Here is a 243,793-nt window from a genome sequence, read left to right as displayed (position 1 = left end):
CCCCTCTTGCCCTTCCAGTGCACTTTGACCTTGTCCAGTCTCCGAGAACAGGGACTGAGAGGTTGGACTTCCCCCTCCCCATTTCCACTAGACACACTCTCTGTCCTCTGCCTCTCTGCTGGTTGCCTAGCAACACTCTGACTGCCTCCAAACTCCCCCCCCCCCGCTTGAGAGCTATCTGTGTTTGTGACTTCTTCATGAAGGGGGATCAAGCTCCCCCTTCCTGGCTCTGTCAGCCAGCTTTCGTCTGCAGAGCCGGCCTCTCTCTCACTTGGCTCAATTTCTGAGTCTGACTCTCCCCCTGCACTTGGTTGAGCCACATCCCTGACAACACACATGGCACACAGGTTGGAATCTTGCCAGTTCTCTTCATTGGTCTGGATCTGTGGAACTCCTTGCCAGGGGAGATCAATTTGCCCTCTCCCCAGACTTTTTGTTATTTAAGGCATTTCCTTCCCAGCAAGCTTTTCACCTGCCAGTGTGAATAGTTTTTACTCAACTGCTCTCTTGTTAGCAGCACTTGTATCTCTTCAATGTTTTAGTAGTTTATTGATTCATTTTTGTGTGCAGGTTGTCTCTATGTGTGTGTGTGTATGTGAAGTAGTTTTAAGGCCTAATCCTATACTGAAGATACCATAGGATTTGGCACACTCCTGCTACACTGTTGAAACACTATATGTGCCCCCATCTTAAAAGATACTCCAGAAGATCTATATTCTGCCATCTCCTGAAGCCTCTTGCAGATCTCAGGAACTACCTTTCAAGGGGCTATGGTTTGCAATAGATTTTTTTTTGTATTCATTTTCTTCAATATGCACAGATTCTCTTTTCTTGAGACATCCAATATTACTCATGGTGTACAGATTACACTGCCTAAACATATAGCCTTTCACCACCATTAGACATCGAGTCTGACAATAAGTCATCCCACCCACCCACCCCAAAAATTCACTTACAATAAATATGTGGAAGAGCCGCCAGTCAAAGCGGGCAATACTGGGCTGGAGAGACAAATAGTTTGATTCTGTATAAGGCAGCTTATCATGTTCGCTTAAGCATGCAAGAGCACAGATGTTTCTTAAGACTTCAAGGAGAAATTAATTTATGAGCATTACCCACAAAGTACAAGTCACCCATTCTACTGTGAAAATTATTTTCACAGAATGTTCCTATTTTTTGCAACATTGAACAGAAAAGTACAAAAGTACAGCACATCGTGGGATCAATATGGGAGGCGGGGCATTCAGATTTATTTCACAGCTCTGATTCACAGCTGTTTGATGAACAAATACAGCAAAATAGCCAAACAAGTTCCTATACCTGGAACTTGGAGCATGAAATATGACAGGTTCTAAACTGAGGACTGACATTTCCTAGCCTAGCTAGGGAACTCACTATCCCCCCCCCCATACCACCAATTTCATGATGACTTTCCCCAGGAGACTTACTACTTGATTCTACTGACTATGGGTGCTTCCAGGCAACCTGCTTACTGAGCATTCATCCTGATATGTTTCTAGGGAGAATACACATGCCAACTATTTATTGAACATTCACATGTATTTCTCTGCAGGGAGGTTAGACAACATAGCAGGGGTGCCATCTTCTAGGGGCTGAGCCCCTTTGGGCCCCCCAATATTTTGGGGGAGGAGGGCAAAGTCCAAAGGTGGTGGGAAGTAGCCCTAGGCCAGTGGCTTCAATGGCCATGCCACTGGGCTCAGCTCCACCTGTGGCTCCTCCGATGTCCCAACATCAAACGCACGACGTCACGTCCTGTGCACACTGCTGCCCCTCCATTCTTCTTCTGAAGGTGACACCTATGCAACGTTGTGTCAGAGCAGCAGGTATTCCTTACACCAGTGTTTCTCAACCTTTTTTGGGCCAAGGCACACTTGTTCCATGAAAAAAATCACGAGGCACACCACCATTTAAAAAGTTAAAAAATTTAACTCTGTGCCGCCCTATATTGACTATATAATTATGACTGTAAGAAACACTTGCAAATTGCTGTGTTGGTTGCAATCTCCTGTAATGAGGCTTCACAAGCTGCTGATTTCTCTGCCAGCACAATCCTTTGCTCAGCAAGTTTCAGGTTGAGCTCATCCAGCCAGCTTCTTTAAGTTTGTCTAAAACCACCCTCCCGTGGTGGTGGCTGTTGAGAGCTGCGCTCGCCCCGCGTCGTGACCCAGCCGGCTTCCTTTCCGGCGGGTCAGTGTTGGATATTGGCGGCCGCCAGGCACGTGACAATGCAAATCGCCCTTCTCGTCGCCGCACGTCGCAGCACACCAGCCAGCGTCTCGCGGCACACTAGTGTGCCGCGGAACAGCGGTTGAGAAACGCTGCCTTACACTTCCCAGTACATGCTTCCTTTCCTTCCCTTATTTCAAAAAAAGAAGTGGATTTGTTTTTCAAGACTGTAACTATAATTGCAGGTCCTGAATTTGCTGGTATGTGATTGAATCCCACCTCAAAATAGCAGCAGTCTGTATAAACTAGAACTGGGTCTAGGCATATTATGGGTTTCAAAGGTGAGTGTGATTGTCATCTCAGAATAAGGCTGAAAACCTACGTATGCACATAACCACTGGAATAATACCAGTGTATTTAACGGGAATTACTTTTCGGTGTTGAGCTCTTGGTCTACCGGTATGCAACAAACAGAATTAACATGATCTTTCTCTAACCACTTGAGCTAAAGAAAAAATATATACAGGTAGCTTTTAAACTGATCATGCACAGAGACGACCCTGTACTTCTTATTTTCTACAGACATGGCAGCATACACACTAGGCAGTTCATTACTAGTTATTGTCCCATATTGCATTTCCTTCTAGCTGAGTCACACTGGATATTTTAAGCAAAGCTCTGTGCTGCAGGCCAACTTGAAAATATACGATCAAACATTTGAAAAAAATGGGCAGCCAGGTCACTCCTGAGGCAGGAGAGCAGCCGGCCCCTTGATGGGAATGGATGTGCAAGAAAGGGTTTGTTATGGAAACATCACTTGCACGTTCTGTAACAGCACCAAAGTGATAAAGAGAGAACACGTTTTAATTAACTGCCTTCAGCATATTCCCGATAACCACTGCTTGTACACACAGTGCAGAACAACATAGAAAGGCTGATGAAACTGAGAAACAAAATGTCATAAGATTGGACAAGGAATTAAGTTGTGAGAGGCATCTTTTTCACAGTGGGCAATTTAGCATCGCACAGGGCACACAACCCGCTATGACAGAGCCACGTAGCTGCTCTGGGCATGTGCAGACGATTCGATTCTGCTCTCAGCTGTGCTGGTGTAGAGTTCCCCATTGTAAATGGATGGGTGTGTGGAGGAATGCATAATGGTAAGGGGAAAATGACTTCTCATTATTTGTTCACACACACACACACACACACACACACACACACACACACTTTATTGCAACATGATGGTGAAGCATAGGCTCAAGTTTAAGGGAAGCAATACAGTGAGAAGCTGAAGAAAATGCTGGAAGTGGACAAAATAATTACGGTACTTTGTATCAATCCTTTTCAGGTAATTTTAGCTGATGGTTTTTTCTGCCCTAGGCTGTGGGGAGGTGTGAAAATAAATGGAACCCAAAGAACTGGGGGCAGGGACAGGGAAGAGAATTTGGGGAAAATGTTTAGGGGGTTAGAATTTTCCTCAATAATTTATTGTATGAGGTGGTTAACGTTAGCAAAGTCACTTTACTGAGCAAACCTGAACAAAAGGTGTCTAATTTGTGGAGAAATGTACACAGGTTTGGTTTTGCTTAAGTCGGGTCTTGTACATAGCAGGGAGCTGTTAAACTAACCATACAGGGGGAAAGTTCCCTTAGAACTACACAGCCTATTTAATAAATAAAGGAATAATAAATTTTAGGCAATAGAAAACAAGTATGAGGCTGATTTCCACAGATATTATATTGTGCCTGATACAACAAAAGAATACCTTTAGGGTAAATAAATTAATAATAATAATAATAATAATAATAATAATAATAATTTATTATTTCTACCCTGCCCAACTTCTCTCCCAGGACAAATTATGATAACTAGTAATGACAGGTGTTGGCATGGTAATGCCTTGCATGTCATATGATTTGGTCCTGTTCCAAAGGTGCAGTCTTTCAATCATAGGTTAGGCAACCGCCTAAACATGGTCCTAGACACCTCCTTGAGATTAACAGATGTACTATCAAATGATGTCCTGGTCCTTTGGAACTTGACACAGGGAAAATATAACTGGCGACTAAAGGCACTCATGGTGACTATACATCTAACACTTCAGTACTAGGTCTACTACCCCCAGCCCCAAATCATACAGTGGGCAGAAGAAATGACTCAACTAGCAGCCTAGGAGAAGGTGACCTTCTACCGGTACAAGCACAAGAAAATTGGGAAGCTTTCCCATACAGATCTCCATAGATATACAGATCTATTTGCATAAATAAATGAACAGTCGGTTGGTGTGGACCACTAGCTGCATCGGCCGTTCCAAATAAATGCACGCACTGAAAATATTGCTTTGTTTTCTTATGTTTTACTTACCTGTATTCCCTTTTTCATTATTTCTCTTCAAAAATCCATAAAGAGCTATAAACAAACAAGTTGCAGGACATTTGTGGGATGGGAAGTCAGCTCCTTTATGCTCCTTCTTAGCTCCCTCCCCACCCCTGCTATTCTGGGGTCTTGGAGCCAATTTGGTCAAATGCAATGTATGTGTCTTTGCTCAGGTTAAGCTCTCTCTGAATGGAGGAACAGAGTTAAACGTGGCAGTGCAAGTTCTTGGCTCAATGGGTCCCAAATGGGTCCAGATCTTTGCAACGGTTGCCTTTGGCACCTGCCAAAAACACCATCTTGAATTTTAGGTTCTCCCATTCCCTGCTGTGATTGCTGCAGAGTGTGTCTGTAGACTATCAGGGTATGGTTGCTTCTTTCAAGCTGCAGACACACTACGCCTTTAAAGTGCATACAAAACACAATTCCACCCCCTCAAAGAATTCTGGGCACTGTAGTTCACCCCTCACAGAGTTAACAATTCCCAGCAACCCTTGACAAACTACAGTGCTCATAATTCTTTGATGAAGGAATTGTGCTTCAAACATGCTTCACATGTATGGTGTATATACTTAGATTCCAAATGAGCTTGCTGTCTTTCCTTTCCTCTTTCTCTCTCAGTACCTCAGTAGATTTTAAAAATCACTTTTCAGAGGCCTTGCTAACCATAGGAGAAGGATGGTCTGACCACAGCTGTCCTATCAGGAGTTTGCCTTTCTACGCATGGATATCTTGGCCTTTTTACATTACACCCGACTGGGACATGATGACAATGATGGAAAGGATGACTCAGATACTGTGAAGTGTAGCGTACAATGTACATAACATGTTATGAAAGAACACAGTGTATGTTGTTTCCTTTTATTTCCCTCCCACCTTCAATTTTCTCCTCCTCCCAACCTGTTTGCTTTTGTCTCTGGGAGAGAAGCTGAGTCATTTCCCAGCTGAGGCTCTGCTCACTGATGTGCCTTCTATGATACCAATACTTTGGTTGATGAAGGGCTGAAGGGAAGTATCCAGAGTGTTCCCTCATCATGTCTCCCATCACAGCTGAAATCAAGCAATTATGTAGTCCACCCTTTCCCTGCACAGAAGAAAAAGAAAAACCTGAAGATATCACAGTTTCTGCCTGCAAACGATGTGGGCGTCGAGAAGGAACAAGCAAACAAATCCACATATTGTGGGGCAGCCTTATTACAACCGGATCTTTATGCAAGCAAATGATTTCATTGGAAAAACAGATCCTGAACTCTTTTAAGTTTTGGTCTTTCAAACCCATCCTTAATTGACAAGCAGAAGCAGCAATGGGGATGGCGACATACGGGTATGTTTTTATATGCCTCGCTGCAGTTCTACCTTAGGCCAAGAAGCAATGGAAAATTGTTCCCGTACTTTAATGAGCTTGATCAGAAGTAACTTCAGCAAACCAGTTATTGACAGCGGGGGGAAGTGCTCAACCACAATGAATTGTTGTCTTAAATTTTAGTGCTTAATTAGCAACCTCAGTAATGAAGTCAGGAACTGGAAGCACCTGGGAGGTAAGAGTAATAAGGGCCAAATGACATGCTACATGTGGGATCTGTAAATGGATCTCCCATTGTTGTCTCTGAGCGCAAGGAGATAGTTGTCACCCCTGGATGAGCCATAAGCCTGCGATTCCCAGTTTTTTCTCTTTTTAAAAAAGCCTCTAGCTCTCGCAGAGCCTGAGATTTGAGGCAAAGAGTTGCATCCAAAGGAGCACTGAGTAACCATCCTGTCACCACAAGTATTTCCACTTGTGCAATGAGACTTTCCCCCTTCTTCCTCCCTGTGCCCCCTAAAACCAGTGGCAGAGGAAGGGGGATGCGGGGCTGCCCCGGGTGTCATCACTGAGGGGGGTGACAAAATGACAAAAATATGAGTTTTTTAAAAATTGGGGCTCACAGAACTTTTTAGTTCAGTCAACAAATGTGACGAAATGTGGCTGGCACTGGGCGCCACACCGTGGGGGCTGGCACATACCACGAGGACTGCAGCATGCCGGAGCCACGCATCTCTCCTGGGAACGACGTGGTGGCTTGGGCGCCTGCAGGCTCCGCGCTGCCTGAAACGGCAGCATGGGGCTTGCGTCTGCCCACTGCCTCTCCCTCAGCCGCTCTACAGCTGAGGGGGAGGCGGCAGCTCACCCCGCCCCCGGCTGCAGGACGCACAAACACCACATCAGGCACCCGAGCGGCTAGCTACGCCGCTGCCTAAAACTGTTCCAGCAATATGTGCAGGGGAAGGATAGGGGGAAACTCTTGTTGCAACAGTGCAAATCCCTGCACTTGATGGGGCACATTAGTTGGGTACCACCCTAAACATGCAGATTTTCAGGGGTTGGATAACTCCATACCCTCCAACATTTCTCCAGTGAAAACAGGGACATCCTAAGGAAAAGTTGGACATTCCGGGATCAAATCAGGCCCAGGTGTTTGGGGATTTTAAACCTTAGTCAGCTGGTAGCTCAAAGTTAAGCATTAAAAGCATTTTAACAACAACAACAACAACAACAACAACAACAACAACAACAACAACATATTTCAGAAACATGGAATAAAGGACTTTTGGTAAAGCCTTGAAGTACATTTCTGCATAAACTGTGTGTAGAGCTTAGGTATTGTCTTTTCCTTTTTTCAGAGAACCAAACCAAATATTTAGAGCTATGATGCCTTGAAGAAGAAGAAAACTATCCAGACAGGGGGTGGGGTGGGGGAAGCAAACTAAATAGACTGAATTAAACTTGTTGAAGAAACATGGCTTCAGCCTTTACCTCCCCAGTTCAAATATCTGAGTCTATAGCAGAGGCAAGAAGCTGAGATCAGCATGACTTTATAAACAAGTGTTGTACAATGTATATTACCGGTAATCATTCATATAAGTCAGAAGGAGCCTGTTAAAGTTGTAGTGTGATTCAAGTTTTCAGTATTAATTGCCTATATGACACTATTAATGCACAAAGCACTGACATTTTGCTCATGTTCATATTGGAAAAAAGTAGGAGCTGATGCTTCTCCTGTGGGGGGAACAGTGTCAATGTGAACACACATTTCAAAGCACATTTTTAATAAAGCAGCATTTGAAGGTACACTTGTTTCCCCTGACTTTTTTTAGTAAATTCTCCTTCATTCCTTTCCTGTTACATAGTTTCTTCTTTCCTGTCCTTGTCTGCTGGATTGTAAATCTGACAACACAACTGCATTGCATTTTAATGATTGTCGGACGTTTTGTTTGGGAAATGCTTTGGAAATAACCATTACGGGGAGAGTAATGATTAGAATGCCCTGTTGTGCCTTTCTCTGTATCCCAAAACATTTCAAGTATTACAGGCACGAAGAGAGCATGTCCACTTTCCTCTTCCTGAGCACCTGACTGCCAAGGCATCACTGTTCCATAAAAATGCATCAAAACCCGGCTTGCCAGGTGAGCTCTAAGTGACATGAAAAGCGGGATGTGTTAATAGAAAGTGGATTAAATCCTAAGAAAAAATAAGACTGTACTACACTCCCTGCTGCCCCAAAAGAGGAATCCTTTGAGGCACAGGAGCGGCTTTTGTTCCTTTCACCAACTCAGCAAAGGCCCCCTGTGTGTCAACCAACTCAAACCAACTCAATTGGCCAATTTATTTCCTCTGAGACTCTGTGGTTTTCATTTGCCATTAAAGAAAATATAAAGAGAGGGAGGGGATGAGAGAGAGGCGGCGAGCACATGGGGCTGCATGCATGCACTTAAGCGCATACAGGTATCACATTCTTCACAATCTGCCCCAGAATCTGACGGAGGCATTAAGCTGGTCAGCTGTAAGCAGCTCAAGAATGGAGTTTGGATAGAAGAACAGGCAAGGTGGAAACAAGTGGATGAAAGAGGGTTCCTATGTCTGCATTAGGTGTGTGGCACAGGGTGGGAGAATGCTCCTGTGCTCCTCTGGGTTCCCATAGGCATCTCTGGTCCCTGTGAGGGCAAGATGCAGGACTAGATGCTCATCCCTCTCTATAAGTTGGGGGTTGAACTTCTGAAGTCGGGAGGCTGCAGATGCCAGACTAGGACCTGGGAGACCAGAGGCCAAATCTCCACTTAGTTCCTGGAGGGACCTGAGTCTGGTCGCAGTCTCTCAGCCTCACCTACCTCACAGGGTTGCTGTGAGGACAAATTGGGGAGAAGGAGTATGCTACCTTGTATGCTACCTTGAGCTCCTTGCAGGAAAGGTGGGGTCTAAAGAAGTAAAAAGATGTAAAGATACAGCTGCAAAGGATCCATATTAATATCCTGGCAGAGAGCCACTGGTTTCTACAAGATGAGTCAAAGTACTTATCTTGTAGGTGTTTCTTTCCGCTAGAAGCAGAATGTGGTGGTTTGTTTTGTTTTTTACAGTTAATTCCCCTTCCGGGAGACCCATATTATGTAAACTTGTGTGTACAAATAATGATTAACTGACGTGTTTACATGTTAACTGTTGATGAAACTTTTAGCTGAACATTTCGTTGCTGGAAGCAAACACTCAAGAGTTGTTTCTCTCTGAAAGCTGCTTTTGCATAACTGTGCCAAGTGTGAAGGGTGCACACGGGAGCCAAAAAAAAAACCCCAAACACCCCGTCTGCTCTGACGGGGTCAGAAAAGGGCAACCAAAGTGATCCACAGATGGAGCCATTTCCATATGAAAATGGTAACAATGTTTTTTTACTTAGGCTAAAGGTGGTCAATGTGTAAGGAGGGGTGTGTGGATCTGAATTTATGATATATTTTACCTCTGTAGATCATGGCATGAGTATAAGAATGACATAACTGTAACATGAGACCCTCCATGATTAGCTTTGGTGACTATGGAACCATCCAGATCCCAGCCCCCTGTTAGGGTATATCCTGAGTTCACTCACATCTGACCTAAAAGATTAACACATGCAAATTTAGTTGTCAAGTACAGGATACTCTCAATGGGATAATGGGATCCACCCACACAATGGTAAGGTCATGTAAAGACAAACACAGACGGAGATGGCAGGTTCAAGTAATTGCTCAATATCACAAGTAATGTGATAAGAAAAGCAATGACAAACCTAGACAGCATCTTAAAAAGCAGAGACATCACTTTGCCGACAAAGGTCCGTATAGTTAAAGCTATGGTTTTCCCAGTAGTGATGTATGGAAGTGAGAGCTGGACCATAAAGAAGGCTGATCGTCGAAGAATTGATGCTTTTGAATTATGGTGCTGGAGGAGACTCTTGAGAGTCCCATGGACTGCTAGAAGATCAAACCTATCCATTCTTAAGGAAATCAGCCCTGAGTGCTCCCTGGAAGGACAGATCGTGAAGCTGAGGCTCCAATACTTTGGCCACCTCATGAGAAGAGAAGAATCCTTGGAAAAGACCCTGATGTTGGGAAAGATTGAGGGCACTAGGAGAAGGGGACGACAGAGGACAAGATGGTTGGACAGTGTTCTCGAAGCTACGAACATGAGTTTGACCAAACTGCGGGAGGCAGTGCAAGACAGGAGTGCCTGGCGTGCTATGGTCCATGGGGTCACGAAGAGTCGGACACGACTAAACGACTAAACAACAACAACAACAACAACAATCACAAGTCTTTCACCTTTTGTTAAACAAACAGGAACAGGATGACCAAAGATTGGCAAGGTGAGAATTAAACTGGAAATTCCAGAAGTATCGATAGAAATTGTAAGAACCACTCATTTCACAGCCCCCTCCCCTCTACTGATACCATATGCCTTGGCAAAATGTATAAAAAGCCATTAGATGCCAAAGTTACGGTAGTTAGCTCTCACAGCTCCAACAGGACAGAACTGACCCAGCACTCCCTAGGATGTCTCCCTGCATGTCCCTGCATGTCTGTTTCACTTCAATCCTAAAAAAAAGCTCTTAAACCAGTGATGGCGAACCTATGACACGCGTGTGTCAGACGTGACACGCAGAGCCCTCACTGCTGGCACGCGCCCCATCGGCCCATTCACACTGTTGTTGTTGTCTCCCCCCCATTTGTTCTCACGCTCCTCCTCACGCTACAGCTTGTCTCCGCTGTTAAAACCCGAATCCGTTGTTGTTGTTGTTGCTGGTAGCCAGAGATTGGTTCTTTAACCCTTTCTGTGCTGTTTTTTTCTGGCGCTTTGGCAGACAATGATTGGGTGTAACAGCGTTCGTTTTTTAACCCGTTCTGTGCTGGGGTTTTTTGGCGCTTCGGCAGACTATGTCGGTGCTGCGTGTTAGTTCCAGCGAAGGTATTATTCTTCATTTATTTCTGTTCTCTTCCCCCCCCAAAAGTGCAGCAGCTTTGGGGCATCCCCCTCCAAAAGCAAAGCAACTTTTGCACCCCCCAAAAAAACCTCCAAAACTTTGGTCAGCAGCTGCCCCCAAAAAGCTCAACAACTCTGAGCACTTTGTGATAAATAAGGGGTTTTGGGTTTGGTTTGGTTAAATAATTAGTTTTTGGTTTATTAAATACAGTTATATATTACAATTATACATCTTTGTTATTTAAACTATAAATATCACGAAATTATGCTTCTTTTCTCGAAGTGACACACCACCCGAGTTATGCTCGGTTTTTTGGCAAATTTTGACACACCAAGCTCAAAAGGTTGCCCATCACTGTCTTAAACCCTTAAAAAACTCAACAACTTTGGGCTAAAATTCCCAACAGCCCTCACGGCCCTTCACTTCATTAAAACTGGCCTTCTTTGAAAAAAGTTTGGACACCACTGCAGTTTAAGGACAGGTATACTTCCCCCCAGCCCCCTTTCTAGCTTTCTGGCAAAAGTGTCATGCCCTGCTTCTGTAGGCCTTTTCGAATAGTTTGGGAATCTGTATGTAAGGTAAAGGTAAAGGGACCCCTGACCATTAGGTCCAGTCGTGACCGACTCTGGGGTTGCGCGCTCATCTCGCATTATTGGCCGTGGGAGCCGGCGTATAGCTTCCAGGTCATGTGGCCAGCATGACAAAGCCGCTTCTGGCAAACCAGAGCAGCACATGGAAACGCCGTTTACCTTCCCGCTGTAGCAGTTCCTATTTATCTACTTGCATTTTGACGTGCTTTCGAACTGCTAGGTTGGCAGGAGCTGGGACCAAGCAACGGGAGCTCACCCCGTCACAGGGATTTGAACCGCCGACCTTCTGATCAGCAAGCCCTAGGCTCAGTGGTTTAACCACAGCACCACCTGGGTCCCTGTAGGCCTTTTCGAATAGTTTGGGAATCTGTATGTACTGTAATATAATAAACCAAGCTTTCTCTGTTTCTTTGTGTGAGAGCTTCTTGTGGGCATGAAATTAAGGGTTAACACACATCCATAACAAGCACACGGCATAACTCCAGCAAAAGATCCTAAACCTCTCAGAAGTGTATATGGAGTGCTGGCGGTACACACATCGGGACATGAAAGAGGTATATCAAAATATGCACAGAAAGATGATAGGCAGGTTCCTCTTATACAGTGGTACCTCGGGTTAAGAACTTAATTCGTTCTGGAGGTCCGTTCTTAATCTGAAACTGTTCTTAACCTGAGGTACCACTTTAGCTAATGGGGTCTCCTGCTACCGCCGCCGGGGCACGATTTCTGTTCTCATCCTGAAGCAAAGTTCTTAACCCGAGGTACTATTTCTGGGTTAGCGGAGTCTGTAACCTGAAGCGTCTGTAACTCGAGGTACCACTGTAATAGGAAAAAACTGGGATTGTCCAATGAAGCTTCAGGGCAGACAAAAGGAAGTACTTATTCACACAAAGTTAAGCTACGGAATTTGATACACCCGAGATGTGGTGATGGCTACAAATTAGGACAGGTTTCAAGGAGGATCAAACAAACTGAGCCACCTTGAAGTTTCCCCCCTACAATCAAGCATCATATACATTGTATGAAATAAATAAATAGGTGAAGAATAAGACTCTCAATGTCTATTAGTCACAATGGACATATATTACCTCTGGGACCAGAGCCAGTATGCCTCTGAATACCTGTTACACAGGTTAGAGTGGGATATGCTTGTGGGCTTCCTATAGGCATCTGGTCTGCCTCTTGTAGGAACAGAATATTGGACTAAATAGGTCTTTGGTCTGATCCAAGAGGGCTCTCATGTTCCTATTCACCGAGTCCCAGCTTTCTTGCCTTTATCTGTCAGGTTTGCCAGCCTTAGTATATGGCAAAATGTATTAACCCTCACCCACTACAAGTCCCCAGGGGATAACAGTAAGACTCAGAAGGTCTGAAAAGGTTAAAAACTTCTGGATTAGACCCACTCACATGTACAAACATGTTGCAAGTCTATGCCTTCCTTTCCCCCAGGCTACTCCCCAAGGGTATATTTATTTGTATGGCTTGTGCAAGGCCTAAAATAACATCTGTACTAAATACCAAAATATGGGAGGGGGGAATACAGTGGTCATGGACGGGTCATCACTTGAGGTAAATCTAGTATGCAAAACCACTGGGAATTATAAGTGCTACTGTTGCAGTTATTCCCTTTGATTCCAGAGCTTCCAACTGGGAGTGGAAAAAAGAGTCAAGAGTTTTCTGGGGAAATTGCTTTGGAATTTCCCATATCTGCTCACAAGACTCGCAACAGATATGAATTTACAAGAAGCCTGGGTTTCCCCCCCATTACAGTAGAGCCAAACAATTAGGGGAAAACCTAAAACAGTTCCCAAACGTCCCAAATTTTCAAAGTGTGTTACAATAAAACAAGGAAGGCATTAGTGGAGTGAGTCAATAGTTCTTCTAGCCAGATACAGATGAACCTCTGTTTTCAAATGTAATCTGTTCTGGAAAACCGTTCAACTTCCAAAATGTTCGGAAACCGAGGCCCGAAGGGCTGCCAGCAAGTTCAATGGAGAAAATTGAAAAACACACAGCGAAAGTCATTCGACTTCCAAGGAGCGTTCGAAAATGGAAGCAATTCTGGGTTTTCGGCCTTCGAAAAACAAAATATTCAGCTTCCAAGACGCTCGAAAACCAAGGTTCCACTGTTTTGCATCTCTAGCCACGAATGCTTATATTTCAGGATATTTTAACAGAAGAGAGAACTGGGCACAAAGAGAATAGCTTCTTCTGTACCATTCCCTTAAACACCATACATTTCAAAAACATGGATCCTGGGAATTATAACTTACCTCTCACACTGTTTGAGAAACACTCATTTAACTCCTTAGGTTATTCTCCCTTAATACCTTAGGTTTCATTTCCACCCTTAAGGTTCTGTTTTTCTGGGCTGAACTTTTGAACCTCCTGTAACCCTTGGAGCTTCTAGGGAAGAACCAGGGCTGGCTCTAGGTAGAGCCCCGGTGGCGCGGTGCGCCAGGGTGCCGGGCCGGTAGGCTGGGCGCCGTGCGGCAAAGCCGCGTGGAAACCATGCTGCGCCCTGCGAGGGTGGGGGCGCCGGAGCGATCTCCGCCCCTCAGCGCCAGGGCGCCCGACCTGTTCGAGACTGCCCTGGGAAGAACAGCCTCAGATAGCAACCATTTTACAGCACAGAAACAAAACACAAAATGGCTGGATCGTTTTCATTCCTTGGCAATGATGCATGCTGATAAAAGACCAATGATGAATTATGGGAAGAGACATTTTTATCTTTTTGGAGCATAGTGTGGACTTGATAAAGAACTAACTTCCAGCTGATTAGCATGAATGAAAGAACTGGTTGTTCAGAAAATGGAAGCCTGTAACATTTATACGTTAATTGGGAATGGAATAATAAATTATAATTCCTAACCGCAGGATGTTGTGAACAATCTATCCAAAGTCGTTTGTTTGCACTCATTGATAGGCTGACTTAAGAACACACTGAACTAGCAGGGATGTGCTAATGTACTTCTGTCACTCTCACTCAAATATATATATAAGTAATAACCAGGGCTTTTTTTCAGCTGGAACTCATTTCCGGCACCTCTAAGGTGGGTGTGATAGAAAAAGCCAAAGTGCGGGCAGGGATGGCTTTTTTATTCCCCTCACAACCCCTGTTCATGAAGCTGCCATCTGTGCACGTTTGATGACTGCCCTGAATGTACATGCCATTCTTAAGACTGAAGCAAATGTGGCTTGTTTGTGAAAAAGACTCATCAAATAGCAGTATTTGTTAAGAAACTACAGGATCATATGGATTGTGGCTAATAGCTATGCAAATATGGCTTTAAAAATAGGTAGTGGGAGCGCAATGGCTGTGGAGGAAGTAGTAATGTGAACTTACACTTAGTCATGCCCAAACTCCACAGTCTTCTTTGTTCCATTTCACAGATACACAGAGACCCTTCAGAACCTCACTGAGAGGTCCTGTATCAAGGAGCAATCTTCTAACAGCTCCAATGGAGACACATCCCAAGATATTAGCACATCCTTGGATGCCTCCATACAGGTGTTTGGGGGTGTTTTGAAGACCCTTGGGGAAGGGCTGTAGCTCAGTGGTAGAGCTTCTAATGTCTGGGCACGCAGAAGGTCCCTGGTTCTACCCTTGGCATCTCCAGGCAGGGCTGGGACAGAACCTGGTCTGAAATCCTGGAAAGTCATTGCTGGTCAGTGACAAATAGGGATGCCAATTGCGACGTACGATGTCCTCACCTTACGCCTTTTGTTTCCAAACCTCTCAAATTATAAAAAGCACTAATAGGAATTTCTGAGGTAACACTAAACCTCTCCACTCTCCCCTATAGCCTTATTGTAATCCCCCTATCCCTTGTGGGTTTTACAAATAAAATGAGAGTACTTTTCCAGCCCGAACATGGCCCGGTATCTTCTTACGCTCTGGGGTGAATATGAGACTATTCTTAGTGTACACACCAGTAAGGGGTTCTCCTCACTTGAGCTTTCCCCACTGTGTAGCTTTCCTCCCTCCCGAGGAAACTTTGTGTCACCCTTGAACCAGTCACCCTCTTCCTCCCCCTCTCAGTGCACTCAAGGGACAACAAACTATCCTTTCTGCCTGGGATAGGGGTTTTGTCCCTTTTAATGAGTATCCCCACCAGATGAGCAATAGATACCTCTGCTGGAAAGATCACACCGACGGTAGTTTAAATGGCACTTTAAACTTAACATTTAATGTCTTAAAATCTTAACGGTTGCATTCAAGTTTCATGTGTACAAGCATGTGGTTTCAATAGAACTGTTCTTGTTAAGCATATTATTACAAACCTAACCAATTCTTCATCTACACCTACTCTAGTAACCTACTCCACGACCTCCCACACGCTCACGCTCCCAAAACCCTCTCTCCTGATTTAACGGCTACCCATCCTCTTTAAACCCGTGGTTGTCCCGCCCCTCATGGAATGGAATGCCATCAATCAACAAAGAGGCTGGGTTTAACACTTAACACCCTGGAGTTCTACTCAAGCCAGCCCAATCTGTCATCCGGGTTTGCCCGGACACATCCGGGAATCGGAAACCTAAAATGGCATTTCACAACCTAGGCAAATGTCCGGGGAAAACACGGACATATGGCAAACCCCTTCGGGAAGTAAGTTTTCCCTTCAGAATTGAAGAAAAACATCTTTTTTTGTAGATTTTGCTGAAGTCGCCACCCCACCAATCGCCCGCTCGCCCCCTTCACCGCCTCCCACCCACCACACACCGAAACTGCAGCCCACAGCTGCCAATCCCCCACTCACCCGCCACCGCTCACCCATTGCCGATTGCTGGATCACCAGCCCCCCTGCCGATCGCCCCACCAGACAATGACACCTCCTCCTCCACCACCACCCCAGGTCTGGATTTTTTCATTTTTAAAATATAGCAACCCTGGTGACTGTTCAACCTGGTTTATTTTGCAACATGCAACTGACACAATGACAGTGCATTAGTGGTAGATTTATGTTGGACCACCCACACATCATTCCCCTTGTTCTATGATGCTTCCACAGTAACCATGAATGCACATAGGGGTAGTAGCTCAGGGGTAGAGCACCTGCTTTTCATGCAGAAGATCCCAGGTTCATTCTCCAGGAAGGGCTGGGAAATACTTCTGTCAGTCCGTGTGGGACAGTATGGAGCTGGATAGGCCAACTGATCTAATTCAGTATAAGGCAGTTTCCTATGTTCGGAGGTTCCTATATATGTACAAACAAATATATATATTTGTTTAGAGAGCCAATATGGTGCAGTAGCTGCAATTTTGGACTAGCAGCTGGCAAACCAGGGTTCAAAACCCTTCTCAGCCAGGAAACTCAATGGATGACCTTGGGGCAGTCCCTCATTCTCAGGATAACCTACCTCACAGGGTTGTTGTGAGGAGAAAATGGAGAGGAGGAGAACTACACACACCACCTTGGAGGAAAGGTGGGATATAAATGCAAAAAATAAATGAATAATAATAATAATAAAGGATGGCTGGATTGGAACTTGTCAGGTTACAAGCTCTGTCCAGTTATTGCCTCAAGGAAAGTCACAATCATAGTTCTATTCACACACACACACAAAAAAAACACAACAGCAAAACATGCACTTTGATTCTTTGTCAAGCTAATGATGACAGGAATGACTGGAAACAAATACATGACGAGAAAAACACGTGGCTCCAAGCAAACCCCTGTTCCTGGATTTTGATCCCTGGGCTCAGGGTTTCCCACTATTGCGTCTCCTTCATCTGCCTCCCGTGTCCCTGAGGGAACATGGAGCACAACACAGCTGAAGCCTGTTGTTTCTGAGAGGCATCTACTCTCTGGGCTCTCGATTCTAAAAAGAACTGGAAAGCAATCCAGGCCTGTTCTGGAAAATGACCTTGGACACTAAACTTGATTAAAATAGCTCCTAGAAGTTTGCCTGAAATGGAATAAATAGTTTTTTTCTTTTCTTCAGAAGTTCCATTAATGGGGTAAGGGTGGGCAGCAAAGAAAACCATGTGGAACATTTTAAAAGGACTTCAGGAGGAGAGAATAAAATAGTGAAATGCATTGTTTTATTTAGCGGAAACTGAACTAGCTGAATAAGTGAGACGAAAGTGTGTTTGTGTTTAGCGCCGGGGTAGGGGGCACACTTCTGGGATGACAGCTATGTCATGTTTTCAGACCAAGGGAAGTTCAAGGCTGCAGTAACATTTGAATCAGGAACTTTCCATTCTTATCTGCTATGCTTCAGCAGCTTTCAAGGTGAGATGAAATAGTTGACTGCAGTGAGCACTTATGTAGCAGCAGACAAACCAAACATGCACACGCACACAAAAAGCATTGGCCACATTTCTTTTTCTGCAGAATTCAAAGTATACCGTTAGGACAACCGAAAATCAATTCCTTGAGCAAGAATGCACAAGTTATGTCTGCTGTCTTGTGCTTTCTACTAACTGAAAACATTAAAATGCCCCATCCTTTGCCTTATTTGGAGTTATTTTCATCTTTTAGCCATGAAGTGGGATTATTTCCCATCACATTGGCATATTACATAATCTCTAACTATCCTTCCTCCCCCAGAAACCTTAGCACCTGTGGAGAAGGAAAGCCTATTGGAGCCCTGGAAGTAAGCAGAGACAAATTGAAAGGTAATTTGCTGCACTTATATACACCGCACTACTTATAGTATTATCATATCATCAAGATGTTCCAGCTTGGTAAAAACCAAGTTAGTTGAAGCCGAACAATCTAATTGCAGAATCACCACCACCACCACCAGCCGTCACCATGCAGGTTGGGGTCCCTGCTCTGAAGAGCTAGGAACATATAATTTGACCTAAGAGAAACAACAGGGGAAAGGAACATGTGATTCGGTTTGATTGCAGGCTGAGAGCATGTGCCAAATACTTTCCTTTGACACAATAGTATTGCATTAGTGGTAGATTTATCCCGGACCACCCACACATCATTCTGCTTTAACAGTTGATCTGGGATGCTTCCCCAATGTTATTGCATTATTGCCAACTGGAGGGGGACTCTTGCATCATAGCCCATCAAAACTGGGAGGAGGAGGAGGAGGAGGAGGAGGAGGAGGAGGAGGAGGAGGAGAAGAAGAAGAAGAAGAAGAAGAAGAAGAAGAAGAAGAAGAAGAAGAAGAAGAAGAAGAAGAAGAAGAAGAAGAAGAAGAAGAAGAAGAAGAAGAAGAAGAAGTGTTGCAGGTATTCTGTGTTAACATAATAGTTGGATATGTGATTTATGGGCACCTTCCTTTTATGCCTGAGAACCAGAAGGACAGATGAAAAAGTTCAAGGAGAGGGTGGGGGCTCATCCTCAGAGATAGAACTGTTTTTCTGCTTTGCCTTTTCAATTAAGAACTTTTTAATTTAAGTCTTATTGAGTGTTTTCCTGGAGTGGCCATTAAACCACATAGTCCTCAGGTGTGCCTATCAATTAGGCTCGGTTTACATATTACTTCTTCCACATGTAGGCAATAGGGGAGTCCTTCCTGATAGCAATGCTGCACACATATAGAGAAATATAGTCACAGCCTCCAGGACAGGCATCCCCAAACTGTGGCCCTCCAGATGTTTTGGCCTACAACTCCCATGATCCCTAGCTAACAGGACCAGTGGTCAGGGAAGATGGGAATTGTAGTCCAAAACATCTGGAGGACCGAAGTTTGGGGATGCCTGCTCCAGGATGTAATGAAAGCTAAGAGTCTTGGGTGGGGGCTGCTGTCATGGGGCCTGGCACATGTGTACCCCTTGAACCCTTCTGTTGTCAGCCTGGCATGCTGGAATTGAGCATGTAATAAGGCTGGCATGCCTTAAGTATTACTCTCCCTGTGGGTACCCTTGCCATGACTAAGGACTTTCCTGTGACCAGTTCTTGGGGTGACTAAACCAGCTCTTTGTGTCTTTGCACTGAGGCAAGTGCAGTGCAACACCATAGTTCCTCAGCAATGGTTTTCTGAGTTCATTGGGTTATCTCTCTGTTTGATAAGGGTGCTTAGGAACAATTTGTTCCCTGGCCAGGAAGTAATTTACTCAGTTATTTAATCAGATAAAAGGTTGCATCCAGAGCTGTTGGAATGGCAACTGTGGCATCATTACCTAGTCACCCCAGAGCAAGATGTTTCTCATAGTAAATTTTTTCAGAAGAAAGGTGTTACCCCAAAAGAAAAACAGCTGTCAAAGGACTGCCAGCCCTGCTTTAGACTTTTTAAAGGCCTTGCAGCCTGTCCCCTTCACCCCAAATAGGCCTCTGTTGATGACAAAGATGAAATCATTTTGTTCCTCAATAGTGTACTTCTTCCTGTCAGACTCATTTACTTTGGTTTCCCTTTGTAGCTTCCTTTTCCCCCCAGCTCTGCTTCTTGTCCCTATTCCTTTGTCCCTATAAATATTCTCTCTTGTCTCCTTTTCTTTGGGGAAGCCACCTGCCTGCCCCCTTTATTACGGGGCTTAAGTAACAGCTGGTGACGCACAGACTCTGCTGCAAAATGGTTCAAACATGCCTTGACTTTTGGAATATACACAGTAAACAGGGAAATCAACTCCACAGCCCTCCCCGATGTTCTCGTGTTCCTGTTTGTCCAGAACTAGAGCACGAGGCTTTATTACAGTCGTGACTGAGAAACAAATTGCTTGGAGCAGAGGAGGAAAAACTTATTATGCACTCAGCAAGCAAGACTCTGGCAAAGGGATGTTTCTCCTGCTCCAGCTGCTGTATCTTTAGCAATGGTAAACTAGCAGGAATCAACAGGGAAAAATAAAGTTAGGTCCCATTTTTTATGGTGGCGGAAGAAGTCCTGGCCCACTAACATGGCACAGGCATGGCCAAAGGTTTGTGAGGCCGTTATCACTAGTCGAGATGCTAGACATCATGGAGAGCAAGAGAGAATTTCAGGTGGTTCAGTTTTTCTCATCCATGCATGAAAACCTGTCCCAACCACAAATTTATTCTTTATAGCTTTTAAAGGTTCTAGAGGCCAGTCCTCATTTCCATCTGGTCAGAGGTGCCAGCTTGTGAGGGCAATGTGACGTTGACATCCCGACATTGCACATGTGACATCAGGATGCTGTGAGGAGTCGGGGGAGAGCCAAATGCAGCCCCCCTCCCCCAGATTCAATGGTCAGCAGTGCCTCCTCCACTGTATATGTGGGGGCTGCCTATTGCACTTCTATCTCCAGCCCTTGCCTAAGTCAACAGATCAGTTGACCTCAGTCGCTGAGATTATGAAGAATACACACCACAGATCTGGATACCATCCGTGGCCACACATGATAGCCCCCACACCTCCCTGGCCCATATGCTGCCACTCTTCTCTGCCTCTGTGTTGGAAATACCTTTGCTCCACCAACTGGCTCCTCAAGATGGTTGCCAAAGGTAGATAGATATCTGCCAGGAAATGCATATGGCATTTATTAAATGCCCCCCTTTTTCCCAGAGGCGTTTTTAACCTGTTGAACTGGCCCTCCAGATGCATATGTTGGTTCATCCAACTTTTTGAAGATTTTTCAGCATATGGCAAAGTGCATTGTGGTCTAGAATTGCATTGATGTATGTGCCTCACACACAGACATAAGATGTCAACATAAATGAAATAACTTGAAAAGATAAGCACTTTGTACTGACTTAATGTCACAAAACTTGACTGTGTGAATCAGGCCTCAGCCACAACATGACTCATGAATATAAACACAAGTGAATAACCTAATGGTGAGTTCACACACACACTGCTCACATCAGTCACCGTGTGGTGAGTCACCAGTGATTGTATATGCGTTCCTTCTGCTAATGTTGCCTTGGCTCCCATTTTGGGTTACTTGCTTCAGGTGGTCAATTGTAAGTGACTCGTCACAAAATTGAGTGATGGTACAATATTATTTTACAGGGAAACCACCATATTACCATGCAGCTCTTCCATACTTACGCATTATAAATGTGCACCCAAGCAGTGAAAATAGCCTACAACCATTGGAAAGGTGAGCTTTCAATCTGTTGTATGTCAACTTAACGTTGCTTATCATTTTCTTTAAACTGACTTAGAGGGAGATGAGAATTGATGATGACACTTGTTATGCATTCAGTGGTCTGTGCTTGCCTGAGCTTGAGTCTGGACTAAGGATTCTGAGCCCCTGTGTTCTGATTTGATACATGATATCCAATCACAGAACATTTCAGGATTTGGCACTTAAACTCCATTGCCCCTTAAACTCTGAGTCATTATTCACAGCTTGGAAGCTTAGACATCCAATCAAGTTGGGAGTGGGAGTCATAGCTGCCAAGTCTCCCGTTTTTCGCGGGAAACCCCCGTATTTTAAACCGTTTCCCACTGGCAGCCCGGATTGGAAAAAATCCCGTAAATCCCCCGGATTTCAGTACCTGCCAGGGAGGCTTCTTCTGTGCATGTCTGGACATACGCAGAACCAATTTCGGGTGCTCTGCCCATGTCTGGGCACTGGAAATCGGGCAGAGCAGCACCGGAAGTTGCTTCTGAGCTCCTTCTAACCAGGAGTTGGAAGGTATGGTGGGAGTGGCCCAGAAATGTATATAAGCAGTTGCTTTGCCCCTGTTGTCCAGTTATGTTAGTTAAATAAAGGTTCTTGCTGTTATCACTGCGTCTTGCCTCGTGGGAACCCACCTACACTTCAACATTTACCTGTAAAAATTGTTCATAGCAACGTGGGAAGCTGTCTTCAACCAAGTCTGACAATTTATTTATGTGATGTAACTCAAAATGGCCTGCACTATCTGCCTGCAGTTGATCAGGCACAGTCTTTTCTAGCCAACCCTACCTCATAGGGTTGTTGCAAGACGCAAATGGAGGAGGAGGAAGTATATACACCACCTTGAGTTCCTAGGAGGAAAGGTTAGATATAGGAAGCAGTCCATTGGTCCATCTAGCTTTCTGCTGCCCACACTGACTGGTAGGGGCTCTTCAGGGAACATTTCCAGCTTTACCTGAAGTTGCCAGGGACTGAACCTACCTTCTGCATACATGAAGAATGCCACTTCTTTTCCTTCCTTTCTTTTTGTTCTCCACCATATTTATAACCATACATACAGCAGAAGGTTCATGCCTATTATCCTTGTTCGGTTGTCTTTTAGCAGGAAACTGATGCTGAACTGATGGTTTATGAGCAGGTCTCTTAAGAGAAACTGTACAGTGAGCTGGCAATAAGCTCTCATTCTAAGACACAAGGAGTTGGCTTGCACATACCACTTGCCTCCTGAATTTCACACCCCAGCTAGTAGCTGCAGCAGAAAACAACCCCAGCTGTTGATCACTGGTATAATTAATAATAATAATAATAATAATAATAATAATAATATGCCAAAGATAACCTTGAAAAACTTGTCACAAACAAGATGGTCCTGCAGAGAAGTTGCTACACAAACCGTTGTCTACTATGACTGTATTTTGGAAACCTTAATAAATATCACCAATGAATACAAAGGAAGTTAGAAGCAAACTTTCTTTGTCCTTCGACCGACTGCAATGTGAGTGTTAGGCGCAGCCGGCATTTAAACTTGCCCAATAGACTGGAGTGACTGCTGGCCAGGTTCCACCCCCACTGACCCATAATTGGGCCATTCAAATTTAGATTATTGGCAAGCTGGGAAATCTACCAACTCCTCGTGGCCCTCGAATTGAGAGCAGCTCGTGAGGTGCCGAAACTGCACCCAGAGCAGGGTAAGTGGCCTTTAGAAGCAAACTTTAGAAGCCCTGAAAACATTTGAAGTATATTTTATGGCAATATTCTGGCATACAGCCCTTCACAAATTTTACTTTGTCAAGAAAGTCCTACAAAAAACAGACCTTGGTGTTATGTCAAGGAAAAAGTCACTTTCTTACCTCATTGCCTTTGTCCTTGACATGTGGAACAACTCCGAAGAAATGGAAGAACAGAAAAAAAAAACCAATAAATAAGAATGAGTCATCAAGTGGAAGCCACATATTCCGATGAAAGATAAAGAGCATAGGGACACAAATCTGTTTTCCCAAGTGGAAAAAGTGACAGCAAGCCAACAGGGAAAGACAAATTCAGACTGGAAAAATACTACAGACAGTATTTTGGATAAACTTCAAATGGAACTAGATAGAATGTCAATGATGCCGCCGTCAAGACTGTCATCTTTATCTGTTCTCTTTCTAAAATGAAATCTTGTGACAGAAATGCCATTGGATAATCTCACAAGTGAATTCATTGCCAATAAAAATAAAAAGATATAGCTTTTACAATAATATAACTTCTACAATTATCTGAATGTTGTTTGTCATTATGTTTATGTGGTTTTTTATTTAAAAAAATCAATATGTGCTACCCACTGCAAGTGAATTCTTTTTCTTCTTCTTGGAATCTTAGAGATATAGTATCTTAGCATGCTGCTTCTAATGTCAAATACAGGTGTTTTGTTTGGTTTTTTGCCGGGGGTGGCTAAGGACTAGCTTAGTTTGCGTCCTCCTGCTTTGTATCAAATGCAAATATCTCTTTTGTAAACTTCTTGTGCACCAGATTCTTCATGGCCTTCCTCAACCACTCTTTCAGAAAGTATTTCATGCTGCGTGTCCATCCTGTATCCTTTGCCCCAACAGGTTATAACCCTATCTTTTGACCAAGGAGCTCCTGCTCTTGTAGCTCATATTGCAATGCCACCATCTCACTCCCCTATCATTTTTCATCCTTCTTCAAAACAGGCTTCTTCTGCAAATCCAGGCTGCTACTACTGCCCCAATCTTTTTATTTCAGCAAAAGGAATTGTATGTCTCCTATAGTGCTTTGTAATTGCCTGTAACCAATGTCCCTTTGTTCCCTTTTTTTGCATCTGTTTTAATGTTTGCCCCTTTTATAAAACAGGAGCTTACAATTTGATTTACCGGTACTTCCTTGGACTCCATCCAGTGGATGATATATAATTAAGTAATTTTAAGAATTCTCCACCACCTTATGGTGGGGGCTGGTATTGCATTTTGGTGTATTTCTTAGCATTTTCATTTAACTATGAATCACTTCTAAGAAGACATATACTGTATAGAACTTTTAAACATTGGTGAAGTGCTTTAAAATTTTTACTCTTATAACAATCTTGCAAGCCAGGTCATGCTCACTATTTATTTATTTTTACATACTTGAAAGTTAGGGCAAGATATAGACTGTGGCAATAGAGTGACCTGAACCCACTTATTGACACTTCTTTCTATTCTTTGGCTCACACTGGCTGTATAATGGCTGTATGGATTGTTGGGGAAATGCAGGGGAGTGAATCCATTATAATATAGGACCATGTTTTAGGTTGGACGTTGAGAATATTTACTTACAGATATGTAATCATTAAGAAAAGGGAATTGATTCTCACACACCCCTATAATACACTTTCCGAAATTAGTTCTAGGGCTTATTATACACCCCAGAAATGGAAGCAAGCAACTTCCCCTTTTCTCTCAGTTCAAGGTTCTTAATTTATGGAATGTACTAGGTGAAATGTACTAGGAAGCGGGTGGCGCTGTGGTCTAAACTACAGAGCCCAGGGCTTGCCGATCAGAAGGTTGGCGGTTCAAATCCCCGCGATGGGGTGAGCTCCCGTTGCTCAGTCCCACCTAACAGTTCAAAAGCATGTCAAAGTGCAAGTAGATAAATAGGTACTGCTCTGGTGGGAAAGTAAATGGTTTTCCGCGTGCTGCTCTGGTTCGCCAGAAGCGGCTTAGTCATGCTGGCCACATGACCCAGAAGCTGTATGCAGGCTCCCTCGGCCAGTAAAGTAAGATGAGCGCCGCAACCCCAGAGTCGTCCACGACTGGACCTAATGGTCAGAGGTCCCTTTACCTTTACTAGGTGAAAATGGCCTATGCCAGCAGAGGGGAAACTTTGGCTTCAGAAGTTACTGAACCACAACTCCTATAATCCCTGGGCATTAGCTATGTTTGCTGAGGCTGATGGGAACTGTAGTGTAGCAATGTCCGGATGGCCAAAGGTTTCCCACACCTGCTGTTATGGAATATAGTGAATGTAATGATATAGCTTGTAATTGGTTGACTTTGCAATTTGAGGACTTGCCCTGGAGTCACATGCCCTAGTCAGTTCCTAAGGCCTTGAGTTTCAGTTCTAGCAAAGGGTCTTAGAAGCGCCTTTTAATAAAGCTCCTTTTATAAAAACTACTCCTCATTCTTGTTGCCTGCTGTTGGACCCAGAAGCATTACAATGGAAATTGGGCAGAGTGGGGGATCCAGATAGGGAGCTTAAAGTGTGTTTCCCAGATTATTTTTGATTTAGTTACAGGTAGGTAGCCGAGTTGGTCTGGTGTAGTAAAAAAATAAAAAAAATAGGCAGACTGGTTCCTGTGGTTACAACATTTAGCACAACCATCTGCTGAATTCAGTAATGGTACCCAAGAGCTCCAGTGCCCACCTTAGAGAGCTTATTTCTAATCTTTTTCACCAGGGCAGGAGGGGTGAAATAGCAATGTCTGCTTTCAAATGTGAAATACTTGAACCCAACAAATCCAGCATCCTGCTCTTGAGTGCATCAAGTAAAAAGTGTAGCAGCCAAATGGAAAATGTGAGTCTTCTGGGATTGTGAAAGCAAGGATTATTTTGTTTCTAAACTATAAATCAGGCAATGCGCAGAGTGGAGGGGAAAGCAGGCCACTGGAACCATCATCAGGCAAAGTTACAGCTTTCAGTGGTGCTCACTTGAGAGCTTAATGCTGGGTTACGGCTGGATAATGTTCAGTGATGGACAATAAATAAATAAAAAATGCAATGGGGAGAAAACTGAATGCTTCGTGTGGAATGTGGTTTTCCTCTTATTTCCACCACTGCTCCCCCAGCTGAGTAAGCTATCAGCTCAAAAACAACGCTGCAGAAAATAAAGATGCACTTTTCTGCATAGTAAAATATATGGAATACTTTCATTAGCAGATCACTGACTGTGAAAACTTGGGAGAAACCTCAACTGAATGTTGTTTAAACAGAATACAAAAAATGTTATAATGCTGTTTTGAATGGGTATTTCCGAAACTTATCCAAACTTACCTGAGATATTGGTGCTTAATTTCAGGTTTGTCACTGGAATATGCACTTTCCCACTTTTCCTCCATTGATTTTCCAGATTGACAGTAGGCCCAACATTGTTTTTCTCCTGTCATCTGGAATTCAGGACCAGACATTCAGGGCTTGGATATTCTGTAATTTTGCAAATTCATATATACCAAATTGGCCCGAATATAAGCCGCTCCCTTAAAATTCCGCAGGCACTCACACCCTGTCCATTTTACCGTATGTCTGTTTCAGCAGTGATATCGTAACAGCCCATTTTTGTAAGGTCGCGAATTTCAGCCTCACTTGAACTTTTCTCAGTCGGAATTTGGGGGGAAAGCGAGGCTTATATTCAGGCCAATACAGTATATTTTACAGCTGAAATTCTAACTCTCGTTTGAGGGTACAGCTAAGCAGTGCTCACATTATAGAGGGGCATGGGAAAGCGGCCCCCATATCTTATCTATGGTGCTCTGCTACTGTCCTCAGAAGGCTTTGCGGGGTGGGGGTGATTCGGCTAAAATGGGAGGGAGGCATTGGGAGATGGGGATTTTGGCTGTAACTGTGGGCCATCATGGTTCAAACATTGAGTCAGATCATGGTGTTCAGCCTTCAGCATGAGTGAATTCACAGACCTATGAGTCTATTTAGTATCTGGGAAAGTGGGTCAGGATGAAGTGGTTATGGCTATATGAATATCAAACTCCCACACCAAGTAATCTCATCCATGACCCTCACCTTGACTCATCCTTGATGATGTACTTCAGTCCTGACCTGCAGGTGTATACTTCCAACTAATGCTGCCTACCATTTATGTCATTCATACCTGGAAATGACTAAACTGAGACCAACTTAGCAATTGCCACCAAAAGCAGGATTTGAAGCAACTGTCCAAGCCGCATCCTTTGAACGAAACAGATCAGAGCTCAAATCTCAGTAGATCCGTGGTACAGTTACCTTTTCCCAACTCCATCAACAATGCTCACCCCATTATACTTCGATATAGATCGACTAAGGGCTTATCCACACACTTAACATTTCCTCCGCTCTTTCCAAGCACAGTCTGCAATTTAAAGCTCTGTGTCCAAGTGCCTTTCTTTTCCTCGTTTTGCTTTGGAGCTGTCCCCATGAAAACCTGCTCTTTAAAGCTCAGTCAGAACAAACTTCAATCCGTGGAAAACTCCAATTGATGTTTGCTCCAATTCAGCTTTAAAGAGGGGTTTTCATGGGCAAAGCTTGGGACAAAATAAAGTAAAAGGCTCGGACATGGAGCATTAAAGTGCGGAACTCTGCCTGGAAAGCGCAGAGCAAAAGGTAAGTGTGGATAAGCCCTAAGCCAGATTTTAATGGGTTACTATAAACCACGGAAAGTGTCTTTGCATGTAGCCGGGCAAAGCAGTCAGCTGTCTAGGTTTTTGGAGCCAGCTGGCGTCGAGGTGACTTGGGGTTGGTGGAGGGGCACCAAGAGTGTGTTGTTGCTTTATGAGGCTTGATACTGCTTTAAAGACTAGCACTGCCTGTGACGGTGCCTGCTTAATCCCTTCTGTTCACTTTATGGATTTGGAAATAAACAGATGTTATGAAAACACCGTAAGGCGCCAGAACTGTCTCCTTGCAAGGAAACAGAACCCATCAAAGGCAGTCCACAAAACTCCCAATTACTCCATGAAATGGGGAGTGCAAATTCAGCCTTTACTGATCTGGTACAGGGGCTGAATGGAATTTTAGTACAAAACACCTGGAGGGCATCAGGTTGGCAAAGGCTGGCAAAAGAATACAATACTATGCAAAACAAGTGCTTAGGCAGTATGTTTTAGATTGCACTGTGACTTGCTTCTCAATAAACACTTTAGTAAACGCACACACATCGTGTTAAGTAACTGAACACTAAATAGCAGCATTAATAAGAATTTCACCTTTTCCTGTGGGAGGTTCTTTTCAGTCCTGTTTCTCATTTAGCTGAACAACAATTCTATGAATGTAGCATTCTCCCCAGGAGAGCTCAGTAATGGCAAGCCTGTTAGGTATATCAGGATTAGTATTAATTATGATTATGCCCACCAGGTGGATAGATGCTATGCAAACTACAGGATCAAACATCACCTCACACCTTAACCCTTAATTACGTATTTGTAAAGCCTACTTGTTATTGGAAAGTCATTGGCATTGCGGAACAACTTCTTTGTGTAGAACAAAAAAGGTTGCATTTGCTAAAGAACAGTAAAATGGAGCTAGGCTGAGGCAACGAAAAACAGTGCGGCCCACCAGGCATGTCTGTGGCCAGGGGCATAGCCAGGATTTTTGTGGGGGGGCAGAACTGATGTGATTGGCCAGTTAAGTATTTCTATTGTTTTACTTGATCTATGGGGGGCAGTTGTCCCGCCTCCCCCCCTTGGCTACGCCCTTGTCAGTGGCTTTATGAAAGGATGGTATGCACTGCTGCTAATGCACGTCTCTTGATTCTGCCTCAACTACCTTGTGGTTGCCTTTAAAATCACGCCCCAAAACCAAAAATTGGTTAAGAAACCAGCATCTGTCGTCTCTGAAATCTCAGCTTAAATTCATACAACGCAGTAGCGTATTCTTTCTGTCACAAATGTGATCTTTTTATATACAAAAAATTGCTTCTGACAGCACTTCTGATCGTACGTTACGATCAAGCTCTTTCTTCGTCATCTTCTGACAAACAGGCAGGCACATGTGGTGCAGACTTCTGGCAAGTCAGAGAGTATAGCAAAGAGGCAGGGGACGAGTAATATGTGCTCAGAGCATATTGGGCATTGCTCAATACGCATCAAAATTTATATGCCTGTTTTTTTAACAATTGGCAGTTAAAAGCCTCCTCCTAAAAGCCGTGAAGGAACGTCTCTCATGGGCACTGTGTTTTGCTTTGTTATTAGCTTTCCCACTGTGCCCTAGGTTGTGGGGGGGGGGGTGTTCCCTGCTGCAAATGAGAAAGTGGACAAGTGGAACCCACAGCAAAATGTTGCCGTGTACAATACTTCAGAATGTCAGCCAGCCATGCTCTTTCCTAAGATACTCCATGGACTGCAAGAAGATCAAACCTATCCATTCTTAAGGAAATCAGCCCTGAGTGCTCACTGGAAGGACAGATCGTGAAGCTGAGGCTCCAATACTTTGGCCACCTCATGAGAAGTGAAGAATCCTTGGAAAAGACCCTGATGTTGGGAAAGATTGAGGGCACTAGGAGAAGGGGACGACAGAGAACGAGATGGTTGGACAGTGTTTTCGAAGCTACGAACATGAGTTTGACCAAACTGCGGGAGGCAGTGCAAGACAGGAGTGCCTGGTGTGCTATGGTCCATGGGGTCACCAAGAGTTGGAAACGACTAAACAACAAAACAACAACAAAGATACTCCATCACATTCCCCTCAGTTTTCTGCTCCCCTCCCAACAGTCTGCATTCTGTACCAACTGAGCATAGTCAATCTTTCTCATTGAGCGAGTGGGGAGTTGAACTCTGTTTCAGTGCTCTGTTTCTCAATGAATCATGAGCTTTCCTCTCGGTCTGGGCCAGCTCACCACTGCCAAGTGCTTCAAAGGCTGGCTGTTAGATGCTTTGGGATCTACACAAAGAGGCTTTGTTCAAGCCCTAGCCCTTACCTGTATGGCAGCAGGTATAGTGTGGCCTGCCTAAAACAGCCTCATGGGCCAATAGGCAAGCTTGATGGGCCAAGATTGGGCTGGAGGTTCCCCACCCCTAATCTAGAGACACAAAAATTCGCCTCAGGAGCTGAAGGCCTCGAGGGAAAGGTACCGCAGGGAAAGGTACAACCCTGTAAAATGTTGAAGACCGTCTTCAACTCAAAATGTAAATAAAAGTTAAACACAATCACCACAAAGACAGGGAATAATGTCCCTATGGGAAATATGCTTGTCCTGAAAGAAAGTGCAGAACCACTTACGTATTGGTGTAAGTTGGCAACTTTGTTATTGCTGAGTTTGAGACTGGGAAATTGAACATTTGTTGACCAGGTAATGCAATATGATAGTCATTGGTATGAAATCCTCTTCATAAAAATAGGGACATCTGTAACATTTGTCTTCCCAGCAAACGATGATGAATGTTATTGAGTTGAAAAGGAATAAATCATTAGCGTGCTGCCACAGCTCTACGCCCGGTGAGATTGAAGTGGTCACGCTCCCCTAAATCCACCTCTGATACTAAAGTCTCATATGCACAGGGTCTTTGGATGAATTTTTGTGTATGGATTATCATGTGTTTCATTAGTCATGTTACGTTGGTCACAGCTCACATGACAGAAAAGCTTTTTTCAACTGTTTCCGATAACATTACCACAAAGTTTGAGGCATGTCTATGAAACATTAGCTCTTTATGTATATTGCCACAGATGGAGATTTTTAAATTCATACATTTGGAGAAAACAACTACCCAAGTTAGAAATAAATTCTTAAGGTTGCAAAAATGTTAAAACATTATTTTAAAAAAATCATTTAAACTCCTGGTAACATATTTTGTGATAATTTTTGTAGAGAAGATCAAGCCAGTTAAGAAAAAAGTGTTTAGTATGTGTGGTTTAGTGTCAAATAATGTTAGTTAAAACACAAAATAGTAGGTAAAGAAGTTTACAAATGTTAATCTAGCCACTACGGAATTGCCTTATATCTTGGGTCTGATGCTGCTGGAACATCTCACTCTTGGCCTTGCCCCCACATTCCATACTGATGAAACCTAAGCATGATTTTTAAAAAAAGTTTCTGTCCACAGATTCCCCATGTAGTGCACTATTCAGGGCAGCAGGTGTTTTTTTGGAATGCACCTGTTAAATAAACTTGATTTGATTGCAGAGCACCTTATTCAAAGCCTCTATCTTGAACAACACACCTTTCAATTAACTGAGGAAGGGCAATTCATTCAGTGCACATACCATCACAAGCTCTCTTACCTTTTCCTTTTGTGCTTGTGTAATTTCAGGATCCTGTGTTTTACAGGGTTGCACAATAGCTTCTTATTAGCATTGCCAAGAATGCTATGTTTCAGGAATTAAAGACAAGCTGTATCCTCAGAGCCAACATTACCCTGGATTAAAAATATATATATACCCGTGTTTCAATGGCAAAATACACAAGCCGCACATAAATTGCAAATAGCTGTCTAGCTACATAGATTTCTGTGCATTTTACATGTAAACAGGGTGACTGGACCTTATAGGACTATTGAAAGCTTCCTTCTACAAGATAAGCCTAGTTGTTCCATCTACTCCAGTATGCTCTGTAAATCATAATGCCCTGTGGACTGTCCTTCTGAAAATTGGCTGCCCAGATAAATTTGTAAACATCATTCGGCTCCTCCATGAAAATAATAATGATAATAATAATAATAATAATATATTATTTATACCCCGCCCATCTGGCCGGGTTCCCCCAGCCACTCTGGGCGGCTTCCAACAAATACCGAAATACATTAAAATATCACAGATTAAAAACTTCCCTATACAGGGCTGCCTTTAGGTGTTTTCTAAATTTCAGGTAGTTGTTTGTCCTCTGATGGGAGGGCGTTCCACAGGGCGGGCGCCACTACCGAAAAGGCCCTCTGCCTGGTTCCCTGTAGCTTTGCTTCTCGCAGTGAGGGAACTGCCAGAAGGCCCTTGGCGCTGGATCTCAGAACAATGGGGGTGGAGACACTCCTTCAGGTATACAGGACCAAGGCCGTTTAGGGCTTTAAAGGTCAGCACCAACACTTTGAATTGTGGTCGGAAACATACTGGGAGCCAATGTAGGTCTCTTAGGACCGGTGTTATGTGGTCTCGGGGGCCACTCCCAGTCACCAGTCTAGCTGCCGCATTCTGGATTAATTGCAGTTTCCGGGTCACCTTCAAAGGTAGCCCCACGTAGAGTGCATTGCAGTAGTGCAAGTGGGAGATAACTAAAGCGTGCACCACTCTGGTGAGACAGTCTGCAGGCAGGTAGGGTCTCAGCCTGCGTACCAGATGGAGCTGATAGACAGCCGCCCTGGACACAGAATTAACCTGTGGCTCCATGGACAGCTGTGAGTCCAAAATGACTCCCAGGCTGCGCACCTGGTCCTTCAGGGGCACAGTGACCCCATTCAGGACTAGGGAGTCCCCCACACCCACCCGCCCCCTGTCCCCCCAAAACATGGAGCAACAATCGCAGATAACAATGGCTCTCAAAATGAACCATTCACAGTGGGATCAGGTGTTAAACAGGGTTGTGTTATTGCCCCAACTCTATTCATTATTTTCATTGCCATGATCCTACACTTTGTCGACGGGAAACTCCCCACCGGAGTAGAAATCATATATTGAACAGATGGAAAGCTCTTCAATCTAAACAAGCTGAAAGCAAAAAGTAAGGTTACTGTAACTTCCGTCATAGAGCTTCAGTATGCTGATGACAACGTAGTGTGTGCATGCTCAGAGGATGACCTCTAAACCATCCTAAATATCTTTGCAGAAGCTTACAAAAAGCTTGGCTTGTCACTCAACATCCAAAAAACCAAAGTGCTGCACCAACAAGTACAAAATAACCCCTCTGCAGTGATACAAATCCAACTCAGTGGTGTAACGTTGGAAAATGTTGATCACTTCTCCTACCTAGGCAGTTACCTTTCCACAAGGGCCAACACTGATGCCGAAATCCAGCATCGCCTGAGCTCTGCGAGTGCGGCTTTCTCCCGATTGAAGTGCAGAGTGTTTGAGGACTGGGACATTCGCAGGGAAACCAAAGTGCTTGTTTACAAAGCTATTGTACTGCCAACCTTACTATATGCTTGTGAAACATGGACCACTTATAAACGCCATCTCCAACTCCTCGAAAAATTCTATCAACGGTGTCTCTGAAAATTTTTACACATCACTTGGGAAGACAGGCGAATTAATATCAGTGTACTAGAAGAAGCAAAGATCACCAGTGTTGAAGCAATGATTCTTCAAATTCAGCTTTGTTGGACTGGTCATGTTGTGCAAATGCCTGATGATCGTCTTCCAAAGCAACTACTCTACAGTATTCTGAACTTAAAAATGGAAAGCGTAATGCTGGTGGTCAACAAAAGAGGTTTAAGGCTGTCTCAAGGCAAATCTTTAAGAATGTAGTATAAACACTGCCAACTGGGAAACACTGGCCTGCGAGTGCTCCAGTTGGAGAACAGCCTTTACCAGTGGTGTCATGGGCTTTGGACGTAAGGGAGAAATGTGCCAAGAGGAAGGCACGCTTGGCAAATCCACACCATGATCAACTCCCGCCCAGAAACCAATGTCCCCACTGTGGAAGGACGCGTGGATCCTAAATTGGCCTCCACAATCACTTATGGACTCATTGTTAAAACCGTGTTTATGGGAGACAATCTTACTCGGCTATGAGTGAGCGCCAAAGAAGAAGACTCTGCCACTCGTTTTCCAGAGCCTTTCCCATCACCTGCTCCCTGGCCCTTTAAAACTTGAGATGCCAAGAATTGAGGGAGCTTCTACCTGCAGAGTGTATGCAATGAACTGAGTGTATGTCTGAAACTGTGCCTACTACTACGCACACAAGGCCTTCACATTTGGAAATGGAACCGATTCCCTTTCCCCCCATCAACTCTCTGTATTTTGATCGGCATGGCAGGTACATTGTGGTTGTATTCTCCAGGCCAGGTAAAGAGATAAGACAATACCTGGGACATGGGTACGAGTGAAAATAGGTCACAACCTTTTACTGGCTACAGTGAGGAAAGCAGGGTTGCCATGGCATTGAGCCAGGGTCCATTAACCTCCAATCCTTCCTGTCTGAAGCCTGAAATGCCATACCAACTGGGGAAGGCCATGGGAGTTGACCAGAGCACAAAGACCCAACGTGGTGGAAACCATGTGACTGGAATCCTGTTGCTAACCTGAGATGAGTTGCACCAGGCCCAGTCCACCCCAGGTTCAGGGCAGGAGCCTGGGTGCCTCTTCAAGGCCCTTCAAGAGGGTCCCCCTTACGTGTGGCTCCTGCCCAATGCCATTTCTGCCAAAGCTGCGACAGTTCCTATGTAGAAGACACCTAACAATCACCTGCTATCAACCGAGAGAGAGAGGGAAAAAAAACTCTCAACGAAAGGCTAATGGTGTCCTTTCAGGCCCTGTCAAATCAGCGGCCACTCAGTTTGGGAAAATTCATCTATGAGGTAAGAGAGAAAGAGTGGGTATTCTTTTCCTCTCTGAATGAAAGGTTTGTGAAGATGAGAGCTGCAGAAGGGCAGCAACTCAATCATGGCTATTTAAGCAGTATTCTGTGCCATAATCATACATCCTTATTTGTACCCTTGTAAATAGGCCACCAATAAGAGTACATTGGTTTAAAGTTCTCTATAAGGTTTAGGTCACATTTTTAAAAAGACACAACACTGTATAGTTTGCAGTTGTATTAACAGAATGGCTCTTTTATTATTCAAATGCCTATTTTTTCTTCTCAACCTTAATTTTTCACCATTTACTTTTTAAAAATTCGGACTCGGCAATACTGTTCTGGCAGGACTCTTGATTCACAAGACCTTTACTAAACACAGGTCTGTTTATCTTTGGTTCCCAGTTTGGTTCCTTTAACTTACGTGGTTTTAAAGGATAGCCTGCCAGTGCTGATTTTTATTTACCAAAAGATAAAAGTCTTATTGATTTCCTGTTAACTATAACAAGGTAAAGGTAAAGGGACCCCTGACCATTAGGTCCAGTCGTGACCGACTCTGGGGTTGCGCGCTCATCTCGCATTATTGGCCGAGGGAGCCGGCGTATAGCTTCCAGGTCATGTGGCCAGCATGACAAAGCCGCTTCTGGCAAACCAGAGCAGAACATGGAAACGCCGTTTACCTTCCCGCTGTAGCGGTTCCTATTTATCTACTTGCATTTTGACGTGCTTTCGAACTGCTAGGTTGGCAGGAGCTGGGACCAAGCAACGGGAGCTCACCCCGTCACAGGGATTCGAACCACCGACCTTCTGATCAGCAAGTCTTAGTCTCAAATGCTATAGCCTAGGTTTGCAAACATTTCATCCAGCCTCTATGGTTCCCTCTTTGATGGCAAATGTATATGCTGGTGTAACAATGTTATACGGCTATCTCTGCCCTCAGCTCTATGTGTGTATAGTTAATATAATGCCAAACAGGAACAGTTAAAAAGGACAGGATGAGGTAGAGGCTGCCAATGACTTGGCATACTTCAGAGTGCAGCAGCTATTAAAAACTGAGCAGCAAAATCACTCAGCAGTGGCTGCTTCATTTCTTTCTTTTTCTTTAAGTATGAAGAAATTGTGTTCTCTTATTATTGAATGTCTCTAGAATTGTGCCAAGGAACATAATCATGCTGCTTGTTCCTGTGCAGCCCTCCTAGAGGATTATGAGCAGTTGAGTTAGGACCTCGTAAAGTTTTCAGCAGCACAATTGCCAGGACACAGTATCAACAGTAATAGGCAAATAAATAACATCCTCTGAGCCCTTTTCAGTAACCCAAGAATCCTTTTGCAAGCATGTCGTGCCATTGCCTCCCTTTCCTCCTCCACTTTCTCCTTTTTCACTTCCCTCTCAAGAAAGGAACCTTTCTACACAGGTTTTAAGTATGAACAAATAACCCAACCCTCCAAAATACAAATATTGTGGGAGAGAGAGAGAAAAAATGATAACCACCCAACTGAAAATAATGCATTACCTAGGAAGACCTTAATTTTCTTTGAATTCAGTGTGAAGCCTGCATTTGGGTGAGGGGTGAGAGACTCTGCAGTTGCCCTCAGAGGATGGTTGTTTCACCTGAGTTGCCGCACCCTCCAGCATAGCTGCCAAGTTTTCCCTTTTCTCGCGAGGAAGCCTATTTAGCATAAGGGAAAATCCCTTTTAAAAAGGGATAACTTGGCAGCTATGCCCTCCAGCCCTAGAAACCTTCATAAGGGAGCTGCTGTAATGTGAAAAAAGCCTTCCTCTAGTGGTCAGTACAGAGCTACTGATGCAGGGTCTGAACCCACATGGAAATGGATCCTGATTATCAGTTTCCCCCAGGAATGTCTGCAGCTGCATCCCCACAGCCTAAACTCATCAGCCATGGATTTTACTATTTACTGCTGAACTGTAATGCCTCAGAACTGTGAGTGGAAAACAACTTCAAACCACAGACTAGGCCAAGAAGTATGGATCATCTCAGTGTCTACAACGAAGCCAAAGATTGCTGTATTACCTCTGGAGCTGCATATTAATTCCTATAGCACTATCTGTATTCAGGGTATATTAAGAGTTGACATAAAACAGATCCCTTCAAAAAGCTTTCAACTGAAACTGCTACTTGGAAGATGAACTATGAGAAGGGAGAGCATGTGGGTATAAATCTGTAATATGATTATACTAAGTGAATTTATATCAATATTCCCATACACAGCACCCACAATTAAGTTCAACTTCTCATCCACATTGAGCATTTAACAACAAACAATAACCTTAAAATTGTGAAAAGCATACTCTTGTGGGTATGCTTTGAGAGGGGAGGGTGAATGCCCGTTTTGACATTTGAGATCAATATTGAATTGTATATGAAAATCCTCATTGCTCTGCTGATGCCTAACGGCACCAGTTGTGAACTGGTGGCTCTCCAGATACAGTATAAGATTCCCAACTCCTATCAGTCTCAGCCAGCAAGTCCAATTGTCAGGGGTATATACAGGTATCAGCATGCCTTCCCAGTACAAATGTGCTAATATTCCTGATCAGATTAGCATATCAAAGTGTTTCTCCTAGGGATCATAGCTCAGTGGTACAGCATCTGCTTTGCATGCAGAAAATCTCTGGTTCAATTCCTGCCATGAAGGCAATTTCCCCCCCTGCTCTTCAACTAAACAGGCTCTCGCAACAACTTACAGAACAATACCAGTCAAAATGACCTCTCTAGTCAGTTTATAATCTAAAAGATGAAACAAAAAAGCGGGAGGGAGAGGTGAGGGGGGAGGAAAAAGCAGCAAAGGTAAGTCTGCTCTCTGAGGAAGCAGGACATTTCAGCTCTGCTATCCAGCTTCCACCTACTTTTGATTTCATTACAAGTTTGCATACTGTTGTATACTATTAAATATTTCTATCTGTTTGTACCCCCCACGCTCAATGGTAGCATTTAGAAAATGGGCACAAATATCAGCAGTAAATGAATTAGGGGAAGAAATAGACAAACAAGTTTGATGAGTGCAATTATTTATTTTAAACAATCATGAAGAATCTGGACAATTGTAGCCAGTTAACTGCCTGGCTTAAGGGAAGACTAAGAAAGCATGGCACTAGACGGGAACTAGCTCAGTGGCACAGCTCCCACTATGCTTGCAGAAGGCCCCACGTTCAACCCCCAGGGTCTCCAAATAGGGCTGGAGAAATCTCATGTCCAAAACCTTGGAGAGCCGCTGCCAGTCAGTATAGAACCATGGAATTTTAGAGTTGGAAAGGACCACTAGGATTATCTAGTCCAACCCCCTGCAATGCAGGAATCTTTTGTCCAGCATGGTGCTCGAACCCATGACCCTGATATTAAGAGTCTTGTGCTCTACCATATGTGCTGCCTCAGCTAGAAAGACCAAGGCAGCTTCCTATGTATGCTACAACCCAGTCTGTATGGTGTACTGCTGAGGAGGGAGGATTTTTCCTCTATACTTCATCAGTAAATGCCATAACTGTGTGATGAACTGCCTGCTTTGGTGTTCATTAATGCCACCCAGAGCAACAATCAGAAGTGATACTAAAAGACTATGCAGAACAATTGATCTAACTCATAATACACAATGCATTTATTCATCGGTTTCTTTCCTTTCTTTGGAAAATAACAGGAATGATCCTACTTCCCCACATACCTGCTAGAATCCTTTGTATATTAAGGCATAATGCTGCACGATAGAAATTTTGGGATTAAGATGGGCAATTGCATTCCTATCCAGGAATGTCAAACTGCCTGCCAAGCGATGAACGGTGTTCAATAAACTGTCTAGACAGGCCATATCCAGAAAGTTTGTTGAACTGAATGCCCAGCTCTTCCTTGTTTGTTTGCACAGATTTTAAATGGCTCCTCCCCAAAATGCTCTTCTGTTTGTGAGTTTTTAGAAATATATGACGACTGGTAAAATGCAATTCCCACTAGGAAGTCCATCTGGGTAATTTTTATGTCATCTCTGATGAAAGCTACATAACCCCTCCATGCTCACACCATGGTGACTGTTTTGGTGATAGTCTGTGGGTTTAACTTTTGGCTTTTACCTGTGCTTTATCTAGAATTTTGGAATGTGCACTGCTCACAGCTTTGTGATTAAGCAGTCTACAAATCTTTCTAAATAAAGGATTTTTTTTAAAAAAAGGGGGGGGGCTTCCATAAAAAGTTGCCCTGCTTTCCCACTTCAAGGGATCACGGACTTCTTAGCCTAGCAGGCTCTCCACATCTTTAATAGCTTCATTCCAAGGGAAAGTTAAGTTGCTGAAATCTCTTTCATCGCAAGGCTGTGCTAATGGGAGATGTTGTGCCTACCCAAACTCCCTCCCACCCCATGCAGATACTCATAAACACAGCATCTTTCAGAAGGGGACATCTGACAAACTTGTTAGACCATCATTTTGAGGGAATATGAGAGACAACCCCCTTCCCATCTTAAACCAGCTGGCTGTGTTGCTCTTAATACCAGGACACCTCTTCTAAATAAATAAATAAAATCTGCATGCATTAAAATAAGTTAGCATTTGCCACTAAACAACCGCCTTGTTTTTATTCTGAAATATTCTATTGGGAATAATGAAGCCTTTATAATATTCTCTCCCTCCCTCCTTCTCTCCCCCGCTGATCTGTTCCTAACTAGATTTCCAAACGGAGTTCTTGGAAGTATAAAGCCAATGCAAATCCTTTTCCTGCAGATGCTGTTGCTGCCTACTGCTGTGTTGCTGTCTGCAGTCTGGCAGTACAGTACAGCATTGCCTGCCCATTTCTGATGGCACCCCAGCTACATACAAACACAGCCATGGGAAGCATACAGGTAAACAGCCTCCTTAATGCCAGCTTGTGTAGAATAGAGAGCTCCAAGAGGGGAAGTTTTATCGGCAGCCTGAGATTCTTCCTGACTGACTACCTTTTAACAGATTTTTTTTTACCTAAACCCTTAACACAAACCTGCAGAGCCACATCGCTTGAGTCATCCAAGAATGCAGTAGCTTGAATCCTACTAGACTAACTAGAGTCACAAAATGCTTTAAGTGAGCATTGGCCCAGCTGTAGGGTTACTTAAAAGCTATGGACAAAGGGGCAGTTTTGAGTCTCCAAGCAACCTCACTTACAGTGGGATTTCCAGATCACAAGTAATGCTGGAAATATCCGAGAAGAAAAACAGGTGACTTTTAAACAATTATTTCTTTTGAAAGTAACTTGGAAGTGGAGCATGCTTGCATTTAGGATGGAGGGTTAGCTTCCAAGTTACCGTGATATTTTTGCATTCTGGATATATAGATTATGAGTGTGTACATATGTGCATATAAAGAATATAGTTTAGTTTGTCTTCTATGGCTGGCTCACACATTTCCTGTTCTGGCTTTTTTTATAGGCTTTTGCTGCACAATAAGCACAGTATCTAGGGTGATAAACCTAACGTATCCATAAAACAGCATAAAATACCTAGTCAACCTCTGGACAGTGATACATAATAACCCATGCTTAAGCTATACATATCAGCAAGGCCTTGTAAACAGAACTCTTAAACCAGCATTTGAAACAGAATACTGATGGTGCTCTACAGAGGGTTTTTATTACAGAAACTGATGAGGAATATATCTCACTTCCTTGCTTGTCTGATTATTAATGGATTTTTCTCATGATGAACTCTAAAAGGTTTCTTGCATTTTGTTTTGTTTCTTTTTGATAAATTGAAAAATGCTGCTCTGCTGACACGCTTTAATCCAGACTAGAAACATTTCCCCTATAAACCAGAAACTCTTGGCTTCCTATATGGCTTGCTTTTGTCCTATTCTGCAGTATTTAGTGCTATTCACATCAAGGTTCTAAGTGCATTCTGTTCTGCAGCATCACCACTTAGCTGACACTTCAATCATCTTCATCTCTGCTAGTGCCTCTTATTCCAGGGGGATTTCTGGCACCAGCTCCCACTTTCATCTTTTCTCAGAAACTTGTGTTTTGAGGATCCACCCTGGTCTCTTGGTCCTCTCCCCAAATCCAAACAAGCAGAGTTAAGGACCAGTCTCATTCACAACAACTGATTTCTTGAGAAAGAGAGGCCTTTCCCTTGGGCTATTAGAAAAATTCCAAAATACAGTGTCAGGGCTCCAGGAGCATGTATGATAAATTAAAAGGCTGACATAGTGCAGTGCTTTGCTGACAGATAGTTAGAAGCATGCATTGAAGGAAGAACAGACATTAGTATTCTGATGCTTAAGAAACTGGGAGCAGCAGTTCTTACGGTCTCAGCACTTTTAGAAGTGCACTTCCCTGCACAGATGCAGCAGTTTAAAATGAAAGGTAGAAAAACTGCACATGAACGAGCAGAGGAAGGGAGCAGAGGAAAAGAGAAATATGGGCAGTTTTTTAGTTTTTACTGGGATGGGAAGCAAATAAATAAATGCCTCTTCCTAGAGTGCAGGAGTCTCTCCCCAAGCCTCCTGTCTTGCATAACAAGAACTGCAGTACTGTATCCAGTTTCAAAACTTCACAACCCTTTTGGGTTCCCAGAAGAGAAAACTGCTATCAGGCATCGGTCAATAAGCTAACCTCAACATCAAGACCTCACTACTTGAAGTTGTTATCAGAGTCACTCTGCAACATTACATTGCAGGATTTATTTATTTTTTTTAAAAAAAACTGCATTCCAACTCTCAACTTATTATATCTATATTAACCATTCCTTCATTTTAAAGCACTGTAGTAAATACACAGCATTCTGTGTGTTGCTTCTTCAGAAGATAAAAAAACAGTATGTACTTACATATTGTGGTGTACGTATACAACCATGATAATTTATGAGGGGCATGTCTATAAATATTATTATGATGTATTAAGTTCAAATGCAATTATCAATCAGTCCCAGGTGCATTGTGCAAATATATCAATTTTATTTCTCTTCTGTGGAAATAATTACAGACATTCAGGTATAAACATTTTAAGTTAATGCAGTCCAGAGTTTAAATGCAAAAATAAATATAAAGTCCAGCAGCGGATTGCATCCATAAAGCATCTCATATATATTTTTTTAACAGTTAGAAAAAGATGTGCAATTTTTCATTTATTTCCCCTTCGTTTTCTAAAAAAAAGGGAGGGGGGAGTAGAGAGAAAAACTCAGTCAATGTAAAAGCATACATACAAGCACTTTCTTTAAAAAGATTTTGACCTCACTTGCGAACTGCCCTGGGCATCTACTACATTCACACCGGATCTTTATCAGAGTTTTAAAGAAAAGAAAAGAAGGGAAAGGAAACGAGGAGGTGGCGACGCGCACGCTCTTCCCAAAGTCTCTTGTCTTGTTACAGGATTTGGATGTAGGAGGCAAAACAAGGAGGGGGCATCCGTTCCAGGCGAGGGAAAAGCCAAGCGAACAGAAACCGTCCCTTTCGGCTTGAGAAAATAGACTCTGCGGAGTTCCTCTCGGTTTCCCTTCCTTATGGAGCGCGGCGCCTTGGGGAGCGCAGGGCCAGAGAGGGGCAGCGGGTGTCCCGTCCTGTCCTGCCCGCTTCTCCTTCCTGCCCCCCTCGCGGGTCTCTCAGAGCGGGGAGTCGGAGTCGCTGGAGTCCAGGCTGTTCCTCAGGCGGCCGCAGCTGCTGAGCTTCTTCTCCCTCTGGTGCAGGCTGAGGTTCTGGGTGCTCCTCCGGAGGCACTCGAGGGACTGCAGGAAGGACTTCTTGGCTTTCTCCTCCTCCATGGGGGAGACCCCTTCCTCCTCCACCTCCTGGATCTCGTCGAAGGTCACCGGCTGCGTCTTGAAGCGCGACTGGCGGGGTCTGCGCAGCTTGCCCCGAGGCAGCTTGGCCGGCCGGCTGGGTTGAGGGAACTCCTCGGCGATGCAGACGAAGGGCGGCATCACCGCCTGGTAGCTCGAGCAGATGCCCATCAGCTCCGCGGGCTTGGCGGCGGCGGCGGCTGCAGCCATCGAGCGCGGGAAAGAAAACAAAGCAGCAGAAAAGGGAACGCCGAGAAGGAGAGCGCGCGCGCCAGAAAACAAGCGCCCCGGAGAGCGCCTCGCGCTTGGGTCTCGCTTTGTGCTTCTTCTTCGCTGCCTCGAGGCGTTTCTCTCTGTGTGTGTAATGCGAGGGAGACGTCCCGGGCGAAAAAGGCGGGAAAGCCGCTGGAGGTGGAGCGAGAGGGTGGCTTCTGCTGTTTCGCAGCCGAAAAAGCGCGCTGGTGAGGAGGGTAAATCCTGCTGGCGGCGGCGGCGGCGGTGACTCGCAGAAAGAAGCGCGCGCTCTGGTGGTGTCCCCGCGCCACGCTGCTTCAGCGCCTGGCTGGATCTCCCCGCGCTCGCAGCCGATGTATATATACCCCTCGCCTGCCCACACAGGAGCATGCTCAGATGACAAGCAATGCCATTTAAAGGCGGTGAGGCCGCTTCCCTTCCGCCTGACGACGACGTCTACGCGCGCTCCCTCCCTCCCGCCGGCGCTCTCCCTCGCCGCCGTGGGGTTATTGCTCTTCCAAGGAGCAGCGGAAAGCCCCGCCAGCATCCACCGCAGAAACGGCCGGGGGAGGGAGCGAGGGAACCCGGAAGGCGAGGCGGGGGGGGGGGAGAGAAGGACGAGGGACGCGCCAAAACACGTCGCCCCCGCCTGCTGGGGGAGGGGGGTGTTCCTGGAGAAAGCAGACGCGGAATAGGCGCGCGATGGGATCTGCCGACTTTTTCTTTCTTTTTAACTTTGAAGCAGCCGCAGGGGAAGCACAGAATCATAGAAGTCCGACTTCGATCATAGAATTGTAGAGTGGGGAGGGGTCCCAAGGGTCATCAGTCCAACCCACTGCAACGCTAGGGGATTTTATTAGCAGCGTTGGGGGGGGGGGTAAGCGTGAGAGTGTGGATTTAAATTCCGCTCCCCACATGGTCCGTTTTCTTCCTCTTTGCAGCCCCAAACTCTGGCTGCTGTTACCCCACTTGCACTGGGGAGGATTTTCACACACAAACACGACTTAAGACGGCAAAAAGATCAGTGCAGACATACATCGCTGTGTCACGTGTCGCTTGCAAAGCAGCGCTTGGTTTTTTGTCAACCCGATTTGGAAGGAAGATGTTGTGAGGATGGTCGGTCTGGGGCTCCGTCGCTTCAGCCCGCCTAACCCTTGCCTTGTGCTACAAAACGGATCCTCCAAATGGCGAAGGGTTGCATTTCGACGGACTACCGTGTGTATGGACAACACGCGTTACTTCCAAGACACAGGTTGGGATCAATAGGGCAATTCCAAAGAAGTCAAATTTCTATGGAGTGGGGGGGGGCAGTTCGGGGACCACTGCTCTCCCAAGACATTTGGCTTCTGACCGTATTGACATTTCTTTATTGGTTTTTAGTAAGAATATTTCTAATGACAAACTTAGTTGGTCTCTAAGGAATTTTTTTCTGGAAGGAATTTAATTTAATTTCTAATCTGTCCTTCATCCAGGGCATAAGACAACACACATCTATACAATACTGTATACAGGTCTCATACAATTGCATAAAACAGTAATGGAATTTCAGTTGTCTGCAGTGGTAAATTTCAGTTGTCTGCATGGAATTGGGAAAGACTTCTGTTTGAGATTTTGGACAGCCTTTGCCAGGGGTCTGACTCCTTATAAGACAGTTTGACATGTTCATATAACATACATCACCTGTAAAAGAATTGCTGCTTTCCAGCCCATATTTGCAAATGATGTGAGAGCGGCACATAACATGGTCCTGCAAACATGTTTTCAGACTTCAGGCTATGCTTGCCTCTCAAAATCACACTGACACCTCATTTGCTATGTATTCATTTCCCCTCCGTATGTAATAAGAAAGCTACTTGAGAAGAACAGTAGCCGAAGAAATATTTTTGGGCTAAACATGTAACATCAAGACGACATTTTTAAAAATCACGTCAAAAAGATTGGATTTTTAAAAACACTATATATATTTGACAATGAAAAGTTTATCTTCTAAAACTTAAACTGTTATTTTAATCAGCTGCAAAAGAAACATAGGAAAGGATCACATATCTTGTCCACAACGTTCAAAAACTTGCTCCAGGCACCTCTCCCCTGGAAAGCTTTCCTACAACCCAAAGACTGCATTAAACTGTGGCTGAAGCTATTGCATCATCCGGCTTAATTCCCGGCTCCTTTGTGAGCAGAGTATATGGCATCAAATTGCGGGTGACTTGGCAGGGCTAACCTTTGGATGTCTGTGTTACATCTACACTGACTAACATCAGTTAGACTTGCCTGGCTTTTAAAGAGCGAGGCTGGTATGGCATATACTAAGATAGGGACAGGGAAGCCTTGAATACTAGAACAGCACTAAAATAGCATTGATTTTTCTAGATTTTGTATATATACACAGGTATCTGTGTAGCTGAAAATATATTGAAATTAGCAATTAGCCTGCAGCCTGTGAGGTAGGACATACCCTTTAACAGTGTGGGGCAACTCGACTCTGCTGATAGGGGAGCTTGAAGTGAATTTGCTGTTATGTACAACACAGGTGGCACTGTGGGTTAAACCACAGAGCCTAGGGCTTGCTGATCAGAAGGTCGGCAGTTCGAATCCCTGCGACGGGGTGAGCTCCCATTGCTCAGTCCCAGCTCCTGCCAACCTAGCAGTTCCAGTTCGAAAGGACGTCAAAGTGCAAGTAGATAAATAGGTACCTACAGCGGGAAGGTAAACGGCATTTCCATGCGCTGCTCTGGTTCGCCAGAAGCGGCTTTGTCATGCTGGGCACATGACCTGGAAACTGTACGCCGGCTCCCTTGACCAATTAACGCGAGATGAGTGCCGCAACCCCAGAGTCGGTCACGACTGGACCTAATGGTCAGGGGTCCCTTTACCTTTTTACATTTTCTGGTATGGTTTGACTGGCCATGACAATGTCCCCTGTAGGGGTGGAGGACCTATTAAGATGATCTCCCCCCTTTCCAAGAGCAATAGAATCAGAATTATTCCTGAATGGTTGGGGGGGATTTTCTTGTGGACAGGACACTCCTGTCAAGGTACTAGTCTCAGTGTAGAATGGTGAGATGTGCAGGGCTACCAACATCATCACTCTAGCAGGGTTTTCCAAACTTGGATCACCAACTGTTTTTGGATCACAATTCCCATCATCTCTGACCACTGGTCCTTCTGGCCAGGGATGATGGGATTTGTAGCCCAACAACAGCTGGAGATAAAACCACTTCAGTCCAGCCATGAAGCTCGTTCAGAAGGATACTGTGGTCAACAGTCTCAAAAGCTGCAGAGAAGTTGATACAGTATAAAAGAAAAGTAGAAGCTGTGGGCTGTAAGCTTTGTTGGCAGCTCCAGCCCCATCACCTTGGAACCCCGAGGGAATGTTCAGTGGCATGTATTTATTTATTAAATTGATTAATCTTTAAACTCAAGTGAATCAGGCATCAGAGAACTTGAGCAAGTATGCTTGAGCTCATTTGTACAGCTTAAGTTCTGAACCTGCAAGTTCAGAGCAAAGGGCTATATCCAATCTTGTGCCAGCGGGTTTCCACTGGCACAATGGGATTTTCATCTCTCCTACTCCTACCCTCATTGTACCAAAAATCTGCTCCTACCCTAACTCTCTGGAGCTGATTTTGAGGGTGCAGGGGGATGGGCTGGCAGGGACAAGAGCGGAAGAGACATCAGTATAACTGCAGCACTGGATACAGCCAAAAACATATGCAACTCAACATACATGAAATGGAAGACTTGAATCCAAAGTTAATTTCAAGGATTCCACAGATTGTTCCGTTAAAGCAGGAACAATAGTCACCATTTTGTCCCTTCTTATCCACATAGTGACTGCAAAATCACAGAGTTTTGGAAGACAAAGTGAATGTTTGCTTAGAAAATACCTGGACTGAGCAGACAAGAAATAAGCAGGATAAGAAAAGACTTTCATATTCAAGAAGGGGTGTCATCTCCTGGAATCATTATGTCCTTGCAAAAGTGGCAACACAGCTTTTCGGCAGCCTTTCGAGCTACAACTGTGGTGACTTCTGTGGTGGTGGTGGTAAGATATATTAGCTGCCAACAGGAGAAGAAATTAATGATTAAAGTTCCTTGCTACAGCTTCTCAGGTTGACCTTAGGTTCAGGATCAATGGCAAGCTATTTTTGTTGGAAATACAGTTAAGTTAACAAAGTAATGATAACCCCCCCACACTCCAAAATGAAATAATTATTTATGCCTTGAATGCATTTCCTCATGAATAAATTCTATTGATTTCCATGGGATTTAGGAATGTAGATGCAGAAACTTAGGCTGCAATCCTATACATACTTAATTGGGAGTATGTTCCATTGAGCTCAATGGGATTACTTCTGAATAGACATATATATGATTGCACTATTAATCTCTCAAGTCAAAGTCCATGAGAAAAACATTGTCAGCTTTGATCTGAAATACAGCATACACTTTTGTTGACATGTAAGAAAATTTGCAGCTCATAGACGTGAAAGTAAGTATTCCACAATGGTCCTTACTCTAGATTTTAATGGAAAGCCTTAATTCATTTTGGAATTCAAGATATAGGAACTGATCCAAGTAACTATTATAGGAATGCCCAATGGGATTTTTTTTTTTACCTTTCCCTTTTAACTGCAGGCTTTCGGAAGGAACAACTACTTTGAAATTCCTTTCAGTTTCAGAAGACAAATGCTATGCAAAGAAGGGGAACTGCTGTTCAGGAGATAAACAGCCAAAACCCACTTTGGGCACATGGCACTAGTCAGGTGACTAGCCAGGTTTCTCAAGCAAATTCACCAGCAGAAGATGCTCATGAACATTATCCATTTCCTGTTGTTTACTTCCAGCATTTAGCAGTTTAAAGCATCTTTGAACAGTTTATGGGGTTTTTAAAATCAAGGCTAGCTTTCTGAAGCTCATGAAAGTTACGTCCTTTCTTTTGAAGACAAGAATGAAGCATTGCTAAGCAAATGCACAGATTTACCAATGTCTGCTTTCATAGAGCAAGCCCTATTATTTAACACCGCTGAGCATTTCTGTCATGTTGGACTGGAGCTGCTACAGAGAAAGGGCTCAACAAGAGCAATTTTCCTCTTATATAAGCAGATGTTTGACCTGTCTTAGCAACAGACCTATCAGGGAAAAAATTAAATACTCTGCACAAAGCACATTTGATTTCTAACCCATAATTAAATACTAATCATGTTCATTCTTCCCCTTCTACCCTCCCCTGTTTTTCCTCCATCTGGGTTGAGCCTTACCATTGTGATATTAAATGACTCTGGATAATTTTCTGTTGAGTCAGGGTACCATCACCTGCATGAAAATAAAAGAGATGCAATTCACCAAGCAATGGGACTCTATTTGTGTCAGTTTGGCCCATGGGGAAATCCCCTCTGAGCCCCTTTGCAACAGAAGCACATAGCAGTTGGGGCCAGTGGGTTTTGCCCAAGGAAGCCTAAATGTTTGATGAGACAATTCAGTGAAAATATGCAATGATGCAATCTTCCAACTTGAGCTTGCAAAGTGCACTAGTGTCTAAATTTGTTCCCGTGGCTTAAGTCATTGCTTTAATCTAGATCCCTTCTGGTATCTGGAAATGTGACACCTGACATATAGATGACTGATATTTCATGCCATGTGGTTGCTCCAAAGCAAGTATATTCCTTGCATAGAACAAATTCAATATAGCATATACATACAGACTATGGCTGCCCAGGATTGGAGGAGACAAGCATTCACCCCTTGTCTATATCTGGTAATGTCTGAAGTGCTGCATGTTAAATAAAATTGATAACTGGTGTTAGGGCTTCTGGCTGCTTTGCAGTTCAGAGCTATGCAAGTGTCTAGTTTGTTAGCTTTGCTATGCAGATTTTGAAGAAGTTTTTAAAAGAACAGAAAGACAGGTTCAAACAGCAAACAATCTCTGAATTCTGCACTATCCTGAGAGTCTGGCATGGTGCTATTGGGCTGAAGAGCTATAATATCAATCTAATTGTAAGGCTTGTTGCCTTGTATGTTTAAGATTCTTAACAGTAAACTCCGTAATTTTGTATGCAGAAGAGTTGTCAACATTTTAATGAAATGGCTCTAGAGAACACATCTGCAAAGCAATTTTATTTAAACAGAGAACTTTATTTGAGGCTATTGAGAAGCAGTTTTTAATGGTAGGTAACTAGGGATGCGTCAAATGTTCTCAATTCTTTTTGTTCGTCAGTTTGAGCGTACTGTAATGCTTTAGCGCAACAGATTTTTTTTAAAAAAGTATTTATTTGCTGTATTTCTACATCACCCTTCCTCCAAAAGGAGCCTAGGCTGATGTACAACAAAAGATAACACAAACAATGCACATCAATAGATAAACACATACAAAGTACCAAAAGTATCTCTAAAATAATAAAGTCTTTATAAATGACTTGGATGAAGGAATTGAGGGGATGCTCATCAAATTTGCAGACGACACCAAACTGGGAGGGGTAGCTAATGCCGCAGAAGACAGAATCAGAATTCAAAATCACCTTAACAGGTTGGAGAACTGGGTGGAAGCTAACAAAATTAATTTCAATAGGGAAAATGTAAGGTTCTGCACTTAGGCAGGAAGAACCAGATGCAAAGATATAGGATGGGGTACACCTGGCTTACTAGCAGTACATGTGAAAAAGATCTAGTCTTGGTCTTGGTGGACCATGAGACTGCATCAACAGAAGCATAATGTCCAGGTCTAGAGAAGTAATAGTACCACTCTATTCTGCCTTAGTCAGACCACACTTGGAATACTGTGTCCAGTTCTGAGCACCACAATTTAAGGAGGATGCTGACAAGCTGGAACATGTGCAGAGGAGTGCAACCAAGATGACCCAGGGTCTGGAAACCAAGCCTTATGAGGAACGCTTGAAGGAGCTGTGTATGTTTAGCCTGGAAAAGAGGAGACTGAGAGGAGATATGATAGCCATCTTCAAATATCTTAAGGACTGTCACATGGAAGAGGGAGAATGCTTGTTTTCTCCTGCTCTGGAGGGTAGGACTTGAACCAATGGCTTCAAGATGCAAGAAAGGAGATTCAGACTAAACATTCGGAAAAAACTTTCTGACAGTAAAAGCCGTTAAGCAGTGGAACAGACTCCCACAAGAGGTGGTGGACTCTCCTTCCTTGGAGGTTTTTAAACAGAGGTTGGATGGCTATGTGTCATGGATGCTTTAGCTGAGATTCCTGCATTGCAGGGGGTTGGACTAAATGACCCTTGGGGTGCCTTCCAACTCTATGTTTCTATGTTGCAAACAGCAGGGAGGACAAATTTCAGTGGAAGGGCATCAAATAGTCAGGATGCCACCACAGATAAGACCCTGCTTTGCATGCCCAAACCATGAATCCTAGTGGGGAAGATACGGAAAACCCCACTCCCACTGATCATAGGGTTTGAGTAAGCTGATATTGGAGGAGGCACTACTGCAGATACTTGGATCCTAAGCTGTTTATGGTTTTATAAGCCACTACCAAAAACTTGGATCAGGCCAGTAGCACATTGCAGCTACTGGCTACTTTTAGGATTGGTGTTACATGCTCCCATCCCACTGCCCCTGTTAATAACTGGGCAGCAGCATTCTGCACGAGCTGAAACTTCCAGGCTGTTTTCAAGGATGGTTCCACATCAATAGCCCAAACTTCAGTGGTCCAAACATGAGGTCAATACACCATGGTTTGATATCCCATTCCAGAAATGCCCATAGCTGTTGTAGCTGGAAATAGGCATGCCTTGCCATCAAGGACACCTGAAAGTTCCTTCAGGTGGAATGCTATCCCATCCAGAACAGCCTCCCAGATTTCTGCTCATAAGAACTGCCTATCCAAAGCACCTCCAATTTCAGCTGGATTCAGTTGCAGTTTATTGACCCTAATTCAGTTTGCCATTGCCTCCAAACACCAGATTCATGATTCAGAAAGAATGGAGAGCTAGAACATGCTGATAACATTGTATTCCAAATCACTATGTGACTCCAATGATCTGTTTCATATACTGTATAATAGTATGGGAACAAAGATGGAACTTGGAAATTGCCATGGGCGCAAAATGAGCCCATAGTAGGTAGGAGCATAACCACTGTGACACAGTAACCCCAACCCATAGAGTGATTCCAGGAGGATACTGTGGTCCACAGCATAAAAAGTCAGAGATAGGTGTACTCTCTCAATCCGTCGATGGGTGAATTAGTTGTAGTACAGATCTATTTCAATTTGGTTCCAGCAGCACAAACAGCCTCCTCTAATTAATTTTATTTTTCATAACTGAATATATCATTTTTTTCTGAAACGGAGCATAATTAGCAGTGATTCCATTTTAATATCTCAGCATGCCAGTCCAATCCTTTTGTGTACTTCAGCACCAATTAATGGATTTATTTCAGGGGAGAATGTGTCCTGTTTACTTCAGTTGCTATCTGCTTGCAATAAAAAATTTCAAGGTTAATCTGCCCCAGAGGTAACAGGATTTTGTACACTCTCCTTTCCATCATTTTTAGTTATTCCAGCCTTCTTTCATTTTTACATAAAAACTGATCATTGACCAACAACCCAACTCTGACAGGTTGGCATTAAAATGCACTCAGTTCAGAAAGCTTTCCATACAATACTGTTAACATTGCAGCAAAGCCGTTCCAAAATGTTCCATCAGACAGAAATAATGTGGTGTTTCTAGGCTATAAAACACTTCACTCTAGGAAAATGTTGTCTCCTTCAAACCTCCAGATCAATCATGTTTCAATAACAAACAGGCACACTTTTATGGAAGAAATATTTTGTGGCAGTTGGGAGATAGTTGTGTCAAACTGTCTACTGCATCTATTTTACCAATCTAATCTAGGGAAAATTAATTGAATCTAGTGGCAAAGAGAGAAGCTAAACCCCCACCCCCACCTCAATATGATGGAACGTACTCATAGTCCTCCTTTCGGAAAACATCTTAGGTTATAGGGTAAACTTATATAGTTACATTTTGAGTTACATTTCTCCCCACAAAAATTGATATAGAATGAAAACGAAATCCCTGTAAATGTTCCTTTGAGTGTTTTGAAAAACTGGTGAGAAACAAATGCACCATATAAATAATAATCTATGTCAGGGGTCAGCAAACTTTTTCAGCAGGGGGCCGGTCCACTGTCCCTCACACCTTGTGGGGGGCCGCACTACGGTATATTTTGGAGGGGGGGAATGAACAAATCCCTATGCCCCACAAATAACCCAGAGATGCATTTAAATAAAAGCATACCTTCTACTCATGTAAAAATACCAGACAGGCCCCACAAATAACCCAACGATGCATTTTAAATAAAAGCACACATTCTACTCATGTAAAAACACGCTGATTCCCTGACCGTCCGCCGGATTCAGAAGGGGATTGGGCCAGATCCGCCCCCCCGGGCCTTAGTTTGCCTACCCATGATCTATGTCTTCCTTGTGGACACTTCTGGAATGCTGACCCTTGCTCATGGTAGCCCGCCGCTTCTAGCACCATTTATATTTTGGATGAATTTCAAAATTGGAATAATCTGTACAGAAATCAGCATGAGGGGCAGTTGTGAGGTGTGGTACAATAAAGAGGGCTTTAGTTTCCTTCCAACTATGATTCTAATCTATATTAAACCCCTTCCACTGAAAAGGGGGGGGGAGGCAGAAGATGGGCACTAAATGGCATTTGTGTGCTGAATATGGCAGTGAAGTCTCTATTCTTTTTTTAAAACATCAATTAAAACCAGTAAAAGCAGTACATGATTATGCAAGTGGCAGTATCATAGGATGAGTGTTTCCTGTGCAGAGACAAAGCTGAGACGTTTGTTTCTGAACAATGAAAATGAAATGTTTCAGTACAGACCCTGCCACAGCAAATTACTGATATATTTCAGTTCATTTTGCTGACAGATGTCAGAGTGAATAGCAGCTCTTCTGCTAAACCATCAATCGCATGCTGCATTCTCAATAATTCAGGGCACATGGTACAAGTCTACCTCCAGCAAACAGAAGCAATTGGAACGGGTTTTTTAAAATCACGTTGTATTTGAACATGATTTTAAAATAAAAATTAAAAGGTAACAGCTACATGAAATAGCGCCTTCTGAATCTGGATTCCCTTGCAGCCATGGACCAAAGCAGTCATTTTCATTCTGATCAGCACTACTCATTCATTTACAACACTTACCATCTCCACCCACTTCCAAAGGCTTGAAAGAGCTTAACATATAGTTTTCAAGTAAGCTCTCAACTAGGAAACTCCCAGAACCAAACACGCTTAATTCCAGCAGAACTGCATCAGTTGTCATCAAATCATCCTCCACTTGGTCCATAGTTTCATACTTTGCAACTAGCTTCAAGACTGTTCTGTAACAGTCAAGCATGGCAAGACATTTATTTTACCCCACTGAATTGCATGGAGGAGGAAAATGGTGAAAATGAACTCCAGAAAGCGACCAAGGATGTCTTCTTCCTCAAAATTCTGGTCTTGACTGTTGCAGAAGCCCCTAGTCAACAGTATGAAATAGGCAGAAACTGACATGTAAGCCCATTAGAGTTATAGGGAAATGTTTCATCCTTGTTCATAACTGAAGTTAGAATCCAAGTTTAACTTTACAGTATGCCAATTTTAGAATTAGTCAAAAAATAACTTTTGCATAGGACTGTGCTGTGCACCTAACCTTCTGCACAGCATTTCCCTCTCTCTCTCTCTCTCTCTCTCTTTGATGGTATTAGCAGTAGCAGTCATTCTGATACTGGATTTCAGTAACTTTCCAGGCAACGATACTGCCCCATGAATGGAGCTATATGCCTGCTCTTTCTTAGTGTTGTTCTTCAGGCAGGACAGAGTAAAGATGAGCCTTACACTGTCTGGTAGTTTAGGGCAACATCTTTCAAGGACTAAAGTTGAACTGTTGTTGTTTAGTCATTTAGTCGTGTCTGACTCTTCGTGACCCCATGGACCATAGCACGCCAGGCACTCCTGTCTTCCACTGCCTCCCGCAGTTTGGTCAAACTCATGTTCGTAGCTTCGGGAACACTGTCCAACCATCTCGTCCTCTGTCGTCCCCTTCTCCTAGTGCCCTCCATCTTTCCCAGCATCAGGGTCTTTTCCAGGGAGTCTTCTCTTCTCATGAGGTGGCCAAAGTATTGGAGTCTCAGCTTCACGATCTGTCCTTCCAGTGAGCACTCAGGGTTGATTTCCTGAAGAATGGATAGGTTTGATCTTCTTGCAAAAGTTGAACTACATCCTTTGAAATAGTCCCTTTAAAAGGGGAAAATAGCTCAGCCCAGTCAAGTACTTCCTCAAAGAAAGCTTTATTGCAAAGCTAATGCTGGCCAGCAGGAAAGAAGAGACAAACACAAATGCCAAGCTCAGCTTCAATGTAATCCTTTTAACAAGAGCAAGAGATTCTTACTCCGATCAAACAAACACTCTTATCTCTGTGCTAGCAGAGAGCCAGGAGCTGGCTGGAGATGTGACAGTAGGGGAAGAGCAACGTGTGTTCAGGTGAACCAGAGCAAATGGCACATTGATCAAGATAGAATCAACCCTCAGCCCTTCTTGCTGGAGCCTGCACAACATGAACTATCCTGACGGGAGGAAACAGCTATCGCTGAATGCAATGGACAAAATATTTCCCTCGCTCCAGGTTGTGTGGAACCATTTTCTTCCCGTTGCCTTGTCAGCCTGCCTGAGAAAAGCAACTAGCTCCAGAACAGGCAGCTCTCACAGCAGAACATTAAACTGAAGTGGAGTTTGACTTGAAAAAGCTACCCAACCTGGGTCTCCCAGGACCAGCTCTACCTATAGGCTTCCAGTTCTGAATATGACATTGACCATCCTCCACAAGCTCAAGACACATAGAGCCAGTTCTCTGATGTCGATCACAGGCTATAGGGTTGTCTCTTTTATATTTAGGGAGCCTTCAGCATATGCTTTAACCACTGGTTTATCTCTGCTGTGCATTTCGTGGCTAGGCAATACAGTGGTTTGCTACACTATTAACAACTAGCAAAGTGCCCATTGTTATGATGAGCAGAGGATGAAGGGAAGGTTTATATACTGTGAAGACCTGCAGAGTGGAGAGGGCTGGGAATCCTCCGCAGAGAGATATTGCACTCTTACACAATCTCTGCCAGTGTAAGCCTGGCCATCTAGCACCAAGAACAGAAAATAGGTTTTACTCACACAGCGTCTCAAAAAAAACTCCCAAACAGCACATGGGGGGCACTTCTCCATATGGGAGTAACCATTCAGTTTTATGGGAGAAAAATAATGGGTTATATTTGGTGTCACTTCTGAAGCAGGGTGTGTGTAATACTGTACAAGCAGCTGGTGGGAAAGAATGTACCCTCTCTCAAAGTATTACTGCTCAAAAGCAATTTGGGGTCTCCTCTGAAGTGAAAAGGTAACAGGAGATCCAGTCCACAGGTCTCTTGCATAAAGTGCAGTTTGACCTCAATACCGTTAGATCTCTGCTTGCCCCCTTTTGTTTTTCTCAGTGGAAAGGTCAAGCCTGAGTAACGAAGTGTTTATTTAGCAACAAACAAATGCAGCAAAAATCAGCCCCAGCTCATATGAAAAATCTTGGGACACAGAAATTCACAGAAGTGGTTTCGGCTTGAGAGGGTGTGGCAGTGGTCCACAATTGAAGCAAACAAAATGTGTTGCTATAGAAACAGGGCGTTTAAAAGTAGCACACACACACACACACACAAAATCACACCCGGTAAAAGAGCTTCTATTTCCAAGCTGAAAATGTTTATGACCAGAAAAGGCAAAGTGAGTGATCAATGTGTTTAGTTAAGCAAATGCTGATAGTACTTGATTATTTTCGGCTGCACGGGCACTCATCATCATCATCTGTCATTCTACCATTCATAGGGGATGAAATATGCTGCCTTGGGCTAGGCAGTGCTGTGTTTTAGTTAGTTCTAGCGCTCCTTAGCCTCTTTTCTGCCATGGTACTTGCAGTAGCACATCAGGTGACTTGGCCAAATTGATCACTCAGGCTGTACTCTGAACAAGGTTAACAGGAATGGATGGAATGGTGCCAGCCTGGCAGTTTGATAAAAACACATGAGTGATTTCAAAGGAATTAATCTGATAACACAAATGCTTGAAAAGCAAGAGGAGCAGTGGTAGTGGTAGAGAAGCTGGAGAACTAGAAAGTCTGGATTTACTACTTAGAACAAAAAAATACCATGAAGCACCTCAAAGTGGCTTCCTTTGCTACAGAATCCATGCCTTAGTATGAAGCCTTAGCAAAGAGCCATTGCTTCTTCTGTGCTTACAATGCCGTTTTCCAATTCCTGACCAGCGGGACATATCCTTGTGTGTCGTCTTGTTGGCCTTACAACACGGCTTCAACAAGAACAATCCCTGAAAACTGATCAACCACACAAGGAGAACTGTGGGACCGTTCTGCTAAGTGGGCCACACAAACACATTCAATTCTACAGTTTGAAGCTATAAACTCTGAATAGATACATCTTGTATCAAAATGTCATGTTTCAATTTGGGGCAATGAAGAATCATGATAGCATTCAGAGACAGATGGGCTTTAGAATTTAAAAGAACTAAAAAAAAATCATTGTGTACAACTTAATTCTTATTCTAAAGCTGAAACAGTCAAGAGCCCTTGACAGATGGCAACTTCTTACAAAGTTCCTTCTAGGAACACATCTTCAGTGGAGTGTTTCTTGCAAGTATGACATTTTTATCTTGCACAATATGAACAGCATACACAACTCATCCATCAGTTTAATCTTTAATTAATGGAAGGATTTTGTATACCTCCAATTCCAATAAATTCTTGTTTAAGCAAATTGCCATAGAAACAGCTGCAAACTATATTTGAAATAAACAACTGGAACTTTTCCCATTTCATATATAGGTTACAGTTCTCATTAAAATAATAAAGCCTATGTTGATTGCATATCTTCATGCACAGTGCCTCAGTCCCAAAGGCAGCATTTGAAGGAAGACTTTTAAAACCCAATGTGTGGTGCCAATATAGAAAGCAATGATGTGGGCTATGCTTCTTGGTGGCAGCTCAGTTTACAGTGCTCAGGGGATGCTCACTCTAATGGGTAACCTATGACCACTTAGATGCTGTTGAGACTAAAACTCCTATCAGCCAAAGCCAGCATGGCCAATAGTAGAAGAGTTTGGATTTGATATTCCGCTTTATCACTACCTGAAGGAGTCTCAAAGCGGCTAACAATCTCCTTTCCCCTCCTCTCCCACAACAGACACTCTGTGAGGTGAGTGAGGCTGAGAGACTTCAGAGAAGTGTGACTAGCCCAAGGTCACCCAGCAGCTGCATGTGGAGGAGCGGAGATGCGAACCCGGTTCCCCAGATTACGAGTCTACCGCTCTTAACCACTACACCACACTGGCTCTCAGTGTAGTCTAATAACATTTGGAGGGTTATAGGTTCTCAATCCATGCTATAAGTATGGAAGAGTTGGGACTTAGACATATTCAAGAGTTTTCCCCCTATTGCAAAGGGTAGGCTCAGGGGGCAGAGGACGAGGCTGATTTTGATAAAGCATCTCCTCCTGTCATGTTTTTTATCCCCTCCCCAGGCTGCATTGCTTATTTTAAATTAGCCAGGCCAAACTATGTAACATACATACTATCTAATTTAGCCCCTAGTATGGACACTAAAGCAATCCTTACACCAGGGTAGTGAGCAAGGTGCTCTCCAAATTTTGTTGGACTGAAACTCCCATTATCTCTGACCCTTGGCCATGCTCGCAGCAGCTCATGGGCATTGTAGTCAAAACAACCTCTGAAGGGCTTCAGATGGGTGAACCCAGCCCCATAAGAATGTGGGGTGAGGCATAGGGACCATTAGGGGAAAGAACTGACACAAACGAGCCTTGGATCCTAAAGCTAAGAGTTCATAGAAGGAATGTTTCCTGTCCCAAACATCCCCAGAATCCCATTCACTGTTCAGGTGGGCCCTTGAACCTCCTTTTCAGGATTTCCTTCCATAGAATCTTCCTTAAGGTAAACTAATAATAGTCATAGATCTAGCCTACAAGTACTGCTGATTCAATAATTACTGTGGACAGTATTTAGGCAGGGGTAATGCACAGCCGATGAACAACTAACACCTATAACCACAAGGCAGTAAGAAGAAAAAAACCTGGATAACTTCATTGCTACCATTGAATTGGTAGTGAAACATACCCCTAAGCAGCAGGAATAGATCAAGGCAAGCATAAAGTAGGTTGGAATCTGCAGGCAGATTTCCAGGTAATCCAAAGATCAGGAAGGGTTTCTGACTCGTCATGGTAAAAAGCCTTATTTTCACCCTAAGTGAAGTTACTGAAATCAAGAAAGCTTTGGGAAACGGGAGACAATTTACCTGTGAAAGGGTATGTATGTAAGCGCAGGCACTGAAAACCAATTCCTAGACTGAGTATGTACTCAGATCACTTTGTTCTGCAATTCTATGTCTGGCACCATTTTGCAACTGATTCTCATTGGTGGCACTCAGGGTTCTATTGGCAAGCAAAGCAAGATTCTGCAAGAATAAAAGCTACCTGCCCTGACTGGTCTTGGTGGATCATTCCCAAATCTTACAACCTGCCAATTATGTGTTGCCTTTGAAAAGTATACTGAATGGACCCCGAGAACAGGGTGGGAAGCAATGCTTTAAAGATAAGCAGCATAAACCCTTGCTTCCCCCAAACCACTATGGAGCTGTGTATTCATTCCACTGCTGTGTGAGATGCATTTCAGTGCAATTAGGCAATTCTTGCCACTTAGCAGCATCTTCAATGCCAGGGTACTCCGAGTAGACATACTGTACAGAGGTTTTTTGAAGAATGTGCTGCAGGATGCTCCTAGTAGAGGCCAGGACACTCTCCAAATGCATTAGAATACATTTGAGAATAAAGTTGGGATAGTAGGAATTTTTCAACAATGTATCAATTAACAATATGGAGAGAACCAGTATACAGTACATAGCACAGGGCTCTGAAGACAGGGATACAGTTTCCAAATTCTATTACTGGGGCATTTAATGGTTTCAGGAGAGTCAGTTCTTCATACAATGGTACCTCGCAAGATGAATGCCCTGCAAGACGAATTTTTCGCAAGACAAATGCGTCTTGCGATCTGATGGTGACTCGCAAGACGAATTGGTTTGCAAAAAATTCATCTTGTGAATCGCGGTTTCCCATAGGAATGCATTGAAATTTAATTAATGCGTTCCTATGGGGAAAAAAAGAAATTTCAATGCATTCCTATGGGAAACTGCGATTCGCAAGACGAATTTTTCGCAAAACGAATTGACTCGCGGAATGTATTAAATTCATCTTGCGAGGCACCACTGTACTGTGCTCCCATACACTTCAGGTTTTTGGGAGACAGGCCTTAGGTGTGCTACTGCAGTACCTCAAGTTGTGCTTTGATTATTCCCTCTGGGGTTAACTGAGAAGATTCTTATTCATATAACCAATTTTTATGTAGCACAGTACAAACAAAAAGCCCAAATGTAGTCATTCTCCTCTGTCAGGAAAATCCTCTCTCAGCTTGCCTGAGGGAAAACTTGTTAGAAGTGGTGCTTGCAGATTAGCAAGAACTCAAGATATTTGATTCAAACCAGTCATACTAAAATTAATGCTCTACAGGGAAATTTGTTTTTCAATAAAACAAAAATTGTTTACCACCAAGCATACACATTAGCAAACAGTACAGTACTAGAAAAAGGCATCACTCATCACTGGGAACTTGCAACTGTTACAGGCTCTCATTATAGCAGCCTCTTTCTTCTCTCCCTTCAAATGCTGGCATCATAATACTGAACTGAAATCAGGCTTGTCTCACCCAAACCAGCATTAATCTCTGGCCTCATAGCAAGAGCACAGTACCACAGAACATTTCATTCATGTGCGCATTGCCTCAGAGTCTGAATACATTGTCCTAAATGTCAGATTTACACGGGCTTCCCTGGAGTGATATTCCTTGGGTACGCGATGCTGAAACAAAGAACCAAAACAAAGTTAATATGCTATCCATACACAAAACTTTACTGTTAAGTATATACAAAAATATCCATATTCTTGCCTATCTCACAACTTCAGTCTGGACTTAATTTTAAGGCTAAATATTTTTTCAAAGCTTTTTTTGTTTAAAAAAAATACAAACAAAAACTCAATTTCATTTTGCTTTGCTTTTTGAAAGTTATTTCTCCAATATTCATATTCGTTATTGCCACGTGAGATTGCCATGCAGTGCTATTTAAGTGAAGTGTTACGAGGTTTCTATCCCACTCTTACTGGTTTATCAGAAAGGATATTATAAAATTATAAAGTAAAATCTTGGAGCTTTGTGAATTGTTGACTGTTGCACAAGAAGCAGTCCAATTCCATAGGAAACAACTCTCCATAATTCCCACTCCTGAAGGCGTTTTATTTGTTTGTTAACTTTCAATCTTAGGTTCCCCAATGATTATGCCATGTAGAAATCCAGGGGGAAGAAATGGCATCAAACTCTGGGGAGTTCAGGGGGAAGGTGAACTATTTCCACTTAAGTTTAAACAGTCTCACCTGCCAGTCTTCTTGAGCTGCTCCTTCCATCATAAGCAGCGTCCCATGATCCAATGGTATATGCACCCTCTGCACATAAGTATAGTCATTGTTTTCTTCCTGAAAAGAGAAACATTATGTACAGCCAGTGTATAATTAACAGTTGAGTGAGGTTAGCCTGAGAGATAGAAACTTCCCAAGGTGTCCCAGCAAGCTCCATTACTTAGTGGGAATTTGAACCTAATCCATGGTTCCTAATACAACATGGTTCCTAATCCAACACAGAAATCTCTATGTGGGACAAGAAGCTACAGTTAGAACTGGACATGGAATAACTGACTGGTTCAAAATTGGGAAAGGAGTACGACAAGGCTGTATATTGTCTCCCTGCTTATTTAACTTATATGCAGAATTCATCATGCGAAAGGCTGGACTGGATGAATCCCAAGCCAGAATGAAGATTGCCGGAAGAAATATCAACAATCTCAGATATGCTGATGACATAACCTTGATGGCAGAAAGTGAGGAGGAATTAAAGAACCTTTTAATGAGGGTGAAAGAGGAGAGCACTAAATATGGTCTGAAGCGCAACATCAAAAAAACCAAGATCATGGCCACTGGTCCCATCACCTCCTGGCAAATAGAAGGGGAAGAAATGGAGGCGGTGAGAGATTTTACTTTCTTGGGCTCCTTGATCACTGCAGATGGTGACAGCAGCCACGAAATTAAAATACACCTGCTTCTTGGGAGAAAAGCAATGACAAACCTAGACAGCATCTTAAAAAGCAGAGACGTCACCTTGCCGACAAAGGTCCATATAGTTAAAGCTATGGTTTTCCCAGTAGTGATGTATGGAAGTGAGAGCTGGACCATAAAGAAGGCTGATCGCCGAAGAATGGATGCTTTTGATGTATGGTGCTGGAGGAGACTCTTGAGAGTCCCATGGACTGCAAGAAGATCAAACTTATCCATTCTTAAGGAAATCATCCCTGAGTGCTCACTGGAAGGACAGATCGTGAAGCTGAGACTCCAATACTTTGGCCACCTCATGAGAAGAGAAGACTCCCTGGAAAAGACCCTGATGTTGGGAAAGATTGAGGGCACAAGGAGAAGGAGATGGCAGAGGATGAGATGGTTGGACGGTGTTCTCAAAGCCACCAACATGAGTCTGACCAAACTGTGGGAGGCAGTGGAAGACAGGGGTGCCTGACGTGCTCTGGTCCATGGGATCACAAAGTGTCGGACACAACTAAACGACTAAACAACAACAATCCAACATGCTAACTGCTATGCCACACCGGTATACAGGCAACTCCCAATTTACGCGGGGGTTATGTTCTAAGGCACCGCACACATAGATTTGAAACACCATTGGGAAAGCTTGCAAACACCTTCTAATGCCATGGAAACTCTTGAAGAACCCTTGGAAAAAAACCAGCAGTACTTACCAGACCACTAAACTCCACCATAATTGCTCCCTCCAAACCTCTTTTCTCAAACTCTTAACTCTCCACAAAGCCTCAAAGGATGGTGGAAAGCATCTTGGGATTGCACTTGCAAAGGCTTTCCTAACTCTTTTAGGGCAATTTCTGCCATTTTTAATGTCACTTCTGGGTTTGGCACAACACACACGTCAATTGGATGCACCTACATTGGGAGCTGCCTGTATATCAACTCTTGCTGTGTGTGGAGGGGATAACTCCATCTCGTCGGGTGGAATGTGTTAGGCAGAGATGGAGAAGCTGTGGCCCCCAGGTTTGTTGGTCCACAACCCCCATTAGTTCCACCCAGCCTGGCCAACAGTCAGATCAATTGTTTAAGGCACTAATACTCCACACTTCAGTGGTTCTTGGGGCAGTTTACCAAAACCATGATTGATGTTGTAGCTCAATGACATCTGAGGGAATGCAGGCTTCCCTCCCTCATCTAATTCTCAGCACAGCTATCCACTTTTTTTTACAGCTAACCTGCTGTACCTATATGTATCTGGCCCTGCTTTTGACTTACTATAGTAATCTTTTTCAAACAAGGTTCTGCTTCAAGGAATCCTGAACATTATCTGGAGTTCTTGAATGAGAAGCTCAGCAATGGGGGTTGGAATCTAACAGCACCTGGATGTCTGCAGGTTCCCCATTCCTGATCTGTACCAGAAACAGCAGGCACAAAAACATGTGTTTTGGAGAAGTATATTTGGGTAAAGTATATTTGGGTAAAATCCAGCAACTGGCCTGGACAGGGGGCAGAAATCAAGGAAACTGAAGGCACTCCTTGAAATTCATGTATTTGTACCATCCACTTGATGCTTAAAATGCTTCAGAAACAGTCAAGATTGGGTTGCTTACAATGGTTACCAACATCTCCAAGAACCTCAGGAGTATATACTTCTACTGTTGAAAGCTGGGAGACCAGGGTTTAATCCCCACGTGGCCGTGAAGCTCATTGGTGACCTTGGGCTGGTCACTGTCTCTCTACTTAATCTACCCTGCAGGGTTGTTGTGAGGATCAAACTGATGTGTGGGAGAACCACGTATGCCACCTTGAACTCCTTGGAGAAAAAGGTGGCATATAAATGTAATGAACAAATAATTAAAACCAACCTGTACAGTGGGGAAAGCATTGGGGAAAGATATATGGCTCTGTATATGTGTGATATAAGCAGGGGTATAGGAGCAGGCTAGTACTGCCAATTCTATTGTGCTCCTCCCAACATATATATCTCAGGCTATTTTTTAAGTTTAGGGTCAGCAGAGCTCTCAATTGGGGCTAGTGCTGATTAATGCAAGTCAACAATGAAAGAGTCATCAACGATGCATGATCTGGCCCAGAAGAAGGTTGCCAACGTGCTGTGCAGCACAGACTTGGCTAGATGATGTGTCTGAGCAAAACAATTGCCCAGATGGCTTTGGCAGGATATTCTGTCAGGCATCAATCAGGGGGTGGGAGGGAGGCGGAAGAGCAGTCATCTAAGAAAGCAATTTAGCTGACATAGGAAGCACCTAATGCAGATTTTATCCAAAATGACTGCATCCCTGTGAGCATACCAGCCAGGCTCTCCAATTTTGCACTGTTATCATGCATGCATTCTATTACTATTAACCACAAGAAAACCACCACCACCAACACCACCAGCACTTATATCCTGCTTTTCTCCAAAAGTGCTCAGAATGGCAGACATTTTCTCAAGTGGCTTACAGGTATACTTCATCTAAAGCATGAAGATAATTTTTACTTAGTGGCTGCTGTGACTAAGAGGGAAGGGAGAGTACGATACTATTGTTAATAAACAATATACAGTAAGTGGAGACCATATGGAATCAAACCCATTTTTCTTTGTTATTCCTCTTATGACCCTCCAATTCTGAGTTAAGTGTTATATTCCACACATATCGGGTCCAAGTTTCTGTGCGGAGTAGGGGGTGGTTTCCCCCCCATTGGAAGCAGCTGCTTGACTTGCTGTTGTCATAGGAAACACCACCAACTCTTTATGCTTGACATTTTGATTGAGATCATTTTCCACTGATGGCAGGGCTAACATGGGATCGGGCACAAGATGTTGCTCCATAATAGCAGGTGACAATGAAAAAAATGCAAGTCCAGAAATCCTCCATCACTATATAAACTCACCCTAGAAGTTTAGATCTCTCTCTTCCCTTCAAACTGCCCCATTTCTTCCTTTACAGGGAACCCACAACAACTCTCCCTTTTTAGGCATCAACCCCAGAGTAAGTTCTAGGGAACACAGTGGACCTTACTTCTGAGGAAACATGTGCAGGAGTGCACTATTAATGCTTCATCAGCAAAGCAAGAGCCTTTCTCTACAGTTCCTGCTCTCTGAAATCTCTTTTTTTCTTTTGTAGACAAAGTTAAACAGAGGATGAGTTTCCAACCATGTTTGCTCTTTGTATCTCTAGAGTATCATGGACGTTGTTATCTAACACATATATAACCCAACTCCTCCTTCCACCACCACCCCTCGCAGCTGTTTCCTTGGTTACCAGCAAAGCAGCAGAGCTGCTGCCTGCCATCTAGCTATTATAGTTCAGTTTCATAGCTTACACTGCAGTGTAGATTTAAAGCTAGTAGGTTAACTGCATTGGACTAATTCTTTAAGCAAATGCAGGGCTCTGCAGCAAAACTTCCCAACGGAACAGGGAATTTCTGTAGAACATAGGACCTACTGCTTAAACCAAAATCTTGGATATACCAGGATCTTTCTAAAATTAAAGGCCTCTTTACAAAATTAGCCACAGTGAACAGTACATGCAATGAATCCACATTAGTTTTTAGAACCCTATACTCTGTGTATGCATAATAGCGCATGTATATAGAGACTTTGCAAGGAGCCACAAATGACTCAGTTACATATCTGTGTTAAATAATACTCTGGGTCATAAATCCAGCATTTTACAGAAGCATCAATGCCTCGGGCTATTCACCATGCCAACTTGCTTAAGGGGCTTGTGTGTCTGTCACTTCAGTACAGAACAAACATTGATTTCTGGCTTATTGCTCATGGTTCATTTCAAACGAACAGACCATGATCTTGATTTGGGCTACCCAACAAGCCATACTATGACGTGCTTGAAATATGCAGGTGTTACATGGAAAGACCCATGCCACTGGAGGAAGCATATTCACTATTAAACCATGGTTGGTTTGTTTCATTAAATTTATACACCACTTGACTGCAATGATAGAACAACTTTAAAAAGGTTAACTATGGCTTATTGGGCCATGTGAATGAGGCATTTATAAAAACCAATCAATAAACATTACAAACCAAACAAGACTGAGAGGAAGACAGCACCCTGGGAAGTTAGGATCTAACTGGAGAATCACTCTGTCACTATAGAAGACCCTATAGAAGTCACCCCAGCCGATGCCACCTCTGTAAGGGCTAAATATTAAAGCCTGGGGGGCTGTAGAGCTCGGTGTACACCACAGCTGCTATGGAGGACGACCCAATGCTTCCTAGAGTGGAGGTGGAAGCATCCACTACTTCCCCCCAACAAGAAAAAAAATGTAGATGGGCGGCAAGCCCTTTGTGCTCGCCTCTCAGAAGCCAGTCCATGGAGAGGAGGGAAAGGAAGGAGGAATCTAATCCTTATTTGTTGTATTTATACAAAGAAAGAACAGTAGAGTGAAGTATTAACCAAATGAAAAACAACAAAGCCAGTAGACCTGATGGGATACCTGCCGAAATCTTCAAAGTGGGTGGAATTGAACTTACACAACAACTTCACAAGCTCATCGAAAAAATCTGGGAAAGAGAAGAAATCCCAGCAGACTTTAGAGATGCCAAAATTATCAATCTCTTTAAAAAAAGGTGACAGAACAGATAGTGGAAACTATTGAGGCATCTCTTTATTAGCTGCGGCCGGCAAAATTCTTGCAAGGATCCGAGGTGACCCTTCCTGAATCCGAGGTGACCCTTCCTGAATCCCAACAGTTTTCGGCCTTCTAGGGGGACAGTGGACATGATTTTCACCGCTCGACAGCTTCAAGAAAAATGCAGAGAGCAAAACCAACCCCTGCATATGGCATTTATTGACCTGACTAAGGCTTTCGATACTGTAAATCATAATGCTCTGTGGACTGTCCTTCTGAAAGTTGGTTGCCCGGATAAATTTGTAAACATCATTCGGCTCCTCCATGATAATATGACAGCAACAATCGCAGATAACAATGGCTCTCAAAGTGAACCATTCACAGTAGGATCAGGTGTTAAACAGGGTTGTGTTATTGCCCCAACTCTATTCATTATTTTCATTGCCATGATCCTACACTTTGTTGACAGGAAACTCCCCACAGGAGTAGAAATCATATATTGAACAGATGGAAAGCTCTTCAATCTAAACAGGCTGAAAGCAAAAAGTAAGGTTACTGTAACTTCCGTCATAGAGCTTCAGTATGCTGATGACAACTTAGTGTGTGCATGCTCAGAGAATGACCTCTAAACCATCCTAAATATCTTTGCAGAAGCTTACGAAAAGCTTGGCCTGTCACTCAACATCCAAAAAACCAAAGTGCTGCACCAACAAGTACAAAATAACCCCTCTGCAGTGCCACAAATCCAACTCAGTGGCGTAACATTGGAAAATGTTGATCACTTCTCCTACCTAGGCAGTTACCTTTACACAAGGGCCAACACCGATGCCGAAATCCAGCATCGCCTGAGCTCTGCGAGTGCGGCTTTCTCCCGATTGAAGTGCAGAGTGTTTGAGGACTGGGACATTCGCAGGGAAACCAAAGTGCTTGTTTACAAAGCTATTGTACTGCCAACCTTACTACATGCTTGTGAAACATGGGCCACTTATAAATGCCATCTCCAACTACTCGAAAGATTCTATCAGCGGTGTCTCCGAAAATTTTTACACATCACTTGGGAAGACAGGCGAACTAATATCGGTGTACTGGAAGAGGCAAAGATCACCAGTGTTGAAGCAATGATTCTTCAACATCAACTTTGTTGGACTGGTCATGTTGTGTGGATGCCTGATGATTGTCTTCCAAATAACTACTCTATTCCGAACTTAAAAATGGAAAGCGTAATGCTGGTGGTCAACAAAAGAGGTTTAAAGACTGTCTCAAGGCAAATCTTTTATAAACACTGCCAACTGGGAAACACTGGCCTGCGAGCGCTCCAGTTGGAGAACAGGCTTTACCAAAGGTGTCATGGGCTTTGAAGAAACTCAATCTCAGGACGCAAGGGAGAAATCTGCTAAGAGGAAGGCACACTTGGCAAATCCACACCGTGATCAACTCCTGCCTGGAAACCAATGTCCCCACTTTGGAAGGACGTGTGGATCCAGAATTGGCCTCCACAGTCACTTATGGACCCATTGTTAAAATCGTGTTTATGGAAGACAGTCTTACTCGGATATGAGTGATCGCCAAAGAAGAGAAGAAGAAGAAGAGAGTGAAGTAAGAGAAGAAAATTGCCAAGCCAAGATGAAGGAGCCAAGCCAAAGTGGAATGTAACTGCTTGGTGGAGGCAGGAACAAAAAACTGAAGAGGGGCCAGAGTATTTCCTATAAAAGCTACTCATGCCTTTGTCCACTAAAGGCGCAAGCTAAATTTTATTTATTTATTTAGTTTTTAGTAGTTTCTTATGCTGTTATTTTTATAAGTTGCATTTTATGGCTTAAATTATGTATTTTTGGTAAAGTTTGTGAGTTGCCTTGAACACCTTTATTGGCTGAAAGGAAGCATAGAAATAAACTCTAAAGAACCAAACTACAGAGCAGAGTAGGGCAATTCCAACTAAACATATAATCAGAAATGCCAGTAGTGATTGATAGGCCCCCCCAAGATGACCACTTCAGTATTCCATAGCCAGTGAAAAAATTATACTTCTTCCAGATTAAGTTTGTTCCCACAGCGCCTTTTTACACACAAAACATAGCTCCCCCTTTTTTCCTCCTTGTCCTGTCTGAAAGAAACCTAAAACAGTTTTTGCTAGCTGAAAGAGTGACGGTTTCAAGGTAAAATGCAGCTAAACAAGTTTTCCATTAGATTTTATTTCATGGAGAGACCAAGTAATGCAATGTTTTGAACCAAGTTAGGCCCGAGTAAATTAGAAAACATAGCAGAGACCTCTTTTGCATCCATAATTGCAGTATTTACTAATGCAACCCCACTTAAGCAGGGGTTATGTTCCCGGTTACTGTGTGTATACATGAAATGGCATATAGTGGGGAACACCATATAAAAAACCTCTAACATCTTCCGAACTTCTGAAAACCATTAAAAAAACCAGCAGCACTTACTAGCTATTTCCCCCGCTGTTTTGTGCCATTTTTTTTGCTGTTTTGCACTCTTTTTGGGCCATTTTTGCCCTTCTCGTGTCCCTTTGCAGTTTAAATCAAATTATTTATTTCCCGGCTCCATGCGTATATGCGGTTGCACGTGAGTCAAGCACGTGTAAGTGGGGAATTGCCTGTATACATGGACAACCGTGTTCCTATTACAGCACTACAGAAACAATCACTACCGTCAGACAACATCATCACTCCTATGCAGGAGTAATAGATGCGAAAAAGCAGCTGAGACTAGCTTTAAACAGTTAATGTTCTTTGCGCCCACCTTAGAAGTGTGGTGTAGTAGTTATGGGTGTTGAACAAAGACCTGGAGACCAGGGTTCAAATCCTCAGCCAGCTATGAAGCTCACTGGGTGACTGTCTCTCCGTCACTGTCTCTCAGCCTAACTTACTTCACAGGGCTGTTGTGAGGATGAAATGGGGAGGAAGAGAATCTTGTATGCCACCAGCAGCAATGGCCCAGGGACTACTTGCTATCTGCATAGAAACCATATTACACAATGCAATTTAGAATGAACAAAATAAAGGTCAACTCTGTAAAGGCCTTTCAACTGGTTTACACAGTTCTCTACAACGTAGAAAAGCCAACACACTCACAGGCAAAGGTTTTTTCCTCATCTCAAAGACCCGGGTGGCACCAAGGCTGAGGGAGGCAATGACAGGGTTTCTTCCCAGCTCAGGCTCGTCGTCACTGTGCCAGTCAACACTGTCCTTCTCATTTCGATACAGGTTGCACAGCAGAGAGTTGAAGGAGTGCTTCGTGAAATCTTCAATGCGATCTTTCAGCATGGACAATAGTGGGTGCCACTGAAAGTTTGTTCCCACAGAAAAAAATGGACAAGAAAAAATGGATTAACATAGGAAGAAGTACAACTCATATGCAGAGGGAGAGATGGGGGCATGAAAGAAAAATGCAAAGCATCCAAGGGAGATTTTCAGGGCATTGAAAGGCTTGGAACAGCTGGCAAAAGGACCAACTGATCTCAATCCATTGTTAGAGAACAATGAATAATGGATCAACTGCTCCAGAACTTTCCACGCCAGCTCGTGCCATGTTCTCAGCAGTTTGTTCATATGCATTAAATTGACATTAAAAAACATGCCTGGGGGCTATGCCATCAGTCAAGGCTTCATAATGCTACTCCAACACTTCTACCAATGTGGTCAGGTTGGCAGTGAAACAGAAAGCCAAATGCAGCAGCATAGCAAAGGGCATGTGTAACGTGGCACTCTTGTGCACTTCAGTTTTAAAGCTGTGCTGGTATCTGTGCACTTCTCACACAAATACATACTCCTCGCCAAATAACCTGTATTTTCATAGTGCCAAACACACCTCCAATAATTTTGTTGTATTGTGCTGAAAAAGGGAAAAGTAGTAAGGAAAGGGTAGAAGAAGATAAGTGGGACTATGAAGGGGACCAATTTAGCATCTAGTTAAAAGAAAAGGTAGGAAAAGTTAATGAACTGTCTCTTACAAACCTAATTAGTATGATTTTGGAAAATGAAGAGTAAGAAATTGGTTTTGCTATGTTTGAGCATGCACATATATTACACATTAGTTTATCAAAGTGAAATAAGAGTTGCTCAGCCTCTAAGAGTTGTCAAGAACCGAATCCATTACATATTCTTCTTTGAAGCTTACTAATAACACACCCACATCCATATATTACCATGCTTATTACGCTATTTTATTCTAATTGCTTCTCAAACATGATATACCATGTTTCTTTATTCCTTTCTTGCTGTATAGTGAACTTTGCTATTGTCTGTATTTTTAACTTTATTTCAAAATAAAATTCCATGAGCAAGTCACATGTGCAAAGAAAAAAAAGCTATTCGCATTTTGATTCTAAACACATATTCATAACCTCTTCCAGTTGAGTTGCTGGAATTTTTTTGTTTTTCACAATCTGACGTGGTGCTAATCTTAACATATAAATTCCTTCATGAAAATCAGAGAGCCTGGCATTACTACACCTATTGTATTTTCCAACCATAGTATTTTTTTAAAATAATAATCATGTACCACCTACCTGGAGTCTGCAAAATTGCTCATAGCACTCACTGAATGTGTGTGCCTGCACTAAAATATTTAAACTAGTTTCAAGCCTATTAAATTTCATGACCCATAACTAATGAACAACTGGAGAAGTTAAGAGATCCCCTAATGAAGAACTTACAGTGCTGTATCAATACCACAATATCAAGGGTGTACCCTAGGCAAAATGACGTATTTTAAGCTGTCTGAAATTCAAGTGTAAAAGCAATCCTACCTGGGATGGGAGAACTAACACTGATCTCCCCTTCTAACATGTCACCTGACAGCAGTAATACCAAGTGTTTTGATTGATGTATGATTCTCTCTCCACTTCCCCCCTTCACTGCAGCATTCCCCTGTTAGTGAGCTCAGTGAACAAAGAACCTCAGAAGGCAACAGGCATTCTCCTGTAGCCAAGGAGTAACTGCTGTCCAGCAGTTATGGAAAAAGTCAGCAGGCTATCATATTATTAAACTTCTATCCTACTCATCCTTCCAAAAGAGCCCAGTGTGGCATCACAACAGCTGTACTGCTCACTTTTAATAGTGAGATTCAGAGAAAAATACTGTATTGTATGTAGGCAAAGTTATTTTAAGTTCTGCAAGTACATATGTTCAGGCATATATACATACATCAGCATTTGCCTTCATTGTTAGCCTGGAGTAAGTATATGGAAGTTCACCATACCAAGCTGTGAGTCTGGGTTCATCATAAGACAGATCTAGAGAGAAAGAAAGAAAAAACAAAATATAAGTAAACCATACATTGACCAAAGTAGTCTGGTTAAGATTCTTGGTGGGTGGCTTGATAAATGAAGTTTCCTCCTCCCCAGTTCCATCTGCAATTACTCTCTCTGCATTTACTCAAAGATCAGTAAAAAACACTCCTTACACAGAGAAAGAAAGCCTATCGATCTACTTAGCCGAATATGGTCTGCATCAAGGGCAGCCATCATAGTTCACTCCAGATGTTTGTTGAACTACAATCCCCATCATTCCCAGCCAGCATGACCAATGGTAAGGGATGACGGGAATTGAAGTCCAGCAACAACTGGAGGACATCACATTGGCTGGCCTACAATAACTGGCAGCAGTTCTCTAGGGTTTCAAACAAGAGGCATTTCAAGCCCTACCTGAAGATGCCAGTGATTGAACCAAGCAGACACTTCAGGACTTGTTTGATGTGGCCAAGGGAGAGATTTTGTAGGCTGTTCATATTATCTGCTGTGTCATCTTGCTTGCAATACAAGACTATAAAAAGATACAACACAACTGCCCCCATGTGGACAAAACTAACAGAGCATACTTCTGCCTGCAATAATAATAATATATATTGGTACACCACAGCTGCAACTAGGACATGTATTTGAAGGTTTTCCTTTAGGGAAAGCCTATCAAACTCTATGAAGCAGAATTGCCACTGTTGACCCTTGGTGATAAGCACAAATTATGACCTTGGTGTCAAACCCAAAATCTTGTCAGGCTCTGTTCAAGGGGCAGGTAACTGTAGGACACACTTTTGCTACGGATTGTGGTTAACCGTGATCCTAAGCTATTAGAAAACCCTTGGCTCAGCAATCACACTGTGCTGAAAGCACCAGGGAGGAACAAAGCAGGTTCAAGCTGCTCTCTGGGAGAGAGCATGTCTGAGCAGCCCCAGTAAGCCATGAGGAATAGAAGGAACTTTCTATTATTTTTCAAAATATGCAGGAAAGCATCCTTAGAACGCCCACATAAGGATTGGGAAAGGACAGCAATAATGGTCTTGGTGCTCCCCGACCTTGGTGCTCCCCAACTTTCAGTGCCTCCCCCTGCTTGGGACCCTTCACAGTTGCATGGCCTCAGCCACCAGCTTTTTCCTCCAGAAGCAGGCAGTTATAATGGGCCGGGAACTACTGTATTTTCTCTCCCACATCATCTGCCACCAGGTAAGCTCGTCCAGGGGTGCATGAGCTTCCAATGACTCCAAAACTGCTACAGCCAGCAGTGACAATGGAAAAAGGGGCTGGGGCTAAAGCAATGTTTCAGCCTAGTGAGTCCTGGCAGATGCCAAGGTAACAGCAGGCCTGGCCACAGTAAAAGTGGGCAGTTAAACGAGAACGACTGTACCATTACCCTGCCTGATGTGTGTTCTCTGCCTCCAGGGGATCTCTTGGAGGAGTTGTTCAAACATCCAGTCTGCTTCGTTTAAGTCAATGAAGCCAGGAATCAAATGAATCCTAGCACAGGAAAAACTGGATTATACAGGAGCATTGTGAGATCTGTCTCCCAAGCATTTTAATGTACAAATGCATTTCAGTTTAAGTGCAAGTGCTACCTTTGACACACGGCTGTCATTCAAAGCTAGTTAGCAGTTTATGACTTCTTAAAATCTCTTTACCAAAAAATTGTATTAAGACACCTTCAACAGACAAGCTTGCTATCAGTGTTTTTTTCCTTAGGAACCTGGAAAAGTAACTCTAACATTAGATACTGAAAATGAAACTTTTATGGCATACCCAAAGAATATTATTTTTGAAAATGTTTCTATGCTGCCAAGCGTATGCAGGCAATTAAAAAAGAAAGCTCCTTTAATTAACAGTTAGCTGATGATCTCTGATTTTAGCTTTCACATTGTTTTTATTGTATATAGACATTGTTATAAACCACTTTGATATTTTTTATGACATAGCGGTAGATAAATAGTTTTGTAAATGAATATATAGTTAAAAAGTGACCATATTTTGAAGAGAAAATAGGGAAAATACAGTGATTCACAGGAAGATCAGCGGAGTAGCTAGCTCAGAGATTTTCCAGCCATTTCTGCTTCCAGTCATTCAGGTAATATGCAAGTAAAACTTGGGAAGCAAGAGCCTTTCCCTGCATTACTGTCTAGCGTAGTCCAAATTCAGTACACTGAAGTACACGCTTTCTATAGCACCAATGCGTCAGCCGATTCAGTACTAGCCAGAATCCGACTGCATTATTCTGCAATAATAACAGGAGAATTTTTATCTGCTTACCGAGATATTCCTGATGGAGATGTGCTGATCTCATACACACCCTGATTCCTAAGAACCAGGAAGAAGAGAAAATCAATCAGATATGGTTGAGCAGGCATACACAATTCAGAATACCAACAAGGGCCGGGGAAAGAAAGTCTACTAAATGACCACTGAGGCCATTCTTTTGCCATGGAAAAGCTAATAGGAAAGAGAAGGTGTTGTCCATATCACTATATGTCAGAAGAGCACATTCTACAATGAATTCAAGTTGTACTTACTCTATTCTTTTGGGCTCTGGGGGTCTACGCACGACCTAAAGGGAAAAAACAACAACATTCTGTACAGCAGGCACATTCAGGTAAGTCAGCTAAAAAGGGGTAATTTGGTAACCCAGTAATAATCCTGCATGTGTCTTAAGTTTTCATTGATTGGTTACTATAAGTAGCATTGGCAGCCTTTGAGCTGGACAGTATATGTTATTTATTTAAAATATTTCTAGCCTTGTCCTTCATCCAAGGTTCTCAGGCAGGAAACGGTAAAACTGCAGTTAGAAATAACAATCCATAGCAAACATGAACAGAATAAAATTCACACTACAATTCATCATTAAATAGTAGACTACAAAATCCAACTGAGTATTAACAACCTCCCAAGGCCTAAGTGAACAACCATGTTTTAAGTTGGAGTCTAAATGGAAAAAAGAGTAAGACCATGCTGAAATTCAGAGGGGAGTTCCACAATCAAGGTGCCACCACAGAGAAGGCCCTTTCCTACACCAATGCATAACATACGGTTCCGGTAGTGGGTTGCTAAGGAGAAGCCTCCTGGTAGATCTTAACACCAAGGCAGAACTATATAGGGAGAGGCTATACTTTAAGTATGCCAGCCCCAAGTCACCCAAGGCACTATAAGTCATTAGCAGTATCTTAAACTCAGACCAGAAAAGTATAGGCAGTCAATGTAGATCTTAACACCAAGGCAGAACTATATAGGGAGAGGCTATACTTTAAGTATGCCAGCCCCAAGTCACCCAAGGCACTATAAGTCATTAGCAGTATCTTAAACTCAGACCAGAAAAGAATAGGCAGTCAATGTAATTGTTTAAGAACAAAATTAAATATGGATCCAACTGGTTACTCCACTCAGCAACTGAGCAGCTGTATCTTGTGCTAGCTGCGGTTTCCGAATAGTCTTCAAGGGCACATTACAGTAATCCAATTGGGAGGTTATCAGACAATGGATTATTGTGGTCAGAAGCTTTTCCCATCCAGAAGCAGCTGCAGCTGGGAAAAAGCATTCTGTACCACTAAGGACACCTGAGCCTCTGGTGACAATGCCAAATCTAAGAGTAGACCCAGAAAACAAACCTGCTCCTTCAAGAGGGGTACAACCCCTTCAAGAACAAACCTTATACCCAGACCCTAGAACAGCATTTCTGTCTTGTCAGAATTCAGCTATTTAATCTCTACCTCTTCTGGGGCTTTAAAAACAAACTGCCTTTCAGATGGAAGCTGCTCCTCTCTTCTCACCCGGGACTGTGTTGTGCTTGCAAAGGCTTGGTTCCTGCGACTGGAAGTTCCAGAAGCTAAGACAGAAAGAGAAAGAACCAGCCAAATTAGTTAATACACATGGCTTGGTATTCCCGGCACACTTGTAAACAGAACCTCAGAAATGTAGCTTTGAGAGTGACTCCCAAAGCCGAAGATCCCAAATCCCTTCACAAAGAAGATACCAGTTTTTGAGAACTGTTACTATGTGAAATAAATAATCCACTGCACAAGTGCCATGTATCTAAATCTTCAAAGACTGCCCATGTAAATAACTACAAGACGAAGCTTTCCTTCTATAACCTTTAGGTATAATACAAGCAGAGACATGAAAGTCTAGCAAACATTTGGGTGGAGGAACTATCACCCCCCCTTTAGCCTCCCCACCCCCCACAAAATGGAGATAGAATTGGATTATGAAATATTTTCTTTTACAATGTTGAACAAAATGTTTGAGACAAGGTGTTTATATATCTCTGCCAAAATTATTTCTAAAACTATAACAGAAAAGACTTTTATATAAGAGTATGTTCAATATTTGATCATTACAATTCCATTATTTGAACAAAGTACAACTCTCAAATGCAACAGTAAGACACATTTCTGCTATATATGGGGAACCTTCATTGTCACAAGCCTCCTTTGTTTGTGGCCCTCTTCTTGCTAGCATAGTTGGTGTATCTCTTTTTGTCCTCCTGAATACGTTTTAAAGAACTAGGGGTAGACAACGTACAGGGCAACCTAATTTTATTACCATCCCAATTCATGCTGTCACAAATCTGTTGACTCCAAGATGCAAAGGCGGAAATGTAAGTGATGATAGCACTACATTACTTCTGAATTTGACAAAACAAGCAGCACAGTTAGGACTTGATGTTGGAAAGGTGCTTTCAAATGTTGCAGAGTACAGAACACCTTCAGGTATCTAGCCAAGGAAGGAAGTCTGCAATTCTACCAAGCATATATCCCCTGCAACGCGGTGGCAAAGCCTTTCCACAACATAGCCTCAGACTCCTCTTGCTTCTTACCTACTTCAGATTTCTCCATCTTCTGCAACATGTGAAAGAAACTGGGAAATGTTTGGAAATACATTTATCAAATCAAATCAAAAAATAAGCTGGCGTGAAAGAGCAGAAGCTGGTTTCAGTCTGGGCAAACCTTGTTTTTAGAAGTGCATGATAAATTTGATAAATATGAAGAAAATGAAACTAATAGTGATGGCTTATAAAGAAAGCCTGATTAAATTTTATGCAGTATTCATGTACCTGAATAAACTGTACTTTTAATATAACAGACAAATAGTAATTCTATAGTAAACCAAGTTATACATAATGCAAAAGAATGAAAGGTTACAATGGGTACCTTGAATGCATATACTATTCAAACCTGAAGTCAGTCTTATAATTGTCTTTTTACCCCAGATGATTATCCCTAGGAAGCACAAAGGTTTATGTACATAGTTCTTCAGGCAGACTAAAATTAGTATGCTTACTAACTTTAGGCAGTTAGTATGTTTACTTATGTTATTTACCTAAGGAAAATTTCATAGGAAAAATTGGAGCAGCATCTATTAAGCAGAACCCCAGATATTGAAATAGCAGAGGGAAATGTTGGATCCACTGACTTTTTGAACAGCAAGTTCTCTCTCACACAAGCAGAACACACCCTATGCCAACCACCCAGTCAAACTCTACTCATTTTTGGCCAGAAATTCAGCAGAATGATCACCACATATTGTGCTGTAGGTGGAACTTGTAGTCCTGTTTGAAAAGCAGGAAGAGATGCCACCAAACCAAGCATACAGACCTGTTGGGGCCCAAGGTCTGAAGAACAAAGAAGATTATTCAATTCTCTCTCTCTGATCTGGTTTGGAATGGTACATGCTTTCTTATACAAGGAGGAGGATAGAGGATACAACATGCCTTTTGGTAATAGTCTACAAAGTTGTATTAATAAGGATTATCCCCTAAGGTTAAGGGGTTTAAGAACATTATACAGATCCAAGCTTAGGACTGGAAAAGAAAACCGACACTTTTAATTTTGTTCAATTATATACATCTATATAAAAACAAAAACATGATCTTGCCTGCACGAGAAGCTGCTCTGTTATTAACTGGTCCAGCCCAGCCCCCCTGCACTCTGGCTCTTTGCCTTTTATCTTCCATTATCCTTTAGAGTATCTTCCAGACCCTGTTGCAAAGGATTTAGCTATCTTTCCTGTTTTAAAATATAAAGAAATAATTAAGCACATTAAGACATCCACAGCTTCTAGAGAGGTGATAGAACATAGCAGATAATAGGCTGCCTATAAGCCACAGGACCCCAGTTCAAATGTTAACTTGGGCCATATTCAAATCATACATATAAAGCTCTATGATACGATTTTAAACAATCATGGCTCCTCTCCTTAAAAAATTAATTCTGGGAGCTGTAGTTTGCTAAGAGTTTTGTTAAGAGACCCCTATTTCACCCACAGAACTACAATTCCTATAGTTCCCTGTGAAGAGGGACTGATTACTAAACCACTCTGGGAATTGTAGCTCTGAGAAAAATACGGCTCCACTAACAACTCACAGCACACATAACAAAAAACAGCTCTGAGAATTCTTTGGGGGAAGCCGTGACTGTTTAAAGTGGTATCATAGTGCTTAAGATGTATGATGTGAATGTGGCAGCCTTAAGACTTTACTTACCTGAAAGTAAGCCCTATTTTCTGTATGTAGGTTCACTCATGAACATGCTGCACGGCCTCAGGCAACCTACTCTCAGTTCCCAACGTGTGATGGTTACTGTGTCAAACTCAGACCTGGGAGACCAGGATTCATATCCAGCCCATGGAGCTCAATGGGTGACCTTGGGCCAGTGAACATAAATGGGAGAGGGAAAGAAGTGTGCAGGCCACACCTTGAGCTCCTGGAGGGAGTGAAGGCAAGATATAAATCTAGCTACCAAAAAAAATAATACTCGGGGAGAACTATTGCTTTGGAAGATGATGCAGCAGCACAGCTACCGAGCCGACAACCTGGAAGTGAACTCCCACTGAATCCAGCGGAACTTCCTGCAATGTCAGCGGTCTGGTCTCACAGACGCAGACCCCCACCCCGTTCTTAAATCTCTTGAGAAGAGGCGAAACATACACGGGAGCGAAATCCGTGCACGCTCGGAACTACGCTGCAGCCTGAGGAAGGGAAGACAGAGAACGTGGTTGGGGTCTCTCTCATATGCCGCATAGGCATATGTATGGAGTCTCCCCATCCTGAAGCAAAACTCGGGGCTTAAGCAGCATAATAATAAGCAGCAGCAGCAGCAAGGCCGCCTTTCTTTTATTTCCTCACAACTCGGCCTATCTAAAAAGCCCACCCGCCGAACCTCCCCGACTCCGCACTCTTCCGACCTCTCCTTTATTCCCGCCCTCCTTTTAACTACTATCCCTCCCGCCCCCCGCCGCCGCCGGAGCTCACACTCACCGGCGGCACAAAACACAGCGGCTCCCTCCTCCTCGGCCAGACACCTGCGGTAAGAGACAGCCCCGCCCCCGCCTGCGCGCGCACGCTCAAGAAAGGCCCCGCCCCCTTCTGGCCCGCTGCGCGAATGGGAACCGACAGGCGGCCCCCGCGCGCCAGATCATTCCTGACGCAGGCCCCGCCCCCTGTGCTGACACCGGGACCTCTGAGTAAGGTCCGGCTGTGCGAAGGAGCCTTGCCGCAGAAAGCCCGCCGGCCTACCTAGGCTAGCATAGGGGAAGCCGCAACAAGCAACAACCTTCTCCCATCCCTGAACCCCAAGCAGCTGGCATCAGGGCCGTAGCTGGGGGTGGTGGTGAGGTGGGCCCCCGCCAGGGGCGCAGGCGAGCCCCCCCCGCAAAATCGGCTAAATATGTCTATAAATAAAAATATCGATTACATAGCTGCCAAGTTTTCCCTTTTCTCGCGAGGAAGCCTATTCAGCATAAGGGAAAATCCCTTAAAAAAAGGGATAACTTGGCAGCTATGCGATTATTGCCTAAGAAAAGGTTTTTAATAAAGGATGAATTGAATGGGGGTGGGGGTGATGGAGAGGCGGAAAGAAGAGCTAATTTGTCCGTGGCTAGGGGGCGGAATCTGGACGGTTCTGCCTGCCAGGGGCACAAGATCACCTAGCTACGGCTCTGGCTGGCTTTGGTCCCATACTGCCTCTGATCCTGGAGGTGGTGGAATAGGACATATCGTGACATTTGGTTGTGTATTTCTCCCCACCCCCTGCATAGAATCAGAATTGAGACTCTGGAAGTTACTTAGTCCAATCCACCACCACCCCGCCCCCACTTAAAGCAGGATATGACTACAGCATTCCTGACAGGTGGCCTTCCAGTCTGTTTAATTACCTTCAGCGAGCGAGGGCCCGCCTATTCCTGAGATTGTCTGCTCCACTGATTTACGCTGGGAAGAAGAAAGAGGAGTTCCGAATGTGTTTTGCACTGTAATAGGCAAGATTGGCTAAATAAATGAATCCCCATTAAACGTCATGAGAAATACTGTATTGTTTTAAATCGAAAGTTTTACAGAACAGGTTAGGAAAAAAAGCAGTCAAGCTACATAGGCAAGCCAGCAATCTCAAATATGCTCTTCATTTTCCAATGGCTGCAGCACACAAGGTGGGGCACCACCACTCCATCCTCTTGGCTCCGATGGTATTGCTGCTTGCTGGACCAGGCTGAGCAAGGAGTGGGTGGGTAGTACGTGCACAAAAGTATAAAATGCTCAAAAATGAGCTACAAACAAATGGAAATTTAATATTCCATAAAATATCTATTTGTATGTTTGCATGTTTGAGCAATTTATCTTTAACCCTGTTTTCTCTATGGTTGTTTATTTTTGTTCAGAAAAGCACAACTTTCCCTTGTGTTAGTGGGTGCATGTGTGCCTGCTGCTGCCACCAACCCATTGCTTCCCCTGCCCTTTCCCCACCCCATCTCTTTGAGCAGTCTTGCGGCTGGGATAGCACAGCAGCAGTGCTTCACCTTATGCATTGCAACTGCCTTACAAATGGTTGTAAGAGAAGCTTTATATAGCCAAAATCCATCTTCTTTCAAATAACTATTTAGAAAATTCAGGCACATTCTGGGACAAAACTTGTTTCTCAATCCTTATCAGCACCATTGCATCGGTTTTCATTTATTTTCTATATACAGTATCATTTAACACACATTTACTTTCAAACCAGAGCCTTAAATTACTTCTCCAATGGTAGTCGATGAAACAGAATGCAGTTTCTACCATCAATAAATGTGCTCAAACACACACAAGTGATTCTTCAGAACATAGGCAACTGATCATGATCCATCATTTAAGGGCAATGGTAGTGGGTAATTTTTGCTTTTCTGATTCACCTTGTAGGTAGGGTTCTTCAGCTACCACAAGCCACCATTAGTTCAGCACCCTTAGGATTCTTTGCTCTCTATACAGAGTTGCCTGTAAAGGCAGCCAATTTTTTAAAATGTAGTTTCCACGATGCACATTCTCAGTTCATTGGGTCTGTAGTGTAGGGCCAATATATACATATCAAATAATATTTCTATCAGTATCTAATTTCAAACCTATGTTAAGCAACAACATAGCCTTGGATCCAAGAGTTCTGGTGCAAGAGGAGGGCATGTCAGTTTGTACAAGATTCCCCTTTCCCCCAATTTTCCCTTCCTATTGTAGCCTTCTGTGACACTCTATACTATTCTAAAGAGTTTCCTCAATCCTCAGAGGTAGCTTTGGAAGGGGTGGCGCAGGAAAGCCCTGTTGTACAAGCACATCTTTCAATCCAGGGTACAAGTAATTTAAGGATTTTTTTTTCATAGAATTGGAAGAGACCACGAGGATCATCTAGTTCAACTCCCTGCAGTGCTGGAATCTTTCATCCAACGTGTGGCTTGAACCCAAAACCCTGGGATTAAGAGTCTCATTGCTCTACCAACCGATCTAAATCACTATCAGAGTAACTGGCAAGATTTGTTACTGCAATCTGTAGCATTTGTCTTCCAACAGAGGTGGGTATATTAAGCCCACCTCTCTTAATATACCATTTTAGTAAAATGACTAGCATTAGTAAACAAAAGTATTGCCAATGGATAAAATCTATACAGCTATCCCTTTCACTTCAATCTGATCAAGACTGCAACAAATTCACATTAACAGTGTCTTAGGTGGGGAGATCATGTAGAAGGGAGTGGAATGCCTAAAGAAGTCTATGCTGACAAGGCAAGGATTTTGTGGCCCATGTGTGATAGAGGGAAAACTTGTCCAATTTCATTCACAATAAAGACCATTGTGTGACTTCTTGCAAAGTAAAAATAAATGACAACAAATATTTAATGAAAGAAATACTGCTTTGACCAGTTCAATACCAATATTAGTCTTGCTCTGTATCAACACCAACAATGTTCCACATCAAGTTCTGTCAAATTTATCACATTGACATCATTTCCCAAACCAAACATCTGTTGGTGTTAAGCGCATTTTAGGAAAGCTAGTAACTACAAGTACCCGTTACTGTTCCAAGTCACAATGAAAAAGCACATTCTAAAACAATGATGCAGAACAACAACAAACAAAAACAAGAAGTTGCTGGTTGCCTTTTCCATGCTCCTCAGTTTTCTCTTTGTCCACGCTGGACTGTGGTCCCAAAAGAAAATCCCATTCGAAAGAACTTTAAGATATGACCAGTATTTCACTCCTCAATGTATCCACAGAACTACCAACAAATTGGTCAAGATGATGCAACTCAGTTCTTCTTTAATTTCTTCAAATTATGAGCTCTTATTTTTAGGTTCGTGTCCAACGCCATCTTTGTGTAATACCACTTGGGCACAAACCTGCAAAACCAGGTCTAAGAAATGGAGGAAGAAAAAGGTTTATTATCAAATCTCTGAAGACCATAATTTAATGTGACCATAAGGGAAACAAAATTATAACAGTGACACTCAGATATTAACAAGATACAAGAGCCCTGCTGGATCAGGTCAAAGGACTCTCAGAGGTGGGAAATCTTTGGTCCTTCAGATGTTGAGGAATGACAACTGCCATCAGCCCCAGCAAATATGGACAAAGGCCAGGGATGATGGAAGCATCAACAATATTTGGAGAGCCAAATATTCCCCACCCGTGGCCTATCTAGTCCAACAACCTGTTCTTACAGTGGCGACCAGATGCCTATAGGAAGCCCACAAACAGCACCGGATATTCTAAGACAGGAGGGAAGCCTCCAGTCCATGGACCAAACTTGGCCTGCGGGGGGTTCAAATTTATTGTCATATATATTGTCAGGTGTGGGGCAGATAAAGACATGGCACAACTGGAAGCCGTAAAAGTGCAATCCTTGTAGTGCATCGGCAAGGGAAAGCATTTGGTTCAAGGAGCCAAAGCACCAAAGCATGCAAAAAAATATTTCAGCTAAAGCCTTCTGGATCAGCTGTGCAGGGCTTTGCATAGAGCAGTGTTTCTCAACCTTGGGTCTCCAGCTGTTGTTGGACCTACAACTCCCATCACCTTTGACTACTGGTCTTGCTAGCTAGGGATGATGGGAATTGTAGTCCAGCAACAGCTGGAGACCCAAGGTTGAGCAACATTGACATAGAGCAGGCACCCCCAAACTTCAGCCATCCAGATGTTTTGGACTACAATTCCCATCATCCCTGACCACTGGTCCTGTTAGCTAGGGATCATGGGAGTTGTAGGCCAAAACATCTGGAGGGCCGCAGTTTGGGGATGCCTGGCATAGAGGTTCCCAAGTGCCAAGCAGCCAGCTGGTTGTGAGCTATCTGGTGTCATCATGACATCGTGTGAATGACAGGTAGGTTGTCCCACCCATCTGTCAAAGTTGACCTGCAATGGGAGTCAAAAAGGTTCTCCACCCCTATTTTCTTTCCACAAATAGCAAAAGTACTAAGAGTAATAAACTGACTAATACATACCACCAATGCATGTGTTGGGTATCCAGGAGTTTGTGTCTCAAGACCAACGGTGTTGAGGGCATATTTTACATAGTCTCGAGGAGAAGGTTTAAATGCTGATGGTTTACGGATTTTGGTCATGTTTGTAGCTACAAAATATGGCTGAACACTCTGAAAAGGAAAGGAATAGCAGAATGTTTTTCTTGTTCTTAAATATGCCTTCATGGATAATTATTATGCCAAGAAACAAGTATCGTGATGAATACAAAGTGATTCAACATGCAAACAGCTTTTACTATATCGTATGCAACTATGTTTTCTTCACATTCAACAATTTATTATTACACATTTTTGCTTCTCAGGTAGACCTCACAAAGCAATTTATAGAAAATAATTAAAACATAAGTAATTCACGATGTGCAAATTCTTCTCCAAACACAACTACTAGTTCACTTTTGATGTTCTATTCCACCCCAATAGCCATCATCTCTATTAAAATGGCCATCAGAAGACCTTGCATCAGGTAACTGCTGACAGGGATATGGTGCTTCTCTTCCACATATGCCCACCCACCTGCTCTCTCCTCTCCCTGCCCTGCTGTTGTCACCAATCCAGTGATTCCAAATCAGCAGAAAGGGCTGGGGAAGGGGTGGCACAAGGCAGTAACAAACTTTGCCTAACTCAGTATGCTGGTTCTTAAGGATGTGGCAGGCCGGATGTAAATATCCCCTTGTGGAAATAAGACTATTTGGGTAGTTAAAAACTATAGTCACTGTTCCATAGTATTTATTTAAATAGTAGTAATACCGGTATGCACCATTTTGATACTGCTTATAGGTGCCAATAAGACTACTGTCTGCAATGGAAATAGAAGATGGGTAGCTCATCTCAAGCCACATCTCACTGTGTAGCTCTCATTGTACCATACCCTCTGGGTAGCATCCTGCATTCACAAACCAAGCTATTCTAGATTTTAAGTGAACCTTTAACACAGTTTATAAGACCAAAATGCAAGATATAAGTTAACTAACTGTAAGTCTTGAAAAGTCCCACTTTCACCCAACACCAAACCATGGCTTAATACTATGAGCTTGAGTTGGAACAATCCCAAGTGAAGCATTAGGCTTGCGTGTTAAGCCCCCTCCCCAATCCACCAGCTGCAGAGTCAGGACAATGGCATTGGCTTGTTGTGCTGTCCAGACTGGGGGTCGTAGTTCATGCTCTGATCAGCCTTTAACAACAGGTTGTGAAACGGGTTTGTTTAACTAACCAGTTTGTGATAAACCAGGGGTGTGTAACCTTTTTTCAGTCCAAGGGCTGTGTTCCTTTCTGGCCAACTCTTCAGGAACCACCTGCCACTGGTGGGCAGGAGGCAAAAGTGGATAGAGCAATGAATACAATTTTTTACCTTTGTAGTTTCTACACCCACCTAATACATGCCTTTCTATCCTGCATCCAGGCAATACAGGTGAATTATTAGAGTTCAGGGAGAGATTCCAGCCAGGTAAGGGGAGGAAACAGTGGAGGGTGTGGCCTTGGGAGATGGTGTGGCCTTGAGAGAGTCCTGAGGGCTAGGCAGAGAAGCCAGGGATGGGGGACCATATTCCTTTGTGTCCTACCTATGTGCTAAACCACAATTGGATGGGATGACTGAAAGGAAACACGGCCAAAGTCCTTTTCCCAGCTGCATGGCAAAAGCTGAGAAAAAGAGCTCAACATGCGAGCATGAGTCTTTGCTTAGGATTGTTTTCGCTCATGCATGTGATGCTAAACCATGGTTTAATATTACGTGCAAACTTGCCTAGTATCTAAAGTTGTGTTGCTCAGCTACAGCACTGGGTGGCGCCAGAAGATGGACTACTGGCAACCAAACTAAATGTAGTATAGCAGTCATAGCATTATACAGTTTTTGGTCTAAGAGCTGGTCTATTCATCTCCATCATTCTTCAAATGCACATTTAGTACTGTAGTACCTTTCAACATTGCCTTTCCTCAATTCAATATTTTATTCATTCACCTTCTAAGATAGCTTACATAGGTGTTTCATTTCCCCAAAGTAAAGTTACAGAAAAGCAGAAAAGGATCTTCCAACCACAATCAATGAAGTTAAATCCATTTATTTCAACGAGTCTACTCCCAAGCAAGGAATATCACCCCCTGAATGTTATTGTTTTAAATAGATATATTTTAAACTGCCCTAGGTTCTTAACTGATGAAGAGCAGTTTAAAAATGGACTAAATAAATAAAATATAAAGTTACACATTAAACCTTGTAAGTACCAATTAGCATACAAAAATTGGTCATGAAGAGCAGCAGCAGTAAAAGCAAATATAAGAAACTGTCCCACCTTAAATAAATTTTGGAACAGTCATGTTCAGGCAGACACTAAAAACACATAATTAAATAGAGCCACCTCTCAAGGGAGTTCAGTCCACAAAGTGGGCACAACTGATGAAAAGGCACTGCTTCTAGTGCAGGGATGTCCAACTAGTAGATCACGATCTACCGGTAGATCCCCGGCTGATCGTGGTAGATCGTGGGATCCTTATCGTGTACAAAAAGTTACGGAGGGAAAGTTAAAAAAGACTCTCTGCAACCCCCCCCCCAAAAGCTCAACAACTCTGGGCAATCCACCCACTCCATGCACGCTCCTCCTCCCTCTAATGACAATGGGTAGATCACTACCAGCTTTTTTATACAGTGGTGCCTCACAAGACGAATTTAATTCGTTTCGCGAGTCCATTCGTTTTGCGAAAAATTTGTCTTGCGAATCACGGTTTCCCATAGGAATGCATTGAATTTTCTTTTTTTGCCCATAGGAATGCATTAATTAAATTTCAATGCATTCCTATGGGAAACCGCGATTCGCAAGACGAATTTTTCACAAAACGAATTCGTCTTGCGAGTCACCATCAGATCGCAAGACGCATTCGTCTTGCGAAGAATTCGTCTTGCAGGGCATTCGTCTTGTGAGGTACCACTGTACTGGGAGTAGATCACAATCTCTTGGGGGTTGGACATGCCTGGGATACCACTAAGCCTAGGTCAGCATATTAACTGGTAACCAGTTAAACAACAGTAGAGGTATAACAACAGAACAGTTTACCTCACCTGCACAATGATACCTTTATTTTTGTATTCTGCACTGAGACCTTGAGAGAAGTAATCAACAAAAGCCTAAATAAATGCAATGGGAAAGTATGTTAGGAATGTACTACATGCAGATGAACTTATAGCATAATTTATATATTTTCCTCATGAAAGACAAACCCTGCCTAATTCTACAAATATAGCCTTCGTTGGGAGGTGGTATTTCAAGCCAAAAGCTGTGTGTATGTGACGGAAGTTATACAAGGGGACTGCAACCAAACCATGGTTGATTGGGATGAGGATGCTAATCTAGATGCTCTCCTTTCTCCAGTTTCTAGAATCACATGCGTAACTAAGTTTTTAAAAAGTACTTCATCTTCACCAACTAAAACATGTTCATAGCCATCACTTTGTGTTCAAACTATATTCTCATCTACAGATGAATTAGAAATGCCAAAGGTGAGTCCCATACATACATACCGGTACCACACTTCCCTAGAAATGCAACATTCAATTTTCTAAGAATCCCAGCCTTTAGAGATTATGGTGTGGCTTGTAACGTAATGCCAAACGATTGTTTTAACGTAATGAGGATGAGTCACAGCCTCACATTCTCCCCTCAACTCTGTCCTCCTTTAGAGAAGCCACAAGGCAATCAGAAGCTTCCCACTTCCATTTCAGATTAACTACAGGTTAGCATATTGTCAAGATTCCTCAACTGTCATTAATCTTAACTAAGAGTAGCTGAAAAAACTCACTTTCTTAAACTGTTTTAAAATTAATTTGTTTCAACCAAACTTAGTCAAGAATAGCCACAACTTGTGTTGCATAACACAGCAAGCTGTGGTTAATCTAAACTGGAAACAAAAGCTTCTCAACTCCTCACAGCTGTGCTGGAGGAGGGAGAGAGCTACGTGATCCTAAGCCTCACAGTGGTTTATATTCATAATGCTAAATGGTGGTTTAGTATTATATCCAGCCAACCTCAATAGTGAACAAGGCTGGCTTAAATCTCATGAGAAGGGGCTAATTAAGGCCTTGTATCTGAAGAAGTGTGCATGCACATGAAAGCTCATACCAATGACAAACTTAGTTGGTCTCTAAGGTGCTACTGGAAGGAATTTTTATTTTATTTTGTAAGGTCTGATATGGGAGTTTTGCATCTGGAAATCTCAGAAGGACAAATAATCTCATAATTACTTGTAACCTCATAGATTACCGTAATGAGCTTTATGTGGGGCTACCCTTGGGCTTAGCTTGGAAGCTGCAACTAGATCAGAATGCAGCAGTTAGGGTGCTGAATAAGGTACCTAGCTATACACATAATACACCTTTAGTAAAGTGCTTTGGGATGCCTCACATGAAGGCATCCCATACATGCGCTAAAAGAGTAAAGAGAATATCTACCTATTTGCTATCAAACCATGGTCAGTGCTATGTTTTTAACATATAAAGCCCTGAACAACTTGGGACCGGGATACCTGGCAGACCTGCTTCCCCTAGAACAGGCATGGCCAAACTTGGCTCTCCAGCTGTTTTGGGGCTACAATTCCCATCATCCCTGACCACTGGTCCTGTTAGCGAAGGATGATGGGAATTGTAGTCCCAAAACAGCTGGAGGGCCAACTTTGGCCATGCCTGCCCTAGACCAGGCATCCCCAAACTTCGGCCCTCCAGATGTTTTGGACTACAGTTCCCATCTTCCCCGACCACTGGTCCTGTTCGCTAGGGATCATGGGAGTTGTAGGGCAAAACATATGGAGGGTCGCAGTTTGGGGATGCCTGCCCTATATAAACCTCATCAATCTTTACCATCATTGGAGGCAGTCTAGCTGGTTGTGCCATCATGGCTGGTGGATTGCCAGCCAGTGACAACTTTTCCATCGTGACATTGGTTCTCTGGAATACCCTCACCCTGTGCAATTCGAGAGGCATCAACTTTGATGTGTGCTATCCCCTGCTCTAAACGTTGCTTGAAATATTACAAGTTGATTTGCTAAATATGCTTACAAATTACAGTGACTGCCCACCAGAAAGCACTTGGTTAATTTTTTTTATTCCTCATAGGAGGTGCAGTTCATAACATCTGGGGAGGGGGGAGCATGAACAGAGACAACATCATGTCATCTCTTAATCAGAATGCCACACAAGATTTTAGGACATGGAAAAAAAATATTTAAAAACACCTATGCTCACTTTTTGCTGGGCTTTCTTCTTTGTGACTTATTTTACAATTTTAATTTTAAAGGATTTTAGTGTGAATTATATTCAGTGTTACTGTCTATTGTATACCATCAAGATAACTTGGTAGGATGATCAGTACATAAATGCAATAAAGGGATAAATTTACCTTGGTTGCGGAATAAACAGTCAGCAATGGAGTTGGCTTAACCGCAGAAAAAGAGGATATGTTTACTATAACTCCCTTGGACCTGAACAAGTAAACATAACATATCAAATCAACCATTAGAAACAGAAGAACTGGGACAGGTTATTACAGAAACCAAAGTCTGTTTTACAAATATTTTTTCCATGGCCGGTTCCCTAAGTGACAGTTTAGGTCTCAGCATCTGCTCTATGGGTACATATACCTGTGTAGGCATGGATACGTGATAACAACATGTTTTGCTGAAATGATAATTTAATGCCTCTTAGAGCTTAGCTTCTCTCTGGCTCCTGCTTTGGTGCCTTCTTTTCTTCCAAGAGAAACACCCAACCTCACAATCCTCTGGTGCCAACCCACAATCCCAGGTCATGCTTCTGCTATAAAATGAAAGTCAACACAACCATGTGTGCATTCAGAGAGACCTCTTCAGATGCCAATTAAAAGAAAAGCAGCATGAGTTAATAGGGACAAATAATTCTGATTCCCCACACTGTACGGGCATTCTTCATTCTCTAACACAAAAAAGTGAATGCTTATTTTAACATGGCGGTTCCCGTCTGCAGTTTTTACCAGTACTAGAATAAAAAGTACAACAAATTTAAAAGTCTCTTACCCAATTTGCACTTGATTAAAAATGTTTTTAAAATGGAATAATCCAATTATTTTAATGCTACAGTCCTAGTAACTACAAGATTTTCCCGAAGGTCCAGGGCACTAAGGTTATCTCTTTGTAGGTGCAACACATGATAAAGCGGGGCACTAGCAGGAACAGATTCAATGACAAAACAAAACGTTTTCCACGCAACAATGGTCCCATCCAAGCATTTTTCCTTTGTGAAAGTCAAGGCAACATAATAACCCAAAGGTAGGTTAGAGGATAAGAATTATGAAGATTTTGCTGATACCAAGATCGGGGGGGGGGAGGGAGAGAGAGAGAGAGAGAAGGTGTGAGAGAGACTGGACAATAGCTTGGCAAGCTGGAAATGAGCCAATGGATATCCTTATATATAAAATTTTACTACACATTCTCTAGCCCTTTCTAATCAGATTTGTTTAACATGAATGCACAAAGTGACTGACTGAAGAAACCCTAATACCTCATCAGCATTCTACCTTAAGCAATATTGTAGAAAAACATGCTATATTTAGCTCTCCCATTGTTGTTATGGCAACCCTCGTCTGCCCCAGCTCTATGTAAAGTGGTAAAAAGCAAGCTGCCTCTGTAATACAATTAACTTCTAGAGGCGGCCGGGGGGGGGGGGGAGCCAACAATTTAATTTTTGCCGTGATTTGAATTGTGCACCACTGCTCTAGGCAAAGATTGTGCTGTTGTGCTGAACAGTGTACCACTTATCTTTGTGCAGTATGGTTATGGAAAGAATATACATAACAGGTGATGAATTTGGCTTTATGCAGAATGTAAGTAACCTTACCACAGAATGTGGATCTTTTTCTTAAGAGGGTTGGAACAATTTCTAGCACCTCGAGAAAGACTGCATAGTATTTGCTTCTCAGGGAGTGTCAGTCTGTTCAAACAACCATCTACTCGCACAAGATGTTGCTCACGAGTGGTCAGAGTGGTCTGCATTGACCTTTAAGCAGACTATGAAGACATTTTTATTTCAGTGCACTTTCTGGTGAAGTGTGGTGTGCTGCTATTTTTAGATAGGAAAAGGAGTAGCTATGTATTTAATTGCTTTATGTTGCTTTAGTTCTGTGAACTGCCTTGCAACTATTAATTATTTTTAATAATCAATTTCTGACTATTTTATAGAAGGCATCAATTTCATACCACTGTGGTTTTATTATACCACACAGAGTGGGCTGAGGCAGGGGATTATTTTCTATTTGTATATGTGAAATCATGATCGTTGCAATACTAAACCACCAATTTATGGTTGCAATGCATTTGATGTTTAATGCTTTTTGTTCTCAATTCTTGTGGCTATAAAATATGTTTTATAAAGTCAAAGCGCACATTTTTTATTATCATTACTGTCAGCAGCGTCATCCTAAGATAGTATACAAATATTATACGCCAAACGTGGTGGTGGATCATTGCATGAATTACTTATGCCAAGCCCATCTTCTCCAGGTTTGGTCACAGGTGGATTATCAGTTGAAGATGACAAAACGCAAGTTAGAAACCACCAATTGAGCATCCATGGAAAGTGATGGATCAAGGAATACCCCTAAGGTACATACCTACTACTCCAAGAACAATGTAACTGCGACCAGGACAGATTGAACCATCTTATCCAGGTCTCCAGTACTCATAACCAAAAATAGCTCTGCTTTGTGGAATTAAGTTTCAGCTTGTTAACCTGTATTCACCCTGCATTGACTCTAGACACTGGTTCATCACCTCCACTGCCTCCCTGAGATCAGACAATGGAATCAAGAGGAAAAGCAGTGAGTCATCTGTATCCTGGTGACATCTCAGCTCAAAAACGCCAGATGATTTCATCCAAAGATTTGATGTAAATATTCAAAAGCACGAGAAAAAAATGGAACTTTATGGTACACCATAGGCCAAAGGCCACAGGGTAAGACAGCAGTCTCCAATCACCACTTTCTGAGTACACGCATATGTATGGTAATGGAACTGCTGGAAGAATGGTATCACATATACTCATCCCAGCAAGATGGCCCAGAAGCATATAACAGTTGATAGTTCTGAAAACTACTGACTGATCCAAAAGAAACAGTAGGCTAGCACTCTCCCTTGTCCATTTCCCAGATATATTATCCACCATAGCTGTTTGTGCCAAAACAAAGCCTAAAACCAGCCTAAAACAGATCCAAAGAATCGGTTTTATTCAGAAAACTCTGGAGTGGAGATGCAACTGCATACAGTGGCTCCTCAACTTACGAATTACTCAACATCTGAAGTTTTCGACTTACGAACAGGGAAAATGGCCGCACGCTTACAAATTTTTCTACATCCAAACTGAAACCTTTGGCAGTTTTAAATGCGGTTTCCTCGACTTATGAATTTTAAATGCGGTTTCCTCGACTTACGAATTTTTCCGAATATTTTTTTCCTATGGGAAACCGCTTTTCGACTTACTAACTTTTCGACCTACGAATGTGCATTCGGAACGGATTAAGTTTGTAAGTCGAGGGACCACTGTATTTGAATGTGTAGCTAGAAAGTATGAAAGACTGGATACAAAACTATAGTTAATATCATGGCCTTTCACCATCCAAATGAGTTCCTCTGGACAACAATGAGCAAATGCAATGGTGGCAGAGGTAAGAGTCTTTACAATCATCACAACCCAGAGTTGACCCTAGTATGGGACTAATGTGTTTGGTCTGATTTGTCTTCTGCCATTTGCACACTTAACAGCCTTCCCTTTCATTTAATTATTCCTACCTCCTCAGAAAACCAAGGGATAGCCAAACTCTATAGAAAGGGAAAGGACATTTAGAAGCAAATTGTGTCATTAGCTTGTGACTCCTTATTTCAGAGATCAACTAGGGCTATAACAGAACAACCAGCAGGAAAATTCCAAGAAACAACAGAAATCCATAGAAATCCATAAGCCTTTGGGAGGTGTACCAACGTAATGGGTTCCTCATCTCTGCAGATGTCACCAACAGCTCCTAACCCGAACAAAACACCAAAACTTGTACATGCTCAGCTAAATGTTGCTGGATATCAGGCCAAATATAATCTCGGATAGGTCAATAGAGTCCTGAATTATTAACTGCAAAAAGAACTGGATGAGAATAGCAATGGGCTGGTAATGGAAGACACTGTCTGAGTGGTATTTAAGATTGACGGATACTTGTGTGAGAACATGGTAAGTAGAAGCTATTCTTTGAGTAACACAGAGAAAATGACTGAAATCTGTCACACACAACTCTCAGAATCTGTGGAGAGATACATGCAACAAGACCATCACACAAGGACAAGCAGGGATGCCAGAAAGGTTAGGAAAGTATTTGCAACTCTTGAGAACAAAATATGTATCTGTTTTTCTTTCCATGTCCGCATGTGTAAGATTCCAAATATTGAGTAATTTTTTTAAAAAATGTTGGCTACTTCCAACTCTCCCTGATCATCCTAAACTCCAGAGAAGGATAGTGTGCCATCATCTGCAGGGAGTGAACAGATTATCTTCACTGTATTATGCTCAGGAACTAGAGCAAGTGATATGGCAGTATTAAATTGGATGCTAAAGACTACTACGGTCTCAGAGAAGTTCTGAGCAAGTCTGAGATATGTGAGGAACACATATAAGAGGAAATCTATAAAAGGGAATTGAACTGTCTGCATCAACATTGTTACGGTTGAAGTCAAGAAATTCAGAAGCTTGTGAAATATACATTAGCAATTATTTGATCTCTAGACTGAGTCACCACAAATCAGTAAAAGTGGGTGGGCAGAATTCTTATGGAGGCAAGCGGGAACCCTACCAAGAATGAAGAGACTGGAATAGATCACCTGCAGCGAGACTAGTTTTCCAGCTACCTTAGTATGTGTCTCAACTGAGCAAGAGGGAATCGATCTCTGCAGAAGAGGGGTGGGAAACCTATGGCTCTTGAGATGCTGTTGGCCTCCCATCTCCCATCAGCCTCAGCCAGCATGACCAGTCATCAGAGATGATGTGATCAATAGCTCAGCAACATCTGGAATACCACACATTCCCCTCTGTGATAGAAGACCATTTCTAACACACAGTGCTGAAAATGACACTTACACCAGTCTGAAGCAGGATGAGGAAGATACCAATGGCACGGTGTCTTCTTGCATCCATTCTTTCTTTCTAATTCACTTGGGAGGAATGGAGGAAGTGGGGAGTTTTACACTTTCAGAAGGAATACTTGCCTCGTGCAGCAGTCAAATGCCTTGGAAACCCCAACACAAGCTCTATAGGACTTGGTGTGCTAGCCTTATAGACAGGATGCATTATAGGAGACAAGCACCAAAAAGTTGTACAGTGGTACCTCAAGAACTGAATTCGTTCAGGAGGTCTGTTCTTAACCTGAGGTACTATTTTAGCTAATGGGGCCTCCCGCTGCTGCCACGGCGCAATTTCTGTTCTCATCCTGAAGCAAAGTTCTTAGCCCGAGGTACTATTTCTGGATTAACGGAGTCTGTAACCTGAAGCGTCTAACCTGAGGTATCACTGTATATATTACAGCACCATGTTACTCCAGGAGTTTCCTACTTTTGTTTGCACACTTCCCCCAATCTGCCACCTGCAATACAACTAGAGCTTTTTCTCTATACCCATTTTGCTTCCTGTGCCTCTCAGAAATGGCATTAAGAAGGTTATTCCCGGGAACATCCCAGTAACCACAGCCACCCCCACAGAACTGCAGGTTGTTGAGTTCACGCCGATGAGTCAGAAGGGTTTTTTAAAATTCCATTTTAAAAGAAATCACCACAACAGTGAAGGGGAAAGGGAAAATAAAAAAGGGAATCAAGTGGAGATAGGCTTCCACGTCTGATGATTCATGCACCCAGAACCATGACTCACACGGCATTACTTTGCCACTAAAACATGGAGGCCAGGCTGATTAGTCATAGTAATGAATTTTTCAAAGAAAGGATTCTCCCCTATAAATAATGATGACTGTCTGGATAGTATTTGTGTGACTCACCTTTCCAGCATGCTGGGCAGCACCAATCGTGTCATCTGAAAAAAATAAATAAGAAACAAAAACCTGGTGATTGAGTGGGATGCAGACACCAGATTGAGGGAAGCCTCTCTGCCTCCTCATAAAGAAACCAACCCCTCTTCACCTCAAAATAGTCTAGGAGAATTGAAGGCCTTCATTTGTGGAAGCAGCATATTTTTATTCTATCGGTGTCACTTGGTTCTTGCACAAAGCATGTGCAGTGAATCAGATGAACTCATCTGCACTTGTTATAGCACACACCAGTAGCCTGATCTTCTTTCTTGTTTGCACTGCTACAGCACCACTTATTAGGGGCTTCTAAATACCATCTTGGTGGAATTACAGCCAAATACCTGCAGTCCTGGATCTCATAATACTGATTCTAGGCACTGATTTCTGGTAGAGGTACAAGAATTCTGGTTACACCACCATACCACAAAGTTCAAATGATGGCATAAGGACAGCGGAAGCTTTGTGAGGATTATCATGAAGTTTGCATGGTACTGTAATTTAAGGTAGAAAGAGAAATAGATGCTCTTTTGGCTCCTTTCTACCTTAGATTCTATGATTCTTCTTAACCAATTCTAAAATCCAGCATCACAGAATGCTAAAGTGTGAGAACAGGACAAGCCATACAATCCACAATGCGGCCTCTATCATCTTTAATGGCTGTGAGCCATGGGCAAATCTTGCTGACATGAACTGAAGTGGTCTGGATACAATGCTTCTTTTTTAATGGATTGCGCCAGGTCTAAACAAATCACTGGTGTCATAATTGAAGCAGAATGGGGACAGCCATTTTGTACACATTTTGCATAATGTCCTATCCCACACAATTCCTTTGCCAAGAGATGGCCTTGGAGAATGTAGATGTCCTGGGTCCATCATGGAAGTAAATTGGTGACTTTTGCTGAGTCACACTAATCATAATGTGTAAAGTGGGAATGAAAAACAAGCTATGCCAGGCAGAAGTTTCAACAATGTACAAACTTGTACAGCAATTTACATTTTGGGAACGCTATTCCTAATGTCACCTTTTATAATTGCTATGAAAAACTTTTTTTAAAACTGTCATCTCTATACCATTGTATTTGGAGATGAAGGAAAGGATAACCATGCAAACATAACAGAAACAGGGGACCTTTGAGAATTAAATCCAAGCTAAATATGACAAATAAAAAGTTATTTCCTGCTTTTATTAACCATCACTTACAGTCTTTCAGTTAAGCATTTTCATGTGGTAGTAATGGGATGAACCATGTAATCATAGTGATTGTCTGCAAGGGCAATCAAGAGCTCATGACTACTTCATATGCAGTGTCCACCTGAAAAATCTCAGAAAGGCCACAAGCTTGAAGCTCTTTGAATACAAAAACAGTCAGTAGATGTGAGTATTTGCACTGGTGTGATGTGCTTATGTGAATCAGTGGGGCTCCTTCCCCAACATCATATTCTATGGAGGGGGGGGGAGATGCCAGGAAGAGTGCTTTAGAAATTATACTAATTTTCAGAACTCCAATATTATTTAAAAAATGAGCATTGTGGGTAACAAAAGAATAGTTTTGAACCAGAGCAGGCTCCAGAGAGCAAAATGCTCTCTGGTGGAGTCCCTCTGATGAGCCCTGATGGGCAGGCCGCAATAACACTCTGAGTGTACCATTGCTTACAGCCACCACTGATGTTTCCCTATAGAGTCCCAGAACATTCTGAGAGAGAAAGTTGAGTCACTTCCAGAGGCTACTAAAGAAAACAGACCTATGTGGAAGCTATTGCTCCAGGCAAGCAATTGTAACAACTTGACAAAACAGTAGTGTTAAACTGCACCTACAAGAGGCAGACTGCATGGATGAATATGATATTTACAACAAACAACTGAATTACTTGATAATGACAAATTAAAAAAAGTGCCATATCCTCTCCCCCCAAATCTACACAAGGTGGCACTTACCTTGCACACAGATAAGATATTAATATTCACCAGCCTGTCAATTGTCTATAAGAAAAAAACCCAATGAAATACAGCACTATAGCAGGATACCATAAATTCCTGATTTAAACAAAAACTGCAGCAATTGAGATGTATGACATGCTTATATGTGTATTTACTTAAGTCAGGTAAGGAAGCAGTTGTTAAATTTTTAAAATAACACAGAAATTCACATCAGCTATACTCAACACAGAACACTTCGCAGGTATGCAGAATAAGTACCTTTGCTCTGGTAATAAATGCTATTGAATAACTTACACTGTTTCATATGATAAAGAAGAGAATTGGACAAGAGATTGGGACAGAGATGCTTCTTAGCTTCATAATTTCTTGGCTGATAATACAAATCTCAGCAAACTCTGATTTACCTCTGAGTGGCTAGAAATAAGCCTGTATTTTCTCAAGTTTTGAGAAAACATTTTGGCTTATTGCTAGTCAAACCAAGCCAAGGAAAACCCAAGTGGGTGGAAATAGGTTTTATCAACTTGATAGCATGGTGGAGTATAACCCATTCAGCACTATGGTTAATCTGGAATTGCTCACTTATGTGAAATGCATGACACTAATATTCCAAATTTTATGAGCAGTTAAAACAATCAAGATAATTTAAACATGAAGTAGTTGCAAAACACAAAATGGGTCAATTCTTGGTCTTAGTGACTAGCATGGTAGCCTCAACTGTTGATTCTGCTGTATCAAAATAAATACCTTAATAAAAATTGAGAGGAAACCTGCCTAACCACCTTAAGAAACAGATATGAAAAAGTAAGCTTAACTTAAAGTCATCTTATCAGTATTTAGGAGATGGGACTGGGTTGTGACAACAACCATCCTAAATCCTTGAATTTGGATTACATGATCACTGTGAACCTCAATTTTAGTATTCAATTATTTATGAGACTGCATAGAAAACTTTTTGATCTTTTCACTACCATATTCTACCTTATTTTTTCCATGTTTATAGAAATACCAAGTTGTGCTTATTTTTTTACAAGTCTATATTAAAAATTTAAAGGAGGGGCAAGAGTAGAAGACAATACTTACTTTATCTAGGTCTGGAATCTCAAGGAAGAATTCAGGATAAGCATATGAAGTACCCACATTATTTACTGAGGGAGGGAATAGAAGGGTTAAGTTCACACAAGGTATTACATTCTGAAATTAAATGTGTACATCACTATATTAAGCTTTTAAATAATCTGAATTCACTTGATACCTAGACTCAGCTCCTGGTGGGAAAACTATTGATAATTCAATTATAAATTCATCTGAGTTTCTTACAATATCAACAATGTGGACACAGAAGATAATTGACCAACGGCAAAAATTCTGTTAAAGGCAACTCCTGTATGCTGATGATATACTTCTCCATAACATCTGAATCAGGAGCGGCTGTGAAAGCTTTGAATTGGTGTCTAGATGCAGTGATGGACTGGATAAGGGCCAATAAAATGTGTTTGAATCTTGGAAAGACAGACGCTAAAGAGGACTCAGAAACTTCAGCTGGTCCAAAATGCAACAGCTAGATTACTGGCTGGGGTCCAATTTAGAACTCATATAATCCCTATTTTTGATCAGCTGCACTGACTAACAGTCATTTTTTAGCCGATTTCAAGGTGCTCATTTTAGTGTTCAAAACCCCTAAACAACTTAAGTTCCAAATATCTCAAAGACCACCTCCTTCCCTACAGGCCCTCTTGGATGTTGAACAGGAAAGGGGCCCTTCTTGGTAATTCCAGTGCCCTCAGAGGTTCAGGATGGCGGTGGCTCGGGAGAGGGAATTCTGTGTGACTACTAAGTTGTGGAATTCCCCACAGAGATGCATCTATTTTATAGTTATTATATATTTCCCATTGAATGCTGAAGATGCACCTTTGGCACTCAAGATAAATATTTTCATCACTGACCCTATGCCTGTGAGTGCAATTTTTTAAAATGTTTTTATGATGGAGGGTAAGAGATTTAAATATTAATAAAAAATAGGCTGTCAGAAGAGTTGATCTCTACTTTTTTTACTCCATTTCACAAAATTTTCTTCATTTCTTTATTTTGCCTTTTTGTGTGCATTATGTCCAATGCCAATAAACTTTCCACTCGACACTTGCAAGGATACTGAGTGATAGTTTATTTCATTATCAGCAATTAATATTCCAAGTTTCGGATCATAAACTGTAGCACAGCATCCACTGTGATTCTGTTTATTAGAAATGACTGTGGAAGAGTAGGTATTTATGACACAGTGAGTCATTTTGGGAAGAAAGTAACCTGCAAAGGGACAGTATTCTTACATCAGTCCCAAGTCAGTTCATCCTCAGTACATTAGATGGCAGTATAAACCAACACACTGCACTAGCTCTTTGAAAACCGTTCATAAAGAATTTTGGGAGGTAGATGAAGAGGTAGAGTGAAAGAATAATGCAGGAGAAACCTCATTAATGGCGTTCTTATTACATTAAGCATTCTATGTTTTCAGCAACAATTACTGGCTTTTTGTTTGCTTGCTCCTGTGCTATTTCAAAGTACATTATACACAGATTCAACAAATGAAAGCATTCCATAAAGCTGTTTTCATACCCTTCATATCTGTGAAATTGGACCCCTCCTTTCACCCCCAAGCAATTGGCAGCATATGAAATTTACTGAGCATTGTTTAAATCTTATTTTTCAATGGAACAATGTAGCATCCCCAAGTTTTATTATCAGACTAACTGCTTACACTAATGTAGACACTCCAATATATCAGGGGAAACCTCCCATCGTCTCCCAAAATGCAGAGAGAATTGGGAATATCTAAATTAATTTTAACTGCTAGTATGAGCTTCTCTTGCTTCGTTTACTGGTGCTTTATTCCTAATTCACACGTTCAGTATGCATATACTGTCAGACAGTATGGTATAGGACCACTCCATGTTGCATTGCACTTAACTTTGTGTGCAGCAACTGAAATCTGTTTGCCACGCAGTCAAGTGGGGGACCAGTTTGGGCATTGCAGGAGAAAGTTGCATGGTATGAATACAGAGTCGCTCCAAGGAGAGTCTTATGAATACACATCCTCAAAGAGGAGATCCTGTACTTGGTGAGTCCTGGTTTAAGCTGATAATCCTACTGAATTGAAAGTATCCCCCCAAACAGTTGCCATTTGCTCCTGGCATGTTCTCACACTGTAGGTGGGCAAGTTAATCTTTAATGATATCAGAGCAACATGCATGGCATTATCCCATTTTTATGTCACTATGACATAGGCTGGGCTGAGAAGAACTGACTTGGAAGTAGTCGAAGTCTAGAACTCCAGTCACTATGGCGTAGCAACTTTCCAACATATTACGATGAACTATATAAGCAGCCAAATGTCAGCAAAACAGATGAATGGAAGATATGGAAATTGATTTCAGCTAATGTAAGCAGGGGCACTTCTCACTTCAGGGACCTTGTGTTGGCAGGACAGAAACAGATCAATCAATGCCCAAGGGAAGAGGAGTACCAACTTATTTTTTCCAGTCTTTCCTCCAGTTGGTGAACAATATAAACTAGTTTGCTGTCCCTCAGTAATATCATTTCTGCAGTTGCAGTCTCCAATGCAACAAATTAATAACTTATGAATCTGGGATCACCTATATTTGATCATACCCTGCAAAATGCTTCATTTCCAGAAACAGAAATCTAGCCCATAACACTGACTGAATACGTGGATGCAGATTTACATATATTCAACCACTCATACAACCACTGGATATCCCAGTTGGTTTTAGAGCGTGGTGCTGATAATACCAAGGTCACAGGTTCGATCCCCATATGGGATTCCTGCACTGCAGGAGGTTAGACTAGATGATCCTCAGCATCCCTTTCCAGTTCTACAATTCTATGATTCTATGATATACTCTAGTCAGAAAGGAGATGCAACACATTGCTGGATTTCAAATGTATCTGAAGAGAATAAAGAGTGCAAGACAAGCAGGAGCCTGAACACTAAGAAAGACTTCTATTAAAGTCCTCCAATACTAAAGGAACCATTCTAACCCACTAAACAAGAACACTAATCTCTGACTGAGTAGGTGAAAAAATGTGTGGGGCCTAGACTCTATATTATTAGCCATATTTAAGCAATCATACATCCACTTATAAACGCCATCTCCAACTCCTCGAAAGATTCCATCAACGTTGTCTCTGAAAAATTTTACACATCACTTGGGAAGACAGGCAGCTAATATCAGTGTACTGGAAGAAGCAAAGATCACCAGTGTTGAAGCAATGATTCTTCAACATCAACTTTGTTGGACTGGTCATGTTGTGCGGATGCCTGATGATTGTCTTCCAAAGCAACTACTCTACAGTATTCTGAACTTAAAAATGGAAAGAGTAATGCTGGTGGTCAACAAAAGAGGTTTAAAGAATGTCTCAAGGCAAATCTTAAAAAATGTAGTATAAACACTGACAACTGGGAAACACTGGCCTGCGAGCGCTCCAGTTGGAGAACAGGCTTTACCAAAGGTGTCATGGGCTTTGAAGAAACTCGATCTCAGGACGCAAGGGAGAAATGTGCTAAGAGGAAGGCACACTTGGCAAATCCACACCGTGATCAACTCTTGCCTGGAAACCAATGTCCCCACTGTGGAAGGATGTATGGATCCAAAATTGGCCTCCACAGTCACTTATGGACCCATTGTTAAAATCGTGTTTATGGAAGACAATCTTACTCGGCTACGAGTGATCGCCAAAGAAGAAAGAAGAAGAAGAGAATGCAGGGGCAAAATGGAAGAGGTTAAGCTTTGAAGCTGCTTTAGCCTCAATACTTTAACTTCTCATTGCTGGAAAATACAAGAAAACTACTACAAAGGTACCTAGACAGATGTCTGAAGCATGAAGGACATAAGAGGGGAGGTGACCTTTTTCGTAGAATAAGCTACTCTTGATAACAGTGCAAATTCTTCCACTTCTGAACAACAGTTTTATGAAGCACAGAGGCTTCAAAGTTTATTCCAAAAGGACTTGTTGCTATGAACTGAGTAATTTTATATACTTTCCTTGGGAGCAAAGATTCCAAGAACATAGCAAATAACATGGAAATAAGAATAAGATACAAACCTAGGACACCAATCTCAAGACCTTCCAGGCCTGCTTTTATGTTTTTGTAAATAGATTCACGATCTTCAAAGTCAGCAGGAATGGTTTTCGTTTCCACCTTGAACCGCTCTCCTGAAATAAAGCACACACACAAATATAAGCATGTATTATTTTACAGCAAGCATGTAAAACTTTAAAATTCCAATGCAAACCTCTTCTGTTAAGCCGTAATGGGTCAAATAAACTAATCATAAACACATGGCATGCATTTAAAGTTATTCTTACCAGAATGAAATTACCAGTCTTTTGCCATTAAGACTAATTTTAAATGATCCATCTGACATACTGAACCAAACGAAGTTCCAACATAAGCATCCTTGTGAAGGAATAATATACTGCATAGATATGTCCTTTGTGTTAAAAACACTGTCCAACGGGAGCAAAATATTCAGCTGCTTGAGACACTGAAAGTAGTTTCCTAGTGTTTGTTAGTGACAGGGATCAGAGTATGTCACTCTTAAGTATGTTCACATAATCTAAAGCTCCTCCAAACAACATGGCTTAAGCATTCTGAGGGACTTAAGTGTATGTAAGGAGAGAAAGCTGTACCTTATTGCAGTATTTTCAGCTTGTGATGGATCAAAAATGTTAAGTGTTGATTACAGAAACTGTTTGCAATAAGGTGTAACCTTATTTGGGGGACATACTGCATTGTATGCCAAATCTTCCATACAACTGCGGTCTTATGCGGAACTAAGACGTATCACATAGAAAAGATTTATGCATGGGGTGGATTTTTTTTTCATGTTAAGGGCCACAATCCCTTGGAAGTAATCTGTCAGGAGCTGCATGCTGGTGATAGGCTGAGTCAAAGTCACAAATGGGAAATATCATCCTTTTTTTTCTCCCAGCCCCCACCCCTCAGCAAAGTCTGAAACTAAGGGCTTCCTTCTTTTCCTATCACTCATTTCAACTCTTTCCTCCACCTGCTCAGTTTCTCTGGCTCCTCACACCCACGTGAAATTAGGTTGAGCACCTAGGGTTCTCTACTCCTGCTTTTGTTGTTGTTGTTGTTTAGTCGTTTAGTCGTGTCCGACTCTTCGTGACCCCATGGACCACAGCACGCCAGGCACTCCTGTCTTGCACTGCCTCCCGCAGTTTGGTCAAACTCATGTTCGTAGCCTCAAGAACACTGTCCAACCATCTTGTCCTCTGACGTCCCCTTCCCCTAGTGCCCTCAATCTTTCCCAACATCAGGGTCTTTTCCAAGGATTCTTCTCTTCTCATGAGGTGGCCAAAGTATTGGAGCCTCAGCTTCACGATCTGTCCTTCCAGGGAGCACTCAGGGCTGATTTCCTTAAGAATGGATAGGTTTGATCTTCTTGCAAACTCCTGCTTTTACAACTTATTAATTAATTAAATTTGTTAGTCACTTTATCTTGTCCAAGGCAACCCAAAGAGACTTAAAACCAAGCGGACTTGTCAGCCTATAGTCAAATTATGCTTAACCACCCTATGAGATAAATGAATCTCTCCATTTTGTAGACTGAACAAAAGGTACAAAACTGAGACAGCTGTCCACAATCTTATACGTAGAATGTAATTCTTGCCTTGTTTTTTGGGTCTCAACTGAACAGTCTGAATCAATTCTGAAATTGAAGGGACGAAAATCTAAACTTCTCCTTTATGGTTTAGGCCACTGAGAAACTGTGCTTAGTAGGTTCTCTTCCTCCCTGTGTCACTATTCATTCATTTATCCATCATCTACCCAAGAAAAATGCTTTATCTGCTTTCCCCCCTGCCTCATTTGCGGCCACAAAAGACAACGCTTCTGTGATTTCTGTGGCATTCTATCTTTAAAGATTCTATCACTGAAAGACTTTAGGTAATTCCTTGACTTTCAGTACCACTTATACATAGGACATCAAGTTCTGCTTCTATCCCATACTCTGGTATCACCATTGTTTTATTGGTGACACACACACACACACACACACACACACCGTTTCAGGCAAGTTGCGTTATTTCTCACTGAAACATTTTCAGGCATTGAAGAAACTATGGCATTACCTTCATACAACAGTAGGGAATGTACTTTAGTTTTTCAGGTGTTACACACCTCATGTTTTTGTTGCAAACATACTAGTTTCCTGCAGTATAAATATTTGTGGCCCAGAGCACACTAGAACATGTTTCATTTGAAGAGAAAAATTTGTGAGTGCTAGTTCTTTTTTAACAAAGGATTGTAGTTTATTGCTCCCACAGATGCTAGGGGGAAAGTGCAGCTGCAGCAATTCAGCAGTGTGCACTACTAACAAGTTGCTATTTTATGGTAAGCACTGGTTTATGGCTTACTAAGTTGTCAGCATGTGGCCTTTGTCGAATGATGCATGCTCTAGAAAACATCCAATTTGACCGCAAGCTTTTTCTCTATCATTTTCACTTCCGTCTTTTCACCTTGATCCAGACCTCTGCTGATAAAATAACCCACCTCTCTCGTTGTACATACCAGGCAACACCCCTTTAATCACTATGCACTCTTCTTGTCCACTCTCTCACCCAACCAACTCACTGTTCTTGCCTTTATTGCCTCCATGGTCTTTCCCCCTCCAATTTCCCCCACCACTCAACTCCAAAGAGGGTTTTTAGAGGCACATGGGGGCAGTGGCAGATCAGTTATGCAAACTGTTGAATGGAATTCATAGTATTATAAAATCATAAAAGATGCAATAACCCTACACATTACTTCATTCTAAGGGATTGTTTTAACAGACACTGTTAAGATAAAATACTTCAAGTAATTCATAAAAATTGTTGTGAGTTTAAAGGACAAAGTCATTCCTAGGTTGAGAAAAACAATTGCTTATGCATTCATGCAGACTTGTGAACCTAATTGTATTCAGTTGCTTGCTCCCCCCTCCCCCTCCTAATATCCCTAATGGCAGATGCAACTGTTTGCTTCCTACTTCATCTTTCAGAACAGCTGCATTGTTTATAAATCCCCAGGGATATGCTGCTATGCAAAATAACGACGTAAATAGCATTAAGTCCCTACTGCAGCAGTGGTCTTGTGATCACGTCAGAAGAAAATCAAGTTCAACATCTCTGTGACGGGAGGTGGAGGCTTGCTATTTTTAGCAACATCTGCTCTATCACTACACATTCGTGTTTGAAATCTTGTGGTCAGCGTATTTGCAGATAAATGTATCAATGGGCACTACCCATTCTCCTTTCTTTGTTATGAATTACTTGAGGTTTTTGCTGCTAGCAAAAGTAACAATCCAAGCTTTAGAAATAATCCAGGATTTAGAAAAAGAGTAACATTAATATGCACTGCTACATAGCTTTTTCTGCCATGAATGCACAATTTATCAATGGCTTGGTTAAAAAAAACCCCCACATGTACTGCAATGAGGAAAGTTGCCAAGATGAGTGAGAGAAACAAATATTTCATATCATTTACAGGGATGATCAGCCCAAAGGAGCTACACAATGGACATGGTGCCTGCTCAGGATTTAACACATTCCTATTTATCTACTTGCACTAGTGTGCTTTTGAACTGCCAGGTTGGCAGAAGCTGGGACAGAGCAACGGGAGCTCACTCCATCACGGGGATTTGAACCACTGACCTTCCTATCAGCAAGCCCAAGAGGCTCAGTGGTTTAGACCACAGCACCACCCACTCAGTAGCTGGAGCAGGGAGTGCCACACCAGTCGTGTGACACAGGTGTCACTCTGTGGGCAAGAGCCAGTGAAAAGTTGAGAGGCCTAAGCGTAGGTACTCCTCTGTCCAATCCAGGTGTCGGCAAGGTTATCTGGCACGGGCCACGTTGTCCGTGGGCTGGACGGGCACAGCACGATGCCGGAAATGGTGTCTGCACATGTCCGCAGCGCCGGAAATCTCTTTTGCGGCTGCACAGACACTGGAAATCACGCCTGCGCAGAAGCGATTTCCGGTGTCTGGGCATGCACAGATGTGATTTCCGGCGTTTGCACAGGCGCCATTTCCCGCGCCGCTCGGCGGGTCCCCGCACCACTCTGCGCCGGTTTAGTGCGGGGTACTCGCCAAGCGGGCGGCTCGGTTCATGGGCGGCCCACGGGCTGGATAAATGGCCTCCGTGCCGACCTCTGGTCCAATCCAACATCCACAACAGCCCTCCTTAAAGGGAGTCTTCATTTTTCTCATACTAAACAGGCAGAAACAACAGAATCCTACAACCTAGATAGAAAATTCAAATTACCCATGAGAAGGAATCAGGAATATAACCCCCATGGAAATTGGTTGCAGCTGTATACCATAGAAAAGCACACCTTCCATGATATCAGTCTGCAAGTTGAAAAATGGGGAGCTATGTTCCATCTGTTATATTAAAATGGAATGCCAACTTTGTTTTAACTTGCTGGATACTGCAGCATTGTTAATCCCATCTGTAGATGTTACAAAATCCTTTTACCCTCTACAATCACGCTTGTAAGCAAGGGAGTAGGAAGTTGTGTTCTGCCAATCATGTGGTGCCAAGTATCTTCAGTAACACCAAGTATAACAATCAGCTGTAGAAAGCAAATATACTCCTAGACTAGCAACTCTTTAAAAACTCAATAGCACCACATATGTATTATGCTGTGTTTTATCATACCTGACAGGATACAACTGCTTCACTTCTACAGACATGGAATGAGGTAAGCAGAGAGAAGGAATCACCCTCCCTTCAATCCACTGAAAACATGATAAAAACCTTGATTTTGACAGGTGAGGAAATTAATTTCATTCAAGTAGTTTACACCAATTTGAATGATTTGGCACTGGGAAGAAAAATACTGTGTTCATTTCCAAGTTCTCCCACAAGGTTATCGTGATGCTGCTCATGTCTGTGTGTGTTCCTCATGCTTATGGTAATGAATGCTATTTTTAGCCTTGTTGAAAGGCAAACACCTGCCCAGAGGTTCCTGCGCAGATTGCACCATATATACAATCTAGTGGATTGCTAAACTCAGTTTTAAACCCAGATACTTTATTCGAACATTGCATTTTAAAATCACCATTACTTACAGCAACAGTTGTTGAAAATGTCAATTAGTAGCTAGACAAGCTTATGTTATAATAAAAATTCAAACTATGATATGAATAAACGTGCACCCATTTACTAGCACTTAATAAGATTGTCAAAATAGAGCTTAGGGGATATATTTACTGCAACAATGACAGACCCAATGCAAACTAAGCTCCCTTTAGTAAACAGGGTGAACTCTTTTAAGTAATACCACATTAAACAGATTTGTTACCACCATTATAATTACAGTCGTACCTCGGGTTACAGCTGCTTTAGGTTGCGTCTTTTCGGGTTATGCTCGACGCTGAACCTGGAAGTACCGGAACAGGTTACTTCCGGGTTTCGGCATGCGTGCACAGAAGCGCTAAATCACGCTTTGCACCTGCACAGAAGCACTGAATCGCAACCCGCACGTGCAGAGACGCAGGTTGCGAACGCTGCGGGTTGCGAACATGCCTCCCGCACAGATCACGTTTGCAACCCGAGCGTCCACTGTATACTAATGTTGTTTTGTAATATTCAACACTGTCTTTGAGATTGTTTTACTTTCTCTGGTTCTGGTAGTTTTGTCTGATTCTGTTCTGATCATCATCTCCAATATGTTTTGTTGCTTGATTTCATTGTTTTATTGCTTTCTACTGTTGTTAAGACTCAAACAAGATGTGGGGTATGTATCAATAGTGTGAGGTCTCACCATATTTTTCAAGAAATTGCATACTCTTGATGGTTCACACAATTTAGGAAAAGCACAAACTACAAGACATCTCCTACTTCTATTCTATCACTTGAAAACTTGACAGAAAATTTATTCCTGAACCCAAATTTATACAATTTTGACATGAAATAAAATACTAATCTACTCAAGAGTAGAATTTTTTTGTTTACAAAATCTGCCAACAGGGGCCTCTCTCTATTTCAGCCACCACCTCTTACCATGGAAATATTACACAGCAGAGGAAAAAGGGTGGCTACAAAGCTTTCCGGCATCAATAGGCCACAATGATGGTTCCAGATCTTTCATAAATGTAGACACAGCTGCCTGTAAAACACAGAGTTCTCCATTCCCAAACCTGTTTATAGTATTCCAGAATTGTAAAACTCTAACTTAATTCTGGGGGGTTTTAAAGGTCGGCCAGCTCATAGATATTAATGCTTATATATTTGAAACACAAACACACACACAGAGAGAGAGAGAGAGAGCGCTTGAGTGCGGTCCATAGACCCAAAATACACAGTACAACAATAGTTAAGCTCTTCAACAACTTCCCCAGCTGTATTTCAAAAAGCTTTCGTGATATGAATATTATGTGAATGCATCCCTTTTCACCTTCTGCCTAGAATTATCAAGCGTGGCTCCCCCATTTCCTATTATAAATATATATTATACACATAATACATTATCACAGAGAATTCAAGCCTGTCTTCCCTGAATTGTTGTAGGATAAGATGTAAGAATTTATGGACATCCAAAGAAAACAAATACTGAAAGATTCAAAACAGACAAAAGAAAGCTGTTCTTCACACAACACATAGTTAAATTCTGGAATTCACACTCACAAGAAATAATGATGATCACCAACTTGAATGGTTAAAAAGAAAGGAGAAAAATTCATGGAGGATAAGGCTATCAAAAGCTAGTAGCCAGATTGGCTATGTTCTCCTCCTACTATCAGAGGTAGTATGCCTCTGAATGCCAGGTGCTGGGAACGGTATCTTCCAATATGGTTTTTGTTTTTTTGTTTTTACAAAGTAAAAGTACAACTGCTTCCAAACTCAACAACATGCTAATTAGTTTATTCTATTTTAGAAGCTTTAAATTCTTGTCAATTTATGTTTTAAACTTTGTTTTATGGTTTGTTTTATGTTTTCTATTGTATTTTGTACACTGCTTGGGTATTTTTAAATTTTTTAGAATGGTTACAAATTGGGGAGGGGGGGATTCCAAGCACCCAGGTTCTTAGTAGTTCTAGAATGTGTTGATCATAGTATATATAACAGTATGTGTGATATGAGTATTTGATCGTTTTAACATAGCTATTTAACCTTTATTTAACTGCTGTTTCATTAGAGCTGGCAAAATTATTATTCCTGCAGAGTAAAAGTGTTTCCTGGTGGTGTGTCAAGTATGTTTTGAATATAATTGTGGAAATAAACTTAACCTGCCATAAACTAGCTAATATTTTCTACCACCATATTTCTGGCACTGGTCTCCTGCCAACTACATTCTAGGAGAGACTGTAACTTATATTCATTCTCAGCTACTTACAATGATGATTACATGGTATTTTTACTGTGCTTTTAGGTTTTAGCTTATTTATGGACAAGGAACAAAAGCAGAGCACTTGTGACATGTACATGTAAAAACTGATGAAAACTATACACAGGTTCAATACTGTTCAATTCTTAAATTTTCCAATAGGACCTTCTGCTGGTTCTAAGTCCCATCCACATGTTCTATCATGTGCTCCCTTTCTTTCAATTCAAACGTTGAAGCCTTTCTTCATAAGGGAATTGCTCCAGCCCCCTTTTGTTGCCCCTTTCTACATTTTTTCCAGCTCCGCAATATAATTTTTGAGGTGTGGTGACCAGAACTGCCAACCCTGCATTATATAACTCTACTGGGATAGCTGTCAATTTATATCTACTCTCTGCTTCCTCTGCTCTTTAACCAGTTTTTACTTCATAAGAGAACCTGACCTGTGAAAAGGCATTTTGGAAGCATGATGTCTATTGGATCCACCCTATGTAAATGCTGATTAACCTCCTAGCTTTCAGATGCTGCTTAACCTTCAACTCCCATAATCCCATTGGCCATAATAGTTGAGTTCAGCAACATCTGGAGGGGCAGATGAAAGGCAGGGAAGCCGTGCATAGTGCTTCTGCTGATGAGGCTCATTGGTTGAATCCCATCATCCCTTGTTTTAGCTCTCAATAATCTAGCTGAGAAAAGGCCAGAAAACTACTTACTTATTTCCTTGGCAACCTGATCCAATTTTTCCTGAGATCTGCTGATAAGAACCACCTTCATTCCACGCCTTGCTAACTGAAAAAATAAGGGCAAAAGTCTAAGAGTGCCAGTTACAAGTCTATGGTAGCATTTTATTGATCAACACCACTATTTATACAAGAAATTCAATTACAGAATTAGATCTAAAGATATCTCCTCTCCATCAGGAGGAAATATTTGGCTCAAATTGGATTAACAAATAACAGAAAAAAGGAATTACAAATATAGATTTGACATAAAAGAGTAGGAAATTAGCGATCTATAGTAACTGAGCAAAGATTCATAATTAAGATAGACAATGAGTTAGATCTCTTCAAAGACACTAATCCACTGATCACTTGTGAATGTGTGAGCCAGGATCATAGCTGCCAAGTTCTCCCTTTTTTTAAGGGAAATTCCCTTATGCTGAATAGGCTTCCTCGCGAGAAAAAGGAAAACTTGGCAGCCATGGCCAGGATAGGGAATCTGAACTGGCCAATGGAGCAAATCTTTATCTCACTTCTCTCTCAAGGACCAAACTGGTTAGGTTGGAAGGGTCACCCATCTACCACCCCACTGACGTCACAGTGACATCAGGTGATTATTGTTAGAACTTTTTACAAAGAACCCTCCTTAGAGCTTTGAATTGCTGCTGATCGGCAGGTTTGAAACTACTACCTATCAGCTGGTGGATAGTGACTTCAAGCCTACTTTCTGCTGGGATTAGGGAACTCCAACATGAGTTCCACAGGGAACTTGGTGGTGCAGCAGATCCTTCTGCATCTTTACCTGTCCCACATCTGACATCACATATATCATATTAGGCTTGGGGGCCAAACTGGGACCAGTGCTTGGTCAAATGTGGCCATTGGGCCAGGAGTTCTCCACTCCTAGTGTAAACACAGGCATTAATCCTCAGATGGTTTTAGGTATCCAGAGGTACAAATATTACCTGACTTGGCTGCCAAACCTTAACAATGAATCCAAAGTACTAGACATTGGAAAGGATGTCAAACTGTTAATGGGTCATGTTTTAAGGATCAAAGTTCTTTTTTTCTTTTTCTTTACGCAATATGTTCTTGTCTTGCGAATATGGGTGGAATCATATATTCATATGATAGCCAGACAACAAGGCATAACTTAAGGGCAGGAGTCTTCGTAGAGCAAACTATAATGTACTTTATATATAATCAGGGCTTTTTTCAGACGGAATTCACCAGAACTCAGTTCTGGTACCTCTCATGTGTGCACCCTTGCCATTATAAGAGAACAAGGGAGGAGTTCATAGTGAGTTGTGGCACCTCTTTTGTTTTTATAGAATAGCACTGTATATAATGAACTATAATACAAATCTGACCTGAATAACGGATACGGTAACATGCACCAAACCTATCCCAGAATTCATTTAGATTGTTAGACTGCCATGCTAAGTTAGCTCTGTTACACAAACAATGTTTCCATGCAGGTTATACTTTGCCACATTGTCCCTGTTAAAGAACAATTTGCCTTATCATTCAGGCAAAACAAGAACATGACATACATACAGCACAGGATACAGACTCCAATTTGTTGTATGCATGTCAAAATGCGCAAAGGTACAATATGTTACATGAATCACAACTTACCTCTTCAGCATACGCCTTTCCAATTCCATCAGTAGCTCCCGTGATAACTATAAAACATGAAAGGTGGAAGAACAAAGATGTTAGTGTGTTTCCAAAGCTTATGTCATAATGCCATGAATTCTTCGTCTTCTAGAAGTGATACAAGTTTTCTGGAAAAGTTGACTTAGGATTTTTTTTAATGCTGTCTATCAATTCAAATCCAATTTAGCATGTATGTCTTATGAACAATTAATGAAAACTTTACAACACACATTAATTTTACTTGTTATGTTGTAATGGCACCTCTAATTCGCTCCTTCAATCCAAGCATTATACCGGTACTGATTCAGCATTTCTTCATCTGAAAAATAATGTGTGCCTCCTTCGGATTAGGATTCAAGATCACCCTGAATAAATTAGTATTTTTATAGTATTGAACTGGAAGAAAACAGCACAAAGGAGAATGATGTAAGAATAAATAAGACAGAATTTGATAGAAGCAATTCAGCTATGTCACCACTCCAACATGAAGACTGATGAGTAGACTTGGGCAAGCTGCTTTCATGAAAACTATCAGCACTGCTTTATTCAGGGAGAGGCTGTTCCAGCTATATATTTGAATCCACACCCTGCCCTCTACTCCCCAGATGGAGAAGTAGACAAAAAACCAGTGATGTTTCATTTTGGGATTAAGAGGGTGAACTCTTATAATGTGTGAAGAAAAATGCAGCACAGGTTTTCTGGAAAAGTTGATAGCTCTAGTGTTGGAAGAATAGCAGTAGTCTTGCAGAAGTCACGTGGTTTTATATGTACTGTACGGTAATCAAAATTTCAACAATACTTCCATTCACTTCCTTGTGAAATCTGTTAATAAATATATAACTAACAGGTTTAGATGACTGCATGCTGGTACTTTTCCTACCTCCATGATCAAACACTGATTAGTCCTTCCTGCCAGTCATGCATCTGTGCACTTGCTTGCTTAGATTCTCAAATGGTATATATACACAGATGCCACTGGTAGTGCCTGTGACTTATCCAACGTATATAGTGACATCACTGCAACTCCAGTTAAAAGACAACTATGATTTTTACTCCTCATAGACCTAACACACAGGACAAAATATCTGAAGTCATGGTTTTAACTAACTGAAGTTATGCACATAGTCCAAAATTTATGTTGCAAATGTGGGAAATCAGCATTTCTCTCCTCAGTTATAAGTAGCTGCAAGTAATATTCCAATATATTACTTAATGAGAATCTATATTAAATAATGCCTCATTTAATAGAGATTATATAAACAATGGCGTCTGACCAACACTTTCTTCCAATATTATCTGCAGCCCACTAAAGCATTTTAGTTTGTGTTAGTTAAAAACATTTTACTATGTGTGTGTGTGTGCATGTGTTGCTAGCCTGGAAGAAACTTATTTTTAGTAAGAGCCCAATCAACCTTATCAAAATCAAGTATCAAAAATAGACTGGAGGAACACTTGAAGCAAATACTATTTTTAGCTGCTCTGCCTATTTCCTGCCGTTACCCACCAAACAGAATGCTTAGTTATTCCAGACAGGTTCTCCTCATGACCCGTTTTCCCCTCAGAACACCTGAATGCAGAAAACACTCAATTGATTAAAGATTAATACTGCTGCAAACTGTGACAGCTGCCTTTTGTCTGAGGGTTTTTGAGGAGGGGCGAGTATATGCAATGACAGAGAGCTTGCATCAGTATTCCTCTTGGGATCTATTGCATGGAAAGAAAATTGCTATTTCAATTCCCCTTTGTTGCTAAAAATAGCTACCCCAATTGATTCAAGCAAACAGGGCACCAGCTTAGCAATGCCAAATTTAGAAGGCACTGAAGTCCCTAGAAGTGAACGCTAATGCAGTCTAACACATGCCAGCTCATATTTTAACAAGAACAAAGAAGATAAGCATGCAGACTCTGCAAGTTAATAAGACAGCAGAAACACAATACATTTACTGAACGGAAAATCTGGTGCAGAAAATGAGACATATGTGTGCTTCTAAACCTCCGATTTCTCACTCAAATTGCAACCACAAATGTTCAGATTTTGCATACTCTCACTTCTCTTTGGCACCCACAGTGCATTTCATATGATAGATTATAGGCATGATAATATGTGGAAGTCAGATCTCGTGGCAAGCCACTGAAGGTTCACGAACTGTCTAGAAAAGTGTGGGTTGCACTGGGAACTATAATGAAAGGGGATACCTGGCTTGAGACACTTTGCAAGAGAACCCTTATGCTCACTTTTCTTCCTCCTCTGGATCAAACTCATTGTCTTTAGCACTCAACCACTGGACAAAGATGCCATTTCAAAATGCAGCACACTGGGTTTTTTTTTTTAAAAAAAAGATCAGTGATAGAATATGTACAATCATGTTAGAGTGCTGTGGGTTAGAATTGTAGAGTTGGAAGAGATCCTGAGGGTCATCTAATCCAATCCCCTGCAATGAAAGAATCTCAACCAGAGCATCCATGGCAGATGGCCATCTAACCTCTGCCTAAAACCCTCTAATGAAGGAGAGTTCACAGCCTCCCAAGGGAGTCAATTATGGAAAGAGTAAGAAAGCAGTGTTAAGGAGTGGAATTTGCCACCACAAGATGAGGTGATGACCACCAACTTAAAATGGGTGTAAACATATTCATGGAGGATAAGACTAGTATCCATGGCTATTGGTCATCTACAGGTACTACCTCAATTATTTGAGGCAGTATACTTCTGAAGACCAGTTGTTGGAGAAAAAGTGAGGGCTAATGCTGTAATCCTCATGTCCTGCTTACAGGCTTTCCACAGGCACCTGACTGGCCAGAGGGTGAAAAGGATGCTGAAAGAGATTGGTCTTTGATTTGAACCAGCTGAGCTTCTCTGAGGTTCTGATGTACATTTGCCCCTTGGTGAAAGATCACAGAATTGTAGAATTGGAGGGAATCTTCCATGTGATAGCCCTTTATATATTTGGCTATCATATCTCCTCTCAGTCTTCTCTTCTCTTCCTGGCTAAACATACTCAACTCCCTCAACCATTCCTCATATGGCTTAATTTCCAGACCCTTGATCATCTTGGTTACCCTCCTCTGCACACGTTACAGCTTGTCAATATCTTTCTTAATTGTGGTTCCTAGGAACTAAAAACAGTACTTTAGGTGGGGTATGACAGAATAGAGCAGTATTATTATATCCCTTGATCGCGACACTATACTTCTGCACAATCAACTTGTGTATTAGGTCAATAAGTTTGTAACAACTTTAAAAATGAGGGCATGAATTGCTCAAGGCTACTGATAATTTTCATTCCCAAACAGGAACTGGAACTTGGGACTCATTGCTGAACCACAACCAATCTAATACAACCCACCAGCCCATATTGATTTCAGGAGAATCTTCCCATACTACCGTACCTGTATTTGCTGAGAAAAAGAGAATACCTTACCCACAGTACCAATGTGGTTTTAAATTTAGTGCTTTGTGGCTGCAGCTGAAGAATGTCAGGAGAGACTAGACTGGAAATTATAGAAAGGCATCTAAATCCATTAATTCCCCCCTTACTTTTGTGCACTAGAACAGTTCAGCCATAATAGACAATAAGCAGAGATGCGTAAGCAGCTGCGTATAGAAAAAGATGAATGAATTGCATGACGTTAAAGATCTGTGAACTGAGGAGTTTAATGCATGAATTGAAATCCAAAGTAACCACCTCCCCCTACTCCAAACTACACACTGCAAAGCATAAAACAGAGAAGATAGGTAGAAGGGGAAATGTGGTCTGCCACATTTAGAAAAACTGATGGCCTGTCACCCAGACACTGATGAATATTTTTACAGGATAAAAATGGCAACCTACAGTCTAAAAATAGACCAGTGTGCTGCAGACCTGTCTGGTTTGGCTATGCTTCTAGAATACCAATGCAATTCCTTGCTGATATGCTGCCACCATTTCACAATGCAGGAAGAGAGGAAATGGTTATTGAAAACATTCTATTTGCAAGAAAGAGAAACATACAGAAATCTGGATTTATGGTGTGCATTTACTTTCAAATTTGTAGACTGCAGAAGCTAGTAGCAATCAGAAATGCCCATTTCTGTAAAGGAATATTTCTCCTTACACTCTAGGCAAAGATCAATGTCCTTCTTAATTTTTAATATCTGCAACTCATGACAGAATGCTCTCATCATTTAAAAATTAAGATGTAAATGTATCCTATTGCAACCTTCATGAAAACCTTCATGAAAACCATTTTTGTCTATTATGTCTATTTGGGATGCAAGTAAGCCATTTTACACATCACAACACCTGTTCTTAGCTAAAATGATGTAACATCCATAAAGCTGCCTTATAGCACTTTATAAGAAAGTACATAAGCCCGTTATGACACTATGGTGTCAGAAAGGAGATACACTAAAGCTGATTGTACAATGGGAAAACTAAGAATTCCGTTTTATTTCCTCTTCCATCTTGAACAGATACACACACACACACACACACACACACACACACACACACATTTTGCTCAACACATACCGGTATATATTTGCTTTGCATATTCATCAAATATACATTTCAATATGGTGGAATGTTAACATTATACTTGCATTCAACATGTCTTCATTTTGGTTCACATTTTTACCTTCTCACAATTTTTTTAATCAGGGGTGGGGAAATTCTGGCAATGGGGTCAAATTTGGCCAGGTCCAAGTCCCAGTTTTGCCCACATGTCAATTTCCCCAGATCTGTCCAACACCTGATGTCACTTGTGAAGAACAGCAATGTGAAAGGTAGGGATTATACCATTAACATCTAGTGAGTTACATGGCTGAATGAGATCTGAGGTCACCCTCCAACACCCTCTTGGCATTATGAAAAAATAGCCTGGAATGAGCACTGGCCTCTCATATTTTCTCCTACCCTCACATGATACGATTCTCTCCACTCTTGGTTCACAGCAAACCACCATTTGCCATCATTAACCTAATAGCAAACCAGGAAGGGGAAACTGCAGAACACCAGATAGAGAACATAAAAGTCTATTTATTCTAGGCTTCTACACCATGGTTTGCCATTATGTTGGAACTTAACCATTAGGATAAATAAATACTTATTTGATTTACCTGAGACTTTATTGAACAAAGTTCTGCAATTGTCCGTTTGTGGCTGAGTAAGTGTAAGTTACTTTTGTTTATAAATGCCATGAAGGAAGCCAAAATGCTTTCTTAAAATACTATTCAGAAGTGAGCACTAATAGGAAGGCTGTTTGCCCTGTAGAGAAGCTCAACAATATAAAGACAGAAGTGCAACTATCAAGCTTCTTTAAGCATTTCTGTTACAGTTTGTTTGACGTATCTTATTTTCCCTGAAAGAACAAAGAGGACACTATATAGGCATCATAATGCTATGCTCAGCACCATAGCAATCCCTCACCCTGGATAAGAACACATGGATTTTGAGCATGTCCTTGTCACATGGCACTTCTCCCCTTTGGGGTTCAGTCACATCTATTCACCAAACAAGCAGCTGAGTCCCACTGCTCACTGGGAACACAGCACATTCATACGACAGCATAAGCAGATGAATGGTGCAACGGAATTCAAAGGACTGGCCAATTCACAGTGCTAGGTTTACTGAAGAAGTTAAACACAATATATGTTGTGTCCCAACACCAATAATTCAGGCTCCTTCACAAGTTAAAAGAGAGATATATTTCCGGGTTTCCACAATTCAGTGCCCTTTCTGTACAGACATTACGCATGACTGCGAACACACATACGCTATTAGGAGCCCTACTCAATCATGAGTTCCAGAAGTTCACACTGCATGTTTGAAAGCATGCAAGAAAGGTGTGCCAAAAGATAAAAAAAGATCCAAAGCAGAAATATGGGGAAAGCAACCCTTAAATTGGCTTAAACATAGCTTCCAGAGCATAAAGGGTGCGTACATCAAATTTCTGTATAGGAAAGGAAGCCAAGTATAACCCTATGTGTTGTTTACCACATACAGTTATCTACAAGCATGAGGAGTGCTAGACCAAATGCTTTGCATCAAGAAGGTCTTAGGTTCAAATCCCAAATCTTCAGTGAAAGGATAAGGTAATAAATAGGTGATGGAAGAGACCTCTGTCCAAGATCCCAAAAAGCTGCTGACATTCAAAATAGACAATCCTGGACTAAATGGACCAGAGGTGTGATAATAGAACAGCTTCATATGTAGTAGTAATAATAATAACAATAATTTTTTATTTGTATCCCGCTCTCCCCAGCCAAAGCCAGACTCGGAGCGGCTAACAACAGGTAAAAATAGCACAGTGTACATAAAATCGCACAGTCAATTAATTAAAATACATTCTAGAATCAATTCAGAATCAAATTAATGGCAACCATCGGGTTAGAGTTCTATGAAGATTACAGAAGGAGAGATGGGGTCAGACTGTGCCTTGGCCAAAGGCCTGGTGGAACAGGTCCATCTTGCAGGCCCTGCGGTAATAATAAAGAAGAAATAAACTGCATTTTATTGCCTACATGAAAGTATTTCTCATGTATACAAGGTATGAAGTAGCCCAAGTTATGGTGGAAAATGAACTTAACATAAGACACTGAATTTTCCTTTCTATACAAGCAACTGTTCAAACTGACTACTGTACATCTGATTTCATGAACTAATAAACAGAAGAGGCCAAAATTCAGAAAATTAGACAGCAAAATCATGCAACATATTCCCCACACATAAGAGCACCAATACCTGCATCTGTGTGGAGGGCTTGTCATTCTGGTGGCAACTGGCTGAGGTGCTCTGCTGACTCTGCCACCCACTGCTAAAATGGCTAGCCCCTATCTCTCTGCCCCAAACTAGTTGGGGAGTGCAAAAAATAATTAGGTTAGCAAGAACATGCAACAGGACATTTTCAGAATTAAATCCAAGTGGTATCACACAAGCCCCATCCCTCACTAATTTCAAACAGGGCTTAAGACTTCTTTTACCATGGCCTTTGGGATCTGTAAGTTGTATGCTGTGTTTTTACATCGTTATATTATTTCTTTTCTTTTGTGGTATGCTGCTTTATATTTGGATGGACCGTGGAAGTTTTAAATGCTAATGGTTTTGATGATATTTTTAATGGGAAATTCAATATGGTTGTAAACCACTTTGGGAGGCATTTCACAGATATTAAGGGATGAACAGGAATAGTTGGGAATGCTTTTCAAGTTCAGATCAAAAACCAAGCTCTAAGAGGACTCAGGGATTTGAAAGCTTGCTTCTTGCTTGAGGTGGTCTTTTATGAGCCTGCCTCAGGAAAACTTTGTTGACATCTTTACCTGCATGTGCAATAACTCTTAACAAAGATAGCCACCCCACACAAAGTATTTCCTTCTATAGGTGGAGTGGCTGACTCTCCATCAAGGAAGTCCATTCAAGATCTGAGTAATTCTGAAATTATATATGAGCCAAATAGGGTTTAGTTGGGACACCAGTGGAAACACAATCAAGGAGCAGCATATGTTTATTACAATACATTTTAAAATAATGCACCAACATTGTTCAGTGCAGATTCCTACATTAGAGATATATATTATACATATACCAGTCTTCACTGTTGTGTTGAACTGTCTGGCAGTACAGTAATTACATAATTGAAAAGAATGCTGTATTTTTAAAGGAATGCTACAGTTGTAAGGCATAAAAATAGGGAGGTCAATTCACAAGTTAGCCAACAGAGGATGCTGTGTAGCAATATATAAAAAGCTTCATTCTACAGCTAAAACACTCTCAAAGGCACAATCAATTTCAAACCAAAATGTTTTCCCAACAAACATGACCATGAAGCAACTTCTTCATTACACTACTCACTCTTTAAGTTTCTTTAGAAAAACTGCCAGAGGGGTTTATTTGAACAGTAAGAAGTAACTGCATATAACTCAACATTTTATGTGCTCTAAAAATTACACAGGATCTCTATTAATTGTATGGCTTACGGTATATGCATCAGATCAGCACTTACTGGACAGCTTAAAAAGTCATTGTTCATTCTGGTTAAGTAAAGGGCAACAACAATTATGAGAACATGCAATGTAAAAGTAAACACTTCTAAGTTCACCAAGAAACTTCCTTCTAACTAAAGGAGCTGAGCAACAATAATTTGCTCACTTTTGCATGTGTCAAATATCAAGTCAGGTTTGTTCCAGCAAAACCAGAATGCGTGGTTTATGTTTTTATTTTTAAAAAGCTGTCCAAGATTCTTAATAAAAGAAAAAAAGCAGTAAGTACAAGTTCACAATACCCCCAGAAGGTTTGGTACACGATGAACTACCAATCCTTACAGAACACTTATGCAATAAATAGGACAACTATTTTTCCTACTTGCTCTCCTCTAAGGGTCAGGCTAGAGCTTGAGGGTGCTGTTAGAGCTGGCCCCATCTGTGGAAGCCCAAGTGGATTCTGTCACTTAAATTATGTTCCACCAACTACAGCTGTTGCACTAGTTCCAACCCCATAGAGAAAGTCTTGCCAGAGTTATTCATGTACTAGTGGCAATCCATTTAGACTACTTTAATGAGCCATAGTGCGCATTTGAAGACTACAAAGAAACTGCAGCTGGAACAACAACAGCAGCTAGATTTCTAACCGGGATTGGTCAAATGGAATCCCTCTCAAAACTCAGAAACTTCACTGGTTACTAGTCCATTTCCAGGCAAAAGTCAATGAGCTGGTTTTCATATTTAAAGCCTCAAATGGCTTAAGACCCAGATACTTGGAGGACTGTCTCCCCCCACATGAACCTGCCAATCTAAACACCATCTTTGTAGGCCCTTTGAGGCTTCTCCCTGCCTTTTGAGGTGAGTGATGATTACAAAGGGGACCTTCTGTTGTGCATACCTATTGAGGAATATTCTTCCTCAAGGAGATCTGACTGTCCTCAATTAGGATGTGTTTTCACGGCAAGGCAAATATCTTAAAATAACCCAGAATTTTTGTTTTGTGTTTTTCTGATTTTTTTGTTTTTGTTTACTGAGATTGTGCTGAAGCAGCCCTTAATTATATTATTTTATGCTTTTATCCTCTTAAATGCTAAGCCACTCTTAAAGACTCCAATGGAAGAGCAGAATATTGTATTGATTATGAATAACTATCAAACAAAAAGTGTGTGTATGGATGAGGGGAAAAGGCATCTGGGAAAATTCACAGGCATTGTGAGACATGGAAGTGTCAGGCCTACCAGTGTCCATCCTACGTCTCTATCTCAGTTGTGTCTGTGTGGCTTCTTCCAGCATTTTCACAAAGACCCACATCCAGGATTTGCAGTATATGGGGTCTTGTACACTAAACTGACACAATTCCATTAGGTTATAAGGGACAGTTTGCATGGATTGTGCCTATGTTCATTATATTGCAACCGGTCCCCTTGCTCACCGAGGGTATTTTTTTTTTGGGGGGGGGAGACTCAACTTCTGATTCCTACAAAAGATGCAGGGCAAAGTGATTAATAAAAACACAACATGCCACAGCAGCTGCAACTTTCTTGGTCTTTGATTTGAACCAACAACATGGCAACCCCTAACACTTGTTTTTATATATTTTTTATTTTTAAAGTTCTAATATAAAAAAATCCATTTCCAATATATCTGTATAGATTGCACAAGTCAGAGGAAATAGTAGTAAGTTCTTGCAAGAAAAGTTTTAGAAGAAAAACATTACAAAACAAATACTTAGGCTTGTAACAAATATTATAACTGATTACAGAATCCTTCATTATTCTCTCAACTGCTCTTCTACCTCACCTATGTACGGTAAGCAACAGAATATGTAAGAGTAAGTTCTACAAGGATGGCAACAGAGGATACTTCAGACTCCCTGTCTGGATAGTAGAGGAAAAAATATTGCATTCTACATCACAGCCCTTCAGGTATTTGAAAAGGGCTATACCAGGCACCCCCAAACTTCGGCCCTCCAGATATTTTGGACTACAATTCCCATCACCCCCAACCACTGGTCCTGTTAGCTAGGGATCATGGGAGTTGTAGGCCAAAACATCTGGAGGGCCGCAGTTTGGGGATGCCTGGGCTATACTCTCTCCTCCCCACCCCACCCCACTCTTTTCCAGACAAAACATACCCAGCTCCTTCAACCTTTCCCCACAGAACTTCTTTCCCATGTTATAAACCTCACTAAAAGCATATTTTACCTCTAAAGGGTATTTCCATGTACAACCACCCACAAAAGCTTCAGGCCATATTCATGTTGTGACCCTGCAGCATGTGACAATTGCTATGGTGAGATTGGAACAACTGATGCCTTACACCAGTGGTTTTCAATCAGTGTGCCATGGCACCCTGGGGTGTCTTGAATGATGGTCAGGGGTACCGCGGGCAAAACTGGCCTCTGTCCCTCTTTCCTTCCTTCCCTCCCTCCTCTGATGCCCTCTCATGTCTGCCTCCCAAAAGCTTGCACAGCTTTTTATTACAGTCCTGGCTATAAGCTTTGCAGGCGAATGGTGCCTCTTGGAGCCACCTTGGGGGGGGGGGGCAGCTCAGAGACCAGGAGTAGCAGCAGGACTCCCAAGGAGAGGGGAGAGAGGAGGCTGAGGAAATACTCCAAAAGGGAAGGTGTTTGCAAAAGGGTGAGAGGCTGTCAGCTCTGAGGCAAAGGGTGACATAACTGGGTTCCTGAGCCCCACAGGGGTGCCACAGAAAGAGTGTACAGTAATTCATTAAGGGAGCCATGGACTGAAAAAGGTTGAAAACCTCTGCCTTATGCTGTGGGATGAATGTCTCCTAGAGGTGCACAATATCCCTTTGTGTATTTTGTGCTTGGGTGTAAAGACAGATTGGGGATTATTATTATTATTACATTCATAGCGCACCTTTTCCCCACAAAGAGCTAAAGAGGAAACACTTCTTCCCCTCTCTATTTTATCCTCACAAGAACCATGTGAGGTATGTTAGGCTGAGAGACAATGACTAGCCTAAAGTCTCACCCAGTAGGCTTCAAGGCTGAGTAGGGACCTGAATCCTGGCCTCCCAGGTCCTAGCCCAGCACTCTTAACAACTTCTCCACACTGGCTTTGTGCTGTCCAGCACTCCTGACTGAGGAACAAGAGATAGTTGTGCAGAGGAAAACTAGACTGTTTATTCCGGCCTAGTAAGATTTTATCTGGATTAACATTTCTAGTTCCCGAATGTCATACTTTGAAGATGAAGACAAATAGAAACAGTTACAGGTAGGTAGCCGTGTTGGTCTGCCGTAGTCAAAAAATTTTTAAAAAAATCCTTCCAGTAGCACCTTAGAGACCAACTAAGTTTGTCATTGGTATGAGCTTTCGTGTGCATCTGAAGAAGTGTGCATGCACACAAAACTCGTACCAATGACAAACTTAGTTGGTCTCTAAGGTGCTACTGGAAGGATTTTTTCTATATGGACAAACCACAATGTTATCGGAAACAAAGATGGGTCTATGTCTCTATCTTAAATAATGGGAGAGGTATGTGGATAGGATATCTCTGGCTGAAGTAATTCTTACAAGTTTTAATTTTAATATAGTTGCCTGATGTTTTTTGTTAATGTAAATGTAACCCCAAGGACCTTTAGTGGCTGATATGAGCACATCTGGGCTTCTTCCCCTCCACACCCCCACGTGCCCCTAAAATCTGTTCAGGAAGGGAAAATAGAAAACAGAAGACCTCCTGAGCAAACTGGTGGACATCACTGGATGTTACTTTTATATACAGCAGGCTAGAAGTAAGAAGGTAAAGAAACTAAACGTGGTATTCAGCAAATTTTTATGCAGAGAAGACTCATAAAATAAATGAAAGTGACAAAAATAGGTTGATTAATTTCACTGGGTTTACTAAGTAAACCTTAGTTGAGTACCACCCTACAGCTCCACCTTTCCTATTTTCCTTCTGCAAGGGTATGGTTTTCCACAAAAAACAAACTCAGTTTTAGAATTGCACATGAGAATGACTAATGGACCCAGGTGGCGCTGTGGGTTAAACCAGAGTCTAGGGCTTGCTGATCAAAAGGTTGGTGGTTCAAATCCCTGCCACGGGGTGAGCTCCCGTTGCTCGGTCCCAGCTCCTGCCCACCTAGCAGTTCAAAAGGACATCAAAGTGCAAGTGGATAAATAGGGACCGCTCCGGCGGGAAGGTAAACGGCGTTTCTGTGCACTGCTCTGGTTCACCAGAAGCAGCTTTGTCATGCTGGCGATATGACACGGAAGCTGTCTGCGGACAAACGCCGGCTCCCTCGGCCTATAGAGTGAGATGAGCGCCGCAACCCCAGAGTCAGACACGACTGGACCTGATGGTCAGGGGCCCCCTTTACCTTATGGTAAAAATAACATGTTTTGAGGGAAGTTAACTTAGAAAAGTGCTCTGTTTTACTCTAGGCTGCTCTCAAACTATAATCTCAAGTATGTGGCTACATGTGTAGAATGAGCAATTGTCCTAAGGCACTAAACATGTCACATTATTTGGGAAAGTGAGAAGCAGCTTTGTGAACTGTCAACAGCATGAGCAAAGTCCAGAAATAATGAATGTGGCATATCTCTTAAGCACATGGGCAATATGCCCATGTTTCAGTACTCTCTGATAATCATTCACCTTGACTGGGGGTTCACAGGGGGTTCCACAGACCATCAGCTGAATTTGTGTGTGTCCACAGCATGCCTGTGAAGAACACTTACAATTTGAATTCTACAGAATTCTGTGGAATTCAAATTGTACTACAATAAAATAGTGTAATATATAAAAAGCCAAAAAAACAATTACCGGTAAAAAAATCTTAAGGCATATAGCACAGTGCATTTACCACTGCTATAAAAGGCAAAAGAAGAAAGGAGCAAAGAGTGCTCTGCCAATTCCCCAAGCATTTTTAAAGAGCGGGTGGGATTTGGGAACAACTGATCGAAGATTATGCAGTTTTCACAAGATGTAATCTCCTAGGTAGAGCTACAGACAGGCACACCCACACATTATCTGATAGGTTGATAGAATTATCAGGTCAGTGATATCAGGATGAAGGTTATTTTAGTGTGGCAGAAAAGTACTAATCGATAAATATTATGTAATTTGATTGCAAAAGTTGGAATGTCTTGGAAGCTGTTCAATAGAACTGATTATAAAATTAAATTAGTATGCCTATACTCAGCCAGCAAGCTGTATGTTTTTTTCCCTCAGAAACTTATATTTAAATTTTAAAGAATGGATTAAAAAGTGGTTCATCTGCTCTTAACCTGAGGTACCACTTTAGCTAATGGGGCCTCCCACTGCTGCTGCACCGCCACCACTCGATTTCTGTTCTCATCCTGAAGCAAAGTTCTTAACCCGAGGTACTATTTCTGGGTTAGCGGAATTTGTAACCTGAAGCGTCTGTAACCCAAGGTACCACCACTGTAGCACCTCGGGTTAATAACTTTGGCGTGCTATGGTCCATGGGGTCACGAAGAGTCGGACACGACTAAACAACAACAGGATGAGAACAGAAATCGCGCAGCGGCGGCGTGGCAGAGGCCCCACTAGCTAAAGTGGTAGCTCAGGTTAAGAACAGTTTCAGGTTAAGAACGGACCTCCAAAACGAATTAAGTTCTTAACTCGAGGTACCACTGTATGTACTACTGCAGAAAGACAAGAATGAATATCATGGGATACAGAGAGGGGTAAATAGTTGTGAAGAGTGGTAGCCTTGTTTATTTTATTTGGATAGTCATAGCAAACTCCTTGTAAATTAGGGTTCTTGTTCTTTTTGCATTTTACACATCGGCCGCATCAACCATTTTGGAATGATTCTTTTGGAATATCAAACTTCTATATCTTCCACAAGTGATACTAGGCAAAGATACACTCTGGGACAAAACAAGAATTTCAGTTAATATAAACAAGTTTGGTTGTAATGCATGCATCACTGCACAAAGAGCATGGAGTTGCGTACTGAATTTCCCAGTGCCAGTAAAACTTCACCTCTTATCTTACTGTTGCACACCACCCCAATCTCCACAGCAGGGAAAGATTTCAGGGGTCAGGCACTTACCCAGGGTTTGTGTTTCCTTTTGGAAATAAGGCACAGTAGAGACTTGTGATTTCTTTAAAATACATGGTTTATTTACACATATATACAACCTAAGCCTATGATGTAGGGGCTTCCAGGATTACACTCCAAGAGGGTTTCATTTATTCCATTTCTGCAGCCTTGGATTCAAACTGTCTGCCCACATTGTGCTCTCTCCCCACTTTTGCCAGCCTGCTACCACTTACAAACTGCAACTATTTTCCCTTCAGTTTACATTATTTCCCAAAGTAATCCTGAAACTCCCTTCTAGAAACTCTGGCAATGTCTTCTCCTAACTACCCACAGTTCAGAGTGGAGCTCCACCCATTTGCTGTCTGGCACAGAGAGTCTCTGTTAATGGCTCATATTCCCTGCCTTTGTTTGCTTAACAAACCGACCATTATCAGGCTGGCCTGTATTTTTACACTGCTAAATGCAGCCAAGCATTGATTAAATTATAGCACTTAATTCATGGCACCCCAAACCCCATAAAATCACAATATAAACTGCCCCAGGCCACTACACGACAGTCGGTACTGCCATCAGGATTGCTGTGCCAGCAGTACAGAATAACCTGCCCATAATACAAAAGTGTCTCACAAGAGTACTATAGAAGAACAAGACAGACAAGGCTAGCAACATCTTAAATGAAACCAGAGCAAAATATGCCAACAAAAGTGTAAATCAAGGGCACTTGGAGTTATTACTAGAAGCAAATGTGGCAGTTAAACAAGTAATGCCTATTTGCCTCACACAGGATTCTATTCTAGCTACTGCTGCACATGACTCTGTGCATAGTTCCAGAGAATGGGACAGAGACGTAGGATTACTGGTAATTAAATTTTAAAGGTACTACTGGTGAAGAATTCCAAATAAATCAAGAGCTACTAGCTGGCACATACTGACAAGCACAGCAGCTGGTTTAATAAAAGCAATTTTACGTGAATTTTTAATTTCTTAAGGGGGGGGAATCTACATTATTCATGACCCTATGATGCATATATTATTTATACTGGCAGTTTACCAGGGCCAATAATTAAATATATTGATTACATTAAATGAGAGCATGTTTCAAAAACTCACACAGGTCAGTTGCAGAGCAATCAAACAAAAGCATAACTCTGATTTCTTTTCTTTTTTTAACTTGGCTCCTAATGAGAATCTTTACATTACACACACTAAAAAAGTTCCTACTTTATGTTCTTTTAATTCTGCTTTAAATTTCCATTTCAGAAGCTTTGGTTTTATTATTGCTTTTCCTTTTAAAAAAACTTGGAAGCTATGTCGAGTAACTCTCAATAGTATAAAATGGGGTATAAGGTAACCTCAGTATACCATTGGCATCCTAACCCTAGGAATCCAAGCACAGGATAAAACTATTCTAGTAAGCTCCATTTTACCAGTAAGATGTCTTACATGAATTTAATAATGACCCTATATAAATATTTATTGGGAGAAAGTGCCAAAAGGCAGATAGATACAAAGGATTATACCCACTTTCCTTGGATCAAAAAAATCTATGACTACCAATTCCTGCTTCTGAATACTGAATCTCTATGATGGAACCGAACCACACTTAAGAGGATAATCTCTCTCCCCCCCCCCTCCAATGCATGTGGCCAGAAAACCATCCACATCAGTAATCAACATCACTAAAAACATTACCTCCTCCTCTAGAAGTATGGATCAGAAGAGAAGTAAAGTCTTTTTTTAAAAAAACCCTGACTGCAAGTATAAAAGCAAGAACTAATCTTATGAATCTTACTGTGCAGTTGAAGCTTTCGCTGGGCACAGAATTTTTAACAATTAAAAGTGCAGCCTTACTCTCCTCGCTCCAAATCTGCCACAGCGCCGATTACAGAAAAGCAGCAGCAGCATGTGAAGTGATCGGGCTAATCCGTGGCGAGTGACCTTGAGTGTGTACCGCACTTTATTCCCGTCCAATGCCAGTTGAGGAGGAGTTGAGCCAGGAGGGCTCCTCTCAAAACCGGGAGAAACGCTCAGAAGTTATCCCCCGCCAACATAAAAGGAGCTAGAGAAAGACACAAGCACACTTGCTCAGGAGGGAAAAGCCGTGCGCGAGTTTGACGAAGTGGGGAGAAGAAACGAAGGCAGGCGAGAACTGCTGGGGCTGAAGAGAGGCCTTGGAAGGGAAGGCACCGGCCGGACTGTGCGGAGACCTCGAAGGAGCAAGAGAAGAAAACGGGGGCTGGCTGCCGAGGCCTCCACTGGAGAATTCCGAGCCAAGGGGTACCGGCGCGGCGGAGGGCGGGTAAACTCACCTGCCCACGCGCCCAGGTGCGGGCCCACCGCCGCCGGGTTGCCCAGCACCCACAGGCGGACGGCATAAACTACGCGCCGAAGCTGCAGCCACACGAAGTAGGCGACGCTCGACACCCCGACCCAGTAGAAGAGGCCGGCGTAGGAAGACAAGAAAGAATCTGAGGCCCCCATAGCGCCACGGCAGCTCCTGCGACCACAGCGACGAGATGGCTGAGGCGAGAATGAACCCGCCCGGCTTCCGCCGGGCCTGTCCCACGGAACAGCCCCGCCCCCGCGGCGTAGCCATTGGCTGGCCGCTTCCCTCGCGCGCTCTCCTATTGGACGTTTTGCAGCTCGCGGCGAGTCCACGCTCGCGGAGGCCTACTCAAGTCATTCTTTCTCCCCGATTCTGCCCTCCTCCACACAGAGGAGCCGGTCCCTTCGCGCGTGCGCACTCAGGGGTGGGAGTGGAGCCTATTCCTTTGCCTCTTATTGGCCAAGGCCTTCTTCATTCATGTGGCGGCCACGCGGTAAGCAGGTGGGCGGTTTTTTCCCCCGGCGGGTAAATTGAAGGCGGGGAGCAATCGGGCGGCTCGCGCGTAGAGTGCAACGTCCGCTGGGAAGGCAGTCAAGGCCGGCCCAACCATGAGGCAAAGGTGAGGCGACTGCATCGGGAGCAAGATCCACAGGGGCAGCAGATCCCAATTTAGATCTTTACGTGCTGGATGAAAAGAGGCTCGTGGGACCTTCATGCCTGAAGTCTTGCTACTGCTGTTATCGGAAGAGGCTGCTCCCAGGCGCGAGGGGAATGTGGCATATGCCCCGCTAAGTTCTTCTTCCACTCTGCTTAGAGATATTTGTGTGTGGTTGTACTCCACATTGTTTTTCCCTCTTTGAGGCATAACTCAGGAAATGGTAGGATACAGTAGCTCATAATAAAACAAATTACCCCCCCCCCGGTTGTGCAAGCAGGCTCTGTGCACTAGTGGGGAAATCTATGCTCCACAGGAGGAGGTATCTCTTCAGAAATGATGTCATCAGCAAGCAACAAGTGCCTTGCAAGGCAGAGGGTATCTGTTTAAGATCTGTACAGGCATGTTCACAACTTTTCATGCCCAGTTGTGTGGGAGTTAAACTTTAGCAATGATTGAAAAAGCAGGGTTATCTCAACATCATTGTCTGAAGTGCCAATTGTAACAATGTGCATTGACAAATACTTTTGAACCACCCAAATTTCTTGCAGGCATGCAGCCAGCTATGCCTCGGTCCAGTATACCTGAAGGAGCGTCTCCACCTCCATCGTTCTGCCGGGACACAGGTCCAGTACCAAGGGCCTTCTGGCGGTTCCTTCATTGCGAGAAGCCAAGTTGCAGGGAACCAGGCAGAGGGCCTTCTCGGTAGTGGCGCCCGCCCTGTGGAACGCCCTCCCATCAGATGTCAAAGAGAAAAACAACTACCAGACTTTTAGAAGACATCTGAAGGCAGCCCTGTTTAGGGAGGCTTTTAATGTTTAATAGATCGCTGTGTTTTATTTTTCTGTTGGAAGCCGCCCAGAGTGGCTGGGGAAACCCAGCCAGATGGGCGGGGTATAAATAATAAATTATTATTATTATCATCATCATTATGTGACTTTTCCTGCATGGTGCATCTGCTATAGGTCCCAAGACATTTCACTTCATCTCATTGTTCATGTTTCTATAAATCATCTGGCTGAAGGTTGCATTGGATCTTTTAGCTTGGGGAAAGCCCCATTTTATAGCTTTGGGCACCAGGCAAAAGCATTTCTCTATAACCAGGGCTTTGGCTGATTGACATTCTGTGGCCTTCAAAATGTGTTTGTGGAAAGAGGATTACAGTATTGTTTTTGTTTTATTAAGCACTAGCTGACCCGGCCATGCGTTGCTGCGGATTTTTTGGGGGGGGGATTATTGTCATTTGTGTTTTGAATGGTAATGGTTGCATAACTTGTTTTTGGTTAGTGTTTTGATGTAATATGCTTTTCCGGGTGTTTCAACTTTGTGCTTGTATTTATGGTTTGTTTGTTTTTTTGTCTTATGATTGTGCATTTTCGTTTGTTTGTTTGTTTGTTTTGGTAGTTTTATTTATGTTTTTAAGGCAGCATGGCCTTTGTTTTATGTAGGCCTTGCAGGAGCCTAGGAGCCTACATAAAACAAAGGCCATGCTGCGGCCTGTGATCCAGGTGCTCCCCCTCCCCCCCGGGTCTAGTGGGGGCCTGGCAGCCTGCGATCTGGGCTCTCCCCCTCTCCCCCCCCCCAGGCCTAGTGGGGTCTGACAGCCTGGCAGGGGCCTACATAAAACAAAGGCCGTGCTGCGGCCTGCAATCCGGGCACTCCCTCTCTCCCCCCCGGGCCTAGTGGGAGCCTGGCAGGGACCTAGGGGCCTACATGAAACAAAGGCCATGCTGCGGCCTGCGATCTGGGCGCTCCCCCTCTCCCCCCCGGGCCTAGTGGGGTCTGGCAGCCTGGCAGGGGCCTACATAAAACAAAGGTCGTGCTGCGGCCTGCGATCCGGGCGCTCCCCCTCTTCCCCCCCCGGGCCTAGTGGGAGCCTGGCAGGGGCCTATATAAAACAAAGGCGGTGATGCAGCCTGCGAGCCGAGCGCTCCCCCTCTCCCCCCCCAGGCCTAGTGGGGGCCTGGCAGCCTGGCAGGGGCCTACATGAAACAAAGGCCGTGCTGCAGCCTGCGATCCGGGTGCTCACCCTCTTCCCCCCCCTCCGGGCCTAGTGGGTGGCCTATGGGTCTGGTAATGGCTGCCTTGGTGGTTTCAGTTGCTTGGTTGGTGGTGTCATTATTTGGCGCTGCCCTTCAGAGCTTTTGCTGGTGACAGCGTGCAATCTGCCTTTCTATTGGATGCTGCTGGAGTCTTCAGAGCTTTTGCTGGTGACGTCTAATTTGGGCACCATTTTTTGCGTTTATTCACTATTCTAGGTGTGAAAGCTGTGCTTTTTGGAATTTTTTAATGCCAGATCCCTCACTAATGGGCATGGAACGTTGTGGGCAAATTGTTCAGCGGTTACGGAGAAAGGCTGTGACCTCTGCGCACGCAATGCCTACATATATATATTGGATCAGGCCAAAGGCCCATCTAGTCCAGCATCCTGTTCTCACAGTAGCCAACCGGATGGCAATGGGAAGCCTGCAGCAGAACGTGAGCACCATCCCCACTTGCAGTCTTGGTATTAACACATACTGTATTGCAGGGGTTCTCAAACTAAGGCCCGGGTGCCGGGTGCGGCCCAATCGCCTTCTAAATCCGGCCCATGGATGGTCCAGAAATCAGCATGTTTTTACATGAGTAGAATGTGTCCTTTTATTTAAAATGCATCTCTGGGTTATTTGTGGGGCATAGGAATTCGTTCATATTTTTTTTTCCAAAATATAGTCCGGCCCCCCACAAGGTCTGAGGGACAGTAGACCGGCCCCCTGCTGAAAAAGTTTGCTGACCCCTGCTGTATTGACTTTCAACAATGGAGGAAGTACTGTACATAGCCATCAAGTAAACACCATTGATAGCTTTATCATCTGTGAATTTGTCTAATCTATCACTACTGCTTGTAGGAGCAGGAAATAATCTACTTTCGTCAAGTCCTGAATCTTCCAACTTGCAGCTTCATTGCATTGCCCCAGGTTCTAATATGGAGAGGGAGAGAAATTACTCTCTATCCACTCTCCACACCATGTATAATTTTATATATTTGTCAGGTCTCCTGTGCCTTTTCTCTGAAGTAAAATAAAAAATCAAAATGTTGTAACCTTTCCTCATAGGGAAGTCAATTGTCCCCTTTGATCATTTTGGTTGCCCTTTTTCAGTTATACAATATCCATTTAGAAGTGGGCAACCAGAACTTTACACAATATTCCAATGATGGTTAATCCATAGATTTGCTGAATGGCAGGAGATTGGCAGTTTTATTTTCAATCCTTTTCCTAATGATCCCTAACATGAAATTTGTCTTTATCATAGCTGCCACATGCTGGGTCATCACCTTATTGAGCTATTAACCACAAACTCAAGGTTTCCTTCCTGGTCTGTCACCACCAGCTCCGACTCCATTAGCAATTGTTTTGCCCCAATGTGTATCACTTCATTTGTGACCAGTAGCTTTTGTGCTAATGAATGGGTAGTTTTCATCTTGCTGTCTTTCAATTTTCTACTCTCTTTTAAGCTCTTATCCGCATTGCTCCATTTGTTAACTAGCAAGTAGGAATGTCAAAACTTTTAAAAAAATCATTTTAAATACCTTGCTCTCATTTCACCTAGTTTTATATCTCTCATAATTAATGCCAGCGTATGATAGTGGTGTTTGATACCTTGGTTGTTTTCATGTCTTAAAGTACCAGCTCCAGTTTGCTTTTTTTATTGTTCTATTGAGAAGAATTAGGGAGCCTCGGTTTATACCAGGCATCCCCGAACTTTGGCCCTCCAGATGTTTTGGACTACAATTCCCAGCATCCCTGACCACTGGTCCTGTTAGCTAGGGATCATGGGAGTTGTAGGCCAAAACATCTGGAGGGCCGCAGTTTGGGGATGCCTGGTTTATACAGTGGTACCTCGGCCTAAGAACTTAATTTGTTCTGGAGGTCCGTTCTTAACCTGAAACTGTTCTTAACCTGAGGTACCACTTTAGCTAATGGGGCCTCCCACTGCCACCGCTCCGCCGCTGCGCGACTTCTCATCCTGAAGCAAAGTTCTTAACCTGAAGTACTATTTCTGGGTTAGCGGAGTCTGTAACCTGAAGCGTCTGTAACCCGAGGTACCACTGTAATCTGAAAATGTCTGTTGCTTGTCTGAACAAATATATATTGCCTACTTAAAGTAAGAGCCTCTATCCACATGTTTTGGACAGGAGCCAGGACATACCGGTAACCTATAGATGTGGCAACAGCACAAAAGGTAAATTTGTGTAAGGCACCTTGTGGACTGAAATATTGTTGACTACCCCAATTTCTGAGCAAGCTTCCGGGGATTCCAGGCACTCACTCAGGGTCCATGTTTCCTTTTAGAATTGAGGGACAGCAGAGACTGTGGTGTCTTTCTGATATATAGTTTATTTACAACCTGAGCCTACAGCACCAGCACCCTAAAAAGGTCTTGTTTCTCTAATAGCTGCAGCCTTAGATTCAATCAGAAATCAAACATTGCTCTCTGATGCTCTGCTTGCTGCTTTTTTTCCAGCTTCTAGCTCACATAAACACAAACTGTGCTTTCAAACTCAGGCTTTCGTCCTTCTCTACCAGAGAGCTGGAAGAGGGGCCCCCACCCATTTGCCATCTGACACAGAACCCCATTTCCTCTGTTCTCTTAATGACCCATTGCCTTTTGTTCTTCTTAATGGCCCACCATCCCAGGTGATGACCTCCTGAGGAAGCTAGCCTGCCTTATATTTTAACAACTGCTAGGATGGATTAGAAAACTGGTGCCACAATCTCTTAGCAGTATAAATTTCTCTATGCAATACTAATATGTGGGCGGCTTTCCCAGCCCCACCAGGTGAAGCCATATGCCTCTAGTGTTGCAATTGTGTAACAGAGTTGCTACAGGTGTTGTGAGTTTGTTCACATTCCCATCCCTTTCCCATCCCATCCCACATTCCCTTAGGCAAAAACTTTCTAAATCCCAAACTAGTAAAGCAGGATGAACACAGAACTTATTGTGTTGAGTAGGCCATTTTGAAAGTCATTCTTTTAACCCAGAGGTGAACTGCTGCCCTGAGTTGGAACTGACCTGACAACCCTTGCTATTTGGCCTGCCAGCCTCTTGCTAAATTTGTCATCATGACGTTATGCCAGGGGTCCCCAAAGTAAGGCCCGGGGGCCAGATGCGGCCCAATCGCCTTCTAAATCCAGCCCGTGGATGGTCCCGGAATCAGCATGTTTTTACATGAGTAGAATGTGTCCTTTTATTTAAAATGCATCTCTGGGTTATTTGTACGGCATAGGAATTCGTTCATTTCCCCAAAAAAATATAGTCCGCCTCCCAACAAGGTCTGAGGGACAGTGGACCGGCCCCCTGCTGAAAAAGTTTGCTGACACCTGTGTTATGCTGAAGATGTGAAAAACCCTGTGAACCACTCTGAATCATGTGGGATCAGTAGTCGCAGTAGTTCTGGTAGAATTGGTGACAAGGGCGTACCCACCATGGGGCAAGTTAGGGCAGCTGCCCTACTCTAGAAGCCAGCTGCCCCCCCACAAGGGCGTACCCACTGCGGGGCAAGTGGGGGCCGCAGGCTGCCCCTCCCTAGAAGCAGGGCTGGTGGGCAGAGGCGGAGCACAGCCCGGCGGAGCGCGAGTTCGCTATTCCCGCCGCGCCGCACCCTCCCTCCAGCTCCCTGCCGCGCCCTCAGGCAAGGCCAAGCACGGCAGGGAACCAGGGAGCGCGGCAGGGGAACGCCGAACTCGCGCTCTGCTGGGCTGGGCTCCGCCTCCGCCCACCAGCCCTGCTTCTAGGGAGGGGCACAGCCCGGCGGAGCGCGAGTTCGCCGTTCCCGCCCGCCGCGCTGCGCCCTCCCTCCAGCTCCCCGTCGCGACCTCAGGCAAGGCCAAGCGCGGCGGGGAACCAGAGAGCGCGGCGCGGCGGGAACGCCAAACTCGTGCTCCGCTGGGCTGGGCTGGGCTCTGTCTCTGCCCACCAGCCCTGCTTCTAGGGAGGGGCACAGCCCAGCGGAGCGCGAGTTCGCCGTTCCCGCCCGTCGTGCCGCGCTCTCCCTCCAGCTCCCCGTCACGCCCTCAGGCAAAGCCATGCACGGCGGGGAACCAGGGAGCGCGGCAGGGGGGCCTTCCTGCCCTGGCGAACTCCTGCCTTGCTGCCCCCTTTCCTGGCGCAGCGGCGGCTGCACTATTGCCGGCGCCTCCCAAGCTTTCCTCTCTGTGACAAAGGCGCCCGCCTTTGGCCAGGGTCTTTTCGATTGGGCCATCGCGAGGCAGCGGGAGGAGCTTGGCTCCGTCATCTGCCCGCATGCAAAACCGTGCAGGGGTCGGCAGTTGCTGAGAACAGGGTCGCAAGGATAGAGGGGCGTCTGCGCGGTTCCAGATCTCTCTTTCTCTCTCTCTCTCAATCTCTCTCTCAATCTCCCAGCTGGAGGGAGGTCGCGCCATGGTGCGCTCTGTCGGGCTGTGCTCCGCCTCTGCCCATCAGCCCGGCGCCTCTGACTGCACTTTCCCCGCCCACTTTGTGGCCCCTCCCCTTCCGTGCCTTGGCCCCTCCCCTTGCCCCCCCTAGTTTTGATCCTGGGTACGCCCATGATTGGTGACACAGATACTGAAGAAGAAAAACCAAATCGAGCCACAGGAAGTCTGGAATCCACAGGCGCTCTCTGAGGTATTGAGGAGTGGTGGTCATCTGCGTGATAACACCCACAACACCCACATGCTGGGAGTGCAGGAGTGTGCCGAGATTGCTAGAGAAGCATCTGAACAAATTGGCAGTGATGACTTTCCTACATTTCCCCACCAGCTGCTCCATCTAAGAGATGCTCCTCCTATCCGAAGTCTTTCTTCCCAGCAGCTACGTCCAGTACTCCTCACGGTGAAATCGAAAAGTGCATCACTTGAAAAGCCCTGCCTTGAAACCAACTTTAAAAGAGCATTATTAGTCTTCAGCGAACAGCTTCATTTGCATTAATATAAGGGAGATGTCCCTATTCTCGACTGCCGCTCTGAAACTAGACGCCTGCCTATGCATCTGCTTCTGACCGCTTTGACAGACACACAGCTTCCTCTAGTTCCCAGAGCCCAGCTATTTGGATGCAGACTTTTGTCAAGGCCTGATACATATTTATTTGGGGCATTTATATACCACTTCATCATTAGCAATTTGGTGTACATAAAAATAAACCATACAGAGAATAAAACAGTAAGAATTCATCATTAAACCAAACAGAAACCCTAACACTACCATAAAATGGCTGCTAGATTAAGAAAATATTGGCCATGCACCTGAGGTTCAACAAGGAGGGTGTCAGTGTCTCATCACAGTTGGGAGGATGTTCCACAGGCTGGGGAGCACAGCAACGCATACATGGCTTCTAGTAGTAATGAGCTGTGGAAGGACCACCAACAAAGACTCCCCTAAGGTCCTCGGTGATTGGGTAACGACAGAAGGGATCAGGCAGTCCTTAAAATATCCTGGATCCAAATTGTTATGGAGTTTTCAAATTAGCACAAGAACTTTGAATCTAGGCTGGTAACCAACGGGCAGCCAGTGTAAGCTTTTAAAACCCACCCACACAAGGCACTTCAGTATGTCCACAGCTGGGTAACATGCAATTTTATGTTGGATTTCCCCTTACCACATTAGCTGTTTAGCAGTAAACCCCATATTAAATAGAGAGAAAGTGTGGGCTGCTGGACTACCGTACTATCTCACTTCGACGAGGACAACATTCTGTGGACAACACGAAAACATACCCACAAGGGATGCATAAAATCCACCCTAAACTGTCATGTGTACAAAGCCTTGGTTGCCACAACTATTGTAGGGATTATTCAACTGCAAATCTTTATGCGAGAAGCTGTTCTTGTGAGTGCCTATTCGGCAAGATGAAATCAGTTTAGAAATAGTGCATAAATTCCCAGGCTTGCTGTTCATTACTTACTATATGAATTGGCTCCGGCTTGTCAGCAGGAAGGTAAAATATGCATTTGTGGATTTAAATTGCCCAGATTTTGTTAATTAGAAGTGCACCAGCATACCACTATTACTTACCCTTGTTGTTTGTGCCAAGTAATTTTGTTAGTTGCCATTTTTTAATTATAACTTTATGCCCAGATATATAGTGTCCTGATCAAGGGAAGTAATAGTAGACCACACCTGAGTACTGTGTCCAGCTCTGGGCACTACAATTTAAGAAGGATATTTTTTCAACACCTTTATTGGCATATATATAAAATATAAAAACTAGAGCAAAACATACAAAACATATAGGTCATTAGTATAAATAGTAACTCTACATCATACAGAAATAATGGAGAGCAGGAGGAGGAAAAGTCACACAAGAGATCCTCAGCTATCATTGTTGAAGGCTAGATGTATTGATTTTAATTGCATAAATTCTGGACAAGTAGTGGGCCATAATTCTGGTAATTTCGGGGAAGTCATCCCTCAGCAAGAGCTGAACCACTGTTTCCTTGTTGGGGAGGGTTCCAGGTCTCATAAAGGATAAGAGGGGGCCAAAATAAAAAAATTTAGAAAGGGGACAGTCCAGAATCATGTGGGCCATAGAGTCTACCTCTTTCTGGCCACAAGGGCATAATCTATTCCAGTAGGGGATGCCTTTGAGTCTTCCGGATAACACGGAGGACGGAAAAGCATTTAGGCGGGCCAACATAAATACTCTGCGATAAAAAGGAGATACCAGGTCATATATATAATTAGGTATCAATTCTTGGTGCGGCGGCAGCCCCAAGAAGGCAGGCGAGCATACTAGAGGTTGGGCAGGAGTTCAATATCAAGCAGTCTCTGCTTAATAAGAGTAAAGATATATGAGTCCTCATATGTCAAGAGGGAATCCACTGAGAAGCCTAGTTGCCTGAGTTTGTTGGAAATATTAGAGAACCATATACAGCTATAGTTGTCTTTCAGAAGATAGGATATCAGGCTATCTGAATCGGTATTAAAATGAATTTTTAGCCAAATTTAAAAGTAATGATCCAACCTCTTGTCTCAAGAAGGTGTTGGCCCAATTCTGCACAGATAGCCAAGTATGGCACACATTTTGGTACTCCAAGGATTTGCCGAAAGAAGGATGATTGGACTCCTTCTACTTTGTTGTTAAAGCTGGATATAAGAAGGATATTGACAAGCTGGAATGTGTGCAGAGGAGGGCGACCAAGATGATCAAGGGTCTGGAAACCAACCTATGAGGAATAGTTGAGGGAGTTGGGTGTGGAGCAAGCTTGTTTTCTCCTGCTCCAGAGAGCAGGACCCAAACCAATGGCTTCAAGTTACAAGAAATGAGATTCTGACTAAACATTAGGAAGAACTTTCTGAAAGTAAGAGCTGTTTGACAGTGGAACAGACTTCCTTGGAAGGTGCGGACTCTCCTTTCGGAGGTTTTCAAGCAGAGGTTGGATGGCCATCTGTCATAGATGCTTTAGTTGAGATTCCTGCATTGTAGGGGGTTGGACTATATGACCCTCAGGGTCCCTTCCAACTCTACAGTTCTGTGATTCTATGTCAAAGTTTAATTAAACTCAGGGAAGCACTACTTCTGTTCCAAATGATTTGCAGTCTAGCAGCACATTCCTAACCGTATTTACTCAGATGTAAGTCCAATTGAGTTCAAGGGTGCTCGCTCCCAGGTAAATGGCAGTGGAATGAGAGAAAATCAAGCTGCTCCAAGCTCATTTGTATATGTTTGTATCTTAGACTGGAAAGCGTAGAAGAAACATGGAATAGAGCAGAATGTGAATGGCATGCCCACTTATAGGGATTTACTAGGATATCCCCATCAATTTTTACATAGGATTTGCTACAATTAATGTAAGTTGTGCTGCACTTTAAAGGAAATTCCAACCCGCTAGACTGCCAAAACCAGATGGTGGCTTGCTGAATTCACGAGCACCTGAGTAGTTCTGCCTTCCCCTCTGGCAACATCCCTGCCTGTACATGACTTATGTAACCCATTCCCAGAACAATAATTAATGAGGCAGGCTCACCCTGACTTCAGGAATAGTATAAATGGTCTACTTATTACCAGCTTAGCAATGCTACTCTCATAAATCAAAATCAGGGGACTACAGAACTGCAGTACAGCAGGCTACATATAAAGCAGAAAAAGAACTCTTCTCACCCTGACACCAGCAAAGAAAGCCTGGTCAGAAGGATTAGGGACTGCAGAGTGGATAAGGATGCTCATTTTGAAGCATCACATAGCACAGTAACAGGGGGAGTTGCCTAGTCACAAGGGGATTGCAACAAAATGGTCAGGTGGAACCAAATGCCCAAATATGGCTGATGGGCTACAGCTTTTGACAAGAGTCTGTCCTTTCATTCTGGGACTACAATTGGATAAAGAAAAGGAGAGGCAGTGAAGGAAGACCTCTAGGCTACCAAACTAGAAGTAACAATCAAAGAATTGTTGTAGAATATAATTGCATATAGTGCTGTTTCAATCAACAAAAAACAAATACCAGGAAACTGATATATTGGATGAATTAAAGCTGGAGATAGAACGTGGTTTTTTAAATGTGAATTTGAATGTGTGAGTAGCCATGATTAAGAGTGAGACTGTAAGACCTGCCCGGCCAGTCTTGTGGGAGTTTGACAAAAATACACATTCAAGCAAAATGACTGCTAAACCTTTATTGAAGATACAGTGTGCCGTAACAAGGCAATGCAAAATTACATTTTCATGTCCTAAAATTACCCTGCGTACCCACAACCAGTGCTATTTCTATTTATGCCTGACAGCTGGGCTGAATCTTTCTTTTATAATTCAGACCATAGCAAACCACCCCAAAAGGTGTGTTGCTATCTTTTCTCTTGCAAAATGAGATTGTACATATGTAAGTTCAGTAATTTAACTGAGTTATGTGGGTCTTCTAGATGAATGTGCACAGAAAAATAACAAAAGCAACGTAAAGGGCCCAGTTTGAAAGTTCTAGTGCAAACCAGGCCTCTCTTTCTGCTCACTGCTACCAGTAGGTAGCATGCCACTATCTAATCTTGGCTAGTCTTTGCTGGCTTGCATACCCCTTAACTGTCCCAATTAAATCAGGACATCCTGCTTTTGGGGGGGGGCATGTTCTCATGTGGGTCACATGATTCACACAACAGCGTGGCTCCAGAAGACAGGGACCCCAGTTTTCCCCTGCAACATGTTGGAGGGTATGGGTTTGGCATTTTTGAGACAAAATTATGTACTACTCCACAGGGAAACAGAGTACTCAGAAAACAGAAGCTACTCTCTTTTTTTGAAAAATATCTTTATTGTTTTAAAAAGAATATAATTTCAAGCATTATACATCAAATTTTCGTCTTACAATATACTACAAAATATACTACAAAGCCCCCCCCCCCGTTGCAAAGACACAAAAAACGAAAAAGACCAGAATAGAAAAAATGGTAAAAAATAAAAATACAAAAGAATGAAAAATGACTTCAAACTACTTTAAAAGGAAAAAAAGAACAAAAAGAGATTGTTCTTCCAATTATCCAGTCTGTAATTTATATTTTTCCAGATTATCGCGCATTCAAAATTATATTAACTGCTTAATATAATTTCCTTACCAAAGTAAACCGGATTCAGCCTAATCCTGCTATTAGAGATTTCGATATACCATTTTTAAATAAATATTCTTCAAACATCTCCCATTCCTTTTTGGCTTTTTGTCTGGTTTGTCCTCTTATTCTTGCTGTTGTTGCTAATTGGATATATTCTACCATCAGTGTTTGCCAATCTGTTATATTTGGTACTTTGTCTGATTTCCAGTTTCTGCCTATTAAAATCCTCGCGGCCACTACTCCATACATAAGTAATTTTCTTTTTGTTGTTTTAATTTCTTCTGGTAATAAATTTAATAAAAATATCTCCGGCTTTTTCCTAAATGTACTTTTTAATACTTTTTTCAACTCCTCATATATCAAATTCCAATAATTACTTAAAACAGAAGCTACTTACACTTACGTTTCTTCAGATCCTCAGTCCTTGATTAGAAATGATATCTGTTTAAAAGAAGAGACCAGCAGTGTTAAACATTTGGATCAAAGAAAGCTAGGCTGTGGTGCGGACATGCTAACACAAAAAAACTTTTCCATCTACCATTTATTAATCTGGATAGACTGGGAAGAGGTACTGGGAGGCAGGTAATCTAAGAGTTCAAGAGGATTAAGTAAATGTAGGTAATGTATAAACAAAGAAACAGTGTTGGGGAAGGAAGAGCCAAGAGAATTGAGGAACATGGATAGCCCTGCTTTTTGCAGGATTCCCATTTATGTACACAATTTGTACATAGGGATGTGGGTGGCACTGTGGTCTAAACCACTGAGCCTCTTGGGCTTGCCAGCTGGATGGTCAGCGGTTCAAATCCGTGTAACAGGGTGAGCTCCCATTGCTCTGTCCCAGCTTCTACCAACCTAGCAGTTCAAAAGCACACTAGTGCAAGTAGATAAATAGGTACATCTGCAGTGAAAAGGTAAATGGCGTTTCTGTGTGCTCTGGCTTCCATCACGGTGTGCTGTTGAGCCACAAGCAGTTTAGTCATGCTGGCCACATGACCTGGAAAGCTGTCTGTGGACAAACGCCGGCTCCCTCAGCCTGAAGAGAGATGAATGCCATCCCCTATAGTCGCTTTTGACTGGACTTAACCGACCAAGGGTCATTTACCTTTACCTTTTTACCTTTACACAAATTGTGCAAACACTGGTCTAAATGCATGATGGTTGAGAGTGGGGCTGGATGTCATGCAAAACCTGAGCAGTTGCACTACACTAAGGCTCCTTCTGCAACCCATATGCCACTGTATAGGTTAACTGCTTGATGGAAGACAAATGTCCCATATGCCTGATTTCTATCTGCTGCTGTGGCTGAGTGGGTAAGAAACTACTCTGTGGGTTGAAATATCTTCAGATTTATTTACAGACCATTATCAACTTACACAAGGGTTATGTTCAGGGGATAGTGCTTAAAGCCAAAATAGCATATAGTCAAAACACATTGGGTGGATGGAATTGCCAAAGTCTTTCCCCCAGACAATTGCCCCCTTTCTAACTTGTTTTGCCAACCATGTAAAGCTGAATGCACTAAAGTTAAATGTGCATAAGCTGCAAGTTACCTGTATTTTTAAAGTTAAAATTGGCACAAGGCCCTTACATCCCTAACCACCATGGCCCCCTGGTGCTGGAGAGAGGCTAACAGAAGTACAGTACAGAAGTAAGCAAATTCTCTATTTGTTTGTATGTGTTATTACCTCAAAAAACCCTTAAGACTTTGACTATGAATATAAAAAGTAGCATTTCTGAATGTTTCAAATAATTTATATATTTAACAATTGTTAGCATTTTCATAAAATAATGAATTTATACAATATTCAGTGTGTCTTGATGTACTTTACATTTTTATTCAATTTCAATATAATACAAAAGGTATCAAATTGTTTATCCGTGTGGATTTTCCACTGTCCTAGTCTTTAAAAGTGGGCAATCTTTGTTGAGACCAAACTTTGAAGCCACATATCCATAAAAAGAAAGCTTGATTTCTTCCAGTGCTTTGCAACCAATAGCTAAGACAGCATAAGCAGGTTATTTAGCAAACATTGATGTTCAGAGGGTGTTTTTTGTTTTACATTGCTCTCATATTTAGTCCATTATCCAGTCACTTCCAGCTATAGCTTATTGGGGAAGGAAGAGCAAGCCATTAAAAGCAGCTCGTGTTGGTAAAATACTTTTCAGAGAGTTCTTCAGCACAGGTGCTTGTTTGGTCGTAGAGCAGTATGATGAACCTCCCAACAGGATGCATAGCATATTCTGTAATGTAACATGATGGTAAACAGACAAATTTTAGCAGTACATCAGTAAGCTCCAGCAGAGCATCCCATGTGGAAGAGGCTGTCGTTTTTCCAAGTCCAGGAAATGATTCTTCATGTCTGAATATATCATTGAGATTCTCATCTCATTTTTGGCAGCCAACACGTTTACAAAGAAGAAGAGTTTGGATTTGATATCCCGCTTTATCACTACCCGAAGGAGTCTCAAAGCAGCTAACAATCTCCTTTCCCCTCCTCCCCCACAACAGACACCCTGTGAGGTGGGTGGGGCTGAGAGACTTCAGAGAAGTGTGACTAGCCCAAGGTCACCCAGCAGCTGCATGTGGAGGAGCGGAGACACGAACCCGGTTCCGCAGATTACGAGTCTACTGCTCTTAACCACTACACCACACTGGCTCTACATCTCTTTTTCATTAAGGTGAACTTGATTCCTTTCTTTGACCCCTTAGCTGTTGAGGTACCAAATAACGTTAGTTAGTTATGATGTGTACTGTCATCAATTTAGTTTGGTTCTTTCTATCAGCTGTTATTTTATGAACACATTTAAATGGTATTGGCCAATTTTCTCCATTTTTAAAAATGTGTCTTATCTGCAGAAGGGTTGCCATTTCCTTTCTATGGAGGATGAACAAATTCCCTCTCTTCTAAAGCTTTCCAAGTTCTTTGGCAACTTGCAAATGCTATGTTGATAATGTAGCCTTATGTTTCAGATAAAGTGGAATCCAGCATGCATAATTATATGGTCAAATGCAAAAACAAAAAACAGTATATGTGTGAGCGAGTTCCATTGACGCATCCAGATACACAAAGAAACATTCTCACAGAAAGCGCATGTAGACTTATGCCAAGCACAGTGTTTTTGCCATCACAATTGCCCAGTATTGAAACCAATGGCTACTATGTCTTTGGTCTTCAAAACATGTTTGAAACCTCAAAGTAGCTAATTCCGTATTTCTGAAAGAGTTACCATAGGCAGGGTGCAACAGCATGTATAAAGTTGCCACTGGGATTTAGGGTGGTCTTCTTATGCATGCTACATGGGCTGTTTGGGGAAATAAGCTTGCATTTCCTACTGTTGCTATTCCTTGTACCAAGGCTTGGGTCCAACCACGATCACAAACTCATCTTCATACTTCCTAGGCCACGTCCATCTGATCTAAGCTGGTGTTTGTCTCAACTTCAGATATACAGCAATACTGTACTTTTCAATGCATTTGATGTGTATCAGATCATTGCTACTGTGTGGGCCTTGTGATGAAACTATGGAAGAACGGCAGTACACTTGGGACTCTTATCACATGAAATTTCAAGAATGTGTCTTGTACCTGCCACTCCTCCCCCTTTCCCCCCCAAATTCGTCCTGTTCATAGATGTTACACGTTAAGGGGACAAAGATAAGTCTTTGACATTAGAGGCAACTTGTCTACGAGGCCTTTCTTACAGTTATACAAGCAACATCAGTCCAATTGGAACAGACATCTCCCAAGCAGCATGTGTATCCATGTGTTTGTTACTGTGAATGTCAGTAGCTGGCTGATAGGTGCAGCTGGTGCCCCTGTTCATTCGTTTGGTTGTTGATGCTGGTGCCTCCTAAAGCCACGTTAGCTAGAACAAGCTAACCATCCACATCACAAATGCAGGTTACAACAGAGCCTCTTTGGAAATGGACCCAAGACTTCCCAGTCCCATTAGAATACCCATAGCAACAAACCCATACCTGTAACTGAACAGTGTTTCTGTCTGAGAACATGATAGAAATGAAACTGAATGGACCAACCTGAATAAACAAAGCAATTCAGAGGTAGCACACAGCCAGAGTTACATGGTGGAGAAATCCAGGCAGGGAGTAAGCATGGAGAGTCCTTGAATAAAGGTAGGATAAACAAATCATGCCTCCTTAACTTACCATGATCTGCTCCCTTGTGGCTGCAGGAAAGAATGTCAGAAGTGCAACAAGGCTAACCTTCCATGCACTGCTCTGTGCTCTTATGAGAAAGCTCCAGCAACAATCTTACTCAGAAGAGATGTTCATTAAATCAAAAACTATCCACTTTATAACAGCCCATGGCCCAATTTCTGCTTGATGTGGCTAACATAGACAAATTATATAAAATGCCTGTGCATGTGCACATCTGTATGTCAAAAATTTCTAGCAAGTCCAGTCTTATGAATTGTGGTAATGATGTACTGTATCTTGTTTCATACGAGTCATAGTTTGTTTTACCATGCTTAAATAAGAACATTTTCACAATTGGCTGTGCACGTACACACATGTACAAATCACATGCCCCAATATATGAAAATAATCACTATGTATTAGTCCATATATGGTGTAAATCTGGTTCTTTTATGTAACAGTGCATGAATGGTTGGGTATGCCGCTGTAATTATATTGGAAAAAGAAGTATTTTAAGGCTGTTATAGTCTGCACATAAAGATTACTTATTTTTTTAGAGTTTGCATTTAACTTCCGAGCTATATCTGAGCACCTGTGTTCAGTAAAGACCTTGGTGCTAACCATACTTAAGTACTGCACAAAGGAGTCTGTTTTTGTGGCAAAATACACTTATGGACCACAGTACTAAAAAAGCAGCCCACAGTTGAACAGGTTTTCTTCCTTTCCAGGGAACACATGGGCCTTTCCCCCACATAAATGATAGTTGCCATGCTCTAAATCAATGTTTCTCTTTACAAAGTGTGAAATAGCCTTAATTTTTCATGGCTAATTGCCAGGAGTGATGTAAACTCAATTTCTATAGAGTTGGTGGGTCCTCCTAATGCTGTTACCACTGGCCCTTTCCTTGCCCACTTCAACCTGTTCACTGCTTCAACATGTGAGTGGGGTTTGCCAATTAGTCCTACCCCATGCACGCCAACTTCCCTATCTGTTAACAATGTGGAGCTTTTGTGCAGATTGTGTTGATACCTTTGCACCTACAGCTGAACATGCAAAGGCTTTCTCCCTTCAATGTTGGCACTGTCCATGGACATCAAGGAAAGCAGGTGGGCTAGGTGGTGTGGATCGGCTCACATATTGATTTAAGGCAATAGCATTTGGTGTCACCTGCAAATTTGATGAGCATCCCTTCAATTCATCCATCCAATGTAACGAAACCTACACATAATCCTTCCCAGTCCCTTCTTGCTCTGTTCTGATATGTAATTTAGATTAGAAATGCAGGCTTATTGAAACAGCAGAGTACTGGATATATTTTTTGTAAACTTTTTGTTATAAATGATAATACTTGACACAAAGAGACATGAAGTTGTTGGAAGATCCACATGGAGTTAGTTGGAAGTCACTTTTTTCTTTTTCCGATTACTGTATAATTTATGTTATTATGTTTATATCCTTGTAATTTTGTTTTTGAATTTTCTTCTGTTTTTGTATTATTTGTTCGTTTTATTCAGTGTTTGTTTGTATGATGTACAAGTATAAATAAACAATTAAAAACAACAACAGAAAGCATCTTACCAGGGAGAAAGACCCCAGAGGAGTTCCTGCTAATCTGAGAACGGATCCCAAGGCTGCCACCTGCCTGCGTAGGGTGTTTGTCCGTAGCCCCTGTAGGAAGGCTGGAATATCTGGTACTGCCCTGCTAGGGAATCCATCTTATTTCTACGTGCCCACCTGACAAAGGCCCGCAAGGTGAATTCGTAGATGCACTGAGTGGACTCTGCTGGTAGCTAGGATGGTGGAGGTTACCTAGTCAGTCAATCCCAAATTCCTTAGGTATTCCCTCTCAACAGCTAAGGATGGAGTTGTAGCCAATCTGAGTCTGGGTGGTGGACCTCTTCCAACAACAGACTGCTCCTTTGAGGTAGGGGCCAAGGGTCTGCTACTGATGAGGCCCTCGGATCTGCAAATCAAGGCCTCCCTGGCCAAAAGGGAGCCACAACAATGATCTCTCCAGGCTGGACCTGACCCACCTGAGCAGTCTCTGGATCAGGGCCATGGGAGGGAAGGCATATAGAAGTCCCCCTGGCCACTGGTCCCAGTTCATCATGAACTGGGAGAAGAGCCCCACCTTTCAGTTCTCTGAACTTGCGAACAGGTCCACCATGGGGAAGCCGAAGTGGTCCACTATTCGTTGGAACACCTGTGGATGAAGGCTGTATGACACCTCCACTGTATGATGTCCATCTTATAGGGACAGAGAGCCCACAGCAGGGGTCTGCATGAAATCACACCCATGGCATACAGGTCATGGAGATGATCATGTACCCCTGCAGTTTGGCCAGCTGGAAGGTGTCTGCCCTCTTTGCCCCCAGGACCTGTTGGACCGAGGTCTGAATCTTGTCCACACGCTCTGAGAAGAAGCCCTGCTTGGTGTCTTTCAAGCTCCCTAGGGCAACATGACTTGCACTGGAAGCAGCTTACTCTTCTTCATGTTCACTAAGAATCTGTGCTGCTGCAGGCAGTCTAGGGTCTCTGCTACATCATTCCTGGTTTAATGGAGTGAGTCTGACCTGATCAGAATATCGCCCAAGTATGGAAAAAGATGAATGGCCTTCCGTAGATGGACCACCACAGTTATCAACACCTTTGAAAACATTCTCGGACTTTGGGCCAATCCAAAAGCCAGAAAGGTGTACTGATAATGATTTTTCTGGTATGCAAAATGCAGGAACTGGCGATGTGCTGGGTAAACTAGGCAGTGGAGGTAAGCATCCGTCAGGTCTAGGGAAGCCATGAAGTCTCCAGGCCTGAGACCCTTTAGAATAGTCTTCAAGGTTTCCATTCTGAATTTCTTTCAGGTCAGGTACTGATAGACCCTCTTGAGATCTAGAATGGCACCTTAATTTTCCTGATTTCTTTGGGATCATAAAGAGAATAGAGTAGCAGCCAGATCCCCGCTGTGGTTTTGGCACAGGCTCTATTGCTCTAATCTCCAGCAGACGATGGATTGCTTGAAGCATAGGAAGGGGTTTCTGTGTTTTTTTTTTTGAGCGTGGGGAAGAAATGAATGGGGGGGGGGACTGGTCAAACTCTATCTTGTAACCCCCCCTGGATAATGCTGAGCACCTACTGATCTGTGGTTGAGGCTTCCTGCTGCTGCCGCCGCCTCTTCCCTCCCCTCTAATTGCTGCCTTGAGGTTGCTTGAAGGAGCTCTGGCTACATGATGATCTATTTGGGAAACCCTGCCCTCCCCAGGAGGGTTTGTAGCTCTTGAAATCTCTAGCATTGAATGAGCCCCCATTGGAACGAAAGCAAGAATAATTTTGCTTCCCTTCCTGTGCACTGCCACGACTGCTGCTATGGCCCTTGCTGCAAATTGCAAAGCATCCAGCTGGACATGAACAAACCCTGGTGGGACCTCTGCCTGAAAGGCTTGAGCCCAGATGCAGGCCACCCTGGTCATGAAGGAAGCTGCAGCTGAGACTTTAATGGCTAGTGCAGAAGCTCCATGTGATCTGCATAATGGGTAATCCTGCCCATCTCTGGAAACCATGGATCCATGAGTAAGGGAACATATTGGGGGGGGGGCATCTCAGAAATCCCACTCTAGACTTATCAAGTGGATATAGCCGCTTTATGAGAGAGCGTGTTGCCTTGGAGGTCCCAGGTGCCTGCCATCCGTGCAAGATGCTCTCCTTAAACTCTAGGGGAAAGCCCTCTTAGGGGCCTTGCACTTGGGGAAGGCCTTGGAGGCATTGCCAGCTGCCTGGGTGTGCTCCTTGCCTTGCTGGGCCTCCTCAGGAGACTGACTGCCTTCACAGCCTTTCCCAAGAGCTACTTGATGTCTGGGCTTACAAAGAGTCAGGGGGATGCTCACCCTCCTCCCTGTCTTGAGGTGGATGTAAGCCTGGATGATGAAGAAAGGAGTTGAGGGTATGAGGCATCCTCTGAACTGGCTGCCCTAGGGGAAAGGGAAGGTTCAGTTCTCCTGTAGACCCTTCTGCCAGGGCCCCTTTCTCCCCTGCTCAGCACCCGGCATGCTTGTGCTGGGGCCCCTGCCTCCTCCTAGCCCCTGTGAGGGGGAAGGGGAGGGATCAACTCTCCTCCTCCTCCTTGGCACCCTGTCATCCTGCCAGTTTCCAGCCCTGTTTGAAACATGGGTGCTTTCCTGAGGCCCACCCCACCCTGATGGGTCTGTGGCAAGTGGGGTTGGAGCATGGAAGCCACAGGTAGGCCCAAAGCCTGTCCTAGCCAGGCAGTCCACTTGGGGTAACTGGAGGCCCAACTCCCCTTCTTACCAGAACCTCCAGAATTGCTAGAGCTGCTGGATCAGGTTGCCCAAAACCACATCAGCCTGGGCTGCTGCTAAATTCAAGGGAATTCCAGGCCCCTTTGCGCAGGCTGCTTGGGTAGAAAGTCTCCTGAGAAGGAAAACCCCTTTTGCTGGGTTTCAGTCCTTTCCTAGGCTTTCCTCCCAAGTCCAGAGGCCTCCAAAGACTGTAGGCCCAAAGGGAGGCCTAGTCAAAAGTAGATCCGAGAGAAGAAAAACCTGGTATGGATAACAGAAGGGAGCTGAAAGAGTGGATCCAAGAAATGAAGATAAAGGAAAGGAAAGGAAATCCCTTCCAAGATGGCATTCCCGCCTTTTTCTTTTGCCGGGCTTAGAGCAGGTAAGAGACCTCCTACCAGTGGTGAAGGCAGGAAATGGAACTGGAGCAAGAGGCTTGTCTCTTGAAGCTATGATGCAGAAGAGACTCAGAATTCAAAATGACTTAACAGATTGGAGAACTGGGCCAAAACAAAATGAATCTCAGTAGGGACAAATGTAAGGTTCTACACTTTAGGCAGGAATAACCAGCTGCAAAAATATAAGATGGAGGACACCAGGCTTGCCAGTAGTACATGTGAAACAGGTCTAGAGGGCTTAGTAGACCACAAACTTAACATGAATCAGCAATGTGGTGCATCAACAGAAAAGCTCATACTATTCTAGGCTGCATCAACAGAAGCAGAGTGTCCCAAATCAAAGGAAGTAATAGTACTGCTCTATTCTGGCTTGTGAGACCACACCTAGAGTACTGTGTCCAGTTCTGGCGCCACAATTTAAGAAGTATATTGACAAGCTGGAGCATGTACAGAGGGCAACCAAGATAATCAAGGGTCTGGAAACCAAGCCTTATGAGGAATTATTGAGGTTGCTGGGTGAGCCTGGATAAGAGGAAACTGAGAGGTATGATAGCCATACAGTATTCCACTATCTTAAAGGTTGTCACATGGAGTATGAAGTAAGCTTATTTTCTCCTGCTCCAGAGGGTAGGACCCAAATCATGGCTAGGACTCTCCTATGGACTCTCTCAGAAGGTGATAGACTCTCCTTTCGTGGAGGTTAAAAGCAGAGGTTAAATGGCCATCTGTCATGGATGCTTTAGTTGAGATTCCTACATTGCAAGGGGTTGGACTGAATGAACCTAGGGGTCCCTTCAACTCTACAATTCTATGATTACATGCCTTTAATCATGGAACTGAAGGCAACACACATGTGTCCAGGCTCTCACCCATCCAGACACTGACCAAATCCAGACATGCACAGATTCAGCAAGGTGGTAGCCTCATGCGCCTTCAGACCATACCCCATATTTATAGAGGTTTGCACAAAGCTGGTATCAAACCAGATGGACAGGGTATACATAATAAAATGATTATTATTAAGCAGGAGTGGTCAGAAAAAAAATGATTTTGCCATTCCAATTTATTTTCGGTTTTTTTTACCAATTCCCAAATGTTAACATACACTTAACCCTTTTTGATAAAGTATAATGCAATTCATGCGCATATTTGCCTATACGACTGCCTATAATGAACAGTAAAAAAATTAAATCAAAGAAATTACTGTTTGGACATTGCTAAACTGGCTTCCACAGAATGATTCTGTTATGCCTTGTCTACCTTTATGCCATGTCATTACCTATTCTAACCAAAATCACATAAAATTCTAAAAGGGTGACTTAGCTTTTACCACATTCTCTCATCTAAGTAAGCCTCCTTCTCCCTTAGATAGATCTTGAACAGTTTACGTGCCATAAGAAAATTCCTAACTGAATTTAAATGTATCTCTCTCACACACAGTTTTTGCTGCGCAATTGCTTATTAAATCATTGTGATTGTATAGGAAGGTTTTAACCAGCAATGTCGGAAAATCAGCCATTGCCAGGTATCTTTCTACCGGCACAAAAAAGGAGTCATGTACTAAAGGAAAGCGCAAACATGAAATCACATTGTCAAAAGACGTGGAATTATAACAAGGCTAATAACTCCACCCTCCCAGCAGCAAGCGGTTTAGCTAATCCCCCCAAATCCTAGCAAGTCAGATTTAACAACCTGTTTATTTCAATCAAAACCCGTTGTAGCAATGCAGAATTCCTCCCCCACCCCACCCCCCGAGAATAAGCACAAACACAGAGTCAGCAGAAACTAAAACGGCGGTTTGACACGCAGCCAACGAAGCGACCGGAATCACGACATTTTCATCAATACTGGAGACAACGATCAAGAGGCCCCTAAAGCAAGCTGTCTTCTCCGCCTTCGGACATTCTTGGGCGCTTAATCAGCCGCTGCATGTCCCGAGACACCCATAATTTGGGCGAGCTCCGCATTTGCATTCGGATCGGTGAAAATCGGGCTTTTGCCGGAGATAAAAATCCCTCTGCTGCATTCCTGAAATCGGCCATTACAGGAAGAAGCCGGAGCGGGTTTTACGACATCTCCCAGCATCCTTACTGCCTACAATTCCCACACTGCACATGCCCAGCAACTCCAGAGTTAACCCCTTGGTTGCCCAGAGGCAACAACTTTGTGTCATCAGGCTCGACTCTAGTTTTCTCGACTTTCCCCTCACATCCCTGTTCCCACAAAATAGGCAACACACGCGACGCGTTAAAAACACTCAGAGTGTCAAGAGAAAGTGAAAAGGGGAGACCACACGCGGAGAGCTTCTAAAGGGAACCCTGGAATTTATTTTTTAGCATAACAATATTCTTTAACAATTCTCCAGAACAGTAACAAATCTGCATCTGCACTCATCCTCAGGTGTTTACTATAAAACGTTTTCGGTTTTAAGTCTACTGTTCTTTGTTTTCCATTCCTGCAGGCTTCTAGAGACTACAGTAATCAATATTTTTGCTTTGCACCTCAAACAGCAGGTGAAATTTATTCTCCCATCTGAGTACCTCTTAATTTAAAATAATAATAATAATGAAAGCACTATTTGTTCTTAAAATCACCAGGTCTCTTCCGAAGATCTCAGAATACATATAGAGAGACAGACAGATAGATAAACAGATAAGAAAAATAAAGCAGATTTAGAAAACCCTTGCTATTCTACCTTTCTCCTTACAAATAAGCAGTCAGGTATATATCAGTATTACTATACTATGCTCCTGCTTTTCAGTTCCTTCAGTCTTTCAAGAGCCAATGAACTACATCTATAAACAAAACCAACCACAATTTAAAACAGATTAAACAGTATCTATTTTGAAAGAGGAAATCAAAGGCTCATGGCAAGTCTTCCTAGAGCTTAACTAAAATGGGCATTGTGTGTACACATTTCTTACTATTTATTATTAATTGCATTTGAAATAACTGCCCTCAAAAATAATTGCCAAAGAAAAATCAGTCTAATTATTCTAATTTGTACTGCCATGTTAATTGTTACATGGCTGGGAATTCTAGAGACCATCTGCTTCCCAGACAGCAGAGAAACCTAGCTGGTGCTACAACCTCTAAAAGAAATCCAAATGTCTCAGAAATCTGTTACACATAATAAAAAAACAGACAAAATATGGTCACTTACAGTCAAGTTGTCATCATAATCCCTCCTCCTTTATAATTTATTTTAGACCATGGAAACAGCAGAAAAAGCAGTCATGCTTCTTTCAAAGAAGCTGACCTATAACATACTCCCACACATTTTTATGAAGTTTAAATTTCCAACAAAATATTTTGAACGTCAAAGCGGTTTTCAAAGTGATACCTGGCTAAAACAACGACAGAAACAACTTCCCTTTGTGACTCTACAGACACACTTTGTATATCTCCCAAGCCAATACAAGCCAAAGTCATTTCAAATAATACCCATACGCTTATTTACAATTTATTTCTTGGTGCATTGATTTTTGCTAGTGTTTCATCCCAAAAATTTCTACAGGAATCTCAACTCTTTAACAGCCAGCACTGCATAATTGCCCATCAACATTTCCATTAAAAAACCAAATCCTTCAACAGTCAGGCGTGCAGAGCTCTACCTTTTTCATTTACAAACAAGCCACAAGCATTTTACAAGCATTTTAATACATAGATTAAAGCCACAATGGACAACATGGCACAAAGACTGTGGGAAAACAAACTTGAACTATAATAGGCCTCCCCTTATAATTCATATTTAACTATAGAACTGCTCAGCGGTATATATTTCTCTGTCTCAATGAAAAGATGGACTGTTGATGTATTTTGCACTATTTGAATTAAAGTTTATAAAGCTGGCCTATTAAAAAGGCCTTGTTTTTAGGATTTCAATACATTTTTACATTTTTGTCTTATTAATATTATTTCTCTATTTCAAGTCAATGAAGAATTTCAGAGTAACATTATTAAGTAATTTTAACCCTGGTACAGAAAGCTTTATTTAATAATAATAATAATAATAAGTTGCATGAGTAATGGAATGTTGACTTACTGCATACATTTCTAGATATTAACAAAAGCACTTGAGGAAAAATATGCCTCAGGTGCTTTAAAATATTGACAATTTTTTTTGGCAATAGATTAAATCTGAAATTAAGAAGTAGAAATATTTTGACAGGATCCAACCATACAATTTCATAATTGTATATATCTTTCTGGCTTCAAGCAGAACTATTTCTCTTTCTCCTCACAAAGGCAAAACACACACACACAAATTGAAAACCTTCATTACTTTTTTCTATGGTAATTTTTTTTGTCATAGGGAACTGCAGACAGAATCACTTTTCTGCAGCTTTCAGTCAGTGCGCAATTATTTTATCAAAAGGTAAAAAGGCTTTGCTTTTGCCTTTAAAAGATTTCACAATAGCATGGAGTTTTTACTGTCCTAAACCTTTGGGGTTTTTTAAAACACTACCATGAACATCAAATTTTAGTAAACAGAATTTAATAATAAGTACTGTAATCCAAGTGAAATATACAACTGATATGGAGCAGTTGTGTGTTTTACAACAGCATACCTCACACTTTTAACAGGTCTTATCTCACAGTTTTTGCTACTACATGAAATTATCAAAGGTACAGATTAGGTCAAGAATATCCCCCTCACTCCACCCTGCCACCTTCACACACAGCTCTTTATGTCCTCTAAATCACATAGCTTTTTAAAATTGACAATTTGGTCTTAAGAAACACCATTGCAACCAAAGCCAGTAAACCCAAAAAATTTTTCATACAACAGCCTATTTTTAATTAACTAGCCTTTTTAAAAAATCGTAATTTGGGGCTCAGTCCACTGGGAACTTTCCAAGCATATGTCCAAAGAAAAGAATGACATTTGCAGAAGAGGCCTTCTATGACTACCATTTCAGCAGGGGTTGTATGGCAAATGTATCTTGTGGGACAGTGCTGCGTATCAAAAGAGACTGCTTTATTTTTAAAATGTTTCCCAAATCACTCAGGTTGAGAAATACTGTTTTTAGAATTTAATTCTTGCATAACCAAAACAAAACCACATTTCTCCTGGAATTGTGTTTGCATTTTCTCATATGGATCTGGCTCACATACATACTGAGCATTGCATACAGAACGTTACGTTATTCTTAAGCTTTTGGTGGGGTTCAATGTCTACTTTACCATCCTTTCACACTTTGCTAGATGCTAGAACAACCTTAACTCGTTTTTTTCTATATACAATACCTTACACAAAAATAACAATCAGGGTTTGCGTGGTTTATTAGTCTAAAGGCCAAATAATATATTATGGAACTATGGTGTAACTATTTTCATATCCCATCAAAAAAATTAGGTAATAAACTGATGCCTTACCAGTTAAAGGGGGTTCATTTCTTTACTCCATCACTGGCATTTACTGAAACAAGGATTTCCCAACAGTCTCTGTAAAACTAAAGAGAGAGAAAAATAAATCTACCAGTCAATCAGTTGTGATTACAAAAACTACTTTTTGTATTTTTAAAAACAGGACTCTTGAACTAAAAAAGTCTGTATTACTATACCTGAAATATATATATTTTGAAACGTGGGGCCTGTATTCTTCATCACCGGGGTGTGTGTGTGTTTAAACTATATACACTGCACTTTCCACCTTTTTTTGAAAAATATGAAAATTGAAATCCTATATAATCTTTGTGTCTAGAAAATAAAAATCATATGAGCTATAAGTAGTGGTTTGTTTTGAGGGAAGAGGAAAGTGGAAGATACTGCTCCTTATTGCCTCTCCTCTATCCTATTATAAGCATTCATTTCAAAATAAAACAGTTTTACTTTTATTTTTCCCTTGGTTTATAATACTGTATATGCTATACAACAATACTGCTTGAATGCTTATATATATAGTGCATAATTTGCTCCTGCAAGGTGTTCACATTTTTTCTTGTACCCCTCTTTTGTCTACAAGGTATTTCACAAATAAAATAACTGCAGATCCACTATTTTTATGGTTTGTTCTTTTCCTTTTTTCTTTTGCATCTACAATCTCAAAATACATCCGTTATTAAGGCAATGAATGTGCGCTGTATCCAGAATGAGACCCTTTAAAGGCTTTCATTTTATAGAGAATAAGTGACATCCTTTTTTGTTTTCAAATGGAAAACTTAGGATGTAAGCTAAACCAGTTACTTGAAAACACTTTTTTCAGACTTCAATCTTCCAGAATTAATGTTGGTATAAATGTTGCCTAACACCTGCCCTTCCAATGGAGCTTCAGCTTTGTTGAACTGTTGCAATTCACATGCTCCTCCCTGATTTCAAAGGTGATCTCAAAGGTAGTGAGAACGAAGGAAACAGTTGGACATAACACTAACTAGGAAACACTTCCCATCAGTTTTTTCCCTTCTACTTTTGCTGTGTTTACTTTGGGCTAGTTATTAGCATTATATATACTGTATAAAAAACCTATTTCCTGCCTAATTTTATTTTGTACCCTTAACTGGTCCTATGAAGAAAAAAACCAGAATGAACTGAATGAGTAGTGCTCACAGATTTTGTACAATATCTTGGCCAGGGGCGGGTGTTTAATAGAAAAATTGTAACCCTTGAAAATTTATTCAATATGTATCCCTGGATTTAAAACAACAAACCAACACAATTTCTGTAACAACCTGTTGGTCTACAAAAACCTAACTATTGGCACAAAACAAGCATAGGTTCCAATAATGCACTACCCCCCAATTTATCTTATTCTATACAGCAGAGATTTGGGGTACAGCCATTTCCTAGAAGAAGCAGACTAAGAATAACTGAAAATGCCTTTTGAATATTATAGCACGGTGCTCAAAGAGCCTGATGTTTTACAGAAACCTCTTTACTTGGGACTCCTAGTAACACTTTTTAGGCTTCTTAAAAACATAGAGGATTTTGAAAATCTGCTTTAATACCTGTAAAGTATTTTGTTTTCCCCATCTTAAATTAGTGAGAGTACCTGCTTTGGTTTCACTTTTGCTCCTGACACTTTTGTTCTTGTTCCTCAATGACCCAGAGTCTCTTAGGTCTTTGTGGGTTGGGGTAGGGTGTTCACCTACTCTTACAGGTACACTTTAAAAATAAATTATTCTAAAGATATAAATTACGCTGGTACATGTATATAATGGCATTTTATTGGCCGCTCACTAATATAGTTAACTAGGTAGCTCACAAATATGAAACCATAAAATACAATATGTAAAATATCATAAAAAGAATCACAGCATAAAAAATCCAGTTTTTAAGAAAACGTAATTCCGAGGATGAGGTGAGCTTAAAAAATTATTACGTAAATCTAAAGCTATTGCATGTACACCTAAACTGAAGGGCATGTTTCATAGCTAAAATCCAGTGACCGTTACCAAATATCACTTTAAATATATCCACTTTACCCATTATACAATTGAATATTGCTTTTAAAATAGTGTCTTAGCTTCTGACTGTAATAAAATATGATTCTATGAAAATTAATAAATCCAACTTCATTTTTCTGTAAACTTCTAACTCCTAATTATCTAGCCTATCTCTCACCAAGACAATGTGGAATTAGGGAAACCGACACTATCTTTCACCACCTTATACTGTAGTTGAGCCAAATCTTTCTATTATTTAGGTAAACTGCCCTTCACGCAACCGCAATCACTTGCTTTGGCTATCAGAGAGAGAGAGAGAGAGAGAGAGAGAGAGAGAGAGAGAGAGAGAGAGAGAGAGAGAGAGAGAGAGAGAGACAGAGAGAGAGAGAGAGAGAGAGAGAGAGAGAGAGAGAACTGATATCTTTCTATATTCCTCTTTTTCCTCTTCCTGTTGTGTACTTGGCCATAAAACATTCTGGTCCCCAAAATGCTTTGTAAATTATTCCTATAAATTACATGCTTACTAGACCTACGTATAGGAAGCATAGCTGTTTAAAGCACATGATTTGAGGCTCAGGTAAACACTCCTTGCCAAAACAATTCCTTAACTAACACTGCAGTCCAACTCCCAACCCCCCTTGTGCTGGGCTAGGGCGTTGGTGCTTGGCTTCTGCCAGCATCACTCCTCTGGAGTGGAGCTCCTCATTCAGCCCAAACTGAACATGTGTGAGTGAGTGAGCTGCCAGTGGATCTCCGGCAAAAGCAGCCTGTGAGAAGTCTCCAAACAGGGCATTTCAAAGAGGAGCTGAGTCAACCTCAAATCTACTGGATCCTGAGCCAGTCTCACTGATGTCATATCTGGGCTCGATTGCTATGCCAGCTTCAGGCTGACGCAGCCATTTCCCTAGCCCCTGCCTTCTCTCTTTGCCATTTTGAGTGTCTCCAAGCTGGTAATACTCTAGACCCACTGAAATCTTTCGACTTCATTTATTTCAGTGAGTCTACTCTTGAGTATGACTAATCTTGGTTATCACCCTATATTTGTCTATTTACAGGTTAGTGCCCCACATGGGAACTGAATGAAGAAGCAGAAAATCCAAATTCTGATGGAACACAAACCTACTTGTTCTGAACAGGCCAATTAGCCAGTTAAAAAAATTATCGCCCGCCTGCCTGCCTGCCTGCATAATTCTGTGTCATAAAAACTGAACTACGCCATACATTTAAAGCACATTTAACACACATTTAAAACTCACGGCTTGGCTTCCCCCAAAGAAACATTAGAACTGTAGTTTGTTAAGAGTGCTGGGAATTGTAACTTGGTGAGGGGTCTACCCCAGTTCCCTGGATTCTTTGGGGACGCCATGGGCTTTCAATGTATGGTATGGACCCCTAACACTGAACACCACTCAAGATTCCTGCAAACAGAGAGCTACCAACTCATCCACCCAGTTCCTTCCTGTTGCTCCTCCTCTGTCGAGGTGTCAGGTATAGGGGATATCCTATATATTCTCATAATTTATTTTCTGAATAACCTCCGGGAAATAGTTACTGCTTTTCTGTTGCTCTCTAGAACTGTGTGGGATAGTAATGCTGACTGGTGTATGGAGAAGGATTTTTGATGTAGAATGGGAGCAAAAGGGAAGTCTAGCCCTTTTTGTGCAGGTCACTTCATTTTCTCATCAAATATCTTACTTTATGGTACTCTCATTCTAAATAAACTCCCTCACAAAATGTAAAAGAATAGGCCCAAGTCAAATGCCCAGGTACAGAAGGTAAGTGTCATAATTAAAGACAAAAACAGTTTCCTTACTTCTTGCTTTGGAAATATTTAACAGTAATAAACAACACCATATTTTTTTAAAAAATTACCTTGGATCCAACATCTGCAGCACCTTTACAGTGACAATGATCCAGACTGTAATTTGTCTAATCAGGAGCCAGAAATAAAATACACAAGAGGCAGGAAATTAATGGGAAATTAGCTATATGGTGCAGAGTCAGTCCCAGGAAAGTTGGGACCACTCTCCTTCATAATAAATTGCTGTTACACAGCAGTAACAGTTGCGGATTATTGATTTTTTATTTGAGGAACTCTGGACAATTTGTATCCCCATTAACAGAAGCAGAAAAGAAACTAAAAGTCAGCTACAGTATTAAAGTTTCCAGAAATATAGTATCCTATCCCTAGCTATAAAATATCTGTCCACATAAAAGGATCTTCTATGAGACCTACTAGAGCCTAGAGCAGCCTTCCCTGACTATTCTGGCATGGGTTGATGGGAACTGTAGTCCAAAACATCTATGACAGCATCAGGTTGGGGAGGGCTTATTTGAAGCCGAATCCAGCAAATTTGCAAACCAAAACACAGCTGTCCTTCGAAATTTGTGCTTATCTAAGTTTTGCTATGTAGTTCACCAACCAATGTTTATAAAAATGCACATATTAAGGGAAAATGTGGATAAAAATGAATACATTGATGAAATTAACACACAAAACGCATTATAGTAGGAGGCAATTGCTTGCAAAAATGTGCAAGTTAGACAAAACTGCATATACAATGTATGAATTGGGGGGGGGGGATTACACAAAAAAGCTGAATTTTCACCAGGATTTTAAAAAGAAGTGACATGTAGCTGTAGATATGAAAAACTGAATTTAATAATGGAAAAATGAGAAAATGAGAGCGACCGGGGGTGGGGGTGGGGGCTAGCTGGTTTTTTTGCCCTGGGTGAAGCCTCCAGAGGGGCACCATTGAAGCTCCCAGCCTGTGTGTGTATATGTACAGAAATGTGCATGGGGTGTGTGCCAAACTGGGTCTTTGACTGGGGTGAAATAAAGCCTAGTTTCGCCTCTGCCGAGAGAACTGAAATTGACAGATTATTTCATCCTAAACAACAACACATTTTAACCAGGCCATAGACTGTCTAACTTTCCCTGAGCCTACTCAACCCTCCAAAAGAAAGTATAAAAACATTTATACTTGTGTATGCATTTAATAAACTACTTTTGCCATGCCTCCTCTAGTAGTGACTGCTTTAAACTCATCTCTCCAGCAAGAGCTTTTAAATGACCAGACTGAAGCAGAGGGCATTTTGATTAACAGCTGAACTGGTGGGTTCTTTTTCTTACTCCTGTCCTTGTAGTTCTCAGTGTTTTGAAAATTTGAAAATTTGGTTTCAAAGAGGGCATTATTTACGGCATCTCGGGCTGACATAATTGTTGGGCCTGTTCCTGGAGCCTCTCAGCAATAAATCCAAGCTATCTCCATCCCTGCCCCATCATCGGAATGTCCTATTTTGTGATCTACTGTGTCTCTGAAATGCTAGACTTATGGGGGCTGCCAGGGCATAGAAACCAGCCACCATTGGAGGGACACTTTTGCCCCATCCTAATAACCTCCAACCAGGGGATCTGGGGGTTAGGGATGCCTTGGAAGACAAATTTCACTACAAATTGGGTTCCCATGTCTTTTAGAGTCTGCAATTGATTCCATGATGCATGAAGACCACTGACATTTTGAACCTGCCTAATCAGCCTTATATAGGTATTGCCTGTTGAGCCTATAAAAATACTTCTGACATGTTCAAATAGGGGATCTTCCCAAGTTTTGAACAGTTCAATTAAAAGAGTCATACTTTTGATAACCTGTCTGACACTTAAATTCAAGTGCATAGTTCATGTTCCCTTGCTCACTATTCTGATTTCTTGTTGTGTGCCTTTTGATGGTTTGGTCAAGTTATTAAGGGTAAAATGAAGGGTAGGATGAAGATGGATAGGACAGTTGATATGCTGTTTTTTGTTTGAAGGGTAGGATGAAGATGGATAGGACAGTTGATATGCTGTTTTTTGTTTGTTTTTAACAAACAAACAAACTCAACAGACTGTATTGTAAAAAAATGCTAACTGGAGTGCTCACAATTACCAAAAGTACTATTAAAGGTCTTCTAAACAAGTAAATATAAATATACCACAGCAACTCTTTTATTTGCGTGCTGGCAAACAAGTGGCATGAACAAGACAAGCACAGCTAGATTGGGGTGGGGGAGAATTATTTGACACAAGCTATATGAACCCAGGCACACCATTTTGAAGAAAAGCTAGCCTGTAAAATCTTATACTTCTTAAACCTCCGTTTCCTACTACTCGTAACAATAAAGGAACAGTCTGCTTCATGTTAATATAGCATAGTACAATTTTCCAGTTGGTTGAGGAAATGAAATATTCCCTCTTAATAACAAATTAGGAAACTCCCAGAGTAATGTTTTTAAATGTCTTAACCGATCATTTTAATAATAAACAGTTCTGCCTTAAACCTGGAGAAAAAGGTAAATTTACAAGCTTTAAATGCAGGACTGGATTATGACCTTTAGAGGCCCTAAGCACTTAAAAGATTTTGGTGTCCCCATATATATCTAATTCAAAATATAAACAATAATAAACCATAAAATACGGGACAGCCAACATGACCAAGATAAGAACAATAACATGAGCTTCAGTGGACCGAGTGGCAGTTTACCAGTTACCAGATTCTAATGTTGTTGTATGCCCAAAATTAATGTATATCATTAATCTCTATCATTATTATTTTACTATTTTATTACTATTTTTATTGTTGTATCCATATATATACTTTGTATGTATGTATTTTTTATTATTGTGGGAGCCTTTTTGCAGAACCTAGTACAGCTGCAGCATATGGTCCATGGTAAATTCAGCAATGGAAAAATTCTGTGGTGACCCCCTTCCCATGATGCCCTAAGCACATGCTTATTTTGCTTAACGGTTAATCCAGTCCTGCTTAAATGCTTCACTGGTACCTACAAAGTGGAGTGAAGTCAATGGCCTCCACTGAAGGCCGACATGCACCATTAAAATAGGGTGATGTGTAACTATAACTATGTGAGCCAGGTTTGCTAACTTATGCCTCTGTCATGACACAAGATTCTGGAAAAAGATAAAACTGATTTTGGTAGAATTTACTTTAGTCAGTGTTCCTTAAACGCTTTTAGGCCATGAAAGTGTCATGCTGTAATGGTCTGAGGAAGAGAGTGGGATATTACAGCCTGACTTCTGTTAGAGCCTCGGGGGGAGGCTTTTACTTGAAAAATATGTTCCTTTCTGAACCACAGTATATCTAAACTCACCTCATGGTTTTAATGATATAATGATATGAGTTCAGTAACATTGGGAACAAGGCTATCCCAAGTCAATTGCAACATTTCACTTGTAAGATGGAAGCTGCCTGCCATATATATAAAAATTAAGTTGTTTAGCCGCAAACCAAATACATCTATATTGCCCTCCAGATGTTGTTGGACTCCATCAGCCCTGGCTAGCATAGTCAGGGAAGGTGGGAGTTGTAGTCCAGCAACATTTGGAGGGCCATAGGTTAACCACCTGTACATAATACATCACAGTATGCTCCCAGTACATACTGGGAAATGTTCTAGAGTTATCTTGCCAGCTGAATCTTCCAAGGAGCTGCATGTGGTGGTGATATGGCTCTAATGGGGACCTCAATACTCAAAGCTACCTTGTTATCATTTGCCTGTTTCTGGCACTGTGATTTGAAATACACAACTGGGATGCAAGTCCTATTGATCAGCAAAAATGGAACTTTGTTTCTGAGTTTGAGGACTGAAAATATTTAGAAAGACAGAGTTAAAGAAATGGATTAGACTTCCATTCATGATATGGGCTTGTTCAGGGTTAATTTATTTCAGCAGAACTGCCCCCCAAATGTCTATCTATCTACCGTATCCATCTATCTATCTATCTATCATCTATCTATCTATATCTATCTATCTATCTATCCATCTATCCATCCATCCATCTATATCTACATATCTGTAGACAGATAGCTATAGCTACAGGTGATTGTGTCTTAAGTGATACAAAGACAAACACATAAAATGGCGCATGCATTTCACTTTTGCATAGCTAATGTGGTGCCTCCATATGCTGTGGGTTATAACTCCGATAATCCCTGAGCTTTGACCATGTTGGCTGGGGCTGATGGGAGTCTCAAGTCCACAACATCTAGAGGACTTTCTGGTCCAGTAATGGCCAAACTTGGCCCTTCAGCTGTTTTGGGACAACAACTCCCATCATCCCTAGCTAACAGGACCAGTGGTCAGGGATGATGCGAATTGCTTATGTAATCAGGAGCGTATCATATTACAATCTGAGCATATCCTACAACCCTGCCTGTAAGTTTATACAGTATGTACATCATTCCTAGTTCATTTGAAACCAAATATTAAACATTTTAAACCTTTGCTGTTGAAAAATAATCCGTAAAATTGTTTGGGTTGATTTATATAGATTCCAGTAAATATTGACATTTTGTCAAGGAGTTATACACAAGGTGAATTTTAATGAATTATTTTATTATTTATATTTTTTCCTTATTCAAAAAGGCTTTTAATTTGTCCTAGAAACAATAACACAAGGGCTATTATATTATTCTTTGCTTCCTTGCAATATGATAGCATGGTGCTATAACAGAACATGCAAGTTGCTCTTTTTAAATTGCTAAAGAGTAAGGCCCAGATATTGAGACAGTACTCTTCAGATACATTTACAAATATTTCCAGCTTATGTAAGCTTAAGTGATCACTAAGGCAGCTTTTGATAAAATAAACTGCTAGAATGTCATTATATAAGTCATAATGTCCCTTCTACTGAGAGTTTTGTTTTTCATGGATTTAATAACAATTAAGATTTGAGTAACAGAGTACCAATGCTACAGCATAGATTTGTAGAAATTAATATTCCATGGATATATGATAAAATGTTTGTAAGCAGTCTATTTTTTCTTGCAAATTAATCTGTGACAGTGTATATGTGTTCTAGTCCTGGATAAATATATCCTTTAAAATAGGATATAATTTTCAGAAACTAGACAAGAAAATGGATTTTGTGTGTTTGGGGTGTTTGCATGTTTGGTTGTCATGTTAAGAGTTGCCTTATCGATTTAATATATTATATAGCATAATACAATATTTCTATGTAGATCAACAAACAATCATGGTTTAAATTACACTGTTTGGAAATTGTTTCAATTTACCTCACAAATGTATTGTATGAGAGAATCTTATTATTAGGCAGCCAGAAATTAAGCACGTTTACTTAAAAACAAGATTCATTTGTGTTCTTGGCTATTGTTTATAAAAAAAAAATCTATATACATTTTTTAAAAAGCATGAGCAGCCCTACAAATATAATTTTCATTCTGATTCTCATATTAGCTTTAAAAAAGGTAAGTCAATGAGTCAGTTTGGAATAAATGGAGCAGATACGGATACACCTGCTATTAGAGCTACAAACTGGATAACTGCCAAATTTTAAAGATTTCCCCCAAAAAAACAATCCTCAATATATAATTAAATATCCTAAGGGTATTTAATTATTAGTTGTAAAATTGTAAGTTTTGACATTTACCATATATATAAATTAAGGCAATTGATATAAATGTTATTTTCATTTTCAAGTGATTTTTTCATAGATGGAGGGACAATATTCCTACATAAGTGCAACTCTTATCTATCTATCTATCTATCTATCTATCTATCTATCTATCTACCTACCTACCTACCTACCTACCTATCATCTATCTATCTATCTATCTATCTATCTATCTATCTATCTATATCTATGATGCACATGCCTCTTTGGGGGGAAAAATATTTTAATTAGCCATATGAACTTAAAATATATAACATTATAACATATGAGTTAATTATTAATGCTTTATAGGAGCCAGTCCTGCAATATGTTTTTAGTTGCATATATAGGTGTATGTATTTTTTTAAAAAAAAATATTAAGGAGCTATCAAGAGTAGTTTTTTTTCTTTAGAACCTTTTGTTTATTTTTTAAAGAACATTCTTCCTAGTTAAATGCTGAAGTAAACTATAACTCTATAAAGTTACCTAGGAAAACAGTTCTTTTATTGCTTGTTGCCGGAATTTTTCCTTGTTTTTTTTTAAAAAAACAGACAATTTGTTATGAAAATACTAGCATATTTTATTGTATTCATTGGGACTTATTCTCAGGAAAGTAAGCATAGGGAATGCAGCCTTACACCACAGTCCTATTTATGTCTGTTCAAAAAAATAAATCTTGTTAAGTTCAGTTAAGTACTCCCTTCAGAGAACTTTGTCCAGAAAGGTGGTCTACAAATATAAAGAATAAATACATTTAAATAAAAAATGGGTGTAACAATGCAAGCCTATACATGTTTACTCAGAAGTAAACACCAGTCAGAGTTCACTGGGACTTACTTTCAGGTTAGTGTGTACAGAATTGCAGTCTTCATCTGCCAAAAACAATGGCCTTCCAGTCATTATGTTAAGACCAGCACAGATGAGTTATTTGGTCTTCAGTGCAATCCTATGAAAGTTCTCACAGCAAGGCCCACTGTTTTCAATTAAGGTTCCTCTCAGGAAAGTAGGCACAGGTTTGTAGCATCAGGTGCAGTTGATTCAGAAGAACTGCAGTTTAACCATTGTTTACTTTTATTTTTAAAAAATGAACTAAGTAAAAGGAGTTGTACATTAATTAATTGTAAGAAGCTTTGATACATGTAGGTCTCATTCAAGTTCAGTATTGCATCTTACTAAGCTTCTTTTAACTGTTTAAAAGTAACAAATATCTGAACAAGTTTTGCTGACCTCAACAATGAGGCACCAACACGGCTACCTACCTGTAACCTCAACAATGAGGGTTTCACAACACTGGAAGAACCAATTGCTCACTGGTTGAAAGACCTTTCCTCTCTTGCAGCGTATGAAAAGGCTGCTTTTGCCTGAAGGCATAAGGAGCACAATTATTCTGAGATCTTTAGAGCTATTATGCAATGTGTACATCCTATGGGCACTGCCAAGGCCCCCATCCCTCTCTCTATCCAATCCCCCACACTTCTCCCTTTTTCTTCTATTATTTTTGGTTTTAACCACTTAGGCATGGCCTTGTAAACTGGCACTGTGAATTGCAAAGCTTTAATGATGTTTTTTTTCCCTTCATTGTTTGTACTTGTTAAATGTTTTTTTAAAATCTTTTTTTTATAAAAGCCAATAAAAACCAGTGCATCTTTTTTCTGATGGCAACTAACTTGCTTTTTAAATTACTGTCTTTCCATTTTCAGTAGCACTCAGGGCTGTATTAAATTACTGAAAAAATATTTATGCTGCAGTAATCAAACCCCTGGTTATAAAATAAAGTTGAATAGGATTACTTTAGAGCAAAACAATCTTCTAAAACCTACCTTTAAATGCCAGTTGTTTTTAACAGAGTAGAATTTTGTATCTCAAAAAAGTATATATGGGCTATATTGGAATTCTCTAAACTTTTTATAATTTAAGAAAATGAATGTAACACAGTTCAGATATTAATGTAGGAAATTCAAGCTCTCCAACTTTTATGTTGTCTCCCTTATTCCACATTACAAAAATCTACTTGCATGAGGCTTAAAAACATACCTTCTTACTTAGGTTTGTCCTCGTCCAATTTATTTTGTCTTTAAACTAATTGCAAACTTTGTTGTTACAATCAGCAGGGAACAGCAATTTTGCATCATCTGCTTAAAACCCTGCACCCAGCTGTCACAACTAAAGCTAGGGGAGTAAGATAAACATGTATTATGTCTGAAAGGAAGTTTCAGAACCCACCCTACACTTTAAAAAAATATGCAAGTAATTACTGGGTCACGATCTCCAAGGCTGATTCTGTCACATGGACCTGTGGATAAGGAGAAACCTCTTGAGATTTCAGTCTCTCAAAGCCCCAGCCTCAGCTAGCTTGAGCGTACCATTATCAGGAGGGGGCTGACAGGCAGAATCTCAGAGCTCCACTCAGCAGAACAAGCATAACCCCCCCCAAAAAAACACACCATAGCAGAGCTGGCTTACCACTTTGTTAAGCAATTTAAGTAGTGCACACTACTGTTTTGGGAAGCAGGGACATAATAAGACCATAAGGCTATGACTTCGAAAGCACATGACTTTGCCCAACGTATCCTAGGAACTTCACTTTGTTAAGGGTGCTGAGAACCTGAGCTCTGTCAGGGATAAACTACAGTTCCCAGGATTCCTTGGGAGAAGTCATATGCTTAAGTGTCCTTTAAATGTATGGTGTATATACAGCCTTTAATTAGATAACTGCCAGTAGATAACTGGTGGGATGAGGTGAAGTTGCCTTCACTTCAGCTTACCTGGGCAGGGCAGTAGTGAGGTTGTAGCTATGCAGGTGCCCCAGTGGTGCCAATCTCACACTCTTGCGTATCCACACAACCCTGACTTTGTCGCAGCCCTGCCTGTACCAGGTGAGCTTCTGTAACACCAGTCCTGGGAAGGCAGCTCAGCCCATCGCGCTGCTAATTGCATCACTGCATGGCTCTCTGTTGCCAGGGACAGTCCTTCACTGCTTGAAGCACCCATGGAAGTGCAACTCTTAACCTTAACAGCATGATGGATTAGGAGGGGACTGTTCTAACTCCTGTATTCTTGCAAATGTAGGGTCTGTATCATTGGGAGAAAGCCTCTACCCAGTTAGGTATAGTGGCTGCCCACACATGGATATGCAGCTCTCAAAACATAGAAAATGACCTGATCTATTTCTGCATCATTTATTTTTCAGCTATTTTTTTAAATAACATTTTTAGTTGCCTGTGTTAAGATATGTGCCCTTGTATCAGAGAAAATTCTGAAACATTTACTTTCAAAATCTATAATCCAGGACTACAGAAGATAGTGTAATCCACAGCCCACAATATGAGGAACCGTTGAGGGATTTGGATATGCTTAACCTGGATAAGAGGAGACTGAGAGGAGATATGATAGCTTGTTTTCTGCTGCTCCAGAGGCTATGGACGATGCCTAGGACTCTAACCAATGGACTCTCACAGAAGGTGGTGGCCTCTCCTTCCTTGGAGGTTTTTAAGCAGAGGTTGGATGGCCATCTGTCGTGGATGCTTTAGTAGTTGGTATTCCTGCATTGCAGGGGGTTGGACTAGATGGCCCTTGGGATCTCTTCCAACCCTGCTGTTCTATGCTTCTATGACTCCTGTAGGACTAAACCAACATGCACTTCAGCATTACAGCATTATAGTTGTGCACAAAGTTGCAAGTCAATAGGAAAATTACAATGTTTTTATTAATGACTATGCATTCTTCACTGTCTCTGTATATATCTGACAATTTCACTGAGATATGAACTAGCCTATAGAATAAGACTTTGGCTAGTATGCAACGATAACATATTTCTGTTTTCTTCAATGTAGCACTCACTTTCAACAGAAACAAGAAATGTTTTGTCTTAATATTTTGCTGCATTTGCAACTTCTACAAAGTTTTCCTTGAAGAGTGAGCAAAACAAAGTCCTTATGTCAGTTTCTCTGTGGCATAAAATGTTACTTATACATGTGAGGGGCAAAGTTGCTTTTATAAGTCCATGAAATAAATATATCCAGTTACCGTCCCTTAATCTTCAGCCTAGTTCTGGTTATCTCTCATCTGGAAAAGGAAGATGGGAGCCTGCTTTGGGAGTTAGATGAGCAAGGTATTATTTTCAGTTTACAAATCCATTTATTAGAGCACTGAGAAAAAGATGGTTTTGATGAATTTCCATATAATAAATGAGCTTTCCTTCCAGATTTTTAATTTAACTCAACTTATTTAGGTTCTAAACTTGCAAAAAATAGTGTCATTGTTTTAGAAGATGTACAAATGAATTTTCTAAACCAGGTGTATGATGCATTCAAGACTGCCTATTCAGTGACGCCAGCGCCAGATTTAAGGCAGTACAGATGGTTCCCCTGCAAAGGACGCTGAGCTGAGGAGGCACCAAATAATTATAATATGAGTACCTACTGAAGAGATGCATAAAAAGCAACTGTACCAAAAGGAATTATTGTGAAAATAAAAATATTTTGGGGGCAGCGCCAAAAGTTGTCCTTGCTCAGGGCGCCGTATTACCAAAGTCCACCACCAGTAAAACTAAAAAAAACTGAGTGTTAACAGTCAGTTATCACTAGAATAATTATCTAGAATTATATCTGGCTAACTCCACTGAGCATTCTAGGAGGTTGAGCTCTGTTATCTTTTGCCCATAGAACTCACCAATGCTTATGAAGATCCTACTGACATTCACGGAGCATTTAAAAAAAAAGTGTGAGAGGGTGCTGGGGAGGGAGAGGAGGAATTGGGGGCAGTAGGGAAAGGGGAACGAGGACAGGGGTGCTGCTACCAACACAGTGAAAGCAGGAAGAGGAGAGACAGCTGCAGAACTGCCACCTGCCTTGAAATTCTCCTTTGAATTTTGCAGTGCAGTTTACCAGCCAAGTGAAGTGTATGAAAGCATATATACGTACTAGGATAAACTGTGCATGAAAAAGTATTCATGAAAATAACAGACAATAATGCATTATATTATACAAAATTGCATACAAAAATGTGTGTATTAGAAGAAATTTACACTAAAATGCTGGTGGATTTTTCACGGTGACTTTTTTATTTTTCAAAAAACCATAAACTGGAGAACTAAACTGATGAGTAGAAAAATGAGAAACCGAGAGAAACAAAAATGGTCAAATTTGCCCATTACGCAACTTTGGAATATGCATATATTTGGTTGGATGGGCAGTATTAGGATCAAAACACCATTACATCTCTCTCTCTCTCTCTCTCTCTCTCTCTCTCTCTCTCTCTCTCTCTCTCCTGTTACATATCAGACAGACTTCAACTTTACTGTCTTTTGAGTAGGGCTTAATGCCAAGCAGGTTTCCTTAGGAATGCAGCCATTAGCAGACCTGTCTTCCCTGGCCTTCTTCAAGTTCCAAGAAAGGAGATTCTGACTAAACTTTTGGAATAACTTTCTGACAGTAAGAGCTGTTCAGCAGCAGAAAAGACCCCCATAAGAGGTGGTGGACTCTCCACCCTTGGAGGTTTTTAAGCAGAAGCTGGATGGCTATCTGTCATGGATGCTTTAGCTGAGATTCCTGCATTGAATGGGGTTAGACTAGATGACCCTCGCGGTCCCTTCCAACTCTTAAGATTCTGTGTTTCTATGACCTGTCTCTTTGCCACTCCTTTTTGTGTTGTCACGTCCCTGAACATCATATTCTAGGTCAATCAGCTCTATAGATTAACTATGTAATAAATAAATAATTGACATTGTATAAATGTTTTTGTGTGTATGTATATGTATATGTATATGTATATGTATATATATATATATATATATATATATATATATATATATATATATATTTGCCCATCCCTATTCATAACATGAAGTGTTATCCTCAGCTGGCAGAATTATATACACATAAATATAGAGGTAGGAAATATGAAACAGTGGGACCATTGCCATTTGACTTCACAGTTTACTTCCCCCCTCTTAGGCATGCTGCCAACTGAGAATAACATTTTATGCATTTGATAAAAGTGGAGCCTGGTTGACCAAATGTGATGCCATAATAAATTGGTTTGTCTTTAAAGTGCCACAAGTGTATGTGTTGGCTGTATGTGTTGAAAGGAGCTGACAGATAACTGGACCAAAGTCATCCAGGTTAGTATTACTGACAGTGTTGTTGTTGCTTTATGCAAATCTGAACCCAGGTCTTCCTGGTCCTAACCCAATACTCAAACACATAAATAGCACAAGAGAGGTTCAAAGGCAATCAAATCACTAGTGAAATTGACCTCCGAATGCTGGCTTTCATTCTGTTCTATGCTGCTGAATTATTTGGTCATTGCAGACAGGTAGTTTCTCCAATCCTTGTAGCACAGCACTAGGAAGAGGATTTGTCATCTGTTGAAAGAATGACACACACTGTGCCACAATTATCAGTGTTGGATGCACCCATCATATTAAAATCAATAGATGAAGAATAGAATCAGAAAAAAATGGGACAAAGTGTTTAAAATGTTTTAACTGGTCCAGACATTGAAAGTGCTTGCATGTTGGATTAGACTCAATTTGATTAAAATAATCAATAATTTTGCAAGGCTGCAGTAAAGCTAATACAAGTTGCTTTTATAACACTCTTTTCTTAGACAATATGTCTTGGGTTTAGCATGTCAATATGCCCCATCTCTGTGAAACAATTTAGTTGTAAAGCTCCTGTTAGCATATCTTAGCTTCTTTGTAAATCATGCAATTCTACATCCCAATCCAAAGCATTTACTTGAATTAAGTCCCATTTATTTCAGCAGGCAGCAAGTATGTATGTCTAGGATCATAGCATTTGTGATAGAAGTGAATGCTGAGACTGCAATCAACCAATCCCTGATGCTACACAGTCTCAATTCATTTAAATAGGGAATGTGCAGAACGACATGATGGCACTTAACAAATGAAATTATCTAAGCCAGGGGTGAAGAATCTGTGGTCCTCCCATTATTGTTGGACTCCAGCTTCCATCAGCCCTACAAAGCATGGTCAGTAGGCAGAGCTAATAGGAATTATAGTCTCAATGGCCACTACATTTATTGCATAGGGTTTAAATGCAAGCCATCTGCTTGCCGAACATCAGTCCTACAGTTGTCCTTTTTAAAGGCTACTGTAGATAGTTTGGACCAGATGAAATGCCTCCTCAGTTGTCCCTCACAAGAGAAATTTCATCCAGAGTTAATGTAAAAATGAGATACTTTCATGCCATACTTTTTCTGTTCAGATTTACATTGCAACAGCCCCCAATGCCTGCTTTCACATCCCTTGATCGCTGTGCTATATATTTTGTAAATAAAAAACACTTTCAGAGAAGGAGAACTCAGATTTAGTCAATAATTCCGTTGGTTAATTTTGGCCAAGTCCTATCTACTGGCATCAGTTCCTGCTCCTCCTCCTCATCTCTCTCTTTCTCTCTCTCTCTTTCTCCCCCTCCCCCCCCCCCCCGATAGATAGATAGATAGTTAAATTGATGAAGAAAGACAGTGTGAACTGGACAGTTCCTGAATGCAGAGCACAAACCCAGTGATAGGTCACAGAAGGAGATGCTACATTACCTGGTAAATGACGTCAGTTCCTTATTCCCCATCTCCATAGTGATGATGCAGCTTTAGCATTCCCTAACATTTTTCAATATACCTCTGCACAAGGAGCAGATTGCTCGCTCAACCTGCTGGATCATAACTATCGTCCGTAACGTGCTTTGATAGAATATGACAAGCATTCTGGCAGCCATCTTGTGCACTCATATGCTTGTCCCAGTGATTTCAAGGAGCTTCGAGAGTAGCAGCATTTTAGATTGTGTCTGTATAAAGCCAGAGGCATACCTAGGGGTTGGCAAAACTGGCCCCTGCCAGGGGCGCAGGCCCAGGGGGCTCCCAAAAACCACCCATCAAACTATGAAGTGTATGGCAGGTATGTGGGTGAAAATAATAAACTCTTTGGAAAACCAAGGAAATAAAAAAAAATCTGAGCTTGGTCATGATGCAGCTTTGCTGCTGAAACAAAAGGCTTGGCCATTTAACTCAGAAAACTGCCTGGATGAGATACCGCGGAACATATATTGAAAATAAGGACTTATTTAAAATGTAGGTGTTTATTATTATTTTTTTAAAAAAATATATCTTTCTTACTGTCCTGCTTTTGTTCAGTTTTGGCTTAGAGGCTTGTTTAGTCTTAAGGGGTATGTGTGTGTGTGTGTGTGTGTGTGTGTGTGTATGAGAGAGAGAGAGAGAGACCTGGTGTTAACTGAGAACAATGTAGTTAGAAGTCTAGTTCTGTAATATGCTGGGAGCATCAATAGACTTAGAAATGTGGTTCCAAAAATATAGGATAGAGGATAAAGGAGTGATATAAGGGTAGAGAAAGTAGATAAAAGAGAAGCTTCCTCCCCATCTCACATGAAAGCTGAGGGACGGAAGTTTCAGGATAGACCAAATGAAGTACTTCTTGACACAGTTAAATTATGGAATTTGCTACACAAGATGTAGTGATGGCCGTCAGATTGGATGGATTTAAAAGGGGATTCACGGACAATAAGGATATCAATTGCTATAGCTATATATTAACTCCAGTATTCCCCTGGGTACCAGTTGCTGGGGACCTTGAACAGAAGAGTTACTGTGCTCTTCTCCGGCTTGTGGGCTTTCCGAAGACATTAGTTGGTCACTGTTGGAACAGTGAAGACAGACCTTTGGTTTGATCCAGCAGGGCTCTTCTGAAAAAATGGACAGACATCATCACAGGTACAGGGATCTGATCGTGGACCTGTCATGGCATTTCTGACCCTTAGATGTAGGATTGCAGTGTTTTCCGAAGATAATTGCAGTAACCTATGGGAAAGCAACTAAGGAGCTAAATGTAATATGTGTAAAACAAAAACAAAAAACCACACCACTCACACAGCACTGTTGCTAGGCAGATGTAAAAATCAGTTCAAAGAACCATTGCCACCAACCCACCTCAAACAATCCTTCCTTCCTTCCTTCCTTCCTTTACTTATAAATGCATTAGGAATCAAATGACTTCAACCCATTATTAATTCCTTGATGGCCACAGTTTAGACAAAGAAATCTAACTCACTCAAGTGAGTTAGGAGCAAAATCAATCATGCATTGAGTCCCTCTGACTAAGATTGCCTTTTTTCTAGCTAAGGAAAGACAGAAATTCTTTTGCCAACATGGATGTTAAGTACAAAAACCCCAATTACTGTCCATCATGTAGCTATAAAATAAGAAGAATAAAACTTGCATGTATGTGGAGAATATTTTGTGTATATTGTTTTGGCCATCTTTATTACAGTCTTGTAATAGTATTATTCCTATGCTCTGGAACTTTTCCCGAGAAAGAGTAATTTGCTGAACACAGTCTCAGAAGTTTGTGGATGAAGCAAGATTAGAGTGGGGGTTGTCTGCTTAACAGCTCACACACTATGAATATATTTCGCCATCTCCTAAAGCACAAGTTGTGGTTTTCCAAGCTGAGAGTGCACCATCCTGACAACAAGCTTTTATTTATGCAGTGGTTTTTACTGTCTCCAGTATGCTTGGTCAGTCATTATTAACTCATCCAATTTAAGGTTTTGTTTCATTGACAAATGTTACAAAACCAGAGTAATTAACAACTCATTAATGGTTGTGTAGGGGAAATATAAAAAATGATGCATCATCTCAGAAGCACTGCTTTTTAGTGGGTTGTCAATTCACATGCCCAGCACTGAGTCGTCAATCATGCACAGAGAAATTGTATAGATGTGTGAACCAGCTGTTTGTTCAAAGGTTTCTACCTGCCTCTGTACAGTTTTCTAGTGTGCTATGCTTTAGCATTTGGCCCTTTTAAAAGCAGAGAAAATTGAATTGTAAAATTTTGTATACATTCTAGAAGTACCCTAGAAATCTATTTGAAGTGCATCTGAAGTTAGTTTATTAAATTTGTGGTGCTAAGTCATTTAAATCAACATGGACTTGCTGGCCATCGCTGAGTGCTTCATTGCCAGCAAATCAATCTAGTTAAATATATCCTAAGCAGTACTGTACTATGTGTTGTCCAGATACCCATGTGTTTTTAGTGTAGATGCCACTGGTCAAGTCCCAATAAATCATCTTCAGCACAACACTATTGCACAGGGATCTGGTAGTAGCATAGACAATCTTGATTACATTTGCGGGACAAACAGAAGCATATCCAATAAACATGAGCTTCCACAAACAGAAGGTTATTCATGAAGGACATGAAGCAAAAAATTGAGGGTATGGGAATAATGATCACTGAGCACAATATATCTTAATTTTGTGTTGTTTTTTTAATCTGCTCTTTTATTGCTTATTACGGATTTATTGTGTATGTATTTCTATTCGAACTGCTCTGCAAATACTTCTTGAAGTGTGGTATGTAAATCTATTAAAGCAACATATATGCCTGGGCAAATGACTTTTGATATATGCAGGAATATACATTGTATGGTGCATTTGGACAGACAATATATCTTAACAGGTTTATGGAAAGAAGCACATGAACTAGTACACAAATACAACATAGACCAGTGTTTCACAAACACTTAACATTTGAAGCACAGTTTTTTCAATTAAAATTGGAGGTACGTACACATAAACATTTCTTCATCAGTGCCATGGATAATGGACAAACATCATCCCAACTGGGCTGGGGAACTGAAATTACTTCTTGGTGCCAAATCCTAACCCTGTGCTTCCAGGCCAATGTTAGTGTTTCTGGGGTTCCCCCTGCCCATCAGCTGTAGTGTGAGCTGCATCAGGAAATCCCGGTGGTGGCATTTCCCCTCCCCTCAGGATGATGTCACCACCCAAAAATTGGCAGAGAGAGGAGAGAGTAAATACTGCATGGGGCACACTTACTCTGACAGGCAGAGGATGTTAGCTAAATCCTACATGGGGGCTTAATTTTCCAAAGCACATTACAATTTCTCAGACCGCACAGTTTGGAAACCACTGGCAAATTTACACAAATGCAGGCTTGGGTACACACATTTCCCCATGTCTCTCTCTTATTTTTTTTCTCAACTAAATGTTGAGGCACCTTAACTCTACCAAGAAATAGGCTTGGTGTACAATAACAGCAACCACAAAGCACACAATTAACATACGATATTCACACAGACATACCTAAAATAGGTCTCTTCTTTCCAGAAGGTTGTCTGATGGTTTTCATTTTCAGAATATGTATCCCTCTTTTTCCCCTGAAGGACACAGATGAGCACACTGAGAATAAAGCACAAAAACAACAGGAACAGAAATATAGTAGATGCTAACTTGTGGTTATAAAAAATTCTTTCACTTTTATTCAAGGAAGGAACAACCAGCAATGCTCTCTTTGTAAGTTATTTTATCTGAAGATGAAAATCTAGAATTTGGCATGGGTTTGGCATGGGAAATATCAACAGCCTCAGATATGCAGATGACACAACTTTGATGGCAGAAAGTGAGGAGGAATTAAAGAACCTTTTAATGAGAGTGAAAGAGGAGAGCGCAAAATATGGTCTGAAGCTCAACATAAAAAAAAAAACTAAGATCATGGCCACTGGTCCCATCACCTCCTGGCAAATAGAAGGGGAAGAAATGGAGGCAGCGAGAGATTTTACTTTCTTGGGCTCCTTGATCACTGCAGATGGTGAGAGCAGTCACGAAATTTAAAGACGCCTGCTTCTTGGGAGAAAAGCAATGACAAACCTAGACAGCATCTTAAAAAGCAGAGACATCACCTTGCCGACAAAGGTCCGGATAGTTAAAGCTATGGTTTTCCCAGTAGTGACGTGTGGAAGTGAGAGCTGGACCATAAAGAAGGCTGATTGTCAAAGAATTGATGCTTTTGAATTATGGTGCTGGATGAGACTCTTGAGAGTCCCGTGGACTGCAAGAAGATCAAACCTATCCATTCTGAAGGAAATCATCCCTGAGTGCTCACTGGAAGGACAGATCCTGAAGCTGAGGCTCCAATACTTTGGCCACCTCATGAGAAGAGAAGACTCCCTGGAAAAGACCCTGATGCTGGGAAAGATTGAGGCCACAAGGAGAAGGGGACGGCAGAAGATGAGATGGTTGGACAGTGTTCTCAAAGCTACTAACTTAGAATCATAGAATTGGAAGAGACCACAAGGGCCATCCAGTCCAACCCCCTGCCAAGCAGGAAACACCATCAAAGCATTCTTGACATATGCCTGTCAAGCCTCTGCTTAAAGACCTCAAAAGAAGGAGACTCCACCACACTCCTTGGTAGCAAATTCCACTGCTGAACAGCTCTTACTGTCAGGAAGTTCTTCCTAATGTTTAGGTGGAATCTTCTTTCTTGAAGTTTGAATCCATTGCTCCGTGTCCGCTTCTCTGGAGCAGCAGAAAACAATCTTTCTCCCTCCTCCATATGACATCCTTTCATATATTTGAACATGGCTATCATATCACCCCTTAACCTTCTCTTTTCTAGGCTAAACATACCCAGCTCCCTAAGCCGTTCCTCGTAAGGCATTGTTTCCAGGCCTTTGACCATTTTGGTTGCCCTCTTCTGGGCACGTTCCAGCTTGTCTGTATCCTTCTTTAACTGTGGTGCCCAGAACTGGACACAGTACTCCAGGTGAGGTCTGACCAGAGCAGAATACAGTGGTACTATTACTTCCCTAGATCTAGATGCTATACTCCTATTGATGCAGCCCAGGATTGCATTGGCTTTTTTAGCTGCTGCATCACACTGTTGACTCATGTCAAGTTTGTGGTCTACCAAGACTCCTAGATCCTTTTCACATGTACTGCTCTCAAGCCAGGTGTCTCCCATCCTGTATTTGTGCCTTTCATTTTTTTTTGCCCAAGTGTAGTACTTCACATTTCTCCTTGTTAAAATTCATCTTGTTTGCTTTGGCCCAGTTGTCTAATCTGTTAAGGTCATTTTGAAGTGTGATCCTGTCCTCTGGGGTATTAACCACCCCTCCCAATTCGGTGTCATCTGCAAACTTGCTCAGGATGCCCTCAAGCCCATCATCCAAGTCATTGATAAAGATGTTGAAAGATGTTTGGTCAGACTTCAGTCTGACCAAACTGCGGGAGGCAGTGGAAGACGGGAGTACCTGGCGTGCTCTGGTCCATGGGGTCACAAAGAGTCGGACACAACTAAATGACTAAATAACAATAAGGTAACCATACAGGTTTCAAGATCCTCAGCCTGATACTATTGCTTGCTCTGAACTTGTGAGCTAATTTGCACATAAAGTTCTGCCTTCCCCAGTCCTGCTCCAAACACCCTCCTAGAGAGATCAAACCATGTTTCTTTTCCCCCACATATTGAATTGGCTGCTTTTAAGATGGATAGGAATGTCTGTGTGTTCCAGAGACTGGCTTACACACCACTATGGAGTCACACCCACACCATACTTAAAGCACATGGCTCCCCCCAAAGTAATTTACACCTCACAGAGCTACAATTCTAAGCACAAAGGTAACAAATGGTTTCCTTTATTTGACTTAAGCACAAATAATGTCCATCGCCATACTTCAGTGTACTTATAAATTTTAGCTATGTCGCAAGATGCTATGATGATAACATGTAAAACGTCAGAACACTGCACGCTTATCTGGCACTGTTAAGTGGATACCACTAGAGCAGTAGCAGTAAGACTAACGCATTGAACAGGAAGTTGGATTAAATGGTCTCTGAGACCCCTCCAATCTACTATTCTGTAATTCAGTGTTACCAGCAAGGAGTAGAAGACATAACATAGATCTGTTTTAACCTCTGTTGCAGGGCATGAGCATAGTGGAGAACAGACCAGACAGTTTGAGATAATAGGATATATAACTGGCCTTGAAATGAGTGACCTGAAGTTGGAGCCTCTATCTCTTAAGTTATCTAGACCACATGTAAAAATATGCCCAAGGCAGAAATCAGGGTCAGTTTGCATAGACTGTATAATAGAAGTCTGCTGTCAGTTTCTGCAATGGATCCATAAACTGTACATTTGCCAGACAATGGGGCTAGAAAATTGGAATGTGACTTAAGAGTAATTCACTCCACCATCTCTGTAATAGAAGAATTCTATAAACTTAAAATCATCCCCAGAGAAGCAGCATAGTCATTTTAGGGCAATACAGTTTGTTAACCTATTATCCTTCCAGTTAGGCAGTGATTTCTGATATTCCACATTAGTTTCATCTTTTTGGTGAGGATCTAAGCATCCTGTGAATGTTGGAGGAAAGGAGGCAGTAATTTTGCTGATCTCCCCTCCCCCTAGCAACCTCCTATATCCCCCAAAATCTACTCTAGTGGAGTTGGGAGCATGGGAGGTTGCTCCAGGGTGTGGAGAAATGGATGAAAGTTGTCTCTCACCCCTTCTAACAGCAGGAGTTCCCTTCTGAATCAAAGACACCTCCACAAATGGAAAAAGCTGCTCCATTTCTGGAAAAGCAAGTCTTCATACAAGCCAGTTTTTCCTGCCCTGCTTCAAGTGGCATTGTGATTAGTTGCCCTCTCTCTACTTCATGAAAGAAAGGCTTTATGGAAGATCTCAATTTATTGGATAAATCTTTACTGTTTTCCCCCCATCATCTTTTGATAAGTACACAGACGATAGCTCATCTCTTTAGTATATCAACCACTTTTCATGTGTGAATGATCAAGCTAAAAAGATATCAAACACAACTTCACCTTAGAGACAATGCTTTTCAATTGAGCCAATTGATCAGGTGCAAGTGATGGGGTTTCAAGCATTATACTTTTGTGATACTTTCCCAGTTCCTTCTGCCTTTTACACGTCATGTATATGTCTGTTTTTCTTGCTGCTTTTCTTCTTCAAATCCTAAATTCCTTCTCTAAATGCTACCCCAAGTGGATGACATTAATTTTACAGAGGCATTTTCTTTTTTGGGGGCACGCTGTTGAGATACTGTAATCTCATAGTCTTCTCAAAGTTGCTGTAGCCTACCTAAATAGTTTTCCACTGATTTCCACTCCCCATCTACTTGGATTGTACAATGGTGCAATCGCAAAGATGCAGATGACTAACCCTGCCAGGAGAACCTCCTATTACAGTAATGCTACAAGAAAAGCCATTTGTGTAGGGCTGCTTTAATGTCATTTAGTGTGATTAGCTAGGTTCCTAACATCTTTATTCCCAGCACTGCCCAATGTCTTGAGAGGGGGGGAATTGTTCAAGACCACAGAGTAGAGCTGGGACAGGCATGCAAGCAGCAGTGAGGCAGGGATAGCTTCTGCTGCTTTGCAGGATCCTAAAGTTGTCACAAGAGTGCCAACTGTGGCCTTCTGCCAGTGCTGGGACCTGATTGTAGCAGTTCAGACACACAACAGCTCATAGGATTAGCAACAAGTCATTAATGAAAATGTTAAACACCACTAGATCCTGGACAGATTCTGCTAAACCCCACTTGTTAGCCACCTTCCATCGATTCTTTCATTCCTCTTGGTAGTGTTAAGCTTAGGGTTGCCACATTTCGAAAAAGGTTTTTGAGCTGTTTTTAAGGAAAGTTGCCAAAATCTACACTTCCACTGATTGCCATACACCTGTATTTTCCCAGACATTCAAATGATTTCTGCCCAGACACTGTTTCTGACAGCCAAATCCTGTTTATGTCTGGGAAATTCTGTACATATGACATATGACAACCCCATGTTAAGCAAATGCGGATTTTCAGACAGCTGGACCTGAACATACAGGTTTTCAAGTAGCTGGGTGATATAATATAGCATAGTCTAAGCATCATTTTTTGCAATTTGCCATTGTTGAAGGCCTTGCTGAAACTGGTATGTGTATTTGTAAATTTGGCCCTCTTGATTGTAGCCACCTGGTAGGTATTCCCCCACAATCACTGTACCCAATCACACGGAACCTTGCCATTGCATGTATGTTGCAGATGTATGTTGCAGCATACAGATGGCAAGGGTGAAGCTTGCCCCTACCTGCCTTCTACATGCTCATTAAACATGTGGACTCAGCTGGGAACAGTTTGGAGTATGCCATTTGAATCGGGGAGCAGGAGAGCTATGTTGTGTCTGAAACTGCAGGACCTTGAGATATAGGAGTTCCCTCTGGTGCAGTGCTGGTGGAGTTGCTGCCTCTTGTTGGAAGGTCTGCTTACCTCCAATAGCTCAGCTTTTATATTGGTAAATGAAATCACCATTATAAGCAAAAGAAACTCAACCATGGATGGACAGAGAAAAATATCTGACACATTCCAAATTGTGCTGATAGGTAACGGAAATTAGTTTGGCTCTTCAATATTTGCTGTTAACATACCCATGCTTGCTTCTGCTAATCATTCTGTTTTATTGTACCTTTGTTGTTCTCAGTGTAGAAGCCAGCACCTAGCCGTGCAAGTGTTTATTGTACCCTGGCTCTTCCTCTAAGAATTTCAGTGTTGCTTACACATGGTTCCCAAGATGTATCCTACCCAGATAGCTTACAAGTCCAGACTTGCTCAGCTTCAACAGTAGGACTACATCATCATGAGCCTTCAGGAGACAGGAACTCCCTATTGAACAATGAATAGAGGTTTTATATATTAATACTAGAAACCTCTGAGCCAAGATGGGGGAGCCTGGAGTGCTTGGTGCTAAACAATAACACAGTGGACATATCAGAAACCTGATGGAATGGAGAGAAACAGTGAGACACAGTTGTCTGTGGGTATGAACTGTTGAAAGGGCGGAAAAGGGCACATTGGAGACTGTGTCAAACAGGGGATTCGGTTCAACAAAGTGGAAGAAACTCTTCCACAGAATTGCTGTGGGTAACAATACCAGGCATGAAAGGTAATTTAGGACAAGGGATGTACTATGGCTATTCGACCAAAATGATGACCGTGAGATGGAGAAATAAATCAGGGAGGTGGCTAAAGAGAAAGTGTTGCAAGAATGGGAGACTTCACCTACTTTCAGATCAATTGGGCAAATGCATGTTCAGGTCACAACAAAGACAGTTAGTATTATTTATGTAGTACAGTACCATCCATCTGCATGGCATTTTACAGAGTCGAACAGGATAGGTCACTTTTTCAGAGGGCTTACAATCTATAATCTGATAAGGGAGACAACAGAGAAGAAGGTGGTAAATGGGAATAGAGATAAACAAGGAGCAAATATGTACAATTTCAATTACAGTGAATTAGGCTCAGTTGCAGCAGGGCAGAGAGGGGAGGGGACTGTGTCAAAGGATTCACCAAAAGGGTGGGTTTTGAAGTGGAAGGTAGCATCACATAGATGTTCTAGGATATGTTCCAAGATTAAGGGGCAGCAAGAGAGAAAGAGTGGTGTTATTTGGGAGAGAAGGGTAAGCTGCATAGCTAAGGGGGGCAGGGCTGGAAGAGCAATGGTGATAGGCAGGGATGGATAAGAGCAGAGAGATGGGGATGAGATTCTACTGGAACTGTGACTGGAAAAGTCATTAGCATGAGGACATAAGGAAGGGTGTCACATGATCAGGGCAGTAAAAGAGGTTTGTTTACTTCAGCGGTAGACTCCTAGGCAAAGGGTCTGGTGACTTCTGTTTCAGTGTATCTGAAGAAGTGTGCATGCACATGAAAGCTCATACCTATGACAAACTTAGTTGGTCTCTAAGGTGCTACTGGAAGGATTTTTTTTATTTTGTTTTGACTGTGTATGTGTGTGTTAGGAGAGAGAAAAGGCAAAGAGAGAACAAAGACTCATTCCTGTCTTATAGGGTAGATTAGTGACATTGTCAATGGATACTGAGAATGAACTAGGACAAGGGGAGGGAAGTAAAGGGCCGAGGAAGGGGAAGGAAGAACTGGAATAAAAAGGAAGGGGCGGGAGTGAGAAAAAGACAGTTTAGAATGGATGGTTTCCATTTTAATACTGCAACATCCTTCAGTCAAACAATTTTGTGTTTACAAAAAAAAAGTTGTTTAAAACTCAGCCTGGTTATAAGATAGTTTGTTTACTACTCTCACTCTAAATACTAAATACTGAGTAATAAAAATATTTTCTGCTTTGGGGAGCCTGTTTCAGGACTAACAGCATCTATGTGTGAGAGCCAGTGTGGTAGACTAGTAATCTGGTGGACCCGGTTTGCGTCTCCGCTCCTCCACATGCAGCTGCTGGGTGACCTTGGGCTAGTCATGCTTCTTTGAAGACTCTCAGCCCCACTCACCTCACAGGGTGTCTGTTGTGGGGGAGGAGGGGAAAGGAGATTGTTAGCTGCTTTGAGACTCCTTAGGGTAGTGATAAAGCGGGATATCAAATCCAAACTCTTCTTCTTCTTCTATGAACCTATTGTCTTTCTTCCTTCTCAATGTATATATTTTAAACTGAATACACTCAGAGAATATTATGAGCCAGCTTGGAAGACACTCTATAGAGCAGAAACATATTGCCTAATCCAACTGAGGACTTCTATTTCCTAGCTCAAGCCTGCAACCACTACTACATTCCAGCGCATGTAGCATCTTTTCCATAACAGCGTATGTTTAAATATCTCCCACACATTATTTCATATAGCAGTAACTTAATATTATATCACAGAGAAACAAAAGTGATTAAAAATAAGCACAGTTTAAGCAACCATGAAAACCAGTTCTTCTGTGATCCTTATTTCTGGAATTATTTGCCTATACCTGTGCAACATCCTTCAGTCAAATTATTTTGTTTACCAAAACATCAAGCTGCTTACAACTCAACCTGTTAATAAAATAGCTGAATTACATGCATGGAAAGCTCCCTCAGAGTAATTAATGCTATGCATATACCAGGTTGGCAGCCAAATTTGGCTTAAAAAATTAAATTACTAATTTGGAATTTGTTTATGGGAAGAAAACTTGAAAATATTTTAAATATCATATCAAATCATAAAATTTGATATGGAAAACCAGAGTGTATAACTTGAAATTTCAATATAAGACAAAATAAGGATGAAAGCCCACTCTGGGCGGCTCCCAGCAGAATAGTAAATACACACAATATACACATATTAATGATACAGGTGTTACTACCGGTAGAAAGCTCAATTGTTTAAGTGGCTTTGAAAATCCAAGCACCATTCAAACCATGAAATATTTAGCTATCTAAAGGTAAAGGGACCCCTGACCATTAGGTCCAGTCGTGACCGACTCTGGGGTTGCGTGCTCATCTCGCATTATTGGCCGAGGGAGCCGGCGTATAGCTTCCAGGTCATGTGGCCAGCATGACAAAGCCGCTTCTGGCAAACCAGAGCAGCACATGGAAACGCCGTTTACCTTCCCGCTATAGCGGTTCCTATTTATCTACTTGCATTTTGAGGTGCTTTCGAACTGCTAGGTTGGCAGGAGCTGGGACCAAGCAACGGGAGCTCACCCCGTCACAGGGATTCAAACCGCCGATCTTCTGATCAGCAAGCCCTAGGCTCAGTGGTTTAGCCCACAGCGCCACCTGGGTCCCTATTTAGCTATCTACATTATATAAATTGCAGAGCCAAATTCTGTGCATCTTGCATATGTTCAGAATCCTATTGGCATCAACACAACCAATCAGCTTTGCCAAAATGTATGTAGTTGGCACACAATCCCATGTGATCAAATGTTATTGTAACAGAGACCATATTGGCTGTCTCTTAGTGAGACCCTATCAACCTGAGCTTCCACAGCCACAGCCTGCCTTGAAACCCTATTGGCAGGATTGGCAGCAACAGCAGCAGATATGTTCTATGATAATATCTTATTCTCTTGTTAATTATGCTGTTTTAAATGTGCATTTTTATTTGGCCTCTTTTGGTAATGTTTTCTTTTGAACTCTTTAATATAAAATTTTCATTGTTCACTAACTTTGCTGAATTAAATGTCCGTGCTGCAGTTGGCCACCTTTGTAATGTTTTATTCCGGATTGTTTTATTTTATGCTTTGAGATTTTTTTCCTTAAAAATACAAAGCGGTATAGAAATGAAATTATTATTATTATTATTAATAATAATAATAGAAAATCTCATGAGAGAATACACACACTGTATACACACACAATAAGTGCAAAAGGATGTACTTTAGGCTCTTCTTTTATTTTCCTCAAATGAACATGAAAAGTGTGTGGATTGTGTCATTATATGATTTAGTCCAGGGGTTGGCAAACTACGGTCCCTGGACCGGATCAGGCCCACCTGGGTCCTAAATCTGGACTGCACAGCGAAGCCAGAACCCACTGCAAAGCCAAGACTCCCAGTGATAGCGATGGGAGGAAGAGGCCGAGCGGCAGTGGCTCTGCCAATCAAACACTGCGCCTGGTTTACTTCAGCGGCGTTTGATTGGCAGAGACTCCCCTGCGCCACGCTGAGGTAAACCAGGCGTAGCGTTTGATTGGCAAAGCCGCTGCCGCTCGGCCTTTTCCTTCCGACACCACCACCTTGGTGCTCCTATGGGCCAGAGAGCGAAGCAGACGAGCTCACTCTGCCTACCCGCTTCACAAGAAGCAGAAGCAGTGATGGTGGTGGTGGCGGCGGTAGCCCCTGGGAAGGTAAGTGCAGTGCCTTTTTTCTCTAGGTGGAGAGGAAGCATGTTTTGGGCCACCACCACCAGCCCCTTTGGCGAATGAGGCAGGTGGCGAACTGAGAAGGCGGCTGGGGTTGGGGTGGGGTGGGGAGGAGGACTACTTGCCCCCCTTGCAGTGTGCATAGGAATTCATTAAAAAAAAAAAGTCCGACCCTCCACAAGGTCTGAGGGACAGTGGACCAGCCCCCTGCGAAATAAGTTTGCTGACTTCTGATTTAGTCACTAGGTTATGTGCTAGATTATAGGAAACAGTAACTTTCCTGTCCAGCTTTCTAATGCTATGAAAGCGTTGGTGTCAGAAGTAAAGTTTATAAAGCTACAAATTCCTAACATGACAAAGAAAAGGGCACAGTTCCCTGCGTCTGAAACCTTCACCTTTAGTAGTACTTTCTAAATGGAAGGAAATAATTGCTTGCTTCTGCTGGGCCACAAACTTCCACAAGGAAAAATGAATAATGCAAGTAAGCTTGGCCCTTTATGTCATGAGAAAGAAGCAGAAGAGGGCCATAAGCACAACTCTGAGAGTGTTTGTGTCAAGTCTGAGGCCCATTTCATCTCCAGGGGGAATGTGGTTTATGAGAATATCTGCTTCTATCAAAGAGCTCAGAAGCCAAGGGATAGCTTATTGCAGGGGTCAGCAACCTTTTTCAGCAGGGGGCCGGTCCACTGTCCCTCAGACCTTGTGGGGGGCCAGACTATATTTTGAAAAAAAAATATGAATGAATTCCTATGCCCCACAAATAACCAGAGATGCATTTTAATAAAAGGACACTTCTACCCATGTAAAAACACCAGGCAGGCCCCACAAATAACCCAGAGATGAATTTAAAATAAAAAACCCACACATTCTACTCATGTAAAAACATGCTGATTCCCGGACCGTCCGCAGGCCGGATTTAGAAGGCGATTGGGCCACATCCGGCCCCCGGGCTTTAGTTTGGGGATCCCTGGCTTATTGAGTCATTTGTTAGGGCCAGCCTTGTATGAAAACTGAGTTTTCTGATTAAAAGGAGACACATCTTAGAGATAGAACAGTTCTTGGAATTCTAGACAAAGGGTGCCCTGGAAATAAAATGCACCTTATAAAGAACTCTTAGCTCTTTACAAAGCCACAGTGGTGGCAAGACAATCAGTGTTGATCAAAACCCAGAACAGAGCAATGACAACGTTGGAGTGACTTGGAAGAGGCAATCTCTACACCACAAAACCCTGGAAGCAGCAGTAGCCATTTTGAAAATGACAAATTAATTCCTCAAGTCTCTCTGCATGGCCATCACAATCAGAAAAGAAAATCCAGCAATTTGCACTCTGCATGCTGTTTTCAGATAGCATGTACAATATATGAAACATCAGAGGGGCTTGCCCTGTAAAGGGGCACAGGGCAGCAAATGTTAAAAAAGAAAAGAAAAGTAATTTTGTTAACATATGTCATACCAGATACTAATCCGCCTGTTTTATGAGGAATGGTCAGTGGTTTGTCACACAAACCACTTGAAAACTGCTGAGGATCTTGGTAGACTACTTAATAATTTATTTTCCTGATGTAGCAATTGCAATTCCAAAGAATTCAATATAAGAAATATACAATATAAGAAATAAAAGAAGCAATAAAATACAATTAAAAATCAACATGGTGTTTCCTGCTTGGCAGGGGATTGGACTGGATGGCCCTTGTGTCTCTTCCAACTCTATGATTCTATGATTCTATAATATGAGTAATCCATGTGATGGATGTGCCATTGCCTGTCTTCAACCACAGCTCTGCAGACAGGCTGCTGACAACCTGAATGTTGCTTGGCGTCCACTGGTGGTACGAAGACTACAGTTTGGGAACCCTTGATCTAAGTCTAGGTTGATATTTGCATGATATATTAACAAAAGTGCAATCAATAAACCCATTGCAATATCCACCATGGCCTGACTTTGAGGACCAGATCAAGACATTGGCTTTTCAAACATAAAGGGCATAATCGTCAATGGCCCTATCATATAGTTTATTGATGCCAATAAGATCCCATTAGCTAGCACTGATAGAAGGAGCTATGCAATAGGTGAAGTGCTACTACAGCTGCATGATTCAGAATGGATGCCAATCACATTCTGCTCCAGAACTCCTTCCAAAGCAGAAAAAACACTATGCACAACTCATAAAGGAGTGTGTTAGGCATGTAGAACTGTCTGCTACTCCCACTAGCCCTTGCTACTATCTTCAAGTAAGCGATGAGGCAGAGAGCAGAAGAACATATTTATACAGAATGAGCTACCCACTGTTCTTTTAAGCTACGTGTCAACACCGGTGATTAGCCTAGCAAAGCTGCTAATGGGAAGACAAATCAGAAAACCTATCCCAGCCCTAGGGAAGAATCTCATTCTAAAGTAGCCTGGTGTAGAAAAGGTTGCTGCTTTCACATCACCAAGTTCATAGAGGTTATGAACCGTGCTGGCCTGCCCATGAGCCAGACTGAGGGAGCCACCTGAAGCTGCTTTTTGAGAAACACAAATGCAGCGCATGAATATTGGGAGGTATCTGCTATGTTTTACTCACAGTAAACCCACACCTAAATTAGGGCCATTAATTTCAACAGGTCTACTCTGAGTAAAACTGAGTAAAACTTAGTTGAATACCAAATCGTTTGTTCCTGAGCACTAACTATGGGAATTATGACTGGAACTATTTGCTATTTCATGCAAAATAACTGGACCATTTAGGAAAATGAAGTTATGAAGTTTATAACTTCAAATTATTCAGGCTAAACTGAGTTGCTGGCTGTGTTATTAACCAGTAAAATGAGGTAAATGAAATTCAAATTTAAAGGAAGGCTGCAATTTTATATTGGGTTAATGCTTCCATAAACTGTATTTTAAATAAAAACAATAGCAAAGATGCTATAGATCATGGTTCCATGTGAGGTCAACTCCTGGGATCTTCCTCTGATGATGATTTCTATGCTCATACACCAGGTCCACTGTCATACCAGAAGAGGCATGTTCAGGCATTGTGGTTTATCTCAAAGATGTAAACTTGCATCTGATTCTTGCCCTTCCCCATTAATAAAAGCACACAAAAGGCTTTTATTCTCTAGGTCAGTCATCCCCAAACTGTGACCCTCCAGATGTTTTGGCCTACAACTCCCATGATCCCTAGCTAACAGGACCAGTGGTCAGGGATGATGGGAATTGTAGTCCAAAACATCTGGAGGGCCGAAGTTTGGGGATGCCTGCTCTAGGTTCTATTAGAAAATCTACTGCTCTTTCTCCTTGGTCCATCTTTTCTTATTCCTGTCCATTTTTTTCACTTTCTAATAATCAGTTTACCATGGCTTATTACCGGTAATCTGAATTGCTTGTCATATTTTTTACACAAAATGCCCTGAGCACCAATTAGCAGATTTTAAAAATGGTTGTTGTTGTTAGAACTGTAGTGGCCGCCTTTTTCATAAATCCTGGATGGGTCTATCAAGGACAGGTAGAAAGCACCGAAAGTCAGTTTATGATCACTCCATACAATCCAGTAGTTACAAATAGAACCCAAATGCAGATTGGACGGTGAGGAAGATGTGATTCAGCCACAGGGCTGTTGAAATCAGTGTTGTGCTGGGTAATTATTATTTACACAATGCCCCAGAAGCCAGTAGCTCTGTTTATAAAAAAACAATAAACATGGGAGAGAATCCCTCTGTGAAGCTGGCAGAAGGACTAATGACCCCCTATGTGTACCTTTATTGATTATTCTCTCACATTCTAAAAGCGCTGAATAAAATTAAATAATGAGAATACGCTTCTAATTATTTTACAAAATTTCTAGACTGCATTCCGTCTAAAAGTACCGATGCTGGTTTATGATTAAATAATTATAAAATCAGCACATAAAACAAGCAAGCGATAAAACACAATTGTTGACATCAAGAACAGAGCAGAGGTAGAGAGAATGGCTCAAGGCTTAATTGCGAAAGAGCCAACAGCCTGGGCAAATAATTATGTTGATACTTGAGATAAAGTTAAGATGGAAGGTAGCCTCACAGGCCTTCCTGGGAAATGTGCTCTATGACAATAACATACCCTCCAATATTTCTCTGATGAAAATAGGGACGTCTCATTCCATAATGACAGTTTGACTATTTATACCCCACACATCTTACTGGGTTGCAAATCTCCCTATACAGGATTGCCTTCAGACAGCTCGGGAGTTGAATAACTCCATACCACTCAACATTTCTCCAGTGAAAATAGGGACGTCCTAAGGAAAAGTGGGACATTCTGGGATCAAATCAGAAACCAGGACAGCTTCTCTAAATCAGGGACGTCCCTGAAAATAGGGACACTTGGAAAGTCTGCTGTAATGCTACTATGCAGTTCAACTACTAGAAGATCAAAAAGAAAGGCAAGCATTTTTTGGTTTTGCCCATCAGGAAGACAAGGGAGGTGACCTGTCACCATATTTAGAGTTGCCACCCAACCAGAAAATCAACAAAACCCTTCCCAACTTTGCCTTTTATTTATTTTTTGCTTTGACACCAATTGGCAGAAAAGCAAGGGTTGTCCTTTCTCTTTCAGCTGTTCTGTTTTAGCTGTTCACCTGATTCAGAGGACTTTGTCTCCAGCTCCTGTCCAAGCGGCAGCATTGGCCATTCCAACACGATATTATTTATGTTATTTTATTATTAATATTTAAATAATTGCATTTTAAGAGGCACAACACATGCATGTGAATAATTTTCCCCCTTTTTTTACATTAAGGTTTGTGAGAGCTCTGTGAGGAGGATTTCAATAACAGGCCCTTAGGTAAGAAGCCTCTGTGTGACCCTTACAAAGTCAACTTCTTAAGTCTACAGAGACATTCCTACCACCACAACCACTGCACACAGATGACACTAATGGTGCCTTTTTGAATTTCCTGGGACTTGTAAGTTAATTAAAAGGCATGCTTTCAATTTAAAAATATTATTCTGGGATAGCCATTTTGTGGCCTGAGGCAAAGGACAAGATGGTGTCACCTAATTTCCAGAAGCTGGCTGGCGCATGCGCAGGAGGGGGATGAATTTTACACCAAAATGTCTGTGTAGCAGCATCTTCCACAGGATCAAAGGGCCTTGGGGTAGCTTTAGAATGGGCCCTGGTCAGGTTGCATAACATACATAGCTCTGTTCCCACCACCCCACACCATTTCCCCCCTCCTCCCCTAGTATCTGCCACCTGAGACAGTCGTCTCATTCTGCCTAATGGCAGGGCCGGCCTTCGTTCTGCTTTTTATCTTGCGTTGACATTTTTAAGTGCCAACAGCTGTGAGAGGCTTCGAGAGGCTTTTTACCATATTGTTATTTATTTATTTGTCAATTTGCTTGCAAACCTTTTATCTCACTCTTCTTCTTCGAAAATAAAACAAACCCCACAGCAAACCAGAGTAGTTCATGTGGGCTTCTGAGCAAACCTTCACTGAGACACTGATTATACACAAGGCCCATAAACAGGTAAGCATTGTGAACAAGCCACTTCGTAAAGTCTCCAAGTCCCACTAAATTATTTGGAAAAATCCTTCCCAAATACAAAACACATATTTGTATCTAGATGAGCACAGTGTGTATGTGTGTAAGAAATACTGATATATTGCAAGTAGTCCTGTGCTTGCTGTGATAAGTCTACTTGGTATCTGTGAAGGGGATGTACCGTAAGTTAAGAACACGGCACCCAGGAAGGGGATGTTAGTGATCTGCTGGTGGTTGTTACTTTTAGGAGTAATTTCGCAACCATCTCCTTTATGGCAGCTGGTATCCCTTTCTAAGGAGGTATTCTCTACCTTCTGGACGCAGCCACTTCCTCCTTTCTCAATGTTATAAGCCAAGGAGGAGAAAGTGGAGGTGACCCTCACTTTTCATAGCATCCTAAGGTTGCAAGAATTGAAAATCACCCAACAGACTGCATGATGCTCTGTGTACATTTGTTTCAAAAGCAGCATCTAAGTCAAGTGGGGGGGGCAATGATTTTGCTCTCAAAATATTTAGCTAACATGTCACAATGAGCCTCTAGAGAGGTTCCTATATGTCTCTTAGTTGGCCAAGTCAGTGATGGACCCAAACCAGTTGAAACTCCAAACCAGCTCTGATGATAGTGTGCAAGAGGTTTTTCCTAATATTTAGTCAAAACCCTCTTTTGCGTAATTTGAACTTGTTGGATTGTGTCTTACTTTTCTTCATCATCTATGTGACGGTCCTTCAAAAATCTGAAAATCGCTATTGTAGCATCTGTTGTACAAACTAAACATATCCAGCTTTTTCAACCCTTCCTCATAGGACTTTGTCTATTCTTCAAGTCATTTCTGAATCCCACACAGCAACTAGAGCATCAACAAAAGCACCAGCTGTCCCAAAGAACTCAAGAATCCTCAGATTCCATTAGGTTTCAGGGATGGGACCATTTTAATAGGTCCACTATCGCTGTGTATAGAAATATCTATGAAATCTTACCAGGAAGTGAGCTGATCATTTTGTTGTTGTTTAGTCGTTTAGTTGTGTCCGACTCCTCATGACCCCATGGACCACAGCATGCCAGGCACTCCTGTCTTCCACTGCCTCCCGCGGTTTGGTCAGACTCATGTTGGTGGCTTCGAGAACACTGTCCAACCATCTCGTCCTCTGTCGTCCCCTTCTCCTTGTGCCCTCCATCTTTCCCAACATCAGGGTCTTTTCCAGGGAGTCTTCTCTTCTCATGAGGTGGCCAAAATATTGGAGCCTCAGCTTCAGGAGCTGTCCTTCCAGTTGAGCACTCAGGGCTGATTTCCTTCAGAATGGATAGGTTTGATCTTCTTGCAGTCCATGGGACACTCAAGAGTCTCCTCCAGCACAATAATTCAAAAGAGCTGATCATTTAGGGGAGTTTAAAACAACCCACAATCAGGCCACTGTCCTCCTTTCAAGTTGACAATACCAAGTCGGGAATACTACATGTATTGGTGGCATATTGGGACTGCCTCATGTTGTGTCTGAGCAGTTATGAAGGTCTAAGCTGTCTCAAACAAGGCAGCCTTGGCATTGATATAGAGGTCCCTCAAGTCTCACCATCCCAGAGGTCCTTAATATGGTGTTTGGGGCACTATCAAAATTCCCAGTCTCTTTTGTTAGCCAACACTAGGTACAAAAAACATTCAAAATTGGAACCTGTTCAGATAAAACCTGGTAAAAGGAAATACCATCCACATAAACCACAACAATTTCCCTTTCTTGGTCCTCGTGACTGTTTTATGATAGACTAACCTGTACACACATTTGCACATATAACACTATGAGAGCAGTGTGTGGAGGAAGTTTTTGTATATTGGTGCAGTGTAGAGACATCTTGACTCCCTCTGCTCAGTTATTATCAGCTCAGTGAAGCTGTATAGTGTCATGGGTGAAATATAAGTTTTGCTCTTATTGAAGCAATGTTGCAATTATAGCATTTTATCCTTTTACACAGGAGATAACAGGAACCATTCATGGGGTGGGGGGGGGAACGGACAGACAAAAGGGGCAATCAGGAAAAACCTGTTGATGGGGAGTGAACATGCCATTGGCTCCCCAGGACCCCCAGTTAGTGAGAATCAATCCTACACCTTTCGGCATAGTCCTATATTGGATTCTGTTCCTTAGTCACACCAGAGCATGACTGTACAGAGAACTGACCTTTTGATTGATTCCCCCCCAGATAGATAGATATTATATTTGTATATTTTCAGTGTTTACATATAAGCATATAAACCTTGTTCCCTAGGATGTTCAATAATTGAACCAATTCAATTTGGTTGTAAATTGCTTTGCATAGTCTTGGGCAAGATAAAGCGATTAACAAATTTAATAAATAAAAATAAAAATTGTTGTTAGATCCGGTACCAAAGCAAGTAATCAGATACATTGCAATTCAAAAAGATGTCATGTTCCATTGCTACTTGAACATTCAGTATTCCCCACTAAGTACTACAAATGGTAAGAAAGTAAACACTGTATCTAACAAACATAGCAAGAGGGCAGAAGCTTAAGACAATTCATGAAGAATAGATAATCTGGAACGGTTTCTCTCTGCCCACTCTAATATTGAGGAGGGCTTTTTTGGAGCCAGAACTCATCGGAACTGAGTTCTGGTACCTCTTTGGTGTGTTCTGTCACCTCTGTAGCGTTGCAGTGCCGTTCCCCGGCACATCGCTTGCGGCTGCAGGACAGAGGTGGGGTGGTGGTGGTGGCATGGTGCTCAGGGTTGTGTGGTATATCCAATGTATATTTTTTGAGTGTGGTTGTGTGGTGCAGAAGAGAAGTCCTCTCCCTTAAAAAAATAACTTTGGGTGGTGCTCCCCCTAAAACAAGTTCCGGCACCTCTTTTTCTAGAAAAAAAAAAGCCTTCTTAATCTTTGGAGAATATAACTCCACAGATGTTTCCTTCCATTTTGGGAATTTATGATGAGTGTGAGGTAAGCCAATTCGGACCCTACTCTTACTTAAATTATTATGAAAGTACAAGCACTCTCCAAATTAGACATATATTGGAACATTACAAATTAGACATATATTGGAACATTCAGTGCACATCAATACTTAAAACAGTAGATTAAGCCTATACTTTCCTACATGCATTCATACCAGACACATGCATATGCATATGCATTTTTTTCTCTTGGTATTCCTTAATAAATGTCTTTCAGGGCTTACACTGCAAAGCACAGGAGGCAGTAAAATTATCCTGAGAGAGCACAGATGACTGAAACATCCTAAAACGTTATCACAGCAGATGTTATATCATGTGGCACAGCCCTTTGAGGCCAGTGTCACTGACTATATAGATGGTGGACAATTTGTTCAAAAGCTCTGCCATCTTAATATATCTCAGCACGCGGCAGAGAAAAGTTCTGGCTCAAACCTTTTGTTGATGTACCAAATTTCTATGGATATGGAGGCTTCCTTCCTCGCTTCCTCCTTTTTCCTCTTTTCTTTCTTTCTTTCTTTTTACACAGAAAGCACTCAGGCATGAGTTCTCCACTTGCTTTCTGGCATGATGGATTTCCAGTAGCATCCAATGATACAACTACGGTATTTTGAATGTTCAGATTGGCTGGTTAAATATTCTAGACAACCTTAGAGCTTTGAGAGAATAAATGATAGAGTAATCAGATTATAATGGCAATGCCAAGTAGCCCCAAGTATACCCGCCTCAAAGTAAAAGAATTGTCACAGGGAATGTCATTGTCACTGGGTTATCAGCATTCCACTTGTCTCCACAGAGGTAGCACAGTCCATGGTGTAAAACGTGATCCATGAGGAGAAAAGGAAGGACTATCAAGAGCCATCTAGATGAAAGAAGGGCTGCATTGGCATCAGAGGGGCTTTTATTGCCACCAATGCATCACTTTGGGGCTGACTGAGTATCATTTAGCCATGACATGAATTGGTCTCACCATCTCTAGAAATATAATAGGTACAAAAAAGATGTCTTGAAGCATTTTTGTCCTCTAAAGGTTTGCCATAAAGTACTCCTGTGGTGGTAATAACATCATAATTTCCACCAATCTTTCTTGCTATCACATGGAGATCACTTTGGGGTTTTAATGTATTGCAAGAACAGCTAATTCCTAGTCAAAGAGCCAGTGCTTTTTTTCTTTTAAAAAAATGTTTAGGGGTACTCTCAATTTCCTACCCTCATTGAAATACTGCCCCTCAATGATGCCAAACTTAGATTCACAAAATGTTTAGGGGTATGCGTGCCCCTGCGTCCCCCCAGAAAAGAGCCATATGAGATACGCACTTCGCAGACAGCAAAACATATGTGGACTATTGCATAATACACATTAACACGACACACTCTTATTTTTCTTGATCACATGGAAAACAAAGCCTTGGTTATTTCGCTGAGACCTGAGCAGTTATTAAGGGATATGTAGGCAAGCCCAGTCCAGTAAGCAACAGTATGTGTACAACACTATAGGCCAAAGTAGGGGCAGGCATGCTAGCAAGCACCATTCCTAATGTCCTCCCTGCATGCATTGTGCAGGGAGTCCGAAACTGTTGGCTCTGCTACACCAAATGATTGAGTTCTTAAAATTCAGAGCAGATATTTTGTGGCCCCCGCAGTGGTGCCAATACTGCTGACTGAAGTGGTTGAGTAGACACACGTAGGTGATCTTGTAGGGGCTTTTAAAATACAGTGGTACCTCGGTATATGAACACAATTGGTTCCAGAAGTCTGTTCATAAACTGAAGCGTTCATAAACCGAAGCGAACTTTCCCATTGAAAGTAATGGAAACTGGATTAATCTGTTCCAGACGGGTCCGCGAGTACTCAACCTGAAGCATACTTAACCCGAAGCATGGGTGTAATTGGTTCCAGAAGTCTGTTCATAAACTGAAGCGTTCATAAACTGAAGCGAACTTTCCCATTGAAAGTAATGGAAAGTGAATTAATCTGTTCCAGATGGGTCCGCGGCGTTCATAAACCGAAAATTCGTAAACCGAGGTGTTCATAAACCGAGGTTCCACTGTATCAGGGTGGCAGACAACAACTAAAACTAATGTTTGCTTATTTTATTTATTTATTTATTTATTTATTTATTTCAAAGTTGCCAGAAACGTCTTTCAACCACCAAATGCCTGTGTAAACGCTAATGTTTTTAGATTCTGACTAAAATAAATAATGAGAGAGACAGGCACGTCTCACCAGGAAGGGAATTCCAAATGCATTGTTCTATTTTTGCTGCCAGGAAAAGAACAAGGAACTTGTGGCATTTTCTACCTGAGATGCTAAAATAACGTGATCAGCCTTGGATACTATGCACCTTAGGGATGTGGGTGGCACTTGGTCTAAACCACTGAGCCTCTTGGGCTTGCTGATCAGAAGGTTGGCAGTTCAAATTCGCACAATGGGGTGAGCTCCCGATGCTGTATCCCAGCTCTTGCCAAACGAGCAGTTCAAAAGCACACTATTGCAAGTAGATTAATAGGTACTGCTGTGGCAGGAAGGTAAACGGTGTTTCCATGCGCTCTGGCTTCCATCACGGTGTTCCATTGCGACAGAAGCGGTTTAGTCATGTTGGCCACATGACCCAGAAAGCTGTCTGTGGACAAACGCCTGCTCCCTCAGCCTGAAGCAAGATGAGCGTCACAACCCCACAGTCGGCTGTGGCTGGACTTAACCATCCAGGGGTCATTTACCCACCTTAACTGGGTGCACCTTAACTGGTGTGTGTGTGTGTATGTTGCTCCACCACAGGCAGAAATATGTCTTGCGCTGGACCTAAACACCACACACACAATTACACATTGCTGATGCTATATTTGCTTTGCTTTGCAGAGACATCTCCACTGACTTAAAACCCAAGAGGGTGTTTGTTCTACAGTATATTATCAACCATAAGGGGCGCGGGTGGCACTGTGGGTTAAACCACAGAGCCTAGGGCTTGCTGATCAGAAGGTCGACGGTTCAAATCCCTGTGATGTGGTGAGCTCCCATTGTTCGGTCCCTGCTCCTGCCAACCTATCAGTTCGAAAGCATGTCAAAGTGCAAGTAGATAAATAGGTACCACTCCAGCAGGAAGGTAAATGGCATTTCCGTGCGCTGCACTGGTTTGCCAGAAGCGGCTTAGTCATGCTGGCCACATGACCTGGAAGCTGTATGCTGGCTTCCTCGACCAATAAAGCAAGATGAGTGCTGCAACCCCAGAGTCATCCGCGACTGGACCTAATGGTCAGGGGTCCCTTTACCTTTACCTATATAGTTATAGCTATGGTTTTCCCATTAGTGATGTATGGAAGTGAGAGCTGGACCATAAAGAAGGCTGATCGCTGAAGAATTGATGCTTTTGAATTATGGTGCTGGAGGAGACTCTTGAGAGTCCCATGGACTGCAAGAAGATCAAACCTATCCATTCTGAAGGAAATCAGCCCTGAGTGCTCACTGGAAGGACAGATCCTGAAGCCGAGGCTCCAATACTTTGGCCACCTCATGAGAAGAGAAGACTCCCTGGAAAAGACCCTGATGTTGGGAAAGATAGAGGGCACTAGGCAAAGGGGACGGCAGAGGATGAGATGGTTGGACAGTGTTCTCGAAGCTACGAACATGAGTTTGACTAAACTGCAGGAGGCAGTGGAAGACAGGAGTGCCTGGCGTGCTCTGGTCCATGGGGTCACGAAGAGTCGGACATGACTAAACGACTAAACAACAACAACAACATATTATCAACTATTCAAAATAAACTTCAGGAGCCACAAAGTGTGAAATGTCATGCTATTCACTATATTGTGCCCTAGTGCGAACACATGTTTTACATGGATATGCACTAGAGACAATACACCTCCATTACTCACTCCAGTCTGACTTATTTCTGAGTAGAATGATGCTGTCAGACACAGCTTTTAGATACTTTGAGCTAAACTGAGAAGAACTGCAACACTAGCAAGTAACACCACACTGACAACATTTTAACAAAGCATTTCCCCAAAGGCAGAAATAGGGGCAGGGATTTGCACAGATGCATACCTGGAACAGGAACCGTGTCAGAACTGGGAACAGCCATTGCTTCATTAACCCAGAATTCTAGGTACCGTATGTAAACTGATATCTGTAGCACCTAACAAAGATGTGTTCAGCCTGCAATCTCCACCTTGGAACTGAGTCTACAAGCTGACCTTATGGCTACAACATCCAACTTATTTTAGTACTTTTTATTTTTAACTCTCCCCTCCCCCTATTCATTTAATATAATGCCTTGCTGATGAAAAGAAGTAGAAAGCATGCCACAAAATTCGTGCGCATGCACATGTGTTTTAATAAAGATACTGCCCAACTCTGCGATTTGGAGGGTTTTTTTAATACTTATTAATCAACACAGCTACCCTTGATTTTTATGTATAGTACATTGATGTTGTCTTTCTAGTAATGAGATGTTGCAGATTTGCCTTAGGATTATATATATAAAAAAACCAGATCTCAACAATATGAATGAATGAATGGCATCTCAAGTTTGAAGCCGGTTTTACCTTACACAACAACTACAAAAATCCAAATAAAGCAAGCCTAAGTTGCGTATCGTCTATGCAAGGCAAACAGACAATTTTTCAAGATAGCTGTAAAACCTGCCCATTTGTCCATACATCTGAAAGAAAAAATAATTCTCTGAAGCCCTGCTCATCCCCTTTCCTGTCTGATATCAGGCCCCACAACACATTCTTACCAGGTCCTCCTCTCACACTTGCATTGCATGCACTACATATCTTTCACCCGCAATTACAGCTGTGCACTTATAAGCAGGACCAGCTCACTTCTGAGATTCACCAAAATTGAATAAATTTTTCTTCTCAAGAACTGGCAATGTTAAGTAATGAGAAGGTGTGTGGTGGGAACATTTTTACAGAAACAATTTTCTGTGCCTGTTTTGAGCCATGCTAAGACAATTGGTTGGAAGAGGAATGGATAAATTATGAGGCAAAGTTGGGGACAACTTGCAATAGAGTTTTTCCTCTGGTGCCACTGCAAATATGGAACTCCCAGACCCAAGAGGTTATCACCTTTATTTATGTGTGTTCTGCCAGCATTTGAAAATGTTTTCCTTTTCAAGCAAAGTTTTGGTTCTGTTGTTGCTCAGTGTGCATTGATTATGCTGCTTTTTCTGTTTTTGTGTTTGCTTTCTTTTGGTGCTGCTTGAATCATTTGCTTTTTAATTGCAAGCCACTTTGAGCAACTCCTTTATATAGAGGGGGAAAGTGGGGTATGTTTTTATAAAATGAAATAAATACTATGGAGGTAAGTTCTAAATGTAAATTTTGCAAATTATGAAACATGAGGAATCTAATATACATAGCTGACTGATAAAAGGAAAGAAATTCTCACTGTTATCATCACAGCGGCTTCATGATGAAATTAAGAAACCATGTGATTTGTATTTTTTTAACATGAAAAAAGGAGAGTTACATTGCAAATCTATATGCGTTTACTCAGAAGAAAGCCCCATGAGTTCAATGAAACTTATTCTAGGTAAGAGCATGCAGGACTGCAGCCGAAACAGTTTTAATTAACTTTTCTAATATTAACAGCTGGTACAGTGATAAAAAATGGTGGCCTGACCTGATACTTTGATTACATGTCTCCTATTCATTGTTATATATCATGATGACCCTGACTATAAATACATCTATCCCTTCATTTAAATGGGATGTTTTTCAAAATACATAGGGTTTTGTTTGTTGCTTACTTTAAATTTCGTTGCATTTAATGAACGTGCTAGCCTTGACGCCTGGAGAGGTATTTAGATGGGCTGCTGCCATATGTGCAAACAGTTGTTGCAAGGGTACAAGCATCCCACATCCAGGTAATGTGACCAGTCACTAATAATTTGTTAAACAGAGGGCTACAGGTGCTATTGTAGGGCTGCCATACACCCGGATGGAATTTGTGAAATATGTAAAAATGTCCACGAAAACCCAGGTGTACGGGAACCCATGTTGGAAGTGTTTACTTTTTGGTAATTTCCTTTAAAAGAAAAAACCCCACCAATATTTTAAAAATAGATTTTGCAACAACTTTTGTGTCTGGATTTCCCCTTTTTTGAAATATGGCAACCCTAGCTATTGCATTTGGACCCATGGATCTGGGTGATTCTCAAGATCGTGTCTGCAGTTAGATTTGGGATTGCTTTCAGAAGTGGAACATTTGCTGATTCTATTTATAAAATTAACCTGCTGAAGGGTTTTGGTTTGGAAAAGAAGAAAGAAAAATATGACCATTTTTTGTTTTTTCTATCGTTCAAACAGATAGTCCCTATAAAGGCCCTGGTTTTTGTTTTGTTGAAACGAATGGCACTGCACACACATAAATAAATGAGTTGGGCTGACTTGGGGGCAGAGGAGGGAGGAAGCAAGCATTTCATAGGTGACCATGGTCACTCACCGCTTTCCCAAGGGGCGACATTTGCGGTCCCCTGTGCTCCAGCCTCAATCCCAGCCACTTGGCTGCTTGTGGGGAATTTCCCATGGCTTAGGATATAAGGGAGGATTTCCCCGCCAAAAGGACAATTCAAACATGCCAATCAGTGGCTGTGCTGGGCAGCAACACCTTAAAAGGTCAACCGTGCAGTGGTTACAATAATCATGTCATTTCTTTCAGGAATCTACAAGCTATTGTACTGTTGAGCACAGCACAGGAAGAGAGGTCCTGGCATGCAAGAATCCCCCTCTTCCCCCCCCTCTTTTTTATCACATGGAATTCAGAATAATTTGGCTTGTCAGTTATCTAGCTTGTGTTTTTAGTCCTCCTATTTTTGTTTGTTTGTTTGTTTGTTTGTTTACCTGTCCTTCATGTGGTCCCAGAGTGGTTACAACTTTAAAACACAACATTAAAAACAGTTCCAAACATCTTACAATCACAAAAATAAGGTGGGGCCTAGCAATCTACACCTCAAGTGTTGAAAGCCAGAGTAAAGTGGTACATCTTCAGCATTTGCCGGAAGCTGTAAAATGAAGGTGCCAGGTACACTTCTGTGGAGAGGGAGTGCCACAGCTTAGTTTATACCTCCAAATTTGCAGTTTTTTTCAATTGGAGTGGCTTTTCCTGCGACTTACCAAGGACTAATTCAATGTTGCAGAGGATGTGTGGTTTTTGCTAACTAGTGTTTCTATGCCCTAGCTTGAAAATGTCCAAATAAAATAAATGTGTGATATGACTACGTTGTGCTCGGCATTTCTGCAATCCCATTCCAATTCATTGGATACAGATTGTCAAAGGTGGGAAAGCTCCCAACTTCATGTCATGACGTGCATTTCACGTCAGGTAAAGAGTGGCATGATCTGGTAGCAGTCACTTCTTCCCCCGTCTGTTGGTTGCAGCTGCACCTATTGTTAACATTTGTTAACCCCACTAACAAAGGATGGCATACTCCTCACAACAGCCCCGTGAAATAGGTTAAGCTGACACAAAGTGATCAGCCCAAGGACACCCCATGAGCTTCATGGCTGGATTTTGATTCTCTGCATAGCTGTCAAGTTCTCCCTTTTTTAAAGGGAAATTCCCTTATGCTGAATAGGCTTCCTCGTGAGAAAATTGAAAACTTGACAGCTATGATTCTCTGCTCCACAGCCAAATCCCAGCATTCTAACAACTCCTAGGAAGCTGGCTACTCATTGCAATCAAGATTTGGAAAAACCAGATCAACTATCAACAGAAGCAACAGGTCATGCCTCTGGCACAATTAGTTTCCCCAAAGGCACTGTAACGCTGGCACAAGGTCACTTTTCCAAGTTAGTTTGTGATGATATCAACTTCATCTACTACAAAAATTAAGCATTACCAGGCTATAATCCTAACTCCATTTCACTAGGAACATGCCCCGGTGAATTCAACAGGACTTACTTCTGAGTTGACAACTGCAAATAAGAATGGTTGTTGGTGCTATTTGCATTGTCCCCACCTGAATTTGGATGCTGGTGGTTTTACAAATGCAGACTGAACTTAAATGCCCAAGAAACACAAATAAAGGATGCCTTTGGTCTTATAGCATTCTTGCTTAGCCCGGTGAAGGGAAATGAAAGCTCCCAACCCAGTTTCTTCATAAACCCAAGATGGGAAGGGAAGAATATTTTAACCAAACTCTTTGTAACTGGAAATAAATGTAATTTAATTTTCCATAAGAAGTGATTGCAACATATAACCCATGTTGCTTTATTAGAGGTCTACAGAACCCGAGCTTCAAAACATGAAATAAGGTGTATTGGTCCTGAACAACATGTGAGGTAAAAATGCACGTACTATGCACAGAGATATACCGTAGCATGTTGCAGGGGGTTTAGTGCTCACATCTGTTAGGGTATCCATGACAGACCCTGGTTTCCAAAGGATTATTACAGCTCAGCCATATTAATTTTCCTGAGTGCTGAAACATAATGTCTCAGCTTCAGAGATGCTTTTTAAATACAAAAACAAAGCAACCCCCTCCTCAGCCTCTATGTTATTGTATCTCTGAAGAGGTCGTATTCTTAAGATTGTTCAGTGGAAATCTGATTTTCTCTTGACTGAGCAGCAGTCAGAAAATAATAATAACAGCAACAACAACAACAACAACAACAACAACTATTATTATTATTATTATTATTATTATTATTATTATTATTATACCACACCTTTTTCTGTAATAGGGACTCAAGGAAGCTTACAGATAAAATAAGAACAACTAAAACCATAGGGAGGGAAACAATAATTAAAAACAATGAAAGATTAATAGAATTAAAACTGTGGTCTTAAAACTGTGTGTGTGCATGTAAATATAGACAATCACAACAAAAACAGCATGGCACCAGCCCCCTCATTAAAAACAGTCATTTCCCCAGAGCCTGTTGGAACAAGGAGGTCTTCAACTGCCAGTAGGAGGACAAGAAGGAGCATGCCAGTCTAACTTCTCTAGAGAGGGAGTTCCAAAGAGTTCCATACTATTTGAAATATAATCCTTAAATATATGACTCTGCACATGTATTGTCTGGAACAATTTTGTCTGTGATAACTACACTTCTTCAGAGTTCAACACCAATCTTTTGAACACAAATAAATGGCATCTCATAACTGAATATTGTTTTCACGTTGAAAATAAAATTCGGAGACTCCTGGGACTAAAGTATGGTAGGTCTCAGGCCTACCCCGGAGATAAAGACGTGTCACGTTAAATAATAGCAACCAGGTGTGGTTATTAATAAAGGAGGTTTTTTAAAAATAATCAGTGTTCACACTGATCTGAATTTCTTCCAAGCACTTTTCAGATGTTATGTGTGTCAAGAATGGAGGCACACGTGGATTTGTTATATGGTGAAGATTCCATCCTTAGGATGCCTGAACAAAGCCCTTGAGTGTACAGGATGGGCTCGAATAACAGAAACCACAAGTGGGAAGAAGGCAGGCTTCTCATAAGCACCTGGTTGGCCACTGTGAGAACAGGATGCTGGACTAGATGGGCTAGATGGTCTGATCCCGCGAGGGTCTTCTTATATTCTTACACACATATAACATGTGGAAAGGGCTTCAGATTAGGGACATTATCATAAGCCTATTTTAAAAAGTTCTTTAGTTAGTATGCTATTCTTAAGACCTAGACCACTTCATACCACACGCTTACCTTTTTATAAAAATAATTAATGCATTGCATGTCACATTCACTCTACATACATATTGATGCATGCGAATCTCCCATCTAGGGTTACTAATATCTGATTCTTAAAAAATACAAGTTTCCTGAGTGAACCTGTAGATCCAGAGAAGGAAGAGGGAGATCAGACCTGGATAGATTATAGCTAGACACAGGGCATAGCCCAGTAGGTCAGCCTAGAAAATATGGCTGGTAAGTACTGTATAGAATTTTGCAGATCAAGGTCAAAGCTAAAACTAAGAGCTAAGCTGGACAATACACTAAATGCATGTAGATATTTAATATACCTTCTGCATTGCATTGGGGTTGGTCTAGAGACGATGCTCAGCATACCTTCCAACTCTACAAACCTATGGATCTTTTTTCTTTAATAATAATAGCCTGAGGGTTGGAGGGGGTGTTATTTGGAACTGAGTATGGCAAATGGGTGAGGTTTTAAAAGCTTGTTGTTGTTTTATTTAAAAAAGCACTCTTGGTGACCCCACCCAAAGAAGTGATTCCCCACTGGAGGTAAGCTGCTACTGGTACTAACAACAGCTTAGTTGCTCAGCCAAGGAATAAAATTGACATTATGTCAATGGGGTGGATCCCATATTCAGGCGAGTGGATGTATTTTTGCCAAGATCACAGTGCTGCAGGGCTAAAAAATGTGGGCCATGTGTTAGGTTCCTCCTGGAGGCTGCTATGTCTAAGGTAAATAAAGTGCACTGCTTAGAAATATTAAGCGGTTTATAAATATAACATTATATAACATTATATAATATAATATATAAGGTTGACTTAATGTTAAGCCACCCAGAGTGGCTGGGGAAACCCGGCCAGATGGGCGGGGTATAAATAATAAATTATTATTATTATCAAACAACAACAAATAACATTTGGGCTTGAATCGGGCAGATTAGGGATGAAACCTGGCAGAATCTGATTCCATTTTTTAGGTCTTACCTGGCAGGACAGTTTTACCTATTAGATACTCTTTTCCCACCTAGGCAGCATATAGGTCCAGACCAGTTTAGTTTCAGCAGGAAAACTGTTTTCTGTGTCCTTCTCAGACCCTATTCTTTCAGCTCACTTTCTTGTAAATGTAGTACAGCAATACTCAAAACGAATGTTAAGTGGGAATTAACAAAGGTTTGTTATGTTGTGTGTTGGGGGGGGATAACAGTCCAACAACTTTCAGGGACAACATGGAAATACCTCTGGTCTAGAGGCCCAGCAGCACGTTGCTGCGCTAATATTCTAAGAAAATTGCTACAAAATCACATACAATGTATTTAATCTGATATAGTTGGATGATATCTGAAATAGAGACCTGATGTAGAAGCCAGAAAGCCCATTATTGTGATATCTGGTAGCAAGCCTATCTGATTCATCATTTTTGGTCAAAAGTGCTTGCATATTAATAAAATAATGACTGGGTCTGTGGTCCCTATGGGCACCCCAAAAATCTTTATTGAATAGAACTTATATTGGCTTATGCAAAACTAATGGGAGGAAATTTGTGGAATTTTTCTTATATGGATTAAATCTTGAGTTCTATGTTCTGTATGACACAGGGCTGGAATGATAAAACTAACAGACAGTATCAGGATCAGAGAAAATTAATTAGATTTAAAAGTAAGTGGACTGTTGTTACAGTGACAAGAATGGAAAATTTAGCAGTATAGTCCAGTGTACTGTTGTTCTTTGATAGTGATATTTTTATTTATCAACATAATTTATAATTGCTATATTTGAATAAATGCTGGGAAGCTTTTTAGGGAAGCCCTCCCCCCCCGACAAGCTTTCTTTTCTTTCTGTGCCTTGTCACCTCCTTTTGCATTGTTATTACAAACATATTATAAATTAATTGCATGGAAAGACACAACAAAATCCAAACTAAGGGGTAGAACCAAACCTAATTCTCTAACCTAAGCCTCCATTCCTAATCCAGTTTGCTGAAAATGAATCTGAATGACTATTCTTTCCTTGCTGAAACAATGCAAACTGAATCAGTCTTCAGGGCAAGGGAGACAATTCAGATATTGAGACAGCGCTTCAATACTATTTTGTAACAGGGCAGCAGCAGTGGCTATCACAAGAATCACAGCAGGAATCACAGATACAAGTAACATGTAGGTGGCTCGACACAGAAGGGTGGTTCCAGGCCAGTTTCAGAAATTTGCATCTGGATAAACATGGTTAAGCTCAGCTCAGGTGTCATGGTTCTGCAAGCGTATATGACTGCTGATTTGTACGTGCTATTGGCCTATTGGTAACTAAGATATTCATCAGCAAGCCTGATATTATTTAGGCTTCAATCTTACACACACATACCTGGGAGTAAGTCCCACTGAATGCAGAGGGACTTGCTCACAAGTAAATGTGCACAGCGTTGCACTGTCAGGCTCCAGTCCTTTGCATGCTTTCCTGAAAGAATATCCCATGGAATGCAATTGGATTAACTTCCGAATGAAAATGCAGAGGATTGCAGCGTTAATCAACATTAATCAACTATGGTGTTAATCTCTTATCAAGATTTTCACCTTTGATTAATCTGTGCGGCTAAAATGGAAGACTGCTCCAAATTAGCAGATTTCTCTCCTTTTATACTGATTCCTCAGTATCATCCCAGCAATAAAGCAAAAGCAACTGAAGCAGACAGTGCACAACTTAAATCCAATACAATTAAGTGTGTGTGTGTGTGTGTGTGTGTGTGTGTTTTAAAATGATGGTGGGATTTGAACCTGTTCATTTAAAGCCTTTTGGCTCTTGTGTCCTATTTTAACTATCCTGGGGATATTTATATTGAAGGGGCAGCAAATAAATTTTAGAAATAAATGTATAGAGATAAACGTCAGTATCTTATATTCCAAATTTCCCCCACTCAAGTAAAACAGAAGATTAAAGATAGACATGCCTTCAAATAATATATGCTTTAATTGTTTTATATATATATAGTTGTTGTTGTTTAGTCGTTTAGTCGTGTCCGACTCTTCGTGACCCCATGGACCATAGCATGCCAGAAAGTATTAACAGAAAGTAGGCCCTACCATTAGTATTCCCCAAATGCATCTGCAATGAGATCATGAAATGGAATAGGTCCATTGGCTAGCTGCCTCACTAAATGTATATATTAGGGTCTTCCCACAAAATAATACTGAATATGTTCAAAATTCAAAGTTGCCTATTTAGGAGATCACCATAATTTTTCTGCGTACTCCAGGGAGCTGAAACAATAACGTACATGTATTCCTCCAGCACCCCCATTTTTAAACCTACCAGAGAGATGTTTTTCATAACCACGTTCATGTAGGCATATATGTACGTGAATTTGCTTAATTTTGTGCCCACTTTTATTTCTTTGTTGTTTTGTGTTGTGTGTAAGTTATTCTTAAAGAGACCTGTCACTCTGGGTTTTTTTTGCATGGCATTAGGCAAAATTGGTCCACAGTCATTATTATTATTATTATTATTATTATTATTATTATTATTATTAGGTATACTTTAAATAGGCCTGATTTCAACACAATTATTACCATTATGATATACTTAGATAAAATATGGCAAAAATATGACCATGACCAGAATGGAAGAATGTTATGAAGAGGTGTGGAATATAGCTATTCAATGATAAATTAACATGTGCCATTAAGTTAAGAAGGGTAATATTCAGCAGGAATGGTTTTGAGGAGATATGGAGGGTGTTTGAAGAATTTTTACTGTTAAAAGGGAAAGGGGTCAAACCATCGCGAGAGGCATTGAAATTTTGAGAGGTTGGGTAGTTACAATGGAATGGCCTCGTTGCTGGGGTGCACATTTTTATTCTTGTTTATTTGTGATTATTACTTCATCAAAATAAAAAAGAATGTATAAAATGTAAATAAATGTATAAAATATAAATAAAATAAGGGAGAGAGAGAGACTATCTAGGAGAGAGTTAGCTATGTTTTACCCTCTCTCTTGGATATCAGCTCATGGCTAGAACATGCAGCCTAACAGGCTATGGTTGGTGCAATCAGTTCCATCCCTATTTTCTATGGCAGGAGGGCAGCATAGTTTGGGGAAAATGCCTCTTCACTCCTCCAACATGTACTGTCACTGTTGGAACTGAACAACCATCTATTGAGGGATGTGAGAGCATGAATCCAGTTAGCTGTTTAGGGAAGTCTTTAATGTTTGAAATTTTATTCTGTTTTTAGTCCTCTGTTGGGAGCCACCCAGAATGGCTGGGGAAACCCAGCCAGATGGGCAGGGTATAAATAATAAAATTATTATTATAGCTAAGCTCATCGTGCACAGACCGGGATGCTGAGTTGTGATTTTTTTAAAATTACATTTTTAAAAAACCAACCAACAAGCATCCCCCCCCCCCCGCCCAGTACCTGTTTGCAGATACAGCACACATCTAACAGACATCTGGGAAAGGAGCCAGGAGCCTACTTTTACATATGGAAACCTTTCCTGCATTAAGGAAACAATCATTCTAAAATTCCTATCACTGCAGTGATGTCATATGGTATCCCCTGTTTGTAATGGAAAGGCTCTTCGTACAGTTCTTGTCTCTTTCATTGAGGCTTGCTGCACCACAGAAGTGGTTGCTCGATCAAGTTTAGCCTCCTGTTTCATAAAGTTTCAAAGTCTAGTCACTTACTGTAGAGCTGTGACCCATTAGCAGCTCTCCCTTGTTATCCAGATTAGATTATTATAACATATATTTATGAATGGTAGATGTGTTGTAATTGGGCTGATAGAGAAAGAGTTATATAATCTTGCCCTTGAGAATAACAGAAAACTAATGTGTGAATTGTGTATGGAGAGAGAGATATATAATTAAAAAGTAAGAAAGGAAAACAGAGGGAAATTCCTTGTGAATTTTCTCCATTATGTGCATTTACAATAGGTAAGCAAATCTTATGTATTCAGCCAACATTTTGATTCTTATTCTCTCTCTCTCTCTCTCTCTCTCTCTCCCTCTGGTTGCCCAATGAATTGTGGTTTTTGTTGTTGTTTTTCGCTTCTTGGTTTTACTTTTGTTCATTTCTCTTTTTCAGTACCTTTTTTTCAACGGACAGTGAATGCATGCTATCAAATTGGGCAAATTGTTAATGAGAAAAGAAAATGGTTTTCATGTCAGCATTTTAAAAGAGCCCAAAGAATTTCTTTTGTTGGATAATACATATAGCTCGCTCGCTCTCTTTTTCAAGAGAATGAAAATAAAACAAAAAGAAGCATACCAAGTTGTATATGTTTTGCATATAGGTTGACTGTGCTACCGGTATGTGCTGGCCTCAGTTTCTGCAGATTTGCTTGAGCTGAAAACTAGGATGACAGTCCAGTATAAAAGTTTGGTCCTCCATATCCAAATATTGAAGCTAGTAAGGAGGGGAACTTGGAAACATTTTGGCAATAATTAAACTGAATTCAAATAAATATACCTGCAGGTACAAATGAGCAGCTTTATTTTGAGTGCTACACTTTTGTCTATGAATAATTTATTTGTGGCACTGTGGGTTAAACCACTGAGCCTAGGGCTTGCTGATCAGTAGGTCAGCGGTTCGAATCCCTGTGACGGGGTGAGCTCCCGTTGCTCGGTCCCAGCTCCTGCCAACCTAGCAGTTTGAAAGCACGTCAAAATGCAAGTAGATAAATAGGAACCGCTACAGCGGGGAGGTAAACGGCATTTCCATGTGCTGCTCTGGTTCGCCAGAAGTGGCTTTGTCATGCTGGCCACATGACCTGGAAGCTGTACGCCGTCTCCCTCGGCCAATAATGTGAGATGAGCGCGCAACCCCAGAGTCGGTCACGACTGGACCTAATGGTCAGGGGTCCCTTTACCTTTACCTTTACCTTTACATTACATTACATTACATTATATTAAACATGTGCATATGTATATTTGTGTATGTTACTTCATCTTGACGGGTAGCGATTTTGGGCAGCAATCCATGCAAGGAACATGTGTTTAACCATCATATTTTTAGGCCCAATATTGCGCACAGACCACACTAAGATGTGCTGCACCCCCAGGAGTCCTTGCAGTATACAAGTTTTTCTTCCATATACACATTAAGCACAATGATGGGTATTTTGCTTGTCCAACATAAGCACCAGGTCTCAAGCTACAATAGCCTGAAAAAAATTGTTAATCTAGCACAAGTTTGGTCACGTAACTTTCATCTTATTTGTCTATATTGTTGCATAGATAGACTTTAGCTGATGTCAGTACATTGTTTAAAGGAAGGGGCATAGCTGCCAAGTTATCCCTTTTTTACAGGGATTTTCCCTTATGCTGAATAGGCTTCCTCGCGAGAAAAGGGAAAACTTGGCAGCTATGGGAAGGGGAGACAGCAGCAATGTTGTAAGGATTTAAAGGCACAGTCAGAAGGCAACAGGACTGACACCACATGTGATAATTTTAGCATGCCAATAAAGCATATTGGTATTTGCACTTTTTGTTCAATGCCCAAGATATTTCTCCGAAATTAACAATGCTGACATATTCTGGGTATTGTGGGGAAATAACAGGTTGGCTGCTTAATTGGTCTCATTTTCCATTGCTTCCCCAGACGACACAATCACTTCATTAGGGGCTCTAAACAAACTTCTATGCTCTTGTTGTTTAGCCTTCTATGCTATAAGTCATAACCAGACTCATGCTCTGAATGACTCTCTATCAAAAAGCTCCCATAGCAAGAGGGTTGTTTAAAACGTAACGTTCTTTTATCCAGCGGCCCCTGTCCTGTGTACTGAGAGCAGACATGGAGTAGTGGTTAGAGACAGTATCAGATTGCTGAGCTGCAGCCTATCTCAAAGAAATAAAACTGGCTATACACTTTTTGAGCAGATTAAGTAGAACTGCTCATAGCTGGATTTGCCTTTAAGCAGGATATGGGAGTAGGATGATTGTGTTTAAAGAGATGCAACTAATTTCTACTTAGGAAAAAAAATCCTTGTTGTGCAAAAGAACAACACAAATACTGTACAGACAGAGTGCACACCCACACTTTTCCTTATTTTTCTTTTTGTCAGTAATTAAACTTCTGGAAAAAGAAAGCTCTAAGCAGTGCAAAACCTGTCACCACCACCACATATATGGCCACATGTTTTTTTCGTGCTGCAGAATCTAGGCAATTTCCCCCATTTCACCACAATCCTGTTATTACTAAAGTTACTTGGTCCTGCTGCTCAGATAAGAAACTCGTGGTGTGCTTTTTTAACCTCAAAAAGAGAGAGAGCATGCTCACCAGTTGTTTTTCCCTTCTGTGTCTTGAGAAAGGCCTTCTACATCCATTGCCGTGCCAGCCTCAAGTACACAAAGAGACCAGCAGCAAAGGATGACTTGCGTGTGGAAAGGAATTATGCCTCTTCATGGGAGAAAGTTTCTCTCTCCACATTGGTTGAAACAGAAATAATGAAGAGAACAATGAGTTCTTCAAAACTACTGAAACACTGTGGAACTCTGGATGAAGTGAAAAGCTGGGACGTAAATTTAAGTAAAAAAACAAAAGGAAATATCATTCGCCAGACATCTGGGAAATGGGGGGGTGCAACAGTTTCTAACGATTTTGCATAATTATCGCTGTGTGTGGAAATGTGGATACAGATCAATGTGACCCTTAAAGTTTTTCTGACAGCACAGAAATTTTAGAGCAATAATGTGATCCCAGCCTACGTCCATCCTAAAACGATGTGAAAAGAACAAAGTTGTGCCAGGCTACTAGATCACCTTCTTCAAGAATATTAATATGAAATTAAATATATAAACAAGGCCTCCAGAATGCAAGGCAGTGACCCTAAAATATATAACTGAAATTTCTATTTTATGACTGTTCACTCAAAGTAATTACAAGGACAATCTTTGGAGTGCCTTGCATTAGCCAACTTTGAAAGGCTGAAGTTGAAACAAGTTACTGAAATGATCTCAACAATATTTATTTAATCAACAAGCCCTGCTGTGTATATGTCTGTCTGTCTGTCTATCCGGATTGGAACAAGACTATTGTTTCCTTTAATTAATATGTTGTATAATTCCCTCACTTCTGCTCTAGGTTACATTTGCGCAAGAGGCCCTAGGTCTCTCCTTTCTCAGGCAGGGCTATAGTCTCCATATAAAAATGGGAAATAAAAAAATAAAAAGCCAACGTAAGATTTCTTTGTAGACCTGCAGTCTCTTGTCTAGGATCTGCTCAGCCCATTTTCCAACCCTCTGTAGCCAGGATTAAGCTACCTGCAGCAAAAATTTGCATTTAAAGATGTCTCATATCTGTGACCATTAGTTGAAGCCAATAAGTGGCCTCCGCAGTACTGGCCCTAGAATGGTGATTTGCAGTAAGAACAGAAACAGAAGACCCTCTTTCAATGCTGGCAACCGTTGGATACCGCCAGAGATGGCTAAATAGGATTTTTGTTGTCGTCGTTGTTCCATCTCATTTTGCAGAAAGCTTTGTTTGTCCCTCTTCCCCAAGTGAGTCAGCAGAATAGCATGACGTTCCATATGATGGGAATCACCGGCTCGGAAACAGAGACCCATCATTCACAAAGTGGCAATTGGGCTTCCCTAAGGAGGCAGTATTAGTTACTGGAAGGAGCCTGAGCTCCTCTCTGACTCCTCCCAGGTCACGATTCTGATATAACAAAATGGAGGGGGCCTAGAACTTCCTTCCTAACCTATACAGTGACCTCTAGATAGAGAGCAACAGTTTTTGCTCTTGATATAGGGAGGGTCCCTGTGTGACAGGCAGTTGCAAACCTGTCGAATTACACTTTTGTGTAGACAACAAATGTATTTGTAATGTGCACACATACAAACACCAAAAATAATTAGCTTTTAAATGATGAGGGCAGGGCCGGATTGAGGCCCTAAGCTACTGAAGGTATATGTCCAGCTGTCCTTTGTCAACTACAAATTGTCACTGTTTTTTGTGTTGAAAGCCATTTGCCACTGTTGCTGTATGTAAGTTTTATTTTATTTTTATATTATATTTTGGAAAGGTACATCTAGTTTTTGTCTTTATTTTTTTTGGGGGGGGGGAGAGAGTGTGGCCCTAAGCTATAGCTTGTTTAGCTTATACGTAAATCTGGCACTGGATGAGGAGGAATGTAAGTGAGATAGCCAACTTGCAATTTAACAGCCCCCAAATTTACTACTCTTTGGGTTTTTCTGAAATTGGTGGGCGGGAGGGCAGAAATGCATAGTTGGCATGTTAACTATTCAGTAGGGATGCAAAGGTGCTGAAACTGACCAAAGAGCAAAATGACCTCCCAACCAATTCCCACAATTTAAAGAATAATAAATATTAATTTATGAATGCCTATAATCATTCTGTTTCCATGTGAGACATAGGGCACAACAGTGTAATGTGGGAAAACTTTAATCTCTAGATGAAGATTGTTTTAAGGTGATTGCTAGTGAACTCCTACCTATAACAAGGGTATGATTTAGGTCTGACCTATAGGAAATATTTGGACTAATGAAATAGGAACTGAACAAGATATGGGTGGTTGAGGAGGGCTGTGACAAACTGGGATGCATAGATTCATTTAGGGAGACAACTGATATGCATATTTGAAACAGAGTATCTGCTGTAGAAGGACACTTAATTACATTTGGGAGACACACAACCCACCCAGCTCAAAATCAAGAGAATCTTGTTCTTCGAATGTACAGAACTCTGATAACCAGTCACAAAGCTTCAAAGTCTCCCCAGCCAACTTGCTTTCTTGAACAGTTTTTTCAAGCATTAGAAAAACCCAAAAGCATGTTACGGTTTTCAAAAACTAAAGAAATAAAATGATGGACAGTCTGTCAGATAAAAGGACAAGGGGGTGGGGAGAAATGAAGGAAGGTGGGTTGATACACCAAAGAGAGCGAAGCAGCAAAAGGGGGAAAGGGCAAGGGGGGGAAAAGGCAATTGTCATTTGATTTTGAGGCCTTGTGTATGTCATTTGAAGGATACATCAGAGTAGTGGAGCTCATTCCACAGAAGCAGAAGGACTCATATTCATTCCTATTTGCAGGTATGCCTATATGCAGACTCAATGAGTACAAACACAGGCAAAATAACTCATATATTGCCAGCTTGGATAGTTCATTCGGAACAGCATGAGACTCTTAATCTCAGGATTGTGGGTTCAAGCCCCATGTTGGGCAAAAGATTCATGTATTGCAGAGGGTTGGACTACATGACCCTTATGGACCCTTCCAACTCTACAGTTCTATGATTCTAGTATAATAGTAATAATAATAATAATAATAATAATAATAATAATAATAATTTATTATTTATACCCTGCCTATCTGGCTGGGTTTCCCCAGCCACCCTGGGCGGCTTCCAACAAAAGATTAAAAATACATTAAAACATCAGTCATGAAAAACTTCCCTAAACAGGGCTGCCTTCAGTATATCTTATGGATGCTTACTCAGAAGTAAATTCTACTGTGTCCAGTGGGGTTTCCTCACTAGAGAGTGTGTTCATGTTTGCAGTTTTAGTGATATTCACTATTTAGACATTACTTCTGTTGTCAAACCCCAATATATTAAAACTGTTTATGCCCAACTTGGGCAGAAGGATGAACTAAATATATTTACTTACTGCAGTTTACACCCCATTCCTATCCTTAGGACCCCTCCTGGCTGTTGTCTTTCTGTATCATACTAAGGTTGCAGCCCTGCACAGATGTACTCAAGACTGTTCGCCTCATTCAGATCAGTAGGAAATTTTTCCCAAACAGACATGCGGAGGACTGATATGGTATGATATTGAACCCTTCCGGCTTTTCTGTACCTAAATATTTATTTAAAACACTTTATCACAATGAGGGATGATGTAAGAGTTGTAAAGCAATGTGTGGCATAAAGAATGGCGTGGTCCAAGACAATGAGGGGAAAAACAGCACCCTGTCTGTGATGCCACCAAACTGTAATAGCACCTTTCTGAAGAACATTCTCACGCTTACAAAAAAGTGTGCATTATAGGATAATGGCTTCCTATGTAATTACAGGCCAAAATTGTCTTCCAGAAATGGTCTTCTAATAGAAAGATATCTTGAAAACGCTTACTTTAAGACATATAATGTAGCTGGCTGGAATACATATTTTTTTTTGGGGGGAGAGCTTTTTGACTATGGACTTTTATAAATCCATAATGAGCTTGTTGTTTCCCGTTCTGTTTATTTTAGATTGATGGACAGGATGGAATTGAATGCTTAAATTTCTCAGTCTCCAGAGACTGTGAAAACAGGCCTGAATCTCCTCCCTGGATATATCCTCCCTATGAATCCATACATAAACAACAACTCAACCTTCCCAGGAATTAAAGACAAATGGTAGATTGTTTTTGTGGTCTTCATTCGCTTCTTGGTAACACTAGGGCAAAGTCAACCCTGTTAGGTTTCTTCTTGCCTTAAGTGAATCACCTCTATCTGCTGCTTAATGGTAGACTTGAAGCTACATAAAGGTCAGCAGATAAAGGAGGCACCGCTTAGAGCAGCAACCTTCATGGCTGCTGTCTTGTCCACAGGTACCTCGCATTTGTTTAATTGAAATGTATCAATATAACTGTGGGCCAGAGAGTTCTGCAGCCCGTACACACGAGCTCTGGGTTAATGCAAAAGGTAAACGGTAAAGAGAAGAACTGCGCGTTACGGACCAAACCACTTTCTAAGTGATGACAAATTAAAATTCGTTAGCCTGGTAAGGACGAGCAGCATTTTTAGCATTGGCTGGAATTTTATGAAATCATAGCTTGCTCTATGGCCATGGTGGGGGTGCCAGTTGCTGACTCAATTTATATCTGAGATTTCTCCCCTTATGTTTGCCTTAACCTAAGCTTATCCAGTGAGCATGTGTCTGCTCATCCTTGACAATGCATTCAAAAAAACCTCCTCTGCCAGATGTGAACGGTATTCCTGCAGTATAAGAATCAGGCCCTTCATAACATGAAGCAGCATTATCAGTACGTAATTGCGAGGTGGGAAGCCGAACCGTTCATACCAGCCCAGTTAAACTGCAATCCTAGGACTATAGTTGGGCTGAATCGTCTTTCATTGTCTTATCTGAGTTGTGGGTCACAGTCTTCAACTGTACTTCTTACATACAATGAAGGGAAATCTGGGTTTATTTCAGATATGTAACGTTGGTACTGAAATTGACGCTTTAAAGTTGCACGTGAAGCTGAGAAAGGGTAAAACAGTATCATTTGAATATCTTCTGTTTCAAGGGGAGAGGCCTTAGTAGCTAACTGAATGGCTAGTTTCATTTCCATTTCAACCAGGGGGGGGGGAAATACAGCATAAACTCCCTTACCTTCCTGATTTTTTAAATCTTGTCATTCCCTTTGACCTACCCCACTCCCAAACATTAGCCGAAGGCCTTTGGAAACTGCCTAGAGGCAAGAAATTCCTTTGGGCCAAAGATGGAAGAGTAGGGAGAACACCCAGGTCTCTGCTGAGGGTTATTCTTTTTAAATTCGGCTATACTTCAATGAAACAGGAAGCAGTGCTAAAGATGATCGCATTTCAGTCGAACTTTACAGGCCCTTTTGATTTCTGCAGGGTGAGGGGAGAACGTGACTCGGCCTGCTGCCTCTCTTTTACTTCACCTTTCTTCCTCCTTTTCTTGAAAGGGCGCCTATGAAATTATATGGTCGCATGCTGCCCCGCGCTAAGAAGTGATATCGACCAGCAAGTTACCTCAGCCTAGTTTCCTTTCCTTTCCTTTCCTTCCAAAAAAGACGTATGCAGCCCCAGCCTTGGGAAAGCGCTGCATTTCAGGCCCTACAAAGGACGTGACTGTTTTCTGCTCTGGGCAAGAGAGGGAAGGGAAACAGCACAGGTTTCCAGGGTCGGCGGGACGGATCTCAAGGGCGAGCGTTGTTTAGTCTCTTTGGACTCTCTTGTTTAGTCTCTCCAGACCGCTGTGACCTTTCGCGCTAACACTGCTGCTCACGCGGCTGTGGGGTTCCTTTTCCGTGTGCGTTTACGTGTTTCTCACCTGCAGCTCCCAACTAGGCGAGTCCTCTTCTCCGTCCTCTCCCTCGGAATCCGATCTCTTCCAGAGTGAAGCCTCCCCTCGGACCGCCAGCCCGGACAGACGGGGCCACCACCTGCAAAGGAGCACAGCGTTCTCGACGTTAGAGCTTCGCAGGGCAAACGGGATTCTTGTTGCATGGAAGGGGGGACGACACGGAGGCTGCTTCTGTGGGAAAGGGGCAAGGGAGGGACGGAGGGAGGCAACAACCTCCAGTCGAAAGAACATATCGCCTCTGCTTACATCGGACGTCCTTGAAACTTCTTGGGAAACACGTCGCGTGGATAGGGGTGGAGGGCACGCAGAAATGGGAGGCTAAGTGGGCTAAAGGCTCCTTTAGAAAGAAAGGGAAGGTGAGTGGCTTGCTATACATTTGATTTTTTAAATATATATAAACACCTTTCTCCCAAAGATCATTTTCTCACAATATCCCTTGCCTTTTCCGACGGGCGTTGGTTCGGCCTCTTCCACCTGACTCAGCTCGTCTCGTCTTTTAGTCTCGGCTTTGGGCCATTCCTAGCGTGCCCTCGAAATTTAAAGGTGGGGGCATTTAAAGTATTTCGGGGATGGTGGCGTGGGGGAGTTTCTTGGAGAGGACAGATACCGGTAGAACTTTTCTGCATCTTTCGAGAACGATCTCTGCTCACAAATAAGAAAAGGTAGCATAAAAGCGAGGCATGCAGAACAGATAAAGGTTGGCCATTCACCTCTCCCTTTCCTGGGCAGGGGGAGAGGAAAAAAAGCAAGCACCCCCAGCTTCCCCTCAGCCTTTGCCTGCAAGGGCATGAGTATTTTTCATTGGGAGAGAAGGAAACGGAGGATGAGGCCTTGCTCGTGTTCTAGTCGTGGTATCTAGATCCTTAGGAAAGATCTCATTGACTTCACTGAGAAGAACGCTATTGGTCCCCCCAAACTCCCCCCAAAGAGCAGAAAACCTTTCAGACTGAGTGGATCACGCCCAAATCACTGAGATTTGGAAGGAGCAAGGGCTGTTGTTGCCCGCCAGGTCGGGCAAGGGAACCTGTGGCGGTTTTGCAGAGCAGAGCTGACAGAGCTTTCCTCTAGTCGAAAGCCACCCCCTCAAAAATGTCCCCTCCCAACTCCAAAAAAATAATAAAGTACCAGTCATACGCAATAGTGTTGGTGAGGCATGGGGAAGACAGGCGCTATGGTTTGCTTTTGCCCTTTTAACCCGCATTGAAGAGCACGGCTTGGAAGTGAGAGAAGGAGCTCAGATTCCCGCAACTACAGCAGTTTCCCCCAGACTGGTAGCAACAGTTGGCTGCCAATGCAAAGAGCCGAAAGGAAGGGAGCTAACCCACGGTGGCTTGGTTTTTCCAAGCGTTCCTCCTTAGACACCCCTCCCCTCCCAGATTGCTTAGGTTGGGATTCTCCTGCGACAGGGATGGGCAAGACACACGCACAGCAAAGGAGAGGTTCTGGACGTGGCTGATCCATCCGTGCACTTCCCTGTCTTTCAAGCGCCCCTCTCTGCCCTATGTGCGCCTTTCCCTTCAGAAATGCTCCCCAGACTCCGAGCCTGCGAAGAGGGCTTGCTGGAGACTGGGAAGATGGGCAGAGAGGGGGGATTCGGGTGGTGGTGGTTGTGCAAGAAGTCGAAAAGCGGGGATCTTGAGCAAATGCCCGTTGCTTTCGAGGTGGAGTGACCCACCTAGTGCTGCCTCCCTCAATCCAGCTCCACTGCCAGCCACCAGCCCTGGCCAAGGAGGTGGGGAAGGGGAGAAAAGGTGGAGAAGAAACCCGAGGCGCTCCTTTGCTTTTGCCCTGCATCCCAGCTCAGCAACTGGGCAGACTTTTACTCTTTTCTGCAACACTACCAGCCTGTCTAACCCCCTTTTATCTCTGGAGAAACAGCCTCGGCTGTGTCCCTCGCCCTCAGTGTCTCCACTGCAGCCTTCTCTCCCAAGCAAGAGACGCTCCTTCCGGAGTTGAGCACTTTCTCAGTGTGTTGGCTAGGAGGGGGTGGGGGTGGGGATCCCCGAGAGTTGTCAAGAGTTGGAGAAGGATCATTTTTGGGTTTCCCACCCTTCCTCCTCCTCCCAAAGAGGCTTTTGCACCCAATAGGCCCTGAGATTGCGACAACCGGGCATTCATTGCACGGGCAACTTGCTGTTCGCCCCTCGTCTGGTCTGTCCGGGCCGAGATGCATTTGTCTTCGTAGGAGGGGGGGGGGGAAACCTTTCCTTCTCACCTAACGCCCCTTCTTTCTCCTGCTCACGAAATCCGACTTGCTAATTACAGCAAAAGGGGAAAGGCAAAGCAATGCAGGCTGCCTCTAACTCTCCTCGGCGCTATGTGCATGGCTAAGGAAAAGGCGAGGCAGTTTCAATAGTGCTAGACAGCTGGGCTGAGGCGGCTTCGCTCGCTACCAATCACCTCGTCCAAAAGCAACGCCTCGGCCGGGTTTCCCCCCGGATCTGGCCTTTTTTACCCCGATCGGGGCCATTTGGAGTTGGAAAAGGGGAGACCTCGGGAATCGGAGGGTTGGAAGTTACCTAAAAGGAGGTTGAAAGTGATGGGGGTGGGGAATAGAGGCATCGCCTGATGACAGGAGTATCCCCTTAAATCGGGGCCGATTTGTGAGTCCCCCCTCCCTACTATTTATGGGGTGATCCCCCAGTATCCCACCCACTCTGAAATCGATAGAAACCTCCCTCCCCCTGCCCATCTTAAAGAGAGACTTGTCGACACTTGTCTCTCAATTCAGTGGAGGATTTACACATCCAACTCCATCCCTGGTGGGGTGGAGGGGGATGGGGCACATCACACACCCTTCTGGCGTGGGAGGGGGCGTCCTCTGAACTTTTGAGAAAGTTTTATTGTATTTTATTCTGTGAAGGTTTTCTTTAAAAAAGGAAAAAAGGCAGTAGCATGAAATCATCCACGGAAAAGAGCAAGCAGAAGTCGATTAAGAAAGTTAAGCTACGAAAGGTTCGTGGGAGTGGGGACGAGCGTGGGGGGAGTTTAATTCTCTCGAGACACACACGCTGGGTGGGGGAGAAGGGGGTCGTGGGGTTACAGAGGAAAAGGGAAAGGAGAGGCGGCGGTGAGGGGGGGGGAAGCCCAGAAAATCTAGATAAGTCCGAGGCTCGGCGGTCGCGCTGCTGCTCCTTCGGCGAAAGCGCCCTCCGCGAATGCTTTTTGGGGTAAGGGCTTCCCGGCTAGGTAGTTATATACAGCAAGCCCAGACCGCAAAAAGATTCGCGAAGGACAAAGTCTCCCGTGGCTTCCTAAATCCATCCATCCGGCTGCCACCAAACGTGGGGAATAATTCAAATATCCAAGGCACCCCAAGACGGCCGACGGCTGCTTTCCCAGACACTATCGGGATCACACCATCCGCCCCATCGTCCATTCACTCTCACACGCTCCATCCCCACCGAGTCCCTCTGCAAGCCCAAACCGAGAGATCCAACTCAGGAGAGTCTAGGAGGTGGAGAAGGGGAAGGGGGGGTTTCCCTTGGCCCAGCCCTTCACATCCAGCCCCCGCTTCACCGCCTTCCCCCTCCCCGCGAAGGGGCCGGGAGCAGGGGCTTGCAGAATCAGGGGGCTCTGTGAGCAAGGCAGAGTTGGGAATGCGCTCCCCCCACACCCCTCCATCGTTCTGCTCCCGAGCAGAGGGTCTAGCGCTGTGCACGGACGCTGCGTAAAGAGAAAACTCTCCCCCTGAGCACTAAATAAATAGAGACGAGGCCGGCCGTTCATTGGTGCGGGCTAAAATCGTCATTCGCCAATCAGGAGGAGCCTCACATTTCTCTCCCTCTCCCTCTTCCCCCTCCCCAGAAAAAGGGGAGGGGGAAGAGCGAGAGAAAGAAACATTTCCATTTCTAATTATTCAACAAACCCTAGACAAGACCACGCTCCATAGTGTGTTGCTATGCCTGCCAGACTTCTCCTTGCTGTCTGCCCCGGGGTTGGAGATGGGGAGGGTTGGGGGGTAGGACGGAGCAGGGGTTTGAGAAGGCACTTGCAAACAGCCTGCAAGGCATGAAACCGAGCAGTTAGGCTTCACAACACAACACAACACATCACAACACAACACTTACCCCAAGGACCAGGTTGTGCGCCATGTGGGCGCAAGAAGCCACAAGTCAAAAGTTCAGATCCGCTGAGGTTAGCCTGATCCCTTCAGTCACCAAGTCAAGGAAATGCCCACTCAAGGAAATGCCCACTGGGGGAGGTCAAGCAGTGGCCATCGCTGATCCATCGGCTGGATAACTCAAAATGAGATCCAACTGCGTTGGGATGACTAGGGGGGGTTGCTGGAGCGCTGGGGGGGAAAGTCCCATCGAATTTGCCCCGCAGTGCCTCCTCTGAGCCTCTGCTCAACACCCGCAGACAGACTTGGGGACGGGGGTGGAGGGTGGAGGGGGAAAGAAACGCCTCCCCCCTAAAAGTTGCGAGAGCACGACACTGAACTAACTCCACAGGTCTGCTGGGAATGGGAAGCCTGGCGAAGGTGCTTCTCCTCTGCAGCAGCTCGAGAGTGGCCACTTTGCCACGGAGTTCCCTAGGCAAAGTTCGAGAAGAAGGCATCCTCCTCTACCGAGAGTCAACACGAGTCAGCCCAAGAACTTGGAAGTTCCCTTCCTGGTTGCCTGCACCCTGCAGCTACAATGACGCCTCAAGAGCACAGGAGTTCCTACCGGGAGATCCAAAAGTCCCTACCTTCTCCGTTGCCTTCCCCCCACAAGCAAATCCACCCCGAGAAGCAGCAGCAGCGGCGGTAGCAACAGCAGCACCAGCCCTCCAGCAGCAGCAGCAGCAGCAGCAGCAGCACCGCAGCCTCGTCGAGATGCAAGCTCCTACTGAGCCCTACCTGCTTCCTCTTTCCCTTCAAGTACTGCTGTTGCTGCTACGGATTCGCTCCCAACTTGCTTTGCTTGAGATTGGCACCTCTCGCAGACATGGGGAGCGAGGAGCGGAGGAAGGACAACAAAGTTGTAAGCCCCCCTCCCTTTCCCCCTTCACTTACCTTGCTTGCCAGGCGCTCAAGGATCCTTGCTTGGAGGTGCAGGAGACAGCATCTCCCCCAAAGTATGTGTGCCTGTGCGTGTGTGGGGTTTTGGGGTGTTTCCCCCCCTCTCCCCCCTTTGCCTTTAAAGGAAACTCGTGGCAAAGCTTCCCTTCCTCCCAGGCATGTATAAACTACTGTAGTGTGTGGGAGGGTCACGATCTTGCTAAGTGCAGAAGATTTCCCCAGGATTAACCCCTTCCTCTCCGGCCTCCTTCTCCTTCTGCAACTTGTTGCAGATAGGTGTTGTGTGTGTGTAGTGTGTGTGTGAATATATATATATATATATATATATATATATATATATATATATATATAGTATCTGAAACACACACATGCGGATCAGGAAGCAAAAAAGCAAGCAAGCAAGCAAGCCTCGGAGGAGTCCAGATGCCCCCCTGACGCCGTTTTGATTGGATGGTCTTTTCATGTAGAGGGGACGTCTCAAGTCGAAGTCACGATTCCTCCTCAGTTTGGAACCATCTGTGACTGGAGCCATGACGCAGCCAGCACACATTACTCACTTTTACAGTCACGACTTGGAAATCCGTGCAGTTTGCAACCAAAATTACACCGCCACCATTGAATTATTTAATAGGATCCAGTTAAGGGTAATCTTATGCATTGTGCCAGGAGATGTGCGAGGGTGATCTGGCAAAAGTGAGGGTAGGGTAGGGAGATCTGAGGGAAGGGGACGCGAGGGTGGGTACTCGGAAAGGACCGGCAGCTTTTGGTTTGCTTGTAATGACTTTCACGGTTTGTGTGTGTATATAATTCATTGATGTCCATATGGAACGGTGTGTCAAAGTGTTTGGAAGCACTTTGCTTGTTCTCAGACGACCCATTTGTAAATACAGACACGAAAGCCTAAGAAAAGGATGGCTTCTCTATACATCATAGGGTGGGTGGTGTGCTCAGCAATTGATTCTTAGGCTTGCGTTGTCTCAGCGGCAAGAAATGTCCAAGCTATTGCATGCAATATGAGCCAAGGCTGCTGTGACCAAGCCTATTTATCTATATCCATCCTACAATGCTCTCCCGGTGGTCATTACTGCATCTCTCTCATTGTCTGCAAGAATCGTAAGTGGGCTTTGCGTGTGGTAGGTCCACTATAAATACAGTTGATTCTGCTGCTTTCTTTAAATCCCCTTCCTTCACTGTTGCCTGCTTTAAATCCCCCCCCCGCATCGCTTCTTGCTGACTTATGGCTGCAACTAAAAGTGCCTCCCCCTTGGGAATACAGCCACCCTTTCCCCGTTGTTGAGACAAATGGGTTCATGCATATGAGTGTTGCGCTGTGTCTCTGTTTCAAAGCACTCAGATGACATGGCTTTTGCTTAGCTAGAATGCCTCTGAACCGGCATGATCACTGGCTAACAAGAACATCCCCGGCTTCAGGAAGGTAGCGGAGTATGATTGATGCTTGTCTCGTCAAGGTAATGGAGCATCTGCTCGATACATACCACAACAAATCCTCAACACCCCACTTTTAGTCATTTCACCAACTCATCTGGTGAGGATCTCTCTATGGAGGCGAAGGAAGGGCAATAATAAGAAACACACACACACACACACACACACACACACACACACACACACACACAAACAAACACGATAGGCAGAAGGTGTGGGCATTTTGGAGGGGATAAACGAGGTGGGAGGAGAAGGGGAGAGTCCAAATAAAACAACCTATAGACTGTTCTTTTGAGAGGCACCATCATCAGGTGCAGGCTATTTCAAACGCACGGGCGGGAAAGGGGCAGGCAAGTCTAACCAGAGCGGCGCTTTTACGCACCCGATGGGAAAACCTGACTTAGATGGGAAGCGCCCAGCATTTAACGAACAAGTTCTGTCTCCCACCATCTCACCGTAGCTCCTCACCCACCCACCTGTCCGCCTCCCCTGGCATACGTGCAGTGAGGGTGACCTAAGCGAGAGCAAGGTAACAAGGTCGAGTTTCTGCAGAGGCAAAGAGCCACAAGCAGAAACGGCTGCTGTTTCAGCACCCGTATCCACGGACAGCTCCCAGCAAGCGCCGCTTGGGTGGCTTCTTAGCAGAGCGCGAGGAAGAGCAAATTGATAGTGTCAGCATATTCCATGATCCCATCCCTTTATGCAATCTACAGAGAGAATCTCTCTCTCTCTCTCTCTCTCTCTCTCTCTCTCTCTCTCTCTCTCTCTCTCTCTCTCTCTCTCTCTCTCTCTCTCTCTCTCTCTCGGTCTCCGTCTCTCTCAAGCTACACAGGAGCCTTGCCATTAGATTGCGTCTAGCCACCCTTCCGGGAAAAAAAAAGACTGAGAGCTGGAGAAAGAGGGACTCAATAGCGCCGACAGAGAGGGAGAGAGAGAGTTGCAGCTTGCTATTGATTCAGAGATTTACCGACAGGGTGATTCCCCTTTCTGCAAGAATTCCCTGTGTCTGGGTTCCGTGCATGCACCAAATTCGTTAAGCAGACGAGTATGTTCCACTCTCCCCTCCCTCTTCCTCCACCCTCCCCCTTTAATATAAAAATAGCAAGAGAGACAAAATAAACCCAAGCATGCATAAAATAAAGGCACGATTCACCGTCACTCTTTCTGCGGCATGCACAAGAAATATTACTACTTACCCAAACGGGAACTCCTTTGGTAGGAATGGGAGGGGAAGAGAGTTGGGGGTAGGGAGTGAAGGGAAAGTGGTGGTGGTAGGGGCGAGCGGGGTGGGGGGAGAGAACATACAGACAGAGAGAGGGGAAAATCCAACAATTAATTTCCAGACAGTAGTTGGGAAAAATATACTGCGGTGATGTCCAGGTTTTCTTCCACCCGCGCTGGCGTTTATATACAAGTGCAACTCTCTGTCTATTTCTGGAACGCGATCAAAACCCTGATGCTATTTTTAGCAAGTGCTGGGGAGAAAAAAAAATCCACACAAAGGCATTTCGCTGGAACGTTACGTCCAAAATATTAAATGTGCATTAAGTCTCCCACCTGCCCCCAACTCCCCCCCCAGCTTCTTTCTCCTTCACCATTCACAGTTGTTTTAGGTGTAACGTTGCAGAGAATTTAAAGGGCTGATATTGATCGCTTTCCATATTGCCCTATTGCTCAACCTTGCCCCCCCCCCCACAATTCACACAGATATGTTGAATATGACTCTCTGCCTGTTGCCTTGCAAGCATTGTTGTGTCTGCGTTCTTGCTGTGTCTTTAATAAAGTAAACGTAACAAAAAAAACAGAAGCATACACAAGAGCCATGCACTACTTTACCCTCATGCACAAATGTGGCATTCAAGCAAGCTTGCTTGTTTTTCTGAGAAAAAGAGAATCTTGCAGAGTGAATTACACAGCACAAAGAAAGGTTGTTTTTAACATTCTTCTTTCTCCACCCCAGTTTTTTTTAAATCCTTTGTCTTGAGACTAAAGAATCTATAAACACACACACACACACACACACACACACACACACACACTAAAAAAACGTGCATGTGTGTGTGTGCGATTGCGTTCTAGTAATTCACTACGAAGGGAGATGGGGAAAAATAGAACCATTAAGGCTTGTAGGCTACAAGAAGCCAGCCTGAGACTCCTTTGCGAGGCTGCGTCAGTTATCAGCTATTGACGTCACGTTCAGATTCTCCTCTTCAGAGGCTCCAGTTCATCATAAAAGATGTCTGTGCTTGGAGCTTTTGTGCTTGCAGAAAAGCACTTCAAATCTAGGGGAAAGAGTTAATTAGCAAGCCCCACAATTGGTGTGTGTGTTGCACCTTTTTGTACACTGTGTGTGTGTGTGTGTGTGTGTGTGTGTGTGTGTGTGTGTACACACGCACACACACTGCATGGGGGAAGAAAGGAGGAAAGGGGAGACAAAGGTATTTTTGGAGTGTTGTGTGGGGAGCTGAATATATTTCAAAGCACCTCCTAGAATCGAGCTGCAAAGGGAGCCAAAGCATACTATATAGATACATTGTGCAGGGACATCTTCTATGGTATCTCTTGTATTTTGATGTAGCAGAGCAGGGGGAAGGGATGTAAAACCTGAGATTTTGCATATTTGTCAAGCAAACAGGAGGGGAATGGTAGCAGCATTTTAACAGCCCCTCCCTTGTACTCACACACCCACACACTGAAAACTGGGGGGGGGGAGACAATAATGTTCAGCACCCACCTCCTGTACACACAGAGACACACATACAACACACACACCTCTCACTCTTTTATTTGGCTACAGTAGCAAAAGCCATATATTGATAAAGCTGGGATTAATTCTGTATATTTGTCAGGCAAACAGCCCTGTCTCCTAGAGTGACGCAAATAACAGATTCTATGGCTCTGGCTTTCTATATTCTGCACCCACGCACTCTGCTTGGTCTCCCACGGAATCAGCTACAGAGAGCAATGATCCAGATTAGAGGGGAGGAGAGAGAGAGAGAGAGAGAGAGAGAGAGAGAGAGGCAAAAAGAACAAATGAAATTGCAATTAAAAATCATAATACTGCTATAGGTCTCTAAGCACAAGACTAAATCTGATGTTACAGAGGTATACACACACACACACACACACACACACACACACAACCTGTACCCATCTATCAAACAGCAATCAACTCCAAGAAGATTGTCATATTGACAAATTTAGAGTTTATTTGGGAGAGGTATTTCCTTCTCACATATATTCCCCCACCCCAATCTCCATTACAAATATGTGTCTCCAAAGACCCAGATTACAAGCACTGGCAGGAAAAATAAACACTGAGGTTGAAAGATAGGTGTGGGTGGAGAGGGAAAACCACTGTATATCCTCAAGTGGATTAATCAGGACCTTTAAAGCAGAATGGGCATTTCCTTCCCTTTTCTTTTTTTTTGAAACACCCCCCCCCCCCAGCATCTTCAAAGAAGCACTCAATGGGCTGTTGCTATATTTAAAGATCTCGTGTTTGTGGGAGGATGACACAAGGCATCTGGGCAAAAATGAAAAATGTGGGATACGGTACTAAGAAAGCACACACACATGCACATACGCACCCAAGGGGAACAGAAAGTTCTGTGGATCAGAGTGGAAACCACAAGTGTTGAAAGGTACACCCTGCACCATATCATCAAATGGATATTTCTTTCCAACCAGCCCACTCCATTTTTGTCTGCCCAAATGAAAAAGGACGCTCAGACACATGAAGTTATTTACAGTCTAAACCAGACACACACACACACACACACACACACACACACACACACACACCTAGGCGCAGCTGTGCACAAGCACACACACATACACACTGTGTATATAACTGTGCCAGTTATTATCAACTTTTTATAGTAGACAATATATTTTATAACATCCATACATCGTCACTGTGGAAGTAACAAGAGAACCAGCATAGCCAATGACTTCCACTGAGGCAGCAACTTTGGGGTATTTACACCTAGATGAAGAGATTACATCTAAAATGTAACGTTGCTAACATGAGGGAGACTTGTTCGGCTTTAAAAAAAAACACCATGCTGCACTCTTTGTCTTTGGGCAGCTGTGATCAGATGCAGTGACATTGCATGTCCCCATGTACCTCAGTCAGTCAGTCAGTCAGTCCGTCTGTCTCCTTCAATTATGACTCACCTCTCTGCCAGAAGGCACCCTAGGTGGCATGCAACAATTAAATCAATACAAAATCCCCATAAAGCATTATGAATCTATAGTAAGCTAACAAAAGCAGCAGTTTGCTCTCCCTTTTGCTAGCCTGACTCAAATAGCCAACTTTCTGTCATCTTTTTTGTTTAAAGGCTACACACAAGAATACCTGGCCTTGGTGAAATATTAGGAGTATGCTTCTAAAATAGCAAACTCATGCAGGGTAATAGCCTAGGATGGGCCAGCTTAAAGTAAACCCAATACTGAACTGGATTCAGTACTGTAAAGTAAACCCAGGTATCTGAAGAAGTGTGCATGCACACGAAAGCTTATACCCAGAACAAACTTAGTCAGTCTCTAAGGTGCTACTGGACAATTTTTTAATTTATTTTGACTGCGTCAGACCAACACGACTACCTACCAGAATCCAGTACGGAACTATCAGAGTTAGTACAAACATTAGACACACACATACATTCCCCAGCTAGGCCTTCATTTCTCCAACAAAGAGCTTAACAGAGTCATCAGGGTTAATAGAGCCATCCTTTTATGGTATGGCCCAGCCAGTATAGTTGATGGGTCCTGTTATACAAAACATGAAAGTAGCAATGCAGATGGACTTGTTTTGAGTTCAAACATTAGAATTAACACAGAACTAATTACATCTCCCTGATACATCAGGCTATGCAGTTTAGATTATTTTGCAGTTTAGATAACCAGGCTATAATATGATAGTGTTTCTCTCCGTGAATTAAAAACAGGCCTGCCATGGGTATTCAGAGATCACTCCTCTTCCTTATTCCAGGTTCTACAAGGTTTTTGAAAGATGGAGCATGTTAGTCTTTTTCTAACAGGAACTATTTTGACTTGGTAAAGTGGACACAACTGTCCACAGTCTCAGTCTCATTTGGTGTGTGCTGCCTTCTGCACACATCACCTGTGAAAGTATCAAACCTCAAGAAATCCTTGTTTTGAGAGCATGGAATCTTTTAGCAAGCCACCCCTGCTCTTCTCGCTTCTCTAGATCATTATTTGCACTAAAAGGAGACTTTATCTTTCAATTTGATATGTTATGGTTATCAGCAATCTTTTGCTTTCCGAAGAACTAAGACTTGATGATAACAGGGATATAATGAAATCAACAGACCTCCCACTTATTCCTCCATTTTGAAGAGTATTGTCATTCTTACTCAGATGGAATTGTGATGGCCGCCACCAGATAATGGCATAATATTACACCACTAGAGCTATCCTGGGTGCTGAAATAGGTTCAAGCTTTTTAATGAGTATGTTCCACAAATCAAAGCACCCCCAACCATTTCATACCCCTGTCCTTTGAATAATGAGTCTGAAAAAAGAGAATGCTTTAAAGAATATACCTGGTTTTAAGTTCCCTTAGTCTTTGAAACATAAAGAGCTATTCTTATCAACACAACATTTTTGAATGAATTGATGAAGAAGAAATTTAGGAACAGGGAAAAGAGAGAGTGATGTCTAGATTTGTTTTTCTTTGGCCAAACCAACATCAAAGGTCCACCTTTTACCGAAGTCTCTTCTGAACCCTTGCTGGTTTTCACTTTTGGTAGTTGTGTCTATGCCCTACTACTGCAGAGTGCTGAAGAGGTACTTTGCCATTGCACATTTTCTTAGTTGAAGATTATTACATACTCTTGATCCACTGGTGCTAGCGCATATATCCTGAGCTGAAATATAAGTGTTTGTTAAAAACACCCCAATACTGCTTTTCATCTAAAAGTCTTCCAGAGTCTGAAGATAGGCTGCCGTTTTGCCATTTGTAATTATAGGAAAGTGATTGATATAATCCAGTGTAGACCCTATGGAATACCAAAGGGTCAGCATTGTCATCTTATTTTCTTTACTTACCTTGCACAAGAGACCTCACCACCAGTCTTTCCAGTTGAGAAATGAGTTGCTCAGATCTAAATAGGTTTCATCTTTAAAAATTAGTTACCTATCATGTGAGACCATAATATAAAGGCAGGGGAAAAAAACTTTGAAATCCATTCCTTCAAATATTGGTTTGAGAGAATATACGTTACACTGGAAATGGAAAAACCCACATGACAGAAGGCCATATGCTGTTATAGTTGTTATTAATAGATATGGCTTCTGTTAATAGAGTTTGAATAGAGTGGATCAGACATTGCACATCAATGTCATCATTACACATGTGCAAAAATTGTGTTTCATCAATAATCTACAGCTAGTTTTAACATTTAAGGATAACCCAACATATTACATCATCTGCTGTATTTTGTATCTGATAAGATGAATTAATTTCTATATTTATTGTAATTAAATAATTTCAGTATTGTATATATATTATTAATACAGGGATATTAAATAGTAGGGCTGGATAAAAAGCATGACTGAGACCTCGGGGACCTGCTGCTGTTCAAAGTAAATAATAGTGGCAAGATGGACCAATGGCATTTGCATTTCCAATAATACAAATCATGGAAGTACCGTTTCTTTAGCTATATGACTGTCCAGTGTTGAAGGCAGTGCATTCTGCACAGGATCAGAGTGACATATCTTTTAAATAGTAATTCACTTGTTTTGGGCCTAGTCGAGATATTCAAAAATACACCGCAGAAATACACTTTGTCTCAAATCGTGCCCTTTCTAAACCCATGAAGAAATTGCAAGGAGTGAAAAGTAATTGGAATTTAGAAAATAAAGTGATCAGCATAATGAAATCAAGAAGAGAGCACACTATTTAAAGAAGTGATAACGCTTTAATTTCTCATCAAGAAAACAATAACCAAAATATTGTATTTCAAATATATTGATAGTGAATTCACCTTGGATTTTATTTTATTTTTTTGACTACAATTGTTGCTAACATTTGATGTACACTGAACTTCCTACAAACAAGATCTGTGGCCCTTATAATGAACAAACCTCTGGCCATGGTCTTGAGAAAATTGTATACTGATGAAGGTATAAGTATAAAAGATAGGTAAAAGTTGTAGATCTGCTTCTAAGTCTTTGGAGTAAGAAAAGCAGAGAAGCAGTTAATGGAAGGCACCCTTGTTTCCAAAACTGTAAATATATAAATTCAAAGGAAGGAACATGCATAAATGAATAACCAACCAAACCATGGACAATATTTTAAATATTCAGAAATTTCTTAGTGTTACTTAGTTCACAGGAATAAATTTACCTTCAGAAAATGGGTCATCAGCAATGCTAGTCCTATTAATTCTAGTGGGTCTACTCTGAGTAGGACTAGCACTGAATAAAAATTAATATATAGTTGCTATTCAGTAGAGTGAAAAAATGCACGAGGAGATAGGAAGGATGTCTGTAGTCTAGCCTTCCCTAATTGGATGCCCTCCAGAAGTTTTGGACTGCAACTCCCATCATCTCATCCCATTAGTCCCATTAGTCATGCCAGCTGGGGATGATGGAAATTGGAGTCAAAACATCTGAAGGACATCAGATTGAGGAAGGCTGTGCAGTCCATTGAGAATGAAATGAGGAATGTAGAGTTACAAGAGCAGGATTAGCTGAACCAGTTCCTTCTCAGTTCCTTCTCAGAATAGCATACTATACCTGTCTCGGCTACAAGTAATCGCCAAAGGAAGGAAGGAGGAAACTATACAGTAGAGTGGTTCCTCTGGTTACGAACTTAATTCGTTCCAGAGGTCTGTTCTTAACCTGAAACCATTTTAGCTAACGGGGCCTCCCGCTGCCGCTGCACCACTGCCACACAATTTTTGTTCTCATCCTGAAGCAAAGTTCTTAACCCGAGGTACTACTTCCAGGTTAGCGGAGTCTGTAACCCGAAGTGTTTGTAACCTGGGGTACCACTGTACTGCTAGTGCCATTTAACTGATTTATAAAGTGGTGCTCATCAGTCATAAAACTAGTACTTTGTGTGTGTAAGATTCCAGGTTCAAACCCTGGGCAAATTGAATGAAAGGAATTCAGATACAGGACTGGAAATCATCCTTGATACCCTGATGAGTTGTTACTAGTCAGAGGAAACAGTACAGGTCAGTTTGCAACACTGACCTGACAGTATAAGGCAGCTTCATGGATTTATCTATTCATTTCTCATTGCAAATTGTTAAGCTCTACGGGAGTATGGAGGACACGCGTGGCGCTGTGGTCTAAACCACAGAGCCTAGGGCTTGCCAATCAGACGGTCGGCAGTTCGAATCACCGCGAAGGGGTGAGCTCCCGTTGTCCAATCCCAACTCCTGCCCACCTAGCAGTTTGAAAGCACATCAAAGTGCAAGTAGATAAGTAGGTACCGCTCCGGCGGGAAGGTAAACAGTGTTTCCGTGCACTGCTCTGGTTCGCCAGAAGCGGCTTAATCATGCTGACCACATGACCCGGAAGCTGTCTGCAGACAAACGCTGGCTCCCTCGACCTATAGAGCGAGATAAGCGCCACAACCCCAGAGTCATCCGCAACTGGACCTAACGGTCAGGGGTACCTTTACCTTTACGGGAGTATTATGAATATTCTATTAAAGGCATGGTTGTTTTGCCCCAAATATTACCATTTATCTGGGCGATTGTTGAGCAAATAAGTCATTCTTTCTAGCAGTATCCCATAACCAAAAGATTCAGAGTATGAGATGTAGGTTCCTATGAATCAATATAGAAATCAAAATTGATCAGCCTTAACAGTATACGTAGTGAGGAGTGTGATGCTTTCTGGTGGAAGATGGAGAAACAAATCAAAAATTTCTACAGTTCATTAGATTCTAAATTTTAATTGTTAATAAGCACTGACAGCATTAAGACCAATCTCTGCCGTATAAAGCAGAACTAAATAAGTGGTTGTATCCACAATAGGTAGACTATATAATACCCACAGAACACTCCCTAGCAACATACAAACCTGTCTGCTGGGATTCTGCTTCACTTACCTAGCACTCTAATCCTAAGGACAATAAGTCGCATTGGATAAATGAAACTTTATTCCAAGTAAATTGGACATGGTTTGGGATACAAGACTTAATATTGACATTTTCCATTTAAACAAAACTCCTATACCTTTCAGTGTCAAGAGCATGATTTTGTTTATCACTGGAGGAAGGTGGCTTGGGAAACCACAGTAGGAAGGGGTTGTTATCATTATGTACTGCTTGTGGGCCTTCCATAGGCAACTGGCTGGCCACTGCGAAAAGCAGGATGCTGAACTAAGTAAGTATTTGGTCTGATCCAGCAGAGCTCTTCTTATGACAAGTATATAAACAGAAGATGAAGCATTTGCAAGGCAGAATTTCTTAGAGATCCAACAGTATCAAAATATTTACAAGTAAAAGACAAACACAGGACAAATGAGAAAATAATGTGAAAGATTCACATAAAGGACCCATCCACCTGCAATGCTCTATGGAGGATGTTCTCAATGAAATTCTTCAAATTCAACCCTTAACTTTATTTTCTTTCACTTGTCTTTGATGTATCCGTTTAAGTTTTGTTATGGTTATTTGACCAAAGTTAAGATAGCATGGCATCCGTCCTTTTTGCCTCTCTGTTCTTGGGTGTCAACACTACTGTAGAATGCAGTCCTAACTTATGGAAAGTAAGTCATGTTAAACAGTGGAACTTTCTTCCAATTTCTGAAGCTGCTGGAATGTGACAGTGTTTAGCTATCTTAGTTAATAAAGTGGATATTTCTCTATGATGGTCCTGCTGCTGTAGAATTCCATGATGCTGGGCCCATGTCAAATGCCTATAATTCAGACTTCTTGGGAGTCCCCCTAAAGACCTATCTTTGGTTCAATTAAACTTCTAGCCATGATCCTTATTAGCTGGGTTGATGATCTGGTTGATCTATGTTTTCCTCTGACTCAGTTTTTTAAAAATGTGGATTGTTGCTGAGTTGTAGGTTTAAGTTTTTAATTTTTGTATCACTGATCTTTTTATCTTTTGTTGTTTTTGATTATAAGGCATTTTGAATGGATATTTGCCTAGAAATGCTCTTAGATCCATGGACAGGGGTTATGAATAGGGATAGATGGATGAGTCTATTTCCGATTCATGTCAGTTTTTGCACATGATATTTCGTAAGTCCATTCTACCCCATTTACACACAAATCTGTATTTTTTTAAAAAATAAAAATAAAAATCTATATCAATGCTTGTGTCTAAAACATATTTTATTACAAGATATGTTTTTAAATGTGTTTTATGCTCTGCTAAACTATTTTATCCTACTTTTTTAAATGCATTTTTAAATTTTATTTTGAACTGATAACCATACTGCAAAAGTGTGGAACATGAAGCATAATTACATTCGAATCCAAGAGATGCAGATGAGGTCAGTTTGCTTTAAAAATGCAGACTGAATTAAACTTTTCACCATGCCTAGTGAAGAAAGCTTAGGATGTCATTATTTCACAAGAAATATAAAATGTAAAATGCTGGTTTTCAAACGGTGTACCAGGAAACTGTTAGGTTCCTCAAAAACTTATCAGGGATTCCACAACATGAAGATCAATAGCAGCAGACAAATTCCCCCAAAAGATATATTGACCTCTGTCCCCAATCTTTTCCTCCTGCAACATTCATTCACAGGGATGTGTTTGGGTATGTTTATGGCCTAAGTTTCCATTCACAGTGCTTAATGGCAGGCTGAACAGTACTCAAATTACAGGACCCACAACTGGGTGGCATCACTACAACAATGCATGTTCATGGCAAAAACAATTAAGAAGCAGGTTTCATTATGCATGTTCAGGCTAAGGGTGAGTCCTAGGTCTGAACTTAAGTTACAGACCCTCCAAGTGTCCCTATTTACCAGGGATTTAGAGAAGCCATCCCGGTTTCTGATTTGGTCCCAGAATGTCCCACTTTTCCTTAAGATGTCCCTAATTTCATTGAAAAAATGTTGGAGGGTATGGAGTTATCCGACCCATGAGCCACCTGAAGGTAATCCTGTAGAGGGAAGTGGGGTTTTTTTAATGTTTAATGTCTTATTCTGTTTTTATATACAGAGTATGTTGGAAGCTGCCCAGAGTGGCTGGGGCAACCCAGTAAGATATACCTGTAAATAGTAAAATCATCATTATGGAATAGGAAGTCCCTATTTTCACCAGAGAAATGTTGGAGCATATGAAGTTGCAGCCTATTTCTCTAGAACAAAGGTGGAGACCTAGTAGTCTACCAGATGTAGTTGGACAAGCCTACCCAGATGTTTAGAAAGTTGGTATGAAATTTAATTTGATCTAATCTATTCTATTGTGGTTTAAACTTTCTGTATGTTTTAAATCATGGTTGTAATTTTTTAGTGATAATTTTTTGTTTCTGCAAATCACATTGAGGCTTATTTTTTTATCAAGTGGTATATGAATTTTATGAAACAAACGAACTCCCATCACCTACAGCCAGTATGGCCAATGGTCAGCGATGGTGGGTGTTGCAGTACAACAACATCTGGAGGATGACAAGATTCCTTTCAAAAGGGTTCCTTGAAGGCAGGAAATTTGACTATCAGTACTGTAGAGACACTGAGAATAACATAACTGCTTCTTTAGTATATGTAAATATGAAATTTGGTAAGTGTTAAGGCCTTCTTGAGCAACGTTCTTTTTCCATTTCCAACATATCATATTGGCATTTGGTACCATTTTCTATATCCGGCAACAAAGGATGTGATGGGGTGTGAGGAACGGAGAAGTCTAGACAAACTCTTCTTCAATGAAGACTTTTAAGAAAGATCCATAAAAAGATTTTATGGATAGATTTCAGTCAGGGAATTCTTGACTGAAAATAAGTGGTGATTTTTTAAAAAGTGAAACCTGGCAAAAACCTTCACATATTTTTGTTGTTGACAGCAAGTAGAGGAATGATCTATTGTCATTACAAGTCAAGTAGTCATAATGCATTTGATAAAATATTAAGCAGGACATAGCCCTTGACCAACAATCAAATATTTCAACACTTCAGCTGGTCACTCATAGTTAAATAGGAATTTAGACTTTATGGTTGTTTTTAATTGCTTTGCTGTTTTCACCTGCTCTTTCTTGGGTTTATTGTTGTTTTTATTATTTTTTCAGTATTTGCTTTCATATTCTATTTGTATATTTTTATTGTTAGCTGTCTTGGACACCTTGTGCTGAAAGATAGGATATATCTTGGAGGCTTCTAAGCAGAGGTTGGATGGCCATCTGTCATGGATGCTTTCATTGAGATTTCTGCATTGCCGGGAGTTGGACTAGGTAACCCTCGGGGTCCCTTCCATTTCTACAATTCTCTGATTCCATCGTTTGTACTGGCACTGAAACAATGAATCCATGTACCTGCTTATACATACTATCAGAATTGTTGCCTAAATTGGCCTGGACATAAAACAGCAGTTAAATCTAGGCATCTAATTCTGTATTACGTGGACCAAAATCTTTAGTCATAGTAGTGAATGATGTGTGTTTGGGGAGAAAAGGGAAATGGCAGTAGGGTTGTCCACCTGGCAGAAAACAATGAATGAGTTTCATCTGCAGAAAAACTTCTTAGATGGATAACAATATCTATGATATCTATGATAAAACCCTTGGTAGACCCTTCAATTAGTAGATATCGGTGCAGTTATTAGGGTTAGGATTCTTTTTATGAAGATGGGTGTTTTAAGAAAGGTGGCTTAGTAGTTTCACTGGCCTAATGTTCCCCAACCTGGTGATATAACATGCTAGTCAGTGTATGTATTAACTTTGCTTTGAATATTCATTTCTGAAAGGTTTGATGTAAATTCAATTCTCACATCCAGCCATTTGAACATTAACTGGTCCAATGAAAAGTATACAATCCATTTCATGTTCCTATGAACTCATGTTCTATGAACTCATATCTTTCCTAATTTACACCAGGAAAACCAGATCTGAGCACTGATGGCTTGTCCAAGGCAATCTGTAGCATCCTTCAGATTATGTATTCCCGCCCGCCCAGTGGTGCTGATGGTCTTAAAAATGCAAGGCCTTATTTCAGAGGATTATATTAGAATGCATGGCTTTTTATTTCTTCTGAGATATTTATTATCAGTCTTAACTGACCTGTGCATTTAAAATGATAGTTAATACTGCTGCCTTGGTAATTAGAATCTGCATTGTGTTTTTATGACATGTAAGGCATATTAAGTGGGTTATTCCCCAAAAGGCAGCCTATAATTTTATAGATAATAAGTAAGCAAAATATCAGGACCAAGCCACACTGTGGCTTATAGGCAGTGTCATATTGGACATACAGCAACTGGTGATAAAGCCTTGATGGGGGAGCATGGCTCCTGCACCATACCAGTTATTTCCAGTGAGCTAGGCAGTAACTTTAAGCTTCTACTTCTAGTCATAGTGATGCAGCAGCAACAGCAGATGCTGATGTACCAAAAATTAGGGGAGTGTCAGTGGTTAGGACAGAAGTCATCAGTTGGCATAAATCAGTTGGACATGGCATAAATAGAAATATGGTAGTTGTTTTATTGTGTGGTCTGGCCTTTAAAAATGTGTTGTGCTGTTAGAAGGGGCACTACCTGGCTATCATAGCATCAAGCCCCAACAAAAATGTTCAGTTATACTTGGAGAGCATAACATCCTCCTCCTCTTAAATTTTTTTTTTTGGGGGGGTGTCCATGTTGTATACTAGGGTAGCCACCAGATGCCATGTTCTCAGCTATAATTTTACACTATCCTTTATTGTGCTGGACATCCAATCCTATATTTTTCATTTTTCATTTCTTCTTATTTTTCACACCCTCTTTCCTTAAACTCTTGAGAGTCAGAGAACAGGCAGGGCTGCCCTGCCAATGTGGGACAGTAGAAAGATGTGTTCCAAATCGTAGGTGCTAGACTGTGGTTCATAATAGACCTGCCATTTCTTTCATATGGCTTCTGGAAATCCGAAAACAGGCTCAAAGAAAAGTAAGATGACATATTCCCAAGTAGGCGTATAGAACTTTTTCTGGGTTTTTGGCTCCTCGGTGGGTTTAGATCACTTGTTTCTAAGTTAACAGTGGCCTGGCAGCCATAAAGTATTGGAAGAATTGCTGAATTGCTGAATAATGAATTTTCTTAGGAATAGCTGTAATTGCCATCATTAGGTGAGGTATATGAAAGTAGAAACAATGTGTGGTTAGGTTACCTACCTTTGGTGTGTACATTCAGATGCCAACAATAAAATTTTATTTTCATATATTAACATGCATTCCTACTTAGAACTAAGTCCCACTGAGTTCAATGAGGCTTACTTTCAGGTAAGTGTAGGGTTGCAGCCTGAAATATCTACACGGTGTTATTATATGTTTAAATGAAAGGTTCACTATATTATCCACTTTGCATTGTAACAGTTTCCTAGTTATTTATCATTAGATTATTCATGTTTATATTTCAAACATGAAAGAGAAAAAGTTTTAAGAGTTAAGCTCTGCTTTTTGGAATTTGCAGTAAAAAAACTCTAAAAGGCTCTTCTTGTGACAGTACACCACCAGTTGTGAAAGAGGTAAACTACTATTCACCTATAGAAGAGATGATTGGTTTATTATATTACAGTGATGCATAATTGTACACATAGAAATAATGTTTAGCCAGCAGGTATTTCCATCAGATGCCACTCTGTCGGCTATTTTTAGCAAATGTGTGTGAAAAGCCAGAGTTCTGTACATCACGACCAATATGACCCATTGTAGCTACCTCATTTTCTTTTATAAAATCTCAAGTGCTCACAGCACCCTTTACTAATCCATGTATTTCCTTTCTTCTTCTTCTTTTGGTCAGATTGAGCACCATTCTCTATTTCTGTTCTTCTGCGCTAAAGTGATGTATGTTTCCACCTTTGCAAAACGGTCCCTTATTATGTTCATACTCTTTTGGTTCAGGGTTTATTCCATGGCTACCAGTCAATCACTTCATTGTCAGTAACATGGACCAAATGCATCAGTTTCCTCTTCAAGGCTTCAATTCTCCACTGTACGTAAGCCCAATTAAGTTGAATGGGACTGATACAGGCATAACTGTGTCCAGGTTTGCAAATAAGAGCGTCCATGAAAAGAGCTCACAAATTGTTCCTGTTAAGAAGGGCTCCCACCACCTAGGGCTGCCCTAAAATGTTATGCCATTGACTCATTATGGTTTCATTCAGCTTGAGACCCAAGAAGCAGAACCAAAGCTCACTAGAGACAGCATCGTCTAGTTGTCTAACTGTGGATACGGCAAAAATGAGTTGCCCAGAGCAGAATTTGACTGACAAATCAGGAAGTTTCATGTAAACTTGGATTTGGTTTTGTTTTCCCCCAATTTGAAGTCCCCAGGTGAGGTGGCAGGGTGGGAAGGTGGACCACGTCTGGTAGGTCTGAGAAGATCAACAAGCAACAGCTGTCCAACTAGTGGCACCAAGCCTTATGAAGAAGTCTTATGGCACATAATGACTGAACCCACCTGGTGCAACAACGAGGAGAGCAGGGGGAAATCAACCATTGTTCTGCCCTTTGCCACTATTCATTAAGCCACTCAAAGCAGCCCAAGAAGACTATTGTAGACGTTACGTTCTACAGTGAATCTGACTGCTGATGCGAGGGATATTGTGGCTTAGCCTGCATGTATCCATTTCAGGACATAAATGGCTATATAAGATAAGGCATAGAAACCAAAGGATACTTATATTACCATTGCGACTCGAGGGGTGTTTGGTAGTTTATAACCTAAAGCGCAGTCCATGCATCATTGCAAATCAAGAGAAATATGTGATCGGCCCTGATAGCAAGACTCCAAAGAGGATTGAAAGCCTTGACTAAAGCTAGGCACGTTATAGCCTTTGACGTCACAACACGACTGAGGCACCGGTCTTTTGATTACAATGTTGGGTTCACCACCGTAGGTCTGTATACTGTTGCTCTTCCATCCTACAGTGCCATAAACATGAACTTTAGGTTTAACACTCCCAGCTCTCCGAATCTTTCTCAGGCATAAGCTGAAATATCCAGTCTACCACTATGCGATGGTAGCCTTCCACTCTGCAGCTCCTGTCCCTGAATCCGCAGTTTGTTCTACATGGGATTCCAATGAAGCAGCTCCCAGTGTACACACAACTGTCAGAATCAGGGTCACTGTAAGTTGAGTTAAAAGATGTTGTAGCGTCAACACCACAAGTAGCAGTAAAATTCTCTCTTGCTTGCTATCTCTCTCTTCCTCCCCGACTCCCTGTTCATAATCAACCTGGAGTTGAACCAAATTCTCCCCGGGGCAAATGGGTGGTAAAAAACCAGGATCTCCCCCATTCTCCTGGATAAAGTGCCGTGTGCCTCTAACCATGCTAACTCACAAGTATGTGCCAGATGAGTTCAGTGGGACTTGCACCCTAGTTTAAAGTATGCTCAGGATTGCAGTCCTGATAGCTACTAATTTCTAGGGCTGACTTTGCAAAGAACAAAAGCAAAGGCTTGGAATAGCCACTATCTTGAAAGCACCTTGAAATGAACGACAAATCAGAACTTCTCAGGCAAGACATCTGTTGCTATTCACTTCTTCAAGAGGAACGGCACTGAAGACAACCCAAGTGGGTGCCAAAGGATTGGTGTGTTGTTTCCCATTGACTTCTTGTGAGCCAACAGAGAATTGCCAAAAAGATTGTGGGCAATTTGCAGACACCCCTGAATAAATCTGGCTCTTGCATTCCCAACAAAGTTTGGAATTGGATGCTCTCTTTCGTTTTCTTGTAGACACCGCTACGAGGGAGGGGGAATTATTGTGTATAAAGATTTCCCTCTACAGGTGGTTGGAGACTGTGGCAGTTTCTCACTCTTGCATCAGAGAAGACTCTTGGAGTCCTGGTTTCCTCTCCCTATAGACCCACATCTCATTCTGCCTCTGAGAGTTTGCTGGCAAATCCCTCTATGCCCCAAAATTATCTTTCCTTCCTTACCTTTCTCCTGATTCTGCAGCAACATTGCACAGCTTTTTATGTCATCAGTATTTCATTCATTAATAAAGCACTTCTCCTCTTTGCCCCAATATAGCAAACTGAGACTAGCAAGGTCTGCCCCAGATGGATGGAAACTTCATTCATATATATGTATTTCCTCTCCCGAATTTGTCAGGGCTTTTAAAAAAAAGATTGGGCAGGGAGATCCATCACCTTTATCCTCCCAAGATGGCATGCTCCCCCCCCCCAACTTTTAATTTCTCCCCTTGCAAAAAACACAATTAAACACACTGCAAATACAACCCATGGCAGTCTAGAGAACTTTCCCCTCCTTGTTGCTTTCCTAAAGGGAGGGTTTGCTGGCCAATGCATCGTGCAGCTTTCCAAAAGGCAGTCAGCAACAGCAAATCAGCAAAGTCTGCTCTTTGCAAAAGCATCCGGCAACTGAAATCAGAAAACTTTGCAAAAAGCAAAAGCACAAGTGCACACACCACACACAAACACAACAGAGACACAGAGGGAGCGAGACAGAGTGCAGAGAGACCTACCTTGCCACATCTTCTCCACTTATGTGTGCGAAAGAGGGGGGTTGGGTGGGTGTCAAAATAAACAAAACAAAAAGCATTTCGGAAAAGCCAAAGAAAAGAACAACCACCAAAACAATGAAATAGAAATCAAATGAAACAACAACACCCACCTAAAAAGATTAAAAGGGGGGGAAGCCCCCACACACAACCGATTTCCTCCCCACACGCCTTAGAAGCTGGTTTTCGAGGGAATTTTTTGGCGAGAGGACTGCGAAGGGAAGAAAAGGGTGTGGGGGGAGATTACATAAATAAAAACTCCATCGTTTGGAGCGGTGTGTGCACCCTAGCAAAAGGCTGTGTAGATTTCGCGAAATGTGTGTCTCTGTACTCTTCCAGGAGAAAGGCAAAAAAAAACCAACCCTAAAAAAAATCAGTTCGTGTTCTCTGCCTGACTTGGAGACAGAGAGAAGCAAACCCCCCTCCCACTCACCCTCCCACCCACGCATCCACCCCCACACCACCAATCCAGGCACCTCCTGAGTAACTGATCAGAGCAGAATAACTCATCACCCACGTTCGCAAGCCTCCCTCCCTTCCTCCGCAACCCCCACCCCCCCGCGCGACCGTTTGGGGAGTAAATTGCCAATGCACGCACCTTCGCGAGCTCTATTTATAGGCTCCTAATGCTGTGTGTGCATTGCATTCACAAGCCGTATGTGTGTGTGTGTGTGTGTGTGTGTGTGTGTGTGTGTGTGTGTGTGTGTGTGTGTGTGTGTATCAATAACGTTGCTTTGACAGGTAAAAGAGGGATGTTTTTGTTTGTTTTTTTTGCACTGCAGTGCGTCTGATCATAGTTTTAAAAGATTTTTTTAAAAAGGGGGTGTAGGTGCTTGCAAACAGCAAGCAAGCAAGCATAATTGCTTTTAATTGTGTGTGTGGGGGGGATATTTATAATGACTATATGGGGGGCATAAATACACACCGTTCAACGCCCCACTCGGGGATTATTAGTATTATCATCATTATTATTTGCAAAATTGTGTGTGTGTGCAATAGCCGATGTGTGTGTGTGTGTGTCTTGGAAAAGGCTCCCAGCCCTTGGCTCCCGATAGCACAGTCAGTTCCTCCAGTGTGTGCTATTGACCTGCATTGACGTCATTGCGTCATTAGGTCTCCCTTAGAAACACTGACTTTCAAAAATAGTATCAAATTAATTCAACTGGCAGAGAGAGGCCACTAGCTGGAATGAGCTATAAAACTCCAGAATCTTCAGCTAAGCTTTGCTGCGCTCTCTCGTCCCCCAACCCCCCAAAACAAACCCCCTCTTTAGGAGCAAAAAGGGGGAATAGAAAAAAGGGGGTAGAAAAGAAAGAAAGAATGAAAAAAAGAAAGAATAAAATTGTACGGAAAATACCATTGATAGAAATAAGGGGGGGGGAATCAAATTAGATTGCAAAGCCCAGACCAGCCTCTCTCTCTCTCTCTCTCTCTCTCTCTCTCTCTCTCTCCTCTCCTCCCTCCCTCCCTCCCTCCCTCCTCTCCCTTTTCTGATCTAAAAATAACCCCTTGCTTGAGCTGACTGCGGTATCTTTTGTGTAGCATCTTTCTGTTTTTAGCCTTTACATGAGCCATTGAAGGGTGTCCACAGGAGATCAGAGAGGCAAAAGATATTGATCTAGCGAGGACCCCCCCCCCCACCCAGAGTGGGGCAAGAATTGGCAATGAATTGCGCTGCATCTTGATTCTGGCCAGGGGTATCTAGCTGGGAGGATAGGGCGACCCGGGGTGGAGGGCGGGGGAGGGAAGGGGTATTTTAGGATATCCTTCAGAATAGATCCTTCCTTTAAAGCTCAGCTTGTTTCAATCTCCCCTCCTCTCCATTCAGTTTCCTTTGTAGAAACACACACGCACGCACACCACCAAGCCTCACGTGGACGTGTGGGCAAGCACATGTAACCCCCCATTCATACAAACACAATGCAATGGAGCGTAGGTAATGTGCAGAGATGGTACATTCACAAACAGTAACGCAGTCTCTTTCATGCAGGCTGATTTCATTGAAAGGACATTCTAGCCCAGAGGAATTTGAGGAGCCTGGTGGATTTTTAAGTTTACGAGTTGCTTATTAGATCTTTCATGGGGTTCATCTTAACCTGGAAAAGCGGAGGAAGGGGAAGTGAGTTGCAGGGTGTGTGTTTGTTTCCTCCCCACCCTTTCATTTTGACGTGTTGTTTTGCAAAAGCACACACACACACACACACACACACACAGAGAGAGAGAGAGAGAGAGAGAGAGAGAGAGAGAGAGAGAGAGAGAGAGAGAGAGAGAGAGAGAGAGAGCGCACCTTTCCAGGCAATAAGGAAGTCGTTCCAAATGTCAAGTTAGGTGCCATTGATGGGGGATGGGATGCTTAAGTCACAATGTGTGTTGCCAAGATACTGGTAGCAGGTGCTGTGGATAGTGGGATAAAGGAGAAGCGTGGAATAAAGACACCCATTAGGTTCCCAGAGGTTGGGGGAGGGCTGCTTTTGGAGTGCAGACAGGCATATATAGTGTCTTGCTAAATTTTGTTCAGATATGCCATTTTCTCATTTTCTTTTGGAGATCAAGCTCAAGGGGCAACTGGCTCTGCCCATTTGCAATAGAAATTAGCTTTGCCTTGTGCTGATTGCCCAGCATCCATGAAGCCACTCTCCTACCCTAAATGGCCTTGGTCCAGTATACCTGAAGGGGCGTCTCCACCCCATCGTTCTGCCCGGACACTGAGGTCCAGTACCTGGCGGTTCCCTCATTGCGAAAAGCCAAGTTGCAGGGAACCAGGCAGAGGGTTTTCTCGGTAGTGGCGCCTGCCCTGTGGAACGCCCTCCCATCAGATGTCAAAGAGAAAAACAGCTACCAGATTTTTAGAAGACATCTGAAGACAGCCCTGTTTAGGGAGGCTTTTAATGTTCAATAGATTATTTTATTTCATTTTTCTGTTGGAAGCCGCCCAGAGTGGCTGGGGAAAGGACGGGGTATAAATAATAATAATAATAATAATAATAATAATAATAATAATAATATATTATTATTATTATTATTATTATTATTATTATTATTATTACCCCCACCCTACCCCGCTTCTTTGGACCACTTTCCCCAATTATTTAATCAATAATATTGATTAAATAAAAATAATTTGTTGCCATATTAACATTTATTTACATAGCTCAATGTATAAGCAACTCTCTAACCATTTTTTAAAAAAGCCACATAGCCTGAAATAGGGAGGGGGCAAAACCGAAGGCTAAATCAGTGTCTAAGTTGGCAGTAGGAACACCAGTTAATTGCAATGCAAAAGTGGGGGAATGGGGAGTCATGTTCATTTCATTGGAGAAAAAAAGAGTGATGTTTTTATATAGTGCATCATATGCATTATGCAGTTGCAGTCCTTACAACAGTTCTGTAAAGTACTGTATTGTCTTTTTTAAAAAAGAAACTTTATTGAAATTACAAATTACAAATCAAACAGAACTAATCAAACAACTCAGAACATATTTTCTGACATAAACAAAAGTCCAACAGAAATCAAAAGCAAAGAAATGGAAAAAATAGAATTTCCTCCAAATACAAAATAATCACGGAAAACGAACAGAAAAAAATGGAAGCACACATGCAAAAATAACACCTCCACCCCATCCCCACCACCCCTTCCACCTCATGTGACTTCCATATTGTCATTTAGCATATTGTAAAGCGGGGTGGGGGGAACTGAGGCTGGCAGAGTGGCTTGCCTAAAGCCAGCAATTGAATTCATGGCAGGGGTGAAATGCTAAATGGGGCTTCCTGATTTTCTACACCAGCTCTCACCAGCCTATGTGGTCTTTACCAGTGGTGAAAGGAAGATATATAGCAGAGAAATTGCCTTTAACCAGACCCAATGAGCAACATTTTCCTTCTGTTATGGGCTGCACCACGTCTTTCAAGAAACAGGCTGTAGTGACTGTATTGTATTGAACCATATACTGCAACCTTTTCCAAGGTGGTGCCCTTCAGATGCCTGGAACAACAACTCTCAAGAGCTGCAGCATGTATGGTGGAGCTGATGGCAAAAGATGGCAAAAGCTGTTGTATCCTGTTGTGTTTCACAGGGGTCCCCAACCTTTTATAGGCAGCACAGGATACCCATTTCACAGAAGGAAAGCTGGAAATACTCAGAACCCCTCCCTCCAAACAGCCAAGATGCCTACACAAATTGCAGAACAAATATTCTAATACAAAAAAGCAGGCAACTTGCCAGATAGACATCACAGCACCAAACAAAACCAAAACCCCCAACTTAAATAAAAATAAAAATGGGGATGGACAGGGAACCTTGGCAGATGCCCACAGTCACTATGTTGTGGGTCACAGATATATCAGAACATTAACTCCAAACTTCTTGCCTTGCCACAAACTACAGAGAAAATGGGACCCGCCATACCATGCAGCAGCTCTGCCTAAGGATTTGGTAGATCAAAGCAGGAATGACATTTGACGCTCATTTGTTTGTTTCTCCTTCCATACCACAAAGCAATATTAGAAAGCTCAGGTCACATGGGGAAAGTCCATGAATGTGACTAATGTTGCCCCATTTTCTAGTAGCAAATGCTGGACCTTTGAAAATGTATAGTCTATGGTGGTGTTTTCTTTAAGCTAGACTTCTATCTCATATTGTAACTGGTTACTCTTGCCCTTGTTATTAGCAAAACATTTCAAAATTTACTGCAATGAGGTGGCATAACAAGTCTATAGTCTCTGGATGTACTAGGATGTCTCTGAATGTACTAGGATGTCTCTGAACCCAAAGTAAGCATGTACATAGGAATTTAGGCAGCTGCCTTATAATGAGACAGGCCAATGATCCATCTTGCTCAGTATTGTCCACAATGACTGGCAGTGGGTCTTGTGGCTAGATTTCAGACAGGTGTCTCTCCCAGTTCTACCTGGAGATGTCAGGGATTCAAATCTAGGAGGAAGAAGAAGAAGAAGAAGAAGAAGAAGAAGAAGAAGAAGAAGAAGAAGAAGAAGAAGAAGAAGAAGGAGAAGAAAGTCAAAGAAAAAAGTGCTTCTTAACAGAATCTGCTAAGTTAACCCTGCAATTGAGCTAGGCATGTCATCTCAGACTCTTTTGATGCCACGCATGGATCACTTTGGACCAACCTGCTCACTATTCAAGGGTTGGTGGCAATGAGGTGACAATGTTGCTTGTTGAGCATTCATCCTGATGAGTTTGCAAGGAGATCATATAATATTAGCTACATATATGATTCACTTTGATTTGTCTTTGGGCAGGTTAGATGACATTGCATCAAGCCAGGGTTACCTCACACTTTCCACACTTTCCCTGTCATTTCCCTTATCACAAAAAAGTCCAATGTCTTACTTCCTGGTGGGTTCCAAACAGGAATGCCAACTTAAATAAAATATTTTTTGGGGGGTAAGCCCCCCTACATAATTGATCACATAACTCAGTGCACACACACCATTTGAATGGCAATGCCCATCAACTTGAAGGGGGGGGTTGCCTCCTCAAATATTTTAGGGGGAAGTGAAGCCCCCACAGCTCCTAGGAGTTGGCTCCTCTGGTTCCAGGTGCCTTCAGAGCTCCA

The 243,793-nt window shown here is 42.1% G+C and overlaps 4 protein-coding genes and 1 long non-coding RNA gene across 11 annotated transcripts; 2 read left to right on the top strand and 3 right to left on the bottom strand.

Annotated features, from left to right (window-relative positions):
- The first annotated feature begins 1,890 nt into the window (after positions 1-1,890).
- LOC148687644 (uncharacterized) lies at positions 1,891-47,397 on the top strand. Of its 6 annotated transcripts, none has more exons than XR_015949872.1 (5): positions 1,891-3,347; positions 17,971-18,038; positions 21,287-21,377; positions 39,249-39,422; positions 47,196-47,397. XR_015949872.1 is itself a non-coding variant. In XM_088669088.1 (5 exons), exons 1-4 carry the CDS (start codon positions 16,803-16,805, stop codon positions 39,376-39,378), a joined length of 330 nt encoding a protein of 109 aa, XP_088525214.1. In that variant the 5' UTR covers positions 16,658-16,802; the 3' UTR covers positions 39,379-39,422; positions 47,196-47,397. The 6 variants fall into 6 exon arrangements, 3 of the variants coding, with proteins under 3 accessions (XP_088525214.1, XP_088525225.1, XP_088525218.1); XM_088669088.1 differs by lacking the exon at positions 1,891-3,347 and adding an exon at positions 16,658-16,843; XM_088669092.1 differs by lacking the exon at positions 1,891-3,347 and adding an exon at positions 17,416-17,652 and having other exon boundaries at positions 39,304-39,422.
- On the bottom strand, positions 41,481-47,058 carry C1H11orf96 (chromosome 1 C11orf96 homolog). Its single transcript, XM_035116019.3, has one exon. The coding sequence runs from the start codon at positions 42,945-42,947 to the stop codon at positions 42,147-42,149; it is 801 nt and encodes a 266-aa protein (XP_034971910.2). The 5' UTR covers positions 42,948-47,058; the 3' UTR covers positions 41,481-42,146.
- An 8,920-nt stretch (positions 47,398-56,317) lies between the features above and the next one.
- On the bottom strand, positions 56,318-78,019 carry ALKBH3 (alkB homolog 3, alpha-ketoglutarate dependent dioxygenase). 2 transcript variants are annotated; one of them, XM_035116032.3, is made up of 10 exons: positions 77,964-78,019; positions 76,583-76,713; positions 74,419-74,534; positions 73,228-73,262; positions 72,968-73,015; positions 72,081-72,184; positions 70,599-70,687; positions 68,526-68,735; positions 60,130-60,228; positions 56,318-59,559 (listed from the first exon to the last, which is right to left on the bottom strand). In XM_035116032.3, exons 2-10 carry the CDS (start codon positions 76,659-76,661, stop codon positions 59,467-59,469), a joined length of 873 nt encoding a protein of 290 aa, XP_034971923.2. In that variant the 5' UTR covers positions 76,662-76,713; positions 77,964-78,019; the 3' UTR covers positions 56,318-59,466. The 2 variants fall into 2 exon arrangements, with proteins under 2 accessions (XP_034971923.2, XP_060130711.1); XM_060274728.2 differs by having other exon boundaries at positions 74,479-74,534.
- Positions 78,020-80,810: 2,791 nt separating this feature from the next.
- On the bottom strand, positions 80,811-126,812 carry HSD17B12 (hydroxysteroid 17-beta dehydrogenase 12). The gene is made up of 11 exons (XM_035116045.3): positions 126,558-126,812; positions 110,237-110,283; positions 108,593-108,668; positions 100,595-100,705; positions 96,557-96,621; positions 95,474-95,518; positions 93,508-93,542; positions 87,856-87,937; positions 85,527-85,592; positions 82,436-82,585; positions 80,811-81,351 (listed from the first exon to the last, which is right to left on the bottom strand). The coding sequence occupies exons 1-11, from the start codon at positions 126,727-126,729 to the stop codon at positions 81,247-81,249; spliced, it is 954 nt and encodes a 317-aa protein (XP_034971936.1). The 5' UTR covers positions 126,730-126,812; the 3' UTR covers positions 80,811-81,246.
- A 151-nt stretch (positions 126,813-126,963) lies between these two features.
- On the top strand, positions 126,964-128,155 carry LOC148687643 (uncharacterized). Its single transcript, XR_015949878.1, has 2 exons — positions 126,964-127,193; positions 127,781-128,155. It is a non-coding gene; the product is annotated as an uncharacterized LOC148687643 (long non-coding RNA).
- Positions 128,156-243,793: the final 115,638 nt, after the last annotated feature.

Source organism: Zootoca vivipara, chromosome 1 (assembly GCF_965207765.1).
Source record: "Zootoca vivipara chromosome 1, rZooViv2.hap1.1, whole genome shotgun sequence".
NCBI lineage: Eukaryota > Metazoa > Chordata > Lepidosauria > Squamata > Lacertidae > Zootoca > Zootoca vivipara.
This window is presented reverse-complemented; position numbering and strand designations above follow the sequence as displayed.

Excerpts from the sequence above, each read along its gene's own strand:
- LOC148687644 (XM_088669088.1), top strand. The coding sequence starts at position 16,803 with ATGGAGAGGAGGAGAACTACACACACCACCTTGGAGGAAAG. Across the intron at positions 16,844-17,970 it reads CACACCACCTTGGAGGAAAG|AAACCTTAGCACCTGTGGAG; the intron begins GTGGGATATAAA and ends TTCCTCCCCCAG. Across the intron at positions 18,039-21,286 it reads AAGCAGAGACAAATTGAAAG|GGAAACCACCATATTACCAT; the intron begins GTAATTTGCTGC and ends ATTATTTTACAG.
- C1H11orf96 (XM_035116019.3), bottom strand. The coding sequence starts at position 42,947 with ATGCTCCTGTGTGGGCAGGCGAGGGGTATATATACATCGGCTGCGAGC.
- HSD17B12 (XM_035116045.3), bottom strand. The coding sequence starts at position 126,729 with ATGGGGGCCTCAGATTCTTTCTTGTCTTCCTACGCCGGCCTCTTCTAC. Across the intron at positions 95,519-96,556 it reads AGATTCCAGACCTAGATAAA|ACAATTGACAGGCTGGTGAA; the intron begins GTAAGTATTGTC and ends TTTTTCTTATAG. Across the intron at positions 85,593-87,855 it reads CTGTTTATTCCGCAACCAAG|GCTTTTGTTGATTACTTCTC; the intron begins GTAAATTTATCC and ends GCATTTATTTAG.
- ALKBH3 (XM_035116032.3), bottom strand. The coding sequence starts at position 76,661 with ATGGAAGATAAAAGGCAAAGAGCCAGAGTGCAGGGGGGCTGGGCTGGA. Across the intron at positions 73,016-73,227 it reads CCAGAGCCCAAAAGAATAGA|GAATCAGGGTGTGTATGAGA; the intron begins GTAAGTACAACT and ends CCTGGTTCTTAG. Across the intron at positions 60,229-68,525 it reads TGAGGAAAAAACCTTTGCCT|GAAGAAAACAATGACTATAC; the intron begins GTGAGTGTGTTG and ends TTCTCTTTTCAG.